Source organism: Bos grunniens, chromosome 13 (assembly GCF_055505025.1).
Source record: "Bos grunniens cultivar Pamir isolate PY7600 chromosome 13, Bosgru_T2T1.0, whole genome shotgun sequence".
NCBI classification, from domain to species: Eukaryota; Metazoa; Chordata; class Mammalia; order Artiodactyla; family Bovidae; genus Bos; species Bos grunniens.
Genome location: NC_141177.1, coordinates 13757954 through 14044446, shown reverse-complemented (window position 1 = coordinate 14044446; position 286493 = coordinate 13757954). Strand labels below are relative to the sequence as shown.

Below are 286493 nucleotides of genomic sequence, written 5' to 3'. Positions count from 1 at the left end.
ACTCCAGTATTCTTGCCTAGAGAGAATTCCATGGACTGTACAGTCCATGGGTTCACCAAGAGTCGGACACGACTGAGTGACTTTCACTTCACTGCTTTCTCCAGGTTTGGGATGGTGAATAAGCCTCATGACTTGTTTAGGCAAGTCCCTAAAACAATCTTAAAAGGAAGGTCTTATTGTAACTCCCATTCTATAGAGGAAGAAACCTATGCTTGGGGTGGAATATGTTATTTATCCAAGGTCCCCAGAGTAAAAAGGGAAAGAGTCAAGATTGGAACCGTGTCTCCTTCAGCCCCAGGCCCACAGCCACGTGCTGCTCCTTCAAGGGCACTTCATCCACATTACCGGACAACTGGTAAGAGCAGGATAAGGTTAGTGGATCAGATGATGTACTATATGAATGCTAATTTCCTGGTTTTGAAAGCTCTCTTTCGATTACAGTTATATGAGAATTTCCTGGGTTTTAGGAGATACACACTGATATATCGACAGCAAAAGGACGCTATGTTCGAAACTTAGGTCAAACAGTTCGGGTCAGGAAAAAACATTGTATGTGTACAGACACACACATACAATAAAATACATGTGGTTAAATGTTAACTGTGAAGGAATCTGGGTAAAGAAGAGTATACAGCAATTCTTTGAATTATTTGTGTAACTTTCTTGTAAATACGAGCTCCTTTCAACATGTTTAAAGTTTTTTTAAAAATCACCTCATCTGTCTTATTTTTCAAAAGAAGGATTAAAACAAATTTCAGTCCATTGCAATGAGCAGCAAAGAAAAGTTTATTACTACATAGGAAACGCCTTTAAGGAGCTTATCAGAAAAGAGTCTTGGCCCTGAAGGGTTTCTTGGATATTCGGATATTTTATTCTCCTCAGGATCTTAAATTCCTTTCGTAGCTGAGCCTTGGGAATCAGAGCTGACCTCATGTCCCTGGTGGGGCAGGAAACAAAGCCAGCAGGCAGGCCAGGTGTGGCCTGGCAGAACGGGTGAATGGAATTTCAACCCACCTTTTCCTGCCTGCCCCATGGCTGGGCAACTCAGCTCTTGGAATCTTATCTCCTGTGGATTTCAAGGCTGAATTTGGCCTCAAGGTTTCCCAAGTATGGTTTGAGAGAGTGTTAGTGCTGGAAATTGCAGAATGCCAAGGATTTAGAAAGGGGACAGAAGGGGATGAGTTATTGCCAGAGGGCCCTGGGGACCGAAAGCTGGGTTCCAGCCCTGACTTCACCACAGGGACAATTCCTTCAGAGTCTCTCAGGCTCATTTTCCCCATCTGTGACAGGAGGGATCATGCTACCTCGCTCACAGCTGTCTTGACTGTTTCACCCACTCAACAGCATTTATTGAGGACCCCCTGTGAGTCAGACACCAGGTCAGACCCTAGGAACAGAAAAGCGAAGAGAGTAGACACAATCACTTCCTCCTGGAATTTACTACCCAGTGGGAGGTGACTGACAGCAAGACAGCAGATAAGTTAGTGATAGCCTTACAGATTGCGAAAAATGCTGTGGATGAAACAGACTGTGGGAAAGAATAAAGGGATGACCATCCACTTGTTCAGGGAAGGCTTCTCCTAGGAGGTGACACTTAAAGACTTGAAGGCTGAGAAGTAGCAGCCAGGTGAAAAGGCATTCTTGAGATGATTAGCAATCATCCGGAATTGATTGTGAGATGATTTTAGCACCCCTTCCTTCCTCCTTTCTCCTTCCTTCCACCCTCACCTAACGCAGGCAGTTATTCAACCAAGGGGCAAAGAACTCTTTGTGCAAAAGGTCAGCAAGCCCCCTGGGCAGGTTGGGCCGAGCCCTTTGCAGGAAACTTCTCCCCCCTCTCTCCCTATACATGCAGGACCTGTGCCAGAATTCAGACAGAAAAGTGGGGAACTCCCATACAGACGATTGTCTGATGCTGCCAGTTCCCAGGGGTGACATTGGGAGGATGCCAAGCATACTGCCTTAATCCTTGTCCCTCCCACGCCACAAGCAGGGGCACCTCTCTGAAATGTGCCTTCAAGGGATGGACAGGGGCCATTGGACAAATACTTTAGCTCCCTCACCCTATGTGTAGAGAAAGTCTGAGATGTATTCTATGCTAACTCAGCCCAGTGGGATGGAACCCCACCTAGCTCACGAACACTTTCTATATGAACCTCTTCCCCTTCACTTCCCTGTCTCACCTCCCCACTGCCGCCAAGGTTTGCTGGATCACCTCCCAAATAAACAGTCTGCATTCACATTCTTGTCTTAGAATCTGCCTCAAGGGGAGGGCAAGACAATAACACTTTACCCAAAGATGATTTAGTAAATCTAAATGGGACTGTGAGCTACCAGCCTTGTGAGCGCCTTAAAGACTGGGGCAACCTGCCTTTTAATTCATTGCTGTATCCCCAACATCTCACCTAGGGAGGGTCTGGGACAGAAAGGATGCACCATCAATGAACCGTGTCCTCGCAGAACTAGGCAAGTCCACACAAGGGCAGATATTGGACTCGATCCTTCTCAGGGGAACCCTGGGGAATCTTTGCCTTCCCACCCCAGGGTCTCAGACACCTGATGTAGGCATGAAAACGACCCCACTAAGGAAACCAGAGTGAGCAGTACTGCCAAAAATCAGGAGAGTGAGACGGAGGGGGAGCACAGGGCTTGCTGGACCGATGCAGCCTCTGCTGTTTTCTCCTCTGCAGAGGCGCCCGGCTCCACTGGGCCCAGCTCATCACGGTGAGTGTGCACACAGCCACAACACGGGGCCAGTGCAGTTAGTTCAGGAAAGGTACAAGAGCATGACAAATATATGTAATTTGAAAATTGGCCAGTCTTTTGCAATAATTTAGAGGCGCTAGTTAGGAGCAATAGAAACCCCCCCAATTACTGATGTTTAAGGCTGGCACTGTTGCTGGCTGAATATTTCATGCATAAATGAACTTCCACTAGGCCACCCGCTGCTTCTGATGAGGCTCTTGCGGGCTTTATTGCCCGGCACCCAGCGGGGTCCCGCCAATGGGCCCCATGACGGATGATGCATCGTTTTGCAGCTTAAATAATGCAGTGCAGGACAGGCTTGGTGCTGGTGCACTTTATTTACATATCAATTGAGTGGCCACTCCGAATATGAAGAAATATGAGAGAGAAAGTCACTGGCACTGAATATTTCATGGCTCTGAGCCTAGCTGGAAGTGAAGGTCCCCAGCCCAGGGCTGGGCCTGGCTGTGTGTGCCAGGGAGCGCTGGCATTAACAGTCCAGGAGATGAGGCAGGAACAATCTCCCCAGGCGGGAGGAGAGCTGCTAACTGAAATTGATGAGCCCTCCTATCTGGGCACAGCCCGCCGCTGCCTGCTTTTTTTTTTTTTTCCTGCTTTTTCAAGCAGAATATCTGCTTTTTGCCTCTACCTTCTGGTTCCTGGAAACTTCTATAGAGAAGGGAGCTTGTTCAAGCTGTCACAGACTGACTTCCCAAGCCACGTGGATGGAACAGAAGTCTGGAGAGGGTGGAAAATGGCATGGTCCACCTGTTAGCGCAACTTCATGTGCCTGATGCACAATGAGGCCAAACAATCTGAAACATAGGCGTTTGGAGCAGACAAAGGTTTATTGCAAGGCCATGCAAGGAGATGAAGTGGCCTACGCCCTAAAAAGTCTCAAGCTCGCTGAAAGATCTTGACATTTTTAAAGAGCCTGTGGGGATGGGGGTCACATGATCAGCTCCTGCACAATTCTCTGATTGGCTAATGATGAGGGGACAAGGTGGTGTCACAGGGGTTAGCTTTATCAGTCCTTGGGCTCCAGGAAGCCTGGGGCTATGTGCTCACAGTCATCGAGTAGTTAACATCTTCCATTTGGTGGGGGGAGGGGTTTCACATATGCAAAACAACTCAGGGAATTTGCATCAAATACTATTAATATATCTAAGTACTTCAGAGAGGAGCTAAGGCAGAGGATATGGGGGAAGACCTGTCCAGGGAAGGCCCCATAGGCTCCTGCTCAGTAACACACACCCAGGAAGGCCCCCATCCTTTCTAAGAATACACAGAAAGATAAATCAGGAAACCCTGCCCAGCCTCTTCTCCCCCTGAAATGCCTCTGGGAACCCCCATCCTGGCAATTGTTCCTTTACCAATTACCTTATGATTCTCCACCATGTGCTAGGCTCCTCATTAAGCACTGAGGATACAGCCATGAAGGATGGTGAGTCTGGGTGGGTTTCAAAAGATGCTCTGGAAACATGGAGACAAAGCTCTGAGTCAGCCCTGAGATATAGCTTGTTCTAGAGGATCCAGTTTAGGATTAGAGTTAACTTAGAGTTAGGGTTAGAACTGGAGAACTGGACACATATTCTGCTTCAAATGCCAGCCTCCCACCCACCATTCACTTGCCAGCTACATGATCCTGGGCCTCAATTTTCCCATCTCTAACTTCATACGTTTGTTGCGGATGTTGATTGAGATAAGACATCTGGCACATAGTATCCACTCAGTAAAATTTTAAGGAGTGAATTAGAGGATGAGATGGTTAGATAGCATCACCAACTCAATGGATATGAGTTTGAGCAAACTCTGGGAGATAGTGAAGGACAAGGAAGCCTGGCATGCTGCAGTCCATGGGGTCGCAAAGAGCTGGCCACGACTTGGTGACTGAACAACAACAACAAATTAGGCCTTTATGTGTGTCTGTCCCCAAACACACATGTGTTCCTGTGCCCAATGCACAGTGAAGCCAAACAAAACCAAAACATCAGAGTCTGGAGCAGACAAAGGTTTATTGCAGGAGCGTGCAAGGAAAATGAGTAGTTCGTGCCTTCCAAAAAACTCCAAACTCCCTGAAAGATTTCAGCAAAGCATTTTTTTTAAAGGAGCCAGTCATACCCTCTTTAAGTTTTGTCTGTTTTTGTTTTAAACAATGCTTGTTTATTTATTTATTTGGTTGTGTTGGATCTTCACTGCACCGTGTAATCTTTTCATTGCCACACATGGACTCTCTGGTTGTGGAATGTGGGCCCAGCACATGCACCTCATGGGCTAAGGTCCTATGCAGCATATGGGATCTTAGTTCCCCAACCAGGGATCAGGCCTGGGTCCCCTGCATTGCAAGGTAGAAGGCAAAGTGAGGGAGGGGCTTGGTTCATTATCACAAACTTCTTGGTATAGGAATCCTTTACCTATACTGTGTAGGTCAGGTATGATTTCTTGTAAACCCTCAACAAGACAAATGTTATTCTCTGTTCTGCAATGTTTTATCTATATATGAATGAAAAAGTGGTACTCTTAAAGGTCAGAGCCTTGCCTTGAGAATGGGCTATCTTGTATTTGGGGCTGTAGGCAAGGTTCTTAACTCTAAGCAAAAGCAGTGAAATACAAATGTTAAAGTAAAAGAAACAGATCTAATATGAGATCAGATTTGTTCTTCCCTGTTGCAAGTTAAAGCTCTTCTCTCCAGGACCTAGACTACCCCCTCTTCATCTCTCCTTACCACCAACCTCCTCCTAAGCGCTTAAACATGACCTAATATTTTGCACCTAAGAATCTTGCTGCCAGCCCCCTCCACTAGATTAGAAGTCCCCAGGAGTTGGCAAAGCCAGACTAATGCCCTACTTTTGGACTGACCACGTGCCAAAGGTGCTGTGCTCAATTAGGGGAGTTTCCTGACTTCCTTATGCTCTTCATTCTGCCAGATTCTTTCCAAGAAATTAACACAATTTGTGCGTGCACGTGTGCTAAGTCGCTTCAGTCATGTCCGACTCTGTGAGACCCTACAGACTGCAGCCTGCCAAGCTCCTCTGACCATGGGATTCTCCAGACAAGAATACTAGAGTGAGTCACCATGCCCTCCTCCAGGGGATCTTCCCAATGCAGGGATCACAACTGCATCTTTTACATCTCCTGCATTTGCAGACAGGTTCTTTACCGCTAGTGCCTCCTGGGAAGTATGCACAATTTGTGAATTACTAGTTATTTGCTTGTATGAGCTTTGTTGTCATTTTGCATTGTTTTACATTTTGCTTTTGCTCTTTATCTACCCACAAGAATGAAAGCTCCATGAGGTAAGGCAGCTGTCTGCCTTGTTCACTGCTGTAGCCCCAGTGCTGGTGCAGCACTCGACAACAAAGCCCAGCAGATCACAGTGGAGAGTCTGGGCCAGACTGCCTGGGCTTGAATTCCAGAACCAATACTCTCTGGCTGAATGGCTTTGGGCAACAGAGTGACACAGTTTTTCCCTCTGCAAAGTAGGGCCAATAATGTGGTTAGTCGCTCAGTTGTGTCTGACTCTTTTCGTCCCCATGGAATGTAGACTGCAAGGGTCCTCTTGTCCATGGGATTCTCCAGGCAAGAATACTGGAGTGGGGAGCCATGCCCTTCTCCAGGGGATCTTCCCAACCCAGGGATCGAACCCAGGTCTCCCACATTGCAGGCGGATTCTTTACCATCTAAGCCACCAGTATCCTCCTATCTTGTTAGGAGGATTAAATGATAGCATATGTAGACAGCTGAAGAACAGTAAGTGCTATATGGAAGAGTAGAAGTAAGTGGAATACGGTAAGTGCTATACAAGGATTTGTTTCTATAGGTAGAGATAAAGATGGAGATAGATAAATAGTAGATGCTCAATAAATATTTAATGAATTAATAATGTCCTGAGTTTAAGAAAGGGACAAAGTCCTAATTAGAGCAGAGCCTGAGATAGGGATGAAGACCCTCACAAGGGTACATTCCTTGATCTCAGCAAAGACACCTTGAACTTGGAAACCTTAGAAGTTGGTTGCAGCGGGGAAGGGCAGCTGCAAGCAAAGTCCTGGTGGGACAGGGCAGGAGCCAACACAGACCTTCAGTAGAGCCCCCACCTGGGATTGCTAGCCCATGGACAGCTAAATCATACATTATTGATTTGTCAGACGTATTTGCATATAAATAAGCATGATCATTCATGGAGGCCCGACCAGTGCCACCTCCCCTCAGCACCATGATTACAGATGGATGGCCCTAGTTAGACACGAGCCAGGGACGCTGCTAGTAACCCTGCCGCCAAGTCAGTGGCTGATTTAAAACTACATTTATTGGAGCATGTAAGTGTGACAGCCTAGTGGTGAGTTTGGGATAATTAGTCTAAAAGACAAGATAAACGACTCCTAAAACTGGTATTGTGATGAAGATGCCACCCCCATCCCCCTCACCCCCTCCCACCCGCTCAGCCCTGATGCCAAAAATATAGCCGATGATAATTAACTGGGAAATGTTCACAGGCGGGATTATGTTCCAATTGCATTTTCCAAAGGACTTTAGAATTTTACACCCAAGTTGATTGTGTTCCCCTCCCCCTGGTGATTAGACTGGAAGGGGGAGGGAGGTTTCAGCTAGAAGCAAAACCCGGGAGTGCAGAGGGGTGGTCAGCAGGCCCAGACAAGGTCTCCAAGGCCAGGCAAGCAGGTGGCTGCCGTCAGACTTCCCCAAGCTTGAGAGGAGACAGATCTGCAGGGTGAAGCATGTTGACCCCGGGGAAATTATGTCTGCCGTGTTAATTCCTTCCACGTGGGAGATCGGCCAGGAGCTTAGAGGCTGGCATCATCCCCCTCTGATGGATCAAGGGTCCCAGCTGCTCGGCTATATCCAACACTAGAGTCTCATCATCGTGGAGAGATACACTACTTGCTAACATTTCATTTTAATTATCCTAAATTACACTTACAGCCTGGCAGGGCCAGCTAGCAAATATCAAACATTACCTTGAAGACCAGCTTGGCCTAGAGAGGATCCTGTGGTCCCAGGGCTGGGACCTCGGAGCTATGTTGACATTGAAGGGAGAGGTTCACAGCCTTTTGGTTCTCACTGGCCACCTCCCTACTCCCAGGGAAAGGGTGAGGACTGCCCTGTGACCTCTAACCCATCCTATCAGCAGGTTTGAGGACTTCCTTTCTGAGATTCAGAGATGGGAGGGCCCTTTGGGATTTGCATGTGACCCTCAAGGAAGATGGCTTCCCAGGTGGCTCAGTGGGTAAAGAATCCCCCTGCAATGCAGGAGATGCAGGAGGTATGTGTTCAATCCCTGAATCAGGAAGATCCCCTGGAGAAGGGCATGGCAACCCCCTCCAATATTCTGCCTGGAGAATCCCAGGGACAAAAGGAGCCTGGAAGGCTACAGTCCATAGGATTGCAAAGAGTCAGACATGAATGAGCAACTGAGTACACACACACTCAAAGAATCCAAAATAAAGGCAGCAGAACAGAGTCTGTGGTCAGCAGAACAATAAGGCCCCTGTGCATGCTAAGTAGCTTCAGTCATGTCCGACTCTTTGCAACCCCATGGACTGCAGCACACCAGGCTTCCCTGTCCTTCACCATCTCCCAGAGCTTGCTCAAATTCATGTCCATTGAGATGGTGATGCCATCCAACTATCTCATCCTCTGTCGCCCCCTTCTCCTCCTGCCTTCTATATTTCCCAGCATCTCTATCATGCTAGACCCTATTGGACTCCACATATCAGATTTTGTCCCTAGTCCCTAACCCTGTTTGTGGTCAAGGCACTAGCCTGGACCACAAACATCCAGGCCTGCCATAATCATCTTGAGGTAGAGCCACTCCCCAGCCCATCTCTCAGCTCAGCTGAGGTCATGTCAAGGGACTTGCCTAGCTATTGAAAGTATTCTCAGTATCCTAATATGATTTGTCCTCTTGGAAATTTAAAATCCCATCTACTCTTTTCATAGCATAAACTAGAACAAGTAAACCTGATCAAATGCCCTGGTTAGTGAAGATGTCTAGAAGACAGTAATGCTCAACAAGGAAGAAGAGGACTTAGTCCCTCAAGGATGTGTCATAATCTCTGATCTGGGGTGAGGAGCGTAGGAGATTTGTACTTTTATTGAAGGAGACATGGGTATAAAACCATGTGCAACCTTTCAGTATAGCCTTTGATCTGTCAGATCCTTGTATCAGTCAGCTACTGCTGTGTGACAACCACCTCAAAATTCTCAGATGCATATAATGACAACCACTTATGTTTCACTCATGGGTCTTCAGATCCTCTTAGATCTGGCTATTCTAGACTGGGCTGCTCTAGATTGGGCTGGCTTTGAGACCAGAGATTAGATTCTGCTAACATTCCATTGACCAAGGAAGACAACAAAGTCAAGCCCAAAGTCAAGGAATAAAGAAGTGAATTCTCATAGAGTCTGAAGCAAGGCATTTGACAAAATCCAATTTAATAGAGCAGATAAGTATACTTTTCCCATGGACATGGGAGGGAAGTAGAAAGAGAGAAAGGAGAAAATATTTGCCTGACCACCATAAAACCCATCACCTACTCTAAAACTCTGGGGATACTGGAACAGTCCTCTCATGTACTACCCTTCATTCCATGCACAAGAGTCTGGGCCTCAGACTACTTTCTGTGTATACGCTGCCTCTCTGCACCATCCAAGTCCCTAGATGACTCAAGTTGGCCATGTCCCAAAGCCTCTGGTCAGTACTTGTTTCCAGGTTTAGACAGTCACCACACAAAATCCCAGGCCTGAGCTGGATGGGATCCCATGCACATAGTAGATATGCAAGAATAATTTATTGAATGGATTAATGAATGAATAGATCAATCGATCAATCCCAAGCCCATGCTTTGAACACTGTTCACTGGTCTGTTGGATGCCTTGTACTTAGGCTCAATCCCACCGCCACTCCTGCTGTATACACAGCTTGGCCAGGGATATGCTCCAGAATCCACCCACCCAAACAATAACTGTACAAGCTCCAGACCCTCTCTTTCTCAGCTTTCACAACACTGGCCATGCTGTTGGCAGTAATTCCAAAACAGCCTACAAATGTGGATGTGGGAGACCACATCCCCGGAATGTTTCGCAAAGAGCAAATATTGTGACAAACAATTGGAAATGTGGTGCTTTTATCTGCACTTTTGGTAGCTGCTCATATGTTCACATTAAAACAGTTGAAAATGTATAATTAAAAATCTGTTTCAAAATTCAGGGAACATGTAAAAATAATTTAGGCATTCACAGATGAAAAACAAAAACAAATAAGTGTGAGCAATAGGGAGGGGTGGGAATAGAAGAAAGCCAGCTCCATCAGAATGCAACCCCAGTGGATGGTGACTGGAATAAGGGTCCTAGCACACACATGCCCCACATCCCCCAGTATGGAACACAGACGGTCTGAGCTGAACCTGCACAATTTCAATCCACCCAATCAGATGCTTGAATTTTTCAGTATGAGAGGAATTATGGGAATAAACCTCGAGTGAACATTTAGTGAAAAGCCCTAGGCATGGGGCTCAGATACAGATGAATGGAATGCAGACCCAATCCTGAAGTCCAACAGTAGAGACAAACAAGCACCGGGGGAAAGACATGTAAACTGACATTAAATTGTAAGGGTTTGCCAACTCCCCACCTCCCAGACTACTAAAGAGAAGCTTATCTTTAGCTGTTCTGACCCTCTTTCTCCGCTGCCATCTCAGGGAGATTCTGAGTCTGCCAGTAATTTCCCTTGGATTCTTATTTTTTTAACTCCCATTCAGGAAAATGTAAGGAAAATCCACTTAGGAGGAGGAAAGTACTTGAGAGAGAAAGAGAAGTAACAAGGAAGTCAAGAGCCGTGATTAGAGACTTTTAGTGAGGAGTTAATTATGAGGACAGCTACAAAAGGAGAGAGCAGTTGAAAGTCAGAGGAATGAGGAAAGAGAATTTTAAGTGTTGTTGTGAATTAGGATTTGGATCTTATCTGACACTGAGAGATACCAATAAAAGATTTAAATTGCCTTAGATTCCTTCGACTGCTTTATGTGATTCTTTAAATGCAATTCCATGCTAAGACTGGGCCACGTGGGGCCTTGGTTTTATTTGGGTTCTATGAGTAAATATGCATTTCGTATACCCTGTGGAGCAAGTTCCAATAGAGGTGTGGATACAGCACTTTAAGAATATAGATATTTGCAAAGCAAAAATAGAGACATAGATGTAGAGAATAAATGTATGGATATCAAGGGGGAAGGGAGTGGGAGGAATTGAGAGACTGAGATTGACACATATACGCTATTGATACTGTGTATAAAATAGATAACTGATGAGAACATACTATGTAGCACAGGGAACTCTACTTAATGCTCTGCGATTACTTAAATGGAAAGGAAATCCGAAAAAGAGGGGATACATGTGTATATATAGCTGATTCATTTTCCTGTACAGTAGAAATTAACACAGCATTGTAAAGCAATTCTTGTTTTGTTGTTCAGTCGCTAAGTCATGTCCAGTTCTTTGCAATTCCTTGGACTACAGTAAGCCAGGCTTCCTTGTCCTTCACCATCTCCCAGAGTTTACTCAAATTCATGTCCATTGAGCTGGTGATGCTACCGAGCCATCTCATCCCCTGCCACCCTCTTCTCCTATTGCCTTCAATCTTTACCAGCATCCGAGTCTTTTCCAATGAGTTGGCTCTTGGCATCAGGTGGCCAAAGTATTGGTTGGCGCTTCAGAAAGCAATAATATTCCAACGTAAAATAATTTTTTAAAAAATTTGAAAAAAGAATATGGAGAAGGGAGCATTCCAGAAAAGGAAGCCAGGCTTCCCAGAGGAGTAATGCTTGAGTTGGATCCAGAAGGATATGTTCACCTTACAGGCATGAATTGCAAGTGCATTCCTGGTTGTGGAAATAACTGCAAAGATATAGGGTGTTTAGGAAAAAGTGAAAAGTCTAGTGGGATGAAGAAAGTGAAAGTGTTAGTCACTCAGTCGTGTCCAACTCTTTGTGACCCCATGGACTGTAGCCTGCCAGGCTCCTCTGTCCCTGGAATTCTCCAGGCAAGAATACTGCAGTGGGTAGCCATCCCCTTCTCCAGGGGGTCTTCCTGACTCAGGGCTGGAACCTGGGTCTCCTGCATTGAAGGAAGATTCTTTACCATCTGAGCCACCAGGGAAGCCCTAGTAGGGTGAAGAAGCAGCCAAAAACTCATTGGGAAGACAAGAACCATATGGTAAAAATCAATGACCTCAAATGTCATTAGAAGCTCAGCCTTTATCCTGTGGTCAACAGACAACTGTGATTTTGAGCGTGGGAGTGACATGTCGATGGGGTCACATCCACTCAACCCTCTTGCCAGGATGGCCGCAGCCCCTGAACCAAGCCGCCCCCTCCTGGACTCTGTCCCCAAAAGTGTAAGCAGGGGAAATGGAATCAGGCATCAAGCTGACTCCAGAGGTTACAAAGGCACTTGCAAGAAGTGCACAGTTCCCAAGAACGGAGAAAGACGTACTTTGGAAAATAAAAAGAGCCATTTGTCATCTGAATTCATGTGCAAGGAACACATTTGTTTCCAATGAGTGTGTTTCACAAACTTGTTTAAATGGAAATGGACCTGATTTCAATGGCAATGCAGTCTTGGTGGCAATCTGATGTTTTATTTTATTGTTTGCAATTAGTGACAAGGGAGGAAAATATTCAAATCCCGCCACATCACACAGAGGGTATGTTAACCGAGTACTTAGCTCTGATGAGAGAATGGTGGTTGAAGAATGCCGGCATGAAGAACTTGAGCTCCCAGAAAAGGGGCTGAAAAGACGTGGTGTCCTCAAGCCCTTAACAAAGTAGAGGTTCTATTTAAAGCCAAGAAGTACGGGGACTTCCCTGGTTGTCCCATGGTTAAGAATCTGCCTGCTGGTGCAGGGGACACAGGTTCGATCCCTGGTCCCGGAAGATCCCACATGGCGCAGGGCAGCTGGGTCCACATGCCACAACGACAGAAGCCCACACACCTAGAGCCTGAGCTCCACAGCGAGAGAAGCCACCACAAGGAGAAGCCCTCACACTACAACTAGAGCGTAGCCCCTGCTTCCTGCAACTAGAGAAAGCCCACACACAGCAACAAAGACCCAACACAATCAAAAATTAAGTAAATTTTTAAAAATAAAAGCAAGAAGTATAGCTGACTTCTGGGATGAGGAGGAAACCAGAGAAGGAAATGTCTCTCCAAGGACAGGACAAGCTGGGGGTCTAGGGAGCCCAGCACAGCTGCTGAGCAGAAAGCTTTGGGAAGAAATGCCCTGTGGCCACAGAAGAGAGGCCTCTGACTTGTCCACTCACTAGGTGTGAGGGGCGGAAGGTAAAAAGCCCAGAGGCTGCCGTCCAGAATTGCCTGGGGAAGTTTTTCAACCTCAAAGCCATTGACAGTAGGAATTGGATAATTCTTTGTGTTGGATCATGCACAGTATAGTATTGAAAAACGCTTATCCGCATCCTGGCTCCCTACCCACTAGAGGCCAGTAACACCCTCTTCAGAATGTCTCCAGAATTTGCCAAGTGTTCCCATGGGGACAAATTGCCCCCAGTTGAGATACCCCCTCACCTAGACATTGATGACGAGTTCTGAGTCTTGGTTATTTTTGAAAAAGGGGGTCCAGGGCTTATGAGAGAAAGGTTTAATGGCTTAAAAAGCTCCATTCTGAAGAATCTAAAGATTTGCAGTTAACCCCTGGGGGTTAACCTCTGGTGGTTAATCCTCAGTTAACCACCACTGCCCTCCTGTGATGGACCTCAGGGAGGTTCCTTAGCTTTGCTCACAGAGCCCCTTAGATTTGCTCTACCTAAGGCTTCAGAAAAGACTGAAGAAGAACTGATCAGCTGTCATGGGGCTATGGGGTGAGTGTTGATTTAGAATTCTATGGAGCTGGGTTTAAGCCCAGGCTTCTCACTTGATCATGCATGGTCGGTCCTTCAGGGACCTGGATCCTCCCTTCCTTACTGTGCTCAAGCCCCTTTGGTCTGCTGGCAAACATCTTCACACTCAACCTCAGGGCCTTTGCACTGGCTGCTACCTCTGCACTATCTACATATACCACACATACACGTACCCCTAGACACACACACACACCCATATATACACACATGCCCATAAAGACACACACATACACACACATAGCCATAAACACACGCATGTGTGCTAAGCCGCTTCTGTCATGTCTGACTCTTTGCAACCCTATGCACTGTCGCCTGCCAAACTCCTCTGTCCATGGGATTCTCCAGGCAAGGATACTGGAGTGGGTTGCCACGCCCTCCTCCAGACCCATAAACATACATATACACACAAACCAATATATGCACACATGCCCATAAAGACACACACACACACCCAGAAACACATACATACTCATAAATACATACACACGCCCATAAACATACACAGCTTGCTCACCCACATTCTCTTTCTCCAGGTCTCAGGTTAAAGGCTGCTTCCCCACAGATTGTTTCCCTGACTCTCTGGGCCTTTAGGCTCCATGGTGTACACTGCACATCAGCCTGAGCTAGTCGTGGTTAGATAAATATGTGGGGGGGCGGCGCTGAGGCAGGTGGAGAAAAAGAAAAAGAAGTAAGCCTGAGAGAGCATGAAAAAGACACAGAGAAACACGGGGACATGGAGAGAGGAAAAGAAAGAATGCCGCAGTAAATAAAGGGCGAAGCCTCGATCGCAGTAGCTTTTCCTCACCTTCTGCCATCTGTGTGTCCACAACTGCTTCCCCGCCCCCCACCCCCAGCACGGGTCTAGACTTGCACAACCTTCCAGCACTAACTGAGGGACCAGCACCTACGTCATCACACTTCTGGTTTCTATCAACCCCAAGTGACTGCAGCCATCATATGCTTTTTTCACCAGCTGGGACCCTGAGGCTCAGCAAACGTGTGTAACTTGCCAGGAGCTACATCACTAGTGGGGATTCCCAGGTGGCTCAGTGGTAAAAAACCCGCCTGCCATGCAGGAGACAGGGGCTCAATCCCTGCGTCGGGAAGATCCCCTGGAAGAGGAAATGGCCACCCACTCCCATATTCGTGCCTGCCTGGGAAATCCCATGGACAGAAAAACCTGTCAGGGCAGGGCTACAGTCCATGGGGTCGCAAAAGAGTGAGACAGGACTTAGCGACTAAACAGCATCATCAGTATTGAGAGACTGGTGTCGCAGGCCCTCAGGAGGGAACTGGCCCAGTGTGGGCGGGGGCACAAAGCTGATGATCAGTAAACATTTACTGAAGGAGAGAGATGCACTTCAGGGAAATTTGCCTCCAGCCCTAGGTACAGCAAGCTCTATCCTGCCCACCCCATCCCACCACCACCACCCACCCCTGCTCACTTATCACCGTGTAATTGAAATAATGCCTATCGACAGAGACTCACAAACAACTGCTCAATTTTCCTCAAAATTCAATTAAACTTCGTTTATTCTGGGGATCGATCCAATTAAAAGAAGGGAAATTTCAGATGGTCTGAGCAACACCATCCATCTTCAAACCCAGTGTCTACCCCAGTGATGTAATAATTTGCCCAATCAATGCTTTAAAAGCATTTAGCAGTCTTGATAATGAACTTTTGTCAAAACAGCCTTGCAGAGCAATAAGTGCCTGTAGATTAATATGAAGTCATAAAGGGCTAATGCCTTGTGGGAGGGGAGCGGGGAGCAAGAATCAGTGGGAGCCATGGCCCGGAGCTTCCACAGAACCAGGAAGAGCAGTGTTTCCAGGACTCAGAAAATACCAAATGCACTTCCCCATTTCTGCTCTGTCTGCAGTTTCCTCTCCCTTCCACAGTCTCGGGTGCCCAACTTCACCAGCCAGACACCTGGGACAGCATAGATTCAGACCATCACAATCAGGGCATGTGAGGCCACCCATACTACTGGAAACAATTTCCAAGGGAGGCAGACTCTGCTTGGAAGGCTCTACCTGACCATCTCCGTAAACTCTGGCTTCAACAATGGTCTTTGAGCTGCATAAAGGCTCCTTTTCTACTACATCTCATCTCTTGAGCCAAGGGGGATGTTTAACTTATTCACTGTGTGACCTTAAGCAAGTTACTTAAGGTCTCTGAGCTTTAGTTTCTTCATCTGTAAAATAAGGATGATAGAATGTATTGATGCTCAGGGAAAGGAGATTGAGTTGGATTTGTAGGTGATGAGGATGCAAAGAGTGATAAGACCCAGCCTTTATCTTTGAAGAGTTCAGGGACTTTCCTATTGGCCCAGGGGCTAAGACTCCATGCTCCCAATGCAGGTAGCTGGGTTCGATCCCTGGCCAGAGAACTAGATCACACATGCAGCAACTAAGAGTTTGTGTGCTGCAACTAAAGATTGAAGATCTGCAGACCTCTACTAAGATCCAGAACAGCCAAATAAATTAATTAAAAAAAAAAAAAAGAGCTCAGAGGCATTGGGAGAGATAGGTACAAACACCCACAGTGCAAGAAGCTAACGCTGACAGACGTGTCCAAACCCAGTGCTGGGAATACTGCCTGAGGTCAGAGAGGGTTTCACCAAGGTGGTGACCCTTGAGCATCTGCCAGATGGAGAAGAGAAGGGAGAGAGTCTGGGCTGAGAGGACTGCAGGGCAGAGACGTGCAGGGCACGCGTGAAATGCCCAGCATAGCTGAAACAGAACCAGGGAATGGAACGGGATGGGTTGACTAAGCCAGATCCTCAAAGGTCTCATTTGCCAGGCTGAGGAGCTGGTCCTATATTGTAAGAGTAATAGGGAGCCAAAGAAGGTCTTAAGCCAGGGATGGAGGTAAGGACAACAATCGCACTCAGGAAAGTTCCTTCTGTGAGAGGGATGGGTTGGTGGGGATGGGACAGTCTGGATTTAGGTGAGATCCATGTGCTCATCACACAACCCCATTTCTCCAGGAATCCCCCAACTCTCCTCTCCCCAAGTGAGCACACCCACCCCAACCTCCCTGGTCCCAGAGAGCAACCCCATTCCCAAGGCAAGAAATCTAGCATTCCTTCCACACACTTTCCTCTTCCATCCCTCACACTTCCTAGGATCCCTCAGACACCTCCTACTTGAACACTGGCTTCTGTGTGTAGAAGAACAGGATAGCCCATCCCCAAAAGGTAAGCTCACTTTAATCCAACAAGGGGTCCTCACCACTCTCAGAGGGAGGCCAGGATGTACCGTGAGCCCAGCAACCAGACCTGGACACACCCAGAGCTGTCCGTGGTCCTGGCTGCCTTGGTCCAGGGAAGAAGGGAAAGACTCTCCCCAAGGCAGGTCAGAAACCCTTCTGTGGTGTCAGGGGAGTTCCCCTCCAGGATCAGGACTTGGCAGGTGACTCACTGGTGAGCTAGACCAGTCTGAGCTGGGTGAGCCTCTGGGCCCTGAAGTGGTCCACGACCCCTCAGAGCTGGACTCCTACTCCAGTCCCTGTAGGCTGGAGGCCACCCTGGGTGGTCAGTGCTCTCACCACGGGGAACCAGGCTGTGGCTCCAGCTCTCAGTGCTAGCAATGCCTTCAGACGCTCCCTTTCAGGCCAAAAACAGAAGAAAACCTCAGAGGTTGGCCACTGCTTTAAAAGCCAGGGGGTCTGGGTGGCCAAAGGGAATGAAACTCTAGCTCCATTTGCTGGATGTCATTGCAGCCCTGTGGGTGCCAGGCCCTGACCTGCCATCAGAGGCCCAGGATTTGGAAAGAGGAGGATTAAGAATTAAAGAGCAGGGGGAGAAAAGGGGGGAGAAAGCTTGTGCTGCTAGATCAGGGGGGAGAGTATTAAATGAAGTCCAGAAATGCTTTTTCAAAGACTTGTGCCATTAGGACTTAATATTAAATTTACTTCTTCTGTGCCTTAAAAAATAGCTAATTTTTTTTTTCAAAAGGTGCTTTTGATGCCAAAGGTATGGCTTAGGCTGAAAGGCGCCGGCACATCAAACATCATTTGGGGGGATTTCAAAGGGCTGTTTCAGCAGGATCCTGTTTTCCTCATCCCCCTCCTCGGCTGATGAAGTTTTCTGAGCCCCCTGAAGTCAGAGCTTGTGTTCTGGGCTATCAAAGACCCCTCGGCAACATGGAGTCCGTCTGTCTGTCCCAGTAAAACTTTCTCATAGAAAGGCTCCTTTTTACGCAGAGATCTGAGGGGGAGAATAAAAAGGATGCTGATTTGCCAGGAAACAGGAGGGAAGCCCTGCTGAGCTGATAGGAATCTTCTGACCAGATTTGAATACATTTGGCCCAGACAAGGGGCTAGGGGGGAGGAAAATCCATTACTTTGGAGAAAAGACTCGCAGGGTTTCAAAAGGAAATATGTAAATGCTGAGAGAAATCATTTGTGTGGGTTTATGCGGGAGTGTTTCAGATGCCCCAAGTTTTACCATCGTCAACCAGGAGAAAAAGCAAGGGAATTGAGTCACTGCTGTTCAGGGGAGGCCTGAGGGAGCTGGAGAGGGCCTCTGCCTTGCCCTGGAACTCTGCCACCAACCGGGCCCAGGGTCCGAGGCTCAGACAACTGGTACCCCCTCCCCAGTGGAATCTCATGGTCTCAGTACCTAAAGGGCCTTCTTTCCGTCAAGCCTCCACTGAGGCATCTGCAGGCTGATCATGCTCACGGAGGCCCCCCAGACAGTCCCACTGTCCATGTCAACTACAAATGGGTGCTTGCCATGGGCACCTGCCATCTACCTGCACAAGGATTAAATCATGTGCTGCTGCAGCTGCTAACCTTCAATACCCTCTGAAAGAGTTCGGGGCAGAGAGCAGAAATGAGGCATTCTCAGCTGGGATCGGGGGCTGGGGGTGGAAGGGACAGGACAGGTCTTCAGATAGTTAGATATTCTCTGGAGCTGATTTTATGAGCCCAATTCTTATATCTCCCCATATCTAGAAAAGCTCTAAAATCCTTCATGGTGACCACTGTTCCTCATAACTAGCAAAGCTTCATGAGACCAGTAGAAACCTTCTGGAAAAATAGGCTCAATTGCATGTATTCCCCCTTCACCAAAATCTCATATATACCGACCTGCCCCCCCGCCTGCCCACCTTTTTGGAGCAGTTTCTCAGAACTTCTGTCTCCAGGCTGCGGTCCTCACTTTGCCCTCAGTAAAACTGAACTCACAACTCTCACTTCGTGCATTAAGTCGACATCCAGACGGGAAGACTGAGGTTCGAAAGGAGAAAGACATCACCCCAGGGCCTCCACTGGATTCTGGCTGGGCCCTTCCCACAGGTCTTCTCCCGTAGCTTCTGTGCACTCCTGAGGACTGCACTGCTCCCCGAGGACTGCACCTGGGCAGCTGTTTAATCTCTCTACTCCTACTTCTGGAGACACCATAAAATGGGACTCCTATCATACCCGGTCCTGGGAACAGGCATCTCTGTGGCCTGGTCTTGTCCCCAGTCCCAGGAGACAAGGAACATAATTGGGAAATGAACAATTATGTCCAGATAATTAGTTGGAAATCTCTGCTCATGCCTTCAGGAGGCCTGGGTCCTGGGCTCAGCTTGGTGTTTGGGGGAAATGCTCAGTTCCTTCCTAGTTAAGGTTAGTTCCATCCGCCCTGTCTCTGCTTCACAGGCCCACTGGGAAATTCCACTTGGGTCAGAACGGCAACTCAGTGCAGTATTGTTGCCTGGAGAGTCCCACGGACAGAGGAGCCTGGCAGGCTGCAGTCCAGGGGTCACAGAGAGTCAGACACAACCGAAGCAACTACGCCACTGCAGGAGGAAAAGTTGTGAGCAGGGAGTCCACAAAACAGGGCAATCTAAGGCCCTCTTGCTCCTCCAGCAGTTTCAGGCACAAACAGGCAAAAGGGAGGAAGTTGTTTTGAAGGCTGTACTGTGTGGTTGTTGCACATTCACCTGAGGCCCTCGGAGGCCCTGCACTCCCACATCACCCCCAGACTTTTCATAACAGATCTGGGGCTCTCTTCTTCATTAGGAGACTAGTTGGTTGACCTTGGGGCAGAAAAGAACCCTGGGAGCTCGTTTCTTTGGTAGAGGGGAGGAGTTGGGTGGGCGTCAGGAGCTGGAGCCGCCTAATTTGAACTCCTAGTCTGAACTCATTACCGCAGGAGTCGGGAGCCCTCAAAGCTCAGCACTTAAATCTGAGCACTGTCTTCCCGCTAGGAGAGGGAGAGGAGAGAGGAGAGAGGAAAGAGAGGTGATAGCTCATCATTAATGGTCTTGAATTAATATAAATTAGTCAAGCACATCTCTGCTGCTCCTGGTCAGGCAGAGCCTGGGGCTCCCAGGGAACAGCCCAGGAGTCCCTTTCCCCTCACATGCAAGCAGCCATCCATAAAGCGCTGCTGACTGAGCACTCCTCCCTGCTTTCGCCAGCCCTCCCCACTCCCACCCCCACCCCCAGCTCCAGGCCCCAGAGGTACAAAATATGCTGGCTGGCTGGTGATGGCACTCTTGGGGCCAGGGGCGGGCCCCCCCCCGACCAGAGCCTGCGACCTTTGGAACATTGCCGCCATCCAGAGAACCACTCCGGCCTTAGGAGCGGGGAGTGCCCTGAACTCAGCAGCCACGTGGGTGAGTCAAGGTCACAAGCAGAAAGAGGCCTGGTGCCAGAGCCTCACAATCCTGGGCCACCCAGAGCTTTGGGACCGTGGGTTGCCCAGGGCTTCGGCTTGCTTGTGTGAACACGTGGGGCTGTGAATTCTCTCCCTGCAAGGAGCTCAGATCAGGCCACCCCTTTCTCATCCTCAACAATTCAGCTATAATTCAGGGCTGCAAACCATCCACTGGGTAACACAGGACAGCTTGGCACCAGCCAGGGGCACAGGGATGAGAACCTACAGGTGACCTGGGTCTCCTGATACAGGCTTGACCCACTGAGGCACACTGGGACCATCTGGCTCAGGTCTGACCCTCAGGACCACTCAGAGCCATTCCCAGAACAAAGCAGAATGCAGGCTGCTCAGTCCAAGGCTTAGAGGTTGAAGGGCACTCCCAGTATCCCTGGGAGATAGGAATTTTTACCTCCATTTACTGATATGAAAACTGACTCTGGGAGAAGTTAAATCACATGCCAGGAGGTCACACCGCCAGGAAATGGCAAAACTGCATTTCAAGCAGTGGTAAGAATGAACTTTTATCAGTGTGGTGATTAAAGTATTACATGCGATTCCTCATACCATTCTCCCAGCTTCCATGAGACAGGACAGGATTGCCCCAGTTTTGTGTACATAGCAAGTGAAGCTCAGAGCGGGGAGCCAGATTCCTCACCGTCACGCAGCTAGCAAAAACAATGAGCTGTGATCCCAACCCACAGCTGTCTGCCTCCAGAGCCCCGGCAACATAGCCCAGACACTGGCAGGAGACAGGCTTGTCTTTTCCATTTCAAATCCCACCTTTTCCATTTACTAGCCTTGTGACTTTTTTTTTTTTTGGCTACACTGGGTCTTTGTTGCTGCCCACGGGCTTTCTCTGGTTGCAGCGAGAGGGGCTTCTCTTCGTTGTGGTGCTTAGGCTTCCTGTTGTGCTGGCTTCTCTTGTTGCGGAGGCTCCAGTAGTTGCAGCACATGAGCTTACTTGCTCCTCAGCATGTGGAATCTTCCTGGACCAGGGATTGGACCCACATCCCTTGCATTGGCAGGCAGACTCTCAACCTCTGGACCACAGTTCATTCAAAGTCACATGGGTAGAGGAATCGACTAGCCATGTGACTTTGAATGAATTGTTCAGCAGACTCTCTGGGTCTCAATTTCCCAACCTTGAAAATGGAAATCATTAACATAATACAGTAGTGCCTGTGTGCGTTGTCCGTCGCTAAGTTGTGTCCAACTCTGTACAACCCTATGGACTGAAGCCCACCAGGCACCTCTGTTCATGGGATTCTCCAGGCGACAAGACTGGACTGGGTTGCCATGCCCTCCTCCAGGGCATCTTCTCAACCCAGGGATTGAACCCACATCTCTTATGACTCCTGCATTGGCAGGCAGATTCTTTACCACTAGCACCACCAGGGAAGCCCCAACACAGTGGTAGTGAAGTGGAAAAAGTCAGTTTTCATTCCAATCCCAAAGAAAGGCAATGCCAAAGAATGCTCAAACTACTGCACAATTGCACTCATCTCACACACTAGCAAAGCAGTGCTCAAAATTCTCCAAGCCAGGCTTCAGTAGTACATGAACCATGAACTTCCAGATATTCAAGCTGGATTTTAAAAAGGCAGAGGAACCAGAGATCAAATTGCCAACATCCGGTGGATCATCAAAAAAGCAAGAGAGTTCCAGAAAAAAACTCTACTTCTGCTTTACTGACTATGCCAAAGTGTTTGACTGTGTGGATCACAACAAACTGTGGAAAATTCTTAAAGAGATGGGAATATCAGACCACCTGACCTGCCTCTTGAGAAATCTGTATGCAGGTCAAGAAGCAACAGGTAGAACTGGACATGGAACAACAAACTGCTTCCAAATTGAGAAAGGAGTACATCAAGGTTGTATATTGTCACCCTGTTTATTCAACTTATATGCAGAGTACATCACGAGTAATGCCAAGCTGTGAAGCACAAACTGGAATCAAGATTACCAGGAGAAATATCAATAACCTCAGATATGCAGATGACACCACCCTTATGGCAGAAAGTGAAGAAGAACTAAAGAGACTCTGATAAAAGTGAAAGAGGAGACTGAAAAACTTGGCTTAAAACTCAACATTCAGAAAACTAAGATCATGGCATCTGGTCCCATCACTTCTTGGCAAATAGATGGGGAAACAGTGGAAACAATGAGAGATTATTTTGAGGGGCTCCAAAATCAATGCAGATGGTGATTGCAGCCATGAAATTAAAAGATGCTTGCTCCTTGGAAGAAAAGTTATGATCAACCTATACAGCATATTAAAAAGCAGAGACATTACTTCACCAACAAAAGTCCATCTAGTCAAAGCTATGATTTTTCCAATAGTCATGTATGGTTGTGAGAATTGGACTATAAAGAAAGCTCAGCACCGAAGAATTGATGCTTTTGAACTGCTGTGCTGGAGAAGACTCTTGAGAGTCTAACCAGTCCATCCTAAAGGAAATCAGTCCTAAATATTCACTGGAAGGACTAATGCTGAAGTTGAAACTCCAATACTTTGGCCACCTGATACAAAGAACTGACTCATTTGAGAAGACCCTGATGCTGGGAAAGATTGAAGGCAGGAGGGGAAGGGGACAAGAGAGAATGAGATGGTTGGATGGCATTACCGACTCGATGGACATGAGTCTGAGTAAGGTCTGGGAGTTGGTGATGGACAGGGAGGCCTGGGGTGCTGCAGTCCATGGGGTCGGAAATAGTCGGACACGACTGAGTGACTGAACTAAACTGAAGCACCGCCTGGGAAGCCCCAGTACAGTAGTAGCGAAGTCTAAATAACTGATGTCCATGGAACATTTAAAGACCCTGATGCTGAGAAAGACTGAAGGCGGGAAGAGAATGGGATGACAGAAGATGAGATGGTTGCATGGCATCACCAACTCGATGGACATGAGTTTAAGCAAGCTCCGGGAACCTTTCTCCTGCCCAACCATAATTCCACTAATTCTGCAAGTATTAGCATAAAAACTGGCAACCTGGAGGACCCTCTTCTCCAGCCAGTCCCCTGCCCTCCGTGGTCTGAAGCTGGAGGGAGACACACACCCGAAACGGGCCATAGACCCGACATCATTAATGCTTCTGTCAGAGCAAACGAGGCCATTAACTGAGAGCTCAGTGATGGGATTGTCCCACATGGTATTTATTATAGGGTCCTTTTCCTGACACCTCCCAGGGAGAGAATATTAAATATTTAATGCAAGCAAGGTTGCTCGTTTTTCATCCCCATGTCAGCACTCGAGTCAGCTCTGGTCGGGGGAGAGTCGAAGTCCACCAGCCTGGCACCTGGCTGCTCTTGCGCCTCCTTGCCCCTGCCCCTCCGGCCAGGGTGGGGGGGCCAGACGCAAGATAGGATGGGATCCTGATGAGGACCCGAGCCAGGACTCTGGGAACTGAGATCCAGGTGGACCCCAGGAGGTTCTCCCTCATCAGTGGCTGATGGGGGTCGGGACGTGGTCAGGCAAAACTCAGTGCCCAGCATTCCAAAGACTTGTAAGTGAGTCGGGGCCCCTGGAGCCTATGATCCTTCCCAGTCCCCTGCTCATCTCTCCACGTGTACTCTTGATTCCTTGACCACCTGTAGCCACTCCCCGAACCACCAGCCCCTCTGCTGGAGGAATAAACATAACACCCTTGAAACAGACCTTGAATGGGAACTGCATGAGTAGGCGCACAAAAGCCCCAGCTGTCTCGCTCCTTGGGTGGGCTATGCCGATGTGCATGTTCTGCGCTGTCTCCCAAAGTCCCCAGCAGGACTGGGCTCCCGCTGCCCACAGAGGTAACCTGCCCAGGAAGACACGCATTTCCTTCTCCTCTCTGTTCTCACATCCTCTGTCTTCGACAAGCACATCTGGGATCACCGCGCAAACAGACTGCCTGCCCTCACATCTTCATTTCGAGGGCTGCTTCTATAGGGACTTGGACTACTGCAATGCCTTGGCCACGTGGGGTCTAGTCAGAGAGTGTGGGGTGCAAGTCTCAGGCATGTGGGTATTCATTCAGGGAGCACCCACCTGCTCAGGGCTAGGCCCCATGCTGGGGGCTGGGGATGCAGTGAGGACCCCAAAAATCTGACTCCTGCACCCCCAGGAGCTCCAGGCTGGTTGGGAGCACAGTGCCGAGACACTAAATGCACAAGGTACTCAGCTCTCACTCTCATCACCTCCAGCCTAGCAAGCCAGCACAAGTGATGCCACCCCAAAAAGAAAGTGGTGCTCATCTCAGGTCTCCCCTTCATGGAAACATCGAGCTCCTCACCATGGTGCATCCTGACCACCAGGGTCCAACCCCTGGATGATAGCTTGTCAATCATTTGTGCTGATTTCCCAGCATTCCTTCTTCCTCTGTTTTTTTTCCTGGTGATTTCTGATTACCTGTGTTATACTTGGGTGTCTGTGATCCCCATGTGAGGAGGGGCCCTGAAAGAAATGAAAGGCATTTTCCAAGCATCAAGGCATGATGGGGGCAGGAGGGGACAGACACCTAGATTTTCCATCCCCAGAATATTGACCAAAGACATGCTCCTGGGTGTTAGGCCTTCTGCTTTGGGTTGCAATGCCAACCCAAGGGAGGCTGAGCGCAGGAGTCTCAGGACCTGGTGGGGAAAGGGAAGGGGAGTGCACTAAAGGTCAGCCAGGCTCAGCACTTTACCTCCAGGATCTCCTTCAATTCTCACAACAACCTAGAGCAGAAGCTGTTCCTTCCCACTTTACAGATGAGGAAACTGAGTCACCAAGGGATAAGGTAGCTTGCCCAAAGCTACTTGTGATGTGGGGACCCTTTGCACTCCTTCTTCCCACCTCTACAGGCTGAGGAAGAAGAAAAGAGATCACTTTGGGTTTTGTCCTGAAGGAAGTGGGGAGCCATAGAGGAGTAGGAAGCAGGGGAGGAACAAGAGCAGAGATGCATTTGAATCCATCGTGATGATTCAGCCCATTGCTGCTGCCGGTACTGTGCCAGGCTGGGGGTCTATTTAGACCCGTCTACCCCTTACCACTTCCCTGGTCAGGCTAGGGTCTGGGTTGAGAGGCTGAGTTCTCTGCTGGGAAGCTCAGCAGTGCTCCACTCCTCCCACTCCTGGGCTGGGCTTCGGTAAGAACTCCCACCTGAGCACTCCTCCTTTGCTCTTTTTTCTCTTCCAGGTTTATTGAGACATAATTGACATACGACACTGGATAAGTTTAGAAAGAAAAGTGACTCCGTGGTTAAGAACCCACCTGCCAATGCAGGAGACTCAAGAGATGTGGGTTTGATCCCTGGGTCAGGAAAATCCCTTGGAGTAGGAAATGGCAACCTACTCCAGCACTCCTGTCTGGAAAATTCCATGAACAGAGGAACCCAAAAGTCGGACACAAGTGAGCAACTGAGCACATACAAACTGGGTAAGCTTAAGGTGTAAAGCCTAATGATGCCTTACGTGCATCATAAAATGATAACCACAATAAGTTAGTGAATATCCATCATCTCATATGGATACAAAATTAAAGAAATAGAATTTTTTTCTTTCTCATGAGAACTCAGGATTTATCCTTTTACCAACTTTACATAGCATACAGCAGTGTTAAATGTATTTATCACATTGTGCATTCTATCCCCAGTACTTATTTATCTCAGAGCTGCAAGTTTATACCTTTTAACTATTTTCATCCAATCCCCCATCCCTCACCTGCCGCCTCTGGTAACATAAATCTGACCTCTTCCTCCAGTCGTAATCCCTTTTTCCTTGGCCAGCCACTCTCCAGTTCCAATATCAGCTGAAACGTCAGAGAGCTTCTCTGACCCCCTATTGTGAGTTGAATTATGTCCCCCTGCAAAAGATAAGTTCAAGTTTTAAGCTCCGGGATCTGTAAATGTGACCTTATTTGGAAATAGGGTCTTTGAAGATGTAATCACATTAGGAGGGATCACACTGGATTAGGGTGGGTCCTCCACCAATGACTTCTTATAATTAGAAGAGGAATATCTGGCCCCAGAAAGGAGAATCCCAGGCAAGGATGATGGCATTACATGGCCACAAGGCAAAGAAGGCCCAAGGCCACCAAAAGCTAGAAGAGAGAGCATGTGGACCCTTGCCTTCAGACTTCTAGCTTCTAGAACCGTGAATAAATCTCTGTTGTTTTTAGTCACATAGTTTGTGGCACTTTGTTATAACAGCTCCAGGAAATTGACGCACCCCTGACTAAGATAGGTCTCCCCTCTTTTGACCATCATACATCTTCCTTTTTTCCTCCTTTATACTAGTAATTATGATCAACAATTATCTTTATTTCTGTGTTAAGTTCATTCCCATCTCACTCATTAGACTCATAGGGAGCCCTACGAAGGCAGAGGCCTCTCCTGCTTATTCTCTACTATATTCCTGGTGCCTAGTCCAATGCCTATGGTGTCTAGGATACAGTAGGTGCTAAATAAATGTTCGCCTATTGACAACGATTTAACAAATGTCTATGCTGTACTGGAACTTCTCTAGGTGAACAAAATAAAGGGACCTCTCTTTACAGAGCTTATATTCTACACTCAACAAGGAGCATAATAAATAAGTAAATGGGATATTAGGAGGGAATAAAGTATTATGTTTGGGGAGAAGCAGGGCAGGGTGAGGGAGATTGAGCATTGGGATGGAAGAGTACAATCTGGAAAATTGAAAAAGAACTCATTGGATATGGACAGATGGATTGATATGGACAGATGGATGGATTGATACGGATGGATGGATGGATGGATGGTGGATGGACAGATATGGATGCATACATGGGTCAATGGATGGATGGATATGGATAGTACAAACGGATAAAGGGAAGAGGAGAAGGCAGGAAGAATGGAGGAATGGTTCACATCTAGGAATCAAAGACAAGTACTAAGTCTATCCTCCAACTATATATTAGGTCAATAATTGAGAATAAAGGAAGTCCTGTGTTCAAGCTCAGTCATATCCAACTCTTTGAAATCCCATGGACTGTAGGCCACCAGGCTCCTCTCTCCACAGAATTTTCCAGGCAAAGGATTCTGGAGTGTGTGGCCGTTTCCTACTCCAGAGGATCTTTCCAACCCAGAGACTGAACCTGCATCTCCTAGATTGGCAGGCAAATTTTTATCACTGCGCCACCTGGGAAGCCCAAAGGGAGCCTGACCACCCAAGAGTAGTGGCCACTAGCAAATCAGATGAAGTCAACTCTCTCATCCTTTACAGCCATTAACACGGCATCACGGATCAGGATGAGGATCCTAAGAAAATAAGCTCAAGCTTCTCAGGGACCCAAGACCCCAAGCAAGGTTTCTTTCTGGACCTGTGGCCACAGCCATCACATACCAAGCTTTAGGCCTTCCCTTAGAGCCAAGTCTAGACTCCTGGTAGCTAAAAGTGGATCTATTCCAGAGGAATTGCTAATGAGGTGCCTGCCTTCTGATATGGAGTCCCTGAAGGGCACCCATAAAATTCATTAGAAATCACAAAGCTGGGAAATGAAATCAGATTGATTTATTAAAATTAGGAATTTTTTTTTCCTCCCCTATCCCCACCTCTTGCTTGATCAGATCAGTATTTCCAAGGGTCTAGCAGACGAGGAGGAGAAGGCGATGGCACCCCACTCCAGTACTCTTGCCTGGAAAATCCCGTGGACGGAGGAGCCTGGTAGGCTGCAGTCCATGGGGTCGCTAGAGTCGGACACGACTGAGCGACTTCACTTTCACTTTTCACTCTCACGCATTGGAGAAGGAAATGGCAACCCACTCCAGTGTTCTTGCCTGGAGAATCCTAGGGACGGGGAAGCCTGGCGGGCTGCCGTCTCTGGGGTCGCACAGAGTCCGACACGACTGAAGCAACTTAGCAGCAGCAGCAGCAGCAGAGGAGGAACTGAATTGCTGGGAAACTTCTAGGGTGAGGGTGTGATCCAGAGCTCCAGAGTCAGCACAATCATGTGAGGAAATCATCTTGAAAGCAGACCACCACCACCCCAGTCCTTTCCAACATCTTGACACAACCTCTCGAGGGATCCTAAGCCTCAACAATCCAGTTAAGTTGCTCCCAAATTCCAGATCTACAAAAACTGTCACATAACGTATTTGTTGTTTTAAACTCCTATGACTGATTGGGGGTATTTGTTACTCAGCAGTATATGACAAATACACAAAGAAACAGCTTTCAGTGTCAATGAGTCAGGAAGAACTGTAGAAATTATGTCAAAGCCAGGGCTTTAAGAACACAGGCCGAAATGGGGAGAGAGGGCATACATTCCTGGTGGATGGAGCACAGTGTGCTAAGGTATAGGTATTGGGGGCTTTGCTGGAAGCACAGGAGGCCCCACAGTAAGTAGTTAGAGATGCAGTGGGGGCCAGAGCATGATAGACAGAGTGACCATATATCCCAGTTTGTCCAGGACAGTTTGGATTTATGCCTGTGTACCAGGTACCCCATAAAATTTACTATTTGCCCTGGATAAAACTGCCTGGATTTAGATGGTGTTAAGTTAGATAAGGTTACCCTGTGGATGAACCCAGAGTGCAGGCTACATAAGGCATTTGGACTTGACTCTAAGTAATGGGGAGCCACAGAAGGGTTTTAAGCTGGGGAGTGAACAGATCAAAATGCATTCTAGAAAGATCCATCTACAGAGAAGCTACCAGTGTCCATGGTGAGCTCATGTGGAGGGTGGGCTGGTTTGGAGAGTGAGTGTGGACCACGGTGGAACTGGCTGAGAGGCCAGGGAGGAGATAGAGATAGTCCTTTGGTCAGTGCAATCAGTGGTCTTGACATCCTGCATTGAGGCCAGGAAAGCAGTAATGGGTCAAGGGAAGTTTAAGGGTATTTAGGAGATATTAAACAGACTCGACTGCAGTAAGAGCTGGTGGAGAAGCTAGAGAGTGGTTCTGAGGCTATCAGCGAGTGTGTCCCCCACATTTCAGGGACCAGAGCTCAATCTAAAAATAGCTCCCAAATGAGTCACCTCAATCGCAGCCAACAAGGATTTGGCTGGTTTATTACTGAATTGCAAGGGATTTGGCCAAAGGGACTGAAACCACATGTAGTCTTGGCTCACACAGGCCCCGTTGGATCCAGGCTCCTGCTAAGGGCAGTCCCGTGGCCCTGATGCATGCATAATCTCATTTCCCTCTCACAACAAGACTGCAAGAATGCTATGATTTTTTTTTTTTTTTCCATTTTACAATTAAGGCATCAGGCCTAGGAGAAGCTGCCAAAGTTTTCTAGGATGTAGGCTGTAAACAGCACAGTCTGAATTCAAACCCAGACCTCCCTAGACATGGGACATCAGCTGGAAAGAGATTTGGGGGTGAAATCCCTAGAAACACTGTCTTGCCTCCCCTCACAACTAGGATACCTTGGCTGAACTTGAGTCACCCTCCTAATAAAAATTCCATGTTCCATCAGCAGAATGCTTCCAGCCCAATTAGATCAATTTTCTCTAAGTAGCAATAAATGTGTTTTCCTTTCAGAGGCCAGCCCGACACATTAAGCAGACTGGGGGCAGCCATTCCCCAGGCCGCTGGCTCCGAGTGCGTGGGGTCAGGGGTCACCAAGCCGCCGCCTCCAGCTCATTAGTGGGGCCCATTCATCTTGGCTGGGGACACCAGCACTCAACATGGTGGCAGGGCCAGGGGCGGGGGGGTGTGCGGACCATTCATCAGGGACTCCGGTTCGCCCGGAGACAAGAGCAGAAAAGCTGGCCTGCTCACCGGTCAGCAGGAGCCCCAGGCCCAGCAGCTGAGGCCTGGAGCTGCCTGGTTAAAGGTTAATCTGGTCCAGGATGTCTGTCTGTGGGGGCTGCAGCCACCATGCAGGGAGTAAAGGAGCCCCTTTCAGATGCACCTGGCTCCTGCCTGTTAACTGAACTTCCCTTCCGGCTACCTCACTGACTCCCGAAATCGGGTCAAGCAAGGCCTACAGGGGCCTGGACAATGAATCTTCACTTAGGCCCCCTGTGAAGGACCTGCCAGGAATAAGCCCTTTGATGTGCAAATCAAGACTCCAGGAGTGGGCGAGAACTGTGGCCCTGCCTTTCTCTACTTGGCCTGGGCCACCGGGCCTCAGGCCAGGGGTAAGCTTGGCAGAAGGAATAAGACCTCCATCGCCCAGATGGCCCCCCATCCTGCTCCAGGCAGAGGCCCAGCCCTGGACATGGGATTCCCAGAGGGGAAACGGAATGAGTTTGCCAGGGCTGCCCTCATGAAGCACTGCAAACGAAGTGTCGTAAACCAGGGGTCCCCAACCTCTAGGATCTCATACCTGATGATCTGAGGTGTTGATGCAATAAGAATAGAAATGCAGGGCATAATGAATGCAATGTGCTTGGATCATCCCAGAACCACACTCCCACCCCCTGAGTCCATGGGAAAATCCTTCTACGAGACTGGTACCTGGTGCGAAGAAGGCTGGGGAGTGTGTGTGTGCTCAGTCGCGTCCAACTCTTTGCGACTCCAAGGACTGTAGCCCGCCAGGCTCCTCTGTCCATGGGATTTCCCAGGCAAGAAAACTAGAATGAGTTGCCGTTTCCTTCTCTAGGGGATCTTCCCAACCCAGGGATCAAACCCTCATCCCCTACATTGGCAGGCAGATTCTTTACCACTGAGCCACCAGAGAAGCCTTTATTTAACTTAATCACCTCTGATCTACTGAAATTAGAACGTCAACAAACAAAGTTCAGGGGACACATAATTCAGCCCGTAACAGTCTCCTTTGGGTTGAGGAGAGAGGCAAACCCAATGATGTGGATTCACTTGGCAGGTGTGTATGGAGCACGCACCAGGCTCAGCACAAGGTTCAGGGTCCAGGGAACTTCTGGAGTCAGCCCTATGAGTTCACAAGTGGTGGGGGAGGGCAAGCATTAGTGCATCACACAAGCAAATGTTCAGTTACAAATGGTAGTGGGTGCTTTGAAGCATGAGCAATCAGAAACCCGTGTCGCCAGGTGATTCTGCTGGTAAGAAGTCACACAGGCACGGCAATATTGAGCATTGTGGTGTCGCTGGGCTCTTCATCCATCTGGTCAACCCCCACCTTCACATCCCCCAGCCCCCACCCAGCCTGATGCCTTTCCTGGAAGCTGGATTAATGGCATCTGAGCAAGCCCGGCCAGGAACCACAGCTCAGGGTAACCTTTCCACAGAGCCCAGGGGGCCTGGCAGAGGTCTGTTTGATTTATACCTACCCCAGCCACATCACCCTCCACAGCAACGCGACTGCTCCTTTAGCAGTCCAGGCTCTGGCGACTCAAGTCGCTGCTCAGTCTAGACAATGACCAGCAGATCCTGGACCCAAATGTCACCTCCTCGAGGCAACTTTGCTGACCTGGCACCCCCTCCTCCTGAAAGTCTTCTCAGTACCCCAACCACAACTGACACTATTTAACGGATTATAAAATGAGCTGTTCCGTGTCTGTCTGCCCTGGAGGCTGCAAGCTTTATGACAACTAACACAATTTTCTCATCAACTTCCACATTCCCCAAATCCAGCCCTGTGCCTGTGACCTAGTAGTGGTCTATGAACGTGGGCAGAGTAAATAAACAAAATAATTAGTTATTAAGTCAACCTCCTACTTCTCCCAAATGACAAGATGACCCTCAGATCTGATGCAAATCTATTCCACTCCGGAGGACACCAGAATGAAGATAAGGAACAAGAGGGGTGTTTGGGGTTGGGGGACAGAGTTTGGGCAAAAGCAAGAGAGTGAGAAAGTGCAAGGTGGGCTTGGGAAACTGAGCTTTTCAACTTGGTCAGAGCAGGGCCTGAATGCTGGACTTGGTGATGCTCGTAGGTACCACTGAAGGTGTTTGACTGGTGGTAGGATCAGAGTGGGGCTGTGCTGATAGCAAGAGCTGGTAGGTCCACAAGACAGGCCCAAAGGGAGGGCCCAGCACCCAGGTAAGAGGATTCTGCTAACACAAAGTTTTAAGAGCTGTCCCACAGAGAAGGTAAATGAGGTCACCAAGGTAGAGCAGAAAAGGTAGAGGTGGGATCATGTGGGATCTGGGGATACATGGTACAATGCAGAGGGGTTTCGTAGAGGCAGCATGATCAGGGAAGCAGAGAAGGAGTGATCAGAGAGGGAGCAGGACAGCCAGGCAGGCCAGTGTGTGTGGAGGGGCCACCACCTTGGCCCACGTCGTTTTTCCCATCTGCCCACTGCCTGGGGCAGGGGGACCTGATTTCAAAACCTGACCCCATCAGGGACGAGCTGTAAAGCCTGAGCAAGTGGCCTACAGTGATCTACTTTCTCATCTTCTGATTGGAGTCAGATAAACCCAACCCTTTGAGGAATAAGGTACGTGGCACGTTGACACGTCTACCACAAGCCCCAGCCTTCTGGACTTTCCAGTCATGCAGTCCTGGTATACCTGGGACAGCCCAAACTCAGCCCCGTAGACACTGGGGCTGGATGAGTTGTTAATGCCCTTGTGCATTGAAGGATGTTTAACAGCATCTCTGGGAAACAAAAATGTCTTCAGATATTGTGAAGTATCCTCTGGAGGCAAAACCGCCCCAGGGAAGTAAACCATGCAGGGCTACAAGCAACCTTCTGAGACAATCTGTGGACAATCTGAGACAATCTGTGGACAATCTGAGACAATAAGTGTCACCTATCTATTGCCTCTGTCTCCTGGAGGAGGGCCTGTGTGTCCACACCCTTATGCATTTGATCAACAAACATTCTTTGAACACTTATTCTGTGCTAAGCTTGTACTGGGTGCTAAAAAGAGCAGTGAACACAACTGTGATTCTCCTCTCAGAGACTTGACAGTTAGAGGAAGAAATTATTTTGATATAAGGAGATTGCATGGTATCATAGGCAGATAATGGCCCCCAAAGATGTCTGTGCTGTAAGCCCTGGAACCAGAGGCTACATTACCTGACATGGCAAAAGGGGCTTTGCAAATGAGATTAAATGGAGGCTGTTAAGATGAGGATATTACCCCTGATCATCCAAGTGGGCCAAAGAGGGAGAGAGGAGTCAGAATCCAAAAAAAAGATGTAATGATGGAAGCAGAGCGCAGAATCAGAGAGAGAGATGAAGATGCTTTGCTGCTGGCTTTGAAGATGGAGGACCATGAGCTGAAGAATGCAAGTGGATTCCAGAAGCTGGAAAAAGGCCAGAAAACCAATTTTTCTCCTACATCCTCCAGAAGGAATACATCCTTGCCAACACCTTGATTTTTAGCCCAGTAAAACCTATTTCAAACTTCAGACCTTCAGGACTGTAAGATAATAGACATGTGCTATTTTAAGCTACTCAGTTTGGTCATTTGTTTCAGCTGCAATAGGAAACAAATAGGCATGTCACACAGTTCTGCAGAGGGTTGTAGGACCTCAGCTGGAGAAGGGCTGCCATGTGCCGTTGTCCAGGTTGTACCCTACCCAAAAATAGGCAGCTAAGGAGATCTTGGGGTCGAAATTCAGCCCACATTCCTCTGACCAAGCTCTAGGCCCTTGTGAGGACTATGGCTATGGTGAGGGGTGGGGACAGGGGAAGGGCACCTTTTTCTATTTCACATACAGACACTTTTCACTGAACAAAAGACATGAGCACAGATGGGGCATGGTGAGTGGAGGTCCTTTATTTGCACAAAGGTTCTGTATAGGCAACTGTGACCGTGGCAGGAGGCTGACTCTTCCCGAAGCAGTCAGGAAGGGCTTCACAGAGGAAGCGACATCCGGGCTGGACCTTAAACGACAAATATGGCCGGAAGGGGCAGACACGCCGAGGAAAGAGAGGACAGCAAGGACGTCTGAAAGGGGCTGGTTCCCTTGAAGAACGAGGAAGAAGCCCCACCCGGTGGAGTGTCAGGTATGTGAGGGGAGACGGGCTGGAGGTGCGAGGTTCAGTCTGGGACACGTGTGGGATGGTGTCCAGGACGCAGCCAAATGCCCACGTCTGGAGTTCCAGTGCGAGGGCTGAGCTATTCCACATGGGCCTCCTCTTGCCGCTCTGGGGGGCCCAGCCTGGCCCCAGCTCAGGACACCTTCCCACCAGCCCAGCCCCCCAGACCTGTGCTCCAACCACCCTGGAGTGACGGTTCCACGACTTGCTTTTAGGGTCTAGGAGTGAGTCCTTTCCTGCAGTGCTCCCCACTTCCCAGCACTTAACCCCCAGACAGGGATTGATGGTGCCCTGACCTTCCTTAATATATTACCAGGGGGACGCGATCCAGCCCCGCCATCCCCACCAGGCTGCGGCCCCTCCCTGGGCCTGAGTCAAAGAACAAGGAAAAACCATCAAGCTGGGCGTGAGGTTCGCGCTACAAATGGCCGTAAGTAAGTTGTTTTCGGGAGGCAGATGAGCCCCCACAGACTAATGGCCGTCCGGGGCTCCCTCCCCCCTCTCCTCGCCTCCCCATTCCGGAGATGACCCAGCTGCAAAGCTGCAGCGACTCCCGCTCTTCCCCCAACCCCCGCCCTTTTGCTGACAGTATAACCTTCAGGAACCTGAAATTCCTGAGTGGTCCCCAGAGCTCAATGCATCTCGAAAGAAAATTTGTGTAATGTCATTTCAGGCTGTCCCTAATCCAGAATTATTGAGGGGGGGCTGGGACCTGGGAATTGCCTCTGACACTTGACAAATACTTGGCTTTGTGTAAATGGACAGGCTCCTGAAATAACTGCCTTTGGATGTCACATGAAGAGAAATTAATTCTTTATTAACTTCCGCAATGATAATCTAATAAACCCATCGGGCCTCCGGGCCCCAGCATTTAAAGAGCCTGGTGGTTTGGATGCAAATGTCTCCCGACCCCATTTTGTCGGGAATGTTGCTGGTGGAGAGGAGAAATAATCAGCTCTAGAGGTCAGGTGTCAGCTCAGGGTCAAAACGGGGGACTTTCACGGCTCCACATGGACCTGAGACTCAGGAGACCCAGCCCTCCCTGTGACAACCAGCTGCACTGGATTTTCCAGGATGGATCTCCATTTCAGCTGTTCTGTCCCTTTGTCCCCAAAAGAGTATTTGTTCTGCTCAGATGACTGTCTCCGGTTTGGGCTTAGCTTATGAAGGCACTGTAGCCCTGACCCACAGGTTCCAAAGGACCATTCATTCATTCTTCCCTTCAACTCCTAGGTGCCTGCCATGTGCCAGACACGGAAATACAAGACGTCTATCCTTGGGGCTTACTTGCTAGTGAAGAGGCAAACAATACAATTGGCTGTAATTGTTAAATTGGAGGAAATGCTATGACAAAGTACATCTGAGAAAACGGACAAATCTTGATTCTTCTCAGAGCTGAGCCCAGATCCCAGTCACCCTGTGGGTCCCCAGAGTGACCAGTGCATAATCCAGCTGAGGGACCCTCAGGCCCTTCAGGCCAGGCCTCTCTGGTGAGGTCCGGGCTCCACACCCCAGCCACGAGCATGAACAGAAACAGAGTCTGAAGGTCCACCCTGTAGGCAGGAAGAACAGGAAAAAGAAGAGGAGGAAGGGAATCATCATTGCCTCCCAGAGCTGAGTGAGGGCACACTGGTCCTCCCAGGAGAGGAAAACCAGAACCTTCAGAATGCCAGGCACAGAAGATCTCAGCCTGGTCTTATGTTTGACAGATTCCCTGCTTGAATACCTCCCACAATGGGGCACTCACTACCACTCAGGGGCCAGAAAACTGCTGACTGCACAAGTTCTTGAACAGACAAACGTGTGTGCGTGTGTGTGTGCACGAATGAAATTTTGTTGTTGTTGCGGGTGGTGGTGGTGTTCAGTCACTAAGTCATGTCTGACTCTGCAACCCCAGGGACTTATAGCCTGCCAGGTTCCTCTGTCCATGGGATTCTCCAGGCAATAATACTGGGGTGGGTTGTCATTTCTTTCTCCAGGGGATCTTCCCCACCCAAGAATCAAACCCACATCTTCTGCATTAGCAGGCAAATTCTTTACCACTGAGCCACGAGGGAAGCCTGTAAATGAAACTAGAGCATCATAAAAGCATATCACAAACTAAGTGAAGGATTATGGTACTAGATCAACGGTCTATATATGAGATCTCAGATGGATTTTAAAACTCAGTAAAAAATCAAATAAGAACACTAGGGGGAAAAATATGTAAGCAAATGGAATTTGGGGGTAGAGAAAGGATTTTCCAAGCTTTAAAACAATTAAAGAATTCACAAAGGATAAGATAATGAATGTGACTACATAAAAATCTTAAATTTCTCTATGCTATATACTCAAGCTTGATAATCAATACCCCTTTTTAAAAGGGGCAAAGGTCAAAAGAGATAATTCACAAAAGAAGAAATATAAACAGCTAATATGCATATGGAAAAATGTTCAATCAAGCTCATCATCATAGAAATGCAAGTTAAAGCAGCCATAAGGTGCCATCTTTCACCTATCAAATCGATTTTTAAAAATTTTAATGATATTCAATGCTGAGAATGGGAAATGTTCTTTCTCACGTCTCTCTTCCCTGGCGGAGGTGTAAGTCATTACGGCCCTCCAGGAAATCGGTCTCTATTATGTATCAAGAACCGTAAAATTCTTTATAGCAGATTCTTTAAGTAAACAAAGAGCAGAATTTCAGAAGGAGGAAGAGGTGGTGTCGATTCAGAGAAATTTACAAGATGCATCAACCAAATATAAAATGTGGACTTTTGTTTGAATCCTGATTCAAGCAATTTGACTGTGAGAGACATTTTTGAGATCAATGGAGAAATTTGGACCTTGCCAGATATTAGTTGCTACTTAGGAATTTTTGTTCATAATTTTGGGTGTGTGAAAGGCATTCTGGTTTATGCTTTAAGAAGTTATTTGACCTATTTGAGAAGTAAAACAACTTTTACAGGGGAAATGATATAACATCTGGGACTTGTTTTAAAATATTCCAGCCACCAAAAAAAATGGGAAGGGATAGATAAAACAAGATTATCAGAATGCTGGTAATGGTTGAAGCTATATATTCTCTCTTGAGTAATTTGAAATTTTTCCATAATAAAAGATGGTTTAATATATCACTTGAGCCAATCCTTCTATGCGCTTCTATCCTGAGGAAATGACCAAAGATGTGCACAAAGATTTATGAACAGAGATATCAACAAGAAAACTGGTCATGAGAGAAAAAAAAATCAGTTATAAGTGAAATAGCCCATAATAAATTATGATACAGACAACAAACTGAATATTAGGTCACTATGGTAAAAAGATTTTTTTAAAAACACATACTGGTCTTTTGGGAAATACTCATGTGTTAAGTGAGGGGGTTAAGGAGAAGCAGGATATAAAATTATATATTTACTAATCCCCAGTTTTCTTAAAATATGAATATATTTGCACAGGGGGAAAAAGGCCAAAATGTGAATAGTGGTCCTTTTTGGGAGGTATAATTACAAATGATTTTTATTTGCTTCTTTAAATGCTTCTGTATGCAGCAAGGTGGAAAAATATGATTATCTTAAGAGATGGTGCCAAAATTCCTCTGAGGAAAGAATCTGGCTTTGGAGGAATGCCTTGAAAGGACAAGGGCTAGAGGCTGAAGCTTGGAGGGCCTGACCCAAGGGAGAAACTGAGTCTGGGGGCAGTGTGGTCCAAAATTTAAGAATCAGGGGAGGCTTGGAGACTAGAGATGCATAGTGGGAAAGCACAGAACTTTCAGCAAGTACTTGGGATACCCTCCCTTTATGGAATGAAGGGGTCAGCTCATTTCAACCCAGACTCTCAACGATGTCTCTCTCCCTGCACCCTAACTGACCTCTCCGTAACCTGCATGTTCTAAGTCCTCCATAACGTGCAGCCATTGCTTCTACGATCAGAAGAAAAAAGGTGTTTTATTTTTCTTTTCTAAGGAAAGCAGTCTTCTTTATGCCAAGCTGGAACCTGCCTTTCTGGAGCTTATTGTTACCCACCTGGAACCATCGAAACCAAGTTGGCTCTGTTCGCCACTTGCAGCCTGAGGGATGAAGGTAGCATTTATCCCTCTATGGGCTCTAGTTCCTCCAATCTTGTGTTCCTCATATGGCTTTGGTTCTGAATCTCCTCCCCATGTTTTGTTTGCTTGGTTTTTATCATTTATTTTTACTTATTTATTTGGCTGCACCGGATCTTAGTTGCCGCTTGCAAGGTCATTTACTTGTGGCATGCAAACTCTTAGTTGTGGCATGAGGGATCTAGTTCCCCGACCAGGGATCAAACCCCAGGCCCTCTGCCTAGGGAGCATGGAGTCTTAGCCACTAGACCACCAGGGAAGTACCACCCTTTCAGTTTTCTAATTTTTTTTATACAAAATACTTCCTGTTAAAATACATTGTGTGGTTTCTGTCTCCTGATGGGACACCAACAGGTAGACTTCTGCTAAATCTTATTTTCCCCCACTGTGTAGGTTTTCTAGATACATCTCCTCCTGTTAGATTTGAACACAGCTCCTATCTGCCTAGAGACTGTCAAATCCTGTCTTCCAACCCATTCACTATCTCTCCCAGTTTCATGCCATCTACCAGGGTGATCAACCAATCGAGAGCCCTCATTCAAATCACTAATCAAAACACCACCCGGGGGCTTCCCTGGTGGCTCAGTGGTAAAGAATCCACCTACCAATGTAGGAGACATGGGTTCGATCCCTGGTCTGGGAAGATCCCACATGCTGAGGAGCAGTTAAGCCCGTCCACCACAACTGGTGAACTTCTGCCCTGGAGCCCGGAAATCGCAACTGCTGAGCCCACGTGCTGCAGCTCCTGAAGTGTGCACCTAGAGCCTGTGCTCAGCAACAGGAGAAGCCACCGCAGTGAGAAGCCCTCGCACCACAACTAAAGAGAAGCCCATGCTCACTGCAACTAAAGAAAAGCCCCCAGGCAGCAACGAGAACCCAGCACCGCCACAAAAAAGAAAGCCAGCACCCAGGACAGAGGCCTCTGGGTAGCAGTGAAGCATCTCCCAAGAGACTTTCCTCAAACCCGAGTACTCACGAATCACATTGTAGCTGAGACGGGTAGAAAACCATGTTCGAATCACCCTGAAACCGAAATCCAGCCCAAGTGGGGCCTGGCTGGAGTCAGCTGGTCCTACCTGGGCTGCTTCTGGGGAGAATGGGCCTCCGCAACCTGGAAGGCCACACCCATGATCTGGAACCACTGGGCCTCCTTCCCTTGAAGCACCTTCTCCCCAGTCCCGTGTTTATGCTTCTTACTTATTTCACAGCAAAGCAGCAGCACAAATAACAGCAAAGGTTTATTTTGCAAATTGCATGTGAATTATATAATTTTCCCAGGAATGATTTTTACATCTAATTAGCACAAATTGCCTTACCCTCCCCCCCAAAAAAAAAAAAAAAGTTGCATCTAAAAACAGCTCATGGGTTTTGGTTACCTTAATTAGAAACACTTCTATTAAAATGAAAATAGGCAATCTTGCAAATCAAAGAGACCTCAAGGTGAGGCTTGAGGTCCCTGGCTTCTCTTGAGGGATTCAGGAAAACTTGGAAGAGAGATCTCAATGGGACAAGGTTTCTTTTTTCGGAAAGAGAGGTGATCTTACCTCTCGTGTTGGGGAGCTGAACCCTAGAAGGAAAATAAACATAAAGAGTAACCAGGCATGTCCCTTATGCCGAGACTCATGTATCATCTAGACCTTTCTGCATGGCTGATGCAGTCCACTCCAGAATCTTCTCCAGCACAGCCATCCTCCAAGCAAGGACTCCAAGACCCTGGTGGCTTTTATGTCCAGGTTCTATCCTCAGAGTCCGCTCCTTCAGGCAGCAGACAGGAGAGGACATGTAAGAGGGCACACTGCCTCTTAACTACCTTGGCCCACAGGTGGTTCCCGTCACTTGTCCTTACATCTCAGTGGCAAGAACTAGTCAGAACCAAGGGGCGGAGGGCACAGAGTCAGACCTCGTTCCCAGAGACCATTGCTAAGCTCTTGACAAGCAGAAGAAATAGATGCCAGTGAGTCCCAGGCATCTCTGCTCCAAAGCCCACCATAAGATGAAGGTCCTACAAGCCCCCTCCCCCAGAGACTGGAGTCTGCTCTCTTTCCCCTCAACCAAGGGCTGAATTTCTGATCCAGACTCAAAGAGAACTCCTCAGCTGGCTGTTTGCCAGGTAAGCATCTCATGTCTATTTCGGGACCAGCTGCCATATGACTGCATTCACCCATTCACAGAGATGGGCCAGACCTGCCCCTTCTCTCCCGCCCCAACCCCTGCCTGGCCACCAGTATCCTTTGGACGTTTGTCAGGGGGAGGCTCCTGGTTGCTACCCCAGCAGCTCTCCAACCCCTCTGTCCTGCCTGCAACCCACTAGTGAGTCCTGGGTTCATAACCTAAGTCTGCCACAAACTGAGTGGCTTAAACAGCAGAAATTCCATGGTTTTAAATTCCATAATCAAGGTATGGGCCCCTGGTGGCTCCATGGTAAAGAATCTGCATGCCAATCCACAGGTTCAATCCCTGGGTCAGGAATATCCCCTGGAGAAGGAAATGGCAACCCATTCCAATATTCTTGCCTAGGAAATCCCATGGACAGAGGTGCCTGGTGAGCTACAGTCCATGGGGTTGCAAAGAGTCGGACACGACTGAGCAACTAAACAACCAAGGTCTAGGTGGGGCCTGTCCCTTCCAAGGGCTGGAGGCAGTATCTGTTTGATGCTTCTCCCCTGCGTTTGCTGGGCTGCTGACAGTCTCTGGTGTTCCTTGAATTGGAGACGCATCACCTCCACCTCTGCCTTCCGCTGCACTTGGCCTTCCTATTTCTTACCCTCCTTCTGTGTATGTCTGTCTCAGTGTCCAAATTCCCCCTTATAAAAAGGCAACATCATACTGGATGAGGGTCAACCCCCAATGACCTCTTTTTAACTTGATGATCTACAAAGATCCTATTTCCAAGTAGGATCACATTCCCAGGTCCTGGAAATTAGGACTCCAGCATCTTTTGGGGAGATTACAATCCAACCCATTACAAGGTCTCAGCAGGCTTGGAAGTCTTAGCTGAAAAATGCCTGGGCAGACCTGGACCACGTCACCCACCTAATATCCAGAGATGGAGAAGAATAGGTCCCCCGATGGAAATAGGAGTAGCTGTAGGTGACTGTCTCAGGAGAAGAGGAATGGAAACAGCCCAGCTCGGAGCCCTGCAACATCAGTAGCCTCGTGATGCTTAATAATTACTAATAAGTTATTAATAAAGATGAATCCTGGCCCTAAGAGCTTCAGGGGAGGCTTTCTTCTTGCATAAAGTAAATGAATGAAAACAACTCAGAGGAAATCCACCTGCTAGCCTGGAGACCAAGTGGCTCCCCATCACCTCCAGGAGCCTGAGACAGACCCAGGTCTGAATTCCTCTCTGCCACATTTTGATTGAGACAACTTGGGCAAGTCCATGCCTTCCTTCCCAGATCGAGTGAGAAAAGTGTAAAGGCATCTGCAAAGGACCATGCAGAATAGGTGCTCAGTGCTGTCCGGTCTAACAGGGTAGGCTGCAGCTTGAGGCCTGAGTCATGGACTCCCCAGGCTTAGCTCAACCTGACCAGATAGACACAGGGAGGGAGAGCCAGAGGGCAGGGTGGCCTCAGAGGTTCCCACCCCTTAGAGAAGTTGATGACCCACTGGGTGAGTTAACAGCGGTAAGTCATCCCATTTGCCAGGAGCTTCCTAGATCCCGGGGCCTGTAGGGTATAACTACTAACATCACCTCCACTTTCCAGGGGAGGAAACTGAGGCTCCAAGAAGTTACAAGATCTGTCCTACATCACACGGCTGGGGAATGGCAGAGTCTTAGCAGATCACTGAGCCTAGAGGCTGGACAAGACTTCTTTCTGGTGTCTCGTGGCTGCCAAGCCTGAGCCAATAAGAGGTAATGGACACAGCATGGCAGAGAAGTTGCAAATACAGAGACACAGAGAAACAGACAGACACAAAGTCACACACAGAACCCATCTGGGGCACAGGGCCGTCACCCCCACGGGGCCCTACTTCACATCTCTCCTGATGCTCCCAGAACCTCCCCCTTTTGAGGTCCTCAGCAAGTTTATATTTGGGAATAATTGTAACGTAATTTGATACATAATTAGGGCAGAATAGAAGACTGCGCTTTTAACTACCCATACATCCCCATCTCATTTAAATAATTCCTAATATATCCAAGCAGGCTGCCTTGTGCGGCACTGAAGTGTATTGAGCTGAGGATAATGAAATAAGGGATGGGCAAGGGAAAATGCTATTTCAGAGTCTGAAGATCACCAATTAATGACATGAAAAACTGAGAGGGACTCCGTTCACTTAATGTCCCCCGTGCAAGGCGCAAGCGCAAACCGCTCCCAGGCTCCCTATTCAGTTCCTCCGTGACAATGAAGACAAGCAGGACAAGAATGGAGTTGGGGGAGCGGAAGGGCAGAGGCTGCCCCCAGGGGAGTGAGCTGGTGCCAGCGCTGCCTCTGCCCCCACCCCCCAACACGGCCATGCTCGCACCACTTCCTCCCTCAGTTCTGCCTTAACTCGTTCCCTAACACACTTATTGAGCACCTACTGTTTTATCCTAACACAGACCTAGCCATAAACTCACAACCCTTGCCTTGGGAAAGCAATCCATCCAACGCAACATCCATCTGCTCAGCCCGGCCCTTGAGACCCCAAAGGATCCGGTCTCCAACTGCCCTTCCATCTCAGGCCACATGCCACTCCCATCTCAGGCCACATGCCATTCCCTGGGTTCTACCCTCTCAAACCATCTTTTAGTTCTTCAAACACTGTGAGCTCTGGGCTTTGGCACAGACTGTTTCCTCTGCCTGGACCCTGCCCCCATGCCTCACTGGCGGGCTCCACTTACATGTCACCTCCTCCAAGAGGCCTTCCCAGACCACCCCTGTCATTCACTATCTCAGCCTCCCATTTATCTACTTCATTAATACTAACCACAATATATAACTTGCTTGATTCATGTCTGTCTTCTGCCAGGAAATATAAGCTCCACGGGGAAGGTACCGTGTCTTATTTTCTTCTGGATACACTGAGTCCAACAGAACAAGCCCACGATAGATGCCAGTGAACATGCTTTGCACGTATTGAGTGGATGATGCTATAGCAGAGAAAGAAGGGGGGAGCGTCACTGGCCTTGGGTTCCTGATTGAGGCCTCCCCTTCCAGCCTCCTCGTCAAGTTTCTCTGAATCTTCCACCTCCTGGTCATCAAAGCAGTTTACACTTCTTTCTGGTGGTCTTTCTCTCTGCCACCCAAGACCTCTGTGTTCCCATCACCCGTACTCATGGGTCAGCTCTGGGATGTTAACAATGTGGCTTTTTGACTCTCCAAATGTCATTACCAAACCCAGTGAGGTCCCAGCATCCTGCGGAGATGTGAGGGGTCTGGCCCAGGCCTGGAAGGGACCAAGGAGCCAGGTCTTCTGGCAGGAGCTGGGAAGCGATCATGGGAGACAATAGTCACAGCTTGGGGTGGAAACCGGAGACAGCCAGGCCTTGGTGGCTGGGCTTTGGGAGAAACTGCTAGAGGTTCCAGGCTCCTGGCTGGGCTGCTCTCTCAGCAGAAGTAAGAGCTGCTTCAGCCCCTCACCCTCTGCCGCCATACATACACCTTCCTTTTGTTTTCCCAGGACTGAGATCTTGGCCCACAATGCTAGGAATGAACAAGATACCCAGAAAGTAGTTGCATGGAAAGCCTCCATCACCACCATCCACTCGAGAGAGGTTTCAAGTGGGAGAATGAGGGGAAATTTTACTTTGCTCCCAAATGGCTTCTCAGCAGCAGGTGTGAGTCACAGAGCTGATTAGCATCCTTGCTCTGGAAGGAGCGTGGCACAGGGACGACAGAGCTGTCCCACATCCCAGGATGGAAAACAGGCCAAAGTGGTCCCTACCCAGGAATACTGTTTCCTCCCCTGGCCTCGCTCATCTGCCATTCTGGGCTGCAAGTCCCAACATGTGTCTCCTCCATGACTTCCTCCTCTGGTCCTTGAAGGCCTGAGAGTTTTGGCAAAGACCTCAAGGGTTGTTACCAATGTTCCTAGACAAGCAGCAGGGCCCCAGACCCTCAAAGCACTGCACACCTTGAGGACAGTTGGGCTCTGTCACTGCTGACCTCCGTGGACCAGATGAAAAAGTCAGGGAGGGACAAGCCCATCTCAAGCATTTTGTCCTAAAGACCAGAGAACCCTTCAGCCCCCATGATCCTATTCTCCATTCGGAAAACATGGTCATCACCCTGGCGTCACCTCCAGGCTCCAGGCTCCAGGCAGCAAAGTGGATGGGCTGGGAGCTCACGTGTGGACACCTGACTACTTTACTCCAGACCCAGGCTCACTCAATCCCTGACTTTGTGGCCTCAGGAACATCATTTTCCTCTCCTTGCCTGATTCCTGATTTGTGAATGGAGATGAATTCGGTGCTTCTTTCCAAGTGCTACTGTGAAATCAAACAAATTAATATGAGGGTGACCTACTGTCCTGTTTGCCCAGGACTATCCCAAATTTGGGGGCTTCCCTGGTGGCCCAGACAATAAAGAATCTGCCTGCAGTGTGGGAGACCTAGGTTCGATCCCTGGGCTGGGAAGATCCCCTAAAGAAGGGCATGGCAACCTGCTCCAGTATTCTTGCCTGGAGAATCCCCATGGACAAAGAAGCCTGGTGGGCTATAGACCATGAGGTTGAAAAGAGTCAGATATGACTGAGGGACTAAGCACAGCCACACATCCCAAATTTAACACTGGAAGTCCACGTCCCAGGAAACTGCTGAGTTCCAGACAGCAAACAGGGATGTTACATTAATGCAAAACTAGAGACTTCCCTGGTGGTCCAGTGGCTAAGACTCCACGCTCCCAATGCAGGGGGTCCGGGTTCGATCCCTGGTCAGGCAACGAGATCCCACATGCCATAACTAAAGATTCTGCCTGCCACAAATAAGACTCAGGGCAGCCAAATAAGTAAATAATAAATAAAATATTTTCCTAAAAATAAATAAATAATATATATGACCTACACATGGTAAATACTAAATAATACCTTTTCTGAAATCTTGAGATGGGCACCAGTGACATGGCTTGCCCAAAAGTGCCCTCGCATACACACTTGCCCTCTCCCACACCCCCTGGCAGGCTCAGGAGATTGATTTGGGACAGGGGCCTCATTCAGTGCCTGGAACAGGGGATTCCTCCCCGCAATGGCCGGGATGCCTGGAGGGGTCCCCTACCCGGATACATCCTGTCCCGTGGCCCGTCTTCTGGTGCCAGAATCTTTCTGCTCCAAACAGACAGGCCCCCCGGGGGCCACCCCCGCAGCCCCCGGAAGCATCAAGAGCTGCTGTTAGAGCCAGCCCGACCCCTTTCACACTCAGGTAAAACTTTAACCAGAGTCCTTTGACGGCAGCGCTGGGCTCGCACTCCCATTCAGGGCGTGATAAATGACTGCTGTCACCATGACATGAATGCTCATATTGAAAAGCCCTGCTTTCTGTCTCCCTCCCTTTCAGGTCGCCAACTTCTTCTCTCTTAAGTCACCGGGCGTCACTCACGTGTCACCCTGTCCTGAATGCCCCCCAGTCAGGGACCCTTGCTCCCTCTGCCCCTCACCTCCCACCTGCCCTGCCCCTCCCCCTTCCTCTGTGGTCTTTTTCCTCCCCTCCTCCATGCTCTCCTTCTTCCCTTCTCCCCCTCCCCAAATGCTCACCTCTCCCCTCTGCATCTCTTTGCTTTCTTTCCTCATCTTCCTCACAGCCCACCTCCTCCTGCCTTAATGTGTCCCATCCCAGGCGCTGGGCCAGGGAAGCTCACACTCTCACTCTCCCATCCATGTTGTCGCCCCCAGGATGCTGGGTCACAGATGCAGAAACTCGCCATCCCGATGTCTCTTCACCCTGGGTCTCATCCCTGCCTCTCACCCTTTCTCAGACACTGGCATTGCGAATTGTACTCCTCAAGGGGAGGAAGGCAACACCAAACAGGGACCCCAAAAAGCAAATGAGAAGAGGGCAGAGTCATGGAGCCCTAAGCCAAGGAGTTTTACCCCCAAAGCCAAGGCTAGGATCGCTGTGTCAGTCTGGGCTGAATATCCAGCCGGGTCACACCGAGACTGAACAACGTCCTGGGGGCTGGTGAACACATGGCAGTGACCCTGCTGCTCCAGCAGAAAAGACACCTCCCTGGGAGGTGTTAGGTTTAGGGCTCAAATAAGCATTCCTGAGTTCTTTCTAATATCTGCCTCAGTCAGCCACATGGAAATAGCCAGAGCACCAAATTCAAATCAAATGGAACCAAGTATCAGCTGACATCCTAGTTACCAAAATCTGAACAACCAGTTAGTCTTTACAGAAGGGCTCTTCCATACAGTCCTGCATCCAGCCACTTGGTACATCCCTGAGACCTGGGGAGGCCTGGGTGGCATTATGGAAGAGTTACCATGTGCAAGAGCCTCCAGAAATACTTTTCAGGCATGGTTTTATTGCATCTTCATAATGCCCCTGAGCGATTTGTGTAGCAAGGACCATGAATGCCTGCTAATATTCATGCATGTTAATATTCTTCTCCATTTCCCAGCCTCCCTTGCAGCTAGTTTGGGATAATTAGATGGAATTTTAGCCAGTGGACTATAGGTAAAATGACAGATACCACTTCCAAGCTTACCTCCTAAAACCAAGGTCAGTAAATGCTTTCTGTAAAGGGCCAGGTAGCAAATATGCTACCTTTTGCAGACCATATAGTCTTGGTCACAATTACTCAACTCTGCCACTGTAGAGCAAAGTGAAAGTCATTCAGTCGTGTCTGACTCTTTGCAACCCCATGGACTGTGGCCTGTCAGTCTCCTCTGTCCATGGGATTCTCCAGGCCAGAACACTGAAGTGGGTAGCCACTTCAGGGGGTCTGAAGTGTTCCTTTCTCCAGCGGATCTTTCCAACCCAGAGATTGAACCCAGGTCTCCCACATCACAGATGGATTCTTTACCATCTGAGCCACGAGGGAAGCCCAAAGAGCAAAGGCAACCAAAAGCAAAAATATGAGTATGCCTGTTCCGATAAAACTTTATTGACAAAAAATGACCAGGGACTAAATCACCTTATGGGTGTAGTTTGCCAACAACTCCCCTAAAAGATGGGGCTTCCCAGGTGGTGCTAGGGGTAAAGAACCTGCCTGCCAAGGCAGAAAACTTAAGAGACCGGATTCGATCCCTGGGTCAGGAAGATCCCCTGGAGGAAGGCATGGCAACACACTCCAGTATTCTTGTCTGGAGAATCCCATGGACAGAGGAGCCTAGAGGGCTACAGTCCACAGGGTTAAAGAGTTAGACACAACTGAAGTGACTTAGCACACATGCACGCCCTTAAATATCCCACTAAAACCTCGGTCTCTGCTGGCTTAATACAAAGGATCTAGCAGAGAAGGTGGTCTTAAGAGATGGCAAAGCCACAACCCGGAAGTGCCTGGCTCCGTCACTGCTATGAAGGGATTTAAATCCAGCTAACTTGAGTTGTACCATGATGAAAGCAAGAAATAACACATACTGTGTTAAGCCACAGAGATTTGGGAATTGTCTGTTATAGCCTCTTGCATTAATTCACCTGACTAACAAAGTAGAGTTAATTGCTCCTTTTTGTAGCATCTGATGAATTGTCTAGCCCTTTCTAGCACAGGTTACTGGCTCTGCCCTCTTTTGGAGGAAAGGAAATCAGTCCTGGGTGATGTTGAAGCTGAAATTCCAATACTTTGGCCACCTGATGCGAAGAGCTGACTCATTTGAAAAGACCCTGATTCTGGGAAAGATTGAGGGCAGGAGAAGAGGACGACAGAGGATGAGATGGTTGGATGGCATCACTGACTCAATGGATGTGGGTTTGGGTGGACTCCAGGAGTTGGTGATGGACAGGGAGGCCTGGCGTGCTGCAGTTCATGGGGTCGAAAAGAGTCAGACACGACTGAGCGACTGAACTGAACTGATGATTCAATGGCAGCTCACTAAGTATGGATGCAACCATGTATTATTCCTGAACCAGACAACAGCCATTGCATACACACAACACTGTGGCTTGCTCCAAACCACTGGCCTTGGATAATTGTTCCTTTTGATTCCCGGGAAAAATAAGGTTCAGAGAAGGATGTGAGCATTCCAAGGTTATAAAGCAAAGAAATAGTAGAATCAGGTCTGGGATGACCAACTCACCCTGGTTTGCCGGAATTTCCCTGGTTTTAGCATTGAAAGTCCCACAACCCGGAAAACACCTCTGCCCTAGACAAACAGGCCAAGCTGGTCACTGAGCCAGAACCCCAGCACAGGTCTGCCTGGCTCCAAAGCTCGTTCTCACAGTTCATTAGAAAGGGGCTCACAAGAGGCCCCATCTGCGTTGGCCTGATCCTAGGTGGAAGGATGCTCCTGAGGCCTGCGAGGGGCAGGCAGAACCGTGTCAGCTCCCCCAGGCCTTGGGCCTACTCCCTGCAGGCAGTGAGCCGGGCATGAATTTTAAATATACACTAGCTGGAGTGTGGAAGTCAGCCCTGACATCTATAAAATGGCACTAAATCCTGCTTTTATGAGCTCTTGCCACATTCTGCTGAGTGCTTTATCACACTTGCTGGAAGTTTACTGAGGGGAGTTAATAACCCAAAAACGCTGGGGCCGGCCTGGCTCCGAATTGAAGAGTGGTGGACTGCCCAGCCAGTGATTTGGGAGACTGTTCGCACTGGTGCCAGAGATGCCTGCCCCTCCACCTCCCTGGGCTCTGCTCTGCCCTGGTCCTGCCTACTCCTCCATCCTTCCCTTTCATTCAGCGGTCCTACCGGCTGCTCAGCACCCAACCTCAGACTGAGCTTAAGGTGGCGTAGTTTGTCAAACAACTGCCCTAAAAGACTCCACTGAGGGTTTTCCTGGTGGCTCACTGGTAAAGTATCTGGATGCCTGCCAATGCATGAGACGCGGGTTCGATCCCTGGTCCAGGAAGATCCCACACAGCACAGAGCAACTAAGCTCGTGCACAACTTTTGAGCCTGTGCTCTAGAGCCCAAGAGCTGCAACTGCTGAAGCCTGCAAGCCTGTGCTCCTCGAGAAGAGAAGCCACCGCAATTAGAAGCCCACGCACCGCAACTAGAGAGCAGTCCTGCTTGCTGCAACTAGAGAAAAGCCCGTGCAGCAGTGAAGACCCAGCACAGCCAAAAATAAATAAAATTATGGGAAAAAAAGAAAAGATTCCACTAAATGCTTAGTCTCTGCTTTGGGGCTGACATTTGGGCTGGAACCTGAAGGTTGAGAAGAAGCTGACCACTCCAGAAATGATGGGAAGAATGTCTCAGGGGGAGAAAACAACATAGTCAAAGGTCCGGAATCCCATGACACTTGACCCAGGCAGAGAAGGCTTTTCCGGAGGAGGACAGGAGAAGGTCAGGCCAAATCCTCTAACACCCACAGCCTAGACAAGATGGAGAGAGGAGGGAACATTCAAAAAGGAGATCAAAGCAGAGCAGTCAGAGAGAAGAGAGGAAAAACCAGGCAAGAGGGAACCGTAGGCACTAAGGCAGCAAGCATCTCAAGAAGAATCACTGTCATCAGATGCTACAGAAAAGCTGAGAAAGGAAGCAAAAAAGGAATCCCTTGGCTTTGGCAATGTCAATGTCATAAGTATTCACCAAGTGCCTCCTGTGTGCCAGGCTTCATGCCAAGCCCCAGGGAAGCAAAGAAAAAATAAAATAGAGGGGTGAAATAAACAATGACAATACACAAACAATCACAACAACATGCGTTCAGTGCTACGGGATCCCAGAAGAGGGGCAGAGTAACTCTACCTAGAGAGTTGAGGGGATTTATGGGAGAAGGGCGTATTTGAGTTGGGTTGTGAAGGATGAATAGGAGTTTACTAAATAGGTGAGGAGGGAGAGGAAACATCATGGGCAAAGGCTACAGAGTGACACCTTTAGCAATACAGGAAGGTCCCTGCCCTGGCAGAGCTGGGTAGATGAGGCTGAGGTGAAAGGGAAGGGCCCTGTCAAGGACTTTGGGTTTATTCTCCAGGTAACAGGGAAGCATGGAGGCAGACAGCATCAGACAGGCACTTTCGAAAACAGTCTCTGGCTGTGGTCCGCCCCCAGCTTTGACGCTACCCTCCTGAGTGACAAGTCCCTTCCATGTTCTTGGCTTTTGAAGTAGGGAGGTGAGACTATCCCCTCCAGTTCTTACAGCCTGAGGGTTGTGTGGTTATTTGCAGAGTCAGCTGTTCTGAGAGGAGCTTTTGTTTGTACACATCTGATACAAATAACTTCATTGATCAGGTTCTGATTTTCAGAGCTGGAACTTGGCCTTAAGCTTTTGAGAAAGACTCTCGAGGTCAAACTTGCCACCAGCCCATCTAAGAGGCGTTTTCCCAATTCCCTGGTGAGGATGAGAAGCGAGGACTCCATCGTGGCCCAGGGGAAGGGCTGACATTTGGTGAGATGTCTGTATTTAACTCCCACCACTTGACATCTGTTTCCAATTAATCTGCCTATGTTGAGAGGGATGCTGCCCAGAGCATATGATGCAGGCTCGGTTCTGGCGAGGCAGAGGGAAGCAACCAGGAAGGGTAGTGCAGAGCCCGGTCCACGCACTCACCTCTGCTGTCCTGAAGTGGGGTTCCCATGGACCTTCAGGACCACCTGGCCTGCAAGGTGCCTGGGGACCTACTCCACTCCCCCTTCACAATTTAGATGCCAGCAACACCAAGCATGACGCATTTGAAGAAGCAAAACAAAGCCAAGGTCGCTGGACATACTAAGCAGAGGAGAGTAGCGTGAGGACAAATCAGCAGGGACCAGATCATGCCAAGACTTGTAGGCTGAAAGAAGGATTCTTATTTTTATTCTAGGTCTGGTGGGAAATGATATGGTTCAATTTGCCTCTTTGATAGATGCCTCTGGTTTCTCGGTGGGGATGGGTTGGACCGAGGCAAACACAGGAGGAGACATCCCATCAAATTGCACTGGAAAAGGGGGAACTATGGAGACAGTAAAAAGATCAGAGGTACCATGGGTTAGGGAGGTGGATGGGATGAAGAGATGGAGCACAGAGGACTTTTTTGGGGTGGTGAAACTCTTCTGCAGGATGCTATAATGGCAGGTACAAATCATTACACATTTGTCAAAAACTGCAGAATGTACACCACCAGGAGTGAACCCCAGTGGAAACTACAGACTTCGGGTGGTGATATGTCCATGTAGGTCCACTGATTGCAACCAAGGTATCATGGGTTGGGGAGAGACAGGGGTACGGGAAGTCTCTGTACTTTGCACTCAGTTTCACAGTGAACCTAAAACTGCTCTGAAACCTAAGTTTCATTCATTTAAAAAATTAAATTCTCCTGTTTCTGTTCACTTTTTTAAAATGCGGCCAGCAGAAACGGTAAACTCAACCAAGTAGCAATTCTGATAAGATAAAGAACTAAACTCTATCTCATTTTAAATATAAAAGGCACATTCAGGGGCAGACAAATTTGGTTACTTAGGCAAAATTTAATTACCTGTCACATTGGTAGTGTGCCTGTAAGATTGATTTACTAATAGTTAAATTCAACTTTAAAATACAAAAGAGTAAAGTAAGTCAGAAAGAGAAAAACAAGTATATATTAACTAACACATACGTATGGAATCTAGAAAAAATGGTACTGATGAATCTATTTTCAGGGCAAGAATAGAGATTCAGACATACAGAACAGACTTGTGGACTCAGCGGGGAAAAGGGAGAGGGATGAATCGAAAGAGTAGGATTTACATATATACACAGCCTTGTGTGAAACAGATAGCTAGTGGGAAGCTGCTGTCCAGCACAGGGAGCTCAGCTCGGTGCTCTGTGATGACCCAGCGGGGTGGGATGGGGGGAGTGGGGTGGGAGGGAGGCTCAAGAGGTAGGAGAGCCGTATACACATGGCTGGTTCACACTGTTGTACAGCAGAAACTAACACAACATTATAAAGCAATTATACTCCAATTGAAAATAAATTTGAAAAATAAAATACAAAAAAAAACAGGTCTAAACAGAACTAAGAAGAAGAAGAAAGAAAAGGTCAGCTTACCCGTGTGACTCTCTCTATGTTTCTCCAGGTAAGCACTGAGTGAGAAGGGCTGGTGGTTCTTGAGACTGGGATAGTGGTGCTAAGGGGAAAAAGAAACGGCTGAGAAGTGTTTTGGAGGGAGCCCTGGCGACCTTGCTGATAAATTGGATGTCGGGGATGAGTGAGAGAAAGGGGAATATCGGAGATGATAGTGTTGGTTCTGGCTTGAGCACTTGGATGGATGATGGTGTCATTGCCTCGAATGGGGATGACTTAATGGAGGGAAAATGTTTTGGGTAGGGGCGGGGAGGTGCGTGTTCCTTTGGGACGGAGTGAGTTTGAGATGCTTGTAAGATGCCAAATGGCGATGTCAAGCCAACAGTTGGATGCCCAGGTCTGCTACTCAGAAGCAAAGTCTGGGGAGGAGATCTAAATTTGGAAGCAACCACTTGGAAAGACTAGGTCCCTCCTCTGGGTACGAACCTCACCACAGACAGACAGACAGATGGACAGAAATGTCAATACACTTCCCTGTTCTCTCAATTACAGCAAAACCTTCTGAATATGCAAATGTTCATCTCTGGGTCTTCTCTGCAGGTCACTGGCTCTCTCCTCTCCCCACCTCCAGGAAAAAAAAAAAAAACCTTTTCTTGGCTCTCCCATGTCCCAAACTTGCCAGGTAAAGACGGCAGCGAAGTCACCCACCGCAGACCGTCTTCGTCAGTGAGCTGTGGGTCAGGATGTTTGCACAAACGCCTCACGGCATCATTTATCTTGAGGGATGTCAACTCGAAAAATGTTAGTTCGTGTCACTGTCGGTGTAAATGCCAAAAATTAGCTTTCTTTCATCAAAAAACGGAATAATTAACTTTGCAACTGTTTCCAAAACTGCTAATTAATGGGTTTTACCCACTTGATTTGTCAGGCTACATTGCGAGCCGAACAGCAGCGTGAGCCCCTGGAGGATTCCCGTCCTCCCCTCTTCTCTGTCCCCAGCAGTCGGAGTTGGAAGAAGTTACAGGAAAACAAGTGAAGGGAAACAAGGCTGGAGGAAAACGCTGCTATTTTTTTCTTGGGGTGGGGGGCAGGTTTGCTGGCTCTTGATTGCTGCAAGCAGGCTTTTCTCTAGTTGTGGCGAGAGGGGGCTGCTCTAGTTGCAGTGCGAGGACTTCTCATTGCAGTGACTTCTCTTATTGCAGAGCACAGGCTCCAGGGTATGCGGGCTTCAACAGTTGTGGTGCATGGGCTTAGTTTGTGCATGGCATCCTGGACTAGGGATCAGACCCATGTCCCTTGCGTTGGCAGGTAGATTCTTAAAACTGGACTGCCAGAGAAGTCTAGCGCTGCTATTTCAGAGTCAAGTAAAATCAGTCTCTCACCACTTTGTTCTCCCACTTCACCATCCCCGTTTGATCTCAACACTGTGGTGCCTGGCCATGGTTGATGGGCTCACCAAACACTTGTCACTCAAACTTGAAGGTCAAATGAGATGCCTCTCTCCCTCACCCAGGATGGTAGGGCATGCGGATTAAAGACTTAGGTCCTGAAGGTAGACAGACGGGGGTTTCAAGGCCAGTTTGAATTCCTACTAGTTGTGCAACCTAAAGCAAAGCACTTCCCTCCCAAATACTCCATGGGATTCATATAAGAACTATCATCAGGTTGCTGGAAGCTTAAAAGAGATGAAAGATGCAAAGCCATGGGCAGAGTATTTCGAATACACTAAGTCCTCAACAAGCAGGGCTCTTATTACATTCTTTACTCCATCTCCACTCGTGCTGCCCCTGGCCTGGTTCAAGGCTCTCCCTCTCTCACCTTTGCTAAGGGTCAGTCCATCCTCTACCACGTCATGAAAATCTGAGCATATGGTGGGTTGGATTACTGGTCCCAATTCTTACTCCACTTTTTCCAGATTAGCCATCCACACCTTTTGCCTTGTAACTTTGTAGTGCCTCCCACTGTGGATGAAGTGTACCTCCCCATGCCACTGATTGTGTTAAACATTTTTAATTGTGGTAAAATACACACAAAATTTGCTCTGGCTCAGCAGTAAAAAGTCTGCCTGCCAATGCAGAAGACGAGGGTTCTATCCCTGGGTGGGGAAGATCCCCTGGAGAAGGAAATGGTAATTCACTCCAGTGTTCTTGCCTGGGAAATCCCATGGACAGAGGATTTACAGTTCATGGGGTTGCAAAAAGAGTTGGACATGACTTAGCGACTAAAACAACAAACAACATATACAATTTATCCCCTTTTCCATCTCCGAGCTGCTACCAATATTGGCTGCTAATAACTCTCATTTCCACCCTTCTCTGGAGAATTGCCGTTGCCTAAACTGGGATCTGTCAGCTTGTGGCCAGTGACTGACAAGGGAGGGATCTATCAAAGGGCCTGAAGATGGGACCAACCAAGGGCTGTTCTCTTTGCCTCTGCATTGAACCAGGTTGAAGTTTATCTCCAGCTAACACCACACTAAGGCTTAACTTTCTTCATCTGCTTTATCATGTTTCTTTAACTTCCCTTCTCCTGAGTGCAGTCTCCTGGTGAAATACTTTCACAGTAACTCCCAGGAGCAATAATACATGGTTGCTGCCTTCAGCCACTGAGGTCTTTGGTATTTTAAACTTTTTATTTTGTATCGGGGTATGGCCGATAAACCATGTGGTGATAGTTTCAGGTGGAGAGCAAAGCGACTCAGCCATACATATACATGTGTCCATTCTCCCCTGAACCACCCCCTTCTCCCATCCAGGCTGCTATAACATTGGCATACCTGGACATAACACTGAGCAGAGTTCCATGTGTTAGACAATAGGTCCTTGTTGGTTATCCATTGTAAATATAGCAGTGTGTACATGTCCATCCCAAACTCCCTGACTATCCCTGCCTTCCATCCTTCCCATCACACCCTGAAATGCCATGTGAAGTCTGCTTGCTCTTCACCTTGAATCCTGAAATGAAGACACAGCAGACTTGAACCGCCCAGTCAAACCCAGTCAAGGTTAACTAAAAGTCAGGTGACCTGTAACCAGAAAAACAAAAAGTTTGGGATTATTTGTTATGTAGCAAAAACTAACTGATGCAAAGCATGTTATTCCCTATTCCTGCCTCATGCTATTCATACTCTAAGCCCTCCCTATCTCCAGGCACATGAACTTCACATCATAGCCCAGATCTGTGTTTCAGACTAACCCTTGTGGGTGGAGGGTGGGTGAAGAGGCCAGGCTATGGGCAGCAAAATGAGGAGGAAGCTGGGACAATGATCTAAGTAAATGTGGAGGAGGCACAAACTAGGGAGGGTCTGGTTAGTATGCAATTCATCTTTGACTTGTTTCAGGATGTTACAGACCCACAGAGCTGAGGCAGAGGCCCCTGACGACTACTCCCCTGAAACTCCACCCCTGTCCAAAGACCTCCCTCCCTGGGTGCATTAAATGTGTACTTCTGGAATAGAGATGGAGTCTCTTAGTTTAAAAGAGCTCATTTGAGTCAGTTCTAATGAGGTGGATTAAACTGGAGCCTATTATACAGAGTGAAGTAAGTCAAAAAGATAAACACCAATACTGTATATTAATGCATATACATGGAATTTAGAAAGATGGTAACAACAACCCTATATGCAAGACAGCAAAAGAGACACAGATGTAAAGAACAGACTTTTGCACTATGTGGGAGAAGGTGAGGGTGGGATGGTTTGAGAGAAGAGCATTGAAACATGTATATTACCATAAGTAAAATAAATGACCAGTGCAAGTTCAATGCGTGAAGCAGGGCACTCAAAACTGGTGCTCTGGGACAACCCAGAGGGATGGGGTGGGGAGGAAGGTGGGGAGCAGTTCAGGATGGGGAACACATGTGCACCCGTGACTGATTCATTTCAATGTATGGCAAAAATCACCACAATATTGTAAACTAATTGGCCTCCAATTAAAATAAATTAATTAATTTTTTTTAAAAAGAGAGAGAGTTCTTGATAACCCATCTTGTCCCTGCCACATGTGTGGCTTCTTCTATCACAAAAGCACCAGCCAGATTGGTTGGCACATTTTTAAGATGGGGTACAGTGGGTGGAAGGACCAAATGACCCTGGAACAATGCTGTCTGTCACATCAGCCTGCCCTGCTGACGTGTGGTTCAAAGGACCAGAGCTGAGGTTTGAGCAAAAGGAGTCCAACAAGCAGAAGGTGCCTGGGGTCAATCACACACAGGATCTATTGAAGACACAAAGCCAAGCACACGTGCCTCGGCACTGCTGTAGCTTGACTGCTCACCTCTCAACAGCCATGGGTTTTAGCTGCATTTCTTGGACAAACCATGTGTGGGGGCAGAATGAGATCAGGATTGGTAACACCAGTGGATGGCTAATTTAGCGATGACCCAGCTGTCAGACCAGAAGTGGCAGAATCATGACTTGGTCTTTCTACCCATTTCTATTTATGGTACTCTAGTTTATTTGACCACATAAGTCATTTAATTCATGACTAACATGTTACTAACATTCTTACTACCTGTATTTAATACATCTTATAAATTTTTTCTCCGTCTCACAAGCTCATTCATGGTATATACTCATATCCTCCAAGTTTTATCCCTGTTGCATAAGCTTCTAGTTTATGTACTATCTATGGCAAATACTTCTTAGGACATTCATCCTTTTTCTTTTTTTGGCTGCACAGCACAGTATGCAGGATCTTAAATCCTCGAGCAAGGTTTCAAACCCATGCCCCCTGCAGTGGAAGCACAGAGTCCTACCCACTGAACTGCCAGGAAATTCCTGAGGAAGTTCACCCATCTTATTTGTTTTTCCTGTCCTTTACAGAAGAATTACATACTCTCAAGTAACACAGTAAATACATATTATACTTTTCAAATCACTCACTTCCCTGTAACTCCACCACCTACACACTCCATCTTTCACCCAGTCAGCCTCTCAATTGCATCACCCTGCTGCCACAGTGACCACCTACACGGCAACCAGAGGGTGGCTTTTCTGAAAGAGAAACATCTTTCCGCTCAACCTGGGCCGTAAAGTCTAAACTCCTAAGCAGTGTTGGTCTACTGTGATGCAGCCATATCTATCCCTTTGCTCACTTCATGACCCACCATTAACACCTCCCAATATTATGCACTCTCAACACCAGTCCTGCCTAGAAGGAGCTCCTTTCCATATGCCTGCTCAACTCCTACACTCCAGTCCAGAACCAGCCCATGGTTAGTCCTATGTGTCTACTTGACTGGGTTAAGGGATACAGACAACTGATAAAACATCACTTCTGGGTGTGTCTGGAAGGGTGTAACTGGGAGACATTAGCATTTGATTTAGTAGATTAAGTAAATAGATCCGCCCTCACCCACTTGGGCAAACCCCAGCTAAACCACTAGAGGACCTGAATGAAACAAAAAGTTTCATTCAGAAGAGTGAATTCTCTCTCTCTTTTGGAACTGGGATGTCCATCTTCTGGACATCTCCTGGACACCAGAGCTTCTGGGTCTTAGGTCTTTGGACTCCAGGATTTACACCAGCAACCCTTCAGTTCAGGCCTTAGGCCTCAATCTGATTTACACCACTGGTTTTCCTGATTCTCCAGTTTGCAAATAGCAGACTGCGGGATTTCTCAGCCTCCATAGCCATGTGAGCCAACTCCTATGATAAATCTCCTGTTATATATACCTATATAAATATATCCTGTTGGTTCTGTTTCTCTGGAGAAACAGATTAATTAACATTCTGATTAATATGCATCCTCTGGGGGCCATTTCTTTATTCTCTCCCCACTAAATATTTGGGAAGGAAAGAAAGGAAAGAGAGAGGCAGAGGGAGGGAAGGGAAGTTAAAGGGAGAGAAGGAAGAAGGGATGAGAGCTATAGTTAAAATACAAGGGGCTAACTCCAGATATAATTGTCCTGCCCCTCTAGGCAATTAAACAAAAGACTGGATGATGTCTAGGGGAAAACAACTGAAGAAATTATTCAAATACAAAATGCACAGTTGGATCATCTACAATCAATGATCCTTGACCTTCCTTTGACCTCTGGGTGTTCCAATTATCTCTTGATGCAAAACGACCTCAAAAGTTAGTGCCCTAAAATGACAATCATTTTATTATGTCTCATGATTTTATGGCAAGGTTCATCCGGGCTCTTTTTCTGCTCTTCGTGGCATCGGCCATAGTCACTTGGTGGTATTCATTCAGCTGGGTTGATCTGGAGGGCCCAAAATGGCATCTCTCACATGTCCAGACCTTGGCAAGGATTAGAGGGCTGGGCTCTGCTGGGTGCCTCTCTTTCTTCAAGTAGACTCAGGGCCTGGCCATAAAGTATGCCCTGAGTGTAGTCAGATTTCTTAGATGGCAGCTCAGGCTCCTGGAGACCAAGGTGGAAGCTGCCAGTCCTTTTAAAAACTAGACCCAGAATTGGCATAACATCTGTTGATCAAAATAATCACAAGCCAGCCCAGATTCAAGAGAAGAAATAGACTCCATCTCTTGATGAGGGTCATGTCAAAAAACTCACAAATATCCTGAAATCCTAGTGTAGAACTCATCATCACACCTCCAGAAAGACCAAGACTGGGAATCGTCCAAGAAAAAAAAAAAAAAAACAGCTCCTGAATCCCCGATCCACAGTGAGAGATAATATATGTTTATTATCATTTAAAGTCACTTAGTTTGGGGGTAATTTGTTATACAGCAATAATTAAGAACATATACACCTTCTCTAAACTGTCCTGTCCAAGCCTGGGTTCTGGTGGGAGCAAGCCTAGGACTGAAACTGTGATGTGTTTCAGACTAGGAGCTTATAGAACTCAGGAACTTATCAGACCAGATCTTCAAAAGCTGCTATCACAGGGACAATTCTCATTCATGTATTCATTTAACCAATATTTCTGAGTACCCACCAGGTGTCAAGCACTTAGCAAAATGCTAGAGACAAAAGGATGAGTGAAAACAGACCTAATCTCCCAAACTACAGGCCTCTCTGAGACTATCCCATTCTGGTCCAGTCCTGCTCTGTATCCTGGAAAGTTACAGAGCACCCCCCAAGCTGGAAAGTCACCCCCAAAGTAGCTACAGTCAGGTTAAAGTGGGTTCCATGCAGTTTTGATTCTTCACAGCCTCTGTCTAAACCTGTCTTCCACTCTGTTCTTCATTCTACTCCCTGGCTTCTGGCCCCTGGTACCATTTCTTGTCATCTGGCCCACTGCTTGGACTTCTAACTCTGACTTCTGGCTTCCCTCGTAAATTCAACCCTCAAACCAGATCCAGGTATTACAGCCATGACCTCAGAATCAGTACCACAAGCCCACCCCCGAAAGTCCACACCACCAGTCCGGAAGTCCACACCACCAGTCCGGAAGTAGTTCCGGCCTCACTCTCCCCTGCGCTTCTGCAGACCAGTTCGTGTCTTAAATGAACACTGAGAGTTATCTTGAGATGGGCTGACTCTTTGCTTCCCTTCGGGCCCATGAGCCATTGTCCCCAGCCAGCGAGGCGCATCTCGGAAGCACCATCTCCTCGGGCTCTTTTTCCTGCTCTGTCTGGATTGGGCTCATTTACTAAAAATTAGTTGGGAATGAAAAAAGCTCCTAGTTTATTAGCGTGCTATTATTCCCCTCCTGCCATCCCCCTGCAGCATGATGGATTGCCTGGTGAGGGGACGCAGCCCCAGCCTGGGAGTCAGCAAGCTCGGCGCGGTCCCCGGCGCAGACAGATGGGGAGGCCGAGTCCTGACCATGATTGATTAGCTCCGCAAAGCCTGTTGAGCGGAGTTCCATCAAGATTGATGCTTTCTCCTCATAACAGCATTTCCAAAAAGTTTCTATTACATTTTGATTATGTTTATAGCATCTCGCTGGTCCGGGGGAAGATGCAATCTTGTTCCCAGTGTGTGTCTACGTGGACCGTTCACAGGGCCTCAAACGGCCCTGTCAGCCTGGTATCTGCCGAGGAGCCTCTCCTTTGCTGGGCAACAGAAAGGACCTCTGTGGCCTCCCAAGATCAAGTTGGAGGAAGCCAGTGGCCACTCACTTGGGGCTGGCATGGCAGCTCTGCTTCTCCAGGGCAAACCTCACGGGTGTTCTGAGGCCGAGGCCTGAAGGTAAAGAGGAAACCCGAGAGCAGAGGTGTTTCCTGAGACATGCAGGGTATTGAGGAAGGAAAGGGCAGGCCCCATTTGTCTCCCTGGTCCTGTGGGCACAATACAAGGCCTGTGTACAAGTGTCTGGTAAACTCCATATTTAAACATTTAGGGTGTGTGTCTGTGTGTGTCTGTGTGTGTGTGTGTGCGTGCGTATCACAGCTTATCCCACAAGAGATTTGAGTGATGTACAGGACCTGGTGGAAAACAAATAAAGAATAAGAATTAGGACCAGGGAAATGCAAATCAGCCAAAATGTTAAGACTAATAGGAAAAAACAAAATATGTATGCAGCAATGTATATATTTTTTTTAATTTGGTAACTATATGTGATGGTAGATGTATGCTAAACTTATTGTGATCATCACTTTATGATGTATGTAAGTCAAATCATTATGCTGTATACCTTAAACTTATGCCGTGCTGTTTGTTGACTGTATTTCAATAAAAGTGGAAGGAAAAAATAATATATATATTTGATATATATCAAATATATATACATATTTTTGATATATACATTTGATATATATATCAAGTGTGTGTGTGTGTGTGTATATATATAGGGTCACAAAGAATCGGACACAACCAAGCAACTGAACTGAACTGATACACGTGTGTGTCTGTGTGTGTGTGTGTGTGTATGGGCTTCCCAGCTAAAGAACCCGCCTGCCAACGCAGGTAGAAGTAAGAGATGTGGGTTTGATCCCTGGGTTGGGAGGATCCGAGGGAGGAGGGCCCAGCAACCCACTCCAGTGTTCTTGCCTGGATAATCCCATGGACAGAGGAGTCTAGTGGGCTACGGATCATAAGGTTCATCCACAAGGATGAATGAAGTGACTTATATATATCAAGTAAGAGCTCACAATCTTGGGACTTCCCAGGTGGTCCAGTGCCTAAGACTCCACGCTCCCAATGCAGGGAACCCAGGTTCAATCCCTGGTCAGGTAACTAGGTCTTCCATGCCACAACTAAGACCCAGGGCAGCCAAATAAATAAATGATCCCAGTCTTTATGCTTGGACATTTAATTTGGCCTAAATTTCTGTATAATCAAAGAGAAAAAAGGAAACAAAACCAGTTACTTAGGTCTTACTGTCATTAATGAAAAGATGAAAACAAGTCAGTTCCTCAAGGGACTCTTTGGGTTTCTTCAGCTGTGATTCAAAAGGAAATTTCATATTAGAGAGCTCTTAATTAGAGATTGTGAGAACAGTGTTAAGCCAGTTAAAATGTTCCTCAGCCTGACACTGTTAATGTTTTGACATGGATCATTTTTGTTATTGAGGTGGGGGGGGAGGTGTCTGTCCTGTACATTATAGGGTGGTGGCCTCTACCCACTAGATGCCTGTAGCACCTCCTCCCAGTTGAGACCACCAAAATGTCTCCAGACATTGTCAAATGTCCCCGGGGTAGAGTACCCAGATTTAGTAAAATAGAAATTCAGGATGCCTACTAAAATCTGAACTTCTGATAAACAACAAATAATATTTAAGTGTAAGTCTGTCCCATACAATATTTGGAACATACTTAAAGAATTATTCATTTTTATCTGAAATTAAAATATAACTGAGAATCCTGTGTTTCATCAAGTAATCCCCTGATGAGCAACAGCATTCAATGGGAAGAAGATCCTCAGGAAACTTCCTGACATGGTACACTGCAAGATGCCTGTTCCCTACACTAGATTTTTTTTAGTGGTATAGTAGTGAAAATTGATGCTTTTGAACTGTGGTGTTGGAGACAAGGGACTCTTCAGAGTCCCTTGGACTGCAAGGAGATCCAACCAGTCCATCCTAAAGGAAATCAGTCCTGAATATTCATTGGAAGGACTGATGCTGAAGCTGAAACTCCAATACTTTGGCCACCTGATGTGAAGAACTGACTCATCAGAAAAGACTCTGATGCTGGGAAAGATTGAAGGCAGGAGGAGAAGGGGACCACAGAGGATGAGATGGTTGGATGGCATCACCAACTCAATGGACATGAGTTTGAGTAAACTCTGGGAGTTGGTGATTAACAGGGAAGCCTGGCGTGCTGCAGTCCATGGGATCGCAAAGAATCAGACATGACTGAGCAACTGAACTAACTGAGTAGTGAAAATGTGGGGATTTTTTCCACTGCTTCTATTTATTTACATGTAATCAGCAGGGTTGTTTTTAATATTTACTTATTTATTTTTTGACTGCACTGCGTCTTCGTTGCTGTGCACAGGCTTTCTCTAGTTGCCGTGAGCAAGTGCTAACTCTTCATTCCAGTGCGAGGACTTCTCACTGTGGTGTCTTCTCTTGTTACAGAGCATGGGCGCGACAGCCCATGCTCTGGTAGTTGTGGAGCACGGGCTTAGTTGCTCTGTGGCAAGTGGAATCTTCTAGGATCAAGGATCAAACCTGTGTCCCCTGCATTGGCTCCTGACAATCCCCCACTGGACCATCAGGGAAGTCCCTGTAACTAGCAGTTTATCTTCTGCTTCATATCTTTTTTACCTGTGAAAATCCATTGTGAAATATCTTGCAAATAAGTTACACACATTTATTCACCCCCCCAAAAAAAATAAATAAATAAACCTCTGATTGATAACCACTGTGTCAATGTCCACAAAATAGCCCTTCAGGTAAGAGTGTCACAGGGTTCCAGAAGGCTGTTTCTTGTAGCATCCATGCAAGGATTCAAGAAGATAACTATAATAAAATTTTCAAAAAGTAATTCTTCAGAGATCTATACAATATCATCCTTCCTCACCATTTTCTGCTTGATGTAAAGTTAAAACCTAGAGATACTTCACTACAACCTGCTCTTTGCCTACCTGCTCAGAATCCCTTTGCAAAAAGGCAGACAGGTGAGTTTACCTGCTGACCCTGAACGACCCCATGTTGACTTCCTGTGACCACTGGGATTATCAAATAGACTCAAGCCATCTTTAGAAATAATCCATTTTTGGATTACTCAGTTGTAAAAACTGATAAGGCATTTAGAAAAATAGCAATTTGAATGTCTTCCTCTCTCTTCATTCCAAAATAAATTCCAGATGTATCAAAAATCTTAAACATGGAAATGAAATCAGAATAGTACTAGGAAAAAGTATGGGATAATTTTTGGAATTTCAGAGCAAGAAAAATCCTTTGTGTTGCCTTCTGTACACAAGATTCAGGAGCCAGTGAATAAAAAAGAAGATTGAGAAATTTAACTACATTAAAACAATTTTAACTCACTGTATGGTAAACAGAAAAAAGAAGTTACAAACTCAAGGGGAAAATATAAGCAACATAAAATAGAGAACTAATCTTTCCATTACGTAAAGAAGCTTTCCAAAAAAAAGAAGAAGCTTTCAGAAATCAATAGAGGGAAAATAGAAAACTAGGCTTGAAAAAAATGAGAGCTCCGAGAAAAAGAAATATAAATGGCTTTTAAACATACGAAAGAGTGGTCAACCTCTCTCAGATATACATTAAAAGCATAATTTTAAACCTCTTTTTATCTATCAAATGGGCAAAGATAAAATGTTTAATTACATGCTGTCAGTAAAAGTATGAGGAAACAGACAAAGACAGTGTTCTTGGGAATATATGCATTGGTGCTCACCCTTGGAAGGCACTTTGGTAGTATATATTCATATTTTAAATGTATAAGTCCATTTAGGTATTTATGCCACAAATATTCTCATATATGAGTGCAAAGATGTATGTACAAGATAATATATTAAAGCATTCTTTTATAACAAAAGTTTGTGAATAAACTAAATGCCCACTAACTGCAAACTTCTTAAATGAATTATGATATATACATCTATGAAAAGAAACACAATTTTAAAATATGAGATGGCTGTAGAACATGTAGTGATAAGGAATGATCTCCAAGATATATTGTTAAGTGATAAAAAGAAGGTGCCAAAGATGTTTAGCGGATGACAAGAAAAAGGAAATGCAAAAAAAAGAAAAAGGAGATATATGTACAAATCTACCTTTATATCCATGTCTGTATTCTTCTGGAGCTATGCACAAGAAACTGGTTATATTGAATTTTTCTGGGGAGTGAATATAGGGACCTGGTATGAAAGATGAAAACAAGACTTCCTTTTTAAATGAACACTCTTTTGAACTGTTTTGATATTTCTCATCCTGTGTATGCATTAAATTTTCAAAATGAAACACTTTAAAAAATTGTTAATAAAAAATGCCCCGGAGAAACAGGTGCTAAAATTTATGTTCCAAAATATTTATTGTAATATGGTTTATAATAATGAAAAATCAGAAACAACTTCAACGTCCAATAACGAAACACTGGCTTAATGGGGTGAGAGGTGGGAGGAAGGTTCAGGAGGGAGGGGACATATGTACACCTTTGGCTGATTCCTGCTGATGTATAGCAGAAACCAATAAAATATGGTAAAGCAATTATACTTCAATTAAAAATAAATAAATTTTTTAAAAAATTAGTTGTTACTATTTAAAAAAAAGTGGATTTAAATGAATTGCAGTATATCCATACAGCAGACTATTTTATAGCCATTAAAAATCACATTAATAAATTATGACTTAGGACATGAGAAAATGGTCATATGATAGTAAGTGAAAAAAGATACAAAATAATACGTGCAGTGTGATCCTGATTTTTCCAAACACATACACACACGCAGAGAAATGCTTATGAGAGAGAAAGAATATTTCCCAAATGTTTTCTGGATTACGGATTTTCAGTTAATTTCTATATATTCCACGTTTCCTATCAAGATGTACTAATTTTATAATAAAAAACATTAAATTTTGTATGAAGAAAGAGAAAATTCCTATTGGCCAACTAATGTTAAATGACAAAGAAATAAACTCCCACTAAGACGGATACTAAGTTCCCTAGACCAGGTGTTCCCAGCCTATGGGATCTAATGTCTGTTGATCTGAGCTGGAACTGATGCAGTAATAATAGAAATAAAGTACACAATAAATGTAATGCACTTGAATCATCCCAAAACCACAACCCCCCGCCCAGTCTTTGGAAAAATAGTCTTCCACGAAACTGGTCCCTGGTGCCAAAAAGGTTGGGGACCACTGCCCTAGACTCTCTGTGGAGCTTGGGGTCTGGCTTTATTAAATGCAAAGTCTGGGCTCTACTGAGGGACTGTTGTTTCCCAGTTATCAGGAATCAACGACCAGTTGGATCAGGTCTGCCAAAAAATGGTCCCCTGCCATTTCTGTCCTCGCATCATGTGTCAGAGGCTCAGCGTCCTAGGATGGTTGACTTAGCTGGGGTCACGTGATATCTTGAATGGCAGCCTGAGATGCTGCACACAGTGAGGGCTGAGTGTTTGTCAAGGCAATGTTGACTTGCTGTGGTCAGAAGTAAACACTTGGCAGGGACAGCCCAGTGGAAAAGGTCTCTCATTCTGAGAAACACACCATGAAAGAGTTCAGCATTCCATAACAGTGGAGATGATGGTCTTTGAAATCACTGAGCTAAGTTTAAGTCCTGGAGCCTGTATTATAGTCTGTAAGACTCTGAATGAGTAATCGGGTCTTTCTGTGCACAAGTTTGCTCAACCATAGAGTGTATAGAGGCTTCATCATTGGGAAATTAAACAGGAAAAAGAAATGAAAGGCAAACAAAAATAGAAGAAAGGCTTTCCAGGTTGGAGAACAAGAAGTAAAATTATCTGTATTCATAAATATTATCTTCTGTATAGACAATCCTAAGGTGTCTACTAGAACTTATTATGGAAAAATAGAGTTCAGCAATCTTGCAGGATACAAGATCAATACACAAAAATAAACTGTATTTCTATACACTTGCAATGAACAATCCAAAAATAAAATTAAGAAAACAATTCCATTTACAGTAACACCAAAAAGAGTAAAATACTTGGAAATAAATTTAACAAAAGAGATACAAGACTCATATGCTGAAAACTGCAAGATATCATTGAAAAAGAGTTAAAGACCTAAAAAAAAAAAAAAGAGTTAAAGACCTAAACAAATGGAAAGATATCTGTTGTTCATATATTTTAAGACTTTTACTATTATTAATATGGCTGCTGCTGCTGCTAAGTCGCTTCAGTCATGTCCAACTCTGTGCAACCCCATAGATGGCAGCCCACCAGGCTCCCCCGTCCCTGGGATTCTCCAGGCAAGAACGCTGGAGTGGGTTGCCATTTCCTTCTCCAATGCATGAAAGTGAAAAGAGAAAGTGAAATCGCTTAGTCACGTCCAACCCTCAGCGACCCCATGGACTGCAGCCTACCGGGCTCCTCTGCCCCTGGAATTTTCCAGGCAAGAGTACTGGAGTGGGGTGCCATTGCCTTCTCCGATTAACATGGCAGTATTCCTCAAATTGATCTACAGTATCCCTACTTCTTCCCAGGTGACACTGGTGATAAAGAACCTGCCTGCCAATGTAGGAGACATAAGAGACGTGGGTTTGATCCCTGGGTCGGGGAAATCCCCTGGAGAAGGAAATGGCAACCCACTCCAGTATTCTTGCCTGGAGAATCCCATGGACAGAGGAGCTTGGCGGGCTACTGTCCATAGCATCATACGGAGTCAGACACAACTGAAGCGACTTAGCACAGACCTACCAAAAATCTCAGTTGCCTTTCTTGCAGAAATGGACAAAATTATTCTACATTATCAGATAATTTTATAGATATATATGGAAATGCAAAAATAGACAAAAACAATAGACAGAATAGACTAAATTATCCTGGAAAAGAAGAACAAAACTGAAGAATATACACTTCCCAGTTTCAAAACTTATACAGCTATAGTAATCAAGTCATTGTGGTACTGGCATAAAAATAAAAATATAGATCAAGCAGAATTCAAAAATCTGAAAATAAACCTTCCCACATACGGTCAATTTATTTTCAAGAAGAGTGCTGAGACAATTCAATAAAGAAAAAAAAAGTATTTTCAAAAAGTTGCACTTGGACAGCTAGATAGCCACAGGCAAAAGAATGAAATTGGGCCCCTACCTCACACTATATGGAAAATAACTCAAAATTGATTAAAGACTAAAAGTTAGGGCTAAATCCATAAAAGTTTTAGAAGAAAACGTAGGAGTACATCTTCATGTCTTTGGATTAAGCAATCATTTCTTAGATACAACACCAAAAGCACAAACAACAAAATAAAAAATAAACTGAACTTCATTAAAATTAAAAACTTTTGTGCAATCAAGGGCATTGTCAAGAAAGTAAAAAGACAACCCATAGAATGGGAGAAATATTTGCAAATCATATATCTGATGAGGAGCTTATATCTAAGCCACATAAAGAACTCTTACAAGGCAATAACAACAAAAAAGGTAAACAACCCAATTTTTAAATGGGCAAAGATTTTGGACAGACATGTCTCCAAGTAATATATACAAATGACCAAGAAGCACATGAAAAAATGCTCAACATCATTAGTTATTAGGGAAACGGAGATCAAAGTTACAAAGAGATACCACTTCATGCCCACTAGGATGGCTATGACCAAAAAAATGGAGTTACACGTGTTAGTGCGGATGTGGAGAAACTGGAGATCTCATACTGTTAGTGGGAATAAAAAATGATGCAGCCATTCTGGAAAGCAGTTTAGCATATCCTCAAACCAGACTGACCATAAGACCCAGAAATTCCATCCCTACATAAATACACAAGAGAGGTAAAAACATATTCACACAAACATTTAGGATATTGTCACAATGGGATATCACCTCCAAGAAGGACTAAAATAAAAAGTAGCAACAACACTAAATGCTGGCAGAGAAACTGAAATCACACACACATTGCCCGTGGGAATGTAAAATAGTTCATTCAGCAGTTGTACTGGAAAACAATTCAGCAATTGGTTACAAAAACTAAACATACAATTACTAAGTGGTGGTGGTGATGGTGATCAGTTGCTCAGTCGTGTCCAACTCTTTGTGACCCTATGAGCCTGCCCGGATGCTTTGTCCATGAAAATTTTCAGGCAAGAATACTGGAGTGAGTTGCCATTTCCTCCTCCAGGGGATCTTCCCGACCCAGGAATTGAACCCATGTATCCTGCATTGTCAGGCAGATTCTTTACCACTGAGCCACCTGCTGCTGCTGCTGCTAAGTCACTTCAGTTGTGTCCAGGCCCACAATTACTATATGACTAACAATTGTACTCTTGGCTATTTGTCCCAGAGAAATGAAAATTTTTGTTCAAATATAAGTGCAACTGTATGTAAACTTGTACATGAACGTTCAAAGCAGTTTTATTAGTAATAGCCAAAAACTAGGAACAACCCAGACATCCTTCAGTGGATGAATTGTTAAACTCTGATACATTCATATCATGGAATACTACTTAGCAATAAAAAGGAATGAATTATACACACAGAAGCTCTGTGAATCTCCAAGGAATTATGCTGAGTATTAAAAAAAAAAGCCAATCCCAGAAAATTATATGCTATATGATTCCATTTATATAAAACCTTTGAAAAGACAAAGCTTAGAAATAAACAGATTGTTCATTGCCAGAAGTTGGAGACTGGGGCTGAGGGATGGAAAGAAGTGGGTGTGGTTATTCAAGGGCAACAGGAAGGGTCTTTATGGTAATAAAAGTGTTACCTATCTTGATGTCATGATGAATTCACAAACCTATACATGTGATGGGACTTCCTTGGTGGCTCAGATGGTAAAGCGTCTGCCTACAATGCAGGAGACCCGGGTTCAATCCCTGGGTTGGGAAGATCTCCTGGAGAAGGAAATGGTAACCCACTCCAGTATTCTTGCCTGGAAAATCCCATGGACGGAAGAGCCTGGCGGGCTACAGTCCATGGGGTTGCAAAGAGTCGGACACAACTGAGCGACTTTTTTTCACTTTCACTTTCACATACATGTGATAAACTGCACAGAACTGATTACACACACACAAGTACAAATGGGGAAATAGTAGTAAGATCTGTGATTTGTATCAGTGTCAATATCCTGGTTGTGACACTGCACTATTGTTTTACAAGATGTTATCACTGTAGGGTTACGGGTGAAGGGTGTGCAGAATCTACTACTTCTTACAACTGCATATGAATCAACAATTATTTCAAAATTTAAAGCTTCATTTTATAGTGAAAGTGAAGTTGCTTAGTCGTGTCTGACCCTTTGCGACCCCGTGGACTGCAGCCCGCCAGGCTCCTCCATCCCTGGGATTCTCCAGGCAAGAATATTGGAGTGGGTTGCCATTGCCTTCTCCAGGGGATCTTCCCCGCCCAGGGATCAAATCCAGGTCTCCCGCATTGCGGGCAGACGCTTTAACCTCTGAGCCACCAGGGAAGCCTTCATTTTAAAGCCCCTACTTGAGAGTCCCTTGAACTGCAAGGAGATCCAACCAGTCCATTCTGAAGGAGATCAGCCCTGGGATTTCTTTGGAAGGAATGATGCTAAAGCTGAAACTCCAGTACTTTGGCCACCTCATGCGAAGAGTTGACTCATTGGAAAAGACCCTGATGCTGGGAGGGATGGGGGCAGGAGGAGAAGGGGATGACAGAGGATGAGATGGCTGGATAGTATCACTGACTCGATGGACGTGAGTCTGAGTGAACTCCGGGAGTTGGTGATGGACAGGGAGGCCTGGCGTGCTGCGATTCATGGGGTTGCAAAGAGTCGGACACGACTGAGCGACTGAACTGAACTGAACTGAACTTACTATGATGGAAGGAAGAAAGGAAGGGAGGGAGTAAAATTAATACTAACTATGGATTTACCACAGGGTCGCACAGAGTCAGACACGACTGAAGCAACTTAGCACGCATGCATGCATTGGAGAAGGAAATGGCAGCCCACTCCAGTGTTCTTGCCTGGAGAATCCCAGGGACAGGGGAACCTGGTGGGCTGCCATCTATGGGGTTGCACAGAGTCAGACACAACTGAAGTGACTTAGCAGCTGCAGCAGCAGCATGGATTTACCATGTTCTGAAATCCAGGCTCTTTAACACCTGATTGGAGATCACTATTATCATTATGATTGTCCCCATTTTATAGATGAGGAGACTGAGGCTTAGAGAATAACTGTCCTGCTCTCAAAGACACACTTTGAGGCATCAGGAGTCAAGCCCTGCTCCCTGACTCTCCCTCTGCCCGTCTCCATCTTTTAGGCAAACACAGCCATCAATCACATGTCGGCAATGACTGCATTACTCAAGAGGAAATTGAAGCCAGCCTGTAAGATGCAGTCCACAAAATTCATGATTTCTTCCCCCATCCCTGCTCCTTCTACTTGGTCCCTTTTTCATATGGATCGGGTTTTTATTTCTGCGTTTATTGCACACGCAAATTACAGATGAGAGCATCGACTACACAAGTCATTACTCAGAGTAGCATCTCCCCAACTGCCACCGGACGAGGACCGAACAGCTTGTGGTTAATTTGCTATATAATCACTGCCTGTGACAGGGGGGCCGGGCTGTGCCTGTGCTAATATTAGGAAAGGGGAAGCTGAGCAAGGAGAACTCCTGGGGCGTGGGGGGCGGGGGAAGCACGGTATTGAACCAGGGAGAAAAGAAGAGAGAACTGCAGAGGAGCAGAGAGAGGGTCTCTGCCATAGTCAGAGGCATTTGCTCCTCTGCTATAGAGGAGTAGAGGGCTTCCCTGGTGGCTCAGAGGTTAAAGCGTCTGCCTGCAATGCGGGAGACCTGGGTTCGATCCCTGGGTCAGGAAGATCCCCTGGAGAAGGAAATGGTAACCCACTCCAGTATTCTTGCCTGGAGAATCCCATGGACGGAGAAGCCTGGTAGGCTACAGTCCATGGGGTCGCAAAGAGTCGGACACGACTGAGCGACTTCACCTTCATAGAGGAGTAGAACTGCTCCATTCCATCAGTCATGTCCTCACAAAAGAAGAATCTCCGTTCTCCAAGCCTCCACCACCTCCAGTCAGCCAAGGAGTACATCTGTATGCACACACTGCAACCATTGTGATGGGTCAGAGGCTGGAGGAAATTGACCAACAGGCAAAAGTTACACCATTATACTAATATCCTAACAATTCAATAAGAAAGAAGGCCAACGATCCAATAAAAAATGGGCAAAGGATATGAACAAGCAGTTCTCCAATTAGGAAACTCGGCCTCAAAACATTCAAAGAGAGGGACTTCTCTAGCAATCCAGTGAATAAGAGCCCAAGCTTCCATTGTAGGCGGCATGAGTTCGATCCCCATGTTGAGCATACCAAAAGATGTTCAACATTAGTCTTAATAAAAAAGGTATGTACCCTGGATATGTTCCAGTGTCTCCTGGTTTACAGTCTACGGGAACTTGAATAGAATTTGTATCCTGCTGTTGTGTGAAAATTGTATAAATCTTAACTGTATTGAACTGGTTCACAGTGCTTTTCAGGTTCTATTTTTCTGTCTATTCACTCAATTAATGTTTGAGAGTTTGATATTGAAACTCCAACTAAGAATCTTAATTTATCCACTTAAAAAATAAGTGCAACCTACACTGGAACTATATGTCACTTTATTCTGCATTTTCCAAGCCCCCTGTAAATGTGTTATCATACTTTCATGATTTAAATTTTTTTAAAGGAAATTCAAATGAAAATTGCAAAGAGATACCATAGTTTTACCTAGCAGATGGACAAAGATCAAAATGTCTGATCACACACTGAACTGGCCAGAGTGTGGAGAAGCCATCGCTCTCAAAGGCTGGTGAGAGTATAAACTGGCACAGTCTCCGTGGGTGGCAATTCAACATTGTATCAAGCTGTTTGAGGCACGTACCCATTGACCCATAAATCCTACTGCTCTAGAATATATTCCACAGACATACTTGCATATATGTATGCAAAGTTGGATGTACAAGGCTATTCACTGCAGCACGGCTTATAATAACAGAAAATTGGAGACAGCCTGAATGTCCATCAACAAGGGACTGCTTAAACAAATTGCCGTACATCCATACAATGGAAATCTTTATGGCTGTTAAAAAAGAATGAGGCAGCTCTTTATGGATGGATATGAAACAATCTCCAAGATATATTGTTAAGTGAAAAAAAAAAACAAAGTGCTGAACAGTGTGATTAGAATGCTGCTCTCCATGAGGGTTTTTTAAGGATATAGACACATACACATCCTCGCTGATATACACAGAGGATCCTTCCAAAAGGATGACAATTTTTGCAATGTTTGGTTCCATAGAGAAAAAAGGGGCTCTGGAGCTGGGAACACATTGGAAAGGAGGCTTATTACTCTCTTGTACCTTGTTTACAGCTTGGTTTGTGAGGACTTCCTGGTGGTCCTGTGGTTAAGACTCTGCACTTCCACTGTGGAGGGCGCAGGTTCAATCCTTCGTGGGGAAACAAGGATCCCACGTGGCAGGCGGCACAGCCAAAAGAAGAAAAAGTTTGTAGCACCCCCCACATTTCACTTCAGTACATAATTATGCTAGGGACTTCCCCGGTGGTCCAGCGGCTAAGACTCTGCACTCCCAGTGCAGGGGCACCGGGTTCGATTCCTGGTAGAAAATTTGTCCCATTACAGGCCCTGAGCATGGCATACATTGCTGGTGAAGCGTCTTCGAAAAACAGTGTGGGAGTTCCTCAAAAAGTTAAACATAGAGTTAATATGTGACCCAGCGATAAGTTCTCATAACAACTTGTATGCAAATGTTTATACTGGTACCATCCTTAATGGCTAAAACTTGGAAGCAACACAAATGTCTACCAACTGATAAGTGGATAAACAAAATATTTCCATGGACTTTTATACATCATGTATACAATCCATTTCAATATATGCAATGGAATACAACTCAGCAATAAAAAAGAATGACGTATTGATACATGCTACAACATGAATATCCTTGCAAACATTACGCTAAGTGAAAGAAGCCAGTCCATTGCTATGAAATATCTGGAAGGGGCAAATCCATGGAGACAGAAAGGAGATGATAGTAACGGTTTCTAGGCTTAGGGGATGAGAGGAATAGGAAGTGACTGTTAATGTATGTGAGGTACCTTTGGGGGATGATGAGAATGTTCTGGAATTAGAGAGTGGTGATGACTGTACAACTCTAAAAACTAAATACTAAAAACGACCAAATCATATACCTGAAATGGGTGAATTGTAGGGTGCATGAATTTTATGTCCATCATGCTATTAACCAAAGAAAAGTTCAGAGAACTAAATATAAAACCTAAAACTATAAAACTTCAGAAAACCATAGCAAAAGGAAATCTGTGTAACTTCAAGTAAGTCAAAGATTCCTTATACACACCACAAAAAGCATGAAAGACGGTCTTTGAATGATAGTGTTAAGAGGAAGAAAAGACAAACCACAGACTCAGGAAATTATTTGCAAATAACATTTCTGCGTAAAGGATTTGTATTTCCAGTATATAAAACTACCAAAATTCAATAATAAGAAAATCAGTGACTTTTTTTAAGTTCTTTGTATTTATTTAAAATGTTTGAGGGGCTGCGTTGGGTCTTGGTTGCTGCCTTCAGGCTTTCTCTAATTGCAGAAAGTGGGGGCGACTCTCTAGCTGCAGTGAGCAGGCTTCTCATTGCAGTGGCTTCTCTTGTTGCAGAGCACAGGCTCTAGGGTGCTTGGGCTTCAGTAGTTACATCTCACAGGCTCTAGAGAGCAGGCTCAATAGCCATGGCTCATGGGCTTAGTTGCTCCAAGGCATGTAGAATCTTCCTGGACCAGGGATCCAATCCGTGTCTCCCGCATTGGCAGGCAGATTCTTAACCTCGAGACCACCAGGGAAGTCCAACCTAACTTTTCTAAATGGTAAATACTGTGACCAAACACTTGACCAAAGAAGATTTATGGATGGCAAATAAAAACATGAAAAGAAAAATGGCCAAAATCATTATTCACGAGGGGAATGCAAATTAAAACCAAGATATGATTTCACTTATAAGGGCGAGAATTTGGAGCCACTGGAACTCTCACAGGATGCTGGTGTGAAATGGCACTGCTACGCTGGAAACATTTTAGCAGTTTCTTAAAAAGTTAAACATATACCAACATGTGATCCAGATATTTCACTCCTAGGTGTTTACCCAAGAGAAACAGAAGCATATGCCCATGCAAACACATGCACAGGAATGTAGGTAACAGCATTAGCACTAATAGCCAAAAACCGGAAATCAACCAAGTGTCCATCAACAGGTAGAAATTCGTGGCACATTCATGGTATGCAGTGGAATACTTAGTCCACTGATAAATGATAAAAAGAAATGAACTATTAACACATGCAACAACAGGGGTGAATTTCAAAAAAGCTATGCCGAGTGAAAGAAGTCAGAAAAAAAATGCATACGGTATGATTTCATTTGTATAAAATTCTAGAAAAGCAAAGGAATCTGCAGGGACAGAAAGCAGATCAGCGATTGCTTTCTGGGGATGGCAGGGAGGAGAGATTTAGGAAGCCAGGAAGGAGGATTGCCAAGGGACATGAGGAAACTTTGGGGAGTCACAGATATGTTCATTATCTTGAGTGTAATGTTAGTTCTCCAGATGTACACGTATGTGAAATCTTTTCAAATTATATACTTTAAACATGAGCAGTTAATTGCATATCAAGTAAACCTCAACAAAACTGTAAAAAAAAAACATTAACAGGACTTGTGAATGGATTGGTGGGGGAGTGGCGCAGGGGAGGGAGAAAGAAACATCAGGTGTGACCCCCGCCCCAAGTTCCCAGCTTGATCCCCTGAGGGATGGAGGTGCCATATCCTGATGTGGGAATACTCGAGAGAGATAGAGATAGAGAGAGTGAGAGGGAGCTGGAGAGAGAAACAGAAGGTTTCCCTGGGGATGTGTGCCTTAGCCCAGAGGGAGAGAGAAGCAGAAAACCTGAGAGGCAGCCCCCAGGGCGAGTGAGGATGGAGACAGGGTCGGAAAGAGGGAAAGTGGGCTGAGAACCAGACCCACAGACTCCCCAGAGACCTTACAGGAGCATCTTAAGCTTAGGATCCAGAGCAGAGCTATGCCCAGGGCTGGGCCCCAGGCCTGAAAAAGGAGGGTGTCTTTGGAAGGATGCAGGAAGGAAGAGAGCATTCCACTCTCCCCTGGACCTGGCACATACATTTCCACGTTGAGATCAGTGTAATTATCCCCATTAGACAGACAAGAGAACTGAGGGCCACAGAAGAGAGGAGACCCATCTCCCAAGGTCACCGAGTTTGTGTCTAACCCACATCTGGGGGCTCAAGTGCTCCTTTCAGATGCTGAGGTGCCCAGGAGAAAGCCCACAGGGGCCAGGTTTAAACCCAGCACCCACTAATGCCCCCCAGGGCACAAGCACACGTCTAAGGCAGTTAGTGTGAAGGAGGGAGCACAGCTAATTGCCTGTACAAATTAACTCTAATGTGGTCGGTATCGACGTACTTATCTTTCTTTAATTACATTAATCAATTAATGAAGAAGATGGCTTCCTCTGATGATGATTTCCAAGGCCCATATGTTCTTGGGCATCTGGGTGGAGCACAGGAATTTCCTCTGGGGCTCTGGCTCCCATGGACTACAGGGCAGGCATCAGTAGGAGAATCTGCCCCTGAGACTTCTCCACCCTGAAGCTGAGCACTGTGAGAGGAGAGGCAGGAACCAAGTACTGATTCCAGGAGAGGTAACCAGCGGATGAAGTGCAGACTCCTCACCCGGCATTCAAGGCCCCTCTCCAGCACTGTGCCCTCGACCCATGTTTATAGCCTGGGCTGACTGATTTTCTCCCAGCTAACCATGCGTGCTCCTCCACCAGGGAGGCCAGCTCGCATCAGTCAGGGTCTAAGGCAGGCCAGGTAGTTGTTCCTTCCCAGTGCCTCCAAGAAGGCTTGCCTACAACAGCCTCCTTCATTCATCCATTTCCGATTCAACAAATATTTACAGTCCCTGCTGTGGGGAAGCCTCCAGCCCTTTGGGACAGACAGACATTAAGCAGATCTATGACTACACAGGGCAGTGGTTCTCAGCCCATTAGAATCAGCAGGGGAGCTTTTAGGTACAATGCCCAGGCCCCACTCCAGACACATTAAAATAGAATCTCTATGCGCAGGGCCCAAACATCAGTAATTTCTTTTTAATTCCTTCAGGTGATATGACTGTGTAGGCAGCACTGAGACCTTATCTGAAATGCTGCTACCCAGGGTTTCTTGCCCCAGAGGTTTTTCAGAGTATGACCAGCTAACTGTGCTGCTACAATTCTTTGTTTCAACGAGATGAATTTATATTAGCTACTCTGCTTTCCATGTGTAAATGTGGCACATCTTGGGGAACAAAGGATTCCTCAGGTTCCTGCTCACTCTTTTTTTTTTCCTAAAAATAAAAATAATTAGCTTCTAAATCATCAGACCTTGCTATGTGCCAAGAACTACAGTTCACATTAATGATCTTGTTTAAACTTCAGGACAACCCTCCCGTGTGTGCTGAGTCACTTCAGTCATGTCTGACTCTGCGACCCCATGGGCTGCAGCCTGCCATGCTCCTCTGTCCAGAGGATTCTCCAGGCAAGAATACTGAAATGGGTTGTCATGCCCTCCTCCAGAGGATGTTCCCTACCCAGGGGGCAAACCCACATCTCTTATGTCTCCTAAATTGGCAGACAGGTTTTTTTACCACTGGCGCAACCTGGGAAGCCCTTCAAAGAATCATGTGTGTGTGTGTGTACGTGTGTATTAGTCATTCAGTCGTGTCCAACTCTTTGCATCCCCGTGGATTAGAGCCCGCAGGGATCCTCAGTCCATGGAATTCTCCAGGCAAGAATACTGGAGTAGGTAGCCATTCTCTCTCCCAAGATTCCAGGGGGTCTTAGGGAGCAGTAAATGAAACAGCCCATAAAATGCTTTGGACATAGTAAGTGCTCAGTAAATGTTCATCATTGTCATCACTTTCATCCTCCAGGGTACCGAGGTGGTGGGGGTGGGGAGTGCGGCGAGCTGGAGGAGTTAGCGGAGGGGAAGGGTCCCATAGTCTCCCTTAAACACAGAGCAGGAGACCCAAGTTCCCAATTCTATCTGCTCTCCCTCAAAACCAGTACTGACCTCGCCATCATGCTCAGAAGCACATGCCTGAAGCCAACGATATTTTACACCCAACAATATTTTAATATCTTTTCATCTTCTCTTGCTGTAGTAAGAACACCCAACACCATCAGTTGATTTAGCCTCTGCACGTTTTTGGGTGTACAAGACATTACTGTCCACTATCGGTATAACATCATACAACAGATCTCTAGACCTTATTCATCTTCCTTAACTGAAACATTTTTTATTGAATTACATTGGACATACAACATTGTGTAAATTTACAATGTGCTCACCTGAAACCTTATGCCTATTGATGAGTAACTCCTCATTTCCCCCTTGCCCCCAGTCCCTGGCAACCACTGATTCCACGAATTTGATCATTTTAGTTACCTCCTATAAGAGGAATCATTTACTACATGTCTTCCTGTCACTGGTTTATTTCACTGGGCAAAATGACCCCAAAGTTTTTCCACCTTGTTGCATATTGCAGAATTTCCTTCTCTCTAGTATCCATTGTATGTATATACAATAGTTTACATTTCTTTTTAAAATCAGAAAAGAAAATTAACTTTAAGAGACTAGGGACTTCCCTGAAGGTCCAGTGGTTGAGACTCTGCACTTCCAGTGTGGAGGGCATGGGTTCGATCCCTGGTCAGGGAACTAAGATCCTGCAGGCCACACAGCACAAAAAAAAGAGTAGATCAAAATTCAGCCTGAATGGGAGCCGGGCTGGGAGGAGAATGGATACATGTATGTATATGTATGACTAAGTCCCTTTGTTGTTCACATTGTTAATCAGCTATACCCCAGTACAAAATACAAAGTTAAAAAAAAGAGAGAGTAGACCAAAATGTTTTACTTTTTTCTCTCATCAGAAACAAGTGAAATTTTTAGGAAAGTGAAAAGTGAAAGTGAAGTTGCTCAGTCGTGTCTGACTCTCTGCGACCCCATGGTCAGTAGCCTATCAGGCTCCTCCATCCACGGGATTTTCCAGGCAAGAGTGCTGGAGTGGATTGCCATTTCCTTCTCCAGGGGATCTTCCCGACTCAGGAATCGAACCCGGGTCTCCCGCATTGCAGGCATACGCTTTACTGTCTGAGCCACCTTTTTCTCTCATCAGAAACAAATGAAATTTTTAGGAACCCACCCAAAAATCTATTCTGTTAGGAGGAGACCAAAAAGCCAGAAATGTCCAGGGTCCATGGAAGTTATGAGGCAGCCTTGTTCAAAGCCCCACCTGTGCCTGCCTTTTTGACCATCTGACCCTGTCTTTATTCAGGCCGTATTTGCCTCTCCCCTGGATGGTGGAGTGAGGCTCCCAGAAGATTTTGCAGCTTATTGTCTCGAATAATCCACAGAGCAGCCCACACAACCTGTCAAAAATCACAAATCTGACTAGGTCTCTCCTCTCTGCTAAGAACCTTCCATGGCTCCCCATTGCCCTCAGGACAAAGTCCACAAGCTCAGGCATGGCACACAAGGCCTAGGTGGGCAGCTGCATGTAGACCTCCTGCCGTTCCCCTCACCTTCCTGCTCTTGCCCCTCCACGCCAGCGCCCTCTACCCAGAATGCCCTTCCTCTGCAAACTCCTAGCTATCCTTCAAAGCCCAGCTCCTCTAACAGAAATTCCATACGTTCATCATGCTGTGATTTAGGCTGGGCTGGGTCTTTATTGCTGTGTGCAGGCTTTCCCTAGCTGCGGCGAGCGGGGACTACTCTTCACTGCGGTGCACGGGGTTCTCATCACTGTGGCTTCTCTTATTGTAGAGCACAGGCTCTAGGGTGCATGAGCTTGGTTGTCCCAAGGCATGCAGAATCTTCCCAGACCAGGGATCCAACCTGTGTCCCCTGCATTGCCAGGAGGATTCTTTACCACTGGACCACCGGGGGAAGTCCCATGATGTGATTTTGAGTAAATGTTTCCAAGAGGTCAGGGCCATGTTTCCTTGGTCACATCCCTCCAACGTCTGGTTTAGAGCCGCTGGCCCAACAGGGTTTGTAGAGGTGGTGATGACACTCCTGAGGTCACTGCCCCTCTCCTGGAGCCCCGCGGTTTCCAATGCCGAGGAACGTCCCCAGTTCCTGCCCACCCCTTCCCCATCCGGTGCTCTTGGAATCCAGCATCTCTAGTGCACGGTGGCAAAGCAGCCCTCGTTAAGTAGAACTATGAACTTCACCTACATAACCCCTCGAGGAGAAGCCATCAGCCAGCCGTATTGGAAGGGTGGCTTTCCAAGCCAAGAAAATCCCAGGGGCCCTGTTCAAAGACCTGGGCAAGCTCAAGTGATCAGGTTCAGCCTCTGTCTGTGGCTGGGCAGCATTCTGTGCCTCAGTGTCCTCATCTGCTAAGAGTGGATGGGACTGAAGCCTCTAAAGAAAGGCTACTTCGGAGTCTGGCTGCGGAAGCTCTTCCAGGGCCTCCCTTTAGTCCAGGCAGAAATGACCAACACAGAGGCAAGAGCGCCACCTACTGACGCCCAGTTCACCGAACCACCAAAGAAATTGCCGAAATTGGCAACCTTCAACTCGAGTCAACTGCCTGCATTCTCCCTTTGCAAAGCCGCAGCCCCCCACCTCTTTCCCAGAGCTTAAGGGCCTACCCTCCAGCCTGGCCAAGGTGTTTGGCTGCACCATTCCCAGCCCCGCAAGCCCAGGACAGCCAGGAGTCCCTGTGCCAACCTCCCCTCTGTGTCAGACCCAGCACCAGGGCAGCCCCCAACTGCCAACCGCCCCCCCACCCCCCCCAAAGCCTGGGCCTGCGGCTGGAGGTGGAGAACAATGATCCCTATTGTGACTAAATTTCCCCCTGAAGATCTCATTCAAGATGTTAGAGGGAGCGATCATAAAAGGAATTAATAGTTGATTCGCTGTATAATTTCCTAGTTCAATATACTTTAGTGCAGCAGCTAAATGAGCCATCCCGGCCGTTCGGTGGGGCCAGATAGCGACTTTATCACTGGGATCTCAGGCTGAGGAATAAAAGCAATTCTTCTGAAGTAATTGCGTCTAATTAAAAGAAACATTTAAAAAATGTAACCAAAAGGAATTCATTTCAAATGGAAAATTAATGCTGAAAAATAGCCCTGAGCTCTCTTGTCGCAGCTAATAGCCAGGCAGCCGCAGAATAATTAAACTGTTTTGAAATGTCGATACCATCCTCCTCAGGAGAAGATGGGCACGGCTGAGCACGTCGAGGGCATCGGTCAAGGGGGCGGCCTCCAGAGAAGTGGCCAGCACTGGAACTCGGGGTCAGACACAGGCTTCCAGGCGGGGTGAGGACCCGGTCACTGTGGGCAAGGCTGGAAGAGTTGGAGACATTGTTGCTCCTTCTTAGGCATCATGAGTGTCTGAGTGTTCCATTAAATCCTCAGAATGGGGACTTCTGCATCCGGTCCCATCACTTCATGGCAAATAGATGGGGGAAGAAAGAGAAACAGTGGCAGACTTTATTCTCTTGGTCTCCAAAATCACTGAGGATGGTGACTGCAGCCATGAGATTAAAAGGTGCTTGCTCCTTGGAAGAAAAGCTACGACAAACCTAGATAGAGACATTACAAAGCAGAGATAGCACTTTGCCGACAAAAGCCCATATAGTCAAAGCTTTGGTTTTTCCAGCAGTCGTGTACGGATGTGAGAGCTGGACCATACAGAAGGCTGAGTGCCGGAGAATTGTGGTGCTGAAGAAGACTCCTGAGAGTCCCTTGGACAGCAAGGAGATCGAACCAGTCAATCCTAAAGGAAATCAGTCCTGAATATTCATTGGAAGGACTGATGCTGAAGCTGACACTCCAATACTTTGGCCACCTGATGCCAAACAGGTGACAGACATTGGAAAAGACCCTGGTGCTGGGAAAGATTGAGGGCAATAGGGGAAGGGGGTGACACAGGATGAGACAGTCAGATAGCATCACTGACTCAGTGGACATGAGTTTGAGCAAACTCTGGGAGATAGTGAAGAACAGAGAAGCCTGGCATGCTGCAGTTCATGGGGTCACAAAGGGTCAGACACAACTGAGTGACAGAACAACAGCTGTTGGCCCAGTGGCTTAGACTCCATTCCCAATGCAGGGGGCCCAGCTGAATCCCTAGCTGGGGAACTACATCCCACATGCCCCAGCGAAAGATCCTGCATGCCACGACTAAGACCCAATGCAATCAAATAAATAAACATTTTTTAAATCCTCAGAATAACCCTACAAGTCTTTTAAATTATTGTGATGAATATTATCATCATCAGTTCAAAACAGGGATTCCCAGTGATATCTTGTCCAAAATCACAGCTCATATGGAGCAGAGCCAAGCTTCAAACTGAGGTCCTCATGCTCTGGTGTTCCCAGTACACAGGATGTCAGGACTCAGCTTTGGGAGAGTGGCCTTGTGCTTGCTCATGCCGTGGTTGTCAGCTGAGTCTCCACCTGGGGAGCTTTGGAAAGCCAGGATCCACTCCCAGACACGCCAACTTCATCGGTCTGGGTACAGCCTGGACATAAGTATTTCTCAAAACCTGCCCAGGTGACTCAGTGTTGAGAATCACTGGTCTAACTCCCAGTTACCAGGCACGCTTCACCCAGTGGACATTCCCTGAAATTTTTTTTTTTTTTTACATAAATAATTTATTTTAATTTTTATTGGAGTACAGTTGATTTACAATGTTGTGTCAGTTTCAGATGTACGACAAGGTGAATCAGTTATACACATATAAACACCCACACTTTTGGGGATTCTTTTCCCATAGAGGCCTTACAAAGTACGGAGCAGAGCTCCCTGTCTACACAGTAGGCTCTTCCTTCCTTGTTAGTCACTTAGTTGTGTTCAACTCTTTGCGACCCCACAGACTGTAGCCTGCCAGGCTCCTCCGTCCATGGAATCTCCAGGCAAGAATCCTGGAGTGGGTAGCCATTCCCTCCAGAGGATCTACCCGACCCAGGGATCAAAACCAAGTCTCCCGCATTACAGGCAGATTCTTCACCATCTGAGCCACCAGAGAAGCCCACAGTAGCTTCTTATTAGTTATCTATTTTATATATAGCAGTGTGTATATGTTGGAGAAGGCGATGGCACCCCACTCCAGTACTCTTGCCTGGAAAATCCCATGGACGGAGGAGCCTGGTGGGCTGTAGTCCATGGGGTCGTGAAGCGTCAGACACGACTGAGCGACTTCACTTTCACTTTTCACTTTCATGCATTGGAGAAGGAAAAGGCAACCCACTCCAGTGTTCTTGCCTGGAGAATCCCAGGGACGGGGGAGCCTGGAGGGCTGCCGTCTCTGGGGTCGCACAGAGTCGGACACAATCAAAGTGACTTAGCAGCAGCAGCAGCAGTGTGTATATGTCAACCCCAATCTCCCAGTTCATCCCTCCTCCACCCCTTATCCCCTGCTAACCGTAAGTTTGTTTTCTACACGTGTAACTGTTTCTGTTTTGTAGGTAAGTTCGTCAGTACCCTTTTTTAGATTCCACATATAAGCAGTATCACATGATACTGGTCATTCTGTGTCTCACTTCCCACCCATTTCCCTAGAAAGGAAAGGAGTTTGACCTCAAGGCAAAATGATAGTGTGAATACTCCCTTGCAGGGTTGCAGCAAGGATGAAATGGGCTAATCCAGAGTCAAACACTTAACAGAGGCTAAATAAATGTTCACTTCCAAATAGAGAACAGCAAGAAGAAGATGAAACGTCTAGTGAGCCTTCACTATAGCTTCTGACTCCGTTATAACCTAAGAAGAAAACTAAATATCAATGATTTAACAGTGAAGATGATCTGGCCAAAAGGAGTTAAGTTCCAACTTGAATTCAGAACGAGGAGGTCATGCTGGCTTTAGAGTCAAACCTATATTACTGAATATACACAAAACCCACACTCTTTTCAAGGGCTTGCTGCTGCTGCTGCTGAGTCACTTCAGTCGTGTCCGACTCTGTGCGACCCCATAGACGGCAGCCCATCAGGCTTCCCCGTCCCTGGGATTCTCCAGGCAAGAACACTGGAGTGGGTTGCCATTTCCTTCTCCAATGCATGAAAGTGAAAAGTGAAAGTGAAGTCGCTCAGTTGTGTCTGACTCTAGCGACCCCATGGACTGCAGCCTGCCAGGCTTCTCCATCCATGGGATTTTCCAGGCAAGAGTACTGGAGTGGGGTGCCATTGCCTTCTCCGTTCAAGGGCTTATAGTTATTTAAACTAAGCCAAGGGTTGCCTGTGATCAGTGGTTAGGAGGCATGCTTTAATGAAACAGAACGATAATTTGTAATCCATGAGTTGTTTGTATGCTGACAAGCATTTCTAAAGGGCTTCCTGGGTAGCTCAAATGGTAAAGAATCTGTCTGCAGTGCAGGAGACCTGGGTTCGATCCCTGCATTGGGAAGATCCCCTGGAGAAGAGCATGGCAAACCACTCCAGTATTCTTGCCTGGAGAATTTCATGGCAGAGGATCCTGGTGGGCTCCTGTCCATAGCGTTGAAAAGAGTTGGACAACTGAGCAACTAACAACATAAGCATTTCTAAAGACCTTGGGAAAGCTTGCAAAGTAGGTTTAAACATGCTCCTAAACCTTATTCACACCATTAGGATTCTTAGAAAACACCTTCTTTATACATATGCAAAGATTCCCAGCTTTCCTTTCTGAACTGCAAATAGATTCCAATTTTCAAAGATGATCAGCAAAGCACCCATCTGCTCTGTTAATGGTTAAACCCCTTAAGAGGCAACCCCAGGATCTCAAAGGGTGACACAGAACCTTGGAACCAAGAGAAAAAAAGCTCAGCCTCTACCTTCTGATGAAACAGGGCTTACAATGGACCCAGGATCTTTGCAAGGGTAGGCAACCTTCTACAACATTCTGGCTTTGCTGCCAACTGCCGCTTCTTTTGGAGAAGGCAATGGCACCCCACTCCAGTACTCTTGCCTGGAAAATCCTATGGATGGAGGAGCCTGGTAGGCTGCAGTCCATGGGGTCGCAAAGAGTCGGACACGACTGAACGACTTCACTTTCACTTTTCACTTTCATGCATTGGAGAAGGAAATGGCAACCCACTCCAGTGTTCTTGCCTGGAGAATCCCAGGGACTGATGGGCTGCCGTCTATGGGGTCGCACAGAGTCAGACACAACTGAAGCGACTTAGCAGCAGTAGCAGCAGCAGCCGCTTCTTTGCCTGATGACGTTCTCTGGGCACAGAGTCTACTATTTCCACCATCATGGCAGGTCAGAAGTGCCACCCACACCCCCATGGCTCTCAGCCAAAGACCCATGAGAGTTTGTGGATAAATACCCCAGCTCCCTCGCCTCTGGGGTGGAATAATCCCGTGGTGTTCCATGCATGGTCTCACAGTCTCCCAGCAGAATTAAGCCTGTCACGCTGTGGGAACTAGATATGATCAGTAGAATCACACACCTTTTATTGGCTGCCTGTATTGTTTCCAAGTCCCAAATAAACAAGTTAGCATTTGAATCCATGTCTACTAAGACAGAGGGTAAGAAAAACACCTTTGGAGTCATCAGGTCAGCAGTTGTCATGGAGATCCATCCTAAACTGGCCTCTGAGCACACTGCAGAAGAGAGTATGGACATTTGGAGCAGAGATACCTGGGCTCTATACCTGGCCCAAATGCATACCAGCTGTGTGACTTAAAAGTTGGTCAGCCTTGTGGAGTCTCTATTTCCTTCATGATGAAGGGGGACTGTTAATGCAATCCACTACACAGCACTGTCGAGAAGACTCATTTATATCCTGCAGGTGAAGCACTTGGCACCAGCAGGTACCTAGTCAACAAGTGTTGGGAGAGGACTTGTTGAGTGACAGCAGGGTAAGCAAAGGAGCTTCCTTGTGTTTCTTACGCTTCCTTGTCTTCCAGGGAGGCGAGATGTTAAGACGTCAGCTCAGTCGTGATGCTGCCACTCCCAGTGCTGGGGAAATGATGGGCTGGGGGCAGCCGGGGTCCCGTCTAGATCTCCTAGGGTCTGGAGCTGTGCTGTCCATTATGGAAGCCGCTAATGGTATGTGGCTTTTTAAATTTAAATTAAATTAGATACAATTAAAGTTCAGTTCCTCGGTTGCACTAGCCAAACTTCAAAAGCTCAGTAGCCTCCATTGGCTACTGGTTACCTGCTCTAGGCTATGTGTTGGTGTCCCCCAAACAATCTCCAAATTCACGTGTTGAATCTAATCCCTAATGCGACAGTGTTAGAAAAGAGATCTTTGGGAGGTTATTAAGTCATAATGGGATTACAGCCCTTATAAAAGAAACCTCAGGGAACTCCTTTGGCCCTTCTGTGCTGTGAGGACACAGCAAAAACACATCCATCCATGACCCAAGAAGCAGATTCTCAGTAGACACCAAATCTGACAGCACCTTGATCTTGGACTTCCAGCCCAAGGACTGTGAGAATTACATTCCTATATTTACAAACCATGCAGCCTGAACAGACTAAGACATGACTGTACTGGACATCACAGATACAGACCATTCCCATCATCACATAAGTTCGGCTCTGGCCCAGAGTCAGACTCTCCTGGGTTCAGACCTGGCTTTGCCCCTGCTCGCTGAGATTTGGGCAGGGCACCTAAACTTCCCAAGCCTCAGGTTCTTCTCCTGTAAAATGGGCTGTACTAACCACCTCACCTCAGGCAGCAGCATCAGTCCAAGGGCCAATTTAAAAGTTCTATGTGAGGCCGAGTCCCTTCACTGTTCACCTGAAACTATTAATCACTGTTAATCAGCTATACCCCCACACAAAATTAAAAGTTCGAAATGAAAAAAGTTCTACATGAAACCACCTAGACCAGCACCTTGTCTGGCAGACACTAAAAGCACAAATAATGTTGACCAAATATACTTCGGCCACTATTTCTGCATTTCTTCCTCTTAGATCTTTGGGCCCTCCTTGGGTCGCCCTCTCTCCCCAGTTCATCCTCCGTGGCCTCTGTCTCTCTCATGCCTTCCTCTCTGCCCCTTCAAGCAATCCCTGGCAAGTGCACACTCAGAACCAAAGGCTCAGACATGTGGCAGGGTGAGTAGTATTAGGGAGAATGGCTTTCCTGGGCTCTGAGGGGTGATTCTTAAAAAAAGATGGCTTCAGGGTGAACATGTTGATGTATGGCAGAAACCTACACAATATTATAATTATCCTTCAGTTAAACATAAAATTTTTTTTAAAAAAAGATGCTTTCAGGGACTTCTCTGGTGGTGCAGTGGCTAAGAGCTGGTGCTCCCAGTGCAGGGGCCTGGGTTTGATGCCTGGTCAAAGAACTAGATCCCACATGCTGCAACTAAAGATCCAGCAGGGCCAAATAAATAAATAAAAATAAATTTAACAAGGGTCCAGCCAGGACACAAAGGGACTAGCGCTTAGATCCACCGGCCCAGCTGCCCTGGGCTCCTGTCCTTAGCCTTCACCAGCCCTGGTTCAGCAAAGTCAAACCTCTTAGGAGGGAATGTCCTTAATCCTCTAGCCCTCCCCATCTCGTCCTGACACCTTCATTTCCCTTTCTTTGCTCTTTCTTTTCCCTCCACCGCAATATGCTCATCATCCAAAACTTTCCCTTTATCACCGAGCGTCCCTAATTAAGCTAACATTATTAGGGAAAAAAAAAAACTCTCCCAAATTCTCTCTGCGTTTCAGTAGCTCTTTAATATGCGAAGCAACGAGAGATGAGCTTCTCCTAATTGCCAGTCCCTGGAGTCGCCGGTCAGAAAATGAATTGATGCATTTTTTCCTTATGAACAATGCATGTAGCGCAAATTGCGGTGGCCGTCACCAGAGATTTAATTACAAAATATCATTACTTTCACACATCATTTCAGATTTGGCCTGATCAAATCAAAGGAGGGCGAGAGGGAGAGAAAACTGCACTCCTAGCAGGGTCACTCACTCAGGGGTGGCTGGAACATGGGCAGGCATGACGATGGCATGGGCATCGTCAAAATGTCCTCAGGACCCTGCCAAGGAAGCAGCTGCCAGAGACACAAACGGAAAAGGAGATTCCTGGGGCTCGGGGCTTCAGTGAAGTGAAGGCTGTGGGCTGTGGGAGGGTCCCCAGGGCATGGAAAGGTCCCCTCAAGGGAGGAATCAGGATGCAGAGAACATCACAATTCTGCAACTCAATGGTGCTACAGATTTTCCTATCATCCCTGGCTCTAAGCAACTCCCGCCCGCCAATGCAGGAGACTTAAGATACACAGGTTCAATTCCTGGGTCGGGAAAATCACCTGGAGGAGGGCATGGCAACCCACTCCAGTATTCTTGCCTGGAGAATCCCATGGACAGAGGAGCCTGGTGGGCTACAGTCCATGGGGTCACAACTAAAGTGATCAGCATGCGTGCATGTCTCCAGATCATTCATTCCACAACTGTGTCTTGAGCCCTGAGCCAGAGACAGTGCTAGACCCCAAGGCTGCAAGACAGTGAGTGAATGAATGTGGCCCCTGGCTTCCCAGGGTTCACACGCTGATTGGAGGAGCAGATATGTTTGGGGGGAGTTTTTTTATTTGGTTGGTTTTGGTTTGGGGGTTTTTTTTGGCTGCACCAGGTCTGAATTGCAGCTTGTGGGAACTTCCATCTTCATTGTGCCATGCGGGATCCTTAGTTGCAGGATATTTTCTTTAAAAAAGGGTCTTTTTTTAAAAAAAGAAAGAAAGAAAGAAAGAAAGATCCTTGTACCACCTGGGCGCAACTCACTCGGGACAGTGCCGCGTGGGGAGTCTGACTGGGACAGTACACCTGTCAAACGGTAACGCAGGTATTCTAAGGCGAGCTCGGGGGAGACAGAAACCTCCCGTGGAGCAGAAGGGCAAGAGCTCGCTTGATCTTGATTTTCAGTACGATTACAGACCTTGAAAGCGGACCCTTTTTTAAATAAATAAAGAGCTGGGTTAAACAACCATCAAACAACAACAAAGGGGCCCTAAGATGGAGAAGTTCGGTACCCACTGCTCTATGGGATGTGCGGAACAACTCTATCCTAACCACACTGACTGTAAGCAACGCTGTCCACCTCCAGGCAGGGCAGAGGACTCTGAGGCTTGGAGACAGGACAGGATGACCGCTCCCCAGGCTCACACAGCAGGCTGATGGCACAGCCAGGATTCGAATCCGGGCTGTCTGGCACCACAGCTCACAGAATTTACCCCCGGCCCCCGCACCCAAGCAGCAAGATGCCAGGGGTACAGTGGATGAAGGACCAGCACCTGTTCTGCCACCTCCTCCAAGGAGGGAAAATGACAGGGTTTGATTGATCTCAGTGATCAGCTACAAATGGTCCCTCCATGTGGCCATGTTAATCAGCTTCTACCAGCCAGGATCTGACCAGTTTGAAAGGTTTATAGCAACAATGTGGTGCTGATTTATTTCACCTTAATAAAAAAGTGATCAAGTGAAACCTGCATCTATCATTCTATTTATCACTCGGAGTGATTTATGGACTAATTACAGTTGCAGCGGACGTGGGCTCTGAGGATGGATCATGGAGGTGAGGTGGGGTCTGTGTGGCCATCAGTACTGCCCAGGACACGCCCACCTGACCGCCCTTCTCTTCCAGCCCCTCACACCCAAGCAAGAATGAATTCTCCAAGATGGGTATCGAGGCTCTGAGAAGACAGGGGAGAGGGGAGAAATGGAGGGGCTGTCCTGTCCCAGCTGTTCCTTCCTTCCTTCCTTGCATCCTTGTCCCTGGAGCCAGCAACTTGGCTCCCCCAGCTTCCTCCCGGGTCTCTGGAGGGAAAGGGGGTCTTCAGACAAGATCTGGAGGGTATAGATAGTTGGGGAAGGGAAAAGATGAAAAGCCAACAGCCCCAGAAGGAAATTCTAGGCTACTAGAAACCTGCCAGAGGGCCCCCTTCCTACTTCCTTGCTGCCCCAGGTGAAACACAAGACCCCCAGTTAAGTCTGAATCACGGATAAACAATGAACCACTTTTAGGGCAAGAATGTCCCAAATATTGCGTGGATGTCCTGTAAAATCTAGCAAGGTCGTGAGGGACCTGGGAGAGTGTTCAGCAGAACTGGATCTGTCAGAACTCCCAGAGTCCAAAGCCACGGCCAGCCCCACTCTGCCCACCTGCTATCCACCTTCTGGTGCCCTCTGGATCCAACAGGTGGGTGTGACTTGTAGGAGCTGGTGGGCAAAGACTCTATCACTCCAAACTTTCTTTTAAAATCATCATTCCTGAAAGCTGGGATTTGTAGAAGGAAAAGTCAGAAGGTAAGCTGGCACAACCTTTGTGGGAGAGCACAGCGCAGTATCCAAATCTGCCTGCAACGCAGGAGCCACAGGTTCGATCCTTGGGGAGGATCCCCTGGAGGAGGGCACCGCAACCCACTCCAGTATTCTTGCCTGGAGAATCCCATGGACAGAGGAGCCTGGCGGGCTACAGTCCACGGGGTCACAAAGAGTCGGACACGACTGAAGCGACTTAGCGCACACACAGTGAGGCATCTACGGAGACAAAATGGGTGAGCCATCGAGCTCCCAGGCGTCCAAAGGAGGGAAACACTAGACTCCAGCACATGCTGTAGGAACGAGGGCTTCCACCAAAGAGCCATTCCCGTTAACCCCCAAAAAGATTAGAAGATGCCTGCAATCTATAAAAAGATAAGTGGATGGCGAGGCAGGCAAATTATGCTGAAGTAAAAGGAAGGAGGAAAAGATCTTCACTAACCCGTCAAGGGGTTTCCCTGGTGGTTCAGTGGTAAAGAATCCTCCTGCCAATGCAAGAGACGTGGGTTCAATCCCTGGTCCAAGAAGAGCCCCTGGAGAAGGGAAGGGCAACCCACTCCAGTATTCTTGCCTGGAGAATTCCACGGATAGAGGATCCTGGAGGGCTACAGTCCATGGGGTCACAAAGAGTTGGACACGACTGAGCAATTAAACAACAACAACCTGTCAAGACTTCCAAGAAATGCTGCTTTTAGAAGAGAGTGAGTCGAAGAACATTCTAGACCAGGGTTTCTTGATCTCAGCACTATGGACGTCTTGGGCCCAAGAATTCTTCGTTATGGGGCTGCCTTGTGCCCTGAAGGGTGTTTAGCAGCTTCTTGACCTCTGCCCACTGGATGCCAGCAGCACTGACCCCGTGATGATCAAATACGTATCCAGAGATTTCCAAATGTCTCCAGGAAGTAAAGTGACACACATCCCCGGGGGAACCAGTGGTCTATGCGTCATCAGGAATGTTTACGGGGGCAAAAGCAAACACCAGAATCAACCTTCCCTCTGGGACTTGGGTAGGTTTGTGAGCGCACAGAGAAAGTCCGGAAGGCAAGTTTCTGGATGAGAGCTGGGGTCACCTCTGGGGTGGGGGTGGGGGTATGAATGGGAGAAAAAAGGAGGGTCACGGGAGGCTGGCACCTCACTGTGTCATCCACACGCCTGTCAATGAGAATGTCCACATTCGATAGAGGCTCACAGTCCTAGAGAACAACTTACGGCTTCCCGGTGCGGAGCAGGGGGCGGCAGGATTGGATGGAGGGAAGGGGTAGTTAGGGAGTTTGGGTTGGACAGGTACACACTGCTATATTTAAAATGGATAACCAACAAGGACCTACCGGATAACACTTGGAACTCCCTTCAGTGCTATGGTGCAGCCTGGATGGGAGGGGAGTTTAGGGAAGAATGGATACATGTATATGTATGACTGAGTCCCCTCGCTGTTTACCTGAAACTATCACAGCATTGTTAATCGGCTATTGTTCAGTCGCCAAGTCACATCTGACTCCCCACGACCCCATGGATTGCAGCACGCCAGGCTTCCCTGTCCCTCACCACCTCCCAGAGTCTGCCCAAGTTCATGCTCATTGCTTCCCTGGTGGCTCAGATGGTAAAGCATCAGCCTGCAGTGTGGGAGACCTGGGTTTGATCCCTGGGTCGGGAAGATCCCCTGGAAAAGGAAATGGCAACCCACTCCAGTACTCTTGCCTGGAAAATTCCATGGATGGAGGAGCCTGGCGGGCTACAGTCCATGGGGTCGCAAAGAGTCGCACACGACTGAGCGACTTCACTCACTGTGTTCATTGCACCAGTGGCAGACAACCATCTCATCCTCCAATGAGACGGGGCTGCACCCCAATACAAAATAAAAAGCTTAAAAAAAAGAATGTGGACGTTTGTCTTTTACTTGTATAATAGAGAGGGAAAAGAGGGGAGAGGAGGAAAAGGAAGGAGGGAAAGAAGGGAAGAAGGGAAAGTGGAGGGAAGGTGGAGGGAGAGGAAGGGGGAGGGACCCCAGAAGCCAGGTCTGGGCAGAGGTGCCGTGGGACCTCCATGCTGCCCTGACCTCAAAGCAAAATAAGAGGGCTGCACCCACCAGTCCCTCCAGCGCTGCGCTCAGCCCGGGCAAGCCCCAAGGTGACCCAGCCCTGACTCCAGCCAGCCCCTCCATGCAGCGCAGCTGTGCCACACAGAGAGAAGGGGGGCTTGGGGCCACGCTCTCCCCCTCCCAGCAGCTCGAACTGATTAGCCTCCTGGGGGAGAGTGGGGGACAGGGTCTGGTCAGCCGCCCAGCTCCACGCTGAGGACTTGGTGGAGGGAGGCTTGATTAAATAATTACACAGAACCCACTGAGTAATCACGCCGGCTCCAGAAATAAGGAGTCCCTTCCAAGGAGGCCCCATTAGCGATTTGGGGGAGTGTGAGGGTGTCTGTCTCCTGCCAGTGAGAAAATTACCCGCATAAGGCCTCATTTGCAAAATGCATCCCAACTCACTCCATCCCCTCCCAACCCCCGGCTGCACAGTGTGAGCTCTGTTCCACGGCTGAGGACCCCGAGGCTCAGAGCCGCTGCTGGGGCTAGTTCAAGATCCTGGGATGAGGGGAGATTCCAGCTCTGACTACCCAAGGGGCCGATGCCAGGGTTCAGGACTGAAAGATCCTCAGAGAGGTCCTGGGTTTCGCTTGTTGTTTTTGCTTCCCCATGAGGATTATTTGTCATCTTTCCATTTTGGAAAACAAATCTAAAACCAGCCCCGTGAGCCTTCCCAAGATTAGCTGCTGCCAAGAGAATAGGCCAGTGTGTGGGGTGAGAGGTGGGACCCTCACCCCACACACAGGGGACCCTCAAATCCCCCCACTGCAGCTGTCCTCATCCCATCCACCCAGGCCGAGCAGTGGCCGGGGAGCCCAGCTGTTCTATGGGCCCAGGATAAGGGCCACAGGGGGCTGGATGGACAGGAAGATTCCAGCAGCCCTTCCAGACAAGCATCTGGTTTAACGGGACTCTCCGTGGCCCAAAGCGAGATGCGCAAAGCCGGCTGTCTGCTGGTCCAGCTTCCCAGCAGCCAGCCCCTTTGGCTCATTTATGCCGGAGCAGCCCAAATTCATTAATAATGATTAGTCTCTTCCTCAAGAAGAGGCTAGCAATCAAAGGGCCATTAAAATTAAGTGCTGGAGGAACGAGGGTGGGGAGGGGAGGGGGGAGGAGGGCGGGGGATGGGCAGCAGAGCTGGGCATCAGTACCCCCCGGGACTCTGACACCCCCCTGCCGCAAGACCTTGAGTCAGTCACTCCTCGGCCTCAGTTCCAAGGACACGAGGCTCAGTTTCACCATCTCTGAAATGGAGGGGTCGCTGTGACTACCAGGTCAATGATAACATGCGTGGAACTCCCAGCTGAGGGGAATACGTCTTGGGGGACCCTAAGATAAGGCCCCCAGCACCGGGACCCTGGGGAAGTTAGTGGAAGGGGAGAGGGATGCTCCCTGCCAGGCCAGACCTCTGAGAGTGCCTCTCACTGCCCAGCTGGGCTCATTCTGGTTCCTGGGTCACACACGACCCAACCCCCCGACCCCTACCACCGCGAAGTCCCAGCACCCCCGGGGCAGAGCATCAGGAGCAGCGTGGGAGGGGAGAGGGGGCAGCCACAGCCCCGAGACCTTGGAGGAGGCTGGACCTCAGCCCCCCGACCTGCTCTCTGGTTTCTCGTGAGTCTCAGGTACAGAGAGGAGGCCCAAGGCTGCCACGCTCCACACCCCACTGACCCTCCACTGCGCAGGTGACAAGAGTCCAAGACGCGGCCACCCTCTGCTGGGGACAACCTGGAGTCCCACACACACCCGGGCTGGGGGAGGAGTGGCGGGGGGAGGCTGCAAAACACACCCACTTGCCTCTCAAGGAACAGAATTCAAACAGGAACAAAGAAAAGAAGCAAAAGAAGGGACTTCCCTGGAGGTCCATTGGCTAAGACTCCATGGTCCCCATGCAGGGGGCGTGGGTTCAATCCCTGGTCACGGATCCCCGCCCCACAAAAGAAGAAGAAAACAGCATCCTGCAGTCTATCACATCCCGCCCTTCCTTGGGAGAAGGGGAGGTGCCAAAACTCCAAAAGTGCTGAGCCCGGGGTTGAGGTGGCCGCCAGATGCCTCTTGAGGACAGGAAATGCAATGTTTCAAAGGCCCCTGTTATGTGCCAAGTGCTCAACCTTGTAACTTCATCCAACGACCACCACAAGGTCGGAATTAGTCATTCCTGTTTTACAGAGGGAAAAATTCAGCCTGTACAAGATGCCATGTCTGGGACAGTCACAGTGCCAAAGCCAAGATGCAAACCCAGAGGGACGGGGTGGGGTGGGAGGTGGGTGGGGGGTTCAAGATGTGGGGGGCGGACACTGTGGCCAATTCATGTGGCTGTATGGCAAAAGCCATCACAATATTGTAATTATCCTCGAATTAAACTAATTTTTGTTTAAAAGTGGGGGAGCCAGGAGCACTGGATTCTGACTCTCCCCTCCCCTTTTCCACTTGGCGGCCAGGAGGTGGGTGATGACACAAGTGGTAATTACAGCTGACACTTCCCAAGGGCCAGGGGACCTGGCCACAGCTCTTGCAGATCTGAGTCACTCCCTCCTCCCCACAATTCTGTGAGGCCAGGACTCTCCTCCCATTTCAGAATGAAGACACGGAGGCAGAGTGACGTTCAATGACTCGCCCAAGGTCACGGGATAAGGACATGGCAGGGTCAGGACTCCGCTGGACGGGCAGGGTCCAGCCTTGCCTCCCACTGGGCCCGCTGGCACCGTGCTTGGAACAGACCGGCTGGTCCATAATAAACATTGGACAGAAGGAGGGATTAGTCGCAAGAGAGGACAACAGATTAGCACAGGGTGATGGTCAGGAGGGCCCGTCCAGAGCCAAAACAGCCTGGGTTCAGATCCCAGCTCTGCCACTTTATAACTGCAAGCTTCTTAAGTTGTCTCCGCGTCCATTATCTGAAAGACGACTATAATAATAGCTCTTGGGGCTTCCCTGGTGGTCTAATGGTTAAGAATCTGCCTTGCGATACAGGGGACGCCGGTTCGATCTCTGTTCCGGGAAAATCCCACATGCCTCGGAGCAACTAAGCCCATGCACTGCAACTACTAAGCCTGCGCTCTGGAGCCGGGAGCCGCGACTGCAGAAGCCTGAGTGTCCTCAAGCCCGTGCTCCGCAAAAGGAGAAAGCTCTGCAATGAGAAGGCCGCTCACCACAACTAGAGAAATCCCCTCTTGCAGCCACGGAGACCCAGCACAGCCAGAAATAAATGCATGTTTAAAATAATAATAGTTCTTATCAACAAGGATTCTTTAGAGCAACAAGGGGGTTCCTCCACAGCCTGGCACCTGCTGAGAGCTCTGTCCTACTGTGGATGAGTGGACGGCAGGCAGCACTGAAGCTTTGAACCAGCTGTCAGCCCAGCCCCAGGGTATTCTTACGAGGCCACCCAGGGCGGTCAGACTCCACACATGCGCAAGTTCGAGAAAGACCGCGTCCTTCATTTTGGCACCCTGGGCGCCTGACTGCCTCACCCTAGTCCCAACTCTCGTCTGTCTGCCCACTAGTTTCCGTCTGGTCTCCCCCCTTCTCCTGGGGTCCTCTGTTTCCTCCACCCAGAGGACAGGGGCTCTCAGACCAGTCCTGCAAGGGTCTCCAGCCTGGTGACAGTAACCTCCCCGTCACAGAGAGATTAGAGCAAAGGCCAAATGGCCACTTGGAGCCTACGGGACAGGATAACTGGAAGCGATACAAGGATACAAGGAAGCTGGAAGCGATTTCGAAGCTTGGAGCGAGCTCATGGAGTGAGCATCGCCGGTGTGAATGATCACAGCGCCACCTGGTGGTAATGTGGGAGATGGTGCGCCCCCCCCCTCCCCCCGCCGCCCCCCGCCCCGCCATCTTTCACAATGGGAGAAGGCAATGGCACACCACTCCAGTACTTTTGCCTGGAAAATCTCATGGACTGAGGAGCCTGGTGGGCTGCAGTCCATGGGGTTGCTAGAGTCGGACACGACTGAGCGACTTCACTTTCACTTTTCACTTTCATGCATTGGAGAAGGAAATGGCAACCCACTCCAGTGTTCTTGCCTGGAGAATCCCAAGGACAGGGGAGCCTGGTAGGCTGCTGTCTATGGGGTCGCACAGAGTCGGACATGACTGAAGCGACTTAGCAGCAGCAGCAGCATCCTTCACAATGAGGGCGTTTAGACGTTTCAGTTCAGCTCAGTTCAGCTCAGTCGTGTCCGACTCTTTGCGACCCCATGGACTGCAGCACGCCAGACCTCCCTGTCCATCACCAACTCCCGCAGTTTACTCAAACTCATGTCCATCGAGTCGGTGATGCCATCCAACCATCTCATCCTCTGTCGTCCCCTTCTGATACCAAGCCTTGTTGATGAATTGTTTTCGTACAATACATCATTGAATTCTAACAACACTCTAAGGAAGGTATTGTTACCCTTTTTACACGTGAGGACACTGAGCCTCGGAGACTCAAACTGAATTGCCCAAGAAAACACAGCCAGCAAGTGGCAGAGCCTGGACTGTAGCTCAGACTTTCTGACACCAAAACCTTCCCTAAGCCTCAGAGGAATCAGTGAAAAAGAAAATAGATACTTCCCCTGGCCTCACAGAGCTTACAGCCTAGTTGGGATACAGAAATAACGAATTCATTTATCAAGTGTCCACTCTACATTAGGTGGGACTTCCCCAGTGTCTCAGATGGTACAGAATCTGCCTACAGGACAGGAGACCCAGGTTTGATCCCTGAGTCGGGAGGATCCCCTGGAGAAGGAAATAGCTACCCACTCCGGTATTCTTGCTTGCAAAATCCCATGGGCAGAGGAGCCTCATGGGCTACAGTCTATACAGGGCATTAGGTGCTGAGGATGAAGAAAGTGGCCAGGGTCCCTGCCCAAATCAAGCTTGTAGGGAAGATGGACATTAATCAAACAATCACACAAATAAATATTATTGTCATTCAGTCACTCAGTCACGTCTGTCTCTTTGCAACCCCATGAACTGCAGCAAGCCAGGCTTCCCTGTCCTTCACTATCTCCCAGAGCTTGCTCACATTCATGTCCATTGAGTCAGTGATGCCATCCAACCATCTTATCCTCTGTCATCCCCTTCTCCTCCTGCTCTCAGTCTTTCCCAGCATGAGGGTCTTTTCTAATGAGTCAGCTCTTTGCATCACGTGCCCAGAGTATTGGAGCTTCAACTTCAGCATCAGTCCTTCCAATGAATGCTGCTGCTGCTGCTGCTAAGTCGCTTCAGTCGTGTCCGACTCTGTGCGACCGCATAGACGGCAGCCCACCAGGCTCCCCCATCCCTGGGATTCTCCAGGCAAGTTGATTTCCTTTAGGATTGACTGGTTTGATCTCCTTGCTGTCCAAGGGCCTTCTCCAGCACCATAGTTCGAAGGCATCAATTCTTCAGCACTCAGCCTTTTTTATTATCCAGCTCTCAGATCCATAAACGACTACTGGAAAAACCATAGCTTTGACTATACGAACCTTTGTAGGCTAAGTAATGTCTCTGTTTTTTAATACACTGTCTAGGTTTGTCATAGTTTTTCTTCCAAGGAGCAAGCATCTTTTAATTTCATGGCTGCAGTCACCATCTGCAGTGATCTTGGAGCCCAAGAAAATAAAGTCTGTCACTGTTTCCATTGTTTCCCCATCTATTTGCCATGAAGTGTTGGGACTGGATGCCATGATCTTCATTTTTTGAATGTTGAGTTTTAAGCCAGCTTTTTCACTCTTCTCTTTCACCTTAATTAAGAGGCTCTTTAATTCCTCTTTGCTTTCTGCCATAAATATACAAGAGCAAAAACAGACCTGAAGGAAAGGTATAGGTCCTGAGACTGGATTTCAGAGTGCCTACTTGCCCTGGGGTGGTGGCAGACGGGGGCAGGGTGGGAGCAGGGTGGTGGGTAGGGGGCAGGAAGCAGGAAAATCTTCGCTTAAAAAGTGATGCCTTGAGCTGAGATCTGGAAGATGAGTGGGACTTAACTAGGCAAAGAGGCATTCATTTATTCATTAGCACATGAAGGCAATATGGCAGTCAGCCTTGTTTTCATTTTTTTTTTTTGTATTTTAATTTTATTTTATTTTTAAACTTTACAATATTGTATTAGTTTTGCCAAATATCGAAATGAATCCGCCACAGGTATACCCGTGTTCCCCATCCTGAACCCTCCTCCCTCCTCCCTCCCCTACCCTCCCTCTGGGTCGTCCCAGTGCACCAGCCCCAAGCATCCAGTACCGTGCATCGAACCTGGACTGGCGACTCATTTCATACATGATATTATACATGTTTCAATGCTATTCTCCCAAATCTCCCCACCCTCTCCCTCTCCCACAGAGTCCATAAGACTGATCTATACATCGGTGTCTCTTTTGCAGTCTCGTACACAGGGTTATTGTTACCATCTTTCTAAATTCCATATATATGCGTTAGTATACTGTATTGGTGTTTTTCTTTCTGGCTTACTTCACTCTGTATAATAGGTTCCAGTTAAATCCAGAAATAGAGGGATTTCCTGGTGGTCAGTGGTTGGGACTCAGTGCTCTCACTGCCATGGCCCACGTTCGATCCCTGGTCAGGAAACAAAGGTCTCACAAGCTGCATGGTGTGAACGACAACAAAAAAAAGTCCAGAAATAATACACAGAATATTTGCTTTTGCAACTTGCTTTTTTACTCCACATTGTTCTTCAGATCTTCACACACAGATGTCAACACACAGAACCATTCACTTCAACCAAGGAGGCCTTCATGCCATTGACACCTGCCACATGCACTGAGATTTGTCCATCCACGACCCTGCTGATTTCATTTGGGTTGTTTCCAAATTTTCTTGCCTACAGACAGTGCTACGGCCAATAACCTCCCAATGGGTGCATCTCAAAGTGAATCTCAAAAAGAGGCTTTCCGGGTGGCTCAGTGGTAAAGAATCCGATTGCCAATGCAAAAGACGCAAGAGACTCAGATTCAATCCCTGGGTCGGGAAGACTCCTTGGAGTAGGAAACGGCACCCACTCCAGGATTCTTGCTTGGAAAATTCCATAGGCAGAGGAGCCTGGTGGCTACAGTCCATGGGGTTACACAGAGTCAGATGTGACTGAGCAACTGAGCAGAAAGTGCACGTGTGTTAGAGTTCCCCTGAGGTAGGGACCTGTATGCTTTTAAATACTTTTCAACATCATTTTGGCTGAAATGGGGAGAAAATACATTTCCATTGTATTAATAAAGAATGTATCTTTCTGCCATCCTCCTGTGCTGCCACAATAGTACATGTGAATGACCTGGCTGATGCTTTTAAGAAGATCAACAATGTGGAAAAGAGAGGCAAACGCCAGGTTCTTATCAGGCCGTGCTCCAAAGTCATCATCAGGTTTCTAACTGTGATGATGAAGCACAGTTACATTGGAGGATTTGAAATCATCGATGACCACAGGGCTGGGCAATTGTTGGGAACCTCACAGGCAAGCTAAATAAGCACAGAGTGATCAGCCCCAGATTCAAGATCTAGAAAAATGGCAGAAAAACCTGCTCCCATCCCATTAGTTTGGTTTCATTGTATTGTCAACCTCAGCAGGCATTATGAACCCCAAAGAAACAAGTCTAAATCACACAGGAGGGAAAACCCTTGGATTCTTCTTCTAGGGATGTAATGTTTTTGTTCAATCGCTCAGTTGTGTCTGACTAGTTGTGACCCCGTGGACTGCAGCATTCCAGGCTTCCCTGTCTTTCACCATCTCCCAGAGTTTGCTAAAACTCATGTCCATCGAATCGGTGATGCCATCCAACCATCTCATCCACTGTCGTCCCCTTCTCCTCCCGCCTTCGATCTTTCCCAGCATCAGGGTCTTTTCCAATGAGTCAGTTCTTCACATCAGGTGGCCAAAGTACTGGAGTTTCAGCTTCAGCATCAGTCCTTCCAATAAATATACAGGATTGATTTCCTTTTGATGGACTGGTTGGATGTCCTTGCAGTCCAAGGGACTCTCAAGAGTCTTCTCCAACACCACAGTTCAAGAGCATCAATTCTTCAGCATTCAGCCTTTCTTACTGTCCAGCTCTCATATCTGTACATGACTACTGGAAAAACCATAGCTTTGACATACGCGCAAATAAAATGCCTCGGAGCACTCTGAAGAAAATAAATTCAAAAATCTAAAAATTCATACAAAAACAAATGCATTTACTAGTTCCTGTACCTTAGCTGAAGCCACCTTAAGGTCATATTTCTGTAGGCTTTGTTCTTTGTCCCCTTCTTTTGTATAATTTTTCCAAGTTGGAAAACTTTTAGAAAACATACTCAAAGGGCTTTAAATGATGTGGGGATTTTTTAGGGGGGAGGCTTAAGACTTATTTTGTTTATATAAGTTTGCTGCACTGGGTCTTCACTGCTGCACAGGGGCTCTCTCTAGTTGCAGTGAGTGGAGGCTACTCTCTAGTTGAGGTGCACGGTCTCCCCTCTGCAGTGGCTTCTCTTGCTGCGGAGCACAGCCTCTAGGGTGTGGGCTCAGTAGCTGTGGCTCCCAGCTTCCAGCACACGGGCTCAATAGTTATGGCGCACGGGCTTAGTTGTTCCTCGGCATGTGGGGTCTTCCCGGAGCAGGGATCAAACCCATGTCCCATGCATTGGCAGGCAGATTCTTCATCACTGGACCACCAGGGAAGCCCCTGATGTGGTGTGTTGTTTTTTTTTTAAACTCACTCATTTCATAAATGGGACTACCTTTTGCAAGCCTGATTTCAAGGTTTCAGCTGAGTACTCTGTCGCCTTCAGGCTGGCAGGTCTCAGGCAAGTGGCATCCCTGTAGTTACAGCGGGTCACCTGAAGATGTACATTACCTAGAGGTAGGTGGTCCCTTGGAGGAGGGGCTCATGTTTCTCTTCAAGCTTCTGCACATTGGACCAGGGTGTACCCTGCCCAGTCTGTGAGGAGCTTCTTGGGAAAACCTGAGTTAACCAGCACCCGCTTCCCGCTGATCTCCTTCTGTGTTATGGCCCCTTCACCTGGTTCCAGGTGTACGTGTAAACTCCACGGGAGAAGTTTTAGAGCATCAGGTGTGACACAGACCTTGAGGCTCATGGTGGGGGTGGGGCACCAGGGGTGCCTGCCTAGTTCTCATCAACCCCTTTTCTAGAATTGCCTCTGATTCTCAGAACTATGGCTAGTGAAGGGTGAAAGGGACTCTAAGGCCAGGACACACCACCTTCTCTACCGGATTCACTCACCAGACACTCCCTTCCGTCCATTCCGTCAGGAGATAAGCAGATGAATCGAGCTGAACAGAAAGTCGCATCCCTGGAAACGGATATAGGACCCAGCGGCAATTCCAAACTCCGCCACGAGGTGGCAGCACAGCCCCGGCTCTGGCCCTGGTCTCTCAATAGTTTGGGGGTCCACCAGGAACCTCAGATCTGTGTCCAGACCCTGTCTTGCGGTTCCTCTGCCTGTCTCAGCTGTGTGACTCCCTCTGAGTGCCCCGTACCCATTAGGAAACCCCCTAAGCTGGCTAAGATACTGCAATGTACTGAGGCACAAGGAATCCTGTGCCCCTGAGAGTCTGCTCATCCCATCACACTGGAGACAGAGTAGGGTTACCAGACAGCCCCGGAAAACCTAGAGGGGGCAGGAGGAGGCTCGAGCCTGTGTGCAGCAGAGACAGGGCTTCCAGAACCAAATAAAGTAGCCCGAGTTCCTGTCCTAGATGAAATCAGTCCTGAATATTCATTGGAAGGACTGATGCTGAAGCTGAAGCTCCAATACTTTGGCCACCTGATGTGAAGAACTGAGTCATTAGAAAAGACCCTAATGCTGGGAAAGATTGAAGGCGGGAGGAAACGGGGACGACAGAGGTTGAGATGGTTGGATGGCATCACCAACTTGATGGACATGAGTTTTATCAAATTCCGGGAGTTGGTGATGGACAGGGAGGCCTGGCGTGCTGCAGTCCATGGGATTGCAAAGAGTCAGACACGACTGAGCGACTGAACTGAACTGAGTCCCTGTCCCAGCTTCTGCCTCTTCCTTCACCTAGTGCCCATAAGATCCTGAACCAAGGATCAGTGGTCTGTGGCCACGTGCCAAGCCCTGCCTTCTCTGCCCACCATTCTGGCAGCTGAGTTCACGGGCCTGAGCCACCTACACACTGCCTCAGCAAATAGGGGCCGCCATGCAGGGTCCCAGATCTCTGGACCAGCATGGATCCATCTGACGGCACCCAAGACGCTGTCTCTGGTCTGGATACTGGCCCTTGGTACCCTGATCCCTGGTCAGGACAGACCAGCCCATATGGGAAGGTGAGCAAGGACAAGCCATATCCTGGAGACCTGGCCCAAAGCCTGAGGTCTGAAACCTGGAGTCTGGCAAGTTCCTAGCTCCACGCTCACAGCTTCCCAGATAGTTTATTCCTTGCCCACATGGTGATTGCAATTCCATGGCATGTATGTTTGTGTGACCTCTTACTATTCGGCTACCCTCCTAACCTATAAGCCCCATAAAAGGGGCCAAGTTCACCCTGTAACCCCTATACTGAGCACAGCCCCTGGCACACAATAGGTGCTCAGCAAAGAACTATAGAGGAAGCAAAAGGATAAATGGGTATCTTCCCAGAAGAGAACGCAAAGCACCTGTAAATGGGTTTACAACTGTCAAGGCATGTCTTACAGTGATCTCATCTCATTCTCAGGGCTTCCCAGGTGGCATAGTGGTCAAGAATCTGCCTGCCAATCCAGGAGATGCAAGAGAGGCAGGTTCAATCCCTGGGTAGGGAAGATCCCTGGAGAAGGAAATGGCAACCCACTCTAGTATTCTTGCCTGGAAAATCCCATGGACAGAGGAGCCCGGTGGGCTACGGTCCATGGGGCCATAGAGAGTCGAACATGACTGAGCAACTGATCATGCACACACGTTTCATTCTCCCCACCAGCCAGAGTAGGTACTATTATTACCCCACATTGCAGTGTATTCCTTTCCTAACACTCCAGTAACAAATTACTCTGAACTTTGTGGCTGAAACAACACAGCTTTACACTCCCACTGTTCTGCAGATCTGAAGTCATATGCAGGTCCCAAGCACTAGAATCAAGGTGTCTGCTGCGCTGCACCCCTTCTGGAGGCTCTGAGGAGAATCCCATTTCCTTGCCTTGTCCAGAGTTTAGAAGCTGCCCGCATTCTCTGGTTCATGATCCACGGCCTCCATCTTCAAAGTGGACAATGTCCCATTACTCTGACTGAAGCCAGAAAAGGTTCTCATCCTTTAAGGACTCCTGTGATTACATTGAGATCACCAGGATAATCCAGAATAATCTCCCATCTCAAGGTCTGTAATCTTAATCACACCTGCAAAGTCCTTTTTCCAGTGCAAGATAACATATTCACAGATGCCAAGGATTAGAACCTGAATATCTTGGAGGTGGAAGGGAGAGGTTTTTTCCAGCCTAGCACACACAGATTCAAAATCAGAGGTGAATTAACCTACCTACCACTCCCAGCTTTTGACAAATGAAGTGGATTCAAAACCAAGTCTTTGGGGCTGCAGAATCTGAGCTCTCTCGCCCTTTGTTGCCAATGCAAATACCCAGGGTCTCCAGATGACTTTTTAGGAGCCAGAAATGTAGGACATACCAGCCCAGCCCCCTTTAAGAGTAAATAAAGAATCTGCCTGCAATGCAGGAGACCCAGCTTCAAGTCCCTCCGTCGGGAAGATCCCCTGGAGAAGGGAATGGCTACCCACTCCAGTATTCTTGCCTGGGAAAACCCCATGGATAGAGGAACCTGGCGGGCTACAGTCCATGGAGCCAAAAAGAGTTGGACACGACTGAGCACCTAACACTTTAACACACACTTTATTTAAAAATATATATATATATAGATAGATATAGTGCTTGTCTAGACAGTAGGAGCACGTGGGAAAATTGTCTCTCTATTTCCCTTTATTGTCATTGTTTTAACATAAATACAGTTGCTCCTTGAACAAAGTAGGTCCAGTAGAGCTGAAAATCTTCACCTGACTTTCATCCTCCAGTCGGAGTTCCACATCCGGGGATTCAACCAATTAAGACGCATGTGGTGTGTATTTAGTGAAAAAAATCCGCGTGTGAGTGGACTTGCTCAGTTCAAACCCGTGTTTTTCAAGGGTCAACTGGGCATCGTTTTTAACCAGAGGCAGACAGTATTAACCCATGGTACTGGCGGGAACTAGGGGAGTGGGCCTGATGCTTCCATTTTAATGGAGTTTATCTTTATTTACTATGCCAAAGCCTTTGACTGTGTGGATCACAATAAACTGTGGAAAATTCTGAAAGAGATGGGAATACCAGACCACCTGATCTGCCTCTTGAGAAATTTGTATGCAGGTCAGGAAGCAACAGTTAGAACTGGACATGGAACAACAGACTGGTTCCAAATAGGAAAAGGAGTTCGTCAGGGCTGTATATTGTCACCCTGTTTACTTAACTTATATGCAGAGTACATCATGAGAAACACCGGACTGGAAGAAACACAAACTGGAATCAAGATTGCCGGGAGAAATATCAATAACCTCAGATATGCAGATGACACCACCCTTATGGCAGAAACTGAAGAGGAACTCAAAAGCCTCTTGATGAAAGTGAAAGTGGAGAGTGAAAAAGTTGGCTTAAAGTTCAACATTCAGAAAACGAAGATCATGGCACCCGGTCCCACCACTTCATGGGAAATAGATGGGGAAACAGTGGAAACAGTGTCAGACTTTATTTTTCTGGGCTCCAAAATCACTGCAGATGGTGACTGCAGCCATGAAATTAAAAGACGCTTACTCCTTGGAAGGAAAGTTATGACAAACCTAGATAGCATATTCAAAAGCAGAGACATTACTTTGCCAACAAAGGTTCGTCTAGTCAAGTCCATGGTTTTTCCTGTGGTCATGTATGGATGTGAGAGTTGGACTGTGAAGAAGGCTAAGCGCCGAAGAATTGATGCTTTTGAACTGTGGTGTTGGAGAAGACTCTTGAGAGTCCTTTGAACTGCAAGGAGATCCAACCAGTCCATTCTGAAGGAGATCAGCCCTAGGATTTCTTTGGAGGGAATGATGCTGAAGCTGAAACTCCAGTACTTTGGCCACCTGATGCGAAGAGTTGACTCATTGGAAAAGACTCTGATGCTGGGAGGGATTGGGGGCAGGAGGAGAAGGGGACGACAGAGGATGAGATGGCTGGATGGCATCACTGACTCGATGGACGTGAGTGTGAGTGAACTCCGGGAGTTGGTGATGGACAGGGAGGCCTGGCGTCCTGCGATTCATGGGGTCGCAAAGAGTCGGACACGACTGAGCGACTGATCTGATCTGATCTGATCTCTGCAATTAAACAAATGGCCAGCAGATGGCGTGCGGGGCTCACAGCCGGCTTCTCACCGCGGGATCATCCCTTTCCTGGGGTTGCAGGGGTGGGAGGTGTGAAAGAGGTCCTTCCTTGTCTTCTCCAAAACTCGTTCTAGGAGAAGATGCCCAGAGCGGTCCCATCAGGGCAAGGCAAGAGCACAAAGCTCAGGGACTCACTCAGCTTCAAGGCAGCCAGCTTGGGGGCCTGTGCGCCCCATCCTCTGAAGAAGTTGCAGGCTCCGATCTCAAACCTGCACGCCTTGAATGAGAGGGTCAGTCCTGGCTGCAAGATAGCAGAAGGAAGGAGCAGCTGGTTTACCGGAACCTTAAGATGGTCCCTTACATACTTTTATGCACATGTGTTATTTTATCTCATCTTTCCTACTGCCCTTTAGGGGAATAAGCATTAAATTAGTGACTTGCTGGGAATTCCCTGAGGGTCCAGTGATTAGGACTCGGTGCTTTCACTTCCTGGGGCAGGTTCAATCCCTGGTCCTGGAGGAACTAAGATCTTGCAAGCTGCACAGCATGTGTGGCCAAAACCAACAACATAGTGACTCGCTGGGGAGATAGTAGCCATGCCTGCATCATTTTTGAATCTCTCCAAATTCCAACAAAAATAAGCAAGGCAAATTAGCAAAAACAAAACCCACCGACATCAGTCACTTCAGAATTAGATGCCAAAGGTATCTCCCGAAAACACTGAAAGAATTTAAGTAGGGGAGCACAACCCCCAGTAGCTACCTGCGTGTTATCAGGTGTCCTGAGGTCCCCCCCCAACACACCCCAGGCTGTTCTAGCTCAGCCTCTGGCCTTTAGCATCCCACCTGTTGCCAGCAGAGGGAAGCAAGGGGGTGTCTGAGGGACCTGACAAGAGGAAGCCCCAAAGAGCCACCACGTATATTCAGTGGAGAGCGTGGAGGGATATTTCGAGAAGAGCAACTGAGTCTGGGAGGGGCCTGGCCCACCCCCTAGTGAGGGTGAAAGCCCTCAGGAAGGACTGCGAACTCTCGAAACTGCTTGGTTCCCTTCCCGGACAAGGTTCCTCACTGCAGAGGAAATGCCTTGGAGCGGGATCAAAACAGGCAGATTGACTAAGACAATCAAGAGAAAGGAAGGATATTCAGATCTCAGTAATGGGAGGAGACAGAGCTAGGAGACCTCAGAAAGCAGGCCACCATACCTGTACACTACATGCAGACAGGAGAAGGGGGTGACCTTGAGGTTAGAGATGCATCCTGAACATCAGCTCCAAGTTCAGGAAAACTTGCTATGTCGTTGTCTAGTCACTCTTTGTCGTTGTCATGTCAACTCTTTGCAATCCCATGGAGTGTAGCCCGCCAGGCTCCTCTGTCCCTGGGATTTCCCAGGCAAGAGTCCAGGGGATCGTCCCCGCTCATGGAGCGAACCTGAGTCTCCTGCATTGGCAGATGGATTCTTTATCACTGAACCACCCGAGAAGCCCACAGGAAAACATAATTTCACATAAAAATGAGCAATAGAGAATCTGGAGGTCAGATCTCATACAAAATTAACTTAGGCAAAAGAATAATCAGGAGCCAATAGCACTCCTAAAAATAGGATAAAGCATACCAGTGACACATTTCTTCAGGACTGATCAAAACCATAACCTTTTAGTTCAAAATGACCTTAAAAGCATCTTTAAATATCCAAGAAAGAACAACATAAACTAGCATTAGAGAGTTTTCATTAGAAAACAGAACTCTGGAACAAATTAGACATACAAAGGAAAGAACTTATTTTAGAAATGAAAGCTAAAATAGAACAAACACAAGAGCAAATTAACCCAACCTTGAGATAATGCCAGAATAGAAAAAGGTGAAAAGGAAAGAATATTACAAATCAACCAGAAATGAAGACAGAGGTTTTTTAAATATTCTAGAGAAAATGACAAATATTAAAATTAGGCCAAGAAGTTCCACCATACAAGTAATAAAAGTTCCTGAAGAAGAAAACCAAAGCAAGGAACAAATATTAAAAACAATTAATCAAGAACACCTACTGAAACTTTTTTAATTGAAATTACATATTGAAGGAGCATACCAAATATCTGAAAATATCAACCCAGAATAATCAGACATATTAAAGACATTCTAATAAAATGACTGGACTTCAAGGAAAGAGAAAAAAGTCCTTCAGGCTTCTCAGTTCAGTTCAGTCGCTCACTCGAGTGCAACTCTTTGCGACCCCGTGGACTGCAACATGCCAGGCTTCCCTGTCCATTACCAGCTTCCAGAGCTTGCTCAAACTCATGTCCATCGAGTCGGTGATGCCATCCAACCATCTCATTCTCTGTCGTCCCCTTCTCCTCTGGCCTTCAATCTTTCCCAGCATCAGGGTCTTTTCCAGTGAGTCAGTACTTCACATCAGGTGGCCAAAGTATCGGAGCTTCAGCTTCAGCATCAGTCCTTCCAATGAATATTCAGGACTGATTTCTTTAGGATTGACTGGTTGGATCTCCTTGCAGTCTAACGGACTCTCAAGAGTCTTCTCCAACACAACAGTTCAAAGGCATCAGTTCTTCAGCGCTCAGCTTAGGTAATAATAGAGTTGACTTATAAAGAAAAAATATTCAGTTATTACCAGGTTTTTCAAGAATAATGCTGGGGACTTCCCTTATTGGTCCAGTGGTTAAGAATCACTCCTTAACCTCAAGAAGTGATAACTCCTTAAGGATCCTTCCAGTGCAGAAGGTACAAGTTCCATCTCTGATTGGGGAGCTAAGATCCTGAATGCCTCATGGCAAAAAAAAAAAAAAAAAAAAAAACATAAAGCAAAACAGTAACAGATTCAATGAAGACATTTTTTAGAATTTTTTTTAAAATGCTTGTAAATGATTGTAACCCATCAGATATGTTAGAATCTTAGAGTTCACAATGACATTGAAAAGGAGTTAATTGATCCTCTCCTCTGGAGAATAATAAAGAACCAATTCATTTCCCTGTAAACTGGTGAACAAAGGGAAAGAAGTAAACCTGTGTCCTGCATCTCCTAGATGACCTGTATCCCTGAGCATCAGAGAGTAAATGAGGGGACGCAGCCCTTTCTAAAAGTCTCTTTCCCTCGAGCCCGGTACTCTGTGATGACCTAGAGGGGTGGGATGGGGTAGGAGGGAGGTTCAAGAGGAAGGGGATATATGTATACCTATGGCTGATTCATGTTGATGTATGGCAGAAACCAACACAATATTGTAAAGCCATTATCCTCCAATTAAAAATAAATAAAAGTCTCTTGCCAGTTGATAAATGGTAAAGAAAGACTAGGACTGGAATGTTGCTACATTCAGCCCCAGTGAATTCAGGGACTGTGATAAGACCATGTGTGCTTCGTCACTTCAGTCGTGTTCGACTCTGGGACTCCATGGATTTTAGCCCAACAGGCAAGAACACTGGAGTGAGTTGCCATGCGCTCCTCCAGGGGACCTTCTGGACCCAGGGATCAAACCCACCTCTTACATCTCCTGCATTGGCAGGTGGGTCCTCTACCGCTCGTGGCACCTGGCAAGACCATCCACTGCTACTAAAACAGAAAAAGAGCATCCAACCCTGTGTCACCAAGCACGCAGGCTCCCCGAGGAGCTGGCCCAGGGGATCGAACCCAGACCTGGTCAAGCCTCTGAATCCAGCTCCCGACTTCCAGGAAGCACAGAGGACAGAGGAGCACTCTGAATGGTGTTTTGCAGATGAAGTCAGCCAAGTCCATCCTGTGGGAAGCTCTATGAGGGAAATGATGTTCCTTCCCAAATAGTGTGTAAGGAAAAGAAAGGGTCCAGGCACACCTCTAGATTAAAGGAAACTTTAAAGATGCATCTTTTATTTTATTTTTTTTTTTTGCATCTTTTATTTTTTAACAGACAAGTCTAAACAATCATATCTAGGGATACACACTTACGTGATAAAGTATTGCAAGTAGATGATTACTGGGGCTTCCCTGGTGGCTCAGTAGTAAAGCATTTGTCTGCCAATGCAGAAAACGGGGGTTCAATCCCTGATCCAGGAGGATCTCACAGGGTGAAGAACAACGAAGTCTGTGTCTCACAACTACCGAGCCTGTGCTCTAGAGCCCATGGTCCGAACCAAGAGAGGCCACGAAATAAAGCCCACACACCGCGACTAGAGATAGGAGCCCCCACTTGCCGCAACTAGAGACAAGCCCAAGCAGTGACCAAGACCCAGCACAGCCAAAAATAAATAAAATTACCAAAAAAAAAAAAAAGTTGGAGGAGAGAAGATCTCCCTTTCTCTTTAAAATAAAAGCAGGGAGGGTATCAATCACATCAAGAAAGAGCTCTTGGGACTTCCCTGTGAGCCAGTGGCTACTACTGAGCCTGCGCTCTAGAGCCTGGGGACCACAGCTACTGAAGCCTGTGTGCCCCGGAGCCTGTGTTCCACAAGAGAAGGAACCGCAATGGGAAGTGTGCACACCACAACTCGAGGGTAGCCCCCGCTCGCTGCGACTAGAGAAAAGCCTGAGCCTCAGTGAAGATCCAGCACGGTCAAAAACAAATAAATTTTTGAAAAAAGAAAGAAAATGATGACTATAAAAGTCAGGCTGCATGTTCATTTCAGGGGAATGAGAGAGCTTAGATTGGAGAGGAAAACCTGGAGAGAGTTGAGGGGAGAGGAGTGCTTGCAAAGTTCTCTTTATTAACTTGAGATGCAGTTACAAAGATATTTGCCATAAGATGACTCATCAAGCCATACATTTATTGTGTGTGGTTTTCTGTACCTGAGTTCATTTCATAATAAAGGTTTTTTTTTTGAGACTGAAATAAATGATTGAATGAACCACCCTAGGAGGTCTCACTGTTCTCTTTTGACGGATGACAGAGGCACAACTCAAGAGAGGGACGAACTTTGCCTAAAGTCATGCAGCTGCTAAGCCGTCCAGCTGGGCTAGAAACCCATGTGAGACTCATCTGTTCTTGCAACACAGTTGCTAACACCTGCTGAGCTGGTTGTTGGGCAAAGAGCTGAGTTAAAACAGTCTGGCTTCAGATCCCCCTGTCCTGCACGGGAGGGATGTGGGAGGCAGGTGTAAGGGACACACCTCAGTCTCGGTACCCAGCTGGGTGTGGCCACAGCTCCCCCCCAGGGCCCCTCCCCTCTGCGGGACCCACGTGGTGCTCTCAGAAACTGCCCACACAGCTTTTCTCAGCCCAGACTCTGGACGTGGAAATGACCTCACCTGACCACCTGATAAAGTTTCGCTTCTGTTTTTCATCATCTTCCCAGGGTGTTCTGTCCCCTGGAGAAGAGAGAGGATGTGGGAAAGGGTCCTGGCCTGAAACTAAGAGGTCAGCTCGCAACCCTCCTGGGGGAGGCACCAAGGGTTTGGGGCAAATGGGGTGATGATGAACCGGTGCCATCAGCTCTGCAGGCTAGAGCCCCTCGTTTATCTGCCTTGGGACCTATCACTCCAGCATCTGACAGTTGTTCTCATACAGAGCAGGGCTTCCCTGGTGACTCAGGCAGCAAAGAATCTGCCAGCAATGCAGGAGACCCAGGTTCAATCTCTGCGTCAGGAAGATCCCCTGGAGAAGGGAATGGCTACCCACTCCAGTATTCTCACCTGGGGAACTCCATGGACAGAGAAGCCAGATGGACTACAATCCATGGGGTTGCAAAGAGTCGTGCAGGACTGAGCGACTCACACACACACACCCTTATGGAAAGCAGGAGCACATTATGTTTGTTGAATGACCACATGAATGGAATTGCTGTGTCATTTTTTATCTGTTTCACACAGAGTCCAAGGCTCAATCAACACTTTTAAAATATACCATCCAGTTTGAAGAAATAAAGTATACTTGAAACCTTATGTATGTATATGTATGTGTGTATATATATATATATATATATACACATACCATCCACAGACCCACAAACATAGAGGACAAACTCTATGGATCCTGGAGAGAGAGGGAGGGATAGATCAGGCATTTGGGACTGACATATAAGCACACTACTATGTATAAAATAGATAGCCAATAAGGACCTACTGTATAGCAGAGGGAAATATACTCAATGTTTTGAAGTAGCCTGTAAGGGAAAAAAAATCTGAGTGAGTGTGTGTGTGTGTGTGTAAGGTACACATGACAGAATCATTTTTCTGTACACCTGAAATTATCACAACATTGTAAGTCAACTATACTTCAATCAATTAAATATATATATATATGTTTATATGCTCTTTCACTCTAAAATGGGGGTTATGATAATGCCTACCCCTAGGGTCATTGAGAGATTGAACCAGTTAATAAATGTTGGATTGGCCGATATCTGTTTTTGGCCGCCCAGGTTCTTGATCGCTGCCCGTGGGGTTTCTCTAGTTGCGGAGCAGTTTCTTCCGTCTCGTTTCGATGCTTGGGCTTCTCTTGTTGCATGGGTTCTAGATGCATGGGCTCAGCAGGTGCAGCTCTCAGGCTCCAGGTCACGTGGGTTTCAGAAGTTGTAGCACACGAGCTTAGTTGCCCAGAAGTATGTGGGATCCGTAGTTCCCGGACTAAGAATCGAACCCGTGTCTCCTGCCTTGCCAGGCAGATTCTTCATCACTGGACCACCAGGAGAGTTCCACCTCTTTTCTTTATGTTGTTGAATACATTTGGCCAGAGGAGGAAACGTCTACAGGGCATATTTCAAATGCTGCGCGTGGGTGTGCACGCCCGTGTATTTTGGGGCTATATTAGTTTTCTGTTGCTACTATAATAACTTAACCATTGGGACAATAGCATCAGAGTGCTGCAAGTCAGAGCTGGACTGAGACCAAGGTGTTGGCAGACCTCTGTCCCTCCTGGAGGCTCTTGGGTAGAAACTCTTCCAGTCCTGCTTCTTGCAGCCTCTGGTAGGTGCCTGCATTCCAGACGGCCCTGTCTGTCTTTAAGCCAGCAATTATGTCACAGGGTTTCGCTTCCTGTTCTCACATCATCTCTTTGACCCTGCCCTCCTCTTATCAGAACCTCGTGATTTCACTGAGCTCACCTGGATAATCCCGGATAACCTCCCAATCTCAAGATTCTTAATCACACCAGCAAAATCTCTTTTGCATGTGAGATAACAGATTCATAGGTTCCAGAGTTTAGGACAGCACCATCTTGTTGGGGCTCAGAGGGCATTATTCTGCCTTGCCCAGAGACCTAGTGTTGTAATCCTAGGACGCTGACTCCCCTGCTCTCGGCTCTACCCACTGGGGTGGGGGGAATTTGGAACCAAGGAAACAGCTGTCTTCTCAGTCCAAAGAAATCTTGGGAAAATGTCCCATCAGAAGACAAAGAAAAGTGAACTTGCCTGGTGGTCCAGTGGTTAAGGATCCTTCCAAAGCAGTGGGTTCGAGCCCTGGTCAAGGAACTAAGTTCCCACATGCCACAGGGCAATGAAGTTGCATGCAAGACACAACTGGAAAGAAGCCCGCCTGCCACAATAAAGATCCCATGTGCCACAACCAAGACCCAACACAGCCAAATAGATAAATAAATACTTAAAAGAAGAAGACAAAAAAAGTGAAGCAGCCTTTGGGATCCTTCTAGAGTTTGGACAAGAAATTATGCTCATCTCCCTGGGGTTCCAACATACCTTTGTGATACCAGCCAAGGGGACAGCCAAGGGTAAGGGACAGTGGCCAGCATTAAGCTTCTCCTGCTGGGGAAATCCAGGCCAGGAAATACCTCCCTTCTGTGCTCACTTACGATTAAAACAATTATTTCTTTTCCAAATAAAGTGGCCCAAAGAAGCAATGGCCCAGGGATCTTTTTGAAAGCTGTCTTCCAGCTCTGTAGGAAGTATGAACCAGATCCAAACAAAAAAGCCCTGAATGTCCAGGGTCCCAGATTCATGTCTCCCCTGTCCCCCACCCCACACTTTCTTGGACTTGCTGGCTCTGCGTCTAGATTCCGAGTCGCAGAGACGGTGCAGGAAGGAGGAGGCAGCAGAGGGCAGAAGGCCTTCTAGCCCCCAGTCTGCGCAAACCGCCACAGCTGGGACCCATCAAGCATGCCTCCTGTAAAAATGACTCTTTTAGCTGGAAGTCATAAATTTCCTCTTGTTTTAGTGACAGCTTGATTGTTGCCTTTGCTTTTGGGAGACACACACATAGGAAGTGGTCAACCTTCACAGTCACAAGGGGGAAGTCAGTCAAATGCCAAGATCAGAATCTGGTCTGTTAATCCCCCGGCAGGACTGTGGAGAGGAGGTCATGCTGGGGACTGGAGACTCCGCTGGGATCTCACAAACCCAGAGCATCACCAAGTATCGTGCCCAGGAGCTGTCCTGTCCCCACCTGTAGCCTTTGCATGTTTCTGCTCCAAACCGACTTGGCTGGTCCCAGCAATTCTCAAAGGCAACCTGTTACTCTCATGTCTGTGTTCCTGAAATGGCCATCTCCCTGTATCCCCCAAGAACTGACAGACAATTCAGGAGTAAAAAAGGTTTAAAACAAAAAAAATAAGAAGGTAAAGAAATAGAGTCAGAAGAGAAGTGAGAGAAGGGAAGCTGAGAGCAACCAGGGGTGAGGTTAGCGCAGACAGCTCAGCTCAGAGTCCAGGGCACTGGAAATCATGGCCCGCAGATATGATTCAGCTTCTTAGCAGCCATGGTAAAGAGGGAAACAAGATCCATCACGTGACTCATAAGGCCTGTGTCGGCTAAAAAGCAAAACCATTCCCTTCCCCTTCCAAGGAAAATGCTTATTTCTAGTACAATGATGTGGAAGAAACTTATTCTGGAGTTCCCATGGAGAGGCCACTGTGGACAGAATGAATGAACCCTGTCCTCAGGAAGACAGTAAATCCAGCAACTGGTTTCCTAAGGCTGTGTCTTATAACTCTTCTTTAAAAAACAACAAAAAAATTTATTTATTAATGTATTTGGCTGTACCAGGTCTTAATTGCAGCACACGGGATCTTGGATCTTCACCAGTATGCAGGATTTTTAGTTGCAGTTTATAAACTCTTAGCTGCATCTTGTGGGATGTCGTTCCCTGAGCAGGGATGGAAACGTAGGCCGTCTGCATTGGGAGCGCAGACTCTTAGTCCCTGGACCACCAAGGAGGTCTCCATAGGGCTGAAAGCCGGTTTAGTAAAAGCAGTGAATCCCTGGGGAATCCTCAAGGTTAAGTACTACAAAATACCTGCTCAGATAGCAATTACAAAGAATTAGCAGGTACGTGGCGGAAGTGGTCCATAATGAAAGTGTGGGATTGGGAGATGAGCAAATTTTTACCTCTGTGCTTCCTGCAAGTTGACAGCTGGATCCAGAGGTTCGATCAGATTTGAATTCAATCCCTTTGCCTCAATTCTCGATGGATTTGTGAAACACAAAACACTGATGAGTATGCGTGTATGTGCTCAGTCGCGTCCAACTCTTTGTGACCCCATGGACGGTAGCCCACCAGGCTCCTCTGTCCATGGGATTTTCCCAGGAAAGAATACTGGACTAGGTTGCCATTTCCTTCTCCATGCTGATGAGTATGAACTATCAACAAATACACACAGAAATATGGATGATTTCATCAACATGACATTGAGCAAAAGAAACTAGACACCAAAATATACGCACTGTATGATTTCAAACACAGGAGACCCTTGAAAAATGCAAGGATTAGTGGGTGTCAACTCCCAGACAGTCAAAAGTCCCTGTACAGCTGTGTCTGCTTCAGAGACAAAGGAATTGATAAAGAATTCACCCAAGGGCAGGAAGTTGAAAGAGTTTGGATAGAATCAGAACTCAGGTCTTAGTTTTTTGTTTGGTTTGGGGGCTTTTTTTTTTTTTTGCTTTTGTTTCTTTATTTGACTGCCCTGGCACTTAGTTGCAGCACTCAGGATTCTTTGTTTTTTCAGTTGGACCATGCGGGATCTATAGTTGCAGCATGCAGCATCTTTATTGTGATTGTGATCGCTAATCGTGTACAAATTCTTCCCCACTCTTTGTTAATTTAAAGATCTGTAAATAGAAATACAGGTGCTATATTTATTGAAAAAAAATCCACATATGTGGACCCGAGCAGTTCAGACCTGTGTTGTTCAAGGGCCAACTGTATATAGAAGTATAAATACAGATAAAACTGATACAAGCTGCCAGGAGTCAGGATGGTGGTAAACCTTGGGAGGTTGTGGCTGGTAGGGTGTGAGAGACGCTGGCAGGGTGTTGATTACCTGGATGTGTTTCATCTGTGAAAATCCTTATGCTATGGGCACTTTTTTCAATGTATGTTACACTTCAGTAAAAAGTTTTTTTAAGTGGTATCAAGTCATTATAGTACAAAATTCAAATTAGGGGTACTGTTTGGGAGTTGCTGATGGACAGGGAGGCCTGGCGTGCTTTGCAAAGAGTCAAACACGACTGAGCAACTGAACTGAACTGTTTTGGAGGGCAGGGCTTTAGGTTGTGACAAGGGTTAGAGCTCATTCCAGGACTAGAAAGCAGGATAAGCATCAGCGTGGACATAGGGTCAAGACCCAAGTCTTCAGGTTGATCAAGAATCCATCTTCAGCATGACCACTGCCATTCCAGGGTCTGACCACTTGATGTCTCCACTCAACAAATTGCTAAGTGAGTAGCAGGCAGAACAGAGACATCTAGACCCATAACATCCCTGAGCTGGAATTAGGTTGGTAATGACTAACAGGAAATGTCAGAGGATGAATCTGAGTGGAACAGAGCTGGCCCACTTGGGGCTGGGGTCCAAGCCCTGCAGAACAGTGGGCAGTAGAGGGGACCACGGAAGCAACGCCAGCTCAGAAGCCCCCAGCTTTGTCCCCGATCTCAAGTCAGAATTATTTCATTCATTCATACAGTGTTTAATGAACTCCTGAACCAGACACTGAGGATCCAAAGGGGGCAGATGGCCCACAGGCCCTGTCTTCATAGAACTCACATCAACCTCGCACCTCCTCTCTCCCTGCCTAGCATCCAAGGCTCCTTCTAAGCCCAGAAGAACCACCCATATTAGAATCCACTACGAAACAGCAAGGAGAGCAAACCAATCAATCCTAAAGGAAATCAACCCTGAATATTCATTGGAAGGCCTGATGCTGAAGCTGAAGCTCCAATACTTTGGCTACGTGATGGGAAAAGCCACTTACTGGAAAAGACCCTCATGCTGGAAAAGATCGAAGGCAGGAGGAAAAAGATGACAGAGGATGAGATGGTTGGGTGGCATCACCGACTCAATGGACATGAATTTGAACAAACTCTAGGAGATGGTGAAGGACAGGGAAGGCTGGCGTGCTGTAGTTCATGGGAGTGCAAAGAGTCGGACACGACTGAGCGACTGAACAACAATCCAACTGGGTCCTCAGATAGGACCCCTCGCCCTTCTTGTTCGTTGTCTGTCTTCCCCACCAGATGGACATTCAAAGGGCAGGGGCCTCATTTGTCTTCTCGACCCCGGTGTTCTCCAGGCCTGGCCCAGAGTAGATGACCAATCGCTGTCTGTTGAATGGAAGTGGGATAGCAATGAGGTGGTCACATCATCCCCGCAGGAGCAAGCAAAGCAGGGGGCTTCCTCTGAGTCTGGGGCTCCAGCCTCCTAGACCTCGAAATTTTGCACGAAGCCTCTAATGAGGCTTTTTGTGGGGTGGGCGTGATCACGTGAGTAGGACTGAGAGCTGGAGGTTTTAGGGCCGGGAGGGTTGCAGGGGAACAGAGAACCAGAGCGGTGCTGTCAGCCCAGTTCACAGCCCCTGGGGCGGTTCCACTTCCCCTTTTTCAAAAGCAAACACGGTGGAGGAAGGAAGGGGCCAGCTTCCACAGCACCCTTTGATAGGCCAGGGACCTGGTGACAGGAACAGGAAATATGAGCCAGCAGAGATTAAGTAGGAACCAGCTGGGGGGTTGCCCTGCCTGCCTCCACCTGCAGGCAGTCTCCCAGGCACCTCCATCCAGCCTTGGCACAGGATGAAGGGCAAATACGTCAGCTGAGTCTGGGCCTACTAGGACCCTGTGAAAGGGACTTGAGGGATGAGACAGGGCATAACTTTGGGGAGACAGGCTGGAGGGAAAGGGATGAAGAGCAGGAGCTGCAAGCAGGTGCTCTCTGGAGGAGGGAGGAGGGTGGGGGAGCTTGAGACATGGATTTGGATAGCCATGTGGTTCTGGGCGGCTAGCCTGGACCTTCAGAGAGCCAGTTTTGCCCATTTCAGGGGGCATCAGAAATGGGGGTCCTAGGATGAGACCTTCAGCGCCAGGGTCTACTGCCCCAGGGCCATCCAAATAAAGTCTCCACATATGCTGTTCCACTGGAGTGTAGAGTAGATCAGTACTGTTCAACAGAACTTTCTGCAATGAATTAGTTGTTTTATAGCTAGGTTTTCCAATATGGCGGCCACTAATCACACAGGCCAGTAGCTACCATATTGGATAGCACAGCTCCAGGCTCCTGTGTAAGGTGAACAAAGCCACTTCCCACTATTCCTTTTTACCCCTCCCCATCGTTCCCATTCTCTCGAATCCTACTTTTCTTATGCCTCAAGTTAATCGGTCAAAATTATGTTGTAACGGGTACAAATTTCACAGGCCGTAAACTCATACAAAACAAACACGCAAAATAATTGATTTTTCTGTCGTCGAGTGGAACATCTGTCTCAAGTACCCACCCTCAGGTAGAGATTTAGTGTCGATAAATTCAGGTTAAATGCAGTCAAGTGGGGACTTCCCTGGTGGTCCTGTGATTAATAAGAGTTCACTTGCCAACGCAGGAGACACGGGTTCAATCTCTGGTCAGGGAAGATCCCACATGCCTGGGAGCAACTAAGCCCGAGCACCGAGACTAGTGAAACCTGTGCGCCTAGAGGCAGCACTCCACAACAGGAGAAGCTGCCGCAATGAAGGGTAGCCTCCGCGCAGCAACTAGAGGAAGCCCATGTGCAGCAACAAAGACCCAGAGCAGCCAAAAACAAATACATGCAGTCAAGTGACGATTTCCTTCTTTTGCCTCGGAATACATGCAAGTCCATATCCTTTATTGAATCTCTTCTTTGAGCTCCAAACTTCATCTCTGGATTCTACTATCCTTACCTCTCCTTCAGGGGCAAGTGAAGCAGGCATAGACTCTCTTCTCAAAGACTCATTCCAGCATCTAGTGTTACATACCATCCTCCCTGCCCACATACTCCTGCCCTTCCCACCCCTTATTAACATTTACTGAACACCTCCTGTGGGCCAGGCATATTCTAAGCACTTTAAACCTTTAGCCTGTTTAGTCTTCCCAAAAACTCTCTGAGGGAAATGCGGTTAATATTCTCATTTTTGCAGATGAGAAACTCTGAAAAAGCTCACACAGAAGGAATTCTTGGACTAGAACTTCAAAAATCAGTACTACATAGGATTGCATCCCCCAGCAATCCTACTTCTAGGAATTCATCCCAAAAATATGCTGCCAAAAGCCTGAGAGTAATTACGCACAAGACTTTTTGTTATTATACTCTTTGTAATAGCAGACGGCTGGAAACTACCCAAACATCCCTCAACAGGGGGTTAAGTAAATAAATCGTGGTACATTTACCTGATGCAGTACTATGCAGCTATGAAAAGGGAATGAGTTGTCTCTACACATTATAATCGTGTGAGTTTCAGAATATATCATTAAAGACATAGAGACATATTGTTAAAGACAGGCTGAGAACTTCAGAACATATTTACAGAAAGAAGTGTATGTAGTATGCTACCAGTTATGCAAGCAAGAGGGGATATAAATATATATACACCTATATGCTTATATTTCTTAAAATTAAAGAAGAGGGAATCTCCTGGCAGTCAAGTGGTAAGGACTCCATGCTTACACTGCTGCTGGTCCAGTTTTAGTCCTTGATCAGAGAACTAAGATCCCACAAGGCTCATGGTGCAGTCAAAAATTAATTAGTTAAAAATTAAAGAAGAAAACAAAAAAAAAACCCACTTTAACAAACAATTACCTCTCAAAAGAAATACATATGGTATGCTACCAGTTATGTAAGAAAGAGGGGATATATGTACACGTATACACTTACACTCTTTAGAATTGAAGAAAATACAAAAATAAAACTTTTTTTAAATGACTACCTATGACAGAGGGAAAGATCGGAGTGGAGGGAATAGGTATAGAATCTAGACTTACCTGAATATACTTTATTTTGAAGATTTGGCTATAGAACTATATCACTGTTCTACATAATTATTAAAGCAAAACTGAATTTCAAATAAAGTAACCCCTAAAACTTGAAATCAAAATGAAACAGATGTATCAAACTAGGAATTAAATTGATAGTGGAATCACTCACAGAAGAATCATTTCAAATAATTTTGATATGTTAATCTGGCTATACATTCTTGGATTATACATAAATTTAGTGTTATTGCCATTAGAAACCCAGACTCTCAGTATAAGGGAAAAGAAATATAAATATAAAACTGAAAAAGTTAAGCAAAGACTCTGTAATCTAAATTAAATTTGAATTTATCAGTGTGAACTCAAGACCTCTTAAATTTTTTTTATCTCTATCCACTGAAAAGACCTGGAAACAATTACCAATGGAGTAGCTATGAGCACGCCTAGAGGAAAGATTGTGAAGGATCTAAATATCATTTCCCAAGAATAAAGGCTCTTTGGAGAAATGGCCAATTCCAGGTCTGGTGCAAAAAAAAAAAAGGTACAAAATGATCCCAGAACATTTTGCTATTCCAGAAAGCAAATAAGCTAGAAGGTCATGTCAAAAGGACTCAGAAATCAATGTGAAGAGATTCTATCTGCCTAAGATGAGATAATTTGAGTATGAATAAGGTTTAAAATCAACACATTTAAAGTCCTTAAGTTCATAATGATACTCAAAAAAAAAAAAAAAGAAAAGAAAATCTCATTGGATTCTCTTTGAACATGTTAAGGAAGCAAGTCAACATTTTGAAAGTTGGTAAATAAAAAGAAAGAATCAGTATTTTTTTTTTCTACTTTTCCTATACGAACTGAATCTCACTGTAATTAACTAATTCATTAGAGGAAGTTTCTATTGATAGGCGTATTTCTGCTAATAGGTGAAAACAATTAAGAATTAGAGTTTTGGACTTCCCTGGTGTTCCAGTGATTGACTCTGTGTTTCCACTTCAGGGTGCGTGGGTTCAATCCGTGGTTGGGGAACTAAGATCCCGCGTGCCACATGGTATAACCAAAATAAAAATTTTTTTAATTAGAATTTTGCATTTGGGGTTTTGTGGCCTTCAACAAAACAATAGGTTGAGGCCATGATCATCAATGGCTCGGAATGTCACTGAAAGAGAGATAAATACATATTCATGGTATGCTTCCTGGTGGAGATGTGCAGCATCACCTGTGAGGTATTCCTGCTAAAACACCATCTAACCTGACTCTGTTAAGATACTGCTTCTAAGTCACTTCAGTTGTGTCCGACTCTGTGCGACCCCATAGATGGCAGCCCACCAGGCTCCCCCGTCCCTGGGATTCTCCAGGCAAGAACACTGGAGTGGGTTGCCATTTCCTTCTCCAATGCATGAAAGTGAAAAGTGAAAGTGAAGTCGCTCAGTCGTGTCCGACTCTTAGCGACCCCATGGACCGCAGCCTCCCAGGCTCCTCCATCCATGGGATTTTCCAGGCAAGAGTACTGGAGTGGGGTGCCATTGCCTTCTCCGTGTTAAGATACTGCTACTGCTAAGTCACTTCAGTTGTGTCCGACTCTGTGCGACCCCATAGACGGCAGCCCACCAGGCTTCCCCGTCCCTGGGATTCTCCAGGCAAGAACACTGGAGTGGGTTGCCATTTCCTTCTCCAATGCATCAAAGTGAAAAGTGAAAGTGAAGTCGCTCAGTCGTGTCCGACTCTTAGCGACCCCATGGACTGCAGCCTCCAGGCTCTTCCATCCATGGGATTTTCCAGGCAAGAGTACTGGAGTGGGGTGCCATTGCCTTCTCCGGTGTTAAGATACTAGTCACATCATATAAAGGGATACATTAAATGACACAACAGGGATGTGATCCGCAAAATCCACACTGTAGAAAACTCTACAAGACAAACATCTCATTTCTTCAATAAATAAATTGAAGAAAAAGGGGTTATCTCTCCAAGTCCTCTCTGTTTTACTTCCCATTCTTACACAAAAATAGAGAGACACTGGAAGAGCCCGTACATTGAAAGAGTCTTAAGCGACATATCATTCAGTGCAATCTATAGACCTTGTTTGGATCTTGATTCAAACAAATACATCATCTGTTTTCAAATAACACAGCAGTTGGGCATATTTGAACCCTGAAGGGATATTTGACAGTGTTAAGAATGTGTTGTTGATTTTGTAGGTGTAATAATGGTATTTCAGTTACATGCTGAAAGGTCTTATCTTTAAAAGAGACACAAGGAAATGTTTACAGATGAAATGATATATACACTGTGTGATATTTACATAAACTCATACAACGGAGGAGGGGGAGAGGTGGGCGTATAGGAAGTTCACCCATGAGTTGATAACTGTTGAAGCTGGGTGATGGGTATGTGGAGGTTCGTTACATTATTCTGTTTTTGTATACACTTAAAATTTTCTATAATAGGGACTTCCCTGGTGGTCCAGTGGTTAAGACTCCACTCTTCCAATGCCAGGGGGCCTGGGTTCGATCCCTGGTAGGGGAACTAGGTCCCACAAGCCACAACTAAAGAGCTTGCATGCCACAACGAAGATCCTCCAACTAAGACCCGGCACAGCCAAATTAATCAATAAATATATATTTTTAAATTTCTTTAATAAAAAATCTTAAGGGAAAAAGCTAACACTAATTGTTTTGTAGTGTTTCTGCATTTCTGCTACAAAAACCACCTCTGAGGCCAAAGTTACTTGTCTGAACCTGGGAAGATAATGGGTTATAAGGCTGTGAAGAAGGAGGAGGGGGAGGAGGAAGGGAAGGAGGGGGAGAGGAGAGGAGGAGAAGAAGGAAAGAAATACACTGATTAATGCTTCAGTCTATTTTTTTTTAAGTTTACATGACATTACATGAGCTACTTTAAAGTGTAAGTTCACTGGCACTCAGTACTTTCATCATGCTGAACACCCATCATCTCTGTCAAGTCCCAAAACATTTCCACTCCCCCAAAATGATCCCCGCCCGCCCCCCCGGCCCTGCCCAGTCCTCTCCTGGCAACCACCTGTCTGCTTTCAGTCTCTATGGATTCACCTGTTCGGGATATTTCATATACATGGAATCAGAGAACAGTTTCATTCCAAACTGTGTTCAACCACATGTGTACTGACCTCTGTTGTGTACCAGGCACCAGCTCAACTCGAGAGATAAGATGATGAAGATGGATATACGACCCCAACCTTCAAGGGGCATGAGACCATTGTGCAAATAAATACAATTAACTATCTAATTACAAATGTGCAAATGCTGCAGAACTGAAGAACTGAATCTACAGGGAAGGTAAAACAAAGGAGTGGGCCGTGAGGATCTGATCTGGTGGATGAGGGAGGGCTTCTCTGAAGAGGTGACATTTTAACTGAGCCCTGGGGAATTCCCTGGCTGTCCAGTGGTTAGGACTCTGCGCTTCCACTACTGAGGGCCTGGGTTCAGTTCCTGGTCAGGGAACTAAGATCCCACAAGCTGTGTGCCGTGGCCAAGAAAATATTTAAAATGTAAATAAACTGAGCCCTACAGAATGACTAGGGATGAAAGAACCAGCGGAGGAAGGACAGACAGATCTTCCTAGCCAGGTCGAGGGTAGACATTGGAAGTCTTAAACAGAGGGGTCATGAAACTTGACTTGTTTGATTTTGTGAGTTTTTTTTTCATTAACTGATGTCCACAGTTTACATCAGGGCTCACTCTTTGTGCTGTATATTAATACTTCGGAGTTTTGACAAATGTCTGAGGACAAGAGTTCACCACTACAGTACCATACAGAAAGTTTCACTGCCCTAAAGATACCCTGTGCTTGACTTTTCTTTTCTCTCCAGTTCCTCCCTGACCCCAATTGATCTTTTTACTGTCCCTATAGTTTTGCCTTTTCCAGAAGGTGGGCTCATATAATATGTAGCTTATTCAGATTGGCTTATTTTGGTTAGCAATGTGCATTTACAGTTTTCCATGTTTTTTCATGGCTTGATAGCTCATTCTTTTCTATGGGGGGAGGGGTAAAATATACATAACATAAAATTTACCATTTTAAACATTTCTAAGTATGCAGTTCTGCAGAAGTCTTTTCACATTGTCGTGCAACCATTCAACCCAAAGCTTAGCTCATTCTTTATTACTCAATAATATTCCACTGTACAGATGAATCAGGGTTTGTTTATCCACTCACTTGAAGAGAGATGATTTGTTTTTAAATAAGACCACTGGCTTCCATGTAGAGGACTGATTGGAGAAGCACCAAGAATGCAGGCAGGGAAGCTGGGGAGGAGGCTAATGCTGTGGTCCAAGCAAGAGAGGATAGTGGCTTCTACTGGGGTGGTCTCAGCGGAGGTGGAAAGAAGTGGACAAATACTAATATGAGATCACGAGAGGGTGGAATTGTCAGGATTTGAAGATAGATTGGATGTGGGGTTTCCAGGAGAGGGAAGAGTTAGGGATGAAATCCAGCCTCGTGGCTTGGGGGACTGGGGAAGTAGGTGGTGGTGCCACTGACTGAGATGAGGAAATGAAAATGGAAGGATGGATTTAGGAGAAGATCACAAATTCAGCTTTGGATTTGATATTCTGAAGTGTCTGAGAGATGTCCAAGTGGAAATGTGAAGTGACCCATTGAATACATGCACCTCAGATCCCTTTCCCCATTCTTATCAAACAATCCATCCCACTGACCTTAATTCTGTTCCTAAACAGGCCACATTTCCTCCATCCTCAGGACCATGGCATTGCGGTTCCCTTTGCCCAGAACATCTCCCCTGAGATGGCCATATAGCTAGGTCCTTCTGAACACTCAGATCTCAGGTCAAATACCATCTAATCAAACAATCCTGCCTTAAACCCAAGTTAAGTCAGCCAGAAGGAGTGAGTTAGAGATCCCCATGGACCAGATTTTGCTACAACGATGCTGCATTAAAAAAAAAAAAAAAACAACTTCTTTGCCATGGTGATGATTTTGAAATGTATAGAAATATCCAATCAGTATGTTCTGTAACAGGAGCTGACATAGTGTTCTAGGTCAATTATACTTCAGAAACAAACTCTTAGAAAAAGATACCAGATTTGTGGTTACCAGAGGAAGGGGGTGAAGGAATTGGACAGAGGTGGTCAAAAGGTACAAACTTCCAGTTATAAGATAAGTAAGTACTACGGATGTGATGTACAACATGATAAATATAATTAACACAGCTGGATGTTATGTATGAAAGTTGTTAAGGGAATAAATCCTAAGTGTTCTCATCATAAAGAAAACTTTTTTTCTATTTCTTTAATTTTGCATCTGTATGAGATGATGGATATTCACTAAACTTGCAGTGGTCATCATTTCATGGAAGTATGTAGGTCAAATCATTATGCTGTTTACCTTAAACCTATCCAGTGCGTGCGTGCGAAGTCTCTTCGGTCATGTCTGACTCTGTGCGACGCTATGGACTGTAGCCCGCCAAGCTCCTCTATCCATGAAATTCTCCAGGCAAGAATACTGGACTGGGTTGCCAGTATTCCTCCAGGAGCCCTTCCCAACCCAGAGACGGAACCCACAGTCTCCTGTTTCTCCTGCATTGCAGGCGAGTTCTTCACCACTAGCACCACCTTCAAGCCCAAACTTACACAGTGCTGTCTGTCAATTATATCTCAATAAAGCTGGAAGAAGAAGAAAACTAGCAGCTTCCACAAACTGAGTGCTTACCAAAAAGGAAGCATTCATTTCTCACCCAGGGGTCTGCAAGTCAGTTTGGGGTTCATCGCAGCTCTCCTAGGCTGGGCTCCAGGCCGTGGGGTGTGTGCCCCATGTATCTTATTCTGAATCCAGGCTGAAGCAGCCCCCACTGTCTGGGACTCATGGTTCTCATGACGAGTGACAGCTGCTCAAGAAGGGGAAATGGAGACAGCATCACTTCCACACACATTCTTTTGCCCAATGCAAGTCACATGGCTAATTCCAATGTCAACACAGTGAGGAAGTGTATTCCTCCCATAGTGAGGAGGGCTGGGGGAAGTAAATATTTGCTGAACAATAATACAATCTACCACTGGACTCAACTTTTTTTTTCTCTAGATAGCTATGTGTATTGAGTAATCCTCCCACAGGCTTATGAAATACCATCTTCTAAGGATGGATGGCTAGAAGGATGGAAGTGTAAATGGGTGGATGGATGGATGGATGGGGGATGTGCCTTTCAAGGCAGGAAGATTCTCCTCATTCTTCAGATGAGAAACCTGAGGAAAGAGAAGCAACTTGCTTGAGGTCACAGAAACCACCCATGTCCAGCCCAGCCTGGCTGGCTCCTTCAGCTCAGTTCCCTACACACAGTAAGTGAGTGACGGGGATGGGGGGGTGGGGGGGTTGGGCGCTATTCTCTGGCAGTGGGGCCACAGCTCTCATTATGCCCCCTCATGAAGGCTTGGTTGACTTGCATATAATCGAGGTCAAGTACACTGGAGGATCTCCTTGCTGAAATCTAATCTGAGGACTCACTCTGAAGCCAGGTGGGAACTTGATTCATCATTTCCGGGTCTCAGAGTCCTGAAGGCTAATTGTATGCCAGGGGTGTGAGTCATCGGTGGCTTTAACTGCTGATAAAGTGTTCCATGAAATTCTGCATCCTAGCCCAACAATGCCCACCCTAAGGTATAGTTAGTCATCTAGATTTACACCACGGAGTGGGACACACAGCAGAGCTCGAATACCAGGCACAGGGAAAATCTGGAAGGACATTCCTCAGATAAACGGTGCGTGTCTTAGATAAACAGTGAACACTTCTTTCAAAGCAGGATTACTCAGGACTTTAGCCTGATATCTGTGTGTAACGTTTGAACAGTTCACAGTGAACATACGAGTGGCTTCTGCCATCAGGGAGGCAAAAGGCGTCTGGAAATATTTTCAAGTTCATACTCGCGTGCAAAAAGCAATCCCTCGCAGGATGGTTGGGAAACTCCCGAAAATCTTCCTTCAGGATCCTCCTCCCACACATTATCAGAAACTCGTTTTCAGAAACACTGAGTCAATCCCCAACCACTCCTGCAGTCAGCACGCCAGTGAGTACCTACCACATGCCAAGGGCTGAATGAGCCAGCAGGATGACGGGTGACAGGCTGGGGAGCAGGTGGGGCGGGAGTCCACGAGGTCCAAATCCAGATGCAGCTGACACGAGTGGAATCAGCCCCTGGGCCAGACACTGTGCGAAGTGTTCCACATGGATTATCACATTTAATCCGCACAACAAGTCTATGTGGTCAGAGCTATTATTATCGTGTTTTACAGCTGTGGAAACTGCAGTACAGAGAGGCGAAGGAACTTGCCCAAGGTCACAGAATGAGCAGATGGCAGGGCTGACTTTCAATTCCAGAGTCTGTGCTCTTAACCGGCTACACCCCACGCTGCCTCCCCATAGGAACCTGCCTGAACTCCACAGGCAGGAAATTGTAGAGTCAGAATTGAAACCAAGCAAGGTTCAGCAGCAGCCTCCAGAAAAACGTGCCTCTCGTTGATAAGGTATCCCTCTCCCTTCCAACCCTCCCCGTTTCTGGAGCCACCGCCAGCACGCTGGGTGACGTGGGTGGCTTCCCTGAACCTCATTTCCCATGGCTGAAAATGACAAGATTACGGGAGCTGGAGAGGCTTGTGGGAGAGGACAAGTCCTCCCCTGGACTGTGAGAGGCTCTCAGCTTAGATATATCTGTGTACTTGCTGCTTTCCAGGAGTTGGGCGCAGTTGGCCAAGTGGGCACGGGAGCGAGTCTATTCCGTGAGCTCTGTGATGGAGAGGTGCGTTAGGTGCCCTGGGGCCAGAGGCCAGGCACCAGCTGAAATGTCAAGCATTACGAGGGATCCGGAAAACTCGGCTGAGGGAAAACTGGAATAAACAACCCCCAGGAGGAGAGGGGGGGGGAGTCTGGTTCGTCATCTTTCCTGTTTTCCCAGCTGGCTCAGTCCCAAAACCTCTTCTTAATCTTGTCAAGATATTGGCCCTCTGCCCCAGCAAGGAGACGCCAGGAGGCCCACAGCGAGCCAAGTCTTCAAGGAAGTGATGTCTTCTGTGGGTCAAGAAAAAGGAAGAGGCTTTCTGGGAGCCAGGAGAAGGCAGGGACTGAACCAGGGAAGCTTCCTCCTTGAGCCAGTGGAGAAATTGAGGCTTAGAACAGGGCAAGGTCTCTTGATTTGCTGATGGCAGGTTTGGGCAGGTGGCCCCGGCCCCGGTTGCCCAGGACAGCATCTCCTCCACTGCAGAGCACTGACTGCCCTCTCCCTTCCCTTCCCGCTCGAGGATAACCCAGGCAGGGGGAAGCTGCCTACACTCCCTCTCCCCACAGCTTTTCCCAGCAACATCTCCCCATCAGCGCACTGGGGACTTTGAGAACAAAGATGTGGGTTCCATGGGTACTGGAGGAGGAAGTGGTATCTGCAAAGCACTTGGTACATTTGACCATGTAGGAAATGGAACTGATGGACCTTCTGAAACAAAGAACCAAATCTCCCTAAGCACCTACTGTGAGCCTGTGCAAGGCCTGGCACATTCAACTCGATACATCATCTAATCCTCACAGTAACACTGGGAAGTAGATCACGGCCTCATAGTGCAGACGAGGCAACTGAGGCTCAGTGGGGAGATGTTTCCTGTAGACTCTACCTCCACCCCATAGCTCTCTTCTGAGAACCACACCCAGCTGTCCACTTCGTCTTGGGCATCCCCACTGTATGCACCACACTTCATTCCACCCTCCACTTGAACGACCCTAAGTTCATCATCTTCCCCTCCCAAGGACTTCTGTTTTCCCATCACAGCCTCACCATTCAAAACCAGGGGACTTCCCTAATGGTCCAGTGGTTAAGACTCCATACTTCCATTGCAGGACACACGAGTTCCGTCCCGGGTAATGGAACTAACATCCCGAATGCCTTGAGGCACGGTCAAAGAAATAAATAAATAAAATTTAAAATAACATGGGCTATCAACCCTGGCTCCACCCTCTCTGGGCTTCCCTGGTGGCTCAGTGGTAAAGAAGCCGCCTGCCAATGCAGGAAACCCGGGTTCGATTCCTGGGTCAGGAATATTCCCTGGAGGAGGAAATGGCAACCCCCTCCACTATTCTTGCCTGGAGAACCCCATAGACAGAAGGTGCCTGGCGGGCTACAGTCCACGGGGTTGCGAAAGAGTCAAACGTGACTTAGCAACTAAACAGCAACAATAACAACCACTCTCTTGCCTGGTCCCACCTCCAAGTAGGAGTCCCAGCCAGCAGTCCCATCTCTGACCCTTTTGCCAGATGCTGGATTTCCTTAATTCTGGGGTTTGTAGAATAGTTTCCAGACTTCTCACTCCTCGATGACTCCAACAGTTTCTGAGTAGACATCCTCCCTGTATTTTCTCTCTACACTCATCTATGCGCCATCCAAATATCTATTCTTTCTAAAAATTCAGTTCTTCCTAATCTCACCTAGCTGAAAACCCTTCAGTGGTGTCTCACTGCCCTCAGGAGAAACTCCTTACCAGGGCTTACATGCATGCATGCTCAGTCACTTCAGTTCTGTCCAGCTCTTTGCGACTCCATGGACTGTAGTCCACCAGGCTCCTCTGCCCGTGGGATTCTCCAGGCAAGAATATTGGAGGAGGTTACCATGTCCTTCTCCTTCTCCAGGGGATCTTCCTGACCCAGGGCTTACCAGGCCCCCAAAAATCTCGACCCTGGCTGCCCTCTCTGGTCTCATGTTGGGTCAGTACCTACCCTCTGTTCCCCACCCGCCACATCAGACATTCTGGAATACTCACAGTTTGCCTTTCTCTTCCAGGGCTGGGCTCATGCTGTTTTCTCTGCCTTCCCCTGTCTAACTCCTTTTCATCTTTCACGTCTCAGTTTAGTCACCACTTCCTGACCAGCCTGTCTTGGAGCTTTGTGAGCTGCCCCTTCAGTGAATTCCCAGGGTGCCCCTGTACTTCCTCCACTGGGCTGCAAACTCTCTCCCTGTCCCATGCCCCTCTTCCAGCCCACAGAGCCTGCACAGCATGGCAGGATGTTGAAGTAGCAGCCTCCAATGGAAACACAACACATGCCACATGCATAACTCTGTATTTTCTAGTAGTCACATGCCACATGCATAACTCTGTATTTTCTAGTAGTCACATTTTAAAAAGCAAAATAGAAAAAGATGAAATTAATTTTTTAAAGAATTTTTTTTCTTGATGAGGATCATTTTTTAAATCTTTATTGAATTTGCTACCATACTCTTTCTGTTTTATGTTTTGTGTCTCTGGCCATGAGGCATGTGGGAATCTTAGCTCCCTGATCAGGGGATCGAACCGGCATTGGCTGCTTTGGAAGGTGAAGCTTTTACCACTGGGTCACCAGGGAAGTCCCTGATGAAGTTAATTTTAACAGCACGTTTTAACCCAGTATTTCAAAAATTGCCTTATTTCAACACATAAGCCAGATAAAGACTTTTAACCTTTGATTTTCTTCTAAGATTTTGAAATCTGGTGTGTGACTTACACTCACAGCGCAGTGTCTATGTGCTCAGTTGTGTCCAACTCTTTGCCACCCCAGGCACTGTAGCCCGCCAGTCTCCTCTGACCATGGCCCATGGATTTCTCAGGCAAGAATACTGGAATGGGTTGTCATTTCCTTCACTAGGGGATCTTCCCGACTCAGGGTTTGAACCCACGTCTCTTGCATCTCCTGCTTTGGCAGGCAGGTTCTTTACCAACTGCGACACCTCGGAAATCCCTTTACACACAGCACATCTCAGTTTGGAGTGGCTGCATTTCAAGGGCTCAGTATCACCATGGGCTAGTGCAGTTTGGGAGGATGCTTAAAGTTACTTGATCTGTATCCTGCCCTGAGGACACTAATTCTAAGAAGTATTCACAGGCCTTCTATAGGAAAAGGAATTCTAAGTCATGTAAGTCTTCAAAACACTGACAAAGTGAGTCAGTTTTTATGCTTCCGGATCTCCCAGAGTCTTATCTGTGCTAGTATAAGATGTGATATGAGAAAGAGACCAGAGAGTGTGGAGCATTTGCTCAACTCCTTTGAGCTCCAAGCCCTATTTTCACAAAGCATTTCTGGGGATTAGTGTCCAATGGAATGTTCTGTAGTAAATGTTGGTTTAGCCACATCCCTGAATCAGTCAACCCCAGGGTCTCCATGAGAAGAATTCAGAGTTCAGAAAGCCCCACCTCATGTGCCTCTGAGCCTGGCACTCAGGAAAACACCCAAAACCTGAATATTGAATTGACTAATTAATTCAGGGAGATTGCAGCGGGCAGGGCTAGAATCAGTGAGCAAAAGCTGCAGCATATCTGAGCACAAACAGGACAGCTTTTGGGGTTTTGAGTGTGTGTTTGTGTGTGTTTAACAGTTTAAAGCTAACTTGTCACATCTTTTTGGAAAATGCAGTAGGTAGCCTTATAAGATGATTTCTCCATCTAGGAGTGATCAAAGCTAGAGTTGTGGGGAGGTGGGGGAGGCGGAATCCCCCCTAGCATCTCTAATTTCCCTCCTTCAGAACTAAATGAATAAAATAAAATCAAGAGGAAAGAAAGCAAAAAAATAAAAAACCCAGTGAGATAAGCACTTGACCTTTAGAGGAAGTGATCAGATGGGCTTGCATGTTCTGGGCACTTTATGAAGGATACACTTTGGGATTCTGCAGGCTCAGTGAAGGGTCAGTTTACAGCCAAAGACCCTTTGAGGCCACAGGTTCTTGGTTTTTGCTTTTTGGGGGGTTTCGGCCATGCCCCACAGCATGTTGGATCTTAGTTTCCTGACCAGGGATGGAACCTGCAACCTCTGCCTTGGAAGTGTGGAGTCTTAACCACTGGACCGCCAAGGAAGTCCCAGAATTTTTTGTTTTAATTCAGATTTTTGATCCATTTTATACACAGTCAACATCTGGTCAATGATGAATTGAATCAATCAATTAAAATATGTGTCTAGGGGTATGGATAAGAGAATGATCTAGTTCTCTTAAAATTGTTTTTGTGGGACAAAACCAAGCAGGACCAATCTGCGCTGTTAAAGGTCATCAGGATAGTGGTTATGCTGAGGGCAAGGAGAGGAAGAAAGCACACAGGCCAGTGGTGTTTCAGGGTGCTGACCAACTCTGTTTCTTGACTGAGTGCCGGTTATACAGATGGGTTAAGATTCATCAAGTTGCCTACTTTTGATATGCGTACTTTTCTATGTCTATGTTACACTTTGGTAAGCAGTTTTATAAACTGCTTTTGTAATGACCGACTATTTTATCACACTAGGAGCAAAAGTGTGATTGTGATTAACCTAACTAAAATGATCAGGCCTGTCTGAGATTTGAGCTGAAGAGGAAGAGGTTAACCAACAGCCAGGTGTTTCTCATGGAGGCAGCGAGCAGTAGTTTTGCTGGCTCAGGGGGCAGTTAAAGGTTAGCCAAGCCAGAGGAGCCCTTAGCCATTGGCAGACAGGCAGCAGATGGATTCAGACCAATCATCTTAGAGCCTCCAGGTGCCCATCAGTAGGCTACCTGGAAGAACCTGGAAGTTGGAGGCTTTAAAGGTTGGAATCTGGGCCCCCAGGCCATGCATGAGGCCTCAGCCAAAGTAGGTCCTCAACAGCGTGTCCCTTTCCTTCCTCTTACCTGGATTTCAGGTATGACAACCCTAGAAGTGCCAAAGCCTTCTGCCAGAAGGGGTTGGAGTGCCAGCAAGGATCCCAGAGGCAGGCACAGCTGGGCTGAGTGGAAGGGGAAATGAAACCAACCCTTGCATGGCTCACATGTGCTCAAGCAACTGCAAAGAAGCCACCTGTGGTCAGTTGAAGGCATGGATGGGGGAGAAGGAGGGAGCTTCAGAGAAGTGGGGGAGGTGATGTGCCTTTCAGGTGACAGGGAGAGAGGAGGTTAAAAAAAAAAGCAGCAGTTGAGAATAACAGGCAACACACCATGGGGTGTGGGTAGGGGGCAGAGGTAGGTTTCAGGTGCTGGAGATAAAAGGGTCAAAGGAAACAGCAATTTATAGTGAGCAACACAATGCGATACAGAGGAAAAACAGCCTGGACTTAAAAGTGGTGTTGGCGAAACATACAACCATGGAGTTCTCTCAGCCGTGAAAATGGGACAATAATAGTTCCTTCCTCTTGGGGTTGTTAAGAGCACAAAATCAGTTGATGCATGAAAAGGGGTTGTGCAAATCTTGTGGCTGCTGTTCATGACAATAAGGGTATTAGTGATAATATGGTAGGGAGACACTTCTGATTCTAAGGACACTTCTGATTGACTGGAGAGCCAACAACAATTGGAAACCTAGAGGGGAGGGGAGAAGCAGAGAGACCCTCTTACAGAGGGGCTCTTAACTGGGATGAATTTGAACTTCTATGCAAAATGCTGTATTCAAGAGCATCTGTGAATCCTTCATATGTTATTTGATGCTTATAAATGGAGCATAGCCTTTAAAAATTCTGAATTACTATATCGTAAACTTGTAACTTAATATTGTATAGCAATTATACGTTTTGAAGAAATTTTAGATAAAAAATAAAACACTGTTTAAAAAAAAGAGCATATGTGAACTATTATATTTAGAATGGATAAACAACCAGGTCCTAAGGGATAGCATGGGGAATTATAGCCAATCTCCTGGGATAAACCATAATAGAAAAGAATATTTAAAAAGAATGTATACATGTGTATAACTGAGTTATTCTCTATACAGCAGAAATTAGAACATTATAAATCAACTATAGTTTAATTTTAAAAATGTAAAAGGTTGAAAAAAAAAGAGTATATGTGGGTTTTTTTGGAGGGAGAGGGCCCATAGACCACCAAAGGGGTGTAGGCCCTCTCCCTGTAGTTTAAGGATTACTGATCTAGAGAACTGAAGGCTCAGGAGAGAGAAGCATGTGAGATAAGTGGGCCACCATCATCCATGAATGGAGTAAGCCATCTCCATGACCTAAGACAGGGGTTTAGGGGATGGAGGAGAGTCTAAAAAGAAGAGACAGGATTTCCCCAGTGGTTCTTTGGTGGTTAAGACTCAAGCTTCCACTGCTGGAGGGCATGGGTTTGATCCCTGGTTGGGGAAGTTCTGCATGCCAGAAGACACAGCCAAAAAGAAGTAATGATTATACAAGCCACTTTTCCTGATCACGCGTGTTAACGTTAAGGACTAACAATAATTTTAAAATAAATAAATGAAATAAAAAGAAGAGGCAAAGGAGAGTGAGTTTGTCCAAATGAAGACTCAGAGGAAAAAGCCAACTCACGGTGGGGATGGAAAGGCAGGGAGGGGAAACTCAGTTTTCAGTGTGGCCCAGGGAAGGCAGCAGAGACTGCTGGCTGAAGGCTGAGTGAGTGGGTGATGGGCAAGCCGCCCAACCCAGCAGCCGAAGATTGGGAAAATTAGTGGGGCAGAATGCAGATGGGGGCAAGATCCTGATCACAGATATGAACTTAGATCTTCTCAGTATGTAATTGGTGTTTAAAGCCACAAGAGTAGATGAGACAGTGAGTCGGGAGAACACAGAGGAGAGGTCTGAAGATTAACCTTGACTGTGTGCCTGGGAACTGTGAAAGGACTGAGTGGAGAAATTCTTTCCGTTTGCCTGGTTTGTGATGGGAAAAAACTGTCAGCCAGTGGACACTGTTCTCCATCCGAAATACTTCTGGCTCTCAAGAAGAGTACTCTGCCAAGGGGAGGGACTCTTAACTATTGGCTCCATGGCTGTTTTAGGGACCCCCCCACCCCCGTAGAGTGGGGTGAGCTATCCGACTTTGCTATTCGACAGCTGGGGGGTTGTATCCTGATTTGGCCATTTCATTCATTCATTCACACAGAACATATCTCTTAAGCATTCTGTACATGCCCAAGTTTCTACCAGGTGCTTTTAAGCAACAAGGAGTAAGAGATGACCCTTGGGCTCAAAATTCTTACATTTGGTTGGGGAAATGGACAATGACAAATCATAGGTGCTGGGGACATGTTGCTATGAGAAGAGACAGGAAAGGTGCTCATGCTTCTCCAAGCTTTAGTCTCCTTATCTGCAAAATGGGAATTGTGTCACCACTCCAGGGAGTTTTCTGGCACATCCCAGGCCCCCACTTGATACACATTGGAGCTCACTGCAGCCCATGACTAATTAATTTATTCAACAAATATTAATTGAGCATCCATAGGTGCCAGGCACTGCTGTAGATGCTAGAAATTTGGCATTAAACTAAACAGATAAATAGAGTGGTCAAGAAAATTCTCACTGAAAAGGAGATATTTTAGTAAGGATCTGAAAGAAGTGAGAAAGTAGGCCATGGAGATATTTGGGGGAATGATGTCCCAGGCAGAAATATCTTCAAGTTTAAGAGTGCTAAGGCTGGAGGGTGAGTGGTAGAGAGATCAGTGAGGCTGGGGCAGGGTGATGAAGGTGAGGAGCACCAGCAGATGAAGTCAAGGGACCAGGCAGGGGGTGGGAGCAGGCAGGGGAAGACCTTGGGGGCCATGGTAAGGACTTTGACTCTTATCCTGAGTGAGATGGGAGCCACTGGAGGGGTTTGAGCACAGAAGTGACAGAATTTCACATTTTTCAAAGGATCACGATTTTAAAAGATCCCTTGTTCTGAGGATGTCCTATAGGAAGACAAACACAGAAGCAGGGAGATGATGGAGGCTAAGCCAGGTGGAGACAATGGAGTCTTGGGCTAAAATGGAAGCCAAGGGAATGGGGAGAGAAGTTTAGCCTCTGGATATTTAAGGCCGTGTCCATGGGATTTGCTGACAGGTTGGATATCGGTGGTGTGGGGGAGGTAGGTGAACAAGAGAAAGAGCCAAGGACGTGGACTTCCCTAGTGGAACAGTGATTAAGAATTTGTCTTTCAATACAAGGTACTTGGGTTTGATCCCTGATCAGGGAAATAACATCCTGCATGCTGCAGGGCAGCTAAATCCAAGGGGCCACGGCTACAAAAACCAGCAGGCTGCAATGAGGACCCAGAGCAGCCAAAAGAAAAAAAAAAAAAGGTAGAAAGCCAAGAGCCAAGATTGACTCAGAGGTTTGACCTGAGCCATTGACTGTGATGAGGAAGACCAAGGGAGTGGTGGGTTCGAGGTTGGGGGAGAAAGAAACTTGGTTAGAGGTGTGTTTAAGAAGCCCATTGGAAGGAATTCCCTAGTAGTCCAGTGGTTAGGACTCTGCGCTCTCACTGACAAGGGTATGGATTCGATCCCTAATCAGGGATAGTGGGTAGGCAGCTGGATATATAAATGTGAGGCCAGGGCGGTGGTGTGTGTTGGCCAAGGCCCTGACTACCGATATGAACTCAGGACTTGTCAGTCTGTAACTGGTATTTAGCCACAAGTTGGATGAGATAGGAAGAAAGGAGGTCTGAGGACAGAGTCCAGGAATTCTCTAACACCCAGCAATGACAGCCTTGCCTGCTTTTCATCTGGGGTTTCCAAGGCTCAACTTGGATATTCTGTAAAGTTTTGTGCAAATATTTTCTGTTTCCCAGTTCTTAATACTCACACACAACAGGAAGGGGGACATTCCCCCAGAGGAACAAAAAGTCAATTTAAAATAGATTGAGTTGCCATTTTCCCCCAAATAACAGAAGAGCCAAGCTCTGGGTCTGGTGGGAAATTTGGAGTCTTTGTTGTTGCTCATTGCTAAGTCATGTCTGGCTCTTTGCGACCCCATGGGCAGCAGCATGCCAGACTTTCCTGTCCTTCACCATCTCCCTGAGTTTTTGCTCAAACTCATGTCCATTGAGTCGGTGATGCTATCCATCGTCATTGGAATCTTTAGCTTTCTGCCATCAAACCCTTCAAGTCGGGCTTCTGAGAAAGAGTCTGCCTGGCTTACTAGCCCTGTGGGCTCTCTCATGAGGTTCCTAAACTGTTGTCTTGTAACTGAGGGTTTACTTGTCTAGCTCCCCTTCTGGACTGTGGGGTCCTCCAGGTGAAGGCCCTGTCTCATTCATCCCAAGACTACTACCAGAACCTGTCACTAAACATGCATCAGGAAATGTTAGTGGACCCTAGCCACGTGGCAGAAACCAAGGAGGATAATCCAGCTCCCAGGCTCTGGGTGTCTTTCACCCCAGTCGGAGTCCGTTCTGTCAAACCCCTGCTCTGAGACCTGCAGCTGAGTCCTGGAAAGGTAGCGATAGATCTTGCAGGGCTGGACTTGACCCTGTGGGAAGAGACTATTCCCTGGGGGCCTGGATAAGCCATCCTGAAAAACAAGTTCTCTGAGTCAATCCTTCTGCGAGTTGTGGTGGGAAAGTCCCCAGAGCCCTGGAGGGGAGGTCGAAGCAGCCTGTGGTATCTGAGAAGCAAAGAGGGGTCTCTGCTCCAAAGGGACCTGCTTCTTTACCTGATTCAGAATTCCTGGGGAAAGTGTTAGCCACTCAGTCGTGTCGGGCTCTTTGTCACCCCACGGAATGTAACCCGTCAGGCTCTTCTGTCCATGGAATTCTCTAGGCAAGGATGCTGGAGTGGGTGGCCATTCCCTTCTCCACGGGATCTTCCCAACCCAGGGATCAAACCCGGGTCTCCTGCATTACAGGCAGATTCTTTACCATTTGAGCCACAATTCCTGGTATATCAACTCAATTGCGCCATCACTTTGTCCAAGGAATGGAATGACCCAAATCCATTCTAGAAGAATGATCCTCTTCTAGACTAGATATAAGTGTGTCTTCTCCATCATAAAACAGACAGACAAACAAACACACACACACAAACCCTCTTAACCCCAGGTTACTCTGGTTCCTGTACTGTGTTCCTCCTCTTGTGTGTAACTAAACCTCTTCAACAACTTGCCTGAACTTGTTATCCTTTACTTCCTCTCTCAGGCCCATCCCTAAAATAAGACGTTCCTTCCAGACCCTCCCAAATGATCTCATCTAATTTAGTCACTTCAGGTACCACTTCCAGTTCCTCTTCTGAGCTCCAAACCCATGTATCCAACTGTCTACCGGATATCTTGACCAGGCTACCCCACAGGCACTTCAAATTTGAATGTACAGGATGGGAATTCATCATCTTTCCCTCAAACTAGGTCATTCCGCAGTGTTCCCGAGCCTTTGTGAATGGCACGCCCATCCATAGCCTCGATTCCTCCCCTCTCCCTTTCTCTGACACCTGATACATCAACCCTCTGTCATGAATATCCTGCAAATACAAATCCACTCCTTTCCACCCTCATGGCTCTTCTGCTGATTAGGGCCAGCATCACTGTCATTTTTTCCCTAGATGATGGCATCAGCCTTCTTAACTGTGGCCTAACAAGCCTCTCCTCTTGACACTTTCAAATCCATTTTCTATATTGTAAGTAGCATTTACTAAAATAGATATGACTGGACCCCTGGTGGTCCTCTAGTTAAGATTCCGTGCGTCCACTGTAGGGGGCTCGGGTTGAGTCCCTGGTCAGGGAACTAAAATCCAAGAGGCTACATGGCACAGGTACAAAAAAATTTAAAAAAAAATTTTTAATGCATATGATTATGTTCTCCCATTGCTTACAACTCATCAGTGGCTCCCCATTGCTCTCAGGTTATATTGTAAACTTCTTAACCAACAAAAAACATCCTGCATGAGTTGGGCCTTGCTTACCGCTTCAGCCTCACCTCTCACTACCCTTTCTCTCAGTCTACCCCTCAGCCACACTAGCGTAATTCAGGGGTCTTACAAACCCCACTCTGGAATTCCCAAGTCTTTATTTCATCTGTTCTCCGGGCCTCTAGTGGTCATCTCCCTCACTTGTGTTCTCGGTCTTCCCTAACTTTCACTGACTAGCTTCTGCTCCCACTTGTAAGGCAGGCCTCAGGTTTAAACGTCATTTACAGAAGCCTTTGTCTGACTCCTCAATTCCAGCATGACAGCATCCCTAAAGGGCTCCTGTAGCAAACATGCTGTGCATTATCCCCAAAGCATTTAACAGAGGAAGTGGCAACGACTTGTTCTCTTGTCTGTCCCACCTACCAGGCCTGAGTTCCTTGAGGGAAAGGACCGTGTCTGTCTAATTTGTGGCTGAATACTTGGCACCAGGCACCTGGTTCATAGGTGTTGTGATATTTACGTGTATGTGTGTGTTATGCAGAAAAGCCAGGGAAGGGGCAGGTGCCACGCGTACCTGGGGGGAAGAGGGACAGATAATCACAGAAGTAGGTCTTGGCAGACCCCACAGAGATAGCCACTAATGGGATGGGGCAGAAGGGATCAATTCAAGAGGCTCCAAGGATTTGAGCTGCTTGACTAGGAAGCAGGTGGATAGACCTAATCACCAAGCAGAGACCACAGAAGGGAAGGGTAGATCTAGGGGAAATGTTGAACCCAGGAGCAGAAGACTGAGGGGACCATCACAGGGACACAAGCAGTAGTTTGTGTGTGTTAGTCACTCAGTTGTGTCTAACTCTTTGCAACCCCCATGGACTGTCGCCGGCCAGGCTCCTCTGTCCATGGGATTCTCCAGGCAAGATTACTAAAGTGGGTCGCCATACCCTTCACCAGGGGATCTTCCCAACCCAGGAGTCCAACCCGGGTCTCCTGCTTTGTGGGCAGATTCTTTACCCTCTGAGCCACCCGAAGGGCAGATGGATAAATGTTTCTGGAGCTCCAAAAAGAAGTCAAGCCTCGAGATACCCATTTGAGAGGCTCTCTGTAGGAGTCGGCATAGAGTCCGTAAAGCTTCCAGGAGGAGGGTGGTTGCAGAGAAAAGAAGATTGAGGACAGAAGTTTTGGGCATGCTGACATTGTGCTGGGAGAAGAGGAGGAGGCAGAAATAATGGCATTTGCAGAGGCAGGAGGGAAACCAAGAGAATTCATGGTCACTGGAGCCAAATGGAAAGGACCCAAAGAATATGCCCAGCATCACTGAGTACTGCAGGAAGGTGGAGGAGAATAAGGCTAATCTATTTGCAAACTAGGAAGTCTCTGATTAGAATGGAAGTCAGATCAACACCATTTAAGGGGTTGGATTATAAGGCAGAAAAGGCAGCAAGCATGGATTATCCTTTCTGAATATTTCAAGCATGCCAAGAGAAACAGTGACCTAAGGACCTTCAGAGGCAGCACAGGAATTAAGAGACTGTGGGCTCTATAGTAACACCGCTTGGGTTCAAATCATTGCCCCACGACGTAACAACTGTGTGACTAAGTTAACTTAATCTTCCTAAGCCTCAGTTTCCTGGTTTGCAAAATGATGATACTAGTGGTACCAACTTGATAAAGTTTATTGTGAGGACTAAGTAAGATAATGTATGGGAAGCAGTTAGTCCAGGGGAGAGCACGTGGTAAGTAATTGATTAATGTGAGAGATTATTTTTAACAAGGTCAAGAGAGAAAGCTGAGAGGGGGGAATAAGTGGAGAAGTTGCCAGGCAGGAGGGAGAAAAGATGCTGGAGGTGGAAGAGACTGGATGTAGGAGTCAAAAAGCTTGTTGGGGGCATGGGCAGGTATATCTCTTCTGAACCTGATCTCGGCAAAGCTGTTCCCTGCTGGTTATTTTATTATTATTATTTTAAATATTTTGTCCACATTGTGTAGCATGTGGGATCTTACTTCTCCCACCAGGGATGAAACCCATGCCCCCTGCACTGGGAGCTCAGAGTCTTAACCACTGGACCACCGGGGAAGTCCCGTTTCTTTTTCTTTGTGTCAATAACCCCTGCTGGTTATTGAGCGGGGCTGTCATCTCTGTTCCATTTTCTTGGGAGAGTCATGCTGAGTCAGCTTGGGGTTGCACTCACTCCCAGAATTATCCAGGATTTCCTGGAGCCCCAGTTCCTGCCTCTTTGCCGCCCCCAGCCTGCTGGTGCTCCATGTGGAGGTGGCTGGACCCGAGGGGCAGCAGGATGTCCCAGCAGCATATCTGGTGAGAGGGAGATTCAGGGAGAGCTGCTGTCCTAAGTTCTTATGGGGCAGGACCCTGGTCACAGGTCAGTACCCTGCTGTCCCCTTCAAGGGCTGCCTCTTCACAGTTATTCCAAACGACCTCCCAACCCCACACTTATTGATGCTTCTGAGACACTTGCAGTGGTCTCCATGGGCCTCCTGGATAACTTGCTCATCTCCAGCATCAGCTCTGCCAAACTCTCCCCTACTGTGCTGCTCATGGTTTGTCTCACACCTCCTCAAAACCCCATTATGGCTCGTCCTGCGGGAGCTCCACTGTCACCAAGGGAGGCATCCCCGCCTGCCCGGCCTCCTTCTCTGGTTTATCTTCACAGGTACCCTCTGTTCCGTCCTGACCAAAGCTGTCCCTGCCCAGGATGCTCTGCCTTGGCCCAGGTGGCTCTTCTTCCTGCAATACCTTCCTTTTTCTTCCACAGGCCGCCTTCACATCTTTAGAGAATGGCATCCGACCAGAAGTCTCTCATATTGCCCGCTCTGCCACCACTGGTGAGTTGAACACCTCCTTCCCAGTGTTCCCATAGCAACTGGTAGCTGGCCACCTCTGCCATGTTATTCTTCATACCTTATGGTAACAGTTGGGGAATATGTTTATCTTGTTATCAGACTAGGAACTTCTCCAACAAAAGGATTTGGTCTTATTAATATCTGTGTCTCCAGGGCGTAGCATAGTACCTACCTATCATATAGCCTGTGTGTGTGTGTGTGTGTGTGTGTGTGTGTGTGTCCTCAGTCAGTCAGTTGTGTCTGACTCTGTGCAACCCCATGGACTATATAGACTGTTAGGCTCCTCTATTCACGGGATTCTCCAGGCAAGAATATTGGAGTGGGTTGCCATTTTCTCCTCCAGGGGATCTTCCCAACCCAGAGACTGAATCTGCGTCTCCTGTATCTCCCGTATTGGCAGGTGGATTCTTTACCACTGAGCCACCTGGGAAGCCCCCACATATAACCAATATACTCCCTCATTTCTTGGAGAATAGTGGTGGAATCAATACATGTCCTCACCACAGAAAAGATTTCTTCTGGCAGGAAGACAAAGTAAGAATGTGAAAATAGACTCCCCACGTGACCTACATCTTTATCATCTGTCCTCTCGTGGCTCATCTGGTAAAGAATCCGTCTGCAGTGTTGGAGACCTGGGTTCGATCCCTGGGTTGGGCAATGCGGGAGACCTGGGTTTGATCCCTGGGTTGGGAAGATCCCCTGGAGAAGGGAAAGGCTGCCCACTCCAGTATTCTGGCCTGGAGAAGTCCATGGGGTCACAAACAGCTGGACACAACGAAGTGACTTTCACTTCTCATCCCATGACTCCAGGGCTGCCAGCTTTTCTGTTGTTCGTCTCCTTTTTTATTCCACAAAATTTAACCTTTGCTGGGCCATTACCAACAGGCAAAGGGTGTGTCTAGTTGTTACTGTGATGGCCAGCCTGGATCTCCTTTCTGAGGTATCAAGCAGGTTCTATTCTGAGCATCGTCTAAGTCTTGAAAGGGCAGCAGGTCCTTAGGCAAGGCACACATAGGAAAGGAGAACTAGAAGATGCTGCTGCCCAAGAATTGCCAGTCGAGGCTGTGCCAACATCCAAGATCAAAACTCTAGGGGGCATCCAGGTGCCATAACAAGAGGGGCCCGGGTCCAGGACCAAAAGAAAACAGAGGCCTTGAGAGTGCGTAGGAGTCGAGTGTAGATTAGGACTTGGTATAACGTAGAGTTCTTGGTCTTTAGTGACCCATCAGACCTCCATGCAGCAAAAAGGAGAATTTATTTAAAGGCACAAGATCCGGGGAAATAAAGCCTCAAGAGATACTAGGAACTGAGGACACTGAACTCCATCGGGGCCTTCTCTTCTCTTCCTTCTTTCCTCCTTGCTCCCAGCTCTCTCTGGCCCTTTTGGCAGAAAATACCAGCAGGGCAGCTTCCTGATTTACATACTACAGATCCATCTGCAGGAAGAAAGACCAAACCACTTTCTCTTTCCTGGTTCCAAAGTCTCAAGGAAGTTGATCTGAGTGGCTCAGCTTGGGTCACACAACTGTAGCCAGAGGGACAACATCATATTTGTACATTTGTGTACACTGTGCAGAAGCACAGGTTCCCTGAAAAGCAAAAGTTGTTCAGACAACCCTAGACATGTTCAGTTCTGGGAGCCAAGACTTGGGTTAAGGCAATAAGAACAATCCCATGCAAGTCAGAAGCAAATGACTATGGGCTGTATCTTGGGTGGCCATCTAGAATAAGAAGCCTGAGGGCTGGTCATTCCAGAGAGCCCAGTCTTAAGAAGCACTCTGGGAAGGAAAAAAAAGATTTCTGGGCTTATAAACATTTTGGAGATGCTTCCTGCCATGTGTATCAGCATATGGACGACTCTGGGAAGTCTCGTGGGAAAAGACCTGTTTAACTTTAAATCATAACAATGTATGTATTTGTATATGGAGCCCTTCTTTTAGTGGAATATTGATAAATCATCCACCTTTCACATTGGAAACAGGCCTACAGCATCAGCTGTCATCTGCTAGTTATTTTTACAGGGGCTGGGATGGCCCATGAGTGAGCAGTCTTGATTTAAAAAGTAATGTTTCCCAAGCCTCATTTATTTCCCTCTAACCTTTCTGGAGTTTGTCTTATATGTTTCCTCTGTGCCATTCCCTCACATTTTTATTTAAATCAATCAACTTTTTAAAAAGCCCCATTCCAAACAAAGATATTCTTAAAACCAGGATTTGATGTGATGATTAAAATTTTTTTCTCATACACATGGAAATATATACATAATCATTAAAATTAAGATGTCTATACAGGCATTATCTATAGTCTTCTCAAGTACTAGGGGTGGTGGACCATATCGTGGGGACACCTGATCGAAGTATCAGGAATCAGAGGGGCCAGGTGGCCTTGAGTAAGACAGCCAGCCTCAAAGCACTGTGATCACGCATTCTGGCAGGGAAGTTCAGTCTATAAGAAGGTGCCCAGATACCTGCATGTTTGTGCATGGGAACTGTGCTTTGTGTGCCCTTTTGGCACGTGTGTTGTGTTTTCATGGCTACTCCGATCTTCCTTGGAGGTACCTGGGAAATAAGTGCAGATTCTCCCTGGCTTTGGAGGGTGGTGGTGGAGAAGTGTTAGGAGGCACTGTCTGCCTTAAAGCACTCCTCAAATTACTTTGGCAGCTAACAAGTAGGAGTCACATACCTCACCTCGCTGCCTGCGATTGATCCCAAGGTGGAAAGACTATGATGAAAGAATCCAAAAGCAAGGTGAAACTGGTTCTGGCAACTTGCTTAAAAGAAAGAACATAGCTTTGGAGGTAAGAGGACCCAAGTGTCAATCCAAAACTCACCACTTACTAGTTGTGTTCTCCAACAGCTTAAAAAAAAATCTCTTAAAATTCTACACTTGAGGTTCTTCCCTAGTGATACAGTGGACAAGAATCCACCAGCCAATGCAGGGAACATGGGTTCCATCCTTGCTCCAGGAAGATTCCACATGCCATGAAGCAACTAAGCCCATGTGATCTAGGGCCTGACAGCCACAACCACCGAGCCCATGCACCACAACTAGAAGAGGGATGAATTAAAACATTAAATACAGTAATTCCCCTACATGCGCATGACTTCCATTCTGAGAGCACATTCCTGAGTCCAACAAAGGGCTCTCGTGAGCCCTGGAGCTTCTACTCCTCAAAAAGAGAAGCCACCACAATGAGAAGCCCTTGCACCACCATGAAGAGTAGCCCCTGCTTGCCACAACTAGAGAAAGCCCATGCGCAGCAACGAAGACCCAGCACAACCAACAGTCAATAATTTAAAAAATTCCACCCTTATTATCATTGTCCAGATGAGGAAACTGGGACTCAGAGGAGTTAAGCAACTTGCCTGATGTCAAAGAGTTAATAAACAGGGAGTATATATATGTGTGTGTGTGTGTGTGTGTGTGTGTGTGTGTGTATAAATATATATATAATGGGATCTCTGCTAAATTCTCTCAAGAGATTCCTCCTTCTGAAGCTATATATAAACATATAATAATATATAACTATATGTTTATAAACATGTCAATATTATAGGAAAGTGAAAGTGAAGTTGCTCAGTCGTGTCCGACTCTTTGTGACCCCATGTACTGTATAGCCTATCAGGCTCCTCCATCCATGGGATTTTTCAGGCAAGAGTGCTGGAGTGGATTGCCATTTCCTTCTCCAATATTATGAAGCAGAATTCAAAACTAGATTGGTTTGACTTCGGTGTGTGGTCCTAACCACTGTACTACCCTGCTTTCATTCCCTCATTCTGTAGGATCTCTGGCTGGGTGCTGGGGATCAAGTGCTAAGCAAGACAGACAAGGTCCCAGCCCTCACAGACCTGGCATTCTGTAGGGCAGAGAGACCTAAAATCACCAGTTACCACCATTACTAACTTAATAAGTTAGTGTCAAGTGTCACAAAGGAAAAAGACACTCAGTGAGTGGGGCACTTGATCTTGGTCAGGAAGGAGGAGTCAGAGAGCGTGGAAGGGAGAAAATAATATTAAGACTGAGCTTTGAAGCATTCACAGCATTAATTTTTTTCAATGAATTAGAATTAAAGTGTTTGCCACTAGATATGATTTCAACGGTCCATGAATGAACACTTTTCATAGTTTATTTGTAAATGATTTCATAAACATTATTATTTCATAGATATTATTACTTAGGATGAAACTAAAGAAAGAAGAGGGATGAATTAAAACATTAAGTACAGTAATTCCCCTACATTCCCACGACTTCCATTCTGAGAGCACATTTGTGAGTCCAACAAACTTAGCCTAGGTATCCAACTAACATCATTGGCTATGTAGCACTGTCCTGTAACAGGTTTATAATACTTTTCACACAGTAACATATAACAAACAAACACAAAAAATATAACATTAAAACAAATTATTTATTTTGTTATTTTTTATTGCACTGGGTCTCTATTGCTGCCTGCAGGCTTTCTCTAGATGCAGAGAGTGGGGGCTACTCTCCAGAAGGGGTATTCTCATTGTGGTGGTTTCTCTTATTGCGCAGCACAGGCTCCAGGCTTCAGTAGTCGTGGCTTCAGTAGTCATGGCACAAAGGCCCCGTGACTCCACAGTATGTGGGATCTTCCCGGACTAGGGAATGAACCTGTGTCTCCTGCACTGGCAGGCGGATTCCCATCCACTGCACCACCAGGGTACAGAAATATCCAAGAAAATGTTGTTCTTTTTTTATCTTACAGTATAGCACCTTGAAAGGTACAGTAATACAGTACAACAGCTGGCATACAGGGGCACCTTTGCCTCTTTGAAAGTTCACAACTTGAAGGTTCATATGTAGCAATAATAATAAAGGAAGCAGTAATAGATTTAGAAAAATCCACAAGGGTCACGCTTGAATTAAGCCAGTTATTCAGGATCTTGGCAGATATTTTAAGAACTTTGAACTTTGTCCTAAGATGAGAGAAGTTGTGGGAAAGGATAATGGTTAGACACAGTGTTGAAAGAGCACTTTGTCTACTGCTGCAGAGTAGCTGTGAGAGGGCCAGAAGGGAAGTAGGGATTCCTGTTAGGAATGTATTGTAAGAATTCAAGCAAGAGATAATGCACACTTCACAGGTGTGTGGGTGAGAGAGAGAGGCTTGAAGCAATGCAATCAGCTGGACTTCTGAGAAATGTAGAGGAAGGTGTTCAGGGTGGAGCTTTTCTAGCTGGGGGGCTTATCAGGTGGCTCAGAAGTAAAGAATCCACCTGCCAAATGGAGGAGATAAAGGTTAGCTCCCTGGGTGGGGAAGATCTCTTGGGGGAGGAAATGACAATTCACTCGAATATTCTTGCTTGAACACCAGGCAGGCTACAGTCCATGGGGTCACAAAGAGTGGGACAGGACTTAGCGATTCAGCTAGCAGGCATGGTGGAGGAAGAAGACAAGATAAGCCTTGATGTCAGGAAGGTTAGTAGGTTACTTATCTCTGACACTTGGACTTCCCTGGTGGTTCAGATGGTAATGAATCTGCCTGCAATGCAGGAGACCCAAGCTAGATCCCTGGGTCAGGAAGATCCCCTGGAGAAGAGAAAGGCTATCCACTCTAGTACTCTTGCCTGGAGAATTTCATGGAGAGAGGAACCTGGCGGGCTACAGTCCATGCGGTTGCAAAGAGTCGGACAGGACGGATCGACTAACACATACTTTCTGACACAGTCTAACTTTAGCAAAATAGACGACCTCACAGAGCTATTGCGAGAAATAAGAGCGGAGAGCACAGTAGATACGCAATAAGCCGCGGTTCTTTCTCCAATTTCTCCCCGCTATGCTTCGCAGCGCGCTAAGGACACAGCGGGGTACACAGTCAGGTCGTGTTTACCCCGTGATTCGGTTCCATTCGGCTCCTACCCCACTCCTTTTCTTAGCACAATTCCTGGCTCAGGGATAATTGAAGAACGCACAAACGAAATCAGGCCTCTTGTTACTCGGGACTACACGTAGGGGCAGAAAACTGGGGCTAAACCAGACCTTTGGCGGGTTGAACTATTTAAATACATTTTAAGGAGTGGGCGCGCTATCATCCGTAAGTTGGAAGGCCTGGACAAAGGCTCCCTCCAAGCAGCCTCGGGTTCTGGTTAGCGAGCGAAGAATAGCTGGTGAAAACTTGGGGACCCCGGCTGCCAAGGTATTTACAGCTCCGGGAAGATGCAAAAGCGTCTGGGATACCAGCTCGGCCGAGGTCTGACGCTGTCCCGCGGCGGCCTTTAAAGGCCCACCACGTGGCCGAGCTGCTGGCCCAGGCCAGGAGGCGGTGTCCGGGCTGCGCCTGCGCACTGCCCAGGGGAGGGATCTGGGTTCCGAGAAAAGGAGCTGGGAGAGGAAGAGAAGGTTGCTCCGGGTGGGCGGCCGTGGGAGGAGTCAGTTCCTTATGCAAATCGCAGAGGCGCGCGAGGGCTAAAGGGGCGGGGCTTGCGATGCAAAGCCGGGTACCCCCTGAGGAAGCGCGAGGGGGCGGGCCCCGCCACCGTCGGCCTCCTTCCGCGAGTCTCTGACGTCAGCGACGTCGCTTTTAAAAGCGGCCGCGCAGGCGCAGTGAGCCGAAATGCGAACTTAGGCTGTTACACAACTGCTGGGGTCTGCTCTCGCCGCCCGCCCGGCAGTCAGTCAGCCTCGCTGCCGCTGTCGCCGCCTCAGCGGTTCCGGTAGTCTTAAGCCCGCCCCACCACCTTTTCCCCGCGCCTCCCGGAGCCTCCGGGTGTCTCCTGTCCGCCCGCACAGGCCGGCCGCGACCGTCTGCGTCTTCTCGGCGCCCCTCGCCGCTCCGGCCGACATGAGTGGGGACCATCTCCACAACGATTCCCAGGTACGGCCCTGCCAGGCCCGCCCGGGTCCCCTGTCGTGCCTCGGCCCTCCACGACCCCCGCCTCAGAGGCCCCGGCCTCGGCCCGGCTGCTTTGACAGGCCAGAGCCCCTGGCCAGGGGCGGCCAGCCGGCGGACGTCGGCTCCCCAGGACCTGGGCGGAAGCCGCCAACTTACAGTTTGGGGGTGCTGGCTGTCCCTTCAGGCCGTTCCCGGGGGCCCCCTCTTCCCGGGGGGCGCAGGGTGGGCCCGGCTCCCGGCCGCGCGCGCTTGCCCGCCGCCGGCGGGGTGAATGTGCCTGTTGTTTCATGGTCCCTCTTTTTCTCTCCCCAGATCGAGGCGGATTTCCGACTGAATGGTGAGTGCGCCCCCCCTTCCCGACCCCCGACTCCGCGGCCGCCGGCCCCGCGCCCGGCCCGAGCCGGGTAGAGGACAGACATGGCGTCCCAGAGACTAAGTCCCGGCTCCTCGCTCACCGGCCCCATTGTTCCCCTCGGGCCGCCTCTGGACCCCTTTTCCGGGGACCCCAGACCCCCCAGATCGCGGCCATCCCAAGAGGGGGCTACAGAGACCCCGCGTCGCCCGCCGCCGGGCCTCGGGCAGTCTTTCCGGGCCCGGATTCCTCCCGGGAAAGTCGCCTTGTCGACAGTCGGGACTTAGTCTCTGCGCCATTTTCTTTTTCTCTCTCCTCTCCTTTCTGTGCCTGTGTGTCTTTCTCTCCCTCCCTCGGCTCCTTCCTTGAGCTGCCCAGAAAGAGCTTTCTGCGGAGCAAAGCCGTATAAATCACAGACTTCACCAGAGGGAAGGGTGGGAGCCTGAATTGTTACTATTTTTGCCCAAAGAGAACTTTATTTGAGGGGTTGTCCTGCTTACTGCTTCTCTTGTTTGTTTCCTTTTCTGCTTCCAGAATGAAAGCTGCCCTTCGGCAACTGTTGGTTTTTTTGCTTTTTTTTTTCTTTCCCCCTTCCCGGGTAAGATGTTTATGGTAGGAAATAGGGCTCTAAAACTAAAGCCCTCCTTGTGGAGTGCTTCGTATTTTGAGGTTGCTTTCCCCAAGTTGTGTTCTTTGCAAAGGTAGTGGTACCTCCCTTCAGAAAGTTTGCAAGTCCTCTATGGGCCATCCATTGTCAATGTTGGGCTCAGGCATATTGATTTCCTTTTTTTTTTTTTTAAATTAAAGTATTACTGACCAGAACTTTTCAGTGGGGCTGAGGTTCCTAAGGCAGTGTTTTTTTAGAAATGTAGTTTAGTGTAGTTGTCAAGAGGAGAGGTTGTTGAACATCTCATCTGGCCTAGTGTGTTAGCCATTTCTTGTGGGCTGTGGGGCAGGAAAAAAAAAAAGATTTTATTTATTGAAACAAAGAGTGGCCAGTACCCACCCCTGCTTCCTGTTCATTCTTTTTCAGAAGTGACTGTTTTTCAGGAATTGAGAGCTAACTGGCTTTTGCCAGATCTTTATGTTTTTGAACCCCTTTCAGCCAAATCGAGGCATTTATTCTTTGAGTATTTCCACTTCAGTTACCCTGTGAATCTTACCCCACTAAAAAGCTCACTCTGCGAGCTTTTCAGCAGTCCTGCTGAAGGAGAAGGTAACTTCTGTGCTGGGAATTCCCACTGATTGTAATGGTACATAATCCTGCTCAGTTGAATTTGGGTTCCGGGAACCTCTCCAATGGGAGAAGCTGATGACTAGCTTTTCTGATGTTGTAATCAGCAGTCCATGGTGTTAGCCTACTCTACAGAGAGCAGCCTTATGTTCAGATTTCCAAGTGGGGCATCCAGCAAGAGATGTAGTCTGCAAGGAGAGAATCTGGGTAAAGCGTAGCATTTCTTGAGCACCTAGTATGTGCTAAAGCACTGTGTTTAGTGCTGGAGCTGAGCCCCTTGGCTCCCACAGTGCTGCTCCTGCCTTCAGTCTGTTTGGGGAGACACAATTAGTTAATCATAAGGTAGGTGCTGGGGCAAACCTGTACCCCAAATGCTGTGCGAGTGACTAGGGAATTTAACTTTGGGGGTGGGGAGATTTCTCAGAGGAGGGAGCTTCTGAGCTTGGTGTTGTGCAAGAGTAGGTGCTGAGTGTCAGGGCTTGGAGTATTTCTTAACTGTGTTTAGCCAACCTTATTTGAGTTTTAAAAGAGGGAGGTGAGGCCCCTGCAGTTCAGAAAGCCACAGTGTGAGATAGGTTTCTTTGGGATGTAGGAGCAGAGAAAGGATGTGGCAGGTGAGGATGGAAGAAGTCCTTTTGACCTCTCTTGGAGGAAGGTAGGATCTTAATACATAAGACGTGTTCTTTTTGATTCTCAGACTGGGATGAGTAATCTATCCAGTAGTATCCAGTAGTGTATTTAACCTCACTGAGGAACCAGGGAACTATTGAATATGTGAATGATTGTAGGCTGGGTAGATTTTTGCCATTTTTGTAGAGATCAAACTTTTAGAATGTGTTTTTTCACTTGTAACAGCAATAATTGCTAAATATTTATTGAATGTTTACTGTCTGCCAGGCAGGCATGAATCTCATCAGTTCTTTCCGTTGGATCATCTAGTTTAATTTCTTCCTTGGAAGAACCCTTACGAATTAGGTACTATTATCTCTCTTTCCACAGAAGAAGAAACTGAGACTTAGATGTATTTATTGACTTTCCCAAGGAAGTGAGTTGGGCACTACAGAGCTCACAAGCTTAGCTGCCATGCTGTATATGATTCTAACATGAAAAAATTAAAAGCTGCACATCTCTACTTTATTACAGAGCTGAAAAATTCGAGAGGGAAAAAGTTGATAGTTTGCTTGCTTTTTATCTCAGCCTGCTCCTTCATGAGAAGAAGCACTGTAACTGCTTCCCCACCGCACTGAGAGTCTGACAGAGTATTATCTTTGTAAATATTATCTGGAAGATGTGGTATTAGTAGCTGTGTGCTTGTTAAGTAATACACTGGTAACTAGTGATTGATTTATGTAAATATGGAAGACAGTTTTTAAAAATCAATGTTTAATTATGCTCAGAGAAGTTGTTATTGATTTTTGTATTAAGAGTTTGCTTAAGCATGATTTTAAGTGGACCTAACCCATCTTACAGATTGACTGTGCCAATTTCATATGTTGAAACAAAAATCCCTCATTTGCCTGCCCTCATCCTCTTAAGATTTAAAGGATTTTTTGCCTTTAGAGTTCATTCTTTACAATAGTTGAAACTGTTGCTGTTGTGTAGAATTTAAACATTCTGGCCTATACTCAACTGCTGGGAATAAGTCTGTTATTGAAACATACTTAGAATTATGTTTAAAGTATTGCTGTGAGTTCAGGGAGCAGAAATCATGAAAGACAAGACTACTTTTTGTCTAAGAGAAATGACTTCCTTTCTAAGTGTTGGTAACACTAGTTGAAGTGGAGCTGAGTCATTACTACAGTACTGAGCAGACTGCTAAAGTGTCTTTAGAGTTGATAATGGTAACATCAGGTTGGGAGTCAGTGGTCCTTTTGCCATTTCAAGGGCTTGAAGTTTTTGCCCATCTACTCTGGAGTTGTAGGGTTCTTCCCTCTTTGGCATGAGTAGAGTATAATGCTCGGTTTCATCAGACATCAGCGATTATTCTCAGAAATGTCATATGGGATCATTGTTTGACATTATCTTGTGTTGATTCTAATTAGTTTAGTGAATTCAAACTGTATGGTGGAATTAAATATAAATTGTTTTTGATGCTAATAGTTACACTTCTGTGCTGTTGGGTACTGGTTGGGGTGGCAGGTGGAAAGGCTAATGATGGGGCTATCTGAAAATTCCCATCACATTTTTAAAACCAAACTGATGGCACCATCAACTGAAATCTGGCACATCTTCCTACTCTATCCAGAAACACTTAAGCAAAACATTGTCTTTCCTGCCACTGCAGCCAGATTCCTTGGGGGCACCTTTTCAGAATTAGTGAGCTGCTGTAGAATCTTTATAGATGAAACAAAATTGCTTGTCAACACTGTGCTTTTTAGATTACCAACATGTCAGAACTCAGAAACATTTTAAATTCCAAAGTTACCGGTAAAATGACAATATCCAGGAGTTACTAAATCGGAAATAGCTCATGGTTTGAAAAGTAAAAACTAGATGATATTGCTTACTGTAATCAACCCATACTTGTTTTTGGTAAGTGTGTGTGTGTGTTAGTTGCTCAGTCGTGTCCGACTCTTTGTGACCCCATGGGCTGTAGCCCACCAGACTCCTCTTGTCCGTTAATTCTCCAGGCAGGAATACTGGAGTGGGTTACCATTCCCTTTCCAGGGGCTCTTCCAGACCCAGAGATCGAATCAGGTTCTCCTGCGTTGCAGGCAGATTCTTTACCAACTGAGCCACCAGTGGATAAGTAAAATGGAAAATAGGAATTCAGGATCTGTTCCAGAATCTCATTTTAACCAATAGTAGCAAAACAAGAATCAAATCTGGGTCTTTTCCTTTAACATCAGCGTAAAAATGGGAAATTGTGAGAATTTGAAGAGAAATCCATTAGTTTATTCTGGATCTCAGTGAGTTAGTAATCATTTATACAAATGCCAGAGATCCTTAACATGTCTTAAAGCTTGTATTTTAAAATTAGGCCTTTGGGGTTTTTTGTTTTCCACATGTGTGTGGAGGAGTGGAGCAAAAAAAGTCTGACTTTTGAGTCTAAATATGTTTGTGTTGTATGTTAATGATAGTAGCAGTTATCTTTTGTTGCTGATCATATGGGAAATGCTTCTGTTGTGCTTTCTGGATGTATTTCTTTCAGACATACTGCAGTTGTGCCTGTTAGTAGTTGGCTGTGAGTGCATATGTTCTGTTACAGATCTTTAGCAACTTTTGCCATACTCAGTGCCGAATACTGATTTTCTTCAAATCCTAAGTTATTTCTTCAGAGGTGTTTTGTGAGGGATTGCATCTTTTCCATATGAAACTATGTTGAACTCCAATAAAGTTTTTGGTTCACTTGGAGAAATAGATTCGACTGTAATTATTTACTTTCGAATGAGGCAATGGAAATGCTTGAAAGAGTGTTTGATGTGGGTTCCTGAAGTAAAAAACTGTCTTTGAAAGAAAGGTAGAATATGGTCCATTCATTGCGTTTGAAGAGGGAAGAGAGTCAGTTCACTAACATTTTTGTATCTCATAGTTACGATGATCTGACTGCCCGTTAATTACTTCTGAAATCATTAACTTTGCAAAATGAGGGCATTTGGGCAAGAAGTTGAGAATTTGGCTTCTTAAGGTAAAAAGTTTGGGATGAAAGAACTTCCTAATCTGGTCCTTTAGAAGTGAATGAGATATTGTGTTTAAAAGAAGCTTTTACATCGTGTTTAAACTTTGAGTAGTAATAGTTGAAAGAAGTCTTTAATATTTCCATGCCTTGTAAATTGAAGTTTGTGAAGCAGCTTTCCATCCCCATGGCTTCAGGCCAGTAGCTAAAGTAGGAAATCTAAAATAGAGGCCATCGGTATGGAAGAACTTTTTGCCAACCTTTGCCCTCCCCCTACAACCTGCCTATCTAGGTGAAGGCAGTGTGCTCTGTGTTGATAGCGTAGGGCCTGGGTACCAAGCAGGGGGATAAAGATGAGGGAGTGGTATGGTGACAGTGGGTGTAGCCTGGGTTTTATTAGGTGGGAAGAAGCGTATAGTGGAGTATCTGTTAAATATTAATGGTATTTTGGTAGTGTTGTGGGAAATGACTTATAGTTTGCTGTAATGATTTAGTAGCATGTAGATATTTTTTATTATTATTTGCCTGGAGAATCCCAGGGACGGGCGGGGGGTGGGGGGGAGCCTGGTGGGCTGCTGTCTATGGGGTCGCACAGAGTCGGACATGACTGAAGCGACTTAGCAGCAGCAGCAGGTTTTATTTAAAATGATAATTATTTTGTATGTTCAAGAAAAATTCCAAATATTTTTCACACTGGGAGAGAAGTGACTCAAGTGTATATCTAGGGTACATAGATTGTAATATCATCAAGCAAGACCACCTTTTATCAACTTTTGGATTGTGTCTTTATCTGTCATTTATGTTCTAAGTTTTAGTTAAGGGATATTGGTAACGTAAGTTTTAAATTTCTTTTTGGTAGATATTCGTTTTGAATTTGTTGTCATATTTTTAGATCCACTCAGTATCTCCCTGCCAACTTTACCTTTCTGTATGTTCTTGCGAATTTTTCTGAAATGTATAGTAAATATTTTTATTTACAACTCCCTTTTGCCCTCCCCAACAGATTTGAGTAGAGGTGCATCTCTACCAGTCTGTTAAAATTCCTCTCTGATCCTTTGAAATTAACATTTCTGTGGATTTAAGGAACCAAAGAACTCAGTTCATTAGCATTCCTGAGACACTAGATAAGCTTCAACGAAAGGTGTTTAAGCAATCAGCATAATTGAGGATTTGTCTTTGCTGTTGAGAACAAGTTTAATAGATCCCTGGGCATGATGACATTTTCTTGTATTTTTCTCAGCACTGCCTAGGAAAGATAGAGGCCCAGAACCTTCTTTGGAGGAGATATCCTTGGCTATTTGGAGTTTACCAAAACAAACAAACAAAAAAAGTTTTTAAGTTTAAAGTTATTCCTACATTAGAGTACACTGAAATATACCTTTTTGCCAGTTAGGACTGCAAGGAGATCCAACCAGTCCATTCTGAAGGAGATCAGCCCTGGGATTTCTTTGGAAGGAATGATGCTAAAGCTGAAACTCTAGTACTTTGGTCACCTGATGCGAACAGTGGACTCATTGGAAAAGACTCTGATGCTGGGAGGGATTGGGGGCAGGAGGAGAAGGGGACGACAGAGGATGAGATGGCTGGATGGCATCACTGACTCAATGGACGTGAGTCTGAGTGAACTCCGGGAGTTGGTGATGGACAGGGAGGCCTGGCGTGCTGTGATTCATGGGTCGCAAAGAATCAGACACGACTGAGCGACTGAACTGAACTGAAAAGTCAGATTTTAAGCTTGCTACCAGATGTGAATGCTCAGATTTATAAAGCTCTGTAGGCAAAATGCTGGTTGGGCAGAAAACTGATCTAGCAGATTTCAAGATCAGTGGATTAGGGAATCTCATTGACTAAGACCCCTTGCTTTACCCAGCTCCTGCAAGGTAGCCCTGTTATTTCTTTGCAGTCAGCTGAGGGCAGCAGAAGGTAAGTGCTAGGAAGGAAACTAATTTTGAGAGTTTGGTAGACATTGTTTTTTGTATTCATTAAATCTGAATTTAGTGAAAATAGTACTTGTTTGTGGGAGAACCAGAGACCAAAAAAGGAAATTTTCTTCTTCTTTTTATACCTTCTCATCTCCCCTTTTTGGTAGCATACTGTGTTGGCCCAGATTCCAGAAATCCCAGTCAGGTGGTAGTTGGTAAGCTTCTAATGAGGTATCATAGCCTGCCCTTAATTATATGCTGGTAGAGATAGCTTAGACCCTTACATCTTCAAGAGATGCTATGGTATTAAGACTGGAATCAGATTGCTACTGAAGTAGGGGTGTAGTTGATGAAGAGGGAGCCTGTGGGGAAATACTATGCCCTTGAACAGCTGTGGTAAAATAGAAAGTTGGAATAGAAATCATTTTCTGATTTTCGTCTAGACAAGTCCTTGTTCTTACTAGGAAACTTGCCCCACTGTCCCCTGTGTTCTCATCTATAAACAAGGATGGTATTTCTATACTTCACAGACTTCTGAGATTTAAATGAGTATATGATGGTGTCTCTGTGCCCATATTTTAAAGTTTAAACTTTGATCAAACATCATCTGCTCTGAGATGGAGATTTATTTTGAATGTTAGGTTTGAAGTAGTGAGTTGGTGGCTCTTTACTTCTTTCACTGATATTCTCTGTTAACATTTTAAATCTTCTGACATTTGCACAGTGAACAGTAAGTAGCACATGACTAGAGTTGGTAGATAGAGTGTTTACCTAACCAAACTGCATGGTGTATGCGACTCTCTTCTGACTATTAAGCAATCACTGTAAAATACAAGTTGGTGTATCCATATCTAGGTTTAGGCTAAGAGATCTTACACCATGGGTCAGAAAGATTGTCAGGGAACTGTCACAACAGGAGCAGATTTCAAAATTAATGTTCAGTTAAAGATAGGCCAGAGAAAATAATTTTGTAGGATCAAAATTATAGCATAGTGTCTAAAGAGTCTCAGAGATAAAGTCTTGCAAAGATAAACGTCTCAGGAATGTGTGGTTCTTAAAGTACATAGGAAAAAAGAAAAAAAAAAAAAACAAAACAGTGAGAAAGTGAATATAATACTGCATGGCTCTGTTGCCCTCAGTATGTCAACACGTCAAAGATAGGATTGGGTTTAAAAGTCTTCAGAGCTTTCACCTCTTTCTTTTATATCATTTTTCTCTGATTGAGAATTTGAATAGTCTTGGATCAGGAGGGTCCCCCCAACCCTGGCCAAATCAAGTAGCCGTAATATAGTGGAAAGGACATTTTAGTTTGAGCTCTTGCACTTCTGCTCAATAGTGTGGCCTTTGAACAAGTTAATCTCTGAGTCTTAGTCCTTTTCTTGTAAACTGAGTCTATTAAATAGTATGTGAGGTTCACTTTAGGAAACGTAAAAACTTAGAACAGAATTTTGAGTTCCTTGACAGTCCTTAAAAACAAAACCAAAAAACACCGAAGCACCTTTTCACAGATTGCTTGAGTAGTCTTCCGAACAAAGGGAACATCTTCACTTTCTTTAAATTTGGGTATTGTGAGGTTTTACCCAAGGAAAGAGTCACTTGGGCGCCTTGAATATGATAGTGTTGCTGTGAATCTGAGATGGGTAGGACTCAGGAGTGTACTGACTTGCCTTGGCTTCATGACTGCAAACCACTTTGTTTCTCATAAAGTACAGTTTAAGAATCTTCAGCAGCGAATAACTTTCACCTCTTTGCTCTTGGGATGGGGCAGTATTTAGAGATCTATCCAGGAAACTAAAAGTTTTGTATTTAATTACAAATAGAAATTTTAATTTTCCATATTCATTTATTCAAACATTTAGAAAGTATATACCTGTAGTGACTAAATACAGATGAACTAGACAAGCCCATAGAGTTCTCAGAAGAAATACTTTGAAGTTAGTAAATTGTATGCCTGTATACTTACTTCCTCTGTTGGGATTCCATATTTTTCATTGGGCCTCAGTACAAAGGCTCCTGTTGTACCAGGGTAAGTGGGCATGGAAGGTGCTTTCTGGCAACTAATGCTTCACTATCAATGAAAAAGAGTGATGTCTCCATTTATTTCCAATCCTAGGAGATTTTTTTTCCCTCTCCCTAAAAAAAAAAAGGGAAATTAGGACCTTAGATTTCCAAACGTGTCCAAACTCGTAACTGTTCTAGAGAAAAGAATTTTAGGATACCTATAAACTCATTATACCTTTCTCACTTGGAATAGAAGAATAAACTAGTTTTAAGGTTTGTGAATTTTCCGTTATATTTTTGTATCAGACACATGTTCTGCATAAATTTTAGAAGATTAGTTTTCAGGTTTCCCTGAACAGGTAGATTTGCCACAGTGACAGGAAACACTCACATTCCATGCAGGAGATTCATATGACAATGGCTAATCATATATTTGCTTGAAATAGTTTAAATCCTTGAGCTGCATTGCCTGAAATAAAGGCTGTGAAATCACCATCTTCTTAAATTTGCAGAACTGAAATCTTAGCGGTTAGACTTGGTACTTAAAGTCCTGGGAAACTGGAATGAATCCTGACCCAAGGATCAAATCCACTTCTCTTGCGTCTACCTGCATTGGCAGGTGGATTCTTTACCTCTGCGACATTATTACTGTTACTCCTTGTTAGTCCATGAAGTGTCATGGGCAATACACGAAAGCTATTAAACTCCTTAGAGAAAGGTTCAGAGCACATAGTAGTGTTATGTATGGTGATTTGAACACTAGAAAAATGATTGAGACTAAAGGTTAGATTTACTTTGCCTTATTCTTAAAATCAGTGTGTTTTTGCAGGAATAGATGCAGCAACAGTAGTTCTTGCTATTTAACATCAAAATTTTCAGTTTTAGTTAACCAGGAAAGAAAACAAAAAAAAGGGAAAAGCCCAAATTGGCTAGTCTTTAACTGCCAGCTTGTTACACTTGACTTTCAAACTGAAAGCTCTCTAAGGCCACACACCCCAACTCTGAAAAGTCTCCCAGTTAACTCCCTTAGTGTACAGAAGTCCAGGACAGATGGGGTGGCCTCATCAGAGATTCAGCTGGTGATGGTGTCAGTTGAGTCGCTCAGTCATGTATGACTCTTTGCGACCCATGGACTGCAGCACGCCAGGCTTCCCTGTCCATCTCCCAGAGCTTGCTCAAACTCATGTCCATCAGGTCGGTGATGCCATCCAACCATCTCATCCTCTGTTGTCCCCTTCTCCTCCTGCCTTCAGTCTTTCCCAGCATCAGGGAGTCAGTTCTTTGCATCAGGTGGCCAAAGTATTGGAGCTTCAGCATCAGTCCTTCCAATGAATATTTAGGACTGATTTCCTTTAGGATTAACTGGTTTGATCTCCTTGCAGGTGATGGTTTGACCGTAATTAATTACTCTTTCCACCTAAAAATCAAATCACCTTCTTCCCTTAAGTACAGTGTGATATAAAAATCTGCACTTCCACAGAACTATAATCTTTTACAGATGTTAGCATCCTCCTAATCTCAGAATGTCAGGGAAGTTGTCTATTAGCAGAAATGTGCTTGTTTTCTCTGTGAGGAAAGAGATTTTGGTTGGGTGAACAAGAGGCTAAAAATTTTCCTTGGATAGTCTGGAAAATGCTAAAGAGCTTATTTAGGACTGGAGCTAACTCCTGGAATTTAGATGTCAAGTAGTTTGTGTTGAGCTCAAGTTTTTAGGGGAATAGTTTAAAGTACAATATGATGAAATATTTTTATAAGTGATTGAAAACAGTGAGTGCATAAAAAAGACTAGAGGACTATCAAGCAGAATGCATACTGATTGCACATGTGTAACTATGCACGCCTGTAGGTGTTGTTGTACAAAAACAAAGATAATTTTGCTCATGGACTTCCCTGGTGGTCCAGTGGGTTAAGACTCTGCACATCTAGTGCAGGGGGCTCTGGTTCGATCCCTGGCTGGGAATGCATGCTGCACACTGCCTGACCTAAGACATGAAATAAATGGTAAAGTTTAAAAAAATTTTTGCTCAGTGTATTTATTGAAAACTTGATTTCTTTTCTTAAAGGCCTTCTGCAGCAACCATATTTCCCAGAAAAAAGTTCAGTGTGTGTGTGTTCTTCTCCCACAAGTCCATAATCATGTTTTGTTCTGTTAAAATGTTCCTTTTTACCCAGGAATACCTCTTTAGCCTTTAGAATTTGGTGTGTGTGCACGCTCAGTCACTACCCCACGGACTGTGGCCCACCAGGCTCCTCTGTTCATGGAATTTCCAGGCAGGAATATTGGAGTGGGTTGTCATTTCTTCCTCCAGGGGATCCATCTCCTGCATTGGCAGGTGGATTCTTTACTACTGTGCCACCTGGGAAAGCCAGAATTTGGTATTCCATCTCCATTTTCCTACCTGTTTTTAGGAAAGCATTAAGTATTGTAAACTCCTTGGGGGTTAGAAACATCTCAGAGCCTGTTTCAGTGTTGAAGGCATAGCCTTAATACTCAGTTTCCTTTCCAGTGAAATCTGCCTGCAGTCAACACTTAAACCCAAGCCAGAAGTAACTACTTGTCTCTGGCTTTCACTGAGCCCTTTATTGTTCTCTTCCAGTTTTTCATTCTGGAGGAATAGACATAGGCTGGAGAAATTTACATGGTTTGCCCATTACTTACTAGGAAGTGGGCAAGAGCATTATCTCATTTTATATGGTCGATACAGATGCTTCTGACAAATGTTTAGTTGTGAAATGGGATCCTCCCTCTCTCCTAGCTCACCAACTAGTAGATGATCACCTGAGGAACACTGAGAGCTTTACACTGTTTTCATTGTTCTCAAGCTAATTTGCATAAGAATCACCTGGAGTGCCTAGTAAAACTACAGAATCCTGGTCCTTTGCCTTGAAATTGATTCTGTTGTGGTGCTACTGACAAACCTGCATGTTTAATATACCTTTAACATTTAGAAATGATTTTAATACAGGTAACCCATAAATCACCTTTGGAGAAATTGATCTGTTTTATTTAGCTAAGGTCTCCTTTGTTTCATTTGATTAAGGTACTACTCCATTGGTCCAGCTATTAAATTTACAGAATATTTTAAAAGGGACCAGAATAGTATGTTCAAATCTGTTTATAAAAGCTTGTTACTTATCCCCACTCTAAATATCTTCTACCTTTCAACGAGTATTTAAATAAATAGCAGAGATAGTTAACTGACTTTGCAGCTGTTTAACTATGTGTCTCATCAAACTTCTGATCCTCCTGCTTCCATGTTTAACTAGCCACTATTTGATCCTGATGTCATCTTTTAAGATTGGGTGACTAAGGGGGCGCACAAAGAGGGAGAGGTGGTTTTCAGACTAACATCCCTAGGATGGTTAAGACAGGCTTTAGAAGGTTAAGTGGAGAATAGTTCAGTGGGATGCTGGGGATGTAACCTGTGGAGTTCACTATCTTCGGATTAAACTAGGGGTCTTTAGTTACTGATGGCACTGATTGAAGTAGCAAGATTTGAATAGAGCAGTGGTTCTTAAAGTGCAGTTTCTTGATCAGCAGCAGCGGCATTGTCTGGGAATTTGTTGGAAATGTAAATTCTTGGACCTCATCCAGACTTACTGCCTCAAACCCTGGGAGCTAGGGCTCAGCCATCTAGGTTTTACAAGTCAGCCAGGTGATACACACTGAGGTTTTAGAATCGATGGAATAGAGTAAGATTTGAAGTTCACTATCTCCCATTGTGCCTCACATTTTAAGAAGGAATGAAAGACAGTTGACGAAACAGACTTTTGAGTTAGATAAACTTGGTTTCAACTGTCAATAGTTGGGTGACCTTGAGCAAATGACGACTCTGATTCATATGAAGCCTATAATTAGTTTTGTAGTAATTCAGCCTCTTAAACAGTGTTCATTGTTTTTTCATAACGCCTATAGCTGAACCTTAATACTTGCTCAATTTTTGTGCTTTCATATACATAGGAATTTGGAGTAATTCATAATGGGACAAAAAAAGGAGCCAATTACATAGCACCAGGAAGGCTTCTAAAGAGCATATATATATTCAGGCTTACACTTTGACAATGCATTTCAAGCACAGTCAGTAGTGATATTCTAGACAAAAAGGCCCCTCGTTTGAATTAGTAATAGGATGCGTGACCACTTGATACCTTTGTGGTCAGGCAAGGTGTGGACTTGGGGCCATTAGAGGCCCACACCCTTTGGAAACAATGGCAGCTTAGGCTGAGCCTGGTGGGTTCCAGTGTAGCATAGTCAGGAGGTTTGGAGTCATTTTCACTACTTCCCAGGCGTTCAGGGCCTACTTACTAGAAGCAAAGGAGGACAAGCTGCAGGAATGGGCCTGTCCTAATTGAGCTGGCCCGAGAAGGTACATTTTCAGGTTAGACAAGTCCTTTTTTCTTTTTAAGTTCTGCCCCCTGGGAAAGGAGAAGCATTTTCACTACAGAGATGCCCTTGTGAAAATGTTACTCACTACTGAAGAGTATGTGAAGTGGGAATCACCATCCTGAGGACCTTGTACTGGTTAATTACCTTTAGCTACTGGTGCTGCTAAGTCGCTTCAGTCATGTCCGACTCTGTGCGACCCCATAGACGGCAGCCCACCAGGCTCCCCCGTCCCTGGGTTTCTCCAGGCAAGAACACTGGAGTGGGTTGCCGTTTCCTTCTCCAGTGCATGAAAGTGAAAAGTGAAAGTGAAGCCGCTCAGTCGTGTCCGACTCTTAGCGACCCCATGGACTGCAGCCCACCAGGCTCCTCCATCCATGGGATTTACCAGGCAAGAGTACTGGAGTGGGGTGCCATTGTCTTCTCTGAATTACCTTTAGAGGCAAAGATAAAAATTACCACTTTGTCTTGTATTTAGAGAACAAAGACAAGTTAGTAAAATGGGACTTCCTTGCCATTCTCCTGAAACTTAAAATCACTGCTTTATCTGATTTGACTGATGCCTTATTGGACAAATACCTCAATTGAAACGTCCTTTGGTGACCCTCACTGAGATTCTGATTCTCCAGGAGCTCTACAGAAGTGGCCTGCTTTTGAGGTGGCAGTTTAGCCAGGTAAACTTCAGCTGACCTTAAGGAACTACGTAGCATAGTGTCTTGCTATGTAGGGCAAAGGCCCCCCACAGGACTCCAGAAGAGGAGTCTCTGGTGGAGAGGAGAATGCTAGGTAAGGAGTCAGGACAAAGGAAGTCTCAATCCTGGTTTTGTCAGCTGTGATGAGCAAATCACACAGCGTGGTACCTCATGCTCTTTACTAGTGAAAGGAAGGTGTTGACCTGGATTCAGGATTTTCAGTTAGCACTGTCTAGTAGAATTTTCTCTCATCATGGAAATTGTTCTCAATCTGTGCTCTTCCACATGGTAGCTGCTGGCCATATGAACCTGTTGAGCCTTTGAAATGTGGCTCATGTGGCTGAAGAACTTAATTTTCAAATTGTATTTAAATGTAGCTACATGTGACTAGTGGCTTCATGCAGGACAGCACAATTCTAGGTAAAATTTAGGTAAGAGCAAAGAGATCTGAATTTAAATTTTGCTTGGAATATGGGAGGTTGGGGCTCTTGAAACTTTAAAATGCAAAACAGGTATGAATTTGTGTTATGAGTTTGAATAAAGAACTTCCTTCTGTATGTCTGCATTGCCTTATCCTGGGTGACATGCTAATGGGATTTATGACTGGTAAGTAGAGTTTACCAGAGCAGTTGCAAAGGTCAGACAGCTTTCCATTTTATTTGACCCCTTTAGTGATACACAAAGATGAACATTTAAGGTGCTTTGGACTGAATAAATTTTCATTTTATCTCAGCAACCCTGTGAGATAAGTCATGTCTGTTTTGTAGTTGACAAAACAGATTAACTTCATTCACATGTGTGCGCAGTCATCTTCAACTCTTTGCAGCCCCATGGACTATGGCCTGCCAGGCTCTGCTATCCACGGGATTTTTCCAGGCAAGAATACTGGAGTGGGTTGCCATTTCGTTCTGTAAGAGATCTTCTCGATCCATATCGAACGCAAGTCTCCTGCATGTCCTGAATTGCAGGTGGGTCTTTACCTGCTGAGCCATCAGGGAAGCCCAGCTTCAGTTCAGTCTCAGCCGTGTCCGGTTCTGCGACCCCATGATCTGCAATGCGCCAGGCCTCCCCGTCCATCATCAGCTCCCAGCGTGTGCTCAAACCCATGTCCATCAAGTCAGTGATGCTGTCCAACCATCTCATCCTCTGTCGTGCCCTTCTCCTCCTGCCTTCAGTCTTTCCCAGCATCAGGGTCTTTTCCAAATGAGTCAGTTCTTCACATGAGGTGGCCAAAGTGTTGCCCAAAGTATAAGCCCAACTTACGTTTACATATATCTTTATGGATCACTGTACTTTAAAATGGTTAGTTTCAGCCTACAACGTCATTTGAAATTGCAAGTTTTTAGCATGTTGCAATACCAAGATGGTGAAGCTGAAACTCCAGTACTTTGGCCACCTGATGGGAAGAGCTGACTCATTGGAAAAGACGCTGATGCTGGGAAAGATTGAGGGCAGGAGGAGAAGGGGATGACAGAGGAGGAGATGGTTGGATGGAATCATCGACGTGATGGACATGGGTTTGGGTGGAGTCTGGGAGTTGGTGATGGACAGGGAGGCCTGGCATGCTGCGGTTCATGGGGTCACAAAGAGTCAGACATGACTGAGCAACTGAACTGAACTGAATTGAATACCAAGAAGTTAATTCATATTTGTTCAGTTCTAGTCAGTAATAAGTAAATATCTGACTATAAGTGGTAGAGAATCTAAGATTGTCTAGGCAAGCAAATAGTACCCAAGATGTTAACTTACCCCACGTGTTGCTTATAGTAAAAGCAGATCAGAGCAACTTCTACACCCCACTTAGAGTCTTCCTGTTATTTGCATGCTCACAGTGAACATAGCAAGTGAGTGTTGACTTACTTATAAGTAGGCCCATCGTTAGCCAAACAGCCTTAGCCTGATGGAACAAAGTGGGATTTTGTAGCCTTGACCACTGCCATATAGTGAACATGTGAGGTCTTAGGAAATAACTTGAGTAAATTGCTTAAAGACCAGGGACAGATCCAGTTTCCTTCACCTTTAGCTTCAAATTATGATGTTATTTTTGGTGTAGGATGATGAAATGGAATTGGTATAAAATAAATAGTTGAGTTTTGAACACTTTACTTTTGAAGAAACTGAGGCTCAAGGCTGTATAGTTAGTAAGCGACTCAATTGGGAGGCTCATCAAAACCTGTCTGATGCCACTGCTTAAGTTCTTAAATGTAACACAAAACAAGGTAAAGGGGAGCCTGGGTGACTCAGTTGCCTCCTGGGAATTCTGGGTTGTAGTGGAGTGACCCATCTGGTACCAGGCCAAGGAAACGCATTTTTTAGAGCACTTACCTTCATTTACAGTGGAGCCTTACCAGGCTAGTTTTATTGACTAGAAGGCTCTGTTGCACTTTAATGTATAATCCTTTTCCTATTAAAGAAAGCTTGCCTACTTGTGCAGCAAAGACCCCTGGATAATTTATTTTTCAGGAGTTCACCTTCTGCTTGGAACCAGTTACTCCCAGAAATCAGTAAAACCTCTGTTTATTCCAAGTACTCAAGGAAAAGGATCTTTTTGTTAACTAGGGATTTACCAGCCCCGTATTTTAAGAAGGCTCTCTGAAGTCTGCCTATTTACTAAGGAATTTCATTGGAGGTGGTTCAGATCAGATCAGTCGCTCAGAGTCGTGTCCGACTCTTTGCGACCCCATGAATCACAGCACGCCAGGCCTCCCTGTCCATCACCAACTCCCGGAGTTCACTCACACTCACGTCCATCGAGTCAGTGATGCCATACAGCCATCTCATCCTCTGTCGTCCTCTTCTCCTCCTGCCCGCAATCCCTCCCAGCATCAGAGTCTTTTCCAATGAGTCAAGTCTTCGCATGAGGTGGCCAAAGTACTGGAGTTTCAGCTTTTGCATCATTCCTTCCAAAGACATCCCAGGGCTGATCTCCTTCAGAATGGACTGGTTGGATCTCCTTGCAGTCCAAGGGACTCTCAAGAGTCTTCTCCAACACCACGGTTCAAAAGCATCAATTCTTCCAGCGCTCAGCCTTCTTCACAGTCCAACTCTCACATCCATACACGACCACAGGAAAAACCATAGCCTTGACTAGACGAACCTTTGTTGGCAAAGTAATGTCTCTGCTTTTGAACATGCTATCTAGATTGGTCATAACTTTCCTTCCAAGGAGTAAGCGTCTTTTAATTTCATGGCTGCAGTCTCCATCTGCAGTGATTTTGGAGCCCAGAAAAATAAAGTCTGACACTGTTTCCACTGTTTCCCCATCTATTTCCCATGAAGTGGTGGGACCGGATGCCATGATCTTCGTTTTCTGAATGTTGAGCTTTAAGCCAACTTTTTCACTCTCCACTTTCACTGTCATCAAGAGGCTTTTGAGTTCCTCTTCACTTTCTCCCATAAGGGTGGTGTCATCTGCATGTCTGAGGTTATTGATATTTCTCCTGGCAATCTTGATTCCAGCTTGTGTTTCTTCCAGTCCAGCGTTTCTCATGATGTACTCTGCATATAAGTTAAATAAACAGGGTGACAATATACAGCCTTGACGAACTCCTTTTCCTATTTGGAACCAGTCTGTTGTTCCATGTCCAGTTCTAACTGTTGCTTCCTGACCTGCATACAAATTTCTCAAGAGGCAGATCAGGTGGTCTGGTATTCCCATCTCTTGAAGAATTTTCCACAGTTGATTGTGATCCACACAGTCAAAGGCTTTGGCATAGTCAATAAAGCAGAAATAGACGTTTTTCTGGAACTCTCTTGCCTTTTCCATGATCCAGTGGATGTTGACAATTTGATCTGTGGTTCCTCTGCCTTTTCTAAAACCAGCTTGAACATCAGGAAGTTCACGGTTCACATATTGCTGAAGCCTGGCTTGGAGAATTTTGAGCATTACTTTACTAGCGTGTGAGATGAGTGCAATTAGGAGTGTGTAAACAAGTGTGATGTTGTTCTCACTTCAAGGGAAATAAATAAATTTAACTAGTTTGCTGCTTAAGCAGAATTAGCAGTGGGCTAAGTCTTGGCCTCCTCTTCAAGAGTTTTCCTTTTTGTGACTAACTTTGTCTCGGTTTGCAAGAGCAAGTCGATTTTAACCACTTTTAAATCAAGTTGAATAATAGCCATTCATGGGCTGTTTGAAAGGAGAAAAGAAGTGGGAGCCAGGCTGAGCGTGGATATCATTTAGGAAAAAGCCTTAGGTAAAGCTTGGAGGATTCTATTCACTTACACACAGAACTTCAGAACAACAGCACTGTCTCTACCTGGGCATTGGGGATAGTTACTAGTCCCTGTTAAGTAGCTGCAGAGTTCTGCAAACTGTGCCTTCTGTTGTATGACCCATGAACTATGAATAGCTTTTATATTTGTCTTAACTAGTTGGGGAAAATTTATTACGTACACTTAAAGCTAATATAATGTTACATCAGTTATACTTCAGTTTAGAAAAAGAATATTATTTACTATTTCATGACACAGAAAAATTACATGAAATGCAAATTCCAGTGTCCATAAATAACATTTTATTGGAATGTAGTCATGCTCACTCATTTACATATGATCTGTGGCTGCTTTAAGTCATCTTTTTTGTAGTCATTCATCTTCACAACTGAGTCCCAGTGGCAGGACTTGAGTTACCTATTTGTAAGCATGATTCTGCCCTGATGTTCAAACAACAAAATTTCTATTCTAAAGAGCCTTGCTACCCTACTCCTTATCTAAGTTGCAGTAGCTGTGTCATTCCTTATGTAGCTCTTCCTTCTTCCTCTCAGGTAGGGGCTAGGAAGGTAGCAGGTGAAAATCTCTCTCTTCCTCAATTGTAGAGACTCAATAGTCTCAGCTGTAAATTTAAAAAAAATCCCCAGCAACTGACTCAGCACCTTGTGCCTGCCCTTTAAAGGAACAGAGAGATCTAATTAACATAGAAACTGAAAATAAAATCAGTAGCCTGTCCATTATTGTAGGTGGCTGGTATTTGGTATGAATCATTGTTGAAAGGACCAAGAAACGACAGCGCAGGGTTTTTCAAAATACATTTCTAGATTATAGTTACCTAGAGACCTTGTGTTAAAATAGACATATCTGAGGATGATCTTATTCCCAGGTCTCATACACAGAGACAGTGCTGTTGTTCTGAAGTTCTGTGTGTAAGTGACTAGAATCCTCCAAGCTTTACCTAAGGCTTTTTCCTAAATGATATCCATGCTCAGCCTGGCTCCCACTTCTTTTCTCCTTTCAAACAGCCCATGAATGGCTATTATTCAACTTGATTTAAAAGTGGTTAAAATCGACTTGCTCTTGCAAACCGAGACAAAGTTAGTCACAAAAAGGAAAACTCTTGAAGAGGAGGCCAAGACTTAGCCCACTGCTAATTCTGCTTCTTAAGCAGCAAACTAGTTAAGAAACTAGTTAAGAAAGTTTAAGAACTACTGCTCTCAAGCATTTAGATTTTTTTTTTTTAATATCCTAATCTCTTTTAAACCAAAACAAATTTTAAAGGTCATAAAATTATTGGGACTGGAAGTGTAAGAGATCAGTAGAGGTTATTTTACAGATTAGAAACTTTGAGACCAGAGCAGAGAAATAAGTGTTACCTAGGACCCCATCTTGACATTGCATGTTTTTTTTTAAATTGGAAGATAATTCCTTTACAGTAGTGTGTTGGTTTCTGCCATATATCAACATGAATCAGCCTCAGGTATACACGTGTCCCCTCCCTCCTGAACCCCCTTCCCGCTCCCTCCCTACTCCCACCCATCTAGGTAGCTCCCCGTGTCACACAGCAAATCCCCACCTGCTGTCTCTTATATGGTAGTGTATATGTTTCCACGCTGTTCTCTCTATCCGCCCCACCCACTCCTTCCCCGCTGTGTCCACAAGTCTGTTCTCTCTGTCTGCATCTCCATTGCTGCCCTGCTGCTACGGAGAGCAGTGTGGAGATTGCTTAAAAAGCTAGAACAACCGTGTGACCCAGCAGTCCCAGTGCTGGTCATACACCCTGAGAAAACCATAATCGAGAGACGCATGTACCCCAGTGTTCATCTTGTAGCACTGTTTCACAATAGCTAGGACATGGAGGAACCATGTTCATCGGTAGATGAACAGATACAGAAATTCTGTATACAGTCCGTATATACAATGGAGTATTACTCAGCTATTAAAAAAAACCGCATTTGAGTCAGTCTTAATGAGGTGGATGAACCTGGAGCCTGTTACACAGAGTGAAGTAAGTCAGAAAGAAAAAGACAGGTATTGTATATTAATGCGTGCATATGGAATCTAGAAAGATGGTACTCATGTTTTATTTTTAATGTCCTCAATTAATTGGTCCCTGGGAATGGGAGCCAGAGGAAGAGAGGAAGATGAACTTGAAGGAGCATAATAGAAGGAGTAGGGTGGGAGAGGAGGTTATAAAACAAGTTAAAATAGGGTACAGAGACAGGAAGGGGCTGAAAAGACAGATTAAGGTAATTGTAGTGTTGTAAAAGCATAAAAGGAGTCCACTTTAAATGCGGAAGTGGACTGGAAGGAAAAACATCCTGTGACCTTAACCCTTCTTTTTGTATGAGATTGAGGCCTAAAGCAAACCAGTTGGCTGCTTCATGTTGTGTCTTTTCTGTGGCAAGGACGAGAAACAACAGCTGAACACTAATCTTAAGGGTTGCTGATGTTCCAGAACCAAGTAGGTTCACTTAAGTGTTTTTAAGTTAGTTTCTGGCATTTCTTCTAGATTATGTAGACATTTGAGAAAATGATCCGTTTTAGAATTTGAAATTGTGTTGTAGAGCTGATAAAAACAAATGGGAAATGCTATAATTAAAAGACTCAGTCTTTTAATGCAGTGGACGGCTAAGTTTCTGGTGATGGACTTTTGTGAAGTATTGAATATTGAGGACAAAAACTTAAGCACTTTGCAAAATACTTGGCAACTTCATCTGATTGTCTGACCCTTTCTTTGACTTGGCGTCCATAACTTTTGTTTTTTGTAATTTGTTGGATGGGTGGCATTACCAACTCAATGGACATAAGTTTGAGCTAACTCCGGGAGATAGTGAAGGACAGGGAAGCCTGGTGTGGTGCAGTCCTTGGGTTCGCAAAGAGTTGGGTGACAACAGTAGTTTGTTTGCCTCAGGTCTTAGTTGTGGCATGCAGAACCTTTTTAGTTGCAGCGTGTGGCATCTAGTTCCTAACCAGGAATCAAACTTAGGCCCCCTGAATTGGGAGCCTGGACCACGGGGGCAGTTCCCTTCATAACTTCTTATGAAGGTCTTTTCCAGTTGCAAAATTAAAGTCTGATTGTGGAACTTCATGGGGCTGCATCCAAGGAAAACTTGGGCAACTGTGGAGACCTTCCCCCTCCAACTTCCCTTTTTCAAAGTTACTTATTTAACAGCTGCTGCTGCTGTTGGGAAGGGTTGGGGTGGTTATGATGCTTATTATGGAATTTCATGAGACCAGAGACTTGGTACTATTTCCTGCTGTACTGCCACACCTAAAACAACGCCTGACACAAAGTTGGTACTCAGTAAATATTTGATTGGATGAATATTGTTAACTCCAGTTTCATAAAGGAGAGAAGAAGAAAAACTTCTTCCATCTGCTCTTCTCAGCTGTTGTTTTTTTGTGTGTTATTAGCTTAAGAGTACGAGGTCTTGTTATATACAGTATACATCCGGGGAGAACAGTTGATAATTTGGACTTTAAAAGTTGAAAATGTTACTAGTCCCTTCTCTCATTCTTGAGTTTTGAAGGATTTTCTTTAGAGCTGAATCCTCCTGACATTTTTCTCTTAAATCTGGAGCTCTTTGAACTTTTAGCCAGAATAGCCTCCGTCCTGAATACTTCGAAAGGCTATTAACTCTGCACTGGAGTTTTGGAAATGTTCTCAGTGAGAGTCACTGTAAAATAGTGATAAGGTACATGTATTTGTATGGCTGAATCCCTTTGCTGTCCACTTGAAATTATCACAGCATTGTTAATCAGCTACATCCAATATAAAATTAAAAGTTTTCAAAAAACAGTAATAAAGACTCCTCCATGGACTACAAATTGAAGTCAGCCACCCATTAAGGTGGATCACAGACTGGGTTTCCTGGACTGAAGCTGCATCAGCATTGGTCAAGTCTGAATTTAGACAGCTGTGTGGGGGAGAGGGAAGGGTAGAATTCTTTTACCCCTCAACCCATCCCCTCTTCAGTGACAGACTTTCAGCCTTCCTGACTCCTTTTAGTTTTGCATTAAGTTCCTGAAGAGTTTCTCACACACCCCTGATACTGACCACACTCCGGATGTCAGTCTTTATCATTGAAACCAGCTTGTTATCTGTCCTAGGCAAAAACAGTCTTAAAATGTTAGAATGTACTAGATGTAGAGTGTGTGTAGAATAGAGATTTTGTTTGAACTCCAGCTTCTGAGGATGTGGTATCCACGGATTTGAAGGTCAAGGAGGAAGAAGGTGCAAAGATTTATCCCAATAGAAGTGGCTTAATAAGTGAGCATATGATAAATATCTCCTTTAGAAAATTAATTTTTTCACCAAGTATCTTCACCCAAATCGTTCCACTGTCTATTTTCTTAATGCACTGAGTATATTTTTGTGTTAGAGTTGAGCAAAGGTTGACAGTGTTGTTTCAGGGCCTCTTTGGGGAAGGCATCTTTTGGTTGAAAAACATTCCCCACTCTCTCTCCACATTGGACTATATTTGAAGGAAGAACCCATCATATTATACAGTTACTGCTTTAAGTCTCAAACCCTTTGTCAAAAGTCCATCTAAAGAGGTCTGCCTCAAAACATGGCAAAGAACCCTTCTCTGTACCAGAGAAACCTCTGCTTTTGTTTATAAGGAAGTAAAGGAGTCTCTCTCCTGCCCTGATCTGATTACCCTAATCATTTAGAAGAATGATGGAGAAGTGAAATCCTTAAAATCACGATGTTGATGTTAGTTGCGTCTGACTCTTTGCAACCCCATGGACTGTAGCCCGCCAGACTCCTCTGTCCGTTGAATTCCCCAGGCAAGCATACTGGAGTGGGTAGCTATTCCCTTCTCTAAGGAATCTTCCCAACCCAGGGATTGAACCCTGGTGTCCTGTATTACAGGCAGATTGTTTACTGTCTAAGCCACCAGGGAAGCCCATGATCATGGAATATTTGTTAAAAGGGTCAGAAATTTTGCCAATTTCTTAGTGTTTTTTCTCTCTTAACAAAGTAAATGTTAGTGCTTGGGTTGGATTGTAGTTGCATTAGAGAACCTGGGTGGAAAAACTTGGCAACACTGTTAGCTACCTGCTGATTGCCGCTGCTGCTGCTGCTAAGTCGCTTCAGTCGTGTCCGACTCTGTGTGACCCCATAGACAGCAGCCCACTAGGCTCCTTTGTCCCTGGGATTCTCCAGGCAAGAACACTGGAGTGGGTTGCCATTTCCTTCTCCAATGCATGAAAGTGAAAAGTGAAAGTGAAGCCGCTCAGTCGTGTCCGACTCTTAGGGACCCCTTGGACTGCAGCCCACCAGGCTCCTCCGTCCATGGGATTTCCAGGCAAGAGTACTGGAGTGGGATGCCATTGTAAACTCTTGCAAATATTTCTGCCTGGGGGTGTTAACTGGTGTTTCTTAAGTGCTTCTCTTTCCTGGATGCAGATAGCCTTTTAGTCATCATTGGCTGGTCAGACAAAGTGAATGGGCCTGGGTTGCTGCCTTAAATGCATGTATAAAATCTGAACCTTAAGTTATTTGGACCAATTGGGTAGGCTCATTTCAGTTTTATATAAATTGATCATGCAGAAGATTCAGTAATAATTGTACCTTATTGACAGTTGTCAGTGTGCTTGGAATTTTTTGGAGATTAGCCAAGAATTCTGATACAACCACACACAAAGAATTTTTAAAATTAATTAATTAATTTATATGCAGCATGCGGAATCTTAGTTCCCTGACCAGGGATTGAACCTGCACCCCTGCAGTGAAAGCACAGGTTCTTAACCATTGGACATCCAGGGAAGTCACAACCATACATAAAGAATTTGATTTAATTTGAAATAAAATTATTTAAGGTCACTTAAATTTTCTACATCTCACTTTATTCATCTATAAAAGAGGTAAGTTTACCAAGATCACAGGTCTTAAGTCAGTGAACATATTTGAAGCTCTTACTCATTGACTTATGCTGCATTCTTACAGACCCCGTAGTTAAGTGACTTTCCCCCAAGGTTATACAGTCACCAGTAGAACAAGGATTTGAATCAGATCTTCTCCACTCTATTGAACCAGTCTGCTTCCTTCAGGGATTGTTTCCAACATGCTGTGCTTGTCTGTGATGTCTCTGATTGTCGTTAGGGTTTAAGCGTGATCTTTTGTTTTAACAGCATCATTCTTGAACTTTTTTTTTCTTTTTTTTTGGCCGTGCTGAGCGACTTGTGAGATCTTAGTTTCCCAACCAGGGATCAAACCCAGGTCCTTGGCAGGGGAAGTGTGAAGTCCTAACCACTGGACTGCTGGGGAATTCCCATTCTTGAACATATTTAACAAAGTGTTTTATAGGCTTGGCTTCCTTTTTCATGTAATTGTATATGTGTCTGGTTTCCCTGTGAGGAGTGAACTCTTCATCTTACACCTCATTTGATGCTGTTCTAGCTACTTGGGGCTGGTTCTGTACCTGGTTCCCGAACCTGCAGTTTCATTGTTATCCTAGGATTAGGCCACCTTTCAGGTACTTTATAACAGTTGTATCAAATTTTGCTGAATTTATTTGATACTGAAGTTTCTTATTCCTAGGTGTTTTGTTTCTCTTCTAAGCAGAGGATTAGGACTGTAAAGCTACAAGCAGTAGGAGTGTTTCTGTATCTTTTTTAAGAAACTGCTTTTAGGATACATGGCTTTAGGCAAATTAAATATAACTCTGGGATTTTAATTCTTATATATATGGATAAGAATCAACTCTAGCATTTCCTAGCTGGCAGGAAGTATATCTCACTTAGTTTTGCTCAAACATGAGATCAGTTTTTCAATAACAATAATAATGACAATAATAGGTTGTCTACTTTCATGGCTCATCTGCCAAGAATGCCCTTTGTCTGTTCTCAACCATGCTAACTCCCTCTTAGCCTTTAGTAAGACTTAGCTCAAACACTGCCTCCTCTGTGTGTGCTTAGTTGCTTAGTTGCATTCAACTGATTGCCACCCCATGGAGTGTATCCACCAGGTTTCTTTGTCCGTGGAATTTTCTAGGCAAGAATGCTGGAGTGGGTTGCTATTTCCTTCCCCAGGGGATCTTCCCAACCCAGGGGTTGAACCTGCACCTCCTGCTTCAGCAGGCAGGTCTTTACCACTGAGCAACCTGGGAAGTTCTTCCTCCTCCAGAAAGTCTATGTTAAATACCTCTCTGCCCTCTTGGGTCCTAAGCTTTTTATTTCTGTTCTCTAGTGGAATCATTTCTCCTCAGTATATAATTTTTCACTTGGAAACAAAAGAGGCAGGTACCCCAGATTCATTATTTTTACTCTTAATACTATTTTTCAAAATGCCCATAATCGTATTGCCATACTACTCTTTCTGAGAAATAACAGCAGGGCAGAAAAGTTGAAAATTCTGCCGTCATGTAAGAGCCAGAGGTAATGGCACATGTCTCATGTACAGACATTTAGGAAAATGTCTATTGCCTTTTTAAACGTAGGAACATCATAATGCAATATAAACACTGTTGCTTTAAGGTCATTTGACATTTGAGATTTGGGGATGAAGGAAAGGAATTTTAATCCATTCCAGCAAGTCTAAAATTAAAAATTTCTTCTCTACTGACCTAATTTGCTCTGCCTTCATGTATACATCAGAGATCAGATCAGTCGCTCAGTCATGTCCGACTCTTTGCGACCCCATGAATCGCAGCACGCCAGGCCTCCCTGTCCATCACCAACTCCCGGAGTTCACTCACACTCACGTCCATCGAGTCAGTGATGCCGTCCAGCCATCTCATCCTCTGTCGTCCCCTTCTCCTCCTGCCCCCAATCCCTCCCAGCATCAGGGTCTTTTCCAATGAGTCAACTCTTCGCATCAGGTGGCCAAAGTACTGGAGTTTCAGCTTTCGCATCATTCCTTCCAAAGAAATCCCAGGGCTGATCTCCTTCAGAATGGACTGGTTGGATCTCCTTGCAGTCCAAGGGACTCTCAAGAGTCTTCTCCAGCACCACAGTTCAAAAGCATCAATTCTTCAGCGCTCAGCCTTCTTCACAGTCCAACTCTCACATCCATACATGACCACAGGAAAAACCATAGCCTTGACTAGACAAACCTTTGTTGGCAAAGTAATGTCTCTGCTTTTGAATATGCTGTCTAGGTTGGTCATAACTTTTCTTCCAAGGAGTAAGCGTTTTTTAATTTCATGGCTGCAGTCACCATCTATAGTGATTTTGGAGCCCAGAAAAATAAAGTCTGACACTGTTTCCACTGTTTCCCCATCTATTTCCCATGAAGTGGTGGGACCGGATGCCATGATCTTCGTTTTCTGAATGTTGAGCTTTAAGCCAACTTTTTCACTCTCCACTTTCACTGTCATCAAGAGGCTTTTGAGTTCCTCTTCACTTTCTCCCATAAGGGTGGTGTCATCTGCATATCTGAGGTTATTGAGATTTCTCCCAGCAATCTTGATTCCAGCTTGTGTTTCTTCCAGTCTAGCGTTTCTCATGAGTACTCTGCATATAAATTAAATAAACAGGGTGACAATATACAGCCTTGACGAACTCCTTTTCCTATTTGGAACCAGTCTGTTGTTCCATGTCCAGTTCTAACTGTTGCTTCCTGACCTGCATACAAATTTCTCAAGAGGCAGATCAGGTGTTCTGGTATTCCCATCTCTTGAAGAATTTTCCACAGTTGATTGTGATCCACACAGTCAAAGGCTTTGGCATAGTCAATAAAGCAGAAATAAATGTTTTTCTGGAACTCTCTTGCTTTTTCCATGATCCAGTGGATGTTGACAATTTGATCTCTGGTTCCTCTGCCTTTTCTAAAACCAGCTTGAACATCAGGAAGTTCACGGTTCACATATTGCTGAAGCCTGGCTTGGAGAATTTTGAGCATTACTTTACTAGCGTGTGAGATGAGTGCAATTGTGCGGTAGTTTGAGCATTCTTTGGCGTTGCCTTTCTTTGGGATTGGAATGAAAACTGACCTTTTCCAGTCCTGTGGCCACTGCTGAGTTTTCCAAATTTGCTGGCATATTGAGTGCAGCACTTTAACAGCATCATCTTTCAGGATTTGGAATAGCTCAACTGGAATTCTATCACGTCCACTAGCTTTGTTTGTAGTGATGCTTTCTAAGGCCCACTTGACTTCACATTCCAGGATGTTTGGCTCTAGGTGAGTGATCACACCATCGTTCAAAGTGTATCTTCAGGCTACATTCCTAGATATGGCTTGCTGGGTCAAAAGATGTATGCGTGCATGCGAAGTCACTTCAGGCATGTCTGACTCTTTGTGATCCTATACAGGACTGTAGCCTGCCAGGCTCCTCTGTCCATGGGATTCTCCAGGCAAGAACACTGGAATGGGTTGCCGTCTTCCTCCAGAGGATCTTTCCCACCCAGGGATTGAACCCACGCCTCTTATGTCTCCTGCACTGGGAGGCGGCTTCTTTACCACTGGCACCACCTGGGAAGCCCAGGGTCAAAAGTTAGTATGTATTAATAAGTTAGTTCTGCTGAGTGTTTCCAGATTCCCCCTCTATGGGGGTTATATGAACCATATGCACTTTTTCAGAGATGTTAAGAAGCAAAAATGTGTATTAGATTTGGTAAAATCAGTACTGCTCAGAGTTGTGAAAAGTGGAGATAATACATAAACATACTACCTTGTGCACAGTGCACCCTTAGAAAGAGATAACTATTGGTCTTGTGTGAAATGGGAATTTTTCTTATAAGAGTAGTAAGAAAATCAAACGAGACAGTTTGAGTACTCTAGCAGGTAGTAGTGCCCCTTTTCTCTTGTTTGCTTTTGGCTGTGTTGGGTTCCTATCTGGATTATCTTCCTGGATTGTAAACCCCTTGAGGGCAGAGTGTCTTGATGAGTCTAGAGGAGGATGCTTTGGATTTAAGAATACATTTAAAATGGTTGTAAACTGAGTTAACGCTCAGAGTCTAATTCTGAATCTAGTAGTAGAAGGTTGTTGGTTTTTTGCTGTTTGATTTTGCACTTATCCATCAAGTCATTTTGTAGAGATCAGTTCAGTTCAATTCAGTCGCTCAGTCGTGTCCGACTCTTTGCAACCCCATGGACTGCAGCACGCCAGGCTTCCCTGTCCATCACCAACTCCCGGAGATGACTAAAACTCATGTCCATTGAGTCGGTGATGCCATCCAACCATCTCATCCTCTGTCATCCCCTTCTCCTCCCACCTTCAGTCTTTCCCAGCATCAGGGTCTTTTCCAGTGAGTCAGTTCTTCACATCAGGTGGCCAAAGTATTGGAGTTTCAGCTTCAGCATCAATCCTTCCAGTGAATATTCAGGACTGATTTCCTGTAGGATGGACTGGTTGGATCTCCTTGCTGTCCAAGGGACTCTCAAGAGTCTCCTCCAACACCACAGTTCAAAAGCATCAATTCTTTGGTGCTCAGCCTTCTTTATAGTCCAGCTCTCACATCCATACATGACCACTGGAAGAACCATAGCTGTGACTAGACGGACCTTTGTTGGCAAAGCGATGTCTCTGCTTTTTCATTTACTTATTTTTCTTTTTTTTTATATTTCTTTTTTTTTTTACTTTACAATATTGTATTGGGTTTGCTTTTTAATATGCTCTCTAGGTTGGTCATAACTTTCCTTCCAAGGAGTAAGCAACTTTTAATTTCATGGCTGCAGTCACCATCTGCAGTCATTTTGGAGCCCCCCCAAAAAAAGTCTATCACTGTTTCCATTGTTTCCCCATCTATTTGTCATAAAGTGATGGGACCAGATGCCATGATCTTAGTTTTCTGAATATTGAGTTTTAAGACAGCTTTTTCACTCTCCTCTTTCACTTTCATCAAGAGGCTCTTTAGTTCTTCTTCACTGTCTGCCATAAGTGTGGTGTCATCTGCATATCTGAGGTTATTGATATTTCTCCCGGCAATCTTGATTCCAGTTGTGCTTCATCCAGCCCAGTATTTTGCATGATGTACTCTGCATATAAGTTAAATAAGCAGGGTGACAATATACAGCCTTGACATACTCCTTTCTCGATTTGGAAGGAGTCTGTTGTTCCATGTCCAGTTCTACCTGTTGCTTCTTGACCTGCATACAGATTTCTCAGGAGGCAGGTCAGGTGGTCTGGTATTCCCATCTGTTTAAGAATTTTCCACAGTTTGTTGTGATCCACACTGTCAAAGGCTTTCGCATAGTCAATAAAGCAGAAGTAGATGTTGTTTTTTTTAAATTTTATTTTATTTTTAAACTTTACATAATTACGTAATTGTATTAGTTTTGCCAAATATCAAAATGATTTTTTCTGGAACACTCTTGCTTTTTCAATGATCCAATGGATGTTGGGAATTTGATCTCTGGTTCCTCTGCCTTTTCTGAATCCATCTTACACATCTGGAAGTTTGTAGTGATACCTAGCAACTGTTCTTGCAACTGGGGAAGACACAGATACTTAACCTCTTTTGTCATTTGGAAGTCTCTTTACCTCAGAACATTGTTGACCTTAGGAATGCCTTAGATAACTGTAACAAAAGATGTTGATTCCTGTTCTCTCGCTCTGTTCATTTACATATCTATCCTTTAAGTTAGAGTGAAAGGAATTAGTTGTTAATGTCTTCTTATTCTCAAGAATTTCGGTGGTCTTCCTCCTGTGTCTTCATCTTAAATATTTTGAATTCTAGGATTTGAAACATTTGTTATCAGGAGGGTGAATGAGGTTTTCTGATGATTTAATATGCAATGGCTTGTGCCTTTCATTTCTATTCTGTTAGTCAAAATCAAGACAAGTCTTGTTGCATTTAGCAGGTGCATAAAGTGGCAAAATCCTTTCTACAAAACATTTTCAATAATATCTGTTCTTAGATGAACTCCAGTTAAGGGAAAGAGTATGTACTAAAAGGAATCTTTAAATCCATTAGTATGCTGTCTACAAATATTTTCGCCATGGGGGACGTACATCATTGTGCTCTTATTGGCTTCAGTTTTTACTTACTGGCTTCTCTACTGTCCATCATTTTTAAATATCCCACTGTTACCTTAAATACAATAGGACTTGAGTTAGTTTCATCATTTCTTCAGTCTTTTTGTTTTCCTCATTTTTGTTGTGCGCAGATTTCCTGTGTCGTCTTCTAAGGCACCTTGTTCTAGCCACCTTGACTTAGAGTCTTTGAATCTTCTTCAACCCTTCTGCATTTATTGATCACACATCCCATGAGTTCCTAGAACTGGATTCTACTTCCATTTTTTCAACATGCTTTTACATTTTTTTCTCAGTCTCTTTGCTATCACTTTTTTCTAGATTGCTTCAAAAACACTAGCTAGTTATTTTGCTCTTACTTTTACCTTCTACCCACACTGCCCTTCAATTAATCTTCCTTAAGTATGGCTTTCATTTAGTTCCTTTTCTGCTTGAAGTGGCTCCTTGTCATCCTGAGAGTAGGACACCCTGACTCTTGGGTAAATTTTATCAAGCTTTATCTCTTACTGCTCCTTAACACAAATCCTCTCTTGGACTAGGCTAGTCTTCTTGCCGTACCCTTATATAATAAGAAAAAAATAGGGGATTGGAAGGGACAAAGCTTACAAATAAGTGTTTAACTTTTTATTCTGAAGTTTCAAATCTATTTAAGTAGAGTAATAATAATGAACTCCCATGTGTCTTATCTGCCTCTTCAATAACTATTAATATCAAGCTCTTGCCAGTCTTGTTTTATCTATCCCCATATCTCCCCATTTTGCGGGGGGCGGGGTGAGAATATTTTAAAGCTAATTGCAGACGTCATTCACCTGGAAGTACGTCCGTATGCATCTATGAAAGCTATCCGTCAGTTTACCTCGTGCAGATCTGCTCTGTGATGGTGTCCCTTTCTGTTGGTTATTTAGCTTGTTTACACACTTTTGTTGTTCAGGAGATCAACTCATTCCATTCTGCCCCCCTGTCATTTCTCCTCAGAAGGTCCAGCCTCCCCCGTAGAACTATACTACAGCTATTAGGATATGTAAAGTCATTGACATGTATTTTGGTACCCGTCACAGCACACACAGCACAGTTTGAACATACAGTAGACATGTGATGACTTTTAAATAGGGACACTTGGGGTTCAGATCTTTGACCCAGGTCTTACTTGCACTGGTGGAATTTTCAGCTACAACTTTTAAGTTTCTTACCAGACATTTTGGTTTTATGTTTTTAGATTAGCAATAGCTTTGAAAGAATTGGGGATTTGGCTTTAAAAATCAACTTTGAAGTTCTGCACACTTAAAACAATAATGTTTTTTGCAGACTGGTTATCTAAAACCTACCTGGAATTATTTTCAATTTGTCTTTTACTTAGTTTTCTTTTTCTTTAAAGCTTTTTAGTGAGTTAATAATACTCCTTTTTCCTTGTGTACACCAGTATTTGTCAAAATAGTTTTAAAGCCTGGTAATTTTTTTAACTTCTATTTTTTATTATGAAAGTGACTCATCTTGGGGAAAAAATTGGAAAACAAAGGCAAAGCATACACACAAAAACTCAAGTTACTCATAAATTTATCACCCAGACTACTTTTAACAGTTGGTGTCTTCTAGTCTTTTTCAGACATGTTTATGTGTTTGTATACACAGAAGAAAATTTTTTTTAATTATGTTGCTGCCATAGCCTTGGGCCGTAATAGCAGATGCTCATGTTCTGTTTGTTTGTTAAATCTGGCCTGTAAACAGAGGGTTGTAGTGCTAGTGGCATGGTTTGTCAGTTATTATGATTTTAACTGTAAGTACTTGTTGAGGGCAGAAGAAATCAGGGTATTAATTATTATCAGGTAAACAGGGGCTAACAGCTTTGTATCAGATTGACAGCATTTTAAAATTTTGCACTTGAGATTTTCAGAAGTTGACGGGTTCTCTATGCTATGTGAAAGATTGGGTTCTGATACCACATGATTTTATTTTCCCATCTCGGTGAGATGAGAATTTCTTATAGCTAGGGGAATGGTCATGCAAATTCTGTTTCTCTAGGGCCTGGCACAGAATAGATACTTAATGGGTTATGCCAAATGTGATTTATTTTTGCTTTGAGCAAGGAGTAGTGTGGAACACACGCGTTGTCTGTACATTATTGTTAGTTGTCTGTTGTTATTAAACATGTTATCTCAAAATTTAGCACCTTAAATAACAAACATTTGTTTTCTCACACAGTTTGTGTGAACCAGGAATCCAGGAAGAGCTTAGCTGGGTGGTTTTAGCTCTGAGTCTGAGTTGACAGTCATCTGAAGGCTTAACTGAGACTAGAGGACCCACTTCCAAGGTGGTTCATTCACATAACTAGTAGCAGGAAGTTTCACTTTCTCACCAGATAGGCCTCTCCATAGGGCTGCTCGAGTGTCCTAACTGTGGCAACTGTCTTCGCCCAGGGCAAGGAGAAAGATCCAATGCCTTTGATGGCCTGCCCACTGACATTTCCACTTTGTCCTGTTTTTAGGGCTGAGTCACTACGTCTAGCCCATACTTAAGGAGAAGGAAATTAGGCCACAACTTGAAAGGAGGAGTATCAAAGAATCTGTTGGACATATTTTAAAACTACCACATGCGTTGAGTACATAAACTTCCAATTGATTCACAGTCAATGTTAAGGTGACCTGACTCCAGTGAGCTGCATTTTTAATATGCCCTTGGGTTAATTCTGATACACCAAAATTTGAGAGTTACTAACCTCAAAAAGTAGAAAGAGATACCATGTTCATGGATCAAAGGACACAATGTTTTGATGTCACTTCTCTGCAAATTGTCCTATGGACACAAACTCCCAGATAGCTTTTATTTTTTTTCTTTAGGAAATCAAACAACTAAATCTAAAATTTATATGGAAATACAGAAGATAGAATAGCCAAAACAATTTTGAAAAGGTACAAAGTTAAAGTACTTAAATTAGCTGATCTCAAAATTACTATTGAAAAAAAGCTCTACTCTGAAGCTTTAGGAGTTAATATACTCTGTGTTGGGGTCTAGTAACAGATCTACAATTTTGTGGACACTTCATTTCCAGTGAAGAGGCCCAAGGCAGTTCAGTGGGGAAAAGGCAGTCTTTATTATTTTTTTTAAATTTTATTTTATTTTTAAACTTTACAATATTGTATTAGTTTTGCCAAACATCGAAATGAATCCGCCACAGGTATACCCGTGCTCCCCATCCTGAACCCTCCTCCCTCCTCCCTCCCCATACCCTCCCTCTGGGTCTTCCCAGTGTACCAGCCCCAAGCATCCAGTATCGTGCATCAAACCTGGACTGGCGACTCATTTCATACATGATATTATACATGTTTCAATGCCATTCTCCCAAATCTCCCCACCCTCTCCCTCTCCCACAGAGTCCATAAGACTGATCTATACATCAGTGTCTCTATTTCTGTCTCGTACACAGGGTTATTGTTACCATCTTTCTAAATTCCATATATATGAGTTAGTATACTATATTGGTGTTTTTCTTTCTGGCTTACTTCACTCTGTATAATAGGCTCCAGTTTCATCCATCTCATTAGAACTGATTCAAATGTATTCTTTTTAATGGCTGAGTAATACTCCATTGTATATATGTACCACAGCTTTCTTATCCATTCATGTGCTGATGGGTATCTAGGTTGCTTCCATGTCCTGGCTATTATAAACAGTGCTGCAATGAACATTGGGGTACACGTGTCTCTTTCCCTTCTGGTTTCCTCAGTGTGTATGCCCAACAGTGGGATTACTGGATCATAAGGCAGTTCTATTTCCAGTTTTTTAAGGAATCTCCACACTGTTCTCCATAGTGGCTGTACTAGTTTGCATTCCCACCAACAGTGTAAGAGGGTTCCCTTTTCTCCACACCCTCTCCAGCATTTATTTCTTGTAGACTTTTGGATCGCAGCCATTCTGACTGGCGTGAAATGGTACCTCATAGTGGTTTTGATTTGCATTTCTCTGATAATGAGTGATGTTGAGCATCTTTTCATGTGTTTGTTAGCCATCTGTATGTCTTCTTCGGAGAAATGTCTATTTAGTTCTTTGGCCCATTTTTTGATTGGGTCGTTTATTTTTCTGGAATTGAGCTGTAGGAGTTGCTTGTATATTTTTGAGATTAGTTGTTTGTCAGTTGCTTCATTTGCTATTATTTTCTCCCATTCTGAAGGCTGCCCTTTCACCTTGCTAATAGTTTCCTTTGTTGTGCAGAAGCTTTTCAGTTTAATTAGGTCCCATTTGTTTATTTTTGCTTTTATTTCCAATATTCTGGGAGGTGGGTCATAGAGGATCCTGCTGTGATGTATGTCCGAGAGTGTTTTGCCTATGTTCTCCTCTAGGAGTTTTATAGTTTCTGGTCTTACGTTGAGATCTTTAATCCATTTTGAGTTTATTTTTGTGTATGGTGTTAGAAAGTGTTCTAGAATGAAACTAGAACACTTGTAAAAGAATGAAAAAGGCAGTCTTTAAAAGAAAACAACAACAAAAAAAATGGTGCTGTACATATTATAGATTTTTAAAATGTTCCCTGCCTCTTACCTCTGTATAAAGCTCCTAGAAGAAAGAATATTCACAATACTCATGTCTAACCAAAAAATTGTAATGCATGATACGTAAAGAACTTGTGGTGGTAGTCGTGTAGTTGATAAATTGTGTCCAACTCTTTTGCAACCCCACGGACTGTAGCCCACCAGGCACTTCTGTCCATGGTATTTCCCAGGCAAGAACTGGAGTGGATTGCCATTTCCTTTTCCAGGGGATTTTCCTGACCCAGGGATGAAACCCTCATCTCTTGCATTGCAGGGGGATTCTTTACCGCTGAGCCACCAGGGATTCAAATAAAGAACACAGTAATAAGGCAAACAAGTTTTTTTAAGTGGAGGAAAGACTTAAAGAGATACTTTACCAAAGAAGATACGAGTGGCCAATCTGCATATGAAAAGATGCCCATCATTTTAATCAGTAAACTGGATTAAAACCACAGTGAGATACCACTACATACCTGCTAGAATAGCTAAAAGTAGACTGATTTTATTAGATGTTGGTGAGAATTTGTAGCAGTTGGAACTCTAATCCATTGTTGGTGGGGCTGTATAATGGTATAATCACTTTGCAGTACAGTTTGGCAGTTTCCTGTAAAGTAAAACATACACTTACAGGTGACCCTGTAACTTTATCATTAAGTATATACCCAAGAGAAATTAAAACATGTCTACACAAGGACTTGTATATGAAAGTTCATAGCAGATTTATTCATAAAAAAGCCAGTGCCTGAAAATAGCTCAAATGTCCATCAGCAGATGAATGGATAAATAAATTGCAGTGTATCCCAACAATGGATTACCATTCCAGTAAAATCTAACCAACTACTGATATATCCAACATGGTTGAATGACAAAAATATGTTAAGGGAAAGAAATCAGACCCAAAAGAGAATATCCTATAGTTCCATTTATGTGAAACTAGAAATATAGACAAATCTAATCAATTGTGCTAGCGGATCAGTGGTTGCTTCAGGCTGGAGGTAAAAATTCAGATTGGGCTAGGAATGGGCACAAGGGAGACTTCCAGGGATGATGGAAATGTTCTAAATTTTGATTGTGGTAGGGATTATGTCTGTGCATATGTCTGCTGGACTTACTACTCTATCTTTGAAATGTATCTTACTATGTAGAAATCATACTTCATTAAAGTTGATTTAAAAACGCGTATCTCTTACGGTTTGCATTTTCCACAAGGTACATAGATAACCATCTGATCTTGAGAGGTGGTGTTCAAGATTTATCCTTTGAATCATTTATGGCTTAGTCTTCCTGGTACCAGGTCTAGGGAGAAGAACGCCAAACTGTTACCTTCTTTTACAGCAGAATTGGCTCCCCCTTCTCTTCCTGCTTATTTGTAACATATCTTGGTTTTAGAGGTAGGGTGATGGGATGCCTTGTCTGCGCTGGTTTGTCAAGTCTTTTTCTCCAGTGGAATATGCTATTACAGATAGCTACCATGCCATTTAAGTCCTGTCATTGTGCTTCTTGACCAGCTCATCAAGGTAGATGGGCAGGAGATAGCTCATGACTTCTCTTAACTGACTCATCTCTTATGGTTGCAGATTCTCATAAACACAAAGATAAGCATAAAGATCGAGAACACCGGCACAAAGAGCACAAGAAGGACAAGGAGAAAGACCGAGAAAAGTCCAAGCACAGCAACAGGTAAGGGTTGAACCGTCAGGTCCCTCATCATTCAGGTAGGCTTGGCTTACTTGGAATAGGCCTTAATTTGAACCACAGGTAAATACATGGATAGCAAATTCATCAGACTTTGATTCCAGAGTTGTTAAGAGGATGGCCTTGATAATTCAGGCTTTACTGGGGATGCTATTGTTCATTCAGATTAGAATGTCCAAAGCAAGTATGGTAAATTGTTACCACAGAATGGCATTTCATCAAGTGTCCAGAGAACTTGCCTTGATAAAAGGTGACTGGATTGGAAACCTGATAGATATAGATTGACATTTTTCTCCTTTCTGTACTTTAAAGGGTTTAAGTTTAAAAATTCTTAACTTAGGCTTCCATGGTCTATTAGTCCCTTAAATCATATACAAAAGGTTTGGTATATGAGATATTCCTGAAGAGAACATTCCTAGCTTTCATCAGTTTACCAGAGTGGTTCAGTTCTCACAAAAGCCAGTGACCACCAGTGTAAATGAAACTCAGAGGTGTTGCCCTCTGGAATCCAAGAGGGATCAGAAAGATGTTTTCTTGTTTGTTTTGCCTCCTTTTTTTGGTGTAGGTGGCAGGTGGTTAAGCCCAAAGACAGGGTATCTTTGGGTATAAGACTACTTATTGAAAATGAAGACTTAAACTTCCATTTTGAATTAAAGGCAGTTGTTGAGGGAAAGCCATATGATATTCCCATAATGGCCTAAATTTTGTGGGAGGGAACTTAAAACGAAAGTGCCTTCAACCTAGAGTCTCTTAGAACTACTTCATTAGGTTGGCTTATTGTCTATAGACAAGATATTTTTAACATAAATATATACTCAAAAGTTTTTGTCCAGTGTGTATAAAAATCTACAAGTAAATAAAAATGAGACAGATAATTCAGCAGAAAAATTCATAAGAGGATGGAGCAAGCTCTTCACAAAAGAAGATATCCAAATGGCCAGGGAAAACACTAGGTGCTCAACAGTACTCATCGGGGAGTGCTCGCTTTGGCAGCACATACACTAAAATTGGAATGATACAGAGAAGATTAGCATGGCCCCCGTACAAGGTTGACACGCAAATTTGTGAAGCGTTCCATATTTTTATGCCGTATCAACCCAAATATTAACTGATAGCATTTCTACTAAAATTTCAAAATATAAATAGGTTCACAAGAATACATGCTGTTGTAAAAACACAAGACCAGTTTAAGAATTTAAGATAGAATAAAATGTACCAATGTATCAAAATGAAAAAAAAATTCACCAGGAAAATACAACCTCAATTTAATACCTACACATTGTAGTAATAACTAATTATTAAAATAATGCTAATACCAAGACCTTCAAATGATGTGGAGCAATCCCATTTCTGATGGGACTATAAACTGTTGAATCATTTCGGGAAAACTACTTAGCTATGTCTTCTAAAATTACCTTATGTATACCCTGTAACTTAAGAATTCCATCCCCAAGTATATTCGCAACAGAAATGTGTGTATATGGGTATCAAAGGGCAGGTAAAAAGCTATTTAGAGCTGCATTGTTTTTAATAACCCCAATGTAAAAATCTCCCAAATGCCCGAGAGTAGTAAAATGGATAAAGTGTGGTGTATTAGGGTACTATATATAAATAAATATGAAAGGAGTACACATAGGTGGATTCCACAAACCTGTGTTGCTTGAAGGAAACTAGTCAAAAAGATACATAATGTATGCTTCAATTTGTTTGAAATTCAGAAACAAAAATTAATCAAGACCTTTAGAATCCAGGATCATGGTGATCTTTGGTAAGGAGCGAAAGGTAGCAGTTGTAAAATGATGTGAGGGGAACTTCTGGTGTGGTATCAGTAGTATTTTTCTTGACTTTTCGTGGTAATCACATTGTAGCCTTATTTTGTGATAAGTCTTTGAACTCTGCATTCTGTATATATGCTACTTTTATTTTTAAAAATTATTAAAAAATGGGGCTTATGGAAAAGGCACGATAAAGTGAATTCTGTCTTTTTGTAATCATTAAAAATTTTTAAATGAAAATTTTAAGGGAGGACGTCTTTATGAATCATTAAAATAAACAGATTAATTTTCTGTAGTGAGGCTGTTTCTTCAGGAATCATCTACCACTCCTGTGGTCTTTCCCCACAATTTTCGCATTTCTTATCACTTAATTATCTAGTTTCCATTAGTCCAGTAAATTTAGTCTTAGGTACTAATAGTTGAATTCAGTTCACATGCATCTTTTCTTCAGTTTGTAGTCACCTACCTTAAATATTAATATCTATGTAGATTTGAGAGCAAAGATTATTGCCGAGAATAAAGACGTTCATTTCATAATGATAAAAAAGGGGACTAATTAATCAAGAGGGCATAACAGTTTCAAAGCTTCCCTGGTGGCTCAGTGGTAAAGAATCTTCCTGCCAATGCAAGAGAGGCAGGTTCAGTCCTTGAGTCAGGAAGATCCTTTGGAGTAGGAAATGGCAACCCACTCCATTATTATTGTCTGGAAAATTCCATGAACAGAGGAGCCTGGCGGACTAAAGTCCATGGGTTCGCAAAGAGTTGGTCACCACTGAACAGGAGCAAAGAGTATGAACAGTTACAAATGTTAATATAATCAGTTACAACTGATAACAGAGTCTCAAAATAGATGAAGTGAAAACTGTTAGAATTGCAAAGAGAAATAATATTTATACTTAGATTTTACTACCTCTTTCTCAATCGATGGGAAAATCATTAAGGATATGGAAGACTTTAAACATCATCAATGAACCTGATTTAATTGATATTTATAGAGTATTACACTCAGCAGTAAAATACACGTGGAGCATTTGCCAAGATGCTCCATATTCTGGGCTTGAGGCCTTTTTGAAACCAGCTTCCCCTGGCTTTCCACTTGCTGGCTACCTTTTTCATCTTCTCATTGCAGTTTGCAGAATGCTTCTCTAAGTCTGGCTGTCTTTCTTTGCTGCATCTCTTGTGATTCACCCTTCTCTCACCTTCCATTTCTACTCTCCCTTAACTGCTTTTCTGTTCTAAAACACAGAGTGTCTTCTGAATACCTCTAGGTTTTCAAATATGCTGTTACTGGTTCTGGAAGACTCTGTTTAGCCCTCCTAATAACATTCTTTTAGTTGCAGCTTAGAGTTCTTTTTTCAGGTATCTTTTCTGCCTGTTCCCCCCACCCCCCAACCCCCATATTAAAGTACCATTTTTTATGTCTTCTCTGGCACCTTGAGTATATCCCTCTCACAGCCATTACCAAATTCTGGTGGTGTTGTAATTGTCTCTCTGCTTTTCTCTGTGACCTATTGGACTCTTGATGGTCCCTGGGAACAACATTGGGTTCTGTTGTGTTCATGTATGTCCTCAAGGCTTAATACAGTACCTGGTGGACAGGTGATACTTAGTAGTATATATTTATTGAATCAGTGAGTGGTTGACCTATGGTTACACCAGTTACCATCGTCTCTCTCCTTTTCACATATTCTCAATATTCTGTAGCAGAGTTCCCTTTGGCCATCCCACATTTCAAACACCGTTTTTTGTGTGTGTTTCTGTCTCAAATACGTATGACATAAAGTTTGTCATTTGGGGGAAGTGGCATTCACTATATTGTACAACCATCCCTAGTATCCATCTTTAGAACTTCATCATTCCAGATAATCTCTGTACTTCTTAAATAATACCTCCTTATTTCCCCTTCCTCCTACCCTTTAGCAGCATCTATTTTCAGTCTCTCTGAATTTTTCCATTCTAGCTACCTCAGGTAAGTGGAGTCATAAAGTATTTGTCCTTTTTATGTCTGGCTTATTTTCCTTAGCATAATGTTTTCAAGGTTCATCCATTTTATTGAATATCAGAATTCCATTCTTATTTATAGTTGAATAATATTTCATTGCATGCCTACCACATTTAAAAAAAGTCTTTGATCTGTTGATGGATACTTGGATTGTTCCACCTTTTGTCTATTGTGAATAATGCTACCGTGCACCTGGGTGCACAAGTGTCTGCCTGAGTCCCTGCTTTCAATTCTTTTGGGTATATACTTAGCAGTAGAATTGCTGATCACGTCAAACAAGAATTTTTATCTTTCTTCCTATATTTATGATGTGCTAGTTGATGTGAAGGCCCAAAAATATATGAGATAGTCTTGACTATGAAGAACTTTATCATTTAAGGAAAATGCTTACACATGGATCAGATCAAAAAAAAGTAATTTTTATGTTACCTGAAATCTGTCCAAAAACAGACTTTAAAAAGATAAAAGTTCATATTTAAACCATAAGCTTTTAAAAATGGATGTCTTATTCTCTGACACATCTTACTTCACCAACCATAATTTGCCATTTGTGATGGAAGAAGAGAATTAGGTAGAGGTGGCATAAAAGGCTTTGGGACAGAAGTTTGATCCCTGTCCTGTTTTACCAAAATCTTTTTAAAATTTTTAGGATGTAATTGTTTTTAAAAGCTTTATTCATCTTATTTTTTTTAAGTTTTTATTTATGTTGGTACTGGGTCTTCTTTGCTGCGTGGGCTTTTTTCTCTGTTTGTGGTATGCAGGCTTCTCATTGCAGTGGCTTGTCGTTGCGGAGCACAGGCTTTAGGTGAGCGGGCTTCTGTAGTTGAGGGACGCACAGGCTTAGTTGCTCCGTGGCATGTGGGATCTTCCCGGATCAGGGATTGAACCTGTGTTTCCTGCTTTGGCAGGCAGATTCTGTACCACTGAGACACCAGGGAAACCCATGGGTGTAATTTTGACATCATTTTTCTTGAAGTCCACAATGGCTTTCTTATGTCTATCTAGAAGAAAGTCTCCTGGTTCTGGTCTCTCCACCTAAGTGTCTTGTGATGTTGACTAGTTTACTTAACCTTCCTCAACTGAACTTTCTTGTCTTCCTTTAAAAGCATACTTTTCCAAGATTATAGGATAGGCAAATTCAGGAGTTTTATTCTGTGCAGTTTTGTGCCTTTTAATATTTTCTTTATTTTCTAATCAGAATACTTGAAAAGTAATAGCTTGTTTGCCAAAAGGCATTGAAAGAACCTGCCCCTAGGTTTTGTTTACACATGACTAAATCTAGCCCTGGGTCTCTAATTCACCTGTGAGTAAATTTCAGACAGTTTAACCAGATGATGTGTTGTAAGCAGACTTTTAAGTACTTCCTGTTTTGACCTCTGTTGACACACTGCCGCTTTGCAACAAAACAAGTGTATTGGTTATGGTCCAGTAAAATCCTGTACACCGTGTTCCTTTTTAAATGACTTTCTGATCTTTCTGGTAGTTTTGGGTTTCTTTTTCTTCTTCAGCACATTAAGGAATCCTTGAGGATTGTTTAATCACCTCTGAAGCCCAGAATAATTAAGATTTAGCATGTTCTGTTCCAAAATGCTTTATTTTAAAACTTTGCTCATCAACCCTGCCTACTTTTGTGGCCATCTATTATGAAGAAACAAGTTCTACAGTAATGTGTTTCTATATTTCTTCCTTCTCTGCTAGATCCTAGCATCAGTGATTTTTCATTAGGTTACACTTAGGACCCAAGTCCAGGAGGCCTCTTTCTCCTGCATAGTAATATTGTACTGCATTCTTGGAGTGTCAGAGAATTGGAAACAAGCCTTTCTGAGACAGATGGGATTTAGACCTACTTCTCAGGAGATCCCTTCTTATTCATGTACTTTCTCCTTTTATTATTCTCAGTTCTCATGGAGGTGCTCGCTCCATGGGGAAGTGGGGTGTTAAAGGTCATTCTATCTCATGTCTTTTGTGTGTGGACATGAGTCTAAGGCGACAGGCCCCAGGTCACACAGCAGTGTGGTCACAGAGTGAGGCTGAGAGACCAGGGCTTCTGAGTCCTAGTGAGACTTTAAAGGACCTGATGTAAGAAGCAAATCTCTCTCCCTAAGGAACGTTAGTTGTGTAGCTAAACTGTCTGTGTTTAAATACAAGCACCTCTTTCTCATGCATATGGTAGGCAACTTGGGTTTTACAATGCCAGATCATTTCAGATGCTGCCTATTTCTTTTTGGCCCCAGATCCCTAAACGTTTTGGCACTAGAAGTATTAACATCATTAAATTCTGACTCTGTGAAAACCCCATCTCTGAGTATCTGACTTATAGGAAATTTATACCAAAGTCAAATAAAAATAATTTCTTCTATTATTTGTCTCTGATACTGCTTTTTTCTGTTAGCATTGATATTTAGCACTTCCAGTCCTTTAAAGCAATATATAAATCCTCTCTAAAGAAACAAAAGGAATGCTCTGACTAGAGCTAAAGAATCACTGAGCTTGTAGGATTTCAGCCAGATACTTCTCTTGAAAGGTTGCATTCTTAGCATAAACTATCTTTAATACTAGACCTGTCATATATACATCATTAAAAGCAGTTGGGGGGGGGTTATTTTAGAAAATAAAGGACTATCACATGTGAAACATAAAATTTCTCCTGCCAACTTTTGACCTTGTGTTTCTCTTGTCGTTTTTAAACCTGACCCTCAGAGTGGAGTGAAAAATTTGTGGAAATCCAGGGGAGGTAGAAAAGCAATGCTGTGAAATATAGTAAGGGAAGTGCTTTTTCAGCCCTGTTGGTAGTACTAATTTATACAGTCAGTGTGAGAATAAGGATGCTTTTGATTTCTGCCTTCACTTCAGTTCCAGATCCTACCTGAATTAAAGTTGAAAGAACATAGATTTTTAGGAAAATGCACTGGAATTAAGCAACCTGGTTCTCAGATTTGGGAAATTTTTCTGAAAGTAATCACATTTAAAAAGATGTGTTTACCTCTTTTTTTGGAGGGGGTTGGGGGCAGCTATTGCTGAAGCCCTCCATTTACCTACATGTTCTCATAGCAGCCTGTCTCAGGGAAATGGACAGTTAACATAGGTAAGTGGAAGAGGTTGGGTAGTTAAGAAATAAGACTGAGTATCACTGCCATTCACATGGGAGTCCATGTGATGTGGTGAAAAGCACACTGAATTAGAAGTGGTGGGGCCCGGTCCTATCACTTACTAGCTGTGTGTTGTTATCCAAGGCACTTAACTTCTGAGACTTTTTCCACTTTGGTTGAATGTTAATAGCAACACTAGCCTGGTCAGGGACAGAGGAGCCTAGTGGGCTGCCGTCTATGGGGTCGCACAGAGTCCGACACAACTGAAGTGACTTAGCAGCAGCAGCAGCCTGGTCAAGCTTTCAAGTGTATAGGGGAGAATTCAATGTAAGTATGCATATAAAAGCTGTTTGGAAACTAACATACTCAGTAGTTGAGATTATGATGAGCCTGATAGAATTGCCATTCTAATAAATTGAAGCTGTTGATTTTGGTAGTTGAATCTAATTTAATAGTTACTTATTGGTAATAGCAGATTCGGTACTCTAGTTTTCAATGATACCTAGCCCTGTTATAATGACCTGTAGTCTTTTTTTTTTTTTTAGCGATTTCATGGTGGAAAGGGTATTTGAGCTAGCCATGGAAAGATGGTTAAGATCTTGACAAGGGAAGGTGATGGCTAGAAAGAGTGACTTTCCAGACAGTGAGAAAAGATAAAATATGGAAGGGCTGTCATGTACTTTGCTCCAATTAGGTGGTTGCCTGGGTTAATAGGATGGATTAGAAAGTGGGGCCTCCAAAAAGTTGCTTGATGCAGAACTATTAAATACTATTTCAAGAAGCTGAGATGTGATTCTGAAGGGAGCAAGAAGCCACTGAAAATAGTTGAGAACGGGAAATATGAGACAGCCATAAGTGACATGAAGGGGGTTGTCTAAGAAAAAAGGATACCTAGCTTGAGTAACTGGGTGACTATTTACCCTGTTAATAGAGATAAAAAAACTTAGAGGAGAAATGGGAGTTCTGTAAGATTCCACTCAACTCCCAAGTTTTAATAATTATTGGGATTTGGCCTAGTAACCTATAATGGTGGATGAGCATAAAGAAATCTGGGAACTTCCTTGGTGGTCCAGTGATTACACGTCTGCGCTTCCAATGCAGGGGACCTGGGTTTGATCCCTGGTGGGGTACTAAGATCCCATATGCCCAAAAAAAGTGAATAAAGAAATCTTTACTTCTTAAAGCCTTTCAAAAACAAGTTTCTGTGTTTTTTTTCAGAGGCAACTTTAGAATTTACCTAAAGTAAAATTTTTGATTTAACAAACATTACTTAAGCTTCAATTATCTGCCTTCCTTTGAAGGGCCATGGATTTCTTCCTTTCACAGCTTAGTATCTTTCTAGGTTCTCCCAGAGGAATCCCCTCTGACTCCATTGACTGCAGCCTGCAGGGGGCTGTTGCCTTGAGGAAATGGCCAGGTCACTGGAATGAGTTTGTTCTCAGAAGATAAAGAGGCTCCCCCTACTCTTCCTAGCAGGGTTTCCTTTTTGCCGTATTTGGGGAGTAAGGCACCAGAGTGGTCAAAGGCATAACTTCCTGATTTTAAATCCTAGTTACTGCTCATTAGATGTATTTTCTTGGGTGAGTTACTGAACCTTCCTGTGGCTCAGTTTCCATATGTGTAAAATGAAGATACTTATCTCAGAGTTTTGTTATGGGGATTAAATTGCTTAGAAGAGTGCCTTGGACTTTGTACTGGTTTAAGTGTCTGCTAAATATTTTTATTAGTGATAGAGGACAGACCATTGTTTTAGTTTTCTTTAGCAGATTTAAATGGTTTCCCATAGCCAACATCCTATCTTCCCAGAGGATCAAGCCGGGTTTTTTTCCTAAAGAGGCAGCAAATGCCTTCTAGAGGCAGAAGAATATTTTTCTGTCTTGGGCTTCCTGCTGCCACCCGCCTACTTCTACTGTCTCTCTCATCCTTCTTCGTAAGTGCCTAGGGGAGCCTGGGTCAACTCTCTGTTTTGTCTGTGCAGGTCCACCAAGAGTTGCACAAGAGGTGTGATGGATACAGTGAAATATCAGCTGGATCTCTTTTAGAAGCAGCCAGAAGGGCAGTATAGTGGAGTGGTTAGAGCATGGGCTTCAGATGGCCTGGGTTCAAACTCTGGCCCCACTAGTTGCCAGTTGGACAAATAATTTAACTTCTGTCTCTCTCCCTGAATTTTTTGTTTTTGCTGTGCTGAGTCTTCCCATTTATTCTCTTTGGCATTGAGTTTTGCTTGTCCAGACTCTGATGTTTGGTAGATTTTATCTCCAAACAGATATGAGTCCTGAGCCAAGGAGTTGGCTTCTGTGTATACCCAATAATTGGATGCTTTCTGAGTTCCTGATGATGAAATTTATATTTTATCCGAAAGTGTGACCATTTCAGATATTCTAGGAATGCCAGCTACTGTCTGTATTTTAGTGTTCACCGTACCCCAGACCAAACTCATTCTTAAAGTGTATTTGTTCTTCACATCTCTGGGTTTCCTTACTATGATCATTATTAAGCTTTTCTAGTTTATTTTTCTTATTTAGCCACACTGAAGTTTCTTCAGTATTGGAGTCACCTGCACTGCTGCCCCAAACTGGCCAGTATTCTAGCCCTCAGTTATATTTACAACCCATTTTGTGATTTTTACATATTGTGTGTATTGTGTATGGAAAAATAGTGGGATCAGTACATAGACATGGGTAACATCTCTTAAAACAGAGATAGTCAACATATGAACTCCTCTTCTGCAGTGGTCAGAATTTCCATCACCTCACTATCATCAATGGAAAGGTAATGCCCTTTAAGCCGCTGTGAAAGTCAAGCCAGTTTTAAGTCTTTTGGAAAAAGAGGTACATGTTAGGAAATCCTGAATGATGATGAGTCAGCCTCACTGATCCCAGATTGGCTGCATTTCTACCACTGGGCAAATCCTGCTTCTGACTTGGATGGCACGGCCTTCAACGTGCTTCTGTGTCACAAGACTTCGATCTCCAAAAGCATCTGCTACTCACTTCCGATAGATGCCTAGGAAAGACTGACCCTGGGGTTTGCTCTTTGGCAGCCTTCCTGTTGGTGTCAGGTTGTGGACGAGGGGGTAGGACTCCCAGTACTCTGTTCTCTGTTTCTGGAGGCAGGAACAGGAACAGCACACGACAAGTAGACAAGATGTTAGCATTGTGTTCAGAGACTTAATACAGCTTCATAAACCCACATTTCTAACAGTCCCCAATGGAATGCCTTGTTACCACAAGATGTTCCTTAACTCTGAATCTTCTGAACTCTGTATAAAAACGCAAACTTGTTCTCTCCTGTCTAAACAATTGGGAGTAGAGGAGAATGAGATGCCTTTGAAAAGTAAAGTTGGTAGTTTCATCTCTTTTGGGCTTTGTGATTAATTGTACCTACAAAGGGATTACTACACTAACAGAAACTTTGAATTTCCTGAATAGATTTCCCTCTGGTTAGCAGGCAGAGGAAGTACTGACTTCTTTCACTTTCCTGGGGTTGGCCTGAGTATCAGTGCCACTGCCATGTCATTTGTTGACTTCTTTTCCCTGATCTCTGTGTGGCGTGACAATGAATAGCAAAGCTGTAAACTGGAGGTCTGTGTGTATACTCATGGTGCCCATGCTGTGATTGCCAAGAGACCAGAAAGCCAGTTTTCTAGTATAACAGAATCATGTTCTAAGAATCGCTTTCGTTGAGAAAGAGAACAAAACAAGTAGGGGCGGTGGCGGCAAGGAGGTGGAACGTAAAGGAATAAGGACCGTAGAGCATTCCTAAACTCAGATTCCTGAATCAGCCATTTAGTTTCATGGGAAGACAATCTAAGAGGTAGCTATCCCAGAGTTTTATCATTTCTGATGTCCTAAGCCTTGTCTAGAAAGTTTTCACTTGATGGTAGAGGAAAATCTTTTAACTTTATACATCAAGTCTTAGAATGCCCATGCCTTTTGTCTCTTAACACTAGGCTTCCCTTAAGTGGTGGCTGTCAGCTTCATGGAAATGTAATGATACTGATCTAGTGGAAAGTGCTCTGAACTTAGAGATGGAAATGCTGAGTTTAAATCCCAGCTGCCCTTCTTTCTAACACTGTAACTTGGAATAAGACTTTGAACCACTGGCTCCTCTGTTTCTGAATCAGCAGGGGAATAATAAAGACTCCTTCACAGGGGTGTTGTGAGAGCTGAGTGAAATAATGTACATGAAAGCACTGAACATATTGCTGCTTAAATTTGTCCTTTTTTCTTATTCTGGGGGGAAAGTATATCTAACCATTAGTATTATGGATGTCATTGTTCCAGATTTTTTGCTTTTAGGCAGGAACTTCTTTAGATGACCATTAATTCCTCTTAGAGTTAATGTTCAAAAAAAACAAAAGCTGAAACTTAAGTATTTGTATATAAAATAGTAAGCTCATACATTTTGCTGGTAGTATCAAAACCATGGGCCTGTGATTTCATATATGTAAACTCCTGAAGAATCAGTTGCAGTCTTGACAGCTATTTTTTCACCATTCTAAAGCTGAATTCAGGAGAACTGAAAGTAAGAGCATTATTGTAATTGGAAGCCATTTTGTACAAAATAAAGAATAAGTTGTTTCTAAAACACTGTGCTGTGGTGAAAATAGATTATGAGAGCACATTGAGTAGAGAGTGACTTCGTAATAATGCTAAGAATAAAAAGCATGGTGGGAAAAATTGATCATCATGTGCTAGCACACTAGGATTTTTTTTTTTTTAAACTGTACTTACATAGAAATCTGTTATTTTCCAGTGTGTGGCACATCTAAATAACAACCTAATGAAAACAATACAAAGGGAGGAACATATAAACCAAGGAAAGTGGACATTGCTGTATTTTTCCTCTGTTGATAGTTCTGGGTCTTCCCTAAACCTGTAGTCCTGTTTATACTCATCCCCCTGCCCTCCTGCCTGGATTTTATAGTTTTTGCTGATTAATTATCCAAACCGCCATCATTAGTTGGGGCTCCTTTTGTCTCCAGAGATGTGGATACCACTTGCTGTCCTGATCCAGGTTCTGGGGCTCTCACTTGAGTGGTACCGTCATCTGTTTCTCCCTTTCTGGCCTTGGGTGTAGCTGAAAATGCTAGCCAGATCTCTTTAGGACAAACTTCATGGAAAGGTTGTAACCTAATGACCTCATTGCTGATAAAATCTGTTTGTTTGTTTGTTTTTTTCCTGGGCTGAATGTGGTAGATGTGACAGCTGGGAAATACAGTCTATGGTAGGAAAGGCAAGAGCCTATGCTGCCTGTGGGATTGGCTGTCTGTCAGCTGGGGTGGTTGTCAGCTGTCCTGTTTCTAGGAATGACCCTCAATTTATAGCCCTTGAATTCACATTCTCTTTTGGTAACTTGTGGAATATATTGGCTGCTGCAGTAAACAGGGACCTACGCTTCCTGCCCAGTGCACTAAAGAAAATAGTCATCCAGTGTCCTGCCACCTTAAAATACAGCTCCTGAATTTTGCTCTTTAGTTTTTGTTCACTTTCACGTTTCTATGTAACTGCAGTTATTTTATATATTCCTTTTTTTTTTTTTGCTTGTCTTAAATTTATCATGTATATTTACGACTCACAAATGATAGCATAACGGCTACATAATGATAACTGTGATGTATAGCTTTGGTATATCACAGTTTCCCCCTCTGATTATTTACCAAGGCTCTATCTGGTTTCTTGGTGGTTTTTTATTTGTTTGTTTGTTCTTGTTTGTTTGTTTATCATGAGAAGCATCAAAGTGAACATCTTTCTGTAATGCTTTTCCCAGAGAAATCTCCAGGAGCTAGAACCCAGGGTATGAATATTTTAATGATTCTTGTTTTATAATGTCATATTTTGTTTTCCTGAGGAGTGGCACTTTTTTCGTTTTTTTAAATAGTATTACCAATGTCTACACAGTTCAGTTCAGTCGCTCAGTCGTGTCCAACTCTTTGCGACCCCATGAATCGCAGCACGCCAGGCCTCCCTGTCTATTACCATCTCCCGGAGTTCACTCAAACTCATGTCCATCAAGTCGGTGTTGCCATCCAGCCATCTCATCCTCTGTTGTCCCGTTTTCCTCCTGCCCTGAATCCCTCCCAGCATCAGAGTCTTTTCCAATGAGTCAACTCTTCGCATGAGGTGGCCAAAGTACTGGAGTTTCAGCTTTTGCATCAGTCCTTCCAAAGAAATCCCAGGGCTGATCTCCTTCAGAATGGACTGGTTGGATCTCCTTGCAGTCCAAGGGACTCTCAAGAGTCTTCTCCAACACCACAGTTCAAAAGCATCAATTCTTCGGCACTCAGCTTTCTTCACAGTCCAACTCTCGCATCCATACATGACCACAGGAAAAACCATAGCCTTGACTAGATGGACCTTTGTTGGCAAAGTAGTGTCTCTGCTTTTCAATATGCTATCTAGGTTGGTCATAACTTTCCTTCCAGGAGTAAGCGTCTTTTAATTTCATGGCTGCAGTCACCATCTGTAGTGATTTTGGAGCCCAAAAAAATAAAGTCTGACACTGTTTCCACTGTTTGCCCATCTATTTCCCATGAAGTGATGGGACCAGATGCCATGATCTTCGTTTTCTAAATGTTGAGCTTTAAGCCAACTTTTTCACTCCACTTTCACTTTCATCAAGAGGCTCTTTAGTTCCTCTTCACTTTCTGCCATAAGGGTGGTGTCATCTGTATATCTGAGGTTATTGATATTTCTCCCGGCAATCTTGATGCCAGCTTGTGCTTCTTCCAGCCAAGCGTTTCTCATGATGCACTCTGCATATATGTTAAATAAGCAGGGTGACAATATACAGCCTTGACGTGCTCCTTTTCCTATTTGGAACCAGTCTGTTGTTCCATGTCCAGTTCTAACTGTTGCTTCCTGACCTGCATATAGCTTTCTCAAGAGGCAGGTCAGGTGGTCTGGTATTCCCATCTCTTGAAGAATTTTCCACAGTTGATTGTGATCCACACAGTCAAAGGCTTTGGCATAGTCAATAAAGCAGAAATAGATGTTTTTCTGGAACTCTCTTGCTTTTTCCATGATCCAGCGGATGTTGGCAATTTGATCTTTGGTTCCTTTTCTAAAACCAGCTTGAACATCTGGAAGTTCCCAGTTCACGTATTGCTGAAGCCTGGCTTGGAGAATTTTGAGCATTACTTTACTAGCGTGTGAGATGAGTGCAATTGTGCGGTAGTTTGAGCGTTCTTTGGCATTGCCTTTCTTTGGGATTGGAATGAAAACTGACCTTTTCCAGTCCTGTGGCCACTGCTGAGTTTTCCAAATTTGCTGGCATATTGAGTGCAGCACTTTGACAGCATCATCTTTCAGGATTTGAAATAGTTCAACTGGAATTCCATCACCTTCATTAGCTTTGTTTGTAGTGATGCTTTCTAAGGCCACTTGACTTCACATTCCAGGATGTCTGGCTCTAGGTGAGTGATTATACCATCGCGATTATCTGGGTCGAACGCCTTTAAAAGCAAGGCTTTGAAAAGCAGGCCCTCAAAGCATCCCCTTGCTTTGAGATAGGGCTTTTCTTATTGTGAGGAAAGGACCAAGCAGGATTTATAAGCCCCTTGTAGAAGTAACTAGCTTTTCCTCAGCTGGCAGGAAACATGGAGTGTGTTAGGCTGCCCAGGCATGGCTACATTTGTGGTATGTCTCCAATCTGGCACTGAGCCACTAAATGATTTTTGGTGAGCTGTTCTTACCTCCTTATATCAGATGTGAGTGCTCAAGTTGGAGCTTTCAATACAGTTTTTTGCTGGTAGAATGTTGTGGAAATACTATGGATTTGCTGTATCATCAACACTTAAAAAAAAAAAATGTCCTGATACGTTTAGAATAACTGTGTTTCTCCCTTTGATTCCTTTGCTCTTTGAAAAACTTAAGACATTAAGCAAGATAAAGTCTGATGTAGTGAAGAGCTTCTACTTGAACTTTCTGTCAGGACTGGTTATTTAAAGCATTGTGAGTTTCCATGGTTCATGTTATCTCAGGGTATCTTGTGAGTTAATCTTGTGAAATGAATCCTGTGGTCCCTACTCTGGGCTTACTGTTTGTGTCTTATTTTCACAGTGAACATAAAGATTCTGAAAAGAAACACAAAGAGAAGGAGAAGACCAAACACAAAGATGGAAGTTCAGAGAAGCATAAAGACAAACACAAAGACAGAGACAAGGAAAAACGAAAGGAAGAGAAGGTACAGAACATGCTAGTGGAGAAGGAAGAGGTGTGGGGTGTGTTTTTCATTTTGTTTACCTTTGAAAGCAAGTAATGAAAGTACCTTCATTGAGTAGTAAGATCCTCTGACCTTTTTTTTTAAATGATGAAAACCAAACTTTACCACTGTATTTCATGTACCAAATCTACCCATGTCATTACCTTACTTTGTATGGTAAATTAAGGGATGTAGGATTTCTGCAAAAGTCAGTTTTCTTTCATGGGGAAAATTAGTTTTGTTTTTGAGAGAAGGCTTAATACCACATTGGTCTTCTGTTGAATGAAACTTCTTCCTGAGTGACAATTTAGTGACACTGGTGCTCTTTGTGGCTTTTGGTTCCAGTATAACCAGCACAAGCCTTCTCAAAATAAGCTCATCTGGCCGTGAACGAGTAGTAGTACTGTGCCTGGCCTTTTTAAAAAAGTTTATTCGTTTCTCAGAAAGTAATGCTGGATGGACTTGGTAAATTCACACAATATAGAATAGGGAACAGTAGTGAAAAATAATCTCCCTTTAACCCTCAACTCACTGTCCTCCGTCTTTCCCTTTGTGGAGGCAGCCACTGTACTTTTTTTTTGGTATTCTTCCATAGGTTCCCTATGCGTGTGTCTATGTGTATATTTTTGTCTGAAAAGTTGAAGGAGGGCAAACATGAATATACTTTGCCTAAGTCAGTGAAGATGGGAAATAAAGTATTCTTTTTCGTTTGGGTTTGTTTTTTTATTTCCTGTCTGCACTGCCAAGGGCAAATCTTTGAGAAGTGGAGTGTATTTATTGAGGGAGGGGACCTACCCTTATTTAAAGGTAAAAAGCCACCGTTTTGAAGGGAAACACTTCCCAGTAAAGAACTGTAAAAAAGGAGTCTTAGAAAAGTGTCAAGACCTTTGGTTCACCTGTTCAATTTTGCTAATAAGAGTCAGTCTAGGATCAAGATTTCCTGGAGTAGAGGCCAAATCATCTCAAGTAAGGTAGAGACTTCTTCAGCTTTAGTCCTTTTAAGGTACTAATCAGTTACTGCTGTTTTACCTTTCAGATTAAAGCTTCTGGGGATGCAAAAATAAAAAAGGAGAAGGAAAATGGCTTTTCTAGGTAAGACTCTGCTGTCTTGGCTTCTCTTTCTCCGTGTGTGTCCAGCAGGCCAGCTGCCCATGTTGCAGTGTTGTTTGAGCTCACCTAAAATGCACTGACCTGGCCATCTCCAGGTTTTCAAGGAAGTTGGCAGTGAAAGGACTTGGTCTTAGCCAATGAGAGCATTTCTAGAGTGCCATTTAGTAAGACCGACCAGCACATTTTATAGAAGGCTATTTTGAGTGGAGAAGGTTGGCAGGAAGAAATTTTTTTTTTTTTAATTGAGATATAATTTACACTTCCATAAAATACACCCCTTTAAAGTGTACAGTTTATTGGTTTTTAGTTTTTCACAAGGTTATATAGCCTCCCCCACTACCCTCTATCTAATTTCAAAACATGTTCATCACCCCTAAAAGAAAGTCTGTTCTTAGTCAATAGTAATTTTGCAGTTTCCTAAAAAAACCCTACTGTGAATTCCTTGATAGTATTCCTTGGTAGCTCATATATAGAAACTGATTTGACCTGCATTTTAGGGACAGTTGTAGATTTTACAGGAGCAGAAGTATTTAATCTCTTTTCCAGAAGGAGGGGTCACTTTTTCAGAGAGGTCACCACAATGCAGAGGTCACTTTTCCTTTCCTTTGTGGGGCCGTTTAGATTCTGTTTTCCTCATCAACTGTAGCACCCTAAAATAAGTCCAAATGTTTCCTCTAGTTTCAAAAAAAATAACTAACATATTCTAATCTGCTCCACTGAATGGCAGAATGGATTTACCAGGAGTTGTTGGGAGTGTTTGCCTTATTATCCAGGGCAAAATGTTTTGAGAGTTTTGCTTTCTTGAAATTTTGAACTTTCAGTTTCATTTGAGAACAATTTTGAAATTTATGCCATGTACTCTGGGTTCCTTACCCTAGGAGAAGCAAGTGCCCTCTCCAGGCATGTTCTGTAACTGTTCCAGGAATGCAGAATAATAAAATTCAAGAAGCATTAGAGCTGTAAGCTAAGCATTCTGATTCCTTAGATAACAGTGACTGAACACAGGGCAACTATTTTCTGCTAGGAGATGGCCTTGGACTTTTATTAAACTAAGATATGATTAGACTCTCTGGACTTGGTGTGGAGTCCTGGGTTTGATTTCAGACTTTCTGGGTTAGATGATCAGAAGCACACCCTTTGAGGCCATGGTTGCTGTGTTCGCTTTGCTGGTCTGCTCGCCACCTTGCATCTTTGTCTTGGTAGAGAATCCACATGCCTCACTGAATTGGAACAGTTTTCTAGGGTTTTTAAATTTTTTTTTTCAGTCCTAGTAAGCCTTCCCATGTGCTTTTAACCTCACTTATGATAGTACTAGGATCTAGCATTTACTTAACTAGTTGGGTAAATGGCAGCGTTGCTTTCTTTCTGGTGCAAAGCTTTTTGAGATTTTGAACCCTTGGGTCAGTATCAGTGGTTTCTGTGGAGGGGAGAAACAGCTATAGAGGTTGGCCTTTGGGGAGTGTGCATAAATAAGGAGGGAAAGTTAATCTCTTTAAATACTCAAGTTCATTTGCAAGCAAGGGCATCCAGTATGCTTGTGGGGAAGGGAGGGGCAGGGACAACATTGAAACCCTGTGAATATGCTGACTTTATTTGGCAACTAAATCTGGATGCTTATCCTTTGGCCCCCTTAGAGATGGGGTGACTTTCTTTGTGTCTGGAGGCCATTTCTTGTGCTGAGTGAGTTAGCCTTGTGGATGCTTCTGGCTGTGAGCAGTGAGGTTCTGACAATATGTGGTGGTGGCTGGCCCCTTTGGTTTTTTAACTTGTTCTCTCCTCTTTTTTGGTTCAACATAGTCATCTAACAGAATCATCTTTTTATATTGAGAAGGCAAAATGCTAACAAAAATAGGACAAGGTACTCTTCTGTGTATAAAGTAAACCGAAGGAGGAAGTTGAATAGTGAATAGATTTGGCTTAGAATGACTAGCCTCAAGTTTGAGGAATATATTTTTATTCCTTTTTTGGCGAAAGCTATTTTTTAGCTTTGGAGCACTAAAATAATCAACTTAGATCGCTTGTGGGGTCAGATACACAGTAGATCCCTCGAATAAGGGGAAGAAACAGCTTAGGTTTGTTCCTACTGAGATGTGGATTGTGTTGGCAAAGACAACCAAGAGGCCATGGAAAGAATACTGACTGAGAATGAGGGGCTCTGATTCCTGACCTTGATCTCACCTCTTCATCTGTAAAATGAGGACACTGTTTCGGTTAGAATTAAATGAGAAAAAAGTGCTCATGGAGAACCTTTTAATATGTACACATGTATGTCATTATCCTTCTGTTAAGCTGCTTCTCCCAACTTTGCATTACTTTTGTAATGTGGATTTTCCAGCACTCACTGGCTAACAGTTTTTTTTTCTCTTCAGTCCACCACGGATTAAAGATGAACCTGAAGATGATGGCTATTTTGCTCCTCCTAAAGAGGATATAAAGCCATTAAAGAGACCTCGGGATGAGGATGAGTGAGTATTTCTTACTACTTTTGAGTTTTGAAAACAAAAAGGAGTTGTTAAGAGAATAGTACACAGAACCTTCTGCGTTGAGTTTTACTCTTTAGGAATTTGTGATTAATAGGCTGGGTGACTGATTTCTCTTTGAATGTGTATTTATACTTTTCTTACATTTACATTTTTTCTTATTAATAAGGTAATGCATGTTTATTGTTGGAATTTAAAATAATCCAGAATTCATGAAGAATATTTAAATTAAGTTATTTTAAGTGTGTCATCATCTCCCACAGAGAAGTTTTCATTGTTAAAGCAATTTTTCCTAGAATCTGTGCCCGTTAATACCTTCTTAGTGAAGTTTCCATGTATAGAAGTAATAAAATTGCTCTTACTTAAAACACGTATTTTGAGGCTTATATGTGCCTCTTAGGTTCAGTCAGTGAGGTTAAATCCTATTCATTATTTTCAGCCTTGTGAAATTTATTATGTTTTGGGAATCTACAAAGGATTTATGGTAGAAAGTAGTTGGAAGGGGAGGAGGGAAATACTGAGCTCATTTGTATGTGTTTAGAATCCATAAAGAATTTCTTTCTTCCCCTTCCCTGTCCAGTTATTGCATTGTGGTGGCCATTGTCGCGCTGTGTGTTTGCCTCCCAGATCCCCACCTTCTAGCACTGTCTGTTTCTGTACTTACACCTCTGCTCCACCTCCCTTCCAGGCCTGCATGCACTATGAAGCTATTTGTTTTGTTCTGCGTAGGGTTATAACTATTGGTCCTTCGTCTGGCCTTCTTTACTTTCTCCATTCCTGTTCTTAACTGTAGAATGCCCAGCCAAGAATAATAGCAACCACGCCTGCCTTGGAGGCCGCCAAGAAGAGTTTGGAGGTCCTAATCCTACTGGTGAGAAGTACTGAGTCACAGTTGTGTTAACTGCATATTCATGTTCCCCTTTCTAGTGCTGATTATAAACCTAAGAAAATTAAAACAGAAGATATCAAGAAAGAGAAGAAACGAAAACTAGAGGAAGAAGAGGTTAGTAAAGAGACTTAGGCCCATTGGGACTTGAATTTGGAATAGGAAATTTTTTGATAAAATAACTTTCAAAGGCAAATAGCTTTTAGGAGTTTCCTGCTCTGTTGTAGAGGAAACACTGGGAAAATGTATGTGCGCTACAGTGGCTCTGGCACTGTTAGTTTTAAGGTATTAGCTTTCTGGGTGTCCACTCACAGCTGTGCTGCCACCTGACATGTTCTTAGAGAAACTACACCATCTTCATACATACAGAAAGAAATACTAGCAAGAAATCATATTTTGGCTTAAAACCAGGAAGAGTTTTCCCTAGGAATGTTTTTTAGCTTTTTTTTTTTTTTTTTTTAATCTAGCAAAGCTTGCCCGTCACTCATTTTGGGTAACTCTCTCTATTTAGTCTTTTAATGGGTATTGCTTGGACATAGCTTGAAATCCCAGGTCTTGACCACAGCTGCTCCCTGGGTCTTGTGCCTCTTTAATTTACCTTGTTCCAGCCTCACAGACCTCCTTTGTTTCTTTTTCACACTAGATTCTTCCATTTTCAGGGCTTTATGTAACACGTGCTGTGTTCCTCTTTTCTTTGTTTCCTACCTTATAGCCTTCCTTAAAATCTCAGTTTCAAGTACTTTTCTAAGCATTTTATATGATGCTTATGGTAGATTTAACATATAGTAATATGGTTACTTCTTTTGACACTTTCGATAACTTGTACTGAAGAGTGTGGGCAAGTAATTCAGAAAAAGATGTCAGAAATTCACAGGGGACTTCATCTTGCACTCCTAAGGGAAGAAGTGGTTGAGTGAGTTCTCAGCTTTCATCCTTTATTTGAGGTTAGCCATTGTCTTGGGCAAAATGGATTCACAAATGTAAAGTCCACATGGAAGTATCGTCAGTAAAGATAGTGACCGTAAGGGACAGTGAGTCTTAAGAGTGTAAGCTATATTGTAGTAGTAGCAGGATTGATAATTCAGATTAGGGGACTTCCCTGGTGGCCTCGTGGTTAGGATTCTGAACTTTCACTGCCATGACCTGGGTTCAATCCCTGATCAGAGAACTGAGATTCTGTGAGCAGTGCACACATCCCACCCCCTGCCAATCAAATTAAATGTGCCTACATTGTGCCAGGCACTGTTCTTCATGCTTTATAGCTGTCATTTCATTTAATCCTTACAACAGCCCTTAGAGGAAGTATTGTTATTATTATTTCCATTTTACACATGCAGAAACTGAGGTATGGCGAGGTGAAATCTTTTGCCTGAGCCCACACAGGTACTAAGTGGTAAAACTGGAATTTGATCCCACATGGGTTGATTCTAAAGCCCACACGCAAGATGCCAAGTCCTCTTTCCTGTGGGACTTTGCTGACCCTTTAATTTCACAAGGAGAGAGGAGGAGTGTCTAATGAAATCATATGAAACAGGAATGAGTAGGTGAGAGATCAGGGCCTGGATTTAGGCAATTGTAGTTTTTCTGACAACTAACCTGCTCTTGGCACAAGTTCAGGTTTATGAGAGACACCTCAAGGAACTGAGCATGAAATGTTGAGTAGTGAGTATAGTAGTCACTCCACTCTCATGTAGACTGTCAGTACAGACTAGTCAATGAGAAATTCACTAAAACTTCAGCTTTCTATGTGTTCTCTATTGCCTGTATGCTTAGGTTACGTTTATATAATAATACCTTTCTCTGCATTTTGAAGAGATTGGTAATAACTGTTAAAACCATCTGGGAAAAGAATGGTTGACTTCATTTATTTAATTGTCTTAGCAAACATCTCCCTATAGGGGCAGGAAAAAAAGCAGGCTGAAAGACTGAATCAAGACCCAGTCTTACTGTGGTAGGGACCACAGATGGCAAGAGAAGTCATTAAGCCTCTCTGCTGGCCATGGAATTTTTCATTTCTGGGAATTGTTCTGTAGTCTCTTAGTGACTGATAATCTCATTTTGAGGCTTGAGAACATACGACGGAGCCAGTAGTTTCCTGATGGAACCACCTGAATGCCTGTTCAGAAGCTGTTGAGAGAATGTCTTAACTGAAAAGCATTACCCTTTTCCTGTGGGGTGTTTCAGCCTAAACACCAAACATTATCTGAATTCATGCGATCCTCTAGTATTTTCTCCTCCCAGACATACTTACACATTTATATTCTCTAATTCTGTTTTAAAATATGTGTAGTACTGTAGTCTTTCCCCTTCTTTCTACACCAAAGGTCATTTTCTTTCCCTGAATTTATGTTGATTGCCATCCTACCACATATTCCTAGAATGTTTGTATATTTCAGTCATTCCCATGAGTCACATTCTGTTATTTTTCTGGTAAACTTGGGCTCTCATCATGGTCAATAGCAGCTTTTTGACCATGACCAAGTGACAAAACCTCTGTCTCAGAGTTTCCTTGACTATAACTGGAAGAGGTCAAACCAAACTGTCTACAAAGTTCTTTCAGGTTCTGCCGTTCTGTAACTGATTTTAAGATGACTCAAACCACCTTTCAAAACTATATAAATCTTGCTGAATAAAAGCTTAAATTATATTGAATAGTTAGGACAAAGGAAAATATTCTTCAGCAGAGTTCAGATTCTGTAAGCAGGACCCCCTCACCTGGTAAATAGCTCATTTTGGTCTGTGTGTGTGTTGACATTTTTATATTGGTGCATGTTTGTTCTTTTTCTGTGCCACTGTAACAGCTCATCTCAGGTTACAGTTCAAAGAAGTAGTATGGTAGGAATCGGCCATTGTTGTAGTACTTCCCAAGTACTTGCTTACTACTTCCCGATTTTGTGTTTGCAAGCGGCATTAATAAAGTACTCCCCCCGCCCCAGACTTGGTCAGAAATTTCCTTCCAAATTGTGTATTTAATACATAAAAACTCGCCTTGCCCATTATTTGATGGTATTACAAGAGGTTTAAAGATGCGTAGCTTTTAAAATTAAGTGAGGATAGTACACTGGGCTTATTCTCCCTGTAGCAGTGCTGTTCCAAACTCCAATGAGGCTAAAACAACAACAACAGTTTCCCAGGCTCTTCCCTTGCAGAATGAGTGTTTTTAACTGCTTCCTCAGATAATCACATGTCTGGAAGTTTTAGGAAATACTGCTTTAGAAAAAAGTACCAGTAGAATTTTATTCATTTACCTCATTAAGTATTAGACTTAAGAACCTCTCCAGTTTTAATATTCCATGATTCCAGTTTTTCTTCCTAATGGACCCCCAGAGCTACTTTGAGAAGTGTGATTGGTCCTTAGTTAAGTGCTTTCTCACCATGTTTCTTTGTAGGATGGTAAATTGAAAAAACCCAAGAATAAGGATAAAGATAAAGATAAAAAAGTTCCTGAGCCAGATAGCAAGAAAAAGAAGCCGAAGAAGGAAGAGGAGCAGAAATGGAAATGGTAATATCTCAGCCCTGGTTAAAATGGTAGCTCTTTGATTCTACAACCTAATGAAATAAGAATGTTGAGTTAGTAAAGTTAATAGCCTGATATTTTGGGGAGGAGGGAAGTACTTGAACGAATCTCTGTGGGCTAACATTCTGAAATAAGTCTTGCAAGTCCTGGTGAGACCATTAACTAGCTCTTTCCCTATTGGATCTCAAAACTGGGTCCCACTCTATTGAACAGAGTGAGCTGTAGAAGAGCTATTTTTTCGTGTTAGGAACCCTAGCCCATTGTATTGCAAACATTTTCCCTTAGGGTTGTTTTCTTTTCTTTCTTCTTCTTCTTCTTTTTTTTAATGATATGAGTGTATTTGCCATATAGAAGATTTGAATTTTGATTTATCAGATTTACAAATATTTTCCTTATGGCTCTGTTTCCTTATGTCTTGTTTCAAAAGGTCTTTATTATTCTACAATTATAAAAATATCCACCCGGCTTTTCTTGTGGAGGTGTTTTTTTTTTTTAACAAATTAGGCAATTTCCCCAATGTGGTTTATAGAATAATCCATCTTTTTCCTCTCATTTTAAATGCAGCTTTATTCATATGCATGTTTCCATACACACATAGGGTTTCTATAGTTTACTCTGTCTTTTAAAACAAGTAGTGAAAGGAACAGTCTGATAGAAAAATAAGGAAAAGGCAATTCATTAAAGAATATACATGATTAGCAAGCATCTTAAAATATGATCAGCCTCACAAGTAGCAAAGAAAGATGCAAAGAAAAATAATAAATAATACATCCTTATCTTTAACGTCTCTCAGATTAGGAACAATTAATAAGTATCAAAATATGTGAAAACAGACATTCTTCAGTATGGGAAATGATTCAGACAGTGAAGACTGTCTTCAATCGAGGACAGTTTAGCAGTAACAGATTACTTCTAGGTGTTTAGATTTTTGAAATAAATTTGTATTTTTAATACTGGCTTTTCTTAAAATTTTAGCTACCGCATCTATATTATACATGATTTGTATTTATGCTGAAAAAATTCCAATGATTCAGAGGTATACGAGTTAAGAAAAAATGACAGTTCCCTTTCCTTCTTTCTCCCAGTCCCATTTTTCTTTTCTAGCTTTGAGGGAACCACTGTTTGTAGTTTGGTATGTAGAGTTCCAGACCCACTGGTATGCACTTACTCTGTGGCTTTTGTAATAGAGAGCAGTGATCTTGCCAGTACCTCTGAGGAGTGAGGAAACATCCATGACCAGGGAGGTGGCTGAGAGGAGCAGAGCCGCAGTGACAGAAAGCTTCAGCACAGCTGTATGATCAGCATTGTTGGTGTGGACATACATGGTGAAATGAAGTGCAGAAAAGGAAAAATACAGAGCAAAGGCAATTTGGGCTTCCCTGGGGTCAGAAAACTAAAGAACGTGTGTTTTCATTTTTCTCATTTTTATTTCTTTTTCCTTTGAAACTAGTCAAAAGTTTTTAGTGATAGGATATTAAAAGGTTTTTATGACCTCTAATAAAAAAACTGTTTTTAAGATGACATGAAGTGATTATATAAGTCAGGAGTGGTGAGTTAGTAACTCGTTATCTGTTATATCTTTCTGGGTTCTGTGGTTGGGTGCTCGGTAAGTTTGTTGAGTGAACGATTTCATTTCTTGTCATCACGTGCTCTCTCCCCCTTCCTTTGGAGCCCTGGCTCTTTTTGGGCCTGGAGGCAGATATACTTTTGTTCTGGTCCAGCCTTGTGTGTGTGAAAGTAAGTATCCTTGAAGGATCTAATAGCCTAATTTTGGCTCTGTGGTTGAATTTCTTATCACTGTTAACACATGTTAATTTTGAGAGACTGTGACCTATGGTTTTTATTCTTGTTTTGGTTTAAGTGGAATCACTGAAGACGGTAGGTCTGGGGCTGAGCAGTCTTTGCTACAATCTCCAGTGCATGTTTCTCAAGTTTGGTTGTAAAATTGTGCACATTCTTAGGCACAGTGCTTGAATGTACCACTATAAGTTTTAAAGGTGGAGAACAGGAATGACTGGCCTCTTACTGATTGCTTGTGCTTTCTTGCTGCCACTGTAGGCTTGCTTCTTAGGCTCTGAAGTCAGTGGTCCAGTCCTCAGTGACTCAAGCAGATGTTTTTCTGGAACTCTTTTGCTTTTTCGATGATCCAGTGCATGTTGGCAATTTGGTCTCTGGTTCCTTTTCTAAAACCAGCTTGAACATCTGGAAGTTCCCAGTTCACGTATTGCTGAAGCCTGGCTTGGAGAATTTTGAGCATTACTTTACTAGCGTGTGAGATGAGTGCAATTGTGTGGTAGTTTGAGCGTTCTTTGGCATTGCCTTTCTTTGGGATTGGAATGAAAACTGACCTTTTCCAGTCCTGTGGCCACTGCTGAGTTTTCCAAATTTGCTGGCATATTGAGTGCAGCACTTTGACAGCATCATCTTTCAGGATTTGAAATAGTTCAACTGGAATTCCATCACGTCCACTAGCTTTGTTCGTAGTGATGCTTCCTAAGGCCACTTGACTTCACATTCCAGGATGTCTGGCTCTAGGTGAGTGATCACACCATCGTGATTATCTGGGTCATGGAGATCTTTTTTGTACAGTTCTTCTGTGTATTCTTGCCACCTCTTCTTAATATCTTCTGCTTCTGTTAGGTCAGTACCACTTCTGTCCTTTATTGAGCCCATCTTTGCATGAAATGTTCCCTTGGTATCTCTTAATTTTCTTGAAGAGATCTCTAGTCTTTCCCATTCTGTTGTTTTCCTCTATTTCTTTGCATTGATAGCTGAGGAAGGCTTTCTTATCTCTCCCTGCAATTCTTTGGAATTCTGCATTCAAATGGGAATATCTTTCCTTTTTTCCTTTGCTTTTTGCTTCTCTTCTTTTCACAGCTATTTGTAAGGCCTCCTCAGACAGCCATTTTGCTTTTTTGCATTTCTTTTCCATGGGGATGGTCTTGATCCCTGTCTCTTGTACAATATCACAAACCTCCATCCATAGTTCATTAGGTACTCTATCTATCATATTTAGTCCCTTAAATCTATTTCTCACTTCCAGTGTATAATCATAAGGGATTTGATTTAGGTCAAACCTGAATGGTCTATTGGTTTTCCCTGCTTTCTTCAATTGAAGTCTGAATTTGGCAATAAGGAGTTCATGATCTGAGCCACAATCAGCTCCCAGTCTTGTTTTTACTGACTGTATAGAGCTTCTCCATCTTTGGCTGCAAAGAATATAGTCAGTCTGATTTTGGTGTTGACCATCTGGTGATGTCCATGTGTAGAGTCTTCTCTTGTGTTGTTGGAAGAGGGTGTTTGCTATTACCAGTGCGTTCTCTTGGCAAAACTCTATTAGCCTTTGCCCTGCTTCATTCTGTATTCCAAAGCCAAATTTGCCTGTTACCACAGGTGTTTCTTGACTTCCTACTTTTGCATTCCAGTCCCCTATAATGAAAAGGACATCTTTTTTGGATGTTAGTTCTAAAAGGTCTTGTAGGTCTTCATAGAGCTGCTCAACTTCAGCTTCTTCAGCATTACTGGTTGGGGCATAGGTTTGGATCACTGTTGTATTGAATGGTTTGCCTTGGAAATGAATGGAGATCATTCTGTCGTTTTTGAGATTGCATCCAAGTACTGCATTTCGGACTCTTGTTGACCATGATGGCTACTCCATTTCTTCTAAGGGATTCCTGCCCACGGTAGTAGATATAATGGTCATCTGAGTTTAATTCACCCATTCCAGTCCGTTTTAGTTCGCTGATTCCTAGAATGTCGACGTTCACTCTTGCCATCTCCTGTTTGACCACTTCCAATTTGCCTTGATTCATGGACCTAACAGTCCAGGTTCCTATGCGATATTGCTCTTTACAGCACAAGACCTTGTATACATATATTCCCTCCCTCCCATCTCCCTCCCATCCCACCCCTCTAGGTTGATACAGAGCCCCTGTTGAGTTCCCTGAGACATACAGTGAATTCCTGTTGTCTGTCTATTTTACATATAGTAATGCAAGTTTCCATGTTACTCTTTCCACGCATCTCACCCTCTCCTCCCTTCTCCCCATGGCCATAAGTCTGTTCTCTAAGTCTGTTTCTCCGTTGCTGCCCTGCAAATAAATTTTTCAGTACCATCTTTCTAGATTACATATATATGTTAGTATATATTTATCTTTCTCTTTCTGACTTACTTCATTCTGTATAATAATCTCTAGGTTCATCTACCTCATTAGAACTGACTCAAATATGTTTCCTTTTTATGGCTGAGTAATATTCCATTGTGTGTATGTACCACAACTTCTTTTTCCATTCATGTGTCAATGGATATCTAGGTTGCTTCCACGTTCCGATGACTTCCTTTCTATGGCTGAGTAGTACTTAAAAGCTTTTGCACAGCAAAGGAAACAATAAACAAGATGAAATGACATCCCTCAGAATGGGAGAAAATAATTACAAATGAAACAACCGACAAAGGATTAACCTCCAGAATATAGAAGCAACTCATGCAGCGCAATACCAGAAAAATAAACAACCCAATCAGAAAATGGGCAGAAGATCTAAACAGACATTTTTCTAAAGAAGACTTATAAATGGCCAACAGACATGAAATGATGTGCAGTGTCGCTCATTATTAGAAAAATGCAAATCAAAACTATAATGAGGCATCACCTCATACTGGTCAGAATGGCCATCATCAAAAAATCTACAAACAATAAATGCGGGAGAGGATGTGGAGAAAAGGGAACCATCTTGCACTGTTGGTGGGAATGCAAATAGATATGCATTCCATATTCCTGTATCCACTATGGAGGGCAGTATAGAGATTCCTTAAAAAATGAGAAATATGACCCCATTTTTAACTGTTACCCATCATAGCTTTAGAGGGTTTCAACTCTGCTTTGAATTGAGTATACTTTCATGTCAGGGTTGAGCCGTTGGAACATTAGTCCCATATTTAACAGATGATTCTTCATGATAAGATCTGGAAACTGGAGAGTTTGTTGATGGGGTTAAGTGTGATTAAGTACATGTTTTTCCTAACTTTTTTGATGAACTGTTGATGGGGGCCTAAAAGGCCAACACTGTTATTTTTATTTCTATACTAGTATTTGTTGATCCAGTGATATCAGCGTGTGTCATAGGATATGTTCTTTCTCTTTAAACTGAGGTTTAGTGTTGAGTGACTCTCTTAATTTGCTTAAATGCTTAAGTTATCATGAGCCCTTAGGATGAACATGATGGAATTAGGAGGAATTATAAAAAGTTGGAATCTTAATTTTAAAACACTGAAGTTGGGAATTCCCTGGCAGTCCAGTAGTTAGGACTCCGAACTTTCACTGCCTGGGACATCTCATGGACAGAGGAACCTGGTGGGTTATAGTTCTTGGGGTCACATTGGGTCGGACATGACTTAGTGACTAAAGCACCACCACTGCCACTTTCTCAAAGGATGGTTTTCCCTGTACCTTCACCCAATATCTCCATTCCCAGGAGGCCTTTTCCTTTGTATCAGTGTATAAAATAGTGACTCCATCATGTACAGATTGTGGCTTACTTTTACACCATTGTGATAAAACAGCTGTGATCATTGCTAAATAATGAGCTCATATACTCAACTTCTTTGAAATAAACTGCTGAAATGTGTTTTCCTCCATTCACCTGAGTAATCCATCATCTTTGTTGTAAGCGTTGGCTTTTTCAAAGTGAAGGATGCTAGATTTTTTGACCTAGATCTTGAATGTGGGAACCAGAGTCATTCCAGAGCACCAATCAGTTGAGCAGATAATTATTTTGGTATTTAATCAGTGATAATCTCAATAGCAGGTAAAGTGATCACTAAATGAGGTTGTACTTTGTCTTTTAAAGGTGGGAAGAAGAACGCTATCCTGAAGGCATCAAATGGAAATTCCTAGAACATAAAGGTCCTGTATTCGCTCCACCATATGAACCTCTTCCAGAGAATGTCAAGTTTTACTATGATGGTGAGTTGTTCCTAGGTTGTCCAGTTCTTGGCCAAGGAAAGAGTGTGCTTCTATTTAGGAATAGAAAGTGGGGAAGCATCTTGTTCTGTATTATTCTTTTTATTTCATTTTGTTCTCATGTCATTGTATGGTTTGGGGAAAGGACCATCGGGCATTAACTCTTAAAAGCTCATTTGGTACAGGAAAAGTTCCATGAGAAAGGAGCTGTCTTATCTCCCTTGTTTCCCCCTTTGAGTCGTGGTCTCAAAAAGGTCCAGCTACATAGGTCGCAGCCAGTGCTTGGTCAGCAAGCTAAATGTTTTTATTTGAGTGACGTTTCTAAGGAGCTACTCTTTGTAAGAGTTCTTAGAAAAGTCTTACTTGAATGGTAGTATTTTATTTTAGTGATATGATGCAAGCTCACAGGCTACTCACTGCTAGAAATAGAATTAGTGCTTGGTTGGGGACTAAGCCTGCCATCAGCCTCTAGGTGGGGCTGACAGGTGTCTGTCACTCACTCTGTATGGTACAACGCCATGCTGTTGTCCTTTGTGAAGTCAAGTCTGATGAGCTAATCTGAGGGAATATCCTGCCTAGTTCTTTTAGAACACTCTTAGACCTCTGTCCTTGGGTTGAAAATTTTGAGAGTAGTTCTTGATGCTCCCTTATTGGCATATAGCAGTATGCAGATGGTAATACTCAACTGATTTTCCTCATTCCAAGGGTTTTCTCCAGAAATATTCAACGGATTTCCCTCATTCCAAGAGTTTTCTCCAGAAATGACCAGAGCTTTATTCCTCAAACACTCATGTACTTTAGATTTACCAGGTGGATCTGGGCTCATTTAATTGATGTTGAGTGATCATGGGTGCTTCTGAACCAAGTGGTCTGCTGACCAAACTTTGAGAAACTAAGCCAGGAGGACTGCTGAAAAGCACGTCTCTGTCCACCAGCAGTGGTCTCGGGCCATGGATGCTTAAAGGTCAAGGGGTAGTAGTTTATACTGAAAGGCTGGGTCTTGCAAATGAAGAACATGGCAGACTTGTAAAACTGGAATTCGTTGTTTTAAACTGTATTTGTTCAACGTGCTGTGTTCAGACACCAAGACCCAGCAGTGGACAGTACTGAACAATCTCTGATCTCATGGAATGTGTGATCTTGCAGGATTTTATAGCCTCATTCTGACCTGTGTTGACTGGAGAGCATGGGACAGAATTCTGCCATTAGCCCTCATAGTGGTCATTCTGGAGACTCTGCAGTGTGACTCAAAGCCAAAACTCCAGTGATGAGAAAGAGCCTTAGCTAATCATAAAAGTGCAGATATTCTATAGCCCTAGTATAGGTTTACCTTTAGAGTTGAACTTTAGGAGATTCAACTGGTGAAGCCTAACTTTGAGGTCCAAAGTGATTTGAAGGAAAGCTGGGTTCCTTTCTTTAGCCTTTGGGCTTCCCTTACTTTCAGAGATGGGAAGCCAAGGCTTGAACTAATCATCACAGGTCACCCTGGTCCTTTCTACATTCTTGCCCTATCGGACCTCCAGCTCCAGGGCTCTCACATTTTCTCATTTGGTCTTTGAATTTCTTCCCTTTGATTAGGTAAACTCCCACACTGCAATAAGTCAAACAGTCGTATTTGACTTACTACCAAGTTGATCCCATCAGTCCTGCCTACTCTCTAGGGAAGAGAATTCTCAGACTCCTTTAGTGCCTGCCAGGGAGGAGGGGCACGGGCTGGCCAAAGCGATGAATGACCTCTGAGAACCTGCAGTTTTCAGCTCTGACTCAGCAGTTTCTTATTCCTGGAGCTCAGCCTTTCCTACAAAGCACTACTCTTGCCAGGAACCTCTAAGTCATCCTCCTACCCTTCTACTGCTGGGAGCTGTCATTTCATCTTTTGGCAGCTCATCTAAAACAGGAGGTGTCAAAATTTCTTTGTCTATTGGGACAGAATTCAGCAGAATTTCCCAGAGTATACCAAATGTATGCAAGAATAGCTTACATTCTTTCTTGCCTTTTATTTCATTTGTTATTCTTAGTGACTTACTGGTTTCCTTTTTATCAGAAGCATGTTACATCTTAACTGGCAACACTGGTTCAGATTTGAGTGAATTCTGAAGTGCAGGAACCTCTTGAAAAGCCAGCCTGTCCTTCCCAAGCTGTGTCGTCTTTGGAAAGAGCTAGAAGGTTTAGAGGGGAAGTGGCGCCACCTGTTGGCCTTTTAAAGTTATAGGTTTCAAGCAGGTTCTTTCTGTCTACCCTGAAAGTTTCAGTTTAGAGCTGCAGTTCCCTGTACCATCCTTGCAGTCAGGGATGAAACTGTCTTAACTATCATGAGATGAGATGTCTTCTGAGTTTTGAAATAAATGGAATTTGGGTTAAGTTTTAGTTTTCTGTAATAAATGTGAAAATCCTTGGTGAATTACTAGTACCTATGTAACAGGTAAGGCAGTGGAAAAATGTGTATAATGCCAAGAACCCCGGTCATCCCTGTGTTCTGGATGAGTCCTGTTTCTCTGAAAGAGGCAACTTTATAATAATGCCTGTGTTCCAGGGCATTTCAAACTCTGGTGTGTACACTAGCCACCTGGGGGTCTCATTAGAATGTATGTTCTTGGTTCAGTCTGTCTGGGGTGGGGCCTGAGATTCTGCATTTCTGCCAAACTCATGTGATGTCAGTACTGCTGGTCCATGATCATACATTGAGAAGCAAAGTTCTAGAGGAAGGTCTTACTTAGATTTTTTCATATGGGATATCTGGGCTTGCCTGCTATGAATATATATTTTTTTTTAATTCATATTCCACCCACCTAACTTTGAAGAAGAAAGATGCCTATTTCTTTTCCCCACAATTCCTTTCTTCCACTCCCTGTCCTATCCCTTCCTCCCCTTCTTGAACAGAAGCTGTTTAGCTTAGCAGTGGCAGGAGTCCCTCTGAGGATTTGATTTTTAAAAACCATTGAAGAGGTGTAAAGGACCCTGCTTGCTGAAAGGAAAAGGAAGAGTGACTGGGCCTCCCCCAGGTCATCCCTGTCCTGAGCAGGCTCCTGGGAACAATTTACTGGCATAGTCTCCAGAGAATGACCCAGGTAAATATCTGCTAAAGAGAAGGAAAATTCATACAAGTAGATGTTAATCGATAATACTGTTTTTGTTGTTATTGTTACCATGCGTCACCAGACCTTTATATATATACCTTCAGAAGGTAAATAAACCATTATGAAAGAAGATGTCTGCAGAACCTCAGTGTTTAACCTCAGAACATGAACACAGCACCTCATTTTTTGGAACCACTTTTGTCTCTAGGTAAAGTCATGAAGCTGAGCCCCAAAGCGGAAGAAGTAGCTACGTTCTTTGCAAAAATGCTCGACCATGAATATACTACTAAGGAAATATTTAGGAAAAATTTCTTTAAAGACTGGAGAAAGGTATTGTAGCCCATGTGTTAATATCCTAGCCCCTTAACAGAAACACTGATCTCTACTAAGAAATACATGATAATTTTACCAAAAGAATTCCCTGATGTACAATTTGAGTTTCATGAATTTTATTGTATTGAAAGTTGGGGTTTTTTCTCCCCCCTGTTCATTTACTGTGTTATATAGGTTTTCTATCCAATAAGAATAACTGTTTCTTTTCCTCTTGGCTCTCCTACGGCTGTAGCCGGGAAAGTTTGATCAGATTAGGTCAAACAGAAACCTCAGCTCCAGTTGAGCAAAGGAAAGTTTGTCTCTTGGGACTGCCCTCTGTCTGCTATTGCAAAGAGACATGCATTAGCATTGTCCTGTTCCCTTTTGATTCATGCTCTTCGGCTTTAGGTACTTTCTGCTCTTAACACCACATATCCTTTGTCTGCCTGCTGCTGCTGCTAAGTCACTTCAGTCATGTCCGACTCTGTGCGACCCCATAGACGGCTGCCCATTAGGCTCCTCTGTCCCTGGGATTCTCCAGGCAAGAATACTGGAGTGGGTTGCCATTTCCTAGGTGATTTTAAACAGTTTCTTTATTCTTAATTTGGAGAATGTGAACAGAGGCTGAGCTGAGGTTCACTTTCTGAATAGCTGTAAAAATAAGATTTAATAAGTGAATAGAGCAAGGATGTTTCTAAGAGAGAAGGAGCATCGAAATGTTTCTTTCATCACTAAATGATGTATATATTTGTGTTTCTCCTGCCTTGGTATTTATGCTTAGGAGATTGTGGCAATGTGCTAATCTAAGAAATGACATGAGAGTTACCCTTTTCAATGTTGTTATCCTAAATATTTTTCTACCACATGCATATTTTATTATAGAACAAGGAAATAAAATTGTTTCTTTTTTCCCCCCAAATTCTCAAATTTAGATTGACTATCTCATTAGATACTCTTGGACTGAGAACATGATACTTTGCTGTAATTGTGGAGAAACTTGAGGGCTTATTTATTTTATTTACTGTCTTTTTCTGTCTCCCTTTTTAACTAGGAAATGACCAATGAAGAGAAGAATATTATCACCAACCTCAGCAAATGTGATTTTACCCAGATGAGCCAGTATTTCAAAGCCCAGACAGAAGCTCGGAAACAGATGAGCAAGGAAGAGAAACTGGTACTGCAGAATTTCTTAAACCTCTGGAGAATTTTGAAATAGTGATTAGTTTAATTTTCTTCTTGGTTCTTAAAAAACAGTTTTGACTTTAATGATTTCTGCGCTAAAGATTTAAGATTCTTGGCCTAGTGAAGTCTCGATTTTCTTAAGGGTTTCACGTAGACTAAAAATTGTGAATAGGCATTATGTTTAAATGGCTCAAGGTAAGCTGGTGTTCTGTTAACCTAAAAACCAGCCAGTAGCCTCCAGTAATACAGTGTTTAAGAAAGAGTAGGTCTGACCTACAGTGGCTCCTAGATGTTAGGGACTTAAGACAGATAAAATCATATTGGCCATATGTGTACACACACACACACATTCTCTTTCTTTGATCTGTTTTTAGCCACACTCATCCAACTTCATCTTCTAGCTGTGGCCAGCCTCATTTCTGAAGGATCTTTCTAGTATCTGAAAATGGATGTCACTTTCTAGGATGTCACTTTCCTCTAGAATATTGGTAGGCAGACTATAGATAGGCTGCTCGTTTTTGTACAAAAGTTTTATTGAAACATGCCACATCTAACTTGTTTACCTATTATCTATGGTCGCTTTCAGCAGTGGCAAAGTTGAGTAATTACAACAGAGACCGTATGGCCCTCAAGCCTAAAACATTTTCTATCTAGAAAAAGCTTGCCATTCCCCAATCTAGAGGCTCAAGGCTGGAGTTTGACTTTTTTGGCTCAAGGCTGGGATCAAAAAAACAGGTTAGCAGAGGTCTGGAAGTTAAGTATTTTATATACCTGGAAGTTAAGTATTTTAAGGAATTCTTGGCACCTCGAAGTCTTAAATTTCAGTAGTTTAGGCTTGCATGTTTATATAATTTAGGCCATTGTCTCTGTATAACTTTCTGTTTGAGAGTACCTATTTGACCTTTAGTTTAAAAAATTAAGTTACTCCAGAGATGGTAAGAATGATACCTGCATTATGCTTTTCAGTCTCAGTTTAGTCATCTCAGTATTCCAAATTAGTGAAATTTATTTTGTTTTTCACTTCAGGGGTGTTTTTCAAACTAAAATCCATGTCAGGAGGTTTTATAAGTATCACCATGTCAGAGTCCTGCCAAGGATACCTGTCACCAGCGAGTTGTGAATCTTTATCTGTGCACAAGGCAGCAGGACTCAGTTTAAATCTAATTGCCGAGTGTGACATCAACATGAGGGAAGGGCTAGCACAGAGTGAGGAGGCTCCAAATCTTTCTGTTTTTTGGAGAAAGGATCGCAGTGTGAAACATATGTACCCATGTACTAGTAAAGAATCAATAGCAGGTTTCTTTGTGCTGGAAACCCCGTGTGAAATAATGTTCATATGGGGATTTTATTATATTTAAGCTGTTAAAAAACTCTGGTTTTCCAGAAATTCCTTGGTGGTCCAGTGGTTAGGACTCTGAGCTTCTACTGCAGGGTACCTGGGTTCGATCCCTAGTCAGGGAACGATAAGATCCCACAAACCATGCAGTGAAAAAGAAAAGAAGAATTTCATAGGTTTTCCTTTATCTGAATTTGTTTCTTAGTGATTGAATCCCCTTTGAGTACTTTTTGTCTGTCTTCCAGAAAATCAAAGAGGAGAATGAAAAATTACTGAAAGAATATGGCTTTTGTGTTATGGACAACCACAGAGAGAGGATCGCCAACTTCAAGATAGAACCTCCTGGGCTTTTCCGTGGCCGCGGCAACCACCCCAAGATGGGCATGCTGAAGAGACGAATCATGCCTGAGGATATAATCATCAACTGTAGCAAGTGAGCACAGTTCGTCCTTTGGCCAGAAATGAAGTGGGTGGCTTCCTTTGTTCTCAGTAGTTTGGATTTTCTCCCCACATTACACAAGACTGTTTGGGAGCAGCATGGTATTTCTATGTATAGATCTTCAGGTGCTTATCATGTATTGACTGGTGAGGAGGAAGCTTGGAAATACGCGCTCAGAGATTCATCCACTTCCAGTGATGAAAAGTGAAATTGGTCACTACTTCCCACCTCACTGCTCTACTGCTTTATTTCCACAGAGATGCCAAGGTTCCTTCTCCTCCTCCAGGTCATAAGTGGAAAGAAGTCCGACACGATAACAAGGTTACTTGGCTAGTCTCCTGGACAGAGAACATCCAAGGTTCTATTAAATACATCATGCTGAACCCCAGCTCACGAATCAAGGTAAGTGGTAACCAAGAGCTGCACCAGTTAGTGGGGCTGAAAATCTCTTGTCATTTTGTTTGAAATCTAATGTCCTCAGCCTCTAGAATCACTTTGACAAATTGAAAACCATCCCCACCCACAAAAAAAGGGTACTTTTCATAGTTAGCATTATCTGGTGACCTCCCTAAGATGTTTCCATTTTCTACATCACATTATAATCTTATTTATTAATTTGCAGATACTAATTGAAATCCCTGTATGAGCCTGGCACAGTGTAGGCATGGTGCTAGGAATGACATTGGTAAACAAGACAGACACATAGTCCTTGCTTTTACATTGCTTACTGGTCAGACTGATGAAAAATGTGGTAAGTGTATATTGGTTTCTACAGCTAGTTCTCTTCCTCACCTTTCTGGGCTCTGAAGAAAGGAATATAATTACTCTGAATCCAGAAAGAGCTGTAAAATCTAGAGTCTTACATACTTTGTCTTCCTAAGGCTTCATCTGAGTAGATTCCACCAGGACTTAATGGGGTAGTGTTTGGGAAAGCATATCTTAAGCTGTTGTGTACACATGTGGTACTGTTTATTGATACTGTTATTGAAAAGAGAAAACTCTTGGAAGGACTATTAGTTCTTATTAGCCTGCTAGGCATAAAATGAGTCCTTCAGATATACTGTGGAAATATGAATGTCAACTTAAGACGAGTTCCACAAAAAAAAAAAAAAAACAAACACCAGAGAATTAGTTCTGTATAGACTGACACGGAGAAGGCAATGGCACCCCACTCCAGAACTCTTGCCTGGAAAATCCCATGGTTGGAGAAGTCTGGTGGGCTGTAGTCCATGGGGTCGCTAAGAGTCAGACACGACTGAGCGACTTCCCTTTCACTTTTCACTTTCATGCATTGGAGAAGGAAATGGCAACCCACTCCAGTGTTCTTGCCTGGAGAATCCCAGGGACGGCAGAGCCTGGTGGGCTGCCGTCTCTGGGGCCGCACAGAGTCGGACACGACAGAAGCGACTTAGCAGCAGCATAGACTGACTGTTTACATGCAGGGCACTGAGAGTAAAGCCCCTCTTAATCTTGGCTTATAGTTTATTAAACACTTGTTAAGATTTGAAAGCTGCAGCTCAAAAGGCCATATGTCTTTTTAAGACCAGACTGCACATTTTATAGCTTATAGTCCTGTGTCCTAATGAAAAATGCCCCTGTGTATATGTTCTTAGTATAATTGGAAAATGACAACTGTTCTTAAAGTGAGCATAGACTCAGAAAGAGAACCCCCATAGCAAGTAAAAGTCAAAATCACTTTAAGAAACATGTTATATTCCTGTTCTGAAATACCACAGAGCTATAGGGTGACCAAGGTAGATGAAAAGTGGTTTAGCCCTGAACTTACTGCCTGCTGGGCAAATTGGGTAAGAATTCAGTTGTATTAGAAAGATAAATGTTAAATGCTTTAGATAAAGGGAGCAGTTATTCCCAGCAGTTAGAGAATAAGAACAACTTTTTAAAGGAAATTTGGTTGCAGTTAGGTCTCAAAAGAGAGGTATTTCAAAGAGCAGTGTGTCATATGGACAGAGAGGAGGGATATGAAAAGGAGTAACAAAAGGATTATCAAGTGATGGTCAGGTAACATTGTAAATATGCTAAATGTCGCTACTGTTGGTGTGAATTTTATATTATTCACACAGTAAAAAAAAAAATTATCAAAATGAAGGATACTGGATCACTGTTAGTATTTTCATGTAAGTTGACATGTGATTCTTTTAATAACCATACCAGACATGTACTCGTGCCACCATTTTACAGATAAATTTAGTCTCCGAGAGGCCAGATTGTGGCCAACCTTAAATGCCACACTAAAGTGACTAGACCATGTTCTGTATTTGATGGAGAACCATTGGCTTGGAACAGAGGAGTGTCTTGATCCGCTATGCAGGCATAACGGACCATCACATTAGTGAATGTAAACTGTTGTCGTGCTGCAGGGGACACAGGGTGCCATTTGAGAGTATACCAGAGCACCTGATCTGGCTTCCAGGGCCTAGGAAATGCCTTTTTGAGGAAGTAACGTTTAAAATGAGACTTACAGAGTGAGTAGGATTTATCCATGGACTTCCATGGTGGCTCAGACAGTAAATTGTCTGTCTACAATGTGAGAGACCTGGGTTCGATCCCTGGGTTGGGAAAATTCCCTGGAGAAGGAAATGGCAACCCACTCCAGTACTCTTGCCTTGAAAATCCCACGGACAGAGGAGCTTGATGCAGGTTACTATCCATGGGGTCGCAAAGAATCGGGCACTTTTTTCCAGGATTTATCCATGGAAAGGATAGGGGAATGGGCATTTCAGACAAACAAAGTAGCCTTTTGAAATCCCTGAAGAAAGAAAGAATTGGGTGGTCTCAAGGACTGTAGTTTGAGTAAAATGATCAAGAGAGATACGATGAGGAGGGGACTGGAGACAGGGATGCAGGCCAGATCTTAAAACGCTTCCTTCAGTTTTTTTTATATTATCTAAATCCAGTAGGAAGCCACTGGGTTTTAAAGGGGAATGATGCCAGATGTATGTTTTAGAAACCTGTGATATAATTGATCATTCCGACTGCTGCTCTGTGGAGACTGGATTGGACCCAGGAAGTAGGGAGACCAAGAGGAGGTTGTTGCAGTACTCCAGCCAATAAGTGGCAATGACTTAGGATGATGGCAGCAGGGGTCAGGAGACACGAACAGATGCCAAATACACAAGGACTGTGCACTCTCGTAGGCGGGATTCACACTGATTGTAGGAGTCTCTGGGGTTGAGAGCCTTGTTAGATAAGCTGAGTGGAATTCCCTAAGGGCAGTTCAGTTCAGTTCAGTCGCGTCCGACTCTTGCGACCCCATGAATTGCAGCACACCAGACCTCCCTGTCCATCACCAACTCCCGGAGTTCACCCAAACTCATGTGCATCGAGTCGGTGATGCCATCCAGCCATCTCATCCTCTGTCGTCCCCTTCTCCTCCTGCCCCCAATCCCTCCCAGCATCAGAGTCTTTTCCAATGAATTGACTCTCTGCATGAGGTGGCCAAAGTATTGGAGTTTCAGCTTTAGCATCAGTCCTTCCAAAGAACATCCAGGACTGATCTCCTTCAGAATGGACTGGTTGGATCTCCTTGCAGTCCAAGGGACTCAAGTCTTCTCCAACACCGTAGTTGAAAAGCATCAATTCTTTGGCGCTCAGCTTTCTTCACAGTCCAACTCTCACATCCATACATGACCACTGAAAAAACCATAGCCTTGACCAGACGGACCTTTGTTGGCAAAGTAATGTCTCTGCTTTTTAATATGCTATCTAGGTTGGTCATAACTTTTCTTCCAAGGAGTAAGCATCTTTTAATTTCATGGCTGCAGTCACCATCTGCAGTGATTTTGGAGCCCCCAAAAATAAAGTCTGACACTGTTTCCACTGTTTCCCCATCTATTTCCCATGAAGTGGTGGGACCAGATGCCATGATCTTAGTTTTCTGAATGTTGAGCTTTAAGCTAGCTTTTTCACTCTCCTCTTTCACTTTCATCAAGAGGCTCTTTAGTTCCTCTTCACTTTCTGCCATAAGGGTGGTATCATCTGCATATCTGAGGAGAGCCAGCCAATTCATTCAGACAGTATCCAGACACCTCCTATGCATTGTAAGGACTTTAAGCAGGTTTTTGAGTAATTGTTACGGTAGTAAACCTAGAAAGTCACATAGATGTAGGCCCTGCCTGGTACCTTATATCCAGTGCAGAGTGGCTCGCTCCAGCAGCTGGGTTGTGATCCTGAGTCATGAAAAATTGTTAAAGGCTTGGAGAGAGGTACTGTTGAGGGGGAAATAAATGTGATTTCTTAAGCTTTCTGCCTGTCCTCAGTTATCTCCAACTCAGAATAGATCTTCAGAGGTTGAGGTTTTGACAGTGTGTTAAATAGTTTTTTTTTAAGTGCATTGCCAGCAGGAGATAAGTGTCTCTTTTTAGATAAAAGTGGAAAGATACAAGCAGTAAGGATTTTATTTTCAATGATTTATTTCCAATATACAAAAATAGATATAACAATCATTCATATAGTGCCCTCCATCTGCCCGTGTCAAACCTTAACATCATGTCGTATTTTTTCAACTGCTTCATTTCATAAAAAGTATTGTGATAAACATAGCTGAAGCTCACTAGGTAACATTTATCTCTTTCCCTGGAAAATACTAAAATGAATTTAATGTTTTCATTCTTGTGTGTATTTTTAGTACCTTATGTGTCCATGAATACCAAGTAGTATTGTTTTACAAGGTTTGATTTAAAGTTGGATATTTATTGAGATCATTTTGCAACTTATTTCACCACCCTTTGGTTTTGAGAGTTTATTATCTTGATACATATTTATAATTTACCCATTTTTATTTGCTACATAGTATTCTGTTATATAAAAAGTCATCTGTTCTCTTGTCAACAAACATTTAATTAGAGTTTACAGTCATTTCCTAATATAAATAGTGCTGGAATAAACACATTTTCCTTGTGTATATAGATGAAAATTTTCTTTAAAGATTCTTTATTAGATATTTCCAAATTGTTCTCTGAAGTACTGGAACCAGTTTACCTCACCACCATCCTCCCAACATTGTGCTCAAGTTTCTGTTTTTTCCATATCTCTGCCATCGTTTCTAAAATTTTGCTCTTTAAAACATGTTTGGATCTATGATCCATTAGAATGTATTTTTGTAGATGGTTTGAGGTTGAGATACAATATATTTTCTCCAAATGCATAACAGTTGTCCCAGAACAAGTGAGTTGTGTTCACCCCTCTCTTGTACATCACGTTTCTACATGGATGTCATATTGTTTCTGGGCTCCCTGTCCTGTCTGCCTGTTTTTTCATCAGTAGCACACTGTCTGACCTCCTGTAGCTTTATGAAGTCTTACTATTGAGTAGGACAAGTTTTCTTTGTCTCACTCTTCAAAATTGTCTTGGCTTTCAGCTTTTTCACATTAATTTTGAGATAAATTTGTCAAGTTCTAATGAAGGCTATTGAGATTTTTTTATAGGATTGCATTGAAATTATAGATTTTTAAAAAATATGTACTTTGTTTATTTGGCTGCACCGGGTCTTAGTTGCAGCATGCTGAGTCTTTTGTTGAGGCATGTGAACTCTTAGGTGCAACATGCGGGATCTTGTTCCCTCACCAAGGATCGAATCCAGGACCCCCTGCTTTCTGAGCACAGTCTTCGCCAGTGGACCACCAGGGAAGTCCTGAAATTATAGATTAACAGGGGGTAAATATTGAGATTATTTTATTGAATCTTCCCATCCATGAACCTGTTACATGCCTCTCTATTAATTCATGTCTTCAAATATATCCTTTAATATTGTGTCTTAATTTTTTCCATAGAGGTTTTACATATGTTTAAAATCTTTTCTAAGAGGCCTTATAGTTTCTTGTGCTATTGAATTTCAAGTATTTGTTGTTGTACTACATTTTTGTTTGTTATTACTGGAGTAGTAATGCTGTTGATTTTTTAATATCAATCTTCTATCTAGCAACTTTGCTGAACTCTTATTCTAAAAGTGTCTATGTCTTTTGGAGTTTCTATATAGACAGTTAAGTGACCTATAAATAGAGACAGAAATTTTTACTCTTCATTTCCTATATGTGTATATATATATATATATATTTTTTTTTTTTTTTTAAGTACAGATATTTTTTTAAAGATACTCAGTCTAGACTGTCAATCCTAGGGCTTTATTTATTTTAGAAAACTCTCAACTATCATTTCTTCCTCAGTTTCTAGACCATTCCTTTGCATTTTATTTCTTTGTCTGTTTAGGTCTGATCTTCATTTGGGGAGAGTTCCCAAGGACTTACTTCTGCTAATTCTCTATTTGATTATATTTAATCTAAATTTTACCCCTCCTGTAATTTGCTTCATTATATTTTTTCAGGATTTCTAATTATTTTTATTTCAAATTTACTTGATTTCATTTCATTTAAGGCATGTGCTTATTTTATCACTTTTGGTGTCCTTTTTAGTAGATTTTTTTTTTTTCTCTCCTGAAAATCTTTGTTCTTTAAAAATGTTACCTGAAGTGAATCATGTACTAATTATTTTTGTTGACAGTTCTTCTAACCCATTTCCTCATATATTTTGGAATTAGTTTGTAGGCCCTTTTGACTGGGAAGTAGTTTTTGTTTCTGTATCATTCCCTTTTCTTTCTCTTTGCTCTGCACTTTTCTGCTCACTCCTCCTGTCTTAGAGGGAGTCTAGCGCAGCTCAGCCCAAGTTGACACAGCCCCTGGCTTCAGGTTGCGTAAAAAATGATAAGGCCCCTTTTTGCATGAAGCACTTCCATTGCTGTGTGTTTGGAGGAAAGTGATGATTAAAGCATGAATTCATTGACCTGCTCTGACCCAGAGGTCTATAAAGAGTACATTTTTGTCAAAGAGGGTGAAGGGTGGTAATTGGTGGTTTTACTTCATGGAAGACTTTGGGTCCAGTTTATAGGAGGCTACCATCATGGGGCACACCTTTCTGCTCAGCCTCCTGAGATTTCTCCTAAGATTGTTTGCTTGTTTTTGTATCTATATTTTGTTCATTAATTTCTCCCATGTAATATTGCTAGACCTTTCTACTTCATCTCTGCTCCATCAAGGAATTTAACTCAAGTATGATGAGACTTATGGATTTTTGATAATTGAAAACTTTTGGTTTGTGAAGGGTAAAAAGCACAGCTGAAATGTGTCCTTCTGATGTATCCTGTCTTTGCCGCTTTCTGGAAACTTGGATTGGTCTACTTGTGGTCATAACCAGGGTTACAGTACTTACAGTCTCACAGGTCATTGAAAGGATCAAGACTTTTGAGAGTCACAGTAACACATGGTCCAGCTACTGATAAGATTGTCCTGAGCTCATTCACATCTGTGTGTGCTCATCTTGGTTTGTTCTGCCTTTTCTCCCAGGATTTCCATTAAACAGGCATCTTCTTGGAAGTGTTTCCATTCCTTTCTTCTTCCACTCTGTACTTGGTACCCATAGAATCTGAAATGGCAGGGGAAATGATAGCTCTCTGGAACCTGTGTTTTCAACAAAACTCTCTGATCCCAGATAAACCATGGATATAGAGGCTACAAAAGGATTGCTTATAGTAGGTATTCAACCACTAAGTCCAACCTCTGCCAAGCATTATCTGGTCTTATAACCTGAGGTTCAGGCTTAGTAAAATTAAGGCTCCTCAAACCAGTTTTAACTTTACAAATAAAATTCATAATTTTCCTTGTAAATGAAGTATAGCAACCTTCAGGATCACTGTTGCTATCACATTGCATTCAGTCATACTAAAATATTCTCAGTGCCAAATATACATCTCTGCTTTTTCTCTTTAGAACCTATAATTCTGGGGTTTCAAAGATGTATGTGTCTACAACCTTTTAAATGTAACCATCTGGGGATTACAGGCTGGATTGAAGAAAAATGCCTTTATAAAACTAGTCTTGGGAAGCTCTGATTTTGGTGAGTTGTATTAGAAGGAGAAAATAAGACATGCTTATTTTAAAAAATTACATTCTGGACCTGACTTTTTAGTATACAGTTCTAAATTTTAAAGCGTAAAAAAGCTAGAAGCTAGACCATTAAAGCTTCTAAATGATGTCATGGTAGAACATCTTCATGACCTTGGAGTAGATTTCTTGGACACAGAATAAACAATAAACAGTTGAAACAGTGAACTTCATTTAAAAACTTTTGTTCAACAAAGGACACTACTAAGAAATATACAGGTAACAGGGAGAAAACATTTGCAACATGTATAGTTGACAAAGGCTTGTATCCCGTATATACAGAGAATTCATATCACTCAATAATAAAAAAGATAAACATCTTCATAATAAAAGAGCAAAAATGGGATGCTTTAGAAGACAGAGGAACGGCCAATATAAAAGCACATGAAAGCAGTACTCACCATCACTATAAGTGGAATGCAAAGTAAAGCCGCAATAAGCTGCTATTTCTAGTTCTAGGTATTTCTGCTGCAAATAAAATGAAAACATATGTCCACAAAGACTGCACAGCAGTGTTCATAATGCTGTATTTATGTGAGTCTAAAACTGGAAACATCCCAGGAGTCCATCAGAATAACAGTACAGTGTAGTCAGACACATTAGGGGTCATCATAGAATATACCATATATATACGTATGAGGGAACTTTTCTGGATTGACAGAAATATTCTCTTAACTTGATAGGGTGTGGGTTACATGTATTATGGATTGTCAAAACTGATCTAACTGTATACTTAAAAGTGTGTAACATAAACTCTTTTTAGAAGATTTAGAGTGAAAGATTGAAAGGAAGTATTACAAGAAAAAATACTACCTATATCTCAAAAGGATGTGAATCTATAAAGAACTCTGTAAATCAATAAGACCAACATATTTAAGAATGGACATTGTACGGAAAGCTGGTTAGATTTTATTTTTAAACATGGTATAAATACCTAGGGCCAGTTTATTGTCTTTTGTTTAAATTACGTGTGTTTGGGGTTCAGATTGCCATTCACTCTCTGAATTCTATTCAGGGAAGCTGAACACTGCGGGGATAAGCATACTTCCTAGAAGCCAGCCCTGTCCTGTTAGACTTAGTTCAGTTCAGTTCAGCTCAGTCGGGTGGCTTCTCCCGTCATTCCCATCTCTGTGTCCTTATTTGAGAGAATCCTGGATCCCTGTCCTAGGAGCCTAGCCAACCTGTGAAGAAAAGTTGGTCTGGTGGTTATGGCCTGTGAATGACTGACTTGTTAGGTTTGTAAACTTTGCTTCAGTGGTGTGATTAAGGAATGGGCAAATGAAGACACAGACTCAGGTTTTGGTAGGCCTGTGTGCATCAGGATGATGGGAAGGAGCCTGCTTCTCAACTGGAGACTGTGCTGTTGCAGATGAGCCTTTCGTGTGTGTAAGAAGGGTTGTGAGGGAGATTCATTACTGTCTTGAGATTTATTACTTACAAGAGGAAAGCTTCTGTCACACCTTTTTCTTAGTTGCCCTCTTCAGTCAAAATACACTTAGAAGAACCAGAGAGAAATTTTCAGCTTCCCATTGTTAGCATATAGAACTTGGATGCTGCTGCTGCTGCTAAATCACGTCAGTCGTGTCCGACTCCGTGACCCCATAGATGGTACCCAACAGGCTCCTCTGTCCCTGGGATTCTCCAGGCAAGAATACTAGAGTGGGTTGCCATTTCCTTCTCCAATGCATGAAAGTGAAAAATGAAAGTGAAGTCGCTCAGTCGTGTCCGACTCTTAGCGACCCCATGGACTGCAGCCTACCATGCTCCTCCATCCATGGGATTCTCCAGGCAAGAGTACTGGAGTGGGTTGCCATTGCCTTCTCCAAATTTCTCCTGTATCACTCAATCATTCAATCACCCACCCACATCAACAGGTAGTTAAGGAATCGCTTGTTTTGTAGCCAAACAAGCACACAGCACTATACCACACACAGTTGGGGGAGAGTGCTGATGACTCATTAGTGTAGCTGGGTTAGCTTTCATTTGTGAATGTTTGGAACTAGAAGTAGCAGACATTTCTTGCTTCATGTGTCCCACATTTCTGCATGCTCAGGCGGCCAGATGCCTTGACCACAGTTCTTAGGCCTCAGAGACCACATGTCTGTGTCATAGGTAGAAATCACTGTAGCTCTCCTCGGTTGTGGGCTGGGGGAATTAAGAGCAGAGATTCTTGAGTTCTTAAATTCTATCCCTGTGTCCATGTCATACAGTCTTTTTCTGGCCTTGTAATAATCCCTGGCCGTTTTGGATTTCTCCAATTTTCTTTTTTTTTTCCCCTTTCCTTTCTCACTTGCTATTATCATCAGTCCTTGCTTGTGACTTTTTCCATTTAACGAGGTCACAGAAATCTTCCCTCGCTGTTGATTAGATTGTCTTTTCACACGCTTTTAAAAACCTTACATTGGCTTTAGAATCAATTTTCAAACCTGCCACCAAAAGCTCTAATGTTAAAAAAACCGTCTTCACAATAACAGTTTCCCTCAGTCTCATCAAGAATACTTTTAAATGCAGAAGTTAGAAAATGGTGAATAATTGTAGCTGTTCCTGGAAGTCATTGTGTTCCTTAGTAATTATAAGCTGTAATCTTTGGTTCTGCTTCCTTGACAGTTCCATCAAACTGTGAAGGATTGTCTTGAATTTAATGAAGTTCAGTCCTAGCAGAAAACTGCTCTTGGGTCACAGATTCAGCAGCAAGACTGTGATGCTGATGTGGGGTTAGGGATGTTTATATATACCCTTTGTATTGACAGAAGTTAATTTGGGGGACATATCATGTGGGCCTTCTTAAGAACATAAAACATTTCACAAAATGAAAGAGGCTTTTTTAGCAATCAGACAGGAACCAGTTGTGCCTGTCAGGGAATGGGACAGCGTACTTTGTCACTGGGTAAATGCATTGCTTCACTGAAGCTCAAGTTCCTTCTCTTTGGTTCAGAGCTCTGAAGTTGGATGTTCAGTGTCTGTCTTAATTCCACTATCCTTAAGCAATCCCCCCTTGGGTCTGTGTCTTTGCAGGGTGAGAAAGACTGGCAGAAATATGAGACTGCTCGGAGGCTGAAGAAGTGTGTGGATAAGATCCGGAACCAGTATCGGGAAGACTGGAAGTCCAAAGAGATGAAAGTCCGGCAGAGAGCTGTAGCCCTGTACTTCATCGATAAGGTGAGGGCATCTTCCTGTCACACTGCCTACCATGTTCATCTTGATGAAGATGGAGGAAGCAAGTATTCCTCCAGGCCCTGTGTTTTAAGTACTGCTGGTGAGGCAGTGACAGGCCAGTGATCTGTCGTCCTGCTCACCCAGTCTCTAGCCTAGTAAGGAAGGTAGACGTGGAGAGACAGGTGTTCAGTGTCAGACCGACTGCTGCTGTCGGTCTGCTGCTGTCTCTAGTCTGTCTAATAGAAGGACATTCATGAGTCTGAATGTGCCAGAAAGACTGACATTTTCAAATTCGTTGACCATGTGCCACCCTCCAAAATATTTTATATCACAACCCAACATATAAAGTATATTTGTGTTTGTGTATAAGTGAAACAAATGTCACACAAAACAATGCTCAGTCTTTCTGTGTAAGCAGCAAATTCTGATAGGTTTTCCTCAGTGTCTTATTTTTAAAAAGGATGGTTATAATCCTTAAAACTGGTTAAATAGTGCTTGCTTCGGGAGCACACAGAGTAAAATTGGAATGACACAGAGAAGATTAGCGTGGCCCCTATGTAAGGATGACACACAAATTTATGAAAATTAAATGATCGCCAATGTATCACAGTTACAGTTTGGAAGACAGTGCTTTCGAGATCAGTTTCTCACACTCTTTCAGGAAAAAAAAGGTTTCGTGTTTTCCCTTGGTTTTAGCATGGTTTAACACAAGTTCTGAATTAAAAATTAAGAAAAATTCAGAGACTAGCTTTTTGAGTCTGATTGCCCACAGTTTTAAATATCTTCTTTCCTCCATCCCCATTTGAGAGGACAGAGTAGAGAGATGTTTTTGGGGGAAGGTTAATAGCCCTTGATTTGCTCTCCACACTGTATTTGATAAGGGAAGAAGCAACAGTGCAGATCCAGAATTCCTGAACCTTGCAGACTAATGCCCTGGCCCCATAGAGACTTGGGATGCTTCTGATTTGGGTTTCCTAGACAGTGTATGATATTGAAGTTCTTCATTTGTGCTTATCTTCTCCCCGCACCCCGACCCTCCCGCAATCTCCTCCCTGGACAGCTTGCTCTGCGAGCAGGCAATGAGAAGGAGGAAGGAGAAACAGCGGACACTGTAGGTTGCTGCTCGCTTCGTGTGGAGCACATCAATCTGCACCCAGAGTTGGATGGTCAGGAATATGTGGTGGAGTTTGACTTCCTGGGAAAGGACTCAATCAGATACTATAACAAAGTCCCCGTTGAGAAACGAGTAAGTTAATGTGGCCTGAGCTCCCTGGCCTGCTTCTGCTTATTACTTGTTTAGTGCTTTTCCTGTGCTCTGTGTTCTGCTGAACACTAGGAAAAATGGCTTGAAAGAGTGAAGAGGTACTCTTTGGTGTCCTGTATGCCTCCTTTTAGCCCCTGCCCTTTACCCCTCACCTGTGCTACTGAGCATGCTGTAAAGAGTTGGTCCTCACCTCAACTTGCACATTATCCCATTGTGTTGTTTTAATGATATAAGCACTCTTTAGTATCCCTTGGTTGTGTTGCAAATTTGTCACTTGTAGCTTTGCTCAACTTTCCCCCAGCTCCTGATTCAGCAAAAAGGTAGCCCTTGAGTCTCTGGATCTCTCAGCCCAGAGCTGAATCGGGTGCTGCAGTGCCATGGCCCCCAGAAGGACTGTGCTTAACCCTACAGAGTGCAGTACCCTGGCAGTCCAGCCCTTCAGCAGTCTGATATTTCATCAGTAACTGGGTTTTGCTGGCTGCAGAAATGTTCCAGATTAAATGAAGCTAAAGAGATCTGACAATTAATGTAATACCTGAGTTTAGGTTGGATTCCACCCTGGGGAGGTGAGGAACATCAGTGGGTCAACTGGCAAAATAGGAATATGAACAAGATTAGATAAAAATGTGTCTGTCTAGTTGACAAAGCTGAGGAGTTCTGTGTGTATATAAGAAAATATCTCTGTTCTTAGGAAGTACACTGAAATACTCAAGGGTAAAGGGCATAATTGTGTAAGTACCCAGAAATGGCTCTGAACAAATAATTGTGCATATACACATATAGATGTAGAAACGAAATGAGTGTACATGTACACTGCACAAATAGGAAATGAGGTAAAATACTAATGGTAGGTGGATTTCGGTAAAGGATATGGATTTGGTTTTGTTGTTGTTTTTTGCTTTGTGGGGTTTTTCTTTTTTTGCAAGCTTTATGTTGTAATTATTTTCAAAGCAAAGATAATAATTAGGCTCTGCTTATTTCTTTTAGGTTTTTAAGAACTTACAACTATTTATGGAAAACAAACAGCCTGAGGATGATCTTTTTGATAGACTCAATGTGAGTGGACAAAGCCCACTGGGTTGAAGAGGGGCCCAGCCAGAGGCTCTCAAGCCCCTGAAGGAGAGGGTTGCCTGGGAGTGGCTGGGGCTTTGCCCTTAGCCTATCCCGGGGCACCCTGCATGCCCTCCCTTCCTCAGGCACACACAGATCCATGGCCAAAGCCCTGAGATGGGGTGGATGAACCCTGCCTTCTGTCCTCGTCTGGCTTCTGCATAGCCTTGGCTGGAAGCTCAGTCACCACTGCTAGAGACCCAACACCTGTCCCTGAAATCTTACTGGGGAAGATCTTAATAGGGAAGGATACATATGCTTTACTGGTCTGCTTAAGATCAAAGTGCTTCTTAGGGAGGTACATGCATCTCTGTATTCTGGAATTCTTCTCCCTTTTCCTATCCCACTGGCAGGACAATTAACTTGTAATTGCATAATGTCCTAGAGCTTGCCAGGAGAGCCTAGATGGTATGGCTTTTACCTAAATCCCATCCTTTTTGTTGCTTTGTCTCCTCCAGACTGGTATTCTAAATAAACATCTTCAGGATCTCATGGAGGGCTTGACAGCCAAGGTGTTCCGTACATACAACGCCTCCATCACGCTACAGCAGCAGCTAAAGGAACTCACAGCTCGTAAGTACTGCCTGGCCAGACAGAGACCACAGCCTTACTGCTGATGTCCACTATCCTTAGTCGGCTGAGTCCTAGATCTGTTCCACTTTTCCTTCTTAACATTGTGACTGGAGACTTTTCCCCTCCACACCTCAAATAGAGGGCTAAGGCTTATTTAGATGGCTAAACAGATCAGTTCTGTCTCCCCCATTCCTGTTCTTCTAGGTAAGCTTTAAGGAATGCTGACAGAGGCTTTCTATCTGCTCTGAAAGTGCCTGTATTTTGTGTATTGTATCTATGTTATTTAAGAGCTCACCGAATGAAGTATTATGATGTTCTATTAAATTGGAGAGAGTAAGGTTGTCATGGTTACTAAAACAGCATAGGAGCAGATCTTTTCCCTGAGGTTTCTTTTTGTCACCCTTTGAGAGTAGATAATAATCTCCTAAAAACTGGCTGCTGAAAGTATCACCAAGATCCACAAACTTTTTTCCTCTGGAGTCTAATTCTAATGAATTTGCATTGTCCTCTAGAAATATGTCAAATGGTATTAGAAAATGGTGTTCAAAAGTCAAATGTGGGTGTGTTGAGGGTCAGTATTTTAGGGTGTGGTAAAGAATGCTACATGACACAAGTGAAAACATTTCTCAGGTGACACTTTATATTTTCCTTTCTGGAAGATGCAGTACCTTGTGGTTTTAAAGTGTAAAACTTACGGACCCTTCATTTTACCCTCCTCTCTAGGCTATTTGTCCCAGTTCCAAGCTGTTTTGGGTGGTTAGATGGGGGAGGTGAGCACTGGGGAAAGCAGGTGATGCTGTTGACTTTCAGATTTTGACCTTGTGCCTTGGGGGAACCTGAATTGATCATCTGAATGAGATGAGGCCCAGTAAACCCTGAGGATGGAGCGCTGGGGAAGGCGCGTTGTGTGTTCTCTCTTGTTACACAAACTGACTCTTCATCACCATTTTTCTTTCCAGCTGACGAGAACATCCCAGCAAAGATACTGTCTTATAACCGTGCCAACCGAGCTGTTGCAATTCTTTGTAACCATCAGAGGGCTCCACCAAAAACCTTTGAGAAGTCCATGATGAACTTGCAGTCTAAGGTATTTTGGATCTGGATGGTGGGGGGTAGCAAAATCAAAAGAACCATGTCTGCTGTGGTGATTTACACTCCACTTTCTGGGCTGGGCTGGCAGGTGGCCAGTCTTGGGTCTGTTCTGGAAGAAAGGTTCATACTAAAGATATATGGAAATATGATTGTAATTACTCCTGATCGAGACACTCAATATTGGGTATTCATTGTCCAGTGAGTATTCTGACTTAAAAGCTAAATTTAATGTAGCCTGTTTGAAATACTGCTAATTATTGTCCTTCTACATGAGGATAATGGATACAAAGATAGTCTTCACAATTCCTTTCCACAGCCCAGAAATACAACTGTTTCCAAATTAGATTGTTTTAAATTGAAAGGATGATGAAACAATGATATTTAATTTCCCCTAATCCTAGCACAACTATTTTTATTTTTACACATTCCACATGAATCATATTTTTATATAGCTCATCGTCAAACATCTGTTGAATACTGGCTGTGTGCCAGAGCTGCTGCCCTAGAGGGACATGCAAACAACGAGATGCTGTTCCTCTCTCCTTCCTCCAACTCTGCCTGGTACTGAGCTTTTAGGCTGCAAGGCACTCAGCATTTGATGATGATCATTTCTATGTTACCTACATAACTAATCCATTCTAATATATTAACCCACCATGAGAATTTGTAGCTATTTCACTACAAAGTAGATACATGGGTTACAAAGTAAACCAATCATCTTAAAATATATTTACCCAAAAGTCTGATATAGTAATAGACATGGTTTTACTAATAGGTGTGTCTAATAATTATAAATGTCAAGGTAGTAATGGATATAAATGATACTTTGATTTCTGCAACAATTACAATATGAAAATATACATACTGTCTCTTGGTGATGAAGTCATAAGTATTACTGATAATACTATGTTTAGTTGCCCACATCCATAACTGAAGAAGAAATGATGAGTTTCAGCTGCTGCTGCTGCTAAATCGCTTCAGTCATGTCCGACTCTGTGCAACCCCATAGGCGGCAGCCCACCAGGCTCCCCCATCCCTGAGATTCTCCAGGCAAGAACACTGGAGTGGGTTGCCATTTCCTTCTCCAGTGCATGAAAGTGAAGTTGCTCAGTCGTGTTCGACTCTTAGCGACCCCATGAACTGCAGCCCACCAGGCTCCTCCATCCATGGGATTTTCCAGGCAAGAGTACTGGAGTGGGGTGCCATTGCCTTCTCCGAGTTTCAGCTAGGGCTTAATTAAACTACAGATTGCTGCTTTTTCATCTGTATTCACAAAATACTATATCTGGACAGCTGGAGTTCAAAAACTATGCTGTAGAGTGAGGCTGCATACATGTTTCCAGGCCCAGAGTGTTTTCCTTCTCTTGAAATTTCTTCCAGATACGTACCCAGGTGTAGTACTTATGGGTCAAAAGACACATACAACCTGCAGTTCATGCTTCACATGCCACCTGGCTTTGCTGAAGGAGTGCACACATCCACAGTACATAAGAATGTGTCCACAGACGTCTCAGATCCTTGGACTGTGACTGGCAGGCAGAGAGCCCGTCCAGGCTGTCCATCCTTGCACCTCTGTTAACAGTGGTCATGTGGTACCATTTACTCTCCTCAGGCTATCATTTCAAGCCAGAAATAAAAGCATGAATATTCAGGTGGTGTTTACCTAATTCAGGAGACCCATCCCTGGAGCATGAGGAGACCTTTTGTTGGTCTCACTCTGGAACCACTGTTTGGGCAGTCCAGGCTGCCTGCCAGACGAGCCCTCTAAGCCCAGGAACCCTCTCCTGTGCGCCCACAAAGCAAACACAAACACACACCGCTGTTTGCCAAGTGAATCAATGGGGTCTTTAATGCTTTGAGAGAATTCAACATAGCCTGCCAATTTAGTATTCACAGAAATGGTTAAAAGATTGTGGTTTGTTGCATTTCTAGCCTAAGAAGAATCTGGCTAGTGGTGTCTGTGACGCTTTTGTGTAGAGTCAGTTCCTTCAGTTTGACTTTGGACAACATAGATGTTGGAAGTAAGCCATTCATAGTAAAATGCATTTAATGATTCTCTCACAATGATGGCCTCTGTTTCCAGTCTTGGGCTGTGTGTATAAATCTAACAGACAATGCCAGGCTGAGAGCAACAGCCCAGTGTATATGAGTCGGGCGTGCATTTATTCTGCAGAGGTTCCCCTGATCTTAGGGTTAGCACGGTGATAGCAGGTCAGGGTTTGCCTGCCCCAGCTGTGAGCTCACCACTCTAGGGCCCCAGCCCCACGGTGTTGCCTGCTGCTGTCCTCAAGTGGGAACTGAGAACGCAGAACTGGCGCTCTCAAGCAAGAGAGGCTGCGACTGTCATTTTCCCTTCCTCTAAAGATTGGGGCCCCAGGAGATTTCATTTGGAGAAAGAGCTCCATAGCTAAAAAGTTTTCAAATCTGCTTTGAATGATAACTATTTGAATTTCCTTTCTGTCTCAGCTTTCTCGCCTTTTAAAAAATGGAATGCCAGAGCCAGGCCATGCCACGTATTGGCTTGGAACAGATGAGGCTAAGTGGTTTGGCTTCCTGGGTACCTTTTAATTGCCATTTTCTAGTCCCTTGGGTATTCTCTTCAGTGCATTTTTTTTTTTTTTTTTTTTTTTCTGGAGGAATTAGCAGCTCTTCTCAGAGTGCTGGTAGAATCTGAGGAATGAGCTGAGCTCAGTAGATGTAGGGACTCTTGTCTCAGCTTCATAAACAGTATCTCCTGCAGGATTCTTGGGATGGAGGTGACAACCTGGCACAGGATCCATTTGATAAACAGCTTTCACCTGTCATCCTCTTCGCAGTATCTAAAACCAAAGTGTTTCCTGATTGAAAGATTAGCACCCACACTCCCAGTCCCAGTGGGTTCTTTCCCTGAGTTTCTGGATTAATGGGTCCCAGAGTCATTGCCATAAAACCTTCATTTCTTCAAGGGTGACTGAAGAATATAAACGGTCAAGTAGCACTGGAATTCAACACCCGCTGCATATCCACTCTGTGCCGTCATGAAGCCACCCCTGGGCGTTTTAACAAGAACAGCCTACTTGGTGAAGACATCTTCTCTTAAGGAATCCTGTTTTCTCTTTGGATTTATTTTATTCCTGAATTTACTGTTGTTCTTCCCTACCCAGATTGATGCGAAGAAGGAACAGCTAGCAGATGCCCGGAGAGACCTGAAAAGTGCTAAGGCTGATGCTAAAGTCCTGAAGGATGCAAAGACCAAGAAGTACGTGCCTGGTGTGATGCAAAGCTGGGAGTTGGATGAGAGGAAAAGTGTCACAGCATCAACCAGAGGTCCTAGCTTTCCTAGGGTTTCTGAGTAACATTCTAGAAATGTCTGGGCCTGTGGCTTTTCTGTTTTTACTGCCCCTGGGTGGCAGTGTGGGGATATGGTGCTCCTGTCCAGAGGCCAGGCCCAGTTCCTGATGACTTCCTTTCTTCCAGGGTTGTAGAGTCAAAGAAGAAGGCTGTCCAGAGGCTGGAGGAACAGCTGATGAAGCTCGAAGTTCAGGCCACAGACCGAGAGGAGAATAAACAGATTGCTTTGGGAACCTCTAAACTCAATTATTTGGACCCAAGGATCACCGTGGCTTGGTAAGCACCACGCCCTTCTTGAAGGCTACCTGCTGGCTTGGGAAGGGTGATGGGGCTCCAAGAGCATTGTCAGCTCTCACATGCAGTTCCTACATTGCACACTTAAGAGTGTCCTCTGTCTTCTGCTGTGCGCACTGCAAATGCATTGGGACATCCTGGGTGGTCTGAAATGGTCAATACTGTTACACCACTTGGGAGTATTATGTCTGCTAAGGCAGGTATGGTCCCCACCCCTAGTGGAACTTTAGGACAAAAATGGAGACTCTTAGTCCTTATTGAAGGAAAAATAAAATGAGCCCATCTACCTAAACTTTTAACTTCTCAATTTAAAAAAAAAGTTTTTTTTTTTTTTTTTAAGTGAAGGAAAGAAGGTACAAATAAGGAGAAAATAAAAAAAAAAAAAGAATACAGATCTGAGCAACCTGTGCAAAGAGTTTGCATCATTGTTTGCTTGTTTCCCTGTAAACTACCCTCCCCAATAAAATAATATCCAAAATAAATGACTTTTTTGGAAGATGCTTATTAGTTAACTTGAATTATTAGTTTCTGGGCTTAAGAGGAGCAGCCATCCCCTGTGGGCCAGGAGTTCCAGCCAGCTCTTATCCCCTTTATGTCCTGTCTGGTGCTGGAGGTTTGGTTGGCTTTGAGAGGCAATAGAGTATAATGGTTAAGAGCGTGGATTCTGGAGCCAGCGTGCTTGGATTCACTTTTCAGCTCCATGCTCACTAGCTACATGAGAATGAAACCAAATCACCTAACTTCTCAGTTTTTCTTCTGTACCTTTTTCATTTGTACACCTGCAATCGTACCTACTTTAGAATGTCAGGATTCAGTGAGTCAAGCACATGAAGCTTGACCAGATGTGTACCTTATTAATTCTCCTCCTCACCAGATGGAACAGAAGAAGGCAGCACATCCAGGCCCCAACCCGGGTCTGGCCCACGTCTCCTGAGACACACTAACCCCCCTTCTCTCTCCCTTATTTGCAGGTGCAAGAAGTGGGGGGTCCCCATTGAGAAAATTTACAACAAAACCCAGCGGGAGAAGTTTGCCTGGGCCATTGACATGGCTGACGAGGACTACGAGTTCTAGCCAGTCTTGAGGGGCAAGAGTTCTGTGAAAAGGAACAGTGTGGTTTGGGAAAGATGGATAAACTGTGAGCCTCACTTGCCCTCACACCCGAGGGAAAGAGGCAGCAAGTCTTAACTAACATCTTTGAGAAAAGATATTATAAGGGAGAGCTGAGCCAGTTGTCCTATGGACAACTTATTTAAAAATATTTCAGATATCAAAATTCTAGCTGTATGATTTGTTTTGAATTTTGTTTTTATTTTCAAGGGGTCAAGTGGATGGGAATTTGTCAGAGTTCTGCCAGGCAAATTCACTGTTTCACTGAAACATTTGGATTCTCTTAGCTACTGTATACGAAGTCCGATTATATTGGTGCGTTTTTACAGTTAGGGTTTTGCAATAACTTCTATATTTTAATAGAAATGAATTCCTAAACTCCCCTCCCCCCATTTCAGGAATTTAAAATTAAGTAGAACAAAAACCCAACGCACCTGTTAGAGTTGTCACTATCTATTGTCATGGGAATCAATTTTCATTAAACTTGAAGCAGTCGTGACATCGGCAGTGTTTTGGTTCAGACACCTGTTCACAGAAAAGCATGATGGGAAAATATTTCCTGACTTGAGTGTTCCTTTTTAAATGTGAATTTTTATTTCTTTTTAATTATTTTAAAATATTTAAACCTTTTTCTTGATCTTAAAGATCGTGTAGATTGGGGCTGGGGAGGGATGAGGGGTGAGCGAGTCTAAGGATAATAAATAATCAGTGACTGAAACCATTTTCCCATCATTCTTTGTTCTGAGCATTCTCTATGCCCTTTCAGATACCCATCTTTTTCATTTAAAACCCCAGTCTTTCACTTGAAAGATTTTATTGTATAAAAGTTCCACAGGTAAAAAATTTAGAGGAAAATGAGTATTTGGTCAAAAAAAAAAAAAAAGGAAAAATAATCAAGATTTTAGGGCTTTTATTTTTTCTTTTGTAATTGTGTAAAAAATGGAAAAAAAACACATAAAAAGCAGAATTTTAATGTGAAGACATTTTTTGCTATAATCATTAGTTTTAGAGGCATTGTTAGTTTAGCGTGTGTGCAGAGTCCATTTCCCACATCTTTCCTCAAGTATCTTCTATTTTTATCATGAATTCCCTTTTAATCAACTGTAGGTTATTTAAAATAAATTCCTACAACTTAACGGAAACTTGGTGTCTGCCTCTGTGTTAGCCCAGGGCCCCGGGCCAGAGTAGGGCTCCAGGGCTGGGCCTTGGTGTGAGATGTGGTCTGCCTGCTCCCGGCTGCAAGGGTGCCTCCCTCCCCAGGAGCTGGGGCTGCATCTGTCTTGCCACCGTGGGTGTGGGCTGAAGGGGAGGGAGCCAAAGTCCACATCCTTAGAAGAAGGCAGGCCCAGGAAGTGAGGGCGGGTACAGAAAAACTAGAACAGGTGCGGTGCAAGGACTATATTTGGAGCCTAGGGTAGGTTTATTGAGCAAAGTGGAACAAGTGTATTCGGGAAGCAGATTTTAGAACACTTCTGTGTGTGCTGGTGAGAAACAGTAGGGAGCTTCTTTGGGCCTACTTATGTGGCTAAGTTACCGTCAGGATGGCGGGAATTAAGTCCTAAGCCAGTTAAAACACTGAATCCCAGAAGCTCTCTCCAGACAGACAAGAGATCCTGCTGATAGAGAGGGAGTGGTCTGGAACCACTTCTCGGTGCTCTAGTACCCGAGTCAGTCAGGATCCCTACAAAAGTTGTTCCTCCTTTCATCCTAGGTTACAGCTAAGTCTGCGATGAAGTTGAAAGATTAAGTCTCCTGGTCAAAAGGAGCAGGCGGCAGGAAGGCCAGAGTGGTCAGACCCGGTCATTTAGCTAGCCTTAAGTCCTCTAGCCTGCCAGCTAGGGGTGTATTCTGGGAGGACAGCCATCTCCCTGATGGTCTCTGAACTTCTGGGCTGGGGATGGGCCAACTGCAGAGAATCCTGAAGGGTCCTTGGCAGCCTTTATTTCATCAGCCAGTGAGGGAGGCAGCATTCACCCCAGGGAATAAAGGAAGGTACGGAGCCACTATTGCCTTGGAGCAAGAGACCAAAGCCAAGTATTTTGAGTTCATTAGTTCTGGGGAAGCTATACCATGGAACATAAGGAATAGCAATAGAGAGGCTTGTCCACGAGCCCTATCAATGCACTTGAGCAGGACCTGTCACAACCAGGGGACAACCTTGGGTCACCACTGGAAACAGGACAGGAGGCCCTGCAGGCACATGTTACTGGTGAGCAGAAACCTGTGCCTACCTTTCCTGGCAAAGACCATTCTTCTGAGGGCAGGTGCAGAGCAACTAGATGCTGGTCAAGAACGGCTGTAGGACATCCTGGGTGGTTGCAGCAGGCCTGGGAAAGCAAGCCAGAGAATGGGAGAAGCTGACCTGACGACCACTGCGACAAAGGAAGAGGCCAGACAGAGGTGAGGGCCAGGTATGTATGCAGGGCCTCAAAGGATGCTTGAGCATGATGTCAGGAGGACCACGCCCTGCTGCCTAGTCATCTGGCAGGCAGGTTCCCTCCTCCCACTTCCAGCCCTTAGGTCGGAGCGTAGGGTCTGCCCCACCCTCTCCTGTCTGGCCCTTCCGTGATGCTGGGGTCCAGCTGTGGGCAGAGGGAGACCGCTTCCATGTGCCACCCCAGCCAGAAAGCTAGTGCTGGCTTGGCCCCTTCCTCCCTCACCGCCACCCCCCATATCCTGTCAGCAGGTCCTGTCTGTTCTCCCTGTCAAGTCTACCTCGGGCCTCTGCCACGTTTTTTTTTTTTTTTTTTTAATAAAGAAAGAAACCACAACTCCCAGCCCTTTTCAGCCACCACCCCCTCCCTCTCTCTCTTTCACAAACAAGCACCTGGAATGAGTCACCTCTACCACCCGGTCACTCCCCCACCAACTGCAACTAGCTTCTGCCCTATCTTGCTTCCAGTACCCTCTTCAACTCTGACCAGTCACCCAGGAATGAGCGACCAAACCACTAACCAGGCTCTGCTGCTCCTGCATCTCAAACTCGTTGTGGCACCAGACACTTTTCAAAAATCGCTAGTGATACTTCACATGTCATAAAACCCACCCATTTCCAATGTACGGTGACTTCTAGTAACTACTGAGTGGTACAGCCATCAGCGTACGTCAGTTTTAGAACTTCGTCCCCTCCGTAAGATCCCTCATGCCAGGGACAGTTAATCCCCATTCCTACCTCCAGCCTCCACGAATCTACCCTCTCTATATAGGTCTGTCTTTTCCTGGACATCTCACATAAACAGGATCATTCCCTTAAAGCACTCCTCTGGTTTCCATGGTGCCACCCTCTCCTGATTTTATCCCTCCGTCTCAGGCTGTGGCTTCTGTTACCTCCTTTATCAGGTCCTTAGCTGCTGCGGTTCTCTTCTCAGCCCAGCTGATTTCATTCACGCTTGAACGTGACGAGCCCCACATCTCTACCTCCAGCCTAGACCCTCTCCTGAGATCCAGACACACACTGCCACACCTTGGCGGGGATGTCCACGGCCTCTAAAACCATGTTCGGAACCTACCACCACCAGCCCACTGGGCTTGGTTTAGCATCTCAGGGAAAGGCACCACCATCCACTCTGTCTCCCAACTGGAACTGAGGGCAGTCATCATCCTTCACACCTTTCTCATATCTGGTAAATCACCAATTCTGATATCACCTTCTAAATACCACATACATCAAATACAGTATTTCCTCCATAGAAAACTTAAAAAAATTTTTTCTTTCTGAGAAAAGGAGTTTTACTTACATTTCAGTCTTTACAAAATCCCTCATATAATAGGTTGTTCTCTCAACTTGTTTTGAACCAAAAAGCACTTTTTGGAGAAAACACATTATCCTGAAATGACCTCAGTCAAACTAGTTTTGGACGATTGTAAGTAGTCCCCTGACAAAATCAGTAAACAAGGAAGCAAAGAAATTTACCACAGACTGGGCAATTATTTCTCACAATCCGAAGCACTGCACTTGAACAGGTTTCTTCAAGATCACTTTAAATAGCAATACGGTGTTGATATATGTTTTTAAAGAGTCTTTTAGAAAAACACTGAAATATTTACAGATAACATTATAGAGCTAAGATTAGTGTCAAAATTATATGGAATGGGTTAGTGGGTCAAGTTTGACACGAAACAAGAGTGGCCAAGAGTTCCTAATTAAACTGGCTGATGAGTACATTTCACCGTGCTATCCTGTCTCTATATATATTTAAAATTTCTGTAATATTTTTAAAGCAATACAGTCTAAGTGGGGATTATGTCAATCATTGATATGTATCTACAGAAGAAATAAAAAGAAAGCTATTTAATGTTATACAGAAAAGTAATTATGCTTAGGTTAAAATTTCCAGTTGACAGCATCACATACTGATTCAAAAAGTATTTCCTCTGCAGCAACAGGGATGAATCTCAAAAACATTATACTGAACACAGACCCAAGGGTACATACTCTGTGATTCTACTTACATGAAATTTTAGACCAGGTAAAACTAACCTGTAGTGACAGAAAGTAGACTTTGTGGTTGCCCACTGGGGGCAGGGGAGATCAACTTTTTTTTTTTAATATGGAACGCTTCATGAATTTGCATGTCATCCTTGTGCGGGGGCCATGCTAATCTTTGTATTGCTCCAGTTTTCCTGTATGTGTTGCTGAGCTGACCATGAGACGGACTCTTAAAGGGCACCCAGAACACTGTTTAGGGTGATGGAAACGTCCTATGTCTTAACTGAGTGGGGTTACAGGTGGCTATACATTTGTCAAAGCTTTCCAAACTTTACACTTAAAATGGGTGCATTTTCTGTAGGGTATTCCTCAATAAAGCTGATTTGTAACGGCAAATTCCCTGGTGATCCAGTGGGCCACAACTACTGAGCCCACGTGCCCTGGAATCTGTGCTCCGCAACAAGAGAAGCCGCCGCAATGAGAAGCTCTCGCACCGCAACTAGAGTGTAGCTCCTGTTCACCGCCAAGTAGAGAAAGCCCACAGGCAGAAATGAAGACCCAGTGTAGCCGTAATTAACTAAAAAAGTGTGAACATAATTATTGAAAAGACCAGAGTGGGAAAAAAATCCTCATAAATTAATATATCATTTTAAATAATGTGTGACTTTAAATGTGGGAAATATGTAACTAAATAAACTGCTATCTGTGGACATCTGAATCATGTATCCCTAAAACTATTTATGCTGTCATGAGAGGCCCACATACCACAACAAAGAGCAGCCCCCACTCTCCGCAACAAGAGAAAGCCTGATGCAGCAAAGAAGAACCAGTGCAGCTAAAAACAATATATAAACAGATAATTTTAAGTTTTTTGCTATAGTTGCAAAAATGGCCACAAAACACGTGTGGTGACCTTATTTTGAAAACAAGTGATTGACAGTCTTGTATCTGGAGCAGAATACCTCTCACTTGGCTCTGCCCACAGCCACCAGCAGGTCTAATAAGGTCAGCTGTCCCTCCCTAGTGCTCCAAGGGCCCTTATCACACTGAAATGTCTTCTGCTGACAAACGTCTGTTGGCATTTCTCTCTGCTCTCCTGGAGCGGGAACTTGGTCTGATCCCTTCTGCTGTCTCACTGCTACAGGGATGTAGGAATGTGTGCTGGAAGAAGGACAGAAAAGGTGGAAAAATAGCAGGTCCGACCTGGCCAGGGCCACAGTGGCTAGCTAGGGCCCCCTTCTCTGCCTGCAGAGAGGCAATTACAGTGTCTCTGGAGTCCAGCTCTCCTGCCTCGACATCTGGGTCCCAAGAGAGGGGCCATCAGCAGAGGGGAAGCAGGGTCTGCAGGGAGCACAGAGTCCTGGCCTGGTTTCCCCTCGAGTGACAGAAAACACGAGGCTCTGAGAGTATATCATGGGTGTGCAGGAGGATGAGATCTAAAAAGTGTGAGGCCCACTGACCAAGGTGGAGCCATGGATGGATACTGGGGACCAACGCTTAACAGCCAAGATGACAGGTTGAGGGATGGAGTTCAAGGTGCACCAAGGGGAGTACTCACTAAGCACCAGGTGCAGGCCTAGGTGCAGGCTGACTAAGAAGGGCTGGTCAGCCGCCTAACATAAGATACTACTAAGTGAAAGTTAAAAGTTTAAAGAAGAGGGATAAAGTTTCATACGTGGATTAAATTAGATGCTGCAAGTATATAAATTTGCCTATCTTCAACTGTGGTAGAAGCTGCGCTTTATTTTCATACCTTCTATAGTCACTCAAGGCCATTACAGGGAGAATGAAAACTGGGTGGGGATTTGCTGTTAATCTGCAGAGAACATTCTCTACTATTTCAATCAAGTAAGTGTCCCCTTAAGAAACTGCCCTTATCATTTAACCCCAGGAAAATCTTTATCCCCCAAGGAATCAGTTATCAGAATACGAAGTTTCTGCTTTGGATACCAGGAAGCTCAATTTGATTTTCAATCACATTTGATTTTCAATCACCGCAGCCGTGCTAACCCATATTCACCAAATTACATTCCTCCTTCAGATAATAGCATATCCCATTTTTATGGTACCATATTTTTGATTTCTTAAGAAATGCTCGGAGTACTTAAGAATGAGAAGACATCTGTGGCAGACACAGGGATGTGCCGCTCAGATTCCCCTTTGAGGGAGCGCTTGTTGCTAGGAGACCATCAGCCCCCTAAGACCACCGTGGTTGCAGACATCTGAAGCCGCGCTCAGCCCAGGACAGGCCACGTTCAGTGGCTGGTGGAGGGACGGCAATAGAGCTCCCTGGGGGCAGGCTGAGGCTGCCACCAGACCTGTATCACAGCTCAACTTCTCCCAGTGCCCCCTCGCGTTTCCTTCCCTCCCTTCCACAGTGCTGATCCCAAGGACGTGTCCTGAAAAACCACCCTGCACACTAACCTCTGTCACAGAGGCTTCCCAAAGAACCCAACCTGGAACAAGATGTAACCAAACAACTAAAAATAGAAAACACATCAGGTAAGGGTATTACGGAAAGGGTAAGAAAATAGTGAAATGTTCATACCTAGGTGGAAGGCAACGTCATGTGGACTCTGGATGGGCCTAAATCCCATCTCTCCTGCCTCTTAGCTTAATCTCTCTGGGCCTCAGTTTTTCCTTCTGTAAAATGAGGATAATAGAGTACTTATACTCAGACTTCCCCGGTGGTCTAGTGGTTAAGAACCCGCCTGCCAATGCAGGGAACGTGGGTTCTGTCCCTGGTCCAGGAAGATTCCACATGCTGCAGGGCAGCTAGGCCCGTATGCTGCACCTACTGAGTGTAAGTGCTAGAGCCCTGTGCAGGACAACGAGAGAAGCCAGCAGGATGAGAAGTCCGTGCACTGCAGCCAGAGAGTAGCCTCTGCTCTCCGTAAGGAGAGAAAGTTCACATGCAACAGTGAAGACCCAGCCCGGCCATAAATAAGTTGTTCAAAAAAAAAAAAAAGTACTTATCTCAGGGCTGTCATGAAAAGTAAATGAGTCACCAGGGGTAAAGCAGTTCTATGGGGCTTACTATGTCAAGTGATGCTCTAAGTGTTTGGTAAGTAAACACCCATGGGGTCAGGCTCACAGAGCCAGAGGGGCAGCTGGGCTGGGACTCCACCTCCCCCCACAACTTCAGGCACAGGTACTGGTGTCGCCGGAGCATGCTGAAGCATGAGTGTTGACAGAAATAGGCTTGAGTGAGGCGAGCCTGGGTGATGTCATGGGCGTGTGCCTGGTGTGGGTGCTGGGCTGCGCCTCCCAGCCAGTGCAGCTGCAGGCACTGCCAGTAACACCCACGTCCCCATATATATATGCCGAGCTGGGGGAAGCCCATACCGGTCACACCCTCGGCTCGCCCTGCTTTTCCTGAGTCTCCTTGGGTGGAGGCAGGCACCTGAGGCCTGGGATGCCGGCTCAGAAGTCCCAGGAGGAAATGGGGTCCTGTTTCCTGATCGAGGGCCTGACAGCAGGCTGAAAACATGAGCTCCTGTTGGCAGGGATTGCTGGAGCCCCTGGAGGCCCGGCCCCAGAGGCAAAAGCAGAAGCCAGGAAGCCCGGGCTACATGTCGGGAAGCTCTCAGAAAATGGAGAAATGGAGATTTCTAAAAAGCATCACCGCCCACCAAGCTGTAAAGGCGACAGCACTTAGGAGGCCTCCTGGGAAAATGGATAAGGTCCGATGAGCAGGGAGGGGCCCAGCTAGCCCCCCTCCTGTCTTCCTGGCCTCACCAACCCCTCCACTCCACCTCCCCTCTCCGTGCTCCCTCTTAGTAAATTCTAGCCTTCTTTCCATTCCTAAACTTAACTAAGCTCTTTCTGGCCTCAGGGCCTTTGTATATGCTGTTACCTTGTTTAGAAAGGACTTTCCTCCAACCCACCCCTAATAATACAGCCAGCCATCTCCTCACATCCTTCCAGCCTCTGCTGAGTCCCACAGAGGTCTTCCTTGTCTACTAGATCTGAAGCAGGTCTCCCTAATGTGTTAGCTCATAGCCCTCTGTTTTTTTCCTCCATCACAATTGTCCCTACACAACAGAGTGCTTACCTGTCTTAAATCTGTGAATTCCTTGGGGCCCAGTGCTGAGTTTCTCTTGTTCTTCCAACTCATGGCACTAACACTGAGCATAGGGAAGCTCAAGGCTGTAGACAGGGACAAGCACCACAGCAAGCCCCAGCAAGCCCAAGCCACACACTATGAGCGCTCAAGCTCTGCACTCATGCTTCCTGTGCCCAGGGCCAGCCATGCCAAGGGCCTCCCCTCACCCTTGCTGAGTAGCCAGCTAGCCTATGTGCCCACTGTCCACCGGCACCTACTGAAGCTAGAGGCTCCCCTGTGAGGAAGAAAATGCGTGGTCAGATAGATTGGGGTTCAAATCCTCACTGGTTAATTATGTGGCCTTAAGGCAAGCCGCAGAACTTCTCTGAATCTGTTTCTCATCAGTAAACTGGGAACAATAATCGCTGATTAGAGTAACTATAAGGATCAGGTGTGACCACATGTTGCAACCCTTGTAATGCTGGGCCGGGCATTGGGTCAACTTTCATTCCCTCCCTCTTATTTCAAAGGCCTGCCACTAGGTGGCAGTCCATCTCAGCCACGCCACCTCCCCTTGGGTGACCACAGCCAACCAAGCACAAACAGCTGCCTCAACCTCAGGCTCAATCCTCAGGTCCTTGGGGGCTGCACTTGAGGGGATCAACACACATACACATGCTACCACTACAGCAAGACAAGTCAAAGGCAGTCCCCAGACATTAGTCATCAGCCAGCTGGGTGGCCTGCCTGAGCACATACTCTTATATACGTACTCACACATTCCTGGATGCCTGGATCTTTCCCTAATTTTTTTATCATTTTTTGGAGGTCGCAAAGAATTGGATACGACTTAAGTGATTAAACAACAACAGCACGTGGTATGTGAGATCTTAGTTCCCCGAACCAGGGATCAAATCTGTGCCTCCTGCATTGGAAGCATGGTGTCGTAACCACTGAAGTCACTTAACCAGGGAAGTCCTTGGATCTTTCTCTAGCATCAGCTGGGTGCCCTGCTGGGCCTCTTACCTCTACAATGCAGTACGCTGTCCTGCTTTGTCTGGCTCAACATCCGTCAGACAGGCTCTACTGTGACTGAAGGTGTCTTTAGTTTGGGCGGTGTTCTGTGACGGGGCAATTAGACTGCCCGGGGTGCGTCTAGGGAGTGGCTGCAGCAACACAAAGAGTACAGATTAATCGAATAACCACCAAAAGAACTTGTGCCTGGAGAATGGAATGAAAGGGAGGTGGTGAGAGATGAAGTGGGAAAAGAAAGGGGTCAGACCATGCCGGACCTGCTGGGCCAGGTAGGGGATTTTGTGTGCCATGGGAAGTTCTGGATGATTTGAGCCTGGAGGTAGGGAGTCAGGATTTAATTTCATTTTGAAGACCAGAGCATAGGGGCTTCCCTAGTGGTCCAATGGCTAAGACTGCACTCCCAACACAGGGGGCCTGGGTTCGATCCCTGGTCAGGGAACTAGATCCCACAACCCCCAACTAAAAGATTCTGAATGCTGCAACTAGGACCCGGTACAGCCAAATTTAAAAAATACAAACAAACTAGAGCATAGGGAATACATGCAGGCAAAACCAAGGAGGGTAAACAGTCTGGAAGAGAGAAGATGGGCCTTGAGGTTGTGGGCAGAACAGAGACATGGGAAGGCACAGGGAATGGGACTTGATGGAGTGCTGTGGGGTTGAGGGAGAGAGAGGAACCAAGGCTGTCTCCAACGGTTTTAGCCCGAGCAACTAACCAGAGGCATGTTCTGAGAAACTGAAGACCACGGGAGAAGCAATTTGAGGAGGGATGTGAGATGTCTGTGCTACGTCGGGTCGTGGAACAGGTAACGGGATGCAAGTGGGGATACAGCTTCGGCGCTCGGGTGCCTGAATTTGGCAGGGGGCGGGGGGCAGTGACGCCGACAGAGGGGTCAGGCCGCCTTGGGAACTGACCCAGGACCCACCCCGGAGGAAGAGAAGCTGCTGAGGTGTCGAAAGGCAGCGGCCAGAGACCGAGGAGGAAAATAGGGATAGAGTCAGCCAGGGAAAACGAAAGCTCGGGAGAGCATCTGCAGGAATGGTGCTGAGCCATAGGGCCTGAGCCCCCGTCCTCGCGTGGAGACTTGAGGCGTAGGGGTTCGAAGGGTATGGCCAGGCCAAGACCACTGGTGGGCTCGCAGGGGATGCTCAGGCCTGTGGGCTACTCCGAATAACGGGACTCCCCCCGCCCCCCGCCACACACACACACGCACCCGCGAGGCCACTTCGGCCGCAGGGCCGGGAAGATAGTGGGTCCGACGGTCAAAGGCACTGCCGGCGGGGCCGCCCCCGGCTGCCCCGGGGAAGGGAGGGGGGAGAGGCGGGACAGGCAGGCTGTCCGTCAGAGCCTGCCGACCAATCACCGGGTGTTCCCGCCCCCGCCCCGCCCCGGAGAGGGCGCGCGGAGGACTCGCCTCCTCCACCGCCGCCGCCGCCGCCGCCGCCGGTGAGAGGCGGCCCGGCTTGGCCTGGTTCCCTCAGCCAGGCAGCCCTCCCAGGTACCGGGTTTGGCCGGTGGGCCTCGGGAGGCGCCCCGGGCCTACACTTCTTTTCCCGGTGGCCGCGCGGGCGGCGCCCCACGAGCGGGCTTCGGAAGGAGCCGCCGCGGCCGGGCCTGTGCGGGACGGTGGGCTGGGCAGCCGCCTGTGCGCGCGCGACAGACGGCCGGGCCGGCGCGAGGCTGCCGCGCGTGACGGGACCGGCCGTGGCAGCCGGGCTGTGTCCGGGGCGGCGTGAAGAGGCCCCGCGAGGCCGTGGGCCCGGCTGGCGGACAGCGGGCGGCGCGCGCGCGCGCGCGCGCGCGCCCCGACGCGGGGCCTGCCCGGGGGGTCGCGGGGCGCAGGCGCAGCGGGCGGGGGTCCTCCCCACGGGCGCGCGGGCGCCTTTGTTCCCGGCGCGCGGGCCGGGGCGGGGCCTGCAGGGCCGCCCCGCCCCCGCTCAGGCCCCGCCCCGTCTCCGCCCGCAGGAGTCGCCGCCGCCGGGGTCCGCTCGCCCGCCGCCTGCGCCGCCGCCGCCGCCAGCTCGCTCCCGCCGGGCCTGCGCCGCCGCCGCCCCCGGCACCCGAGCCATGGCGGGCGCCGCGTCCCCCTGCGCCAACGGCTGCGGGCCCAGCGCGCCCTCGGACGCCGAGGTGGTGCACCTCTGCCGCAGCCTCGAGGTGGGCACCGTCATGACTTTGTTCTACTCCAAGAAGTCGCAGCGGCCCGAGCGGAAGACCTTCCAGGTCAAGCTGGAGACGCGGCAGATCACGTGGAGCCGAGGCGCCGACAAGATAGAGGGGGCCAGTAAGTGCGCTCCCCATTGCTGCACACCCCCGGCTCCCCGGGCCTGCCGCGCGGGCGCGCGCGCTGGGGCGGCGCGGGGTCTGCGCCCCGGCTCGCGCGCGCCCTGGGGCCACCGCTGGAGAGACTCCGGCAAACTTTGGGTCCCCGCCCCCGCCTCGGCCAGGGTGGTCACCGGGGGCGGGGGGCATCCGGGTCCTCAGTCACCTGACAGGACACCCCCTCCCCCAGTAAGGGGGGGAGTGTTCCAGGCGCTTTGCCCAGAGGCCTAAAAATCCTAGCGAGTTGGAGATCAGCGGGGCCGGCGTCGGGTCCCCCCCCTACCCCGGGAGCGGTGTCGGCCGAGGCATTGTCCTCCCCCCGGCAGCCGCGGAACCGGAGGCCAGACCAGATGCACCGTTTTTCCAAAAAAGATCAATCTGGTGCACCTCTGGGCCTCCCGGCCGGGCTCCTACTTACAAAGGAACCTTTGGGTTCCCCAAGTAGAACTTAGGCAGATGTTGGCGTAGGGCTGGTTTTGGAGCAGAGCCGGGCCTACTCATCTCTCTCTTGGGGCCAAGGAGGAAGGTGGTCTTGTTTGGTTTGGAAAAGCCCGAGAGGAGGCAGTGGATGTTTTTCCCGCCGCTTCTTTTGTCCTGAAGCTGAATTTTGGAGGTCTGTGTGCGTGGGCAGACTCCCAAAGCCAGGGCAGGGAAAGAGGCCAGGCTTCCCCTTGTCCTTTGGAAGCACATTCTCCAGAGCTTGGCCCCAGAAAGGCCAGCCTCGCTGCTGCGTGTCAGGTACTCTTCAAGAGGACGCAGCCAAATTGGGGTCCAGCCCTTAGTGTCCTGCGTCCTGTGGCTGGAGGGAGCCAGGAGCGGCTACTATTTCCTGCCTCTTTGCTGTCCCAGACCTGACCTTGGCTGCTTCTGCGAAAGAGAGAGTTGGGGGATTTTGAAAAACCCCAGATCCTTCAGAGAGAGATTCCACTGAGCACGCGCCTGTGCTGTGGCCGGATGGGCCCCCCAGCTCTGCCCTCCATTCTCCCGCCTCCAAGTGTGAGATGATGTGTTTGCAACCCCAGGCTGTGGGTTGCTTCCTACAAGAACCCCCTCTACCCCCCACCCCCGAGACTGGAATTAGAGCCAAGCTCAGAATTAGGACTGTGTAGAGGAAGAGGGTTCAGGAAGTGATACACCCCAAGAGAAGGTCTTCCAGACCTTGGGTATGGTGTACCTGCGTGTAGATGACTGAGGAGACGGGGAGGAAGGAAGGTCTTGTGGTGAGACAGCCATCCTCAGCCGCACACTCCAGATCTCACACAGCTGCTGAACTTCCACACGACAGCCGCCTTCCTCTGTGACCCTCCTCGGGCCCTGGCAGCCGGCGGGAGAAAATGTTAGATGATTTGAGAGGCTGGATTTCAGAGTAGAGGAAGGACAGATCCTGCAGAGGACTGGAGGGGCATCACCCCGGCATCAGACTCCAGTCATGGCCCTTCCGTGTGTCTGTGGATTCCCCGGGCTCTCCTGAATTGGTAGCGGCTTGCTGAGGTTCCCAGGTAGACTTCTGGCTAAGAGGCTGCGTTTCACACCATGCACGGGACCAGCAGGCAGTTGAAGTGCAGCCCAGTGGTTGAAGGCAAGGTTGGGTTTGAAGCCCGTATGTAATAGTTGTGTATTGCCCCCAGCCAGCTACTTCTCTGAGCCTTAGTGTCACCATCTGTGAAGTGGGAGTAATGATATCTCCACCGAATGGGGTTATTCTAGGGGGATAAAGGAGAGGATTAATGTAAAACAACATACGTGGGCTTCAAATCCAACCTTGCCTTCAACAGCTGTGCTGTTGGATACGTTCTAAATGTTTAGTAAATGTAAGCTGTTATTCATGACAATGGTAATAGACTATGACTGCCCCTCTTGGACTGGGACTGTATGGCTGCACAAAAGGGTGAGGGAGCAGGAAGGGAGGAGCTCGGGGACCCAGCTCATTTCACTGAGATCACTACCCGGAAAAGGGAGGAAATGGTTTTGTTTTGCCCCGACCCAACTACTAGTCACCCCCCTACCACATAGAGCAGGGTATGGAGTTGTCTTGAGGAGACTTGCACATCTATCTCCTGGGTAGGTGACTCTCTTGTTTGTAAGTTGGGGCCTGTACAGAAGGAAGGGGTGTGGAGAGGCAAGGGGCTAGTCCAGCAGGTCTCAGGTCTCGGGGGCTGGAGGCAGGAGTGCCAGGTACCTGATAACCCCAGCCCCTGCAGGTGGGTCCGTCAGAGGGGTGCAAATTCAGTGACCTCAGCTGGGATTTAAGAGGCCTGCCTGGAGCCTGGGCAGAGGAGGTAGAAGGGGCCATGGCCCATTGATAAATTGGGTCCCGGGATTGAAGGAGTCTGGGTGAGAAGCCTGGTGGACCCTGGTGTGCAGTTCAGTCAGGCCTTGCTGCTGGAGCCTTCCACTGGGGCTGCCCCAGAGCCACCTGCTTGTGGGTGCACCTCATTGCTGGGTTCTGATCCCTGCAGCCGCCTCTGTAGGTTCTGAGGAAGTTTGGAGTGCCAGCAGGGCCCCTTGCCACCTGGCCTCTTGCCCAGGTGCCTCAGATGCCTGGCCTTTTCCTGCTGACCCTGCCAGGGTACCACGCAGTGTCTGTAACCTGGCCAAAGAGAGAGACGCTTGTGGGACTCTCAGGGTATCCGTGGCCCTGCAACGAGATGGGGTTCAGTGAAAGTTCACGGTGCTCACGTCGAGGACCTCGTTCTGGCCTGACTCTGTGCCCTCTCTCTTTATCCTCCTTTTGTGAAATGCGACCGGCAGGTGCTCACGTCGCGTCGCGGGTGGGAGTTTGGTTTAAAAGGGGTGGGGTTGGTACTGGTTGTCACAGTGGTGTGACAGGAACCAGGTCGGTGTTTGGCTTTTTGTGTTACAGATACTGACATAAATGAGTACAAAGCAATTACAGACTTCCTGCTGAGTGCTACAGAGACGTGTCATCATGTTTTCTTGGCAGATCCGCTCAAGGGCCCCAGGGGGTGGTCTGGAGTGCCACCCCACTTTACAGACGAGGAAATGGAAATGCAGGGAGTGAACTGTGCTGCCACGTGACAGCCTCAGTGGGACCCAGCCCTCCTGGCAGGTGCTGGCCGGCCAATCCCAAGGGCACTCTACGCCCTGGGGTTGTGCTCTGAGTGGCCTCAGGCCCCAATCCTGGGGTCCGCATTGCTCCTCTGAAGAGAAACCTTCCTGTTCAGACTGTACCTGACGGACAGCCCCAGCCTTTCTCAGCTGTGGCTCCACACTTCTGGTGCCTTCTGGGTTGACATGTTCAGTCAGGGGTCACTGTGGGCACAGTGGCTCGGATGGTGACTCCACGGGGGGCCAGCACGTCAGGAATTGCAGCCCCAGGTTTTCGTCTTTGTTTCTGCAATCGATACCCTTTTAGACGCCAGGCCTCCTTAGGTGGTGAATCAAAACAGGCCCTTGCCTTCAGGGAGACTGAAGCGGACAACGGCAGCCGTAGTTCCTGCTCCCTTTGATGCCGGGGGTTGCAGGGTGGCAGAAGAAAGCAAACTCCCCGGATAAGGCAGTCAGGCTCGTGGGGGAGGTGACATAGGGACCTGCAGTCTGAGGCCTGACCCCTGTGGCTGTCAGACCCTGGAGGAGACAGACCTCAGGGTCAGCTCTGAAGGCTGAGCCCGGGAAGGGCGGGCCTGTGTCGTCGGGGATTTTCCTCTGCTGCCGGGTCAGTCCCCGTGGGAGAAGGGTAAGAGCACGTGTCCGGATCCACAGCTCACCATCCTCGCCTGTGTGTTTCCTGTCTGACTATAATTTTTCCAGGGGAAGTCAGAGCTCTCAGTGTTTCCTCAGCGCCCCCAGGCTTGCCCTGATGTGTGGGTTTCCAGGCCAGCCCGGCCAGGCCCCCTGTGCAGCTGGGGCTTTGTCTTCCCTGTGAACTTAGGGACAGAGTTTGCTGTGCCTGGGAGAGCTGAACACACCACGCCGGGGGCCCCCAGCACCTCCAGCTTCTCCCCTGTGTGTGCGCCGGGGCCCGCACATACGTACACAAACGCACAGGCTGGAGTCATCAATTAGAGAGCTTGGCCTCTGGCTTGTTTTGGGTCGCCCCTTGGAATGAGGGGCATTTGCTTGCTCAGTAGATACTGTGTGAACACCTCCTGTTTGCCCAGTACTAGGCACTGAGAGTTCAGAAGATGAACAAGACCTGGACTGGGCTGTTGAGGAACAACTCTTGGAAGAGGCAGGCGTGGGGACGTGTAATTAGAACCCCGCGTGTTCCATGCCATAATAAAGGTCCATGCCCAGAGCTTCCTGTGTGCAGAGGAATGAGCGCTGCCCAGCAAGCTGGGGGTCTAGAGGAGAGAGCCAGGAGGGGAGGTGGCTGGTGCACAGGCCTGAGTGGTTAAGGACCTTGCCTGTGCCCTGGGTGAGGCCCCAAGGACCACTGCACTGGGTGGGTTAGGGGGCAGCATAGGGAGGGCCGTGGCGTGCCAAGCCTTGTGGGTCGTGCTCTGTCCTGTAGCAGAGCTGTCACCAGAGGCTGAAGTGGGATGTCTGGGAGAGGTTGAGGAGGGGGACCTGGGAGCCACTGCGGGAGAGAGCCAATGAGTACGGCATGCCTTGTCTCCTAGCAGGCAGGCGGATGAGCGGTGATGGAGGCGTGGGGTGGTGTCTGGAGGCAGGAGGCAGAGGAGCCGTAGTGGCTGAGCACCAGGGCTCTGAGCGCTCACACTGCCTGGGTTAAAATTCTGCTGTGCAGCTCACTTGCTCTGTGACCTTAAGCATGTGACTTTCTCTCTCATCTCTAAAAGACGGATAGTAACAAACACATTTTTCTCGTAAGGGTTTTGTGAGGATTCCGTGAGAATGTGTAAGGTGCTTGGCATCGAGTGTAGCATGTAAGTGCTTCACACGTGGGAACCCTGACGAGGAGGAAGGGGAAGATTAAGTGGCCCAGAAGGACCTGTTAGTGGAAGGGAACAAATGTACATGTGGTATCGAGGGGGCTGGCTGCCATGTACTTCGATGTGGGGACCAGGAGGCCACTTAGCCCCCATTTATTGTCATCAGGGCTCTTTCCCGCCCCTGACTTTTGCAGGGTGTCAGGGCAGCTGACTAGGAGCAGCTGCTTCGGTATCACATGAACATATCAGATTAGTCTGTTTCTAAGAACTTCGCCCTGATAAACGGTATGTGAGTCCATTTTGGGGAGACCCCTGACTTCCAGGAAAGGCTTTAACGGCGGCACCTCATTGTGCTAGGGCCTGTTTTTGCCTCTCCTTTCACTATCCGTGTTGGTCTCTATTAACTCATGGTGTTTCTTTCTGCTCTGCCCTTTTCTCTGACGTGGCTTCAGAGAGGTCAGTGAGAGCTAGAGCTGGAGGGACAAGGTGAGGCCTGCTGTAGCAAAGGCCCGATACTAGAGGACAGGAGACTCCCCCCACTGCCAGCCTGCTCTGAGAACTGCAGAAGCCAGTGGGGACTTTGAGGGGAGTCCCAGGACAAGTGGGGCAGAGAGTGCTCAAGCTTCCCCAGGGGGAAACCTTTGAAAGCAGCCTGATAACAGGTGAGAAGACTCCAGGCCGTGTCCAGGGTGAGGAGTGGTCCCCAGCAGCTGGGGCCAGAATCAGTCAGATTTGGGTGAGAGTCTCAGCCCTTCTGTGCCTTTGGATACCAGGCACCTGAAACTGATCTTCAGCTGTCAAAGTCATTTCCCCCTTACAGAGCAGCCTGTCGACAGTGGTCAGGTGGGGTCCGTCTGAGAGTGAGAGGTGGCACCTGAGCGTGCTCAGTACAGCATGGGGCCCTCGTGGGTACTTAGCAGCTCTTGGTTTCCCTTGCCTTCACCGTAGCTAACCACAGAGCATCAGTTCTTCCCACCACCATGCTGGCCTCGAGGCTTCTCCGACAGCCAGGGGCTGGAAGTCTGTTTCTTACTTCTTTGTTCCTTCCCTGAGTCTGTTCACAGAGGTCACAGGCAGGAGAAAAATTGGGTATTTGAGTAGTGCATTGGTTCATGGAGCATTTTCTCATCCATGGGGTGTTAGAACTCCACCACAGCTCTCGCAGAGAGGCAGGGATGCCAGGCTCCCCCTTACAGAGGAGGAAACCGAGGCCCCAAGGTGAAGGTCACTCAGCGAGTTCACGGTGGTGCTGAGACCAGGGCTGGAATTCCCGATTCCCTTTGCAGTGTTCAGTTGATCCCTCCACTCTGGGGCAGGTGACAGGTGGGTGTTGTAGAAGAACAGGGTTTGTATTTACCTGGACAGGGCTGTCTGATCTCTCCTCCGCCCCCTGGCCACATGCCCTGTTCGGCCAGCCTGGGCTTCGGTCTGCACACGCTGGAGTCAGTGGTTCCCTTGAGAGACTCAGGCTCCCTCTGCAGTCCCCCCATCGAGACGCGGTCCCCTCTGCTGTGTGTGTGTTGGGTAACCGGAGACCTGTGCTCTGACTTGCTCTCCCTGGGTTATGATGACAGCCTCCCTGAGCCCCTGCTGGGTAAGCGGGAGCCTGGGGCTTCGTGCTCAAGGTGCTCTGAGAAGGGCCTTTGCGGGACCCAACGACAAGCTGAAGCGTGTGCCCTCGTCCGCGAGTTCCTGTGTTCATCCCACATTGAGCGTGGTCTTCGTTCCCACGTTGGGAGTACACCGAGCCGGACGTGGTCGCTCCCACCTCTGACCTGTTCACTGAGGCCGTATCTCCAGCGTTGTGTGCTTTCCGTGTCACCATAGCTACTCTTTCCTTTAAAAAAAAAAAGGTCCGAAAACAGCTTTCTTGGGCCCCTGCGGCACATGAACAGGTGAGACGCCGCTTGTGCCCCCCTGACTGGACGCTGGTGTTCACTGATGTGCCAGGTGCCGTGGAGGCTGACGGTAAACGTAGGGGATGAGGCTCTCACGGGCAGAAAGGAAAAATGACGACAAGGTCTGGGTGCTGAGAGAGACGCAGGCCGGGGCAGCTCCGTGGGTCTGCAGGGGCGGGGTGTGCCGTGTTCATCCCCGTGGCTGACAGCGGCCGGGGCCTGGCTCTCCCCCGTGTAGGTCATGTGTGCCACTGTGCAGAGGGTTCTCAGTGGCGCCGGGTTGGCCCCCGGATGCAAAGCCGGAACACCCCGGGCACATGAGGCCTGAGGGGTTTTGGAGAAGGAGGCCGGGGGAAGTTAACTCCTGACACCTGGGCACGGGGTACAGGAAGGGTGGCCCCACGGTTGTGGCAGGTAGATTGCAGCCCGTAGGGGTCAAGAGGCGGCCAGCGCTGGGGTCTCGGAAACAGGGAACTTGGTGTTCCGGCTCCGAGGCGTTGCAGCTGTGCCCTCGCCTGATTGTATCTCCTCCTTCACCCCAACACACGTGCCCCTGCTCCCGCCGCCACAGCTTCCTGCCGTCGGCCCAGGGTTTTAGGGCCGCCCTTCACGGCTGAGTGTGCTGAGTCTCCAGAGGGAGTGGGCCTGAGGCTGCCTAGAGACCGTGCCCTTGGCCCCGGAGGGGAGGAAGGACGTGGGAGGGGACCAGGCCATGCTGATGCTGCAGGTGGTCGCTCTGGGGGAGGCCGAGGCCTCGGGGGTGTGGCTCAAGAGTCCCCGCTTGCATTCCTGCCTCCACTGTAGATGGTCTCCCTCTCCTCGTGCGACCAGTGCCTTTTGAGGCGGCGCTTGGCTCGCCTTTGAGAGGCTGCAGTGGCTGAGTGCCCAGCACAAGTCCTAGCTCTCCGCACCGCACCTCGTCACCCCCTAGGAACTTGGCTGTCCTGGGGGAAGCAGGGAGGGCTCCTTTTAATAGCCCACATGTAGGCTTTGTATATAGGCTCTGCGCTTCCTTCCGGGCCCTTCCTGGTGTTGGCCGGTGGCCCTGGCTTCAGCAAGACTCAGGATGCAGAGTGAATGGGGCAAAGCTTTCTCCTGCAGGACTGGCATCTCCCTTGCCGAGCCAGGCCTGGCACCGAGCAGCCTGAGGTTAGGAGGCAAGGAAAGGAGGTGACCCAGTCCCTGATCCTGGGAAGCTTGCAGTCTGGAACGTGCGGAAAACCATGAGAGCCCCGGGCCAGCAGGAGACGGTTGTGCCGAGTGCTGTCGGCTGAGCCTGGGGCTCCAGACAGCATCAGCCTGCCCTTGTGGGTCGCTTCCCCTGCTGGCTGGCAGGCTGGCGTTGGCTGGAGGGTCAAGGCGTGGGCTCAGTGAGGAGCGGCGGTCTGACCAAAGCTCCAGGCCCTGGTGGCGGACAACCGACCAGACTGGTGAGGGCTTGGGCCTGGGAACGTTTGACCACTTGTTTGTGTGAGATCTAATTCTAACTCAGCAGGGGCGGGCTGTGCATGTTGAGGTTGGCTTCCTGTTTTCCTGGACACCTGGGGATATGGCTGAGCTGAAATGTCCTAAGGGAAGTGGTGCTTTAAGAGGTGGCTGCGCCGCCCCCCCACCCCACCCCGCCTGCCCAGTTCACCATGTCCTTGGTATGGCCTTGCCCGTGGCGGGAGAAGGGCATTGACCATCCTGGACCTCTGGCTGTGGGGGTGTGGTGGGTGAATTCTAACGCCGTGGGATGAGTGACTTCAGCCTCAGGCCTGGAGAGTGTGGGCCTGGGTTCCTGAGTGACTAACCCTAGGAAGGAGGGGAGGGGCTGGGCACAGGTCCCAAAGGCTTCTTCTCCGCCTACTCCAGGGCAGGAGGTCAGTTGGGAGGTTGGGGAGCGGCAGGGGCTTTTCGAGACCCTCTTTGGGGCTGTGCAGACCACGTGCCCCCATTTGCCATCCAGCTGTTAGGTGGTAGCTCTCCCGTGCCAACCCTAACACAGTAAGAGGGTAACACGCCTGTGTTCGCTCGTCAGCTCCCAGCTGGGACTGTGGCCCTTCTTGGGAGCTCTGAGCATGTCCATGATGGAGGTTAGAACAGATCGCATAGGTCGCTCTCTCAGGGGTCACTAGGGCCTGTTGAGGCCAGCGGTGAAATGGAGGGTCCCTCCAGTGGGAACCCCTGATGCCAGGCTTGTTCCTGATGGCGTCTGGGTCCCCGGCCTGAGGACTGGCCCCTGCTGGAAGGGTGAGGCTCTACAGCCCGGGGCAGGAGGCTGGGAGGCAGCTATCTGTGCTTGAGGAGGTGAGGCGGGAGCTGTCTTAAGAGGGTGGAAGTAAGGAATTAAAACCAGGAAGGGGAAGTCCCAGGGTAGCCACCCCTCTCAGCAGGGGGGTTGATTTCAAATAATCTGAGCGGGGCTTCCCGCTCACCTTGGAGTGGGCAGTGTCCTGTGTGGTGTGACCTTATGGGGCCTTGGTTCCCCTGGAAGCAAAGGGAGGACAGGCGAGTGGCAGGGCTTGGGCTGCTCTGGCCCAGAGGGAGCGGCCCGATCCTGAGGCGAGGCCAGGCCAGCGGGTCTGAACCAGGAGAGCGGGCCAGTGGGCAGAGGAGGGCGTCCGAGGGAGCCCTCCGTGACGTAATGACCCTTTCCATTGTTCAGAGTGTCTCTCCAACCGAGACATTCAAGGTTGACCTTGTTGGGGATTTAAGGGCTGGCCCCACATCCCCGCCCCCCCTCCCCCCCACCCCCATGGAGAGAAGGGCCCGTGCTGGCAGTAATACAGAAACCAGAAAGGCGGGGAAGCAGCACGGGTCAGTGAGCTCCAGGGGGAAAGGCCTCCGCCATTCCCCACCCCTACCGTAGCCCCTTTTTAGCCCCCAGCCAGAGGCCCCTGTTGCTTCCTTTTGGGGGTGGGGGACAGGCCCCAGATTTTTTCTTTCTTCTCCTAACGCAGTCCATTCCCTGCTAGGCACTGGGGCATTTGGTTCACGGCGTCAAGGACCTTATGCTCCAATGGAGAAGGTAGTCAAAGAGCCTTAAAATACACGTGGTTCCCACTCATCTAGGTCCGTGGTAAACGTGATTGTTAATATAAATAAAGCCAGTAGGGCTTGTTCAAGGATTAGATTAGAGAGTGGTGAGAGTGTACAGAGTCCAGTTTAGGCACTTCTTTGGAGGTGAAGCTGTTAACTGGCAAGAGGAGTAACAGTAGGCCTGGTTTTGGTGAGGGCTTGACTTTCAGGTACGTTCTTCCCAGGTGGTGCTAGTGGTAAAGAGTCCACCTGCAAAGCAGGAGACACAGGAGATGTGGGTTCGATCCCTGGGTCAGGAAGATCTCCTGGAAAAGGAAATGGCAATCCACTCCAGTATTCTTGCCTGAAGAATCCCATGGACAGATAGCCCATGGGGTCACAGAGTCGGACATGGCAGAGTGACTGAATACACACACCTGTGACTTTGAGGTGAACAGGCAGAGAAGGCAAGTAGGCAGTTGGCTTGAAGGGTCTGAAAGCTTACAGCCGGACTAGAGTAGGGCTGTGTCTGTGAGTTGTCTGTCATTGGTAGTGAAAGCCATGGGCCTGCGTGACGCTGACTGGGGAGCAGGTGGAGCTTCGGGAGAGGAAATGCCCTTGGCCTGGGCCTTGATGAAGGCCAGTGTGTCCTGGGTATAGTCATGGAGCCCAAGAAGCAGGAAATTAGAAGTCAAGAGCAGAAGTTCAGCAGGAGAGAGGGTGTGGTCAGCTGTGTTGATTGAGGGTCAGGAAAGGGGAGATTGGGCAAGTGACTTACACCCAGGACAATACCCTGTTTCTCCAGGTGGTCTGAATAGACAGTGAGAAGCATTTCATTGGGTCTCCTGAGATCCTGGACACATTCTATACCTGGCTCTGCTGGGCCCTCAGCTTCTCTCCTGTAGTTGGGAGCCTGGCAGACACAGGCCATCTAGAAAGAACTTGGGCAGCATCAGCCTGTAGAGGAGACAGAGGTCAGCATGCATAGGGCTGCCTGGGGAGTCCTGTGGGCCTGGGCAGAAAAGTTGAGGCAAGCCCCTGCTGCACTTGCCCTGCTATGACATTGCCGGCCAACCTTCCCTCCCCTCTCATCCACCAAACTCTGAATGTCCTTTTCCCCAAATATTCGATGCCTTGGCTTTCATGATCCTGTGCTGGAGAACCTGGTCGGGCCAGTCCTCCCAACCTGCCTTCTGTGGACAGAGTGGTCTGAGACTCCTGAGTCCAGCTGCTCACTTTCTCTGGCTCCCGGCGCCATCGACACCTCCCTGTTCCACCCTTTGTAGGCCGTCCTAGTTATCTGCTTCCCCATCTGTTTCCTCCACTGGGCAGGGGCTTTCTGACTTTCTCAGGGCCAGGAACTCCAGTGCTTTATTGATCTCTGTTTACCCAGGACCCACCCTGGGGCCTGACCTGGAGTTGGTGGAGGTTTGGTGCATGTTTGATCTGGGTGATGGAGTGAGAGAATAAGCCCAGTAGATAGCTGCTCATCTCTCTCCTGGCTTTGAGTTCCCTGGGTGGGGCCCCTTGCCCTTCCTTCCTTTGGGGCCCAGGCGTGCTGTTCCCACCTCTTAAGATGAGTGGGATTCATCTCGCATCCTAGGGAAGAGGGCTGTCTGCCTGGATAGTGTGAGGGCTTGCTGGGGCTGCCCTGCTTCTCCTCTGCAATCCCAGTGTCGGGGTGGCTGCTGCTGGGTAGAGGGTCCCCATTCTGCTGTGAACTACCACGTGACTGTGACAAGACCCCTGGGAGCCTCACGTTTCCTCGTTGCTCCAAAGAGGAGATTCACCTAGAATCTAGACTACAGGCATTTCACAAACTGGCAAGGATTCTTTACAGCCGTGACTGAAGCAGTTGCATGGGGGAGGGCAGGGTCCCATGTAGGAGGGTCCGCAGACCCCCATCCAGCTGCCTGAATGGTCTTTTCCTGCTCTTCCCTGTCAGGTGTCTGGGGGAGGGTAATGGACAAAACCCTGCTAGGAGCAGAGGCTGAGCCCTGCCCGGGGTGGACCTTGCACGCCAGGGTTCCGCTGGGGCTTCCCTCTTGTGTCCTGAGAGGGGTCTAGTCCTCTCTCCCTTGCTGTCTGGTCTGAAGGTGCTGCTGTACCAGAAAGGAAAGCGGATAAAGCCCAGCCACACCTTCCCTTTGCTGCCTGACCTGTGACCCTGGGTCTCCGAGTCTGGATCCTCGTCGTCTGTGAAATAGAGGCTGAGAGCTACCCACCCCTCAGCTCTCGCCTTTCTCCCTGCTCCTGACTTCTGCTGGAAAAGCAGGGGTGGGGTCAGGGGCAGGGTGAGGACCCTCACTCCTGGTCCTCGGGCAGCAGGCAGCTGATGTGGAAATTGCTGGCTGTCTCAGGCCCAGCAGATTGCTGTCCCGCCTGTGCCCTGGTTGTCTTGTCTTCTGTTGGGCCACCTCAGTCCTTCTCCTGAGCCATGAAGCTCTGTCAGAGCTGTACACGGCCGGCTGGTCCAGGCGCCCTGGGGTGCAGAGTCCCTCTGTCACTGGCTCCCTGGGGTGGGCAGCAGAGGTGCCGGCTGGAAATCAGCTGGCTGGCAGGGCGCTTCCCTCTCGTCCTCTGGGGAGCAGAGCTCAACTCCATTTGTACCCCCTGGGCCCCGGTGTGTTGTTCTTTGGAGAGGGGGTGCAGGAGGCCGCTGACTTGGGGGGTGGGGGCTGGGAACAACCCGGCCGTGTATGTGGAGAAGGCGTGAGCGATGACAGGTCATTTCTGGGAAGATCTGTGCAACTCTCCTGGCGCCTGGGACCCGCTCTTTTCAATCTCCTGGTGACCTTGGCATAGAGCCAAGCAGGGCATGGTGCTGAGGGAGCCCTGCCTGTTCTCTTTTGTTTTCCCCAAAGCACCATTAGCTTCCCAGGGTTCCCACCGCAGGAACCTTTGTACAGGAACCTCCCAGTGTTTGCAGATTGCTCTGGCCCCCAGGGGCAGTGTCCTACCCCACTGTGGCTGTTCTTTCTCCTGTCTGCATAGTCACCTCACTGACCACTGCGCTTGCATATTTGTTGTAGCACCTCAGCCTTTATTACCCTCCTGCACCACCTCTTCCAGGAAGTCATCCCTGATACCATCTTTGAGCATCTGTGGCCTCTTAGATAATTAGTTCTGGTGTCTAACTCTCGTGTTCATTCCCACTTCTAAGCACTCGGTCAGCATGTTGAGGCCTCCTCAGGGACCTGGGAATAGGCAAGTGTGGTTTTTGCCTTGTGGAACTCACAGATCAATGACCTTGACACCAAGGAGGCACCAGTGTGACCAGAATAGGGAGCACCAAATATGCCGCTGGACCAGGCACGACGGAGACTTAGGTGACAAGGTGGGCCTGGCACGTGCAGGGGCTCAGAGGTCAGAGGCGTGCTTGGAGCTTAGGTGGGATGGGGGTCTCTGGGTCTCGTGACCTTGACCTGACTCGGGCCCTGTTGAGGGGTGCTGCTGGGCCTTGCACACCTTCCTCAGGTGCCTGTGGGGCTGAGCATCCACATCCCACAGGCAGGGGCAGTGCCAGTCCCAGGGGGAGGGACCTGTCCTGGTAATGCTCACCTCTGTCAAGTTTTCTAGATTAAAAAAAAATCTTTCATGTTTATCATGACTTTGTTACTTTAAGCTGTAAAATGTATTCGCATGCAGTTTTGAAAATTGGTGTTATTTACTCTTTGGCCGTGCGGGGTCTTCGCTACCGCTCGGGCTTTCTCTAGTTGTGATGAGCAGCGGTTTCTCCAGGTGCAGAGCGCGGGCTCGCTGCTCCATGCCGTATCTTCCCAGCCCAGCAGTTGAACCGGTGTCCCCTGGGTTGGCAGGTGGCTTCTTAACCACTTGACCACCAGGGCAGTCCTACATGCATTTTTTATGCAGTTAGTTTCTTTTGCAGTTTCTACCAATTTACTTATGTACTTTTCAAAGGGAAAATGCTCTTAAGAGAAATATTTCAGCAAATGCATCTTTCATGTCCAGAAATTTCCGTTTTTGTGGTGGTGGTTTTCTTGACCAGATCTTCATCATTTGGGGTTTAGTTTTCAGCATGTCCTCATGTCCCTTTCTAGCAAACTCGTCTTCCTGTTTGTGTAGTTCTCTGTCTGCATGTGAAAGGTTTACAGCAGGCCCACCCCTCACTGAGGCCTTCAGTTTATCCCCAAGCCACCCAAGAAGAGACAGACTTGCTCGAGGCCCGAGCTGTATGCTTGGAAACAGGATTTGAAACTTGGCCTTTGTGATTTCAGACCTGTTAGTGTCCTGTTCTGGTCCCTCACTATAGGCACGGTGGGGGTGGTGTGGGGCTGTGGCTGCACCGGGCCGGGTAAGCGTTCTCTGGCTTAGAACATGTGCCCAGATGTGAACTCGGAGGCTCCACGAGTCCCTGTCTTCCCTCACGGTGCCCCATCCCTGTGAGACCACATTCGGGGCTGGGGAAGTGGCTGTTGGAGTCTGTTCCTTGGGCCCAGGCAGTGGTGGGCCAACTTCACCCTGGGTTCGCCCCCAGGAAAGTGCTGGCGGTGGCCGCCATTGTCTCCCCTGCCGCTGACTCACGTGGGCCCCGTGTCGGTGACTCTAGGCGCACAGGAGGGGCCGTCAGACTTTCCAGGACTGGTGACTCCTGGCAGGGCCCTTGTGCAACCTTGTGAGGTGGGAGGAATCCCCAGTTTACCAATGAGGAAACTGAGGCCAGAAGAGCGTCGGACTGCCCGGGGCCACACAGCTCGAGTGCAAGCCCTGTGTGATTCTCCTCTGCTGGGCCCAGGCAGACTTCAGAGAGGGTGGTCAGAGCAGGCTTGCTGAAGGAGTCGAGGGAGGTGGCCTGGCATGTGAGGCCAGTCCTAGGCCTGGGCGGTCCCCCATTAGGCCAGAGCCTCTTGAGGAGGGCTGCTCTTATTTCTTTATGAGAGTTTGTGGGCGGTTAAATGCCAGGGACCGAGCCCCACTCCCTGCCCAGGCAGCTAATCTTGTCACTGTCTACCACGGCCTTGCTTGGAATGGCGAGGCCCACGCTGTTCCTGAAGCCTGGGAGCCTCTGCGTGGGCCTCGGACACCTGGTCCCCAGAGGAGCGAGCTCGCCGTCGTGGCTTCTGACCAGCTGAGGTGGCTGGGTTGTGCCGGTGCAGCTCCAGGCCCCTCTCGGGGGTGGGCGAGCCTGGGGGTGGGCCTTCGTCACAAACGAAAGCCGCGCTCTCTCCTACCGGACGCCAGCCCAGCCTGGCTTCAGGCCCTGGGTGTGGGAGCCTGCCCTTGTCCTCAGAGAGTCCCCATCTCCAGCCTGGCCAGGACCTCCCAGTGCGGCCAGCCTCTCTTCTCCCCACGTCCCTTGAATGTTGTTTTCTGAGGTTGTGTGAGGGGATGAGTGCTGGGTCCTGGGTCTCCTGCCCCCCAACCTGCCCTCCCTGCCCCCACCTCCCAAGTCCTGGGAGGGTCTCTCTTCCTGCCGTCCTGTCCCGCTTCACGTCTTACCCAGACTGTGTCAGGGGGGCTCCTATCCCCTTCCTGAAACTAGGGCAGAGGCCATGCATGTCCCAGGGAGTCACACCACCCACCACCCACCACCCACCCCCCACCCCCCACCCCCGGGCTTGGTGGCCATCCCTGGCTCTCAGGAAGAGGACCCTGCTGTATTTATTCTGGGAGGCAGAGGGTGGGGGTGGGGGTGGAGGGTGAGGCCAGAGGTCGCACAGGATGCAGCTTTTAAGAACCTGGTAGAGCCTCTCCCCCGTGTCTCGTCCTTCCAGCCTGCAGTTGGCTCGATGGCCTTGAAGGGCATCGGGCCCAGGCCGACAGCTCCAGTGACGGCGAGTGCAGGGTGTGGGCAGCGGGAGCCTGGGAGACGCAGGCACCTGGCCTGGGGCTGCGCTCTGCCCGCCTCGTCCCGTCTCGGGTGGGAGCCTCCTCTGCTGTCAGTCTGTCACAGTGGATGTATCCTGGAGCATGGGGCAGGCCACAGGGTCACCCAGGACCCGCTGGCAGTGTGTCGTGTGGGGCACCGTGGCAGCCACCCAGCCGCAGGCTCTGTGGTTGCTCGCTGGGCTGGCTGCTGCTAGCTAGCCTACTACGTCGTAGGCTGACTGCCTCTAGTGACTGGTGGGCAGCTGCGCAGAGGGCCCAGACTGTGGCCCGCGAGGCTTTGTGGGCCTGTGTGCCTGTGTGTGAGGCTGTGTGCCTGTGTGAGGTGTGGGGGGCATGACAGCAGCCCTGCACCGGAAAGGCACGCTGGTTTCTGTTTCAAAGGGCAGGGTTTGTGGTGGTTCTGTAGTTTCTGATCTGTGCATTTCCCGTGTTCAGCTCCTCCTCCCATCCTGGGAACCCTGTCTCCTCAGGCTGGGTCTCTGACTCAGTCTCCCTCCCTGCCCCCTGTTTTCACCTGAGCATAACTCTTTAAGGACTCCACCCCTCCCCCTGTTGGGGTGCCTGCTTTTCCCTTGTTTGTTCAGTCGTTCAAGCTCTGGATGGCCTTGCCGGCCCTGGGAAAGATGAAGAACACACATAAGCGCCCTTAGCGGTTACTGCAGGGGGTGTTTCCAGATTAGATCTCTGGTGGCAGAGAATGGAGTCTGGGAGGTAGACCGTCCCTGGCTGGGGACCAAGGTGAAGTGATAGACGGGAAACAGGACTGTTCTTGGCCTCAGTCCAGCTGGGTTGGGATGGAGCAGGGAAGATGGGCGAGCGGTAGGGCACTGAGCCCCATCACGAAGTCCCTGAAGGCCGAAGAAGGAGTGGGTTCTCCCTCGTGAGTCACCTTTGGAGGATCAGAACAATGTCTTACACAAATTCAGGGGCTCGGGGAGGACGGCTGGGTGGTGAGAACTTGAGGGCCGGCAGGAAAGCAGGGGCTTCCAGCTGGAGGACCAGGCCCCGGGGCTGCTGAGGGCATGGAGTAGGGGTCGGACCAGCAGTGCTTTGGGGGGTTCTGGGCATGGGCCAGAGTGAGGGCGCTGTCTGAGGTGAGGGGATAGATGGGGCACGGCTGTGGCTAGAGGGACTGGGCCTTTCAGAACTTTCCAGCCAGGGTGGTGTGTGCTTGGGCCAGGAGGGCTCGTGGGGGAGGTGGGCCCGGCCGCGTGATGGCAACGCTCCTGGCTCCAGGTGTTCCGGGCCAGTCTGGGTCGAGAGCATCTGAAGAGGCTCCGGAGCCAAGGGAGCACGCAGTCATTTCTGGCGGCTATGCCAGGCTTCCCTCTTTTGACCTCCCTGAATCTGTGTCTTCATCTGGCCTGGAAAGTCTGTCCTCTGTGTAGGGTCCCAGCCTGGGGACTGTGCAGCTGTGCCCTCTCCAGGCCTGGGGTCACCGCCTGTGTGCCCGCTCCAACTGCAGACCCCCAAGACCCATCAGGGAGCTGGAGGGAGGCTTGAGTCAGCGCCCACCACGTGCCGCCTACAGGCCTGGGCGCTCCAGGCTGTTGGACTTGGGAGCTCAGCAACCCCTCCCAGTGCCGCCATCCGTCACCTGCCTTCACGGGGACACAGAAGGGTCAGAGTGGTTGTCCCTCTGCTGAGGTCACACAGCTAAGGTGAGCTGGAGCTGGGAGTCTAGTCCTGGCAGGCCCACCCCCGAGTCCACGCAGGTTTCTTCTACCACCCTGCCTTCTGGAGGAATTCAGTCAAGCTCTTTGCTCTAGAGATGGTAAAACCCAGATGGAGAGAAGTTAAATGAGTCACTCGGCGTGGTCTGAGTTAGTAGCTGAGGCGGTTTGTCTGCTGCTCCGACCTGGTGCTTCCCTGGTCTGAGCTGGGTGGCCAGGGTGGGAGCCGTCTGTGGGCAGCCCTGCTCTTGCTGGAACTTGCTCGGGGATGTCTGGGAGGGGGCTTGTTGGGGTTGCACCAGGTCTGTTGGCCCAGTGCCTGCTCCCCGCCTTGGACTCTGAGACCCATTTGGGCCTGCCTCTCCCCAGCCCGAACCTTGGGGCTTCATGATTCAGTTGGTGCGCTTTTGTGTCAGAAAATGGTCCTCACAGACTTGCAGCCGTGGGTCCCCATTTCTTGTTCTCGAGTCCAGCTTTCTCCAAGTCAGAGTGATCCACCTGTGTTGTCAGGGAGGCAGCGTGCACAGCACAGAGCTCCCTGTTCCCCCAGACCCCCAGCTTTTAGCAGAACTCTGCCTGTAGACTCAGCGCAGCTCTCTTCCCTCCCACAGTGGGCCTGAGTGGTCTTGAGTGCCCCCGAGGGGCTGTCTCTTTCAGTGGTCTTCTCTGAAGAGAGTGTGGGAACGAGCAGGGAGCCCAGGCAGCCCTGCTCACCTTGGGAGGCCTGAGCCTGACCTTGGTCTCTCCCCTGCCCTCACAGTTGACATTCGTGAAATCAAGGAGATCCGCCCAGGGAAGACCTCACGGGACTTCGATCGCTACCAAGAGGATCCTGCTTTTCGACCGGACCAGTCCCACTGCTTCGTCATCCTGTATGGAATGGAATTCCGCCTTAAGACCCTGAGCCTCCAAGGTGGAACTGAGGGGCTGGAGGAGGTGGGAGGTTGGGGGACGCAGCCCAGCTCCAGGCTCAGCTCTTTACCCCCTGCTCACAGCCACGTCTGAGGACGAAGTGAACATGTGGATCAAGGGCCTGACTTGGCTGATGGAGGACACATTGCAGGCAGCCACACCCCTGCAGATTGAGAGGTGAGAACCCGCTCCTGACCGGTGAGGTCAGGGCGCTGGGCCCTCGGGAGCAGGGCAGGGACTCCTGGGCCTCTGCACCCGAGCCTGCCTGCCGGTCTCCTCCCCAGGCCTGGCCTCACTTCAGGCTCCTTCTCTCCCACCAGGTGGCTGCGGAAGCAGTTCTACTCAGTGGACCGGAACCGTGAGGACCGGTGGGTGCTGAGCTGGGGCCCTATCCCGGCAGGGTGGGTTGGGGCGACCAGAACAGTGGCCCCACTTCGAGAACTGGAGGATCTGCCTCATGCACAGCCAGGGCTGGGCAGGCCTCTGGTACAGGCACTTCCTGCAGTCAGCTGTCCGAGGGCCTGTGCCAGCTGGTGGGGAGGCCAGCGACGATAAGCCAAGTGCACCGCTGCTGTGGGAACCGTTCTGCTGCACAGAACCAGCTCTGGGTGTGCTGTAGTGTGTTTGGGGGTGCCTTGGAGCTCACTTAGGACTTCTCTGGTGGCTCAGACAGTAAAGCATCCGCCTGCAGTGCAGGAGATCTGGGTTCAATCTCCTGGGAAGATCTCCTGGAGAAAGAGATGGCAACCCACTCCAGTATCTTGCCTGGAAAATCCCATGGACAGAGGAGTCTGGTAGGCTACAGTCCATGGGGTCACAAAGAGTCAGATATGACTGAGTGACTTCACTTTCCTTTTCCCTTTGGAGCTCATGACTTTGAGGCCACGGTGTGACAGCCAGAGGGGCTACAGAGGTGTGGGACAAAGGCCAGGCCATGGATGAGGAGGACCGCTGACGGGGGAGAGGCAGGCACCACGGAAGGTTTTGAAGAGAAGTGTGATGTGACCTGGGGTCAGTTCCACAGGGCGGCGGGTGGGTGGAGAGCTCGCTTATTAGGAAGCGACTCCGATGCTCCCAGTGAAGATGATGGCTAGGTCAGGGTGGGGGCGTTAGGAAGGGGTTGGATTTCGGTGGGGCTATATTTTGAATATAGAGCTCAATGGAATTTGCTAACACATCAGTTCTGGAGCGTGAAGGAGAGTGAGGATTATATTAAGGTTTTTGGTCTGAGCATCTAGAAAGGTGGGGTTGCCATTGACTGAAATAGGGAAGGCTATGAGAGGGACGCCGGAGAAGGCAATGGCACCCCACTCCAGTACTCTTGCCTGGAAAATCCCATGGATGGAGGAGCCTGGTGGGCTGCAGTCCATGGGGTCGCTAAGAGTTAGACGACTGAGCGACTTCACTTTCCCTTTTCACTTTCATGCACTGGAGAAGGAAATGGCAACCCACTCCAGTGTTCTTGCCTGGAGAGTCCCAGGGATGGGGGAGCCTGGTGGGCTGGCGTTTATGGGGCCACACAGAGTCGGACACAACTGAAGCGACTTAGCAGCAGCAGTAGCAATGAGAGGGTCTCATTTGAGGGGGTGAGTCCCGTGATGCCCGTCGATGGTCAGGTAGAGGTGTTGAGCAGGCAGGTGGGTAGAACGAGCTCGGGGACAAAGTGGGCCAGAGATGGGACCTGAGGAGCACAGCACGCAGGGGGTTTGGGAGGCTGGAGGCGCCCACAGGCAAACACAGCAAGGAAAGAGGAGAGCACTGGTGGCCGATCCCAGCCTGGGCGGCTTGTCCACCGGGGCCTGGGGCAGTTAGGAGCCGAGGAAAACCGGAGGAGGCAGAGCCTTGGAAGCCCAGAGAGGAGGGGCTGGTCAGCTGTGCCACGCCTTGTCACGTGGGGATGACCGAGAGCTGTCGGTGACCTCGAAGCTGACGGTGGAGGAGTAGACATGGGGTCCTGGGAGTGAGAGGAGCCTGGATGGCTCCTTCGAAGCACTGCCGTGAGGAGGGGCAGAGAAGGGGCAGCCGCTGGGGAGGAAGCAGGGCAGACGGGTGTTTTGGGGGGAGTGGTTTCAACCTGCGTGTGATGCTGGTGGCAAGGAGCCCACAGGAGGAAGGCTGGGTGGGGCAGGTTTCCTAACCCATCCAGGGGGCCCTACCAGCCCCTCCTGCGTGACGGAGGCCAGGCGACCACTGGCTGGAGGAGAGCAGGACCGCCAGGGCGGGAGGAGACGTGCCTGCTTTCCCCTCCGTGTTGCCCCCTCCCAGGAGAGAAGGCTTCCCTGTCCCCATCTTTTTCTTCCTGTTGCCTGGCCGAGCATGGTCCTCTGCCCCACCCTTAGGCAGGCTGCCTCGGAAGGCAGCGCACTTCTGTGAGACCCTGGGACCGTGCTTGTCGCCAGCGCTGGTGCTTGGCTGAGACGGGTCCTTGCTCTCCTCCCTGAGGAGGCCCCAAGTCCCCGGGCCGTGGGCTGGGAGTCCTGCGAGCTGCCTGCCCATGGCGGCACCGGGCTTTGAGAGCGAGGCTGAAGGGGCTCTGGGGAGCCATGCAGGGGCTGCCTCCCTCTGTGCCTGGAGGCCTGGGAGAGGAAGGACCTTCCCTTGGTCACCTCTGGCTCTGAGCCAGGCTCGCCGTCAGGGCTGCAGGGCCCAGAGTGGTGGTGTTTACCTGCCCAGCCGCAGGTGGACACGGCCCACAGGTCAGAGGTCATGAGAGGTGGGGCTGAAGCCGCTGGCGGTGTCTCTGTCTCCTCAGGATATCGGCCAAGGACCTGAAGAACATGCTGTCCCAGGTCAACTACCGGGTCCCCAACATGCGCTTCCTCCGGGAGCGGCTGACGGTGAGGGCCTGCGGGCTGTCTGCAGGCGGGCGGGGAGCTCAGCCGCCCCCAGCCCCGGTGGGCCCTGACCAGCGGCCCTGCTCTGTCTCTAGGACCTGGAGCAGCGCACCAGTGACATCACCTACGGGCAGTTTGCACAGCTGTACCGCAGCCTCATGTACAGCGCCCAGAAGACGGTGCCTGAGCCCCCGCCCCGCCACGCCTGCCCCCTGCCCCGCCCCACTCCACTCCCTTTGTGTTGTCCCAGCCTTTCTTCCCGAGAGCCCCTTGCCCATGGGGCCTCCCTGGGTTCTTGCGCTGACCCGGTTCTGTCTCCTGCAGATGGACCTTCCTTTCCTGGAAGCCAGCGCCCTGAGGTTTGGTCTGAAGTGGGGAGGTGGGCTTCTGCCCAGGCACCCCCGTCCCTCCCCTGGTTGATTCCCTGGGCCGGAGGGAGATTGTGGATGGTGGGGGTGGGGAGCCCTCCTGGACCATCCTGGGCACCGCCTTCTGAGGGGCCCCCATTGTCCATGGTCCACGCTAGCCATCCGGCCACCAGGCACTTCCCTTCTGTCCTGCAGGGCGGGGGAGCGGCCGGAGCTGTGCCGGGTGTCCCTTCCTGAGTTCCAGCAGTTCCTCCTCGAGTACCAAGGGGTAGGACTGGGCTGGGCCTGGGCCGGGGTGCCGGCAGGGGGTCTGGGCTCCCCAGCAGCTGGAGGCCTCTCTCACGCTCCTCTCTCCCACCCCGTCAGGAGCTGTGGGCGGTGGACCGGCTCCAGGTGCAGGAGTTCATGCTCAGCTTCCTCCGAGACCCCTTGCGAGAGATTGAGGAGCCTTACTTCTTCCTGGACGAGGTCCGCCGTGCCCGCCCCCCCCCCGCCTGCCTGGACTGACCCCCTTCCTGTACCAGCCAGTGCCGTGGTGCAAGGCAGGGGCTCATCTTCTATCCTCTCCACATTTGTTCCCGGATAGTTCGTCACCTTCCTGTTCTCCAAGGAGAACAGCATATGGAACTCGCAGCTAGACGAGGTGTGCCCCGACACCATGAACAACCCCCTGTCCCACTACTGGATCTCCTCCTCGCACAACACGTGAGTGGCGCCCTCGGCCCCTGGCCTGACCCCAGGAGGTGGGGCTTGCCTGATGCCCCGCCACCCGCCTCCCTGTCTAGGTACCTGACCGGGGACCAGTTCTCCAGCGAGTCCTCCCTGGAAGCCTACGCTCGCTGTCTGCGGATGGGCTGCCGTTGCATTGAGTGTGCGTGGGGGCCGGGGGCGGGGGGCCCGGGGCAGGATGGGTGGGGAGATGGGGGATGGAGCCTGCCCGCTTGACTGTTGTCGCCTTGCTCCCCAGTGGACTGCTGGGACGGCCCGGATGGGATGCCGGTCATTTACCATGGACACACTCTGACCACCAAGATCAAGTTCTCAGACGTCCTGCACACCATCAAGGAGCACGCCTTTGTGGCCTCAGAGTGAGCGGCCGGGGCTCGGCTCCACCTCTCCTGGGTCCCTGTGAAAGCCCCCCAGGTCCCGGCCCTGCCTTCCACCTCCTGCCAGCTGCTGGAGCCCTTGCTGCCCGAGCTGCTTACTTCCTGCACCCTTGGCCCACCTGCCTGCTCCTTGGGCCCTGCTCCTCAGCCTGTGGAACACACTCAAGCTCTTCATCTTCAGAGATCAGTCCTGTAGCCCTGGGCCTGTGAGGTGGTTGTCCTGCCAGCTCCTTTACTGTCACAACCCAGAGAATCGTCTGTCCTCCGCGTGTTTCACTTTGCAGTTCCTATTGTTTCCCCAAACTGTGGTCACTACCCTCTCCCACCTCATTGAGGGGATCACCAGGGGCCCCCAGTAGCTAAATTTGGTGTAGGATGTCCCTCCTCGCTGCTGGGGCAGCTCCACGAAGGGACCAAGTCTGGGGATGCCTGTCTGTGGCAGTCCCAGTTGGCCTGGGTTTCTGCTGCACCCATAAGTTCCACCTCTTCTCTGGGGTAGCTCCCCTCTAGGGAGGACCTCGGGCTCTAGGCCCCTGACACCTCAGTCTGGGAGGGTCTGAGCCATGACCCCTGGGAATCACGGGGTCTCCTGTGTTACATGCTGTTCCCCTGCTGCAGGTACCCGGTCATCCTGTCCATCGAGGACCACTGCAGCATTGCCCAGCAGAGGAACATGGCCCAGTATTTCAAAAAGGTGCTTGGGGACACACTCCTCACCAAGCCCGTGGATATTGCAGCCGACGGGCTCCCCTCCCCCAACCAGCTCAAGAGGAAGATCCTTATCAAGGTAGGTCTGGATGGGGGACGCCTTTGCTTCAGTGGTGGGTTCAGGCCTGGGGGAGGAGGTGGGGGCCTGGGATGCCAGTCCCGACGTATCGCCCACAGCACAAGAAGTTGGCTGAGGGCAGTGCCTACGAGGAGGTGCCAACATCGGTGATGTACTCTGAGAACGACATCAGCAACTCCATCAAGAATGGCATCCTCTACCTGGAAGACCCTGTGAACCATGTGAGCGCTGGGCCGGGCGGGGTCGGCGGGGCAGGCGGGGCAGCCACACAGAGGACTCTGTCACAGGCCCCCCGCTCGTCTCTTCCAGGAGTGGTACCCCCACTACTTCGTCCTGACCAGCAGCAAGATCTACTACTCGGAGGAGACCAGCAGCGACCAGGGCAACGAGGATGAGGAGGAGCCCAAGGAGGTGAGGGGCTGGCCCAGGGCTGGGGTCCAGGCTGGGGTGCGGGTCATCTAGCGGCTTTGCTGTCCCCTCCGCTTTGCAGGCCAGTGGCAGCACAGAGCTGCACTCCAACGAGAAGTGGTTCCACGGGAAGCTTGGGGCGGGCCGGGATGGGCGGCACATCGCCGAGCGCCTGCTCACGGAGTACTGCATTGAGACCGGGGCCCCCGACGGCTCCTTCCTTGTGCGCGAGAGCGAGACCTTTGTGGGCGACTACACTCTGTCCTTCTGGTAAGCCTCCCGGCATGTGCACACGCGGGTCTGGCACCAGCAGGGGCGCCGTGGGTTCCGGGCACACACGCAGACACGGCGGTCGGTGTGGAGCCCCTGGAGGGCCGCCCCCACCCGAGCCATCTTTAGAGTGCCTCCTCCTTGAGACCTGGTGCCCTCCTATGGATGGCGTGTGGGCTGCCGCCCCGCCTGCTGCTCACAGCCTCCCCGTCCCCTCAGGCGGAATGGCAAAGTGCAGCACTGCCGGATCCACTCCCGGCAGGACGCAGGCACCCCCAAGTTCTTCCTGACGGACAACCTCGTCTTCGACTCCCTCTATGACCTCATCACGCACTACCAGCAGGTGCCCCTGCGCTGCAACGAATTTGAGATGCGCCTCTCAGAGCCGGTCCCGCAGACCAACGCGCACGAGAGCAAAGAGTGAGGGGGCGCCCCGGGGGTGGGGCCCGGGGCGGGGCGGGGCACGCGGGCCTGGGGCCGGACCCAGAAGCGGCCCTGCGGCGGGGTGGGTTAGAAGCGGCCCTGCGGCGGGGTGGGGGCGTGGACCTGGGGCTGCGGCGCGGGGCGGGGCTGACTCGGATTGTCTGTCCGCAGGTGGTACCACGCCAGCCTGACCAGAGCGCAGGCCGAGCACATGCTGATGCGTGTACCCAGGGACGGGGCCTTCCTGGTGCGGAAACGGAACGAGCCCAACTCCTACGCCATTTCCTTCCGGTGAGGGGGTAGCCCTGTGGGGCTGGAGGCCATGCAGGGCACCCCTGGTCCCGGCCCACTGACCTCGTGTGGCTCCTCTGTCTGTCAAGGGCTGAGGGCAAGATCAAGCACTGCCGCGTCCAGCAGGAGGGCCAGACCGTGATGCTGGGCAACTCAGAGTTTGACAGCCTTGTCGACCTCATCAGCTACTACGAGAAGCACCCACTGTACCGCAAGATGAAGCTGCGCTACCCCATCAACGAGGAGGCTCTGGAGAAGATCGGCACAGCTGTGAGCGCCTGGGGGCTGGGGGCAGGGCTCAGGAGACCCACTGGCCCTCTTGGAACTGCCAGGCTCACCACAGGGCAGGCCAGCAGCCAGCAGTCCCGGGGTGGATGCGAAGGACAAAGCGGCCCGCATGCTGCTGGGGGGCCAGCCAGCCCAGCGGAGACCCAGGGAGGCGTCCCAGAGGGAGGGCCTGTCTGTGTGTGTCTTTGAGGCCGGGACAGTTGTGTGGGTGAGGAGGTGGGGAACGGGTTTCAGCAGAACTGTCCCTATGGGCTAGGGGGTGGGGTGGGGAGGTCCCAGAGTTCACCCTGTAGGGGATCCACCTCGGGGGTGGGAGCACAGCAGGGGCTCGTAGGCTATAGAGATGTGTTTGAGGAGGGCAGAGCCACGGGGAAGCCAGCATGAAGGCAGGCTGTGGTGCAGGGGCCAGGATCACAGCCGCAGCGAGGACAGTGGGGCCCCGGCAGAACGTCCACTTGAGACTCTTGTCCTCAGTGGGCCCACGTGGCCAGGGCGAGAGCCGCCCGCTGGGGCTGGGGTCTGAGAGGAGGTATGGGTGGAGGCGGCTTCTGGAGTGGCATGATCTCCAGTCATGGACAAGGTGGCCAAGATAAGAGTGAGGAGAGAGGAGGGATGTTCTAGGCCCCTGAGGTTGGGGACCCTGGCGGACCAGGTGTGTGAAAGGGGCGGACGAGCGGCCTGGTGAGGAGGGGACACGGAAGCCAGCAGCTGCTCTCACCTCTGGGCATTAACATGGCCTGTCCTATCCCATTTCCAGGAGCCTGACTACGGCGCGCTGTACGAGGGCCGCAACCCTGGCTTCTATGTGGAGGCGAACCCCATGCCCACGTTCAAGGTACAGCTTCGGGCTCTGGGCGCAGGAAGCTGGGGAGGGTCCCCCAGCTGTGGTGTGCAGGGCGGCCTGCGGTCTTTGTGCAGAAGTGGTATTTGTGGTTTTCCGAGGCCTAAGAGGTGTTGCGAAGTGTGTGGTTGGTGTATGACCACAGCTCTCTCGGGGCTGGCCCCAGCCACTGTCCCAGGGGTCAGCACTGACCCTTCCAGACTCCTCCCCGGGGCAACCCCGGTTTCCTCCCTGGTGGCAGCAGGTAGCGGGTGGGGCACACTGGCTACTCCTGAGCTTTGTCAGACAGGCGGATCTTCCTCTTTGGGCCTTTGTTTCTAAGGGGTGAGGATCTGGGCCCTTTTCCTTATTTTTCCTCAGCAGTAGGGACCAGATTCCTTCTCCTACTTCGGAGATGCGGAATGATGGGGTGCCAGCCACACCCCGAGCCATCCTGGTCTTAGAGGAGGCGCTCAGCACCTCCCATTCCAGCTTCCCAGTCTGACTCCTGGGGCCCAGGGTTGGGGCTTGGGAGGTCCCCTCGAACCCAGAGGAGCTTCCTTCCAGAAGCCCTGGCTCACCCATCCCCTTTGCCCTGGGGAGAGCGGTCATGAAGGTTGGTGCACATGCAGCTGTGGGTGGGAGAGGAGGAGCGGGCAGCCTGTCTGCTGGACCGGGGCTTCTCTCCCACAGTGCGCCGTCAAAGCTCTCTTCGACTACAAAGCGCAGCGGGAGGACGAGCTGACATTCACCAAGAGTGCCATCATCCAGAACGTGGAGAAGCAGGAGGGAGGCTGGTGAGCCCCTGAGAGCCCCTGGTGCAGGCCAGGCGTCCTGGGCGCTGGCCGTGCACACGCAAGAGGGGCTTGGGAAGCAAGGGCCCGTGTCGGCCCCAATGGACCCGCAGAGCTGCTTCCTCTCGGGAGTTTGGGGTCGTCCCTGGGGGTCAGCACACTGTGGCTTCCGCAGGTGGCGGGGTGACTACGGCGGGAAGAAGCAGCTGTGGTTCCCTTCAAACTACGTGGAGGAAATGGTCAGCCCGGCGGCCCTGGAGCCCGAGAGGGAGGTGAGACCAGGGCCATATTGGTGGGAGGGGATTCCCGTGTCCACCACCCACACGGCGTCCACGTGCCTGCGTGTGCACAGCACTCCCGTATGTGCTCCCATCACCACGTGCAGGCCGCAGTCCGATGAACATGGGCCGCACACGTGTGGTTTCGTGTTCGTCTGTAGGGTGTATTTCTCACGTGCACTCAGACACCCCCTCATGTGCACACAGCAGACTTGCTGACTTTGGGCTTTGCCTCCCACAGCACTTGGACGAGAACAGCCCACTCGGGGACTTGCTCCGGGGGGTCCTGGATGTGCCAGCTTGTCAGATAGGTGAGCCCCAGCCCTTTCTCTGCCACTCAGGATCAGGCTGTCCCTGGTGGCTCTCTCCATGCCCAGAGAGAGGAAGCTGAGGGTTGGACCCCACAGGCTGCCCTCGTTCTGAGCTCTCCCCAGACAGCTCGGCACCCTCTGGCCCCCCATCCCCCAGCTCTGAAGCCTGCATGCTCCCCCCGTGCAGACACTGGGGATGATGCTGCTGGCGAGCTGAAGTCCACGGTTCTGGAGGGCTGGTCCTTGGCTGAGACAGGCTTAGAGGTGGGGGCAGGGCCTTGTCTCCAGGCTGCCTGTCCTCCACCCTGAAGAGGAAGGGAATGAGCTCTGCTCATGCCTGGGGTGGGGTGGGGGTTCAGCCCTGTATCCCCAGCTCTCCTCTCCTCCCTCTCTCCAGCCGTCCGTCCCGAGGGCAAGAACAACCGGCTGTTCGTCTTCTCCATCAGCATGGCCTCGGTGGCACACTGGTCCCTGGATGTGGCTGCCGACTCGCAGGAAGAGCTGCAGGACTGGGTGAAGAAGATCCGGGAGGTGGCGCAGACAGCGGATGCCAGGGTAAGAGCCTGTGCTGGTTCTCCAGCCACAGGGCAGCCCCCGCCGCTTGGCAGGGGCCGGAGGGACACAGGTGCTCCACGGTATGGCACGTCGAGGGTGTGTTGAGTTTGAGGTACACCCAAGATGTTTCTGAGTGGCTCTGCGTAGTGACCAGTTGGTATCAGGGGCAGAGGCGAGAGGCTGGGTCTTGGGCTGGAAGCAGGAGTAGGTGCCAGGGTTTAGGGCGAGGTGGTACAGGTTGGGAGCAGGGTGTGACCTCCGAGGACGCGGGTGTTGAGAAAGAGAGGCCGGGACGAGCAGGTCAGCGAGGCGGGATGTCTGACGTGAAGCGGGCCGCAGAGCAGACGGCAGGGCCAGAAGCTCAAAGTGCTGGTCAGAGACGGCCGTAGCTGCGGGCAGTTGCGGCTGGGTGGGATGGCAGTGGGCCTCGGTGGGTGGAAGGCAAGGGCGCCGCCTGTGCAGGACAGAGCGGTGGAAGGACCAGCTTCTGGAGCCGAGAGGAGGCCCCGTGCTGGCCGGGGTGCGGGAATCCTGTGGTGGGGTGGAGGGGCTGTGGGACGCACCGTGGCTGCCTTGGAGAAAGGACGCCCGCAGGCCAAGCCAAGAGGGCTGGGTGCGGAGGGCTCAGAGCCGAGCAGGGCCTGGAAGGATCTGGTGGTTGAAGGGATGGATCCCGGGGTCTGGTATACAGAGGGAAGGAAAAGCTCAAGAACAGGAGCTGCTTCTGGAAGGAAGTGGGCCTCCACGAGTCCGAGGGCTGCATGGGGCGCTAGGGAGGGATGTGCTGGGGCTGAAGTCTGGCTGTGGCGGGTAGGTAGTTGTGTTGAGAAAGGAGAACTGCGGGATCAGGGGTGAGGCTTCTGGGCCGGGGCTGGAAGGATGGTCCAGAGGACCCAGAGGACTGCGCCCACGTTCCCAGTGTAGTCAGTGCCCGCAGCGGGCCCGGAGCTGAGTGAGGACCGAGCGGCCCTGGGGTGCAGCCAGCCCAGCGCCTCGAGTGTTTCTGGGGCGCAGGTGGTGTGAGGGTCCCGGCCTCTGAAGCCGAGAAGGGGTGTGTTCTCAGGACGGTTTCTGGGGTGAGACTGAGGACAGCCGGGTCTGGAAGGTGCGGGTGGACATGCCCAAGGTGGCCGGGGGCTCCTCTCCCTGGGGGCTCCCGCCCAGGCTCAAGGCCCATGTGTCCCCAGCTCACCGAGGGCAAGATGATGGAGCGGAGGAAGAAGATCGCCCTAGAGCTCTCAGAGCTCGTCGTCTACTGCCGGCCTGTCCCTTTCGACGAAGAGAGTAAGGGTCCAGCCTGGGGCGGGAGGGGGCTTTCCCCAGTGGCACCTGGGTGGGCGGACTCTGAGCGCGCTCCCTGTTGGGCCCAGAGATTGGCACTGAACGGGCCTGCTACCGCGACATGTCGTCCTTCCCGGAGACCAAGGCCGAGAAGTACGTGAACAAGGCCAAAGGCAAGAAGTTCCTCCAGTACAACCGCCTGCAGCTCTCCCGCATCTACCCTAAGGGCCAGCGGCTGGACTCCTCCAATTACGACCCCCTGCCCATGTGGATCTGCGGCAGCCAGCTTGTGGCCCTCAACTTCCAGACCCCAGGTGAGGCAGCGACCAGGGGTGGGGTCCCGCCAGGCACTGGGGCTGGAGCCCACTGTAACCTGCTCTTGCAGACAAACCCATGCAGATGAACCAGGCCCTGTTCCTGGCCGGCGGGCACTGTGGCTATGTGCTGCAGCCCAGCGTCATGCGCGATGAGGCCTTCGATCCCTTTGACAAGAGCAGCCTCCGTGGGCTGGAGCCGTGCGCCATCTGCATCGAGGTGGGAAGAGGGCGCTCTGCTGGGCTGTTTCCAGGCACCAGGGCCTGGGGGCTGGCTAACACGACATGGGAGGGTGCTGGACAGTCCTGGGGCTCAAGGGAGAGGAAGCCGTTTTCTGAGGTGGGCGTGGGCTTCAGGCCTGCACTGGGGGACTGGGCTCAGTGTGGCCAGTTCTTGGCACTCAGGAGTCAGGCGGTCCAGTAAGACCAAACTGTGGGTAGCCACTGCCTGGCAGGAGTGGGCAGAGACGGGCAGGGAGCTGGTGCCCCTGCCTCAGGAATCAGCTCGATGGCACTTGTTAGGACGGGGGCTTGAGCAGCACTGAGCCCCCATGCCGCCCTCTCGAGACCCCAGGGGAGCAGCTGCGATGCGGGCGGCTTGGTGCTGTGGGGTGCGGGGGCTGTGGGCCTGAGCAGGTCTTAAAGGAGAAGGAAGGACAGAGTGGGGGTGACCGTGTCTTCTTTCCAGAGATTTCTACTTTTTTGTCCTGGGGGGGAAGTAATTTAAACATTTTTGTGTTAAAATGCACATGAATTTAAGGTAGGTTAGATTGCAAAAACTCACATGGGACTTCTGGGCAGTGTCCTGAGGGCCCAGCAGAGGGCGCACTGCCTCCACCGCTCAGTGGGGACCAGCCCAGGTCCATCCTCGCCTGCCTTACAGGTGCTGGGGGCCCGGCACCTGCCGAAGAACGGCCGAGGCATCGTGTGTCCTTTTGTGGAGATCGAGGTGGCCGGAGCCGAGTATGACAGCATCAAGCAGAAGACAGAGTTCGTGGGTACGTCTGCCTACCCCACGCCCCCGGGCATGTCAGCCCCTCTGCACCTGTGACTCCATCATCCCGGCAGCGGCCTGAGGCCTTTTGCCCTTGCTTTCACAGTGGACAATGGACTGAACCCCGTGTGGCCAGCCAAGCCCTTCCACTTCCAGATTAGTAACCCCGAGTTCGCCTTCCTGCGCTTCGTGGTCTATGAGGAGGACATGTTTAGTGACCAGAACTTCCTAGCTCAGGCTACCTTCCCAGTGAAGGGTCTGAAGACAGGTGAGGGCCCTTCTCCACACCATGCCCGCTGCGATCCAGCTCGGGGGTGGGGCGGCTCGCCGGCGTTCCCCTGGGCTAAGGGCCAAGCCTCCTCCCCCAGGCTACAGAGCGGTGCCTCTGAAGAACAACTACAGTGAGGGCCTGGAGCTGGCCTCCCTGCTCGTCAAGATTGACGTGTTCCCTGCCAAGGTACCCGCGGGCGGGCGGGCAGCGGGCGGCGCCGGGGCCGGGCAGCCACTGAGCCCTGTGTCCCTGCCAAAGCAGGAGAACGGCGACCTCAGCCCCTTCGGGGGTGCGTCCCTGCGGGAGCGGAGCTGTGACGCCTCAGGCCCGCTGTTCCACGGCCGGGCCCGGGAGGGCTCCTTTGAAGCTCGCTACCAGCAGCCCTTTGAGGACTTCCGCATCTCCCAGGAGCATCTCGCAGACCATTTTGACGGTCGGGATCGCAGGTGAGGGGTGGGGGCGAGGTGGCCTGGAGGAGTGGTCCTGAGAGGCTGGGGGTTGGCCGGCCGCCCTCGGTTCCCCTGGCCCGTCCCCCCAGGCTTCACCCCGCCGCCCGTCAGGATGCTCTTCCCTCCCGCCCAGGACCCCACGCAGGACTCGGGTCAACGGAGACAGCCGCCTCTAGCCGTGCCGCAGCCTCGCGGAGAGCAGCAGGCGCCGCGCCACGCACGGAGGGGGGCCGTGGACTGGGCTCCGGGAAGCGGCCTGTGGGGCCGCCCTTCTGGCCTCGCCGCCTAGAGCCCAGATTCCAGCCGTGGACACTAGACGAAAAGCACGCCATTAATGAGATGTATTCCTATTTTGGGCCTCCACGCCCCAGCTCTGGGTGAAGGCAAAAAACTGTACTGTCTAGCCTTTAAGCACACACACCTGGCCCTGCCTTCTGGAGATGGAGCCTTCCATCTTGGGACCACCGCGGCACTGCCTCTCGGAGAGAGAGGCTGCCTCAGCTGGAGGCACAGGAGGCTCCGCGGAGCCGTGGACATTCCTGAGAGGAGCGGAACAGCAGTAGCCTTGCTGGGCTCGGGAGTCAACGTTTACACAGTCCTGCAGCTTTAAACCCTAGCCGGGCAGGGAGGGAGAGGAGGTGTCCTGGAGCCCAGGCGGAGGAGCACAGGGCCTGCCTGGAGAGGAGGGCACAGCACAAGGGCACGCTGCCCACGACCAGGAGCACCACCCACCTGACCGACACAGAGCCTCGTGTGCAGGGTAGCAGTATTGGGCAGCTAGGCCGTGAGGGGCCCGTGGAGGCGGCCGAGGTGGCCCAGGGTGCCACCCAGAACAGGGAGAGCGACAGCAAGTTGCAGGGCCACAGCTGCAGCGCCTCAGGGCAGTGGGAGGACAGCGGCCCCGGGGCACCCACTGGGCCGCAGTGCCCCCTGCCTGCAGCCTGGGCACAAGCCTGAAGGACCCACTCACCAGGGGGCACATGTCTGTGGGCACTGGGCAGTAGGTGGCTCCTCCCACATCGTCAGTGAGGATGGGCCTGTGTTTGCGTCACAGCCCCCCAAGAGCCAGAGCAAGACGCCAGCTGGGTCAAGACTGATGGGCACCTGTGGGCCCGGAGTGGAAAGGCCAGTTCCCCACGGCAGAGGTCCAGCTGGGCACTGGCCGCCACGCATTCAGGAAACGCCCTCACACAAGGAACATGTCCTCCCACAGCAGCTCAGCAGGCCAGCTGTGAGTCCCAAATCAGAGTGGAGACCATTTTCCCTGTCACAGCAAAACACCTTGGATTGGAGTCTGCCAGACGACCCTGCAAGAGGACGCTGTCTGGGTGATCTCGAGCGTTTGTGAAATCAATCAGATCCTGACAATAGACAGACATGTTGTTGGAGTATGGACTTGTAAAGTTTATTTTTGCACACTCTGTTTCTCACGACCTTCATTCCTTCACGTAGGATGTATGATTTTCTATGTCTTCCACTTCTGACCTGAAAGCTGCTTGGTGGGGGGATGGGACTGGGGAAGCAAAATGAACGAACTTATCTGTGCACTGTGGCAGACCTGTTATTTTTACGGATTTTACAGCTCAGTTAACAGTGTTACCTTTTTAAGATTTCTATATACTCTTCAGAAGAACCACTGAGCCGTTCAAGCCTTGTTATTATCCGATCCCAATAGTGATTCCATTTTCTATGGCTTTTAGGATAGACAATAAATTATTTAACATTATATTAAACTTTCCATATCATGGACTGTAAACCGAAGGAAATCACATGGTTTCTCAGAAAACATATTGATTTATTTAAACTAATTCTGAAATGGTATTTCAAAGTACCACCTCCCAATCAGCTGTCCATAGCAAACATGTCTATATATGGTTGCCAACGTTTGGTTTATAATTTAAATGTTAATAAAAATTTTAAATTTTATTGAAAAAGCTTTCCTTCTGAAAAGGACTGTAAAAAGTGGAATTACTTCTCAATGGCACCATAATGATGTTCTGCTCTTCCTGCTGCTCAGCCCCAGTGGGCGAGGGGCAGAAGGAGAGGACGTGGAGCAAAGCCAGCCGATGACGCAGGTTTCTTTAAAGGCAAAGATGACGCGGGATGCTTTCCCTCAGGAAGGAAGGAGGGATGAAGGAGCTGCTGGCCTTGCAGGGCACAGGCCACTGGTCGTTGACGGACCCTGCTGTACCTGTGGCAGGTTGTGCCCGGCTGGTGGAAAGATTCAAGGCAGGTGTGGAAGGCTGGAGGGGCGCAGCCCCATTTCTAAGGACAGGGGCCAGAGTCCCAGGCTGTGGGCACGAAGCTGCCTCAGAACAGCCAGCCCTGAGCTCGCGCCAACGTGCTGCCGGAACTCAGGCTTGAGACTGGTCGTTCGCTAGCTCTGCTGCCCTCTTAAGATCTAACGCACATAACGTTATTCTCACGTCTTTTATCCCTTGTGAGTTCTTACTGAGGCGCAGGAACACCTGCTCTTCTCCGGAGACATGTTAACTGGGGCCGCTTGCCTGGTGGTTATTCTGCAATAGAACCAGGTGAGGAGGAGGTTTACTTCCCATGTCCAGCAGACCTTCCCTCTGGGCTGCGAGGCGGTGTGAGGCCACCCTCTCCCCCAGCCCATGTGCCGAGGGTGAGGCAGCGTAGAGTGCTGCCCACCTGCAAGCAGCCAGAGTCCCTTCCCAGTTCCGCAGAAACCGCTCCTTTAAAAACAAGGCCCATGTAGCATTCAAGTGTAGGTTTCTGGGTTATACTCTGCCTCTAGAGCTTGGGGCCGAAATCTCTGTGCCTAGAATATGGTTTAAAGGGCCCTGCCCTTCCCTTCCTGTGGCTGTTTTTGTAGCGGTCTGTGCTGGTGTGGATCAAAAATGCTGCAGTACAGAGGAGAGAGCCGCCTGCCTGTTGGATGCATGGGTGGGGATGGGCATAATATGCCAGCCCAGGAAGCCTGAGGGTGATCATTGAAGAGACGTCGGTAAGTGTAATCAGTTGGTTCTTAAAATGGTCATCGTGCCATACGGCCCTGGTGTGACAATGTAGGTATGCAAGTATGGTCCCTGGCTTCGGAGAGACCCAAACAAGCTCAAGGCAGGTTTTTTACAGAAATCAGTTCAGAGCATCCCTTTCCTGTATGACAAGTCAGACAAAGACATACATTTCCCAAGTTCTCAGATTTGGGGCCAGTCCTGGTCTATTGCAGGCCCCTCTGAGCACCACCCACTTGGAGAACTGGGATCCCAGTTTGAGATCCTTCCTGTCATCCCTGAACTAGATGTAGCCAAACACCCTGCTTAGGTTCTCACTGTTGCCTTGGCTTTCTTCTGGGTGCTTCGTAGTCTGACTCAGAGGAGGATGTCTTCCCTCTTGGACAAGAAGGTGGTAGGCGGGGATTAACAGTCTCTTCCTGACCTGTGTGTTCCCAGATTCTCACGGGCAGGAGCGCTTTGCTAACCAGTGATGGGAGAGGGGGTGTGTGGCGGGGGCCTTAGGGTTGGGACCCAGGCGTGCTGTCATGCGACTGCCCACTTTGATTTTAACCAGCAGGTCTGCTTCTTCACTGGCTCTGCTGTCGGGCAGCCCCACTGACTGGAGGAGACACACCTCCTCTGGGTTCTGTGACTGCCTTTGCCCTTCCCTGTAAGTTTCTTGATCCTTCTTCCTAGCAGAAAACGTGGCAGCAGATTCGAGCAGATTCACAGATTGAGTTTAACCCGAGTTCCTCCAGACCTGACAATGGTTGAACGACCAGGAGGCCCAGCATGGGGGTGGGGGGCTGCTGGGGAGACCCTCACTTCGGGTGGAAGTGTCCTGGCCTGTGGTGGGGAGTAGCTTGCTTCTCCACCTGCTCACACACAGCACTGACTGCTACAGCAGGGGCTTTCTGCATCCGGAGCAACCCCCAACCCCTGCTCCCCGACCCCCACCTTTCCTGCCAGGAGGAGGCCTGAGTGGTTTCTGACCTCGGCCGGGGACACCGCCCTTGACAAGGATCTGTGGTCTTGGTGCTGAGGGTAGGGCCTCCCTCCTGACCAGCCACATCCTGAACATCATTGCCCAAGGCTGGGCCTGGGGCTGGACACTCACTGGCCTTTCAGCTTGAGCTCATCCCCTCCCACCATTTCAGTTCTTGGGGGAAAACAATTCTTAAGTGGCATTAAGTCACCGCACCAAAGGAGCTCGTGGAACAAAACAAGGTCACATCAGTTAAACTGATCAAGTCTGGTCTCAGCCCGAGGGCCCTCAGTGGCTCTTCCAGGGTTGGTCTGGGGTTCTGTTCCCTGCTGGAGGCCTCTGCAGCTGCCCCAGAACACCCACAGTGACCCCGGCCACCCCTGCTGTCCACTCCGTCCATATGAGTGGCCAAGCCTGCAGCCACCGTGGGTCAGCTGACTGGCTTCAGGGTTCTACACTCTGCTGGTCTTCCTCCCGAAGACTTCATTTAGATTCCACACAAAGTTCCTTCCCTAAGACTTAGGCCGCCTCCGGAAGGGCCAGGTCAGGACCAGGACCTGGGGTCCA

At 46.7% G+C, this 286493-nt stretch overlaps 3 protein-coding genes, 1 long non-coding RNA gene, 3 other non-coding genes and 1 pseudogene across 30 annotated transcripts; 6 read left to right on the top strand and 2 right to left on the bottom strand.

The window, feature by feature from the left end:
* The first annotated feature begins 95304 nt into the window (after window positions 1-95304).
* Window positions 95305-99334, top strand: LOC147360235 (small ribosomal subunit protein uS8 pseudogene; annotated as a pseudogene).
* A 25881-nt stretch (window positions 99335-125215) lies between these two features.
* LOC147360234 (uncharacterized) lies at window positions 125216-143260 on the top strand. Of its 4 annotated transcripts, none has more exons than XR_015139041.1 (3): window positions 125216-125398; window positions 140375-140444; window positions 143123-143260. It is a non-coding gene; the product is annotated as an uncharacterized LOC147360234 (long non-coding RNA). The 4 variants fall into 4 exon arrangements; XR_015139040.1 differs by lacking the exon at window positions 125216-125398 and adding an exon at window positions 131570-131706; XR_015139039.1 differs by lacking the exon at window positions 125216-125398 and adding an exon at window positions 134733-134848.
* Window positions 143261-147030: 3770 nt separating this feature from the next.
* On the top strand, window positions 147031-240257 carry TOP1 (DNA topoisomerase I). Of its 5 annotated transcripts, XR_015139024.1 has the most exons (22): window positions 147031-147294; window positions 147625-147649; window positions 183747-183849; window positions 198794-198917; window positions 199972-200027; window positions 202415-202510; window positions 203453-203528; window positions 206801-206913; window positions 212776-212891; window positions 216174-216295; window positions 217329-217451; window positions 219041-219228; window positions 219492-219636; window positions 227013-227139; window positions 230202-230345; window positions 231403-231588; window positions 232594-232662; window positions 233175-233289; window positions 234249-234376; window positions 237525-237619; window positions 237838-237987; window positions 238977-240257. XR_015139024.1 is itself a non-coding variant. In XM_086331839.1 (21 exons), the coding sequence occupies exons 1-21, from the start codon at window positions 147262-147264 to the stop codon at window positions 239077-239079; spliced, it is 2310 nt and encodes a 769-aa protein (XP_086187965.1). In that variant the 5' UTR covers window positions 147031-147261; the 3' UTR covers window positions 239080-240257. The 5 variants fall into 5 exon arrangements, 4 of the variants coding, with proteins under 4 accessions (XP_086187965.1, XP_086187964.1, XP_086187966.1 ...); XM_086331839.1 differs by lacking the exon at window positions 227013-227139; XM_086331838.1 differs by lacking the exon at window positions 227013-227139 and having other exon boundaries at window positions 198794-198947.
* Window positions 184842-184948, top strand: LOC147360233 (U6 spliceosomal RNA). The gene has a single exon (XR_015140118.1). It is a non-coding gene; the product is annotated as a U6 spliceosomal RNA (small nuclear RNA).
* Window positions 223647-250035, bottom strand: LOC147360229 (uncharacterized). Of its 13 annotated transcripts, none has more exons than XR_015139033.1 (6): window positions 249839-250035; window positions 248616-248755; window positions 246093-246187; window positions 241347-241442; window positions 226456-226668; window positions 223647-224884 (listed from the first exon to the last, which is right to left on the bottom strand). XR_015139033.1 is itself a non-coding variant. In XM_086331843.1 (4 exons), the coding sequence occupies exons 1-4, from the start codon at window positions 247677-247679 to the stop codon at window positions 226598-226600; spliced, it is 315 nt and encodes a 104-aa protein (XP_086187969.1). In that variant the 5' UTR covers window positions 247680-247818; the 3' UTR covers window positions 224168-226597. The 13 variants fall into 13 exon arrangements, 1 of the variants encoding a protein (XP_086187969.1); XR_015139032.1 differs by lacking the exon at window positions 223647-224884 and adding an exon at window positions 227588-227654 and having other exon boundaries at window positions 225693-226668; XR_015139031.1 differs by lacking the exon at window positions 246093-246187.
* Window positions 230834-230940, top strand: LOC147360232 (U6 spliceosomal RNA). The gene has a single exon (XR_015140096.1). It is a non-coding gene; the product is annotated as a U6 spliceosomal RNA (small nuclear RNA).
* On the bottom strand, window positions 243660-243763 carry LOC147360230 (U6 spliceosomal RNA). The gene has a single exon (XR_015140100.1). It is a non-coding gene; the product is annotated as a U6 spliceosomal RNA (small nuclear RNA).
* PLCG1 (phospholipase C gamma 1) lies at window positions 248794-283912 on the top strand. 5 transcript variants are annotated; one of them, XM_086331806.1, is made up of 34 exons: window positions 248794-248893; window positions 249327-249430; window positions 250591-250909; window positions 268985-269137; window positions 269220-269313; window positions 269457-269504; window positions 271889-271973; window positions 272066-272149; window positions 272295-272329; window positions 272534-272606; window positions 272705-272806; window positions 272925-273043; window positions 273124-273209; window positions 273306-273426; window positions 274063-274231; window positions 274330-274452; window positions 274541-274642; window positions 274722-274909; window positions 275129-275329; window positions 275504-275623; window positions 275713-275893; window positions 276669-276746; window positions 277425-277528; window positions 277701-277797; window positions 278045-278114; window positions 278512-278669; window positions 279857-279953; window positions 280040-280264; window positions 280336-280484; window positions 281148-281262; window positions 281365-281526; window positions 281627-281715; window positions 281791-281975; window positions 282112-283912. In XM_086331806.1, exons 2-34 carry the CDS (start codon window positions 249401-249403, stop codon window positions 282152-282154), a joined length of 4005 nt encoding a protein of 1334 aa, XP_086187932.1. In that variant the 5' UTR covers window positions 248794-248893; window positions 249327-249400; the 3' UTR covers window positions 282155-283912. The 5 variants fall into 5 exon arrangements, with proteins under 5 accessions (XP_086187932.1, XP_086187931.1, XP_086187934.1 ...); XM_086331805.1 differs by having other exon boundaries at window positions 281788-281975; XM_086331808.1 differs by lacking the exons at window positions 248794-248893; window positions 249327-249430 and adding an exon at window positions 250017-250123.
* Window positions 283913-286493: the final 2581 nt, after the last annotated feature.

Excerpts from the sequence above, each read along its gene's own strand:
- TOP1 (XM_086331838.1), top strand. The coding sequence starts at position 147,262 with ATGAGTGGGGACCATCTCCACAACGATTCCCAG. Across the intron at positions 202,511-203,452 it reads AGACCTCGGGATGAGGATGA|TGCTGATTATAAACCTAAGA; the intron begins GTGAGTATTTCT and ends TCCCCTTTCTAG. Across the intron at positions 217,452-219,040 it reads TGAGCAAGGAAGAGAAACTG|AAAATCAAAGAGGAGAATGA; the intron begins GTACTGCAGAAT and ends TCTGTCTTCCAG.
- LOC147360229 (XM_086331843.1), bottom strand. The coding sequence starts at position 247,679 with ATGCTCAGTGTTAGTGCCATGAGTTGGAAGAACAAGAGAAACTCAGCA. Across the intron at positions 241,443-247,598 it reads AATTCACAGATTTAAGACAG|GCCTGCTGCAACCACCCAGG; the intron begins GTAAGCACTCTG and ends TTGCTTTCCCAG. Across the intron at positions 226,669-227,587 it reads GCATTCCACTTATAGTGATG|ATTCTATGGGTACCAAGTAC; the intron begins GTGAGTACTGCT and ends CTGCCATTTCAG.
- PLCG1 (XM_086331805.1), top strand. The coding sequence starts at position 249,401 with ATGTCTGTGCTACGTCGGGTCGTGGAACAG. Across the intron at positions 274,453-274,540 it reads TGGAAGACCCTGTGAACCAT|GAGTGGTACCCCCACTACTT; the intron begins GTGAGCGCTGGG and ends CGTCTCTTCCAG. Across the intron at positions 278,670-279,856 it reads CGCAGACAGCGGATGCCAGG|CTCACCGAGGGCAAGATGAT; the intron begins GTAAGAGCCTGT and ends ATGTGTCCCCAG.